Raw genomic sequence first — 260,685 nt, 5'->3', positions numbered from 1 at the left:
AGCAGCCGTCTCCAAAACCTCTATGAGTGGAATAGCTCGGCGTTATAAAATTTGTATTTTTAATAAACCGTCACAAGGAGGGTAGTTTGTTTCGTTAGCATATTATGGTTCGTGTTTTAACTTCTTACGTATTTTGTATGAGATCACACATCGTTCAGTTTGGTTCTTTTAGCCGTGGTGCGGTGCCGTGCTGTAAGATAAGCAATGCCTAAGCGCAAAATCAAGTGTTTATCTCTTCGGGATAAATTAAAAATTATAACAGACTATGAAAGTGGGAAGTCGCGTGAAGATATCAGTGTCCAATCTAGTGTGACTCAGGTCAACAAACCTAAATGACGGATTTTTTTCATTAAAGCACAATCGGTTCATTGATTTATTTAACCATACGGTTTCTCTTGCATAAATAAATATTAGGAGTGATTTAGTTTTTGAAATTTTGTAAATTGTATACGAGTACTGTGGATTATTTACATTACTTATTGCTTTTTTTAAAGTCAGGATTACACGATGATTATTTAAGTCTTGATCTTTTATTTGACCATACTATACGTGACCTCTATAAGCGACATTACTAGCATCCACAACCTCTGTTAGCGAGAGCCTCTGTAAGTGAGAAAACGTTTTATTTGAACCTGGTTAAGTGGAAAACTGGATAAATGGAAAACCTGGATAAGCGGAACTAAACAGCCGGTCCCTTGCGATTCCACTTATCCAGTTTCCACTGTATATAAAGCATTGATAATTCTATAAGTATTTTTTTGTTAATATTATGTATTTGGCTCATAATTCTTGAAAATGTGTTAACCCGCCCTACGAACCTAAAACCAAAACACAGTATTTTCAATTTAAATCCTTTAATGTTTCCGGACATTTACCGAATTATCCTTTAACAATGTGTTCCCGTAATAAGAAGCGTCGTGCATTGTTCTCCAGAGGGCCATATCTAAATTATAGATCCCCAGGCAGCGATAAGGATGACCGCGAAGGCCACTGAACCCAACAGGGAAATTTACACCTAAATAAAACCGCTTGATGGAAAAATATTTTACGCCATCTTTAGCAACGGGTATTCGTTGACTCCGAGCTAACGATAGAAGCGATTATCGGAAGGTTCTAGAATTTGTGATAATAGCTCTAGAGCTCTACGGAAGCGCTGGTGGCCTAGCGGTGAGAGCGTGCGACTTGCAATCTGGAGGTCGCGGGTTCAAACCCCGGCTCGTAACAATGAGTTTTTCGGAACTTATGTACGAAATATCATTTGATATTTGCCAGTCGCTTTACGGTGAAGGAAAAGATCGTGAGGAAATCGGACTAATCCCAATAAGGCCTAGTTTACCCTCTGGGATGGAAGGTCAGATAGCAGTCGCTTTCGTAAAAACTAGTGCCTACGTCAAATCATGGGATTAGTTGTCAAGCGGACCCCAGGCTGTCATGAGCCGTGGCGAAATGCCGGGATAACGCGAGGAAGAAGAGCTCTAGAGCTCTACCTCCTCTACAGGTTAAACAAAGATTTTTTTTCAGTTAAAAATACAATTCTTAGTAGTTCTTCATCCAAGTAATTGTAGGATTATAGTACTTAATACCCGGTTTTTATTCACTAGGTACAGTCAGCAACACTCCTAACTGTATATCGGTGGACCTTATTACACATGGCATAAAATCCACCGATGTACAGTTAACAGTGTGACTAGTGTGAGCGATGGTAATAGTTTTGAAAAAAAATGTAAATAATATTAATAATAGAAGCAGATAAAGAACTTACATACTCTATAAACTGAAATAGATTTATTATAATCTGTGATGTCATTTGGTTTGCACAACGCACCAGCCCACTACCTAGTGACTCGCAAAAAGTATCTTTAGGAGTAATAACTCTGCGTAGAAAAACTTGAAACTTTTTTACATCATCATATCTTATTTAAGGACAAAAACGATTAGATACAGAAGAAAAACATGGTTCGTAATGCTGAATGAAATGTAATTTTAAATATACCGGGTGTGGCCTGTAATATGAGCAAAAAATTTAACTATAGGCTGTATTCCTCATACTGATCAACATTTGTTCAGCGACTTTTAAAAATAACTTGTGGTTTGATTTTCAATACACTTTAAAGTTTATTCTAAGACGCAATGGATTGCGAATTTTGTTATGTTTAAGGCGTGACAAGCAACGTCAATCACAATGATTATGGCGTGGGGATGGCGTCCATTGAAGATAATATTTATTTTGTATGAAAAATAGGGAGTCTAAATACTTCATAATTTTTAAAAGTTGCTGAACAAAAGTGTCACCGTTTGAGGAGTACAATCTATGTTTAAATTATTTGCTCGTGTTACAGGCCACACCCGGTATGTACTTACTAGCTGTTGCCCGCGACTTCGTCCGCGTGCAACAGTCCTCCCCCTTATGATGAAACTGTACTCAAACGCAACAAGCGGCACTCAAAGAGTATTCCGAGCGGAAATAAAACTGACTAATTCAATAGCCCACAACACGCATACTGTGGCGTTAGCTGCATTTCGAGTGATCTTTTTCAAGCTAATATCTTAGCATTTGCAGAAATAGAAGAAACAACTCTGCGCTATCGGAAATAAAGTTCAAATTTCTATTTAGCCTGTTAGCGAGTTAGAAGGTTTTAAAAGCAAGCTGTTTTACAGTCACAGAGCAGTTAAACCATTTAATGGAACGGTCTCGCTACCGCAGTCCCTGAACACTCGGCAGTCGTACTCGTTAAACTATGGCTTGTCCCTTGTTTGCAATATCTAGTCATGTTATGGGCACCTTACGAGCTTTTATGATGTTAAATTCTTTGCCGGTTAAGTGCTGCACTCACGTTTCGAAAATTCTTACTTAGTATCATCGTTTTTGTTCCTGTTCAATTGCAAGTCACAAAATGTCTGGTTAAAAGAAAAGTTGTTGAAAAAAGCATAAGTTCTTAACAATGGTATATTTAAATGTCCTACGATATAAGTTACTATCAATAAAATATGTTTTTAGGGTTCCGTACCCAAAGGGTAAAACGGGACCCTATTACTAAGACTTCGCTGTCCGTCCGTCCGTCCGTCCGTCAGTCACCAGGCTGTATCTCCACGAACCGTGATAGCTAGACAGTTGAAATTTTCACAGATGATGTATTTCTGTTGCCGCTATAACAACAAATACTAAAAACAGAATAAAATAAAGATTTAAATGGGGCTCCCATACAACAAACGTGATTTTTGACCAAAGTTAAGCAACGTCGGGAGTGGTCAGTACTTGGATGGGTGACCGTTTTTTTTTTGTTTTTTTTTTTGCATTATGGTACGGAACCCTTCGTGCGCGAGTCCGACTCGCACTTGCCCGGTTTTTTTAAATCATTTAACAACTATAAGATAATATGGTCCACGTATTTAGTATTCTAGGTTAGATTTCTAGACGATCTAAAATCAGGAACCCACTAATACATTATTCATATGATAAGACTCATGCTAGTCCAGCCGGCGTTCGCTTCTCGCAAAAACAACACTTTCCTGAACTGAAAATCAATATGTTTTTATCTACCGCATGCAGTTGTGAAATGGATAATTGTTTATGTTGAGTTTACTTTACTATTGAATGTGTGATAAAAAACTGGTATTTAGGTACTTGATACATAACAATTAGGTACCTCTATAATTAAAGAAAAAAAAAGAAAAGAAAGCGCCGAAAAAAGTTCAGTATAATTTTACGTCAGGTATATTTCGCTTTTCACAGACGATCTATTTCTACCTTTATACCTACTAGGTAATGGCGTCTATCCCCTGAACTACGACGGTATGCTATCCAGGATATGAGACAACATTACCAAGGTCTTTAATTCTACAAAATGCTTTAGTGTGGTCATCTGTGTGTTACCGGAGTCCGAGTCACCAAACTGATTAGAATCTCAGTTCTATCTAGTTTTTTTAGGAACATTCAGAAATACTATAGGTGTCTCGTGAATTATACTGGGAAAGTATTTTACCTATTACTTATAAATAACAAATGAAATGACTACCAGTGCCCGTCCAAAAATAACGTAGGTACCTAAGTTATTTTAATAACAAAATATACTCAAACGAATCGTCTTCAATAAGGAAATACTTCAACTTTGTTATATTTCGGGAAAATTCTTTTGAACACAATTCTTTCCTTTATTTAATGACGCCGTGACAGGATTCACGAGATTTGTATATCTCATTTAGTAGAGACCTCTCCAACGGACGATGTAACATACAAATTGAATCAACTGATTTCACGAAATTAGAAGTAGGCACTCCGCTTTGAACTGGGAAGAGACTGATATTACTGCTTATTTACCTGTTAAAAAATACTAGGAACGTAGAAGTTACGGTGAGAGGAATGGAAAATATAAATCTAGACGTGAAATGTCATTTAGATATTTAGGTAAACGTCCGTATGGATGACACTGACCTAATGTATGACTTTTACGCAGTTTATTTTGAAAAACAAGAAAACGGTTTTTAATATAAACATAAAACAGGACTTAATCGATTGCATGTGTTATCTATGAATTTTGTTCCGAAGCTGTCATTAATACGTTAAATATTTTTCACTTTGTGAGGTAGTTTTTGCTAGGAGGTGCATCGATTTAGTTGTGCGTCGGGTTTCTTAGTACATCTGTTACGACATTGCATCTTAAAAGTGTGAATAAAAAACAGGACTTTATAAGTAATTAGTAAGTGCTTATTCATATTGTTACATAATAAACCAAACGATTGATAATGTATATTAAAAGTAGATTATTTTCCTTACGTTAGTATTTAGAAGACATGTCATACACTGGTAAAAAAATTTAGCGTTTAGTAGTGTATGACATCTATGTCATTCACTCGCACAAATTACTATTTTATGAAATTTAATATTGACCATGTTGTAAATATACTCTGTAAAAACCAATTATTTTTCGATCATGTGAGTAGTATCTGACATGAGTGTCATACACTGTTTTACTATGGTGGTGGAGTGAATGACAGTTACGTGTTGAGGTGTCATTCATTGGGTCGTAACTAGTGTCATACATTGGTTACAGCTATCATGTAAACTTGATGCACCTCCATGTCATACACTGGGTCAACGACATTTTTTTTTCATAGTCATACAATGGGACATTCGAAATTTCGCCAGTTATCCACTGGTACAATTTCAGATGTCGAGGAAAACTGAAATAATTAATAATTGTTATTACTATTATACAATGTATTGTTCCGCTGATATAAAGGAAGAACTGGTTTATAAATCTGCATACACCAATAGTCTGTATGGGTCATAGTTAAGTAGTTTTCCGGGTAAATGTCTTAATTTCCTCCTAATAGTGTCATTCACAGGGACACTTACCTTTCGTGTTTCTTATGGTAACATTCCATTTCTAACCGCAGCTACACTACCAGTACTGAACGCGTCGCTGTCATTATCAATTTCCATAGTAAAATGAACAGTAGTGCAGCTGTCGTTGGAAATGGACTGTCACCCTTAAAGGAGGGGTGTTAATTTTACGAGTATGAATGACTGTCTTTGGTACCGTAGCATGGAAATAAACACTTGTTTGAATTAGTTGAATAAAATAAGTGTTTAAATATCTTTACACGACCATACAAAGAATGGAAAGAGAGGAGTGTAATGTTCTGTAAATACTACTTTTTACGGTCCTATTTGCTCCTCGTTGGTCCTATCGTATTTTTGTAGCTAAGAAGTGAAATTTGCTTAAATCGTCTGTAGGTTAATATATTTTAACAATTCGAACAACTCACCCCTCATCGCTCCTGACGTAAAGGTGCCCATCACGCTTGCTGAGTTTCCGCGTTGAACTGCGATGCACTGCACAACCTGTGCGCTAGGAACGACCCGGAGTGGGGGTATACTAATGAGTATGATCTTAGGCACTTCACTTAGGCGTCATCACTTTCCATAATGCTCGACTAATTCGCTGGTTTTTAGGGTTCCGTACCCAAAGGGTAAAACGGGACCCTATTACTAAGACTTCGCTGTCCGTCCGTCCGTCCGTCCGTCTGTCCGTCTGTCTGTCACCAGGCTGTATCTCACGAACCGTGATAGCTAGACAGTTGAAATTTTCACAGATGATGTATTTCTGTTGCCGCTATAGCAAATACTAAAAACAGAATAAAATAAAGATTTAAGTGGGGCTCCCATACAGCAAACGTTATTTTTGACCAAAGTTAAGCAACGTCGGGCGTGGTCAGTACTTGGATGGGTGACCGTTTTCTTTTTGCATTTTTTTTTACCTAGGTAAACCTTACCTTTTGGTAAAAATACTAGGTACTTACCTAGTAAAAACTTCTCGATTCACAGTTACATAAATATTCTCTTTACGGAAGAGGGTCTATTTACAAATCAAATTTTTGCAGAACGAGGCTGGATCTGCAGGAACCTTTGTAACGTCGTTTGGGTCGATTAGGGCTGCCTTTTTATGCCCGCAGTTCTCGTAAGACTGCCAGTGTAATGTTACATAATTATTATTTTGATAAAGCGAACTATTTGGCCTCTGTTCTAGGGTTACGGTAAAATGTGGGTACCTATTTATTACTTTAAATACTAAGGTTTTATAAAATTTGTCTTTAGTGGTTGACAAAGTCATTAACGATATTAAAATGAGACGTAATGCTTATTTATATTTTTAGATACCAGTCGCCCTTTGACGTGATTTTTGACATGGCAATTTACACACGCAGAAAACCATTATTATATATGGAAAACACAATTTGACCGAATCATTAAACAATCCTACATGCACGAAGCACGTGAATACAAACGACAAATCTAGATTACCTATTTTAATATTGCTTTGAACGTTAATTTTATTCCTTAATGGCCGAAGATAGGTTACTAGCAAAGTCTCGTATGGAAAAAGCCATCCCAATAATTGTGCAACACGAAGGAACATCAACCCGGACTGTTCTCGATCACTTACCCCGCATTTGGCTCGCTATCTCTCAAATACTTAATGGTATGTTTGTCTCCTACAGACTTTGTCCTTTTCGCCACGAGCTACTGACCGGTTATTACTGGTATAAGCGGTGATAACCGATAGTCAGATGCTCATTAAATTACATAGTGATTTGGTTGACCTACTGGGTGTCAAGCTTATCAGCAATGAGGTTACCACCAGGTTAAGATATGATTTAGGTCAATATTTGGGGCATTGGTCAATTAAAAATATTTACTCTATTATATAATATACTTTGCGTGAAGTTTAAAAATAAACACATCTTATATTTATAATTACTTACTCTTAAAAAATTACCTACTGTTAAGAATGCGTACGTACCATGGTATAATAGTAATATACTCCGCCTGGTACTCTCTTCCCGTCTTTTCTAGGTCACCTGACTGACACAAGCCTACGTCATCGTGCGACAGCGCTATATGATAATATGCGATAGCGCTATATATAGCGGCCATGTTATTGTGACGTAGGCTTGTGTCACTCTGGGAAGAGAAGACCATGTTTTATTAGACTATGGTACGTACTTTTAAGATGACGGTAGCGTCACTGCTGCAAGGTTACTTGTGGAGCGTTGCAGCAGAGATATTGCTGTCGCGATTAGAACATTCTTTCTGTCATTTTATCCAAAAAATGACGGTGACACCGCCCATTTTTCGCTACTGCAGCGCTCCATTCTAGTGGCTATAGCTATTTAAATATCGTTACTTAAGTACTGCTCCATTAAACATCTACTTTAAGTTTATTTGCATTATAAAATTAAAGACTAAGCGATCTTGACGTGTCTACTATTGAAAAACGCTTTTTTTAAATCAGTAAATATTAATAATCGTATATGATTCATATTTGCCGTGAATTACTTTTCAAAGGTGTTTTTCACCTGTGAAAAAAAAACATAATGCGAAAAAAGAACTAGATTGTTGTAGCCGTAACTAAAGTATTCATTGTCCCGTTTGTCTTGAATATCTTAATCTATTTCTATTCTATTTTACTTTGTTTTTTCTTTCCGATTTTTGACATATCGATGATATTAAGCATGTCTGTTGTCTAGCCTTCTACGTTTTCATTTTTAGTAGGGGAGACCGAGGTGAGTTGTGGCAGAGGAGAGTTGAGACATCGTCGATTTTTTGGAATCTATTAGTTAATAATAACATTAATAACAAAGTAATTTTAGTTTTTATTTTAAGTTAGTATTAGTTAATCTATTAGTTTCTAGTTAGAAACTAAGTCGCAACAGTGTGAGTTTGTTAGCTCGTAACTTGAACTAACAAGCACGCGCTATTGCGACCTAGTTTCTAGTTAATAGATATTCCAAAAAATCGACGATGTCACAACTCTCCTCTGTCACAACTCTCCTCGGTCCTACGTAGGTTGATTTAAAGCAATTCTTTCTTTACTCTTACTTGTCTTTTTTTCCTCTAACAGGACTTACATTACTCTATACAAAATAACAAAAATATTTTTTTCTTATTGATATCCGACATAATTAGTACCTATATCGAATATAATACTAATTAGCTACCCACTTAAAATGGTAAGGTTAGTCATATTTCTAGGTGACGACGATAACGTGTAGGTTTGTTGTTATTGGAAAGTTTCCATACCTAATATTATAAAAAATATGTTTTTAGTTAAAAATACTATTACCTAAACTCTCGATGCCAGTGCGTGATACCGGGTAACTTACCGTGACCCCTGACTGCTAGTATTTCAAAGTGTATTTTTATCACACTAGGTCGATATCAATATAGCTATTCCACAAAATATAACGCATTGTATTCCAACGCGGCAATGCCCTACACTACGAGCGTGATGGGCATTTTTGCGTCAAGAGGAGCCTGAAGCGGGTAACATTAGGTAGATTTTTATACATGTGCTAGTCTGGTTTTATATACTCAAATTTTACATACATTAATCAATTAAATTGTCAAATCGACGACGAATCGATGACGACCACTCTGGCCTAGTGGGTAGTGACCCTGCCTATGAAGCCGATGGTCCCGGGTTCGAATCCTGGTAAGGGCATTTATTTGTATGATGATACAGATATTTGTTCCTGAGTCATGGTTGTTTTCTATGTATTTAAGTATTTATATATTATATATATCGTTGTCTGAGTACCCATAACACAAGACTTCTTGAGCTTACCGTGGGGCTTAGTCAATTTGTGTAAAAAATGTCCTAAAATATTTATTTATTATTATTTATTTAAATCACAAAATACCTACACAAACAAATACATTTAATGTATAGTTTTTAATTGTATTTAAGTTTAGATGTTTTGGGTTTAGTGGTTAAAATGTATATAAAATCACTACACCTTATAAATAAACAAAGTCCCGCGTCTGTTTGGGTGTTTGTTCGCGATAAACTCAAAAACTACTGAACAGATTTTCATGCTGTATTTACTTGTCAATAGAGTGATTCTTGCGGAAGGTTTTAAGTGTATAATTAAGCCGAGGCGGGTCGCTAGTAAAAATATAAACACTACATCCGGTGAATAGAAAAAAAAAATTATATAAGTTAAAACTCTTTGAGAATATCACCAAGTAGTTTATGCCAAATAATGATTGGATTAAAATAACTTTTTTATAACCCCCCTCTCTTTATAATCTTCAAAATAAGTATACACGACACGTAGTTAGTACTAGTTAATGATAATGAGCCGGCTCTTATCGCGTTCAGTAAAATCCAGTTTTCTGCCTCGGGCCGACCTTGCATTTAACGTGTGTTTCATTCCTTCTCCGTATGAATTCACGATCTTCAGATAGCGTTATATGCGGAGTTTTGCATTGCTATACGTTAGAGCCATAGCCTTCGTGTGCTTTAGGTATTTAAAAGAGACACAACTTCGGGAAATATGTAAGTTAAACGTACTGGGGCTCGACGCGGTCCAAGTACATGTCATCTTGAAACTTAAGTCATTTTCAATAGAGGTGTCAGCAAGGTGTCATCTATTGGGCATTAGCATGTTGAGCTGTAGTACGTTTACCTTATTTTTCGACCGATTCTGATAAAATTTTGTGAGCAGCTTATGAAGCTTATCGGGTGGTCTACAACTCTGCTCACAAAGCCACTAGTTTATTTAGCACAAGAGTAGGCAATATCATTAATCGTGTATTTACCCAATTAAAATTTACATCATGTTTTGTATACATCCGATTTTTACTTTTACTTGCAATTTAATCTACAGCTCCGCTCTAGTTTAACAATGTACTATGGATCAGCACAAAAAAGTCAATGAATTCACAATAGCGAATCGGTTCTGTCAGTTTTTGCTCCTATTAACCTTTTCCGACATCGATCAAACTATTTCCAGATTCTTCTATAATTCAATCGTCTAGCGCGTTATATTTTTAGATTTTAAAACATTCCACTATTTTATACACAAATCAAATCCTTTGTATTTTTTGTTCAAACCACGCGCCACGGCTCGCCGATTTTGCTGATACTTTTATTATACGGTTTGCGGTGACTACTGTTGATTGTTATGGTTTTTATTAACCATGAAAATATTAAGTACGATTAATATTAAACGTTTAATCTTAATCTAATATAATCAGTATAAGCAATATTTAAAGGCTTCTGGTCTAATATTTTTTAAATGTTTTAGAATTTAGTAGGTAGGACTCGTATCAAATATATAGTACTTAAACTAGATTTTTCGTAAATGTTACCGACAGAATTTAAAGTCCTTATCTCTGTTGTATAACTAACTGTTTCTTGTTTAACCTGAAAACATCAAGTTATATTAGTATTCATTAAAAGTTTAAATGCCAACGAGATGTAATTATGTTGTAGAATATTAATGAAATGAAAACTCTAACTTTGTATAGACATTTTAATTGGCCATAGTTAATTTGAATTCAGACTATAATCAAGTTAATCCAATAATTTTTCATTGTTCAATATAATTTATTATAAGTAGGCAAACTTGTAAAAATAAACAATAACAATATATATATATATTACTCACACTGTATGTACATAGGGTACATAGAAGCATCATTGTGTTTCTAGGTGTGAGAACCCAAGAAAGGTGCCGCCCCCGTCACAAAAAAAACAATAGTACCTACCTACTACCGTACAGAAAGGACACTTCCTACAAACCTGAAGTTTGACAGCGATTCAGGGTCGAATCAAGCTATCCTTTTCTAATATATGGCACTATCCCTTTCGGCTATTTAGTGTTGTCAAAATTCAAGTGATTATCTGTGGTCGTGCACGCAAAAGAAAGTCAAGTTTAGTGGTGCCAACCCTAATAATTGCTCGGACCAATGCTGAGCCGAACGAAGCCGAGTTCGACCGAAGTCAGGAGACATCCCCACTGCCCTCGTGGAACATTCCAATATTTCCAATGGACTACAAAAAAATGACTGTAAGGTGTGACGGAATAAACCAAATACGGGCGCGTGTCAGTCGGGCGACCTAAGCGTCGTGATAAAGTGATTTGTTTTGTTATTGTTATTATCAGTGTGTTAACAGCTATATAAGTGGAGCACGCTCGGCTCCCAGCCATTCAATCTCCCGAGCCATCGGAAGTCGATCCAGCTGTAGAATTTGAAACGAGAAGTGTGAAGAATGATTGAGAAGAAAGCGCCTGCGTTTACGGAGCTTAGCGAGTTCGCTAGTGTTGGCGTAAGTTTATTTTATTATAAAAGCTCTTGTATTACAATTATTATAAACAGTAGGTCCAGCCGTGCCAGCTGTGAAAAGGCCTTCATCTTCAAGCATGCATACTTATGGTAAATATTTGTGAGAAGTAAAGTATAATTTGTATCTTATAGCTTTTTGGAATGCCGGTTTCCAAAAATATAGAATTTTGGCTAAAAACGGTTTTAATAAGATTTTTAGTGTAAGATCAAATTTAGTTTTTAAGCGATGGTCAGATAAATTATATTATATTGTATAGTCCCAAAACCGGTCAGTCAAAAGTTTATGTAAAATACAGTGTGTTTTCTGTAACAGGAGCAATAAAAAGAAAAAGTCTAAAGTATTCATAATTTTAAAAAGTTGCTGAACAAATGTTGGTCAGTTTGAGGAGTACAGCCTTTAGTTTAATTTATTGCTTCTGTTACAGGAAGCACCCTGTATAAATAATTTACCACCAGACCACACCAAGATCCCAGAAATGAAGCCAAAAGAAATATAATAATTATGTTAACTCATTAGAGACGAAGCAAGGTAGATATTCTATTAAGATAATTACGTGGTTTAGATTCCCCAAACTTCCTTAAAAGCAGTTAAAGTAATGCAAACTGCCCAGGCGCTGTGGTCTCGAACTTAGCCCCCTAATAATCGAAACTCTGGCAAAATTCACCTTTACGATCTTCACCTTAAGTAACCTTATGGTGTACCCCTTAATTAGATGTCTAGATACAACCTAATTTAGTCGTTAAAAAAGTTTACGTTTAAGTCGCCGTGCTAAAAATAGGAAGGTTATATTTTAGTGCACTCCAAAATGTACGTTGTTAATTTTAGATTGAGAAATTAAAATTGTCGTGCATTGTTTTACAGCGACTGTAAAATGTTATAATTGTATACTAACTAATATACTATATTTTTATTTTAACATAGAATAGGTTATTAATATTTTACTGTTTGCATGACTTTGAACGTGATAAAAAAACGATATAAATTGCTGGCGTCAAAGTTATAACTTTTTGTAACTACGAATACTTACCTAGTATAACTAATTGTACATTTACATACAATCCGTTAAAAAGCTTATAAGTCAAATTCTATAAAATTTAACAAGACTCATTCCTTTATACATATAAGAAACAAGTAGGTAACCTAAATGTACAAAACAAACCATCAATCATAATTAAAAAAATCCGCCCCTCAATATACTCGTAATGCTAAAATGATTCCCGAGATAGTACCGGAGTTTCCTTTCAATACGATACCAATCGACTGGATTCTCCTTTGATCGATATTTTGTTTCTATCTGTGTATTCAGACCGAAATAGTGAGGTAGGCCAGATGGGCAGATTACGTCAATCATGCAGCTGAAACGGCTTACGGAGCCCGGGGGCGGGCGGAGTAAAAATGGGAAACGTTAAGCCTGGCGGCGATTAATACGATTCTATCCCTGCTTTTTGACCACTTGACAGTTAATGATAGCTTGTTCTTATTTTACGTTTTGAACCATTTTATAGAATCTATTTTCACTGCTACAATAATTTTAGGAACCTTCCTTGTAATAAAACTGTACGCCAATTTTATTTAACGTTTCACAATTGTACAATAAACTAAAAAATTTTCACTACAAGTGAAAAAAGAAACACTAGATTGTTTGCTTGTTGTGACTATTTTTGTATTTTATGTCCTTTGTTAGAAGAAAATTATATTTTCCTCAAATAATAATATTCAAAGAGATATTTCCAAGGAAATATCTGTATCTTACATATCACAACAATTGCCAATCGAGCGTAAACCACGATTTCTTTGAAAGCATATAAACTAGAATTTTGTTCTATTATTATTTACGGTATGTTTACCAGATAAAGACATACATAAGTACTTTAGAAGTTACGAGTATGAGGGAACCATACATACCGGTAAAAATCATAACCCTCCTTTTGCGTTGCCGTAGTGGGTGAAAAGACATAAACAAATCAAATCATTTTGTAGGTTACTACGTCGGAATATACTTACTTTACCTTTACCTAGTTGTTTGCTAGTTTTATACTTACGTTAAGTTACATCCTTTTACAGGCTGGTGGCAAGGTAGCGTTCGCGACCGATGACTTCTTTGCGACATGCGAGAATATGCTTGCAGACAGCGATCCTCTGTGGCTCGCTGACAAGTACACCGAGTACGGCAAGTGGATGGACGGCTGGGAGACTAGACGCAAGCGCGTGGCCGGCCATGATTGGTGTATACTGAAGCTTGGCACCAAGTGTGTCATACGTGGTGCGTATTGAATTTTTGTCGTTCCTAATTGGCATTTATGATAGAATTTCTTCTGTAATTTGTTCTCAATCTTCCTCATTTGCCTTTTAAATGGTGCTCTTTTATTTTTGGAATGATGTCATTTATAACTTTATTCAATTTATTTGCTCTTGTTTGCTAAATGTTTATTTATGGATATCAAACGGTATTTGCATGCCTTTAATTTTTCTTAAATTTGTGTAATTCTACAGGTCTTCTTATCGACACGGCGTACTTCACAGGAAACTTTGCGCCAAAATTTTCGATACAAGCCGCCTGTTTAACGCTTGAAGGTATGTTTATCAAAATTAAAAATTATTTTTCCGTTTTGTAATTAAGTATTAAGTAAGAAGCCTAAGGTACAGGAACAGAGGTATACTTGAAACATCTAGATTCAGACTAACTAAATCTACCAAAACGACGTATGCTATGGGCCCCAAAATCTATAACGCTATTCCTGAAGATATAGCCACTATTTCAAATGATAATTCATTTTATAATAAGTTAAAAAAATGGCTAATTGACAATGCCTTTTACGACATTAATGAAATATTGTAGAACACAGTAAAATAGAATAATTTTCATGAGTCATCTTATTACATAGGTAATTTGTGTACGTACAATAATTAATTTTATTGTACACATTTGTGTATAATTTAATGTATCTCATTTGTGTATATCATTATTTTGATGCTTTGCTTAGTTATTATTTCACCGTTTGTATATTTGACGTGTAATGTATGTGTACATTATTAATAATAAATATGAATATGAATATGAATATTTCATTTAATTATAACAGAAGTTGGTCCATCGTTGAGAGTTTTCACATAATGTTCATTAATCCAATCATTACAGAAGAATCAATGCTACCGGAAAGAAATGCCTGTATGGGCACAGCGTGTACAGAGAACGAAGCGGAGGCTGTAGAGAGGCTTGCGACCGACAAGTGGAATGAGATCGTGCCTATAACCGCTCTCAGACCAGGCTACGAAGATACCAGACTGAATTATCAAAAGGTAGGTGATCTGACTGAAATTGTACCAAAAGTAAACCAAACAAAATAAATATTCTACATAGTGAATTCTTGTGGTGAAGTATATCAAACTTTCAAGGTCAATGTCTTAGTGTGCTGTAGCTGCAAGTATACAAAATGTTTTAATAGATTAAATTTCTAACCTCCATAGTCCAAGATTTCTCTAAAACTGGTTTATTCCGTTCAAACTCAATCGATGAATGCATGTGCCTGTTAATTTCATTTTATGTTTAATACGTAGATGTTAAATGTAAAATGAAATAAAGCTTTCTGTTTAAATCGTAACTTTTTTGGCCGGGCCAAAATATATAATAAATAACATTTAGAACATCACCCTTTTACATTAAATTTTTTGTCATTATAGGTACTAAGCGACGAGGCATACACACATGTCCGCGTAAACATTTTCCCTGATGGTGGTATTGCGCGACTCAGGGTTTACGGCGAAGCAAGGGCCGAGAGGCCGCTGCCTCATCACATGGTGGATTTGCTGTCCTTGCTAAACGGCACCACATGCCAAGGTAAATATTTAGCAAAGAATTTAATAGGAAATTGATTTACATTATCAAAACTTCCGAATTCATAAATCATATAAGTATATAGTACCTATCTTCATGCGAAATAAAGAACGATATTTACTTGAGATTTGAGTTGATGAATTTTGTAGTGTCGACCAATAGATTACTACATCCACTCCATCACACTGTCCAGGAATACGATTTAAAGATGACTTACTTTAAACCGAGCCATGTTCGGGACGGAGCTTCTAAAGCATCGTTTTCTACGAAAAGTCTCACGTGGTCGCTTGTGATGTCATAGAAAGGTAAGCGCTGTAAGCTCCGGCCCGAACACAGCCCGGTCTAACGTGATCCTTTGAAGTAAGCATCTTACCAATTGTTAAGTAATTTAACAGATTGAAGAACCTCTTTACCATCTGGACTGTCCAAAGCGTGACCGAAACACTAGTTTAACCAAAACCTATTTCAGGGTACTCAAACGCTCACTACGGCCACCCGCGCAACATGATCAAGCCCTGCAAGAGTATGTGCATGTCGGACGGGTGGGAGACGGCCAGGAGACTCGACCGACCGGAGGTTATCGAGGCTAATGAGGATGGCACGCTTAAAGTACCTGGTAAGTTGTATACTCAATACTCATTATTACTTGTTAGCCTGTTGTGTCCCACTGCTGGGCAAAGGCCTCCCTCTCTTTCTGCCACGCGTCTCGTTCTATGGCAATATTAGGCCAATCTTTCAGAAAGACGTCAAGATCGTGCCGCCACCTTCTTCTAGGTCTGCCATGACGCCGCACTATGTTTAATACTCATTAGTACATATTTATTTTACTGTCAATTTGTACCGGTAAGCCATGAGCCAAGCAGTTTTACGTCCATTAACATAGAGATCCTCAGTATTTCTTAGCAAAGGGTTACTGACTATTTAGATTCGCGCTTTTTACGTATTTTCAAGAAAGTAAGTTCGTGACTGTTTTAAAATAAGGAAACTACTTACATACTACGCAATCTCGTTAATTTCAACGCTGTTTACGAAAATAAACATAAATTTACAACGACAATCTTGATATTATTTAATAGGCTCACGCTTATATTTGACTTCCATGACTCTGCCAAATTAAAAGCACCTCTCAATGAACAACCGTTTTGGTTAGCGCTTTTTTTAATTAGCTACTTTATTTCAGGAGAAGAATGGGCCGTCTTCAAATTGGGTTTCCCGGGAAGGATCAAAGAACTGTGTGTGGATACTGCGCACTTCAAAGGCAACTTTCCCGATTCTGTCAAGATAGAGGGCACTTTCTTAAGTCGCGATTGGACGCCTGAATCAAAGCCACAGTGGAATAACATCCTAAGACCAAGCAAGGTGAGCTTTGGGATGAAAATTTTGCAGTATCCGACATCTAACCAGCATAAAATACGAGCTGCATTTCCTAATATTTAATTCACAAAACACAGCAACGATAGGTTGCCAATTACAAGTGCATATAGTGCATGCCACAGCATATAGTGCATTTGGCTCGAAATTTATAATTATGTACAGTCATCATCAATACTAACGGATGAAACAACGCTCCAAAAGTATCTGCCACCCTGGATTGCCCTGGAATTATTTTGCTAAATAGAGATACATTCCAAGAAATATACTTTAGAACACGAACTGTAGAGATGTATCTCTATTTGGAAAATAATTCCAGGCAATCCAGGGTGGCAGATACTTTTGGAGCGTAGTTTCATCCGTTAATATTGATGCTGACTGTACTCTCAATATGTTAGTAAATAATTGTAATCCAATTTTGTTTACAGCTCTCAGCACACAGTGAGCACTGGTACAACTGTGAGTCGGACTTAGTGACGCACGTGAGGGTAACCATGGCACCTGATGGCGGCATCAGCAGGGTACGCGCCTTTGGATTCGTCGACAGTACGATATAATAGTTTAATTTAGGAAAAAACATTGTGATAACTTTATCTCCTTAAGCGACCACTGACTAACAGGCCTGTCAGTTAGAACTAAAATTTGGCAGTTCGGAACAACTGACCGGCCGATATCGCCCGGCGGTCGGCTCAGTCAGTGAGTGGTCGGCTTTAAACATAATTTTGCAATACAGCCTAACCTACCGTCTATCTTAGATTTTATAGGAGTGAGTAAGCTGACGCTAGAGAAGCGTTTCTTTTCTGTGCTATTTCTTAAAAACATAGTAGTACAATTTGTTCTGAATTGAATAGCTACTTAAATCTATTTGTGTCATCCCTAAATTTTGTGGTAAAAAATGTTTGAATGTGTTTTTTTTAGATAACAAGAAAGCTCTGAATTTATTTGATGTATGTAAGAGGTAATGTATATATATTAAAAATACTTGGAACAGGTTACTTGCTATGATACTCACATAATTTAAGTTAATGGTGGCGTGTATATTTTATATTAAGTTATCTATTAGGTACTGCGTGTCTCATTTAATATTGAAGCTTGTTAATTATTAATACATAATAACAATTTAATATGGTACAAAGTTCCTTGTATTATGCCTAAAGTAATTTAATGTACTTAGTGTTAAATTTCAAGTATTATTATATTAAATGATTTATACCTTAGTATCTTGTTTAAACCTTTGCCTAACCTAAGTTTACCTACCTTACCTTTAGCGTAACTAAAAAAAAGTTTTTTAAAAAATGGCCAGACCGACCATAAGACCGATTAACAGGTTTGAAGTGCCAGTAGAGGTACGATTGACGCTGAAATACTCTCACCGTATGACCTAATTTACATATGTGACGTCCCACGGGAAAAGGTACCTTATGGCGGTTGGCGCTTACGCTATTATTAACGTCGCTCCAATATTATTGCGGCGCTATGCGACGTAAGCGCCAGCCGCCATAAGGTACCTTTTGCCGTGGAACGTCACATATATTTTTACTTTATCAGTGCTGTCATGCAGGCGCGACATACACTAAACTAGAGCCTTGTTATTATTTCTATATTATTATTTCGTAGCCTAATTTGTGTCCCATTGCTGGGCAAAGGCCTCCCCCTTCTTCCGCCACTCGTCACGGTTTTGTGCATCTTCCCGCCAGTCGCTGCAAAAAGCGTCAAGGTCATCCCGCCACCTCTTTTTTGGTCTGCCTCTGCCCCGGCTAACCCGGATCGGTGGGCCAAAGTGGCTACTCAGTGGAGAGCCTTGTTAACTAGAGGAAAAATATTCGCCAGTACCACACCGTCTTACAAGAAGCCCTGATCTTTCTGTGTGTAAATTCATCGTTTTCAAAGTTGTCACCAAACACCCTCTTTACGAGGTGCCTATCACCTCTGAACGTACTGATCCTGTTTGAGGCATCATTTAAAATAGCTATGATATCTGCGGAAACGTAACGATTTCGCTTTAGCACGCCAATTTGAGTTTTAGTTATTGGATCTGTTTCCGATATAGTACTGATCTATATTATTAGAAAGAGATCGAATAACTAAAACACGATTTGGCCTGTAAGGCTTTATTAAGCCTTTGAAATTACCGTACTTAGTGTTGCGATTTATCGGATATTACTGAAATTTCATACTCATATGCGTGAACATTTTAGCTAGCTGTTTTATAAAACATTCGTAGGTGAATATACCGAGAATAACACGAAATTTTGAGCAACAGACTTTAAATGCAAACTCTATAAAGTAAACTTACCGTGAAATTCATATTTTCTCGTTAGGTGAGGGAATATTTTATTTGGGGTAATAAAGCTCGTATTTCAAAAGAATGTGTGAGAATGTAATTTCGCGCTCTTCACTCGTAACACGCCTCTGATGGGCTCCCCTGGGGGCGCTCGTTGCTTTGTGCCGCTTTGAAAAAAAATATATAATAATAAGATTAAACGTTATAACCGTTCAAACTTGAAACCTTAAGTAAATAGCGTTCGATAGTGCAATTATTGGTTTTTTAAATCATTGTTCTAACTGGCGCAACGAACGTGACAAGTCGGCAGCTCGGGTGCAGCAACCGTGGTCCCGTTGCTACTGATTAGATACTTACCTCATATGTTAAGCTAGAATGCCTGAATAATGATATTTCTGGGATTATTTTATTTTATTGGAACCATTATAATACAAATTTTCAAGTCAACATTTGAAAACGTGCCACTTTATGAAAAATAAACAATAGGTACCTACCAATCTATAACTAATAATATATACTAAATAATCGTATCATCAGTTTTGACAGAGACTGGTGGGAGACTTCTGAGGATGTTAATACGTGGAAGAATAAGAGGGAGGCATTTGCCCAACAGTGGGTCAATATGGACTTATAATAATGAATAACTAATCGTATCGGCGGGTAAAGGTTTTATAAAAACGTTTAATGTAATGATAATATGATTCAAACAGAAGTTCAATATAGAAATCCGTACAACTAGAATGTAGCATTAAAAATGTGAAAACTCTCAGGTACCTACATTATGTTATTTAAAGAATATTTTATCGATGTAATTTCTAAGCGAATAACACAAATTTAGGTATTCTATACCATCACTAGAGTGCTCCCGGTTGTATACAAAACCAGTAGGTTTTCTATACAAATACAGTACCGGAACCGGACTGTACCATTTCCGTACCATTTCCTAGCCATCACGTAGATCTAGTTTGAATTTGGAGTTGGTTGGATGAAAACATGCTAAATAATCAGATGAGTTTTTCCATCGAGCATTACATAAGAACTACATAATTGCACGTAAAGTAAAAGCAAGTTAGTACACAGCGAGCAAGGAGTTTATTAAACTAACGCTTCAAAGGTTGCCAACGTTTTATTCCTTTTGTTTTTGTGTGAAAAACCTCTATCGTGAAATGGACGGATGGCGTGTCCGTATGCAACGACTATGCCCGTTCATCCTGCTCAGAAGAAAAAAGTATATTGTTAAAATAAAGCGTTTATGTATACTACATTTTTCTCTTCCGCCTAAGATTTGCTCTTGCACGTAAAGTTGTAGTTTGGGAAAACTAGAACTTATTTCTCATAGTTACACTTTATTAAAGGACCTCCATCTTCAATTTTAATAGAATGTTGACATGAATTGGGTAGTAATATAGCTTATAAAGCGTAATTATTCATAACAAGTAATGCAGTAGAAAAATATGGGCTATATATAATTTGATAACAACCAGAAAACAAAGCTGAAGCTGCTGCCGAAACGGCGGAACACCTCAAATTTAGGTACAAATATCGGCTCCAGCTGCATTTTTGAGCCGTTTGGGGTGGAAACGCCGGGGCCTTTGGGACCTGGAGCTCACATGATGTTTAAAATTTGAGCATATTCCTTGTAGACGCTAGCAGTGACCAGAAAGCTGGGTCATCCTTCTGGAAACACTACCATCAGGCTCCGAGCTCGCACATTTTTTATGTTTATCCTTTTCTAGATAGTAGGTATATTATTTTGTACCTTAGGATAGTCATATTTTTTCTATGCATTTATTGTATAATTTTATTAAATATTTTTGTGGAATAAAAATCTACGGCGCTCTCTGAACAAAAGTGCCCTTATTTCACGCGTTGTTAACCCTGTAATGCAAGGATTCACTATCTTGTCGCGTCACGACCCCCATATTCAACACATTGCATCTTTCTTGTCGTCAAAAACAAAACATTATAGATGTGGTCTTTCTCGGAAGACGATGGTACAGTCAATTATGGGTGTAGAAAACTTACTCAAAAATTGTTCTTAATTCACTGACATAAGAGTTATGGGACATATTTATGAGATGATTTTAACATCCATATTTTTATAGTTGACTGTACCTCCCCAATTGGGTTGATCCAGATTCAAGCGAGATGACCCTACCAGTAATTAAAAAAGGTACAAAGTGATAAAGAGCACGAATCGAATATATTTGATTCATACTCGTAAAAAGTATTCTAGCTTGTACTCGTAGGTTCTCATGTTGCAAAGAGAGTCACAGAGTAAATTCATGTGGTATATTCCACATCTCCTGTAGGTAATTTCCAAGTCCTCGATACTAAATAAGCGCAGTATATACCTACACGTGTTGCAAGAGCTCATATCACAGACAGTGTGATAACGGGTCAAAGCAAAGGTTAGGAAAATCTGCTTAACACTGGTTACGAGCACATCGTAGACAGACATTGCTGGTTAACAGTGACCTGTACTATTTATTGACCTCAAAAGCATTTATTTAGGTTTCAACACCGAACGTTTCATGGCCAAATTATGAAGTTAAAAATCCTCAAAGTATAAATGGTTCAGGGCCCGATTCGGATTTTGAAATAGACATCGCCAAGATACGATAACGATATGTTTAAGATCTAACCTGTCAAATTTGACATTTGCGTGATTCTGGAGATAGGTACTCTTGAACGATTTCCACAGGATATGACTAAGAGATTCAATTCACAAAAGTGACATTGATGCCCGAATTGCGCTGCAAAAGAGAACTAGTTGATATCTAAACGATAACGTATCTAGAATGGATCTAGTATGTGTCGTCTCTTGTGAATATCTTGAAGTTCGAATACGGTAGTCAAACTGTAATGGAACCAAAACAACTTTGTAAGGTGGTGGTACTGGTGCTCGACGCGGTAAGTCATTGTCAATAGAGGTGACAGCTGGGTGTCATCTATTGGGCATTAGCATGTCGAGCCCTAGTACCACCACCTTATTTACTCTATAGTTTACGATTCCTTAGATTTGGCATATGTAAGGACATGTTTTTAATGGATTGCAGCGCTACTTGCTTTAAGCTTCGCACGTCATTGACAACATGATTTTGACTTATTTGAATTTTTTAGCATTTAGGCAAACTAGAGGCATCTATTTGTTAAGAATGTTAAGATGACCTAAAGTAACTAAAGATAAGTTAAAGTAACTAAAAATACAATCTTATTTAGTGTGACTTTTTGATACATAAATATATGTGGTCCAATATTTATTTATTATTTTATCTGTTTCAAAATACTGTAATCATCATGGTTCAAGGTGAGAGGTCGTCGTCATTCGCGTGCCATTCACGTGGGGCGTGTGATGCTAATATGCGTTGAATTACTTAAGGCATATTCTTAAACGTTAAATATAATATTAATGTAATATCGTTAGCAATACATCTTTTTCAGATGCAAGCAAATCCGCTCTAGAGTGAGCGGGACACTTGAAAAATAAATGATACTTACCAAGTTTATAGAAAAAATGTTTCTGAATGTTGTATTTGTTAATGTTTACTCACAATTATAGCTTGCCTTTAGATTTTCACGTCATCGAGGCACGATTAGTGCACACAAGAATCATGGTGGATGATATAATGCTAGCAGAATCGAGTAATTTAAGTACTTGATAACTAAGTACTAACTTGATTTATTTTTTGTTATCTATACTCCATTAGACAGAATGATTTTTTTTTCTTTAGGCCCCCCCTCCACATCTAGCGTCTTTCGAGCGTCGGCATCTGGTCAGCGTTATGGAAAATGACGTCGCTGCGCAGTTGCGTCGAGCAGCGGCCATAGAGTTGTAAACGCGACGCTCGAAAGACGCTAGATATGGGGGGGGGGGCTTGGCCTTACATCTATATCACAGTCATGTCAATCAATAAGCAATGCACAAAACTAAAACATTTTCTGAGAAGCAATGCCATTCAATCAGTCATATTTTTGAATTATACGCTCCAAATATTATTATTTTAGTGACTACCTTGTACTTAAATCTGTAAGATACCATCGTTATTTATGTTGTAGCTTCATTCGTCGAAAATTGCTTCGTCGAGAACCGTGAACATTAGAGGGTCTGCCATCTTGTGGCCTGAATCGGAAACATAAACTGTACATTGACACTTTATGCCAAAGCAAGTGCTGCCCTGTATAGTCCACGTACGTTGCCGAGGACCAATTCGAGGTTTTCTATGTTATTTATACTTTTTATACATTTTGTCTATGTTTTTATGCTACTTTATTTTACCTTTTGTTTTTTACACTAGTTGTCATTAAATGCTGTTTGAAAAGCCCAGCTTTTTCGTTTGCTCCCAAAATTTCAGCTATCGAAGTGGAAATTGTCCTGGATTACGGGACATACGTTTTCATGTACAATTGTAGGTTCTGCTATCATGTAGTCAACATTGAAAGCACCAATAAACAGAGGGCTCCTGTGCTGCCCCCTATAGTTCATGCGCGCACTATTTAATTGTTAGATTAAATGAAATAAAAAAACGCTTGGCACGCAAGTCTCCTTAGCAAGCTTCCTGCTTACGGCATCCCTGCTGATTTTTGTAGCTGGCTATCTGATTTCCTGAGTGAACGGTCGATCAGAGTAGTTATTGATGGCTGCTCTTCGGACCTCATGGCCATTGACGCCGGTGTTCCTCAGGGGTCTGTTCTCTCCGCAACCCTTTTCCTGCTCCACATTAACGACATGCTGCAACCCAGCATTGTAGGTTATGCAGATGACAGTACGGTTGTTGAGAGATATTTGGCTAGTGCAAGAGACAGCAGGGAGGATATACGTTCACAGAGAGAGGCCATGGTTGAGCGAATGAACTCAACTCAAGAGTGAACAGGCACCTTCTGGGCGAGCTCGCTCCATCGTAGGCCACGTCTACGCCTCGGCTAGTCTGTGGCCATGAGTAAGCCCATTCATAATTAAAAAAAAGAACTTGACCCTTAGTCTCGTTTCCCAGTGGGGTGATGACAATCTTGTCACGTTCAATGCCTCCAAAACGCAGGCGTGTCTATTTTCCGCAAAACGGAGTCCATTCGACCTGACTCCTTCTTTCCGGGGTGCATCTGTACCTATTACCGACAGCCTGGAACTCCTCGGCATGGAGCTGAGTTCAGTCCTCAGCTTCGGCAGCTTCATTGAGTCTAAAGCACAAACTGCGGCCAGAAAGCTAGGCGTCCTAAATAAGGTGAAGCGATACTTCACACCTGGACAGCTTCTAACACTTTACAAAGCTCAAGTCCGGTCGTGTATGGAGTATTGCAGCCACCTGTGGGATGGCTCAGCTAAATACCAACTCGCCGCTTTGGACTCAGTGGAGCGCAGAGCCAGGAGGATGATTGGCGACAAGAAGCTAACGGCTAAGCTTCAGTCTTTGGCCCATCGGCGGAAAGTCGCCAGCCTGTCGGTATTCTACAGGTTGCACTTCGGGGAGTGTGCCCAAGAGCTACACGAGCTCATTCCACCGTCCCCATTCTACCATCGGACTTTTAGACGCACGGCCGGTTTCCATCCTTACTTGGTAGATATTCCACCAATTCTCACGAAGCGCTTTGCTTCTACTTTCCTTATGCGCACTGCCAAGGAATGGAATTCCTTGCCGGCATCTGTATTTCCGTGTTCTTATAACCCGGCAACCTTCAAATCAAGAGTGAACAGGCACCTTCTGGGCGAGCTCGCTCCATCGTAGGCCACGTCTACCGGTCTACGCCTCGGCTAGTCTGTGGCCATGAGTAAGCCCATTCATAATAAAAAAAAAAAACGCTCGGTCAATTATCCTAAGTTTGTAAGCAATTATACCTAATTTCTTCAAAAAATTCCATAAAGCTAATTGACATTCTCCTTTTAATGAAATGTAAGAAATTAAGCTTTTTCTCAAAATAAGATCCTAATTTAAAACCCTCTTCAAATCCATAAAAAGTGTAACAAATGTCAATAAACCTACTTAACACGCATTAGGTACATGTAATTTATTTCGCTCGTAACCTTTGGTAGCTTTTTATAAAAAGCCACAACTCGAAAAGCTAAGTTTCCATAGAATATTTCAAAGCAAATAGCATCAGTTTGACAAGGGTGTGACACGGGATGGCTGAGTGCCAATTACACCAGCAACACCCAACTGGTTCGTCACACCTGCTGTGTTTCGACCTATAAAATTGTAGTGAATTGAAATTGGCGAAACTTTGAAAAGTTTTAGAAATTTTAATGAAATGTGGGTCGGCCGGCCGGCGAGCGCGGACGTAAACTGGAGGATATTAAATAAGTCGTATAATATGACAGAGTTATGTATTTTGCCAGTTTTATACAAGTTTTATTTTTACTGAATAAATAAGATATGTACAGTCATCAGCAATAGTATCTTACACGACTAGGGCCGCAAAAATATATGACGCGCTCTTATTGCGCTCCAAATAAGAACGTGTCACATATTTCTGCGGCCCTAGTTGTGTAAGATACTATTGCTGATGACTGTACAAGCGCGTGCTCAAATTCGAGTAATGAGATTTATTGAAGGCAACTGAGCGCAAGCATTAGTGACGGAGTTCAAAAAGATCCGAAGAAGTCACGATCCTTAAATGTTGCGATAATGATTAAGAAGATGCTCATATAAATCATAAATCAATATCAAAAATCGTAAATAAGGTAGTTTCTACCAATTGGCCTTTCCACTATACGGACCATAGACCAACGAGCTTTTATATAAAGCAATTGGCATTTGGAACACCATAAGCAGGTTGTAAGGATTTTATGGCGATTTATACAAGGTTGAACTCTTCGTATACTCAGCGACCATACTAGCGCCATTTGTTAGTATCTCGTCACACGACGTTGACAAACTCAGTGGAGATGCCACTGTATATACCCAAAACTTAGGATGTCACCGTAATATTTCAGGAAAAACTTTGACATCTGGCAACCCTGTACGAGTGGTTCTATTCCATTACGTAGCTGACGTAGCTCTGAAAACGGTAGCGGAATTATTTTTGTGGATCCCTTTATCCAATTTATTGAATAGCGCATGTATGTAAATTTGTTAAGATAATGTTAAACTGATTTGTTTTCTTGAATCGTGACTGGAAATAAATAGGTAAGTATGCGGTTATATATAAAATAGTTAGATATTAAAACAAGAGTGATCTCTGGATTCTTTGTTGTGTTAAGCAATTGCGTTTTTCTTACTAGTATTAGTATTTTGATTAGTCAATATCAATGTCAGTTAGTTAACAGTCGCGCGTGCATTTCGCTTGTACTAGCCCGTACATGTATTGCCGCGAGCGAGACGTACGCGCGAATGATAATTAACTGGCATCATTGAAACATCATTGTGATGACAAATATAAGTTCGAATGGGCCTCATGCTCTCTGACAATGATAAACAACCACAACTACAGCAATAGCATTTACCATAAGTATTCTGAATGACACAGCCATCCGGATCGGAATCTTCATTGATTTCATTTCGTGAAATGGAATTCCGTTTCGACGTTCAGTCTCACAGAGAGTGTGGGTGTCCTTAGACATGTTTAGCTTATGCCCCGAGCTTGTAATATCCGGTCGTGTATTCCAATGGGTTGAGCGAGTGTGGGCGCATTGAGTTTTTGGGCAAACAAGTGTAATATGGCTTTGAGGCGCGGTTCGCCTGACCCTTTGACTCGCACATGCTCGCATTTGGAATGAGCCTAAAGAGACACTGGCTCCAAGTATTGGCTTGGCTGGAAATACACTCGGATTAATAGGTCTGATATTAGGATTGGAATGTAGTTATATAGCGAGTTCGTCTTGTTTCATGAGAGAAGTAAGCCCAATATGACATGTACTTATAATAATTATATGTAATTATTGTATTGAATACGAGTAGTAAATAATTATGTAAGTGACTATTACAATAACAATTAAAAACAAAAATAAGGACAAGCCGGAATCCCTAAATAAAGATGATTTATTTTCATTACCTCATCAATTAAGAACAACAATTAGGATTAATTTGTAAACGTAAGACGTATTTTTCGAGTACTCTTCTAGAAGGTACCTACTCGTAGGCACTTTCAATACTATAAAACAACGAAACGAAATCACAACGCTGAATAAAACAATAAACATGTAGATTTTTCACTAACGTGAAATGATGTTACCCTAATAGACGCAAACAAAGATTTATGCGCCAACTCGCTGCCTCTATAAAAGCCTCTGACAATATAATAAATAGCAGGCAAATGCGTTCCAACAGAGATACATCGAACGCTGTGCTCCTTTGTGGGTAACTTTTTTGTATCGTTCGGAGTTATCTATATAATAAGAACACATAGGAGAAAAATGATTCCTGAAATTTTCAAATCAAATCAAAATCAAATATCAAATCAAATATCATTTATTATCAGGCAACTAAGGCCCAATAAATAATAAATAATTTTAAATTCAAGCTCCAAATAAAATAAATCCGATTTGTTCCTGGAAGTGCTTGTTATTTTTTGTTAACAGTCAGGAATTTAACTTCCTATTTAAAGTCTAACACGAGGAACTTTCCATGGTAATACATTCATGTCAATTGTTTGAGATCGATACATTGTCTTCCATGTTGTTTTAATTTTACTTTGTTACTTGTGAATTTGGAATTAAGTAAATAGTTTTATAAATGGTTGAGTAACGAAACTAACTAAGTAGGTAGGGTTAGCTTACGACTAAAGTATTGTTGTTGTAATAACCAGGAGTATATACTCGTATTGCATACTTTTGAAATATCGACACCGTGCCTCGCCAAAAACACCACATAGTAATCCAATGACGCGTCGAACTAGAACAAATGAGTTTGGCTCCATTGGGCCATCGATGTATGTGCCCCTCGAGATAAGCCCGAGTTGACGTAAGTTAACGCAAGAAATATGAGAGATATATCATTCCAATCGCTTAAACCTGGAGTTACCATGGTCACCAGTACAATTTGATACCGAGATAACAGTTTAACCGCTTAACCCGGGGTTAGTGGAATGGAGCAATTGGCGCTTTGTGAACAAGAGTGATTTAAAGGGTTACAAGAAGTAACTTGTAGGGCATTTTCGTTAGCAACGTAAGCTGTTATGAATAGTAAGGGTTTAAACGATAATTCTAACTAATTCAAAGTTTTTGTCGTCACAATTCATGACTTTGACTTAGTTAAAATATTAGGCCCACATTTTTGGGGAAAAAATAAGAGGTTAAGGCTCACTTGCACCATTCCACTAACCCGGGGTTAACCGGTTAAACTTGGAGTTGTCATGGTTACCCATACAATTTGACACTGGGTTGAAGGTTTAACCGCTTAACCTTGGGTTACTGGGATGGTGCAAGTAGGCCTAAGAGAGGTAAGCTGAAATTATATATGTATAATATTTAGTAATAATCGTGTGATATACCATTAGAAAGATTGCAAAAAAGTTGAGTCGAGAGGTTATTTTAATTTTACAAAACCACCGTAAGTTTAGATAAAAAATGCATTGATTAATTGATTTGATGATTTACCTATTTACAAACGATAGGCCGCTTTTAAAGTTATGCAGGATGTTCTATTACTTCCTTGTTATGAGTTAAAGGATACGTAATAAAAAAATATCTTCATCGTTTTAGTGTAAAAAGTCACAATCGTGCAATCAAAGAAGATAAATTCCTACTGTTTTAGGGCATCCAGCCAAGCCTTTGTTGTATCTACTTCGCAATTCATTTTGAACACCAGTGGTTTTGTCAAAAACAAGGCGCATTTGGTTTGGCTGAGTGCTATTGTTTGTGTTACTTTGTTTTAAAAGAGAGTTGAATTAAGCTGCTCTTTGTATCAGAAATTTCAAACAAGTTTGAAGATAGTTACTTCTTATAAAAAAAAAATTAGTTCCTATCTACCATACTTATGCTTTAAACAGTTTTATACTTACTATAAATTGCTTAAATAGATGTAAGTTACCTATGAATCTTGCACAATAAGCGACTACTCAGTCATTTATTGCGTAAATCACGAACAGTAAGTACAGCCAGCGTCAATATTAAAGCTGATGAAAAAATCCACCAACAGTATCAGTCGTCAATCATCATGGAATACTTTCCCAAATATTTCTACAGTTGTCTGATCCGTTACTTTTAATGCTGCCTGTATTTACGCTTATTTGCCTTAATCGTTATATGTTTAAAAATATAGTATCATGATAACAACCAATATAATATTAGCAGAACCGTAAAATACATTTCAGGGATTTTCCCTAACTGTTATTTCACTAAGTGAGATAAGAAGTGCATTCCCCAATTTACGCGGATAAATTTTAAAGGGGAGGCAAATCCCCGTGAGAATTTGCCCAGGAGCGATTTAACGGTAGGTACTCGATTTATGTTGGGGGAGTATGAAGGAAAGTCCTGCTTTATCAATCCCATCGCGTACAGGTCCAAGCGGTATCATGGTCGCATTTTTATCACTTATCATGCCATGCGTCAGTTCGCACTTACATATATGTTTGAACATGACAGCCATGGTGACAAATGATAAAGAGCCGACCATCTTAGCCTTACAGTCAGGTACAGGTAGGTGTAGCCATTGCTGCGTTCAGAGTCGACATATACTGAGTTGCTGCAAAGGTATATTATAGTAATTTATTTACGCATATAAATTTAATTATGTTCATACTAGTGTTCAGAACGTGACATTACGTTTTTTCGATGCAAGAAGAAATCGGTTTTAGAGTACCGATTTAAACTGGAGCAACATTAGGTACTATTTTACATCAGTTACATCACTATAATTTTGATTTCACCCGCAGTTCCTAACGCAGCGTACTACGTAGGCAAACAACACGCGAACGCGAAGCGAAGCGATGCGGCGCGGGGTGAATCAATCCTTTGATACCTATAGAAGTGTCCTGCGTGGGCGATCTCTGCGAACGAGAACGCCTCGCTTACGTAAGACGCATCGTAATATTAGTAGTATTCCACTGCACAGTCCAATTTAGCAAAAAAAAACCAAAAAGTATTGTCCATGTTCAGCGGAATATCTCGTCAGCTCCAAGTAAGAGAGTGTTTGGTAAGCTAAGGGAATGAACATGTATATACTGGGCGGTTTCGGGTATAAGTTTAAGAAAAATAAAAAAGAAAAATCGTGGGTACAAGGGTATTTAAATCGTGAAAACAGTGCGTAGTTATAGAAATGTGCACTGAACCTTTTTGCACCTACCTACATATTTTATTTATCAACAAGTTGGTGACTAGAGTAAGCAAGCATTGCCTCCACATCAGACATAACAGCCGGAAAACTAGTTCGAATTTGGAATTTATTGGAGAGCTGAAAGGCTTTTCAAATGCCTGGTACTGGTATTATGCGTGGTTGGGCAGAATCATTTGCAGCTTTACAAATATCGGCATAACCTCAGTTTCAACGCATGCTCTGGAAGCCCGGTCCATATTTTTGCGAGAAGGCTAAAAATGGAATTTTCATTGGATAGTGCGACATGTAGAGATTAAATTGCTGGCTTGTCTGACTTTAACTAGTTTGTGTGAGCCTTAAATGTTAGGTACGTTCGAATTGCGAATGCAATAGCCCTACTGCTGCATCGTTATTTCAAACTTTTATTTAACTTGCCCTGTTACTATATTAATTTAGTGCCACTGCCATCCGAATGTCACTTTTACAGTGACGCTACATAACAATGCTTCTGTTTCCGAAGGCAGAATGTAAGTACAGTTTTTAAACATATATATGTAGAGAGCTAGAGCTCCCCGATAAAATGTAGGTATAGAGTGGTAGTTGGGCAGATAGAGTGGAGGCAGATCTCCGTGAGCTCGGCGTCGGCGAAAGCTGGCGGGATACCGCTCTGGACCGATCAAAGTGGCGTGCTCTTGTGTTGGAGGCCAAGACTCATTTTGGGTCACCGCGCCAACCAAGTAAGTAAGTAAGGTATAGAATAGAGCAACGGTACTCCTCTATTTAGATTATACACTATCTTTATTACTTGATCAGGGCGCCTGGCGGCTGTCCATTGGTGGGGGTCAGAGTAACAAACTAGCAAATTAGTTGATTTGTCTATACTGTTAGTACAATGCCATAGAATCGTAAATCGCCCTTCTCGTACGGGCCAGTAAAACAGTAAACTCCGTTAGCATGCCATTCACGACGTAATAGCTGAACTAACAACAAGATTGACGATAAAAGCGACAACAGCCCGTCTATACGGCGGGCGGCAGTTAACTGGGGTTTAAACAGGAGTTACTGTGGAAAAAGTCGCTAACAGTTACACAATTAACTATAGTACTAACCTTAAAGTATAGGTACATAGTACAAAAGGCAGTCAAGAAAAGTTAACCAATGGCTATACCAGAAAGATTTAAGGTGGGCTTTAGTCCAAATTGTAAAATGTTAGCTTGAAGTGAATTTAACCCTTTGAACGTCACGACTATCGTGCGCGGTACGTTATACTTATCGTGAATCTTGTCGGAATAGGCTATTTTCATTAATGGTAGCAATCGATCAGGTTTGTTTTTAGGATCAAATGTCTATATGGGACACATTGCATTAAAGCAATACAAAAGTCAGAAATAATAGTCAAAGTCCGACAGTCGTACTTCACTCGCGAAACGCTCCAAACAAATCGATATGTGACCGTGACGTCACGGTCCCTGAGAGCCCATCTTGAAGTATGGGCAAAACAAGAAAATTGCGTTTTTGTCGGTGAAATATTGCGTTTATGTATATAGTTGCTATACAATCTTTTTTTACATAAAATGTAAGAAGCCGAAAATTATCCTTAACTTTTTCCTTTTTGGAACTTAAAAAAAAAAACTTAAATTTTGAAACTTTCAGGTCCTGTATTTTTGTAGTATTTTCATATGCTCATTTACTATCTATTTTATTGGATTTTGTTATAAAATTCAGCATGTGTCATCATCCCTAATTGTAGCCGTGCGCGTCATTGACGTCTCAACCGGTCGAAGGGTTAAACTTATAATACAGTCATTATATGTTTTGAGACAAACAAATTAATATAGTTTTCAAACCTGTGTGACGTGATACGTCTAGGTGTACTGTTTAAAATGCACCACTCTCCCCCCCCCCTCCACCTGACGCTCGACCCCCCCCCCACCTTGAAATGTGTCCCCGTTGGTAGTTTTTTGGCATTCTCACGAAAACTATAATAGATATCAAAAAAGTGTCAAGGACAGAATTAATCCTCATTAAATTTAGAACAAAAATGGTCTTATGTGTTTTATTATAAGTTGGACGGTATTCAAGCTATAAGTACTTGTATAACCTTAAAATAACAAAATAACCATACTAGTATGACGAAATGCAGAATATCTTCAAAACGGCTAGACCGATTTTAATAAAATATACCTAAAAAATCACCGCAGTGAAGCCAGCTATCAAACAAAAGAAACTACATCAAAATCGGTTCATCCGTTTCGGCGTTACGAAGTCACAGGTAAACACAGAAATACAAATTTTTTTCAACTGCACCCAATAATTTTGTAAACCGATTAATTTTGATCAATTATTTTAATGAGATCATGTCCCTTGAAGTTTTAGCTTTACGAAAAGTTAAAAAACATGGAAAACGGCGCAGTATTTTTCAAATTATCGGCATTTTCCCGATTTGTGAGTGGTTTCGTGTTATCACGCGCACGAGTTGCCCTTGACCCCTATAAAACGGGGGGTAGGGGAGGGGTTGTTATCAGTCACTTATCAGAAGTTGACCGGTACACATATCCGCATATTTTCCCGTAAAGAAGACCTGTGAAAAATGGAAACCACTGAAGCTGAAGTCCGCCAAGTCGTCCAGCTCAGCTCCTGCAAGAGGGGCGTAGCCAACGTTCAGTAGCCGCCACGCTGAATTTAAGTCAATCTACAGTTTGCAGAGTTTACCAGAGGTTCCAACGGACTGGATCCTTTACTTCAAGACCAAGAAGCGGCCGCAAAAAGTGTACATCAGAGAGGGACGACCGCTTCATTGTCACAACATCTCTCCGAGATCGACACCTGACAAGCGTTGCCATCCAGCAGCGTCTGCGTGAGATACGAGGAGTGGCTGCCAGTGAGTGGACAATAAGAAGAAGACTTAAGAAAGCGAACTTGACACCCGAAAGGGTCGCCTATGGCGGTGGATCCGTGATGTTCTGGGACGACGTTTCCTACGACGCGCGAACAGAGCTGGTTTTCGTGCCTGGCGGGGGCCGTGGCGCGACTTTCGGAGAAGCAACATTGGGCGAACCGTTCTTCTGGCCTTCTGTAGACTCTTCCTCTTCGGTCACATCCATTCAAGCATATTCTGCACACGTCCGAGAAGAGAACTGCGGTCCATTGCTCAATGGTCCAGTCCATATGATTTTCTACAAACTCTCTTCGGGCTGTACGGTGTCGCGCCAGCAATCTGGGCCCCGTTGCAGGCCTCCTGGGTGTCAAGTTCGCTTTCTTAATTCTTCTTCTTATTGTCCACTCACTGGCAGCCACTCCTCGTATCTCACGCAGACGCTGCTGGATGGCAACGCTTGTCAGGTGTCGATCTCGGAGAGATGTTGTGACAATGAAGCGGTCGTCCCTCTCTGATGTACACTTTTTGCGGCCGCTTCTTGGTCTTGAAGTAAAGGATCCAGTCCGTTGGAACCTCTGGTAAACTCTGCAAACTGTAGATTGACTTAAATTCAGCGTGGCGGCTACTGAACGTTGGCTACGCCCCTCTTGCAGGAGCTGAGCTGGACGACTTGGCGGACTTCAGCTTCAGTGGTTTCCATTTTTCACAGGTCTTCTCTACGGGAAAATATGCGGATATGTGTACCGGTCAACTTCTGATAAGTGACTGATAACAACCCCTCCCCTACCCCCCGTTTTATAGGGGTCAAGGGCAACTCGTGCGCGTGATAACACGAAACCACTCACAAATCGGGAAAATGCCGATAATTTGAAAAATACTGGGCCGTTTTCCATGTTTTTAACTTTTCGTAAAGCTAAAACTTCAAGGGACATGATCCCATTAAAATAATTGATCAAAATTAATCGGTTTACAAAATTATTGGGTGCAGTTGAAAAAAAAATGTATTTCTGTGTTTACCTGTGACTTCGTAACGCCGAAACGGATGAACCGATTTTGATGTAGTTTCTTTTGTTTGATAGCTGGCTTCACTGCGGTGATTTTTTAGGTATATTTTATTAAAATCGGTCTAGCCGTTTTGAAGATATTCTGCATTTCGTCATACTAGTATGGTTATTTTGTTATTTTAAGGTTATACAAGTACTTATAGCTTGAATACCGTTCAACTTATAATAAAACACATAAAACCATTTTTGTTCTAAATTTAATGAGGATTAATTCTGTCCTTGACACTTTTTTGATATCTATTATAGTTTTCGTGACAATGCCAAAAAACTACCAACGGGGACACATTTCAAGGTGGGGGGGGGTCGAGCGTCAGGTGGAGGGGGGGGAGAGTAGTGAATTTTAAACAGTACACCTAGATGTATCACGTCACACAGGTTTGAAAACTATATTAATTTGTTTCATTTTCCCATACATTGATTACATAGAATGACTCAATTAGAAACAGTTCAATTTTTAAGCAAGAGATTAAATGTATTCTACATAATTATAATCACTGAAGTACCTAAGAGAAACATATTTGATTCACTTACTTCATAAACAAATAAGTCAAGGGTCGGTGAAACAGTAAACCCTGCTAACACGCCATTTACGGCGTAATAGCTAAACTAACAAGATGTGCGATAAAGACGACGCCAGCCCCTCAATACGAGGCGCCTGTTAACCGGAGTTTAACCAGAAGTTACTGCGGTACCCGCCGTTAACGGCTGCTTTACGACTTTTTAACTAAAAGTCAATTTCAATCTGTTTTAGAATCAAATTGTGAATATAAATAAACTAATTTTATGAGAACTGCTTACACTCGGTCAAAGCCAGATGTTTTTATATGGCTGGTGATTTGGCATAATTGGATTAGATACACGTAGACAAATTACAGTTTTATCTTCTGTTCCTGTGTGAATTAAATCGAGTAAACCCAATTTTGATATAGTTTTGGGTTGTGCTAAAATGTTGGCATTTGTCTCATAAATATTCCTATCTTTCGGAAAACTAAGAATTAGAATAGAATCAGAGGCACCAGAGCCTTTAAAAACTGTACATAAGTACTTAGTATTTTTCTCAATATTAGAGCACAAACTAAACATAAGGTAACATAACACACAAAAATTAACCCATGAATTTTCAGTCCACTTCCCTCTTCGCACGTTTCCGTTGTGCTGAAATTTCAAATTTCCAGCATCCTTAACGCGAGCATGACAGAGTCAAGTGTCGCATAAAATTACAGGCGAGTATGTCAACTTGCATACATAAGTTCAGCGGAGGACGCTGAAATGTAGCGAGTTGTGTCGTCCGTCTTAGCTGAGTGCGCTCCCAGCGCGCCATCATTTAGCCGCCGGGACACACGGGTCGGCCGTAATGGGTTTTTTATTCGTGGGCGTGACGAAAAGACAAAGTGCGAGAGGGGATGTGAATTTTCAATTGAAATCATGTTTGCTTAGGGTTTTTATACGCGTTTAAATTGTTATTGCTGATTTTTTTTAATAAAACTCGAATATGTCGCTTTTCGACATTATAATTATTTTTAACTGTGCACATCGTGGAGTAAGTTGTGGTTTTAGATGCATATCCTATACCTGACATAACTAATGTCAGGTTTTTATTTAATGTTCAACATAGGTAATTTTGAATATTGAGTCGTCTATCAATGTGTCAAAACTTGTAAATCGACTGGTGTTTAATTCATGTTTTTTTTATATAAATCTGGAATAATATGTTTTTGTAATACCATATTAAGTACATTCATTAATGTGGCTTATATCCTAGATTAATATAAAAATATCAAAGTTACTGAATAAAAGTGTTCTAAATCTTCGAGCTGTGCCTTCTGAAGACGTAAACTTTTAGTGTTCCAACTTTAGACATCGCAAGTTGCAACGGTATGCAGAATTTCTGAATTGTTTTGTACCTAGTTGGAGTATACCCTGTTTCTGATAGTTTGAATGATTTGTGATAAATGATGTGTGAATAATATTACTAATGAGCATGCTATAATTTATGGGAATAAATGATCTTAAACAAAAAATTTACGACTATACACCTCTTCCACAAATAATTTGCTTCAAAATGAAGTAGGATTGATATGAGTTTAATTCGTTTATTAAGCTCAACGCGATTATGTTTAATAAACTAAGACAACTGTGTGTATACCGGTGCCCTAGTGTAACTAATGACTGAGAAAACTACATTCTTATTTTTGCTCCGCTTGTACCGAGCGCTCTATTAGAATACTGGTATTTTTGTGCTAACAGTCCTTAATAACATGTGTCACACTTAAGGTGACAGTCCATTTCCAACGACAGCTGCATTACTATTCATTTTACTATGGTAATTGACAATGACAGCGACGCGTTCAGTACCGGTAGTGCAGCTGCGGTTAGAAATGGAATGTTACCATTACGTAGTAAAATTTTTGCGTTAAGTTTTTATGATAATTGTGACCACAAAAGTATGCGCTGGGTTCAAACCTCACTATTTGTGTGAAAAGTATCAGTAAGTTGCTTGTTCTATGATTTTGAATTAATTACCTACAATCAAATCATAATGCATTTGGTTAATCTCAACATGACTGTGTTTTTTTGTATTATTACACATACCTTGATAGCTAAGGCCTTTCGGCGCAAGGATAATTAGGTTGGATTCAAAACATATCCTCATACCTACTTTAATGTTTTGTTAATGTATCTATGATTTACTTACTTCATAATTACATAACGCATTTTACATATCTAATAGTTTTTAAACCTAAATTACATTATTTTACTGATGCTACATGTCAACTGATGATGATGATGTTCGTAGTGGGACTTTTCATCAGTAAAAAGTTTATCATTAATACAGTTCTGGTAAAGAAACCTTATCATAAAATTTCAATACTGATTTGAATCAAACATATTAATCGTGGTTATACAGTAATACACGCTGTATATTTATCTATGAATGTGGTACAAAAACCGAAATATTCTCTAAAATATCCAACGTAGCAGCTATAATAATCAAGATCCAGCCCTTTTAGTGTCGTACTATAATTACGTGACAGTGTTGTCAGCATAACAAAACCCATAAAATTGTGAACGCCCTCAAATCCCACGACTCTTCTCTTTCCGCAGACTCTAGCAGCTGTAGGTATACATGATATTACCAAGAAACCCGACTTGTTTTTCCCTAACTTTGTTTACGCTTAGGGTCCTGACTGATTACTTAGGGAACCCATTCGTACTATGACAAAGGGAATCATTCAGAGATACGAATGTACCCAGGGAATATGATACAAGTGAACTAATAACAGGAAAAGAGTGGATTAAATTTGCGAGTGTCCTTCGCCTTGCTATTTTGCCACTTCCAAATTGTGGAGTAGAGTAATATGTTATTACATATTGTGCTACTACAAAATAGTACATTACTACAGAGGCCGGGACGAAAGGGGTTGCCGGCCGAAGACATATAGACGGCCGAGCGAAGCGAGGCCGGATAGGTCTGAGCGCGGGCAACCCCATTTCCCGCCGAGGTATGTATAGTGCTTTTCTCAAACATGCAATGAAATAAATAAAATAAAAAATCCACGAAACCCAAGTTTTATTTATATAAAAAACTAAAAGTAAACTACACCCAAAATATAACCAACACGTACCTATATCATTATCACGCGTATGTTTTACACGAGTCGTGTATTTTTACTACCCGTATGTATCTCTGATTTTTTCGCCTTGTATCCGTCTGACTGTCGTTTTCGTCACATAAGTTTACATAGTCTTTCATGTTGATATCATGTTTCACATACATCGTTGCTTTATGCATGGAGTAAATAAGTATAATTTCCACAGTGTTGACGAATTTGTAGTTACATTCATTTAAAATATGCCACAAAACTGTTTCTAATAAACTGTAAGCCATTTTTATTAGTTTCTCAAATAATAAAATTGCCATAAGCAACCATATATATACTTCTTCTTTGACTTGGCGGCAGACGTAGCAAGTTATTTAAAATCAATTCTGCTTACGCTGCCAATTCCAACACCTACGATTACAATTAATATTAATTTCATTATTTCGTCGGAACTCATATTAAAGTCAAAAAATCAACAACGCACCATAAATCTAATAAAACCGAATGAATATTTTTCAACTTTACCTCCATAACAATTTTAAAAATATAACTACGCGTGTTTGAGTAGACCTTTTTACCGCTAACGTTTAGATGAAATATTTTAAATGTTTTTATTTGTGTAGTTAAATTTATAATATAAAATTATAAAATTATATAATGTATTATTTATTAAGTTCATGTTGATTTTATACAAATAAAACTGCAAATTATAGCAAACATTGTTTTTTGTTTTTTTTTTAATAGGCGTAGTGGCAGAGTTTCATTACGAACCATAAAGCAAATACTGCCTCTAGTTTTTTTTTAATGGATGAATGCCACGATGCTGTGTCACAAATATCTGTGAAATGAAAATTATAAAAGAGGACTTTGCCGGCCTAGGCCTGCAAGATTTGTATGAAATTCCATTAACTACCTTTTGTCCTAGCCGCACCTGAAACGTCATACTTCACAGCCTATTATAAGGAACATAACATCAATATTTCATTGCATGTTTGAGAAAAATATTTTTTTTCACAAATCTTATTCAGCATCCTTGAAATATATTTTATTTCTTTATCATCTTAGCGCTTTGCTGCGTTTGGAATGTGTTCACCAGAATTATTCATGGGGTCCCGAGGTGTGCATGTTGTTGTTTATGGTGGTATTCCATCAGTCCAATATCTTGGTCCAATAGCATTGCGTCTCACTCTCGTTAAGCAAAATGTGGGACAAAATACACATTGGACAAAGAAATTGAACAGGTGGAATACCACCTTTAACTCGGAGTTATTTTCGTATACTCTCATTATTTTTGTACTTAAGTTTATAATTAGGTTTTTATTTTATAGGTAAGTTTCTTTTATTTTAGTATTAATTTTAATTTCTTTGTAGTTTTAGTTTATTTTAATAAGTTATTTTATACTCAATATCTTATACATAGATAGTTTCTTTGAAATAAAATGGAACCCTAGTAATATTTAAGTAATTAGCGGGTTTTAGAGGATTTTTTAAATGGAATTTAGCCATCGAATCATTTAGCCAGCATAAACAGATTCTGCCATCAATTGCTAGGCTTAAATGCAGACCGTGATAGCGTAATCACACTAGGCCGTTCACCGCATGTAACCAATGTCGGTTGCCTGTCAATAATTTGGACAGTTACCTCAGTTTGAACAATGGAAGTAGAATTTCTAAATATTAATGATATTGACACTTTTACGCATATGTAATATCAAATACTCGTGTATTTTTCGACATTACAAATGTTTATTTTGAGTTACTTATTTTGGCTAACCGAACCAAGGAGGTACTTAGTCAAAGTATTCTTTAAAATGAGAATATGAGTACCTACATACCCATATAAATTGATGTTCCTTAAATGATCTTTCATGCATCAAATAATTGCGAATTGCTATAAATACGAGTATATATTATACCCGAAAACATTTTGTGGAAACAACCAACTGTCCCATACTCTAAGTTACAAGTTTAAAATATTCTATTGCTTCTTGTAATTTCTCAATAGTCTCCTCGACTTAGTCCCGAAAACTTTGAGTTGAAATAGTGTTTGGGAAAGTTTATATTGTAGTTTTCGTGAGTTACTAGCGCCATCGACTCTTAACTTGTAATAATAGTTGACGTCAAGTTATAGCGATATTTGAATAGTTCTAAATAATACTAACTTTACATCGTATTTTTATTAAAACTGACTTATATTAAAATGAGGGTCATAGTTACAATACTGAAAAACCTTGCTACCTACGTAATTCAATTCAATTTCACATAAAAATACATTTATTTCACATAAAAAAGATTCATAATACATGGTTAGTAACATAATAAATAGCTCTCTAACTTATTCTCTACGTTCGTAATGTTACATACTAGGTAAGTAGGTACTTAATTTTCTCTGCGACTGCAAATTAACTTCTTCAATTGAAAAAAATGTACGTCGGCGGTAGAATACTCTTGAATACAAATGAAATAGTCAAAATACTGTATAAATACTAACCTATTCTAATGCTTTAATTTTCAAATACAAAAAAATATTTATGTACCCGTTTTACAAGAACAAGAGATTAGACATAGAAAGCTGCAAAAATCCAGGTTAGATACTACAACTACACATAATAATGCCAAATATAGTTCTTTATTGCATGCACATTGTCCACCGTAGAACAATTCTACATTTTAAAACCATTATCTTCAAAGTAAACCAAGCCGGGAATAAAACTTGCAGAGCCGTACTTGTATCCATAAGCAATGGCCATAAACCCGATGAAGGCGTGTTAGAGCTAGATAGAATTCCGGAGCACGAGTGTTAAACAGAGCAATGGCATGAATAGAAATCCGGATAAGACTTAGGAGACACGGTTGCTGAATGTCTATGAATTTTGTTTAAAAGTTCTAGTAGTTCACTGACGTTTTAACATACAATTTTGATTCGGATGCTAACCGATCGCTAATGGTGTATAAGTAAGTGAAAACGCCCACAAACGTAGGAAAACTAGGGTAAGTAATATTCTTAGGCCTACCTAGGCCTAAATAATTCCTTAAAAAAACTCAAATACCTATATAGAAAATTCCTTTTTTACAACAATTGCAGTCTTGTAAATAAATATTTTAAAAATAGCAAACAATTTACCCTATGACCTGGCGGTCCGGGGTGATATTTCATTTTACTTTGAGTACCAAAATTAAGCCCCACAGTCGTAGTCGAATTTCTCAAATATTATACGAGCCGACGGCGATAAATATGAAAGCTCACAAGAAGCCTTATCTCCCGAGACGGCTTCCGTGAAACGGATAAATGTTGAATCCCTTCAAGCCTACAAAACTTTTCGGCAAACCTGTAGGGCGAAGCACCCAGTTTTGATACCAAGACGAGCTTTTATTTTACGTTATTTTATCCAGAACCCTATTTTCTAATTTGCCCTTAATAATCCTCATATTTTCCTGGTTACACCTTCTTCTTCTTCAGGCACGAGTTTCTAAATAGACCTGCGGGCGCAGCACGGTTCCATTTTTATCGACTATCACTATGCGCGTCCCTTTCGCACCTACGTACTTGTGAGACCGTGACAGGCATGGTGACAAGCGATAAAAAGGCTGCCGTGCTAAGCCGCCTGGAGGCCTAGTTATTTCTTGTTACGAATATGGATATGATCCGTCAGATGTCAACAACATAACAATATTAATGAGGGCGCCATCCGTCGTGTACCTCGCGAATAAGGATTTTTTTATCATTTAGGACATTTAGGTGAACAAGAAAACCGTTGCCTACTTAGAGTTAGACCAAAAATAGTCTGCAGAGATTTTATATTTATATATTTATTATTATTAGTCAAATAAGTAACACAGCATTACAGTAAAACCAAGGCACTGTGAAACAAAATAATTACATTACAGTAAAACCAAGGCACTGTGAATCTACAAAATAAAATACAATACATGTGAACAAAATACAAGTTTGAAACATTGGATTTGGGTAACGACGTGACAGCGTAGCTCCGTTGCGTCGTCTGACTCGGCGTAGGATTCGGCAGATTGCCCCGAAACTGTCGAAATACCGTACACTTTGGCCAGAAGTTCGCGCCAGCGATGGTGTCCTGCAGCAGCCGCGGCACGCGCACCACAAAAGAACTAAAGTGCACATAGTGACGCGACTGTAGCTAGTGCACTCCCAGCATGTAGCCAGTCTTCCGCAGCACACGTAGTGTAAGTGTTATTTTAAATGTCAAAATTATATGAAAATGACGCTTAAAAAAATGACACTGGCACTGCGTGTGCTGTCAAAACCTCAGCAGAATTTACTTGGTCTAAAGGGGCCCACTGATTAACAGTCCGCCGGATGGTATAGGTCTGTCAGTTGTTCGTAACTGACAGGCTGATACCGTCCGGCGTACTGTTAATCAGTGGGCAGTGGGCCCCTTAACTCTAATTGATGCGAACATGCAGGATGCAGGAACATGAAAAAAACGTTCCACATTACCTATTTGAGGCTATGTTTTATTATGTGATAATTAAGTTTATATTTTGATATGCCAGTCACCCTAAAACATCATAGAATGCTGAGAAACTCTCATTATTTGTTTACTAATACATTTAATATATCCAATAAGTACTACCACCACATTAATGTGAAATATTCAAGCGTAGATTTCAAATGCTACGAGTATTCGTATATCACATTTGTTTTTCGTTAGCTGGTTAACTAAGAATGACGCTGGATAAAAGCTTTTCAAAGTGCAACTGTAATGAAAGGGTAATTCAATTTTGCTATGAAATAATACAATTTAGTTGCGAGTGGTTTGTTAGAGTATAGGTACCTACTTAAAAATTTGTGTAGATAAACGTCTATCTTTATTAGCACAAAACTTAAAAGCAATTTCGTTTGTTGACACAATCGAATCACCTCGAATTACATTATAAAAACTTAGGTACTAACTTGTTTAAATATTTAAACTTTATTGCACAAGAGAAAACTTATCGTACAAGAGCAAGCAAGAGCTTAATGCCAAAAGCATTCTCTACCAGTCAACCTTAAGGCAAAGCAGAGAGATTGTGGGCTTATTTTACTGTATAAACTTATTTTCTGACATTAAATTAGAAATTAAAGAGTATTATTTAACCACTCAGAAACTACATTTCCTAGATACTAAGAATGACTTCGTATTATAAGCCGAGGTAAGAGCCAGTTGGCACGTTTGCAACACTCAAAGTCATCGGTTTTGCATTTTAAGCCGGGCGTTAGGGACGGTGCCAGATATAGGCACACTCGCCCTGCGTCATTTATCTTGGCGGTTGACCTTGAGCTGCCAAACTGAAGTTTTTGGGATTTTATGGTTTGTTTTGTATGGTTTGTCTAGTGTTAGTTTTGTATGGGAAAAGAATGCTTAAACTTAGAAAAATATACTTATATGTTAAAGGTTTAAATAGTTTTCAGCGTGCAACACTCAATACAGTGCCACCGCCCTGTGATCTTTATTCGTGTGTCAAGCGTTTCTCTTTTATATTTCAGTATAGTGTGTCAAATAAATATTATAGGTATAATTATTATATATTGAATGTCTATTTATAGTGTCAAAAAAATAAAACCATGACCTTTCTTTATTTCTAATATGCAAATCGTTAGATACTACTGTAAAATCACGTTGTATTTTCATAATAAACATTCGTCCATTTCTAAAATTACCACAAACCCTTTTTCCTCTCCGAGCTTTAAAAAAATATTCGCCACACTTTTCGTAACACCTCGTCGATAGGGTTCAATGGTTCCGGGGGCGAGCAAATAGCGAGACGCCCGCATTTCAGCCAAGAAAAATAAAACAAAATAAAGTCGCTTCCTTGAGATCGCAGTTGACAAATACCTAGTAGGTAAAGTTGTTTGATTTTTAATTGTTTTCTACTTACTTTCAAACTGGGTTTTGTTACATCTTGTAGCTACTTGTTCATTTTACGTCACCTTTTGTTGTACTTATTACATAAGTATAAACACTAAATACTCTGCTCAATAACTACTTTAAGAGCGGTTTCGCACTACATCCGATCCGAATCCGATCCGAACCCGTGAAAATATGGTATGTAGTAACCGTAGAACTATTTCTATGCTAAGTTAAAGTGACATTCCATTTCCAACTGCAGCAGCTGCAATACTGTTCATTTTCTATGGCAACTGACAATGACAGCGACGCGTTTCCATAGTAAAATGAACAGTATTGCAGCTGCAGTTGGAAATGGAATGTCACTCTTACACACGTTGAATGACGGAAAGAAATCGGATGATGGAGATCGGATCTAGTGCGTAACTTACCATAGAAATAGTTCTACGGTACTACGGACCTTATTTTCACGGGTTCGTAGTGCGAAACCGCTCTAAGGATGACTGACCGCTAGACCGGGCTAGAGCTTCCAGCGCTTCGTTTTCTATGGAAAGCACCACGTGATTACCGATCAGCCGTCATAGAAAATGACATATCGGACGCTTCGGCTCCGGCACGGCCCTGTTTTTATATTTTTATCTGTACATACTTACATCCAAATCTAGTATAAGTACCTACGATAATAAAGCACAAGAATTTCAAAAATACTCTAGTCTTCTTTCACAGAACATGAGCTGACTTTTCAATGAACAATATTCATCCGAAGTTAAGTAACCAACTTATCGCTGTTATTTTACACTTGACTGATAAGTCTCTAAATTTACCTCACTTAAAAAATACGTATGGTTAACAGACCTAAGTTAAGTAGGTAGTTAAATAAAAATATTCTATACCTAGTTCGTTTTTTTAGCATTAGAAAGAACTCCACAGAAGCAAGCGTGCAGTTTTTATTAGGTTCGTTAATTGTTAATAATTATTGAATTATCTAATGTAGCATGGTCAATACATATAATTTACTTCAAATTGTTACCGCTAAAAGTGCCAGATTTAGAACCACAAGTGAACTTCTGCGAAGTTCTTTCTAATGCTAAAAAAACGGCCTATATAATATTTATTCATAAAATGTATGACGTGCTTGTTAAATCATTTAGGTACTGCAAAATCTAGATTGGCACAAAAACCAATGCTAAAACTAATCAAAATTTCTAGCTTCTCCAAAGGGACGAGGTTACGACGATTTTGATTGGATGTACTACGTGTTTTCAATTTGGAACAAAATTCACCGGCACTGCACGTAGCAACCTAGATACGAGCACGTAGATCACTACTACTAGAGGTAGCACATAGAGACATATCACGGGTATATCGGCGCTATGATGAGTTGAGCTGCGCTCTTGTCGGTGAAGCAATCTTCAGTGTTTTTCCTTGACAGTCTACGACACGCCGATTATTTTCTCCTTTTCTTAATCCGTATATGCTGTTGTTGACTTCCCTCTCTTCTTGCTAGCTTCGCTCTGTCTTGACAAATTCATCGTGTCATCGCAGCGCTATACATGGCGCTCCAATACGTGGTTCGATGCGAGTGTGACTATAACTTAAATTATGTTTATGTATTTCCAGAGTAAGAATAGGTACCTTTTACCTTTTTTGACATACGACATATCACATAAGCATGAAGAAACACCACACACACACACACACACACACACACACACACACACACACCACACACAACACACACACACACACCACACACACACCCCACACACACACACACACACACACACACACACACACACACACACACACACACACAGCACAGTGTGCAGTTTACTAAATAACAAATACCTAGAAAACTCACAGAATAAATAATAGTACTAGGTACAGAAGACTCACTCTCTAACAAAACGCGTCTGTCACGATCAACACAGATATGGCCGCTAGGTGGCGACAGCGCCACGCGCGGCTTATGGCAAACCCCAAAATTGGGGTCGAACGGATGGACTTTTAGCTACCTGTAGCAAAGCGATGAAATCGCGGAGTGAGCCACGCCTGCGTGTGTTCCCATTCCATAGTCAAGTATCATAAATGGTCTCTATACGAGAGAAAAGTTTAAGTACCTACACACACACTAAGTAACTAGAAATCGGGCCGCCAATTATCAATAATTATGGACATCACAAATTTACCTGTAAATTGGAGAACCCTGAAATTTAACTCTTCATTAGTACATTGATTTGGTATTTGTAGTATTTAGTACGTCAAAGCCATTCGTTTGCGGTGTTTGTGATTTTCGTACAGCTCATTTTGATAATTAAATAGGTAATGTTAAGGTGGCCACTGACGAGCCTTCTAACAGTCCAAATAGTGTGGTTGCAATCCAAAATCGGTCCGTGAATGTCAAAAACATTGTACATTGAAAGTGTTCAATGTACAATCAATAATATTGTAAGTGGTTACTAAATAGTTAGCTGGCTCTAAACACGATGAGCATCCTCAACGCTCACCGTCATTATTTAAGCGCAGCGAGCATTTGTTTTAGAGCACTGTGTTTCTAATTGAATTTAACTGGACACAAATAAAGTACAACTGATTAAATGGTTAACTTAAAAGTTGGTTTCGGATCGAATGACACAATTTGACATGCATTTTACCTGATGCATTTTCTTGTATTATAATTTTTGAACAGTAACTTTTTCATTTGTTAGAATCGAATGTAGGTGTTTTACGCAGTAACTGCCGTATTCGAACTTCAAGATTCACAAGAGATGACACGTACTAGATCCATTCCAGATACGTTATAGGTACGTATAATTTACATATCAACTCATCTGCAGCGCAATTCGGGCAACCAATGTCACTTTTACGTTAGAGTAAGATATCTATTAGATGTGAATTGGATCTCTAAGTCATATCCTGTGGAAATCGTTCAAGAGTATCTCCAGAATCGCGCAAATGTTAAATTTGACAGGTTAAATCTTAAACATATCGTTATCGTATCTTGGTGATGTCTAAAACATATCTAATACCTAGATGTCTATTTCAAAATTCGAATCGGGCTCTAAGAGTAAGTACAATGTGACAAAACAGCAATTTTATAAAATAATACATTTTTAACATAGCAGGAAAATTGAGGTCCAATATGTGCCACAAAAAAAACACAGTATGTAGTTTAAAAACAATAATTTAATTTAACAGGTTATGTTTAGTAGAATTGTAATGTGTGTAGACATTAGATGAAATTATTTCTAAAGACGGGAAGCGGCGGATTGTAGCCAATACTGTAATCTGTATCAACCTGGCCATCACATGACATGACGATGTCAAAGACAGATTAGGGGTTATTATAATATTTTTCTCGTACAAGCCGGTATTCTTATGAATTTCCTTACAAATTGTTTTACAGGTTTGTTCATCCATTAGGTTTTAGCGGTTTTGAGATTTTTATTTACGTAACTCCCAACATGAGGATAAATATTTATAATGGTAAAATATTTGCAATAAATGATTGATTGATTGAAAAAATATTGAAAGCTGTTCTATATTTATTCTTTGTTATTCGAGGACTAGGGATTAAACTAATATGAATATTTTTTCTGCAGTGTTGGGTTCAATGCACCACTGCGCGCCGCGTCCATTTGTGCCGCCGCAGCGTTTAGTGCACGTCTTGTGCCCACGAGTTATCGGTGTGCCGAATTTAATTGTGCTCTCGAATAGTCTTCATTGTAAACCTAGTCATAAAGTGGACTATTTTAATGAGCCTGCCTTTGTTGAGGTGCTTAATGAATTAAATACAAATTCTTAACAGGACACTTTGGTACCTGTCTTTGGACATGTCTTTACAAAATAGATAAAGGGCTTATTTTATCTCAAAACATTCTGAAACATAAATCTAAAACTCAAAAATAAATTGATGATGAATGGTTTGGTTGTCTAAGTTCTAAATTATAAAATAAAAAGCAGAATCTCAAAACCAAGACGTTGTTAAAGCTATTTATAGGTATACAATTTATACAATTTATGTAATTTGTTATAGGTAAAGATATAGGTATAGCTGCTCGAACTCTGACAATGCAAATAAGCTTGCCTATGTTAGCGAACAGAAATGAAACCCAGAAATAGCAGCTTGTTCACAATAATTACGAGAACGCAGCAGGTAATTGCGGCAAGCTGCAGCTACTCTGTTTTCAAAACATTTTGTATCGACTGTGGGCTTGAAGAGATATAACATGACTCTGTAAACGGTACGGAGTACCTACCTAGATTAAGGCTGTTTGATTTAATGGAATTGTTAACTAGTGGCTCTGAGAGCGACCTCGCGATAAGCTTAAAAAATGTAAAAAAAAAATACTTCGTTGAGTAATTATCACAGCAAACTTACAATGATTTTAAGTGCCATAGACGTTATTGGCGCTTTCTTTTATTCCAATTTCCGCCATTTTGAAGTTTTCAAAAATAAAGCCAGTAAAATTATATCTAACGGCTCCTCTTCCAGAAACTTCACAAGAATCGGTTGAGAAATGCGACCTGCAGAGGAGAACATCTGGACATTTTTGCCCAAGCTGAAACGGAGAACTTCTCTAACGCTAGGACTAGGTCAATCTCGCTAACGTATTAAAAAGTTGTAAACTGAAAAAGATATCATATACACTAGAGAGAAAGTGACCAAGTCCAACGGTGGCCCAGGCGGGAATCAAACCCGTCTTGAGCTTACGCGGCTAACGTCCTTACTCCTGACCACTAGACCACCCGGCCACGGCGGCGGTACCCGTCCCAAATTCTCTGGAAGATAGCATAACATCTTTGAAAGGCTTGGCGCCTTTGACCAACCAACTCTAAGGGTGAGCATTGTGTGCTGCGCCTCCTATACGAATCCTTTACTGGTTTACGGTATAGATTAGATAGATTAGATTAGATATATTTATTTCTTAAAGAAAAAGACACAGTATTTTACACAAAAGGATAAAACAAAGGCTTTCACTAAAAGATCGTCAACTTAACAATAACATTAAAAACAGAAAATTAAAACATAAAAGAATATAAAATTAATAAATAAAATAAACAAATAACATATAGCAAGAGAGATGACGCTTTAAAACAATTACCACAGCAAATTCTTGGGATAAACTAATTTATTAGGCAGCTGGGATAAATGTGTTGGTTTACTGGTTATGTGGGACAAGAGATAACCGGTCAAGTGTAAACTTTCGTCAACCCAAATTTACAAACTAACTGTCAAATAACTAACTTAGTCCATTAACTACTGCAAACCAGAGTGCGGAGCCAACGTGCAATCGTCCGTAGCGAACGAAGAGCAACTGTAACTGTCGCACTAATATAGAAGAGTGTTGAGAGAGAGACTACGATATGCTACGGAGCATTAACGATTGGCACGTTGGCTACGCGCCCTGGTGACACAGTTAAAACATATAGCTGATACTGAAACTCACGTTAAACTTATAACCTCTCTATTTGCATTAGAGATTAAAAACAGCTAGAAATATACACTAGATATGTATTAGTGTATCTAGGTATATACCTACAAAAGAAGTACACCTATAAATCAATCAATGATTTGTTTAAAATATTAAATCGTAGGTATGGGAAAAACGGGCAGTAAGCGATTAACTGAATAGCCATTTCCCTCGGTCTCAGCAAGAGTATAATTTAATCAAAGTCTATTCTTGCAGTTAATTCGAAAGCCATCCGAAACTGACACGTTTCCGCCACTTCCCGTTATTTGCGTTAACATTCGCTAAGTGAAATAAATCCACTGAGCTAAGTTCTAAAATTAGGTGTCGTCAAATCAAGTTAAAGGTTCACACAGGACTCGCAGGTTAGGATTAAATCACAAACTTACCACTGGCAAGATCTTAGGTTTAATAAAGTTTCTATAATATAATTTGTGTTCGCTTTTTCATCTCCCAAATTAGGTTCCTATAGAAAGCAATTTTAGACACCACATTTTTTACTGTTTTAATTTCATTTTTTTTTTTTGCTAACGTGCTATAGCTTTCTTTGAACAAGCCGGAGCTTTGCAATTTTATTTAACCCCTTTAAAATAGCACGTTTCACTGGCTTTCACTGGTTTATAATTCTTTAATATATCTTTTATATTTATTCTTGATATGTGAGGCTATTCTATTAGTATTCTACGTAATCTCGTATCTGCACTACCCGTTCATTGTTGTAAGTTATTGGTTTCCTGCTACCCAAAAGTTGTCTGGAAGAGATCGCTTTTGAGCGATAAGACCGCCTGTTGTTACCTAATGTAATATCTGTTCTTTTTCTGTATTCCTTTTCATTATGTGGTGCACAATAAAGAATATATTATTATTATTATTTGTATGTCTTTTCCATATCTCGGGACCATGGGGTCCCGGACTTTTGGTAGGCGTACGTGGGGCCGAAGCCAACAGCGCAGAGGCCCTTTAAGACACTTTAATCTAAAAGCAAGGGATACACGTGGCGGATACCATCCCCGAACGCATAACGTGATACATCCGGAGATGGTCCCCGCCAGGTGCAAAGACTATTGCAGTGCAGCACTTTTGTGTTGCGATGGGAACTAAGGTCATGGGCTATAGATTTGAAAGTTGGATGGACTGGATAATGGGCTATGGGAGAGACTAGCGGACACCTGCCGTGACAATCAGTCTCAAAATTGTGTAAGACAGGTGGTGACTCGCCAACTCATTGAGTGGGCCCCGCAATGGCCGCACGCACAGTGCGACAACAGGGCAACACTTTGGAGTGGCTATGAGGTTGTCGAGAGGTGAGTCTGCGGTAGCCAGATCCCGGTATTCCGTTCAGCAGGCCGCCGGCGTTATGACATTTTACACTTCCAACCTGGAGCATAGGTCCCGCTCTTGCGACTCCACTCTGGCCGGCCAGTCAAGGCAAGCACAGAGGCGAGGGCCAGATGACAGGGCCCTCTGGAATAGGGGTCCGCGGTGTCGCCACTCACCGTCAGCTCGCCACAAGCTGCCCCCGCGGGGTTATTATTATTATTATTATAAATTTAACGCGGTTCTCATTCGGAACTAGTGTGACGTATCCTGAGTTTATATACCGGGTGTGGCCTATAACACGAGCAAATAATTAAAACATAGATTGTACTCCTCAAACGGTGACACTTTTGTTCATCAGCTTTTAAAAATTATGAAGTAGATATTTAGACTCCCTATTTTTCATACAAAATAAATATTATATTCAATGGACGCCATCGCCACGCCATATCATTGTGATTGACGTTGCTTGTCACGCCTTAAACATAACAAAATTTGCAGTACACTGCGTCTTACAATAAACTTTAAAGTGTATTAAAAATCAAACCACAAGTTACTTTTAAAAGTCGCTGAACAAATGTTGGTCAATATTAGGAGTACAGCCTACAGTTTAATTTTTTGCTCATATTACAGGCCACACCCGGTATATATCATGCTTTATCCAGTATCCCTTGAATATAACGCTTCAGCCTTCATTTTATTTTATTTAGATTATGGATACATTTTACAATATTATGTATTTACAATATTATGAGCCATGCCGGGTCCTAAGGTCCCCATCACACTAGCAGCGTTACCCCACTGAATGGCGATGGAAAAATGAATTGAATATAATGTGATATGAACAGAAGAACTGTATCGTAAGTTAAGAATCTGACAACTTTGATCTAATTTATAACGTTCACTTGTTGCTTATAAAAAGTTATTCAATTACTTTCTTTGAAATTATTTCAATTTGTGTTATTTCAGATAGACGAACCACTATTTAAATTACAATCTGTAATATCTGACGACCGGTCTGGCCTAGTGGGTAGTGACCCTGCCTATGAAGCCGATGGTCCCGGGTTCGAATCCTGGTAAGGGCATTTATTTGTATTATGATACAGATATTTGTTCCTGAGTCATGGTTGTTTTCTATGTATTTAAGTATCTATATATTATATGTATTGTTGTCTGAGTACCCATAACACAAGCCTTCTTGAGCTTGCCATGGGGCTTAGTCAATTTGTGTAAAAATGTCCTATAATATTTATATTTATATTATTTATTTATAATATACGAAAGAAACAATGACCAAGGCCAATAGTGTCTAAGGCTGGAATCAATCATTTAATCATTTGGTTGTTATAGGCAACTAACAACTACCTAAGTACTTCCACCCTCAAAAATGTTTGGCCACTTAATGCATTTTGGAGCTCGCTGTACAATCCGTTTTGTATGTTAATTTGATTCACATTAGATCAACATTAGATAAACATGATTTGACAAACACTTGTTCATTGCCAACCGTTTCTCATTTACCATTGATTATGAGACAGATGCTTACAATAACGATTAGCTGGCATACCTAATTTAATTTAAACCAAACAGTATACAAGAGGTGTAAGGGCAAGCCGCCTTCCAAACATATACAAAAAATGTATCCGTTTTCAGTGATTAAATTGTTTACCTTCCCTTCGATTAAAAACGGTTTCAAAACACAAACAAAGATGCCACCGCAACAAGGGATCCCTCTAAAGTGGGCCCACTTAACGCGCAATCAGATTGTAACTTCCAGCGATAATCCACCGGCAGTTGCCCGGAGTTGGCCTGAGCCCATCAATTCACGAATCATTTTGTACTCGACTTTGCATTGTCAGTAAGAATATCGTAACCCGATGTTAGTAAAGACTATCCGATTTAAAAGGTTCATCTTAAATTGGTCCGCTTGCTTCGGAGTGGGCAACGAGCGTTGTGAATATCAGAGTTGGCCAATAGGAGTGCTCGGTCGACAACTTTTAAGTATGCGAACACGGTATTGCCATTTTGAACTTAGCTAAGCCGAGCTATGATCGCTAGAGTCGTTGGTGTAGATGAACTTGCTAAAATATATTCAGGTATTAATTTCTTTCTGTGGGTGTCCTCTCATTAAAAGAATAAAGATATCAGTCATGTTTTAACAAAATGAATGTCAGCAAAGTTCCATATCACTAGAAGTGATAAACAACTACATATTATCATGTATAAATATGCAATGAAAAAATTAATGTAATGTTTTAATTATCTCCGGAAAGCGTTTCTTGGATAATCTTATAATGTTTAAGGACGCCATTCATTATGATATGAAGCGCGACAGTCGTGCTGTCCAGGCTGTGGTCAAATCAAGGACTTTACATTTAAACTGGATGTTTCGTCTAACGGTATGGTTAAGTCATGAGGTCTTGAATGGATCACACTCATTTTCTTTTTTTAGCTCAACAGCTACTTAAAAGGGAATCATTCTGCAGATTATAATATAAATTACCTGGCTATGACAACTGGCTATCAATACAAATAAAGAATATGAATATTTCGTGCCTCACGGAAATGTAAATCCTTGGGTCAAATTAACATTCGTAAAATCTGCTAAGTACAAGAACCTAACTTATTGATAAAATTAACATTGATACAATTAATTTATTACAAGATCCAAATGTACCTATTTATTTATTTATCGTATGGCATTACAGTTACTGGATTCAATTTAATTATTAATCTAGAGATTGAGGTTTGCACTCTACAGATAATGTACCTATTAATGTACTTCTTAGAGAGAGAAATTCGAACCCAGGCTGGTTGTTACTACAAGCATAGAAAAAAATCTGCTTGCATTTATAATAACCCACCCATTTTAATAAACACGAAATATTTATTAATTCTATTCCGTGTCCAGCGAAACTTCAGGCCCTGCTCGACAATGAATAGGTTCCTTAGTACCTCTCCTGCGGTTGTCGCATTTAAAAAGAATTAATTGCTGGCGCGATGAAACGCAAAATATTCAGGGAAGATAAAGCTTTTCCACAGGTTTCATTTCAGAAAGGGAATCCAAAATGCGGTTAATTTACTGTGAAGGCTTTCACGAATTTGTGTAATTTATGTTGCATTACTTAATTGTGTTGGCACAGAGTAATATTAACTTCCAGAGGATTCACTACGACTGTGGTGAGTGCCTATTACCACCAATTACCAATTTTAACCAAACCGTTAGAGATGGTCAAGCTTTTGTCACCTATAATGGTTATTGTGGCCGTCACGTTCTATGAAGGTAAATACGAAAATGACGCACGACACAGCGGGCTAAAATGCCCTGAATGACTTCGAGGAACAGGAGGCGGAGGAAGATGTGCCTGCTTTGTTTGTTTTGCTTGACTTGGCGGAGGCACTACCGTTACCCTACATTTTATAAGCTCAGACAACTTCATATTAATTAAGGCGCGTAGTCTCTCGCTAGTTTTGGAGACCCAATACCATGCCTAACAACCTACTAAAAATTAGTAGCGGTTTCCGACACTAAACTATGTTCCCGCTAGGGAGAGTACTATTAGTATAAGAATCCCCTAATTAGCACTGTAAAGTTGTGCCACGAATGTATTTTAGAGCCTCGCAGATATTGATATCGACTAATAATAATCAACAAAATACACACATAGTACATAACAGACTGTACAGAGGCAAGCTTATCCCGTTTAAAATATCTCATAATTATGGAATGTCACGTGTAAGTACATGTTGATTGCTCATTAAGAGTTTCAACGTCATTAATTAAAATTAATGATGTAAAGCTTATGTCTTATTAACGCCAGGCGACGAGATTAAAACAAAAAAAAATGTTTCACTCAATCACAACTTTACTTCGTAAGTATTGACGAACAACAAATATTTAGAATGAATTCTAGAAATTCAATTCTCAGACAAACAGCCAAAAATATTCAATTTCGCATAAAGAAGTCTTATATTTCGGTTTGAAAAGGGACAAATAACCGTCATATTCGTGACCGCAGTCCAATATTGTTGGAGTATTTCGTATTCAAACACAGTTTTAGCATATCCTAAGGAAACATGGAGGCAATAACTTCATAGCTTCATTTCTATGCGGGGTGAGCTGAAATGCAAACGCGGCGCGACCATCGGCCGGTCGGCTTATTCCGACGTACCCTTCCTAAAGAATAATAATTGTTATGTGGCCAACCGTTTCCATCAGGAAAAAAGGTACGGAATCGAAAAATTCGATTGATATTAAATTTGTTCCCGAATTTAAGTTTCGAAATTATTAAGTTTTAATTCCTCGGAGTTCACTCAAATGATTTTAAAAGCATGTTCTCAAATTTCTCACCCAACCGATTTTGTAAATTATTTACTGTTGAAAGCGGATATTTTCCAATCGGTCCCAGTGCCTCCTAGGCAGGATATTTATTTTTAGTTAGCCCTCAGTTCAATAACAGCGAAGCAGTTTAAAGTTCAGAATACCTCCTTTGGTATTTTAAGATCTTTTGACTAGTGTTCAATATTTTCGTACACTTTTCAGTGTATACAGTTACAGATATGCCGAATAGGTACTTTGAACCTAATAGAATGGAGTAAGTATATAAATGTAATGTTACCCATGACTGAACTCTTCGATGATTCTAAACAACAACACAACTGTTCTATGTAGCTAATAAGTTTAAAATAAATAATAATGAATAAATTTTGCAAAGAGACTCTTTAATTAACATAAAACTTTTATTATTCGACTAAGTAGGTACAGTCGACGTCAAACATATGTATACACTTTTTGCCTTATTACAAAGGAGTAAGGTGCAAAAATGTAAACATATTTTTGACGTCGACTGTACATAACTCTGGGCTTGGAATGATAAAAATACTTTTTCACCCAAAGACAGGTTATTTGCATAAAAAGAAGGGCATACATCTCCGTAAAAGTGCCTTCCTTATTTAAGCGAGTTGGCATGTATGTGTGCTCTTTGCGCTAAAGGCCCTTGGCATTATTTTTTAAAAGGGCAGGAGCTGAGTGTTCTATATGAGTTTTTGTCTTGGAAAAGAGTTACTTGTAGATAAATACTTTCTTTATAATTTCTCAAAAAAAAAAACATTAAATACTAGGAAAAAATGCCTTCTTTGCCTCATTTTATGTTAAGGTTTACACGCGAAAGTACTGAAAACGGAACAAGAGAAAATATTTGACCTAGACTATTATCTATAGGGCAGTCTTCTCTTTTAATTCATTGACAGGCGAATCAAACGAACTGTGACGCAATGGACTCACATATAGGTAAAAATTGTACGGAGAAAGAATTCCAAAATTAAAACAGCTTGGCAGGTTTATTCGACATATTGTGTAGGTATAATTTGATCATTGAAACCCTTAAAATTATGTCACAATATGTTTGCATTATTATGTAACCAATACATTGCTGACCACAGAATGAATTAAATGAGCGTGGTCCGCAAATTATGTGGTCAGCCATAGGTCAGCCCTCAGATTCACGTTTCGTTTTTAGTTTAAATCCATTTCTATCGGCGCGATTCGGGTAATGAATTAGAGATTCAATAATCTGTGTTTATATCTATTCGAGTATGAATTTTAAATAAGTAAAAATTAGTAAATAATATATGTACACATAAGTTACATCTACTTTGGAACTCGGTTTATTTATTTAACTAAGAAACTTTAGTTTCTCCCGTTTCCTCATAGAACTGGAATGCAGAAAGTTTCCACTTTGCGAATTTATTTCAGTCAACGGACCAACTTATTTGCAGTACAAACACGGCTTAACTAAAACTAGTGTGACCAGTATTTTCATTTCATTCCCATTTGATTAGCGTTAAACTTTATTGGGTTGGCGGGACATAATCCGACGGTAGCAGCGACTTTAGTTTAATGAAATTTATTAAAGTTACATTTAATGCATGTTGCAATTATAATTAGAATTAAATTCATGGTTTGCTGCTTGTTTATATGGCTAATCCGTTTCTGATACACAATTAAGGAAATAAGGACTAATTCGATATTCGCAGGATAATGTAAAATATTTTTTTTTGTAACGATCGCTATTTATGTTAGAATACAGTATTTTTGCATGCCATGTCTTTATAACTATCATTCACTCTCCTTATTGTTGCAGATAATTTAATCAAACTCCTTAAACTCGGCAACATACATATGGTAACATTCCATTTCTAACCACAGCTGCACTACCGGTACTGAACGCGTCGCTGTCGTTGTCAATTTCCATAGTAAAGGTGACAGTCCATTTCCAACGACAGCTGCATTACTGTTCATTTTACTATGGAAATTGACAATGACAGCGACGCGTTCAGTACCGGTAGTGCAGCTGCGGTTAGAAATGGAATGTTACCATAAAAGTGACAGTAATGCAGCTGCGGTTAGAAATGGAATGTTACCAATCTTCTTCTTCTTCTTCCTCGCGTTATCCCAGCATTTCGCCACGGCTCATGAGAGCCTGGGGTCCGCTTGACAACTAATCCCATGATTTGACGTAGGCACTAGTTTTTACGAATGCGACTGCCATCTGACCTTCCAACCCAGAGGGCAAAATAGGCCTTATTGGGATTAGTCCGGTTTCCTCACGATGTTTTCCTTCACCGAAAAGCGACTGGTAAATATCAAATGATATTTCGTACATAAGTTCCGAAAAACTCATTGGTACGAGCCGGGGTTTGAACCCGCGACCTCCAGATTGCAAGTCGCACGCTCTCACCGCTAGGCCACCAGCGCTTACCTTACTTAAATGGAATGTTACCAATATTGTTGAATTATTATCTCTAGACATGTGTAGCACTTGTATTGAAAACATAAAACAAGAACATCGACACTTTCCATGTAAATACTAGCTATTTCCATTTTCAACGGTCGAAAACAAATTAAACCGACTTGGATTTGCAAATTTGGATGCGGATTACTGTTGTACGTGTTTTAATACCGTAGCAATCAAGGACGGAATATGAAGTAGCATGATTCCTGTTAGAATTGTATCGACATATAGGTTAGGTACAATTGTGTTTTGTTGTTTAGGTAGCTCCCGTTTTTTTTTTTCATTCCATTCATATCATAAAATGATTACATAGTTATGTGAATAAGCATTGGAAATGTTAGTAGTTTCAGATTAACTATTGAGCCTTGTAAATATTTACATTAGGCCAATACATAAAAGTACATTTTAAAAAATACAATCTAATTTTTAATGGATTATTAACCTCGTAAAAGAGTGATATGTATGATTTATGAAGAAAACGGCATAATAAAATAGACATACTGTGATATTAACTAATTCAGCCTACAAAAAATTAAAAAACCGGGCAAGTGCGAGTCGGACTCGCGCACGAAGGGTTCCGTGACATAAAGCAAAAAAAAAACGGGAAAAAATGCAAAAAGAAAACGGTCACCCATCCAAGTACTGACCACGCCCGACGTTGCTTAACTTTGGTCAAAAATAACGTTTGCTGTATGAGAGCCCCACTTAAATCTTTATTTTATTCTGTTTTTAGTATTTGTTGTTATAGCGGCAACAGAAATACACCATCTGTGAAAATTTCAACTGTCTAGCTATCACGGTTCGTGAGATACAGCCTGGTGACAGACGGACGGACGGACGGACGGACGCACGGACGGACGGACGGACAGCGAAGTCTTAGTAATAGGGTCCCGTTTTACCCTTTGGGTACGGAACCCTAAAAACCGTCCACTCCGCTTTCTCCAATTATTTTTAACTCGTAAAACAAATGCGATGATCAACTTGTCTACCCCGTTAGAGCAGACGGCGGGAAAAATGAAACGGTTCTTCAAACAAAACGGTGTAATTAAATGGCGGCCCGTGGGAAATCGACGTAGTGAGCCTCTTGGGAAGAAGTCCTGGTGAATTGTTCTTTTCCGAATCAAATAATGAATGATTTATTAAGTTTAAAGTGCCGAAGTGCGCATTGGATTGTCAAATTATTCACAACGTAAAAGCCATATTATACCATGAAATGAGTTACTTATAGGTTATCTTTCTTCACGTCGCGTTGTCGTTTGTCGTTTTACTTAGAACATGGCCTTAATTTGCTGAACTCTTTCAACCAAATCTCGTTAATAGGAGCTAGCCTTGAATGCCTTCTCCATCAATAACAGCTTCCACTTTGCGCGAGCAAACCTTATAACGTAGATATCAGCGGCCGATCGTAAAATCCGCTAAGCAGATCATACAATTCATAAAACGCCGCCATTTCACATTAGACATTCCTGTCCCCGATTCTGACACCCGTAGTCGCAATGAAAACGGCAATATTAAAATTTTATATTAATAACACTTGGTACGGGCTGAATGATAAAACTCCCTGGCGAGTCATATTACAATGTTCAGATGATTTCTTCATTCCAAAGGATTTTCTGACATGGTAACAATTTTTTATAAATGCAAAATTCATTTATTATTCAAGTGCACAAGCCCTGAACTGTGATGAAAGCACGTAATCAATATACCTTTCTCACAGTATCGTGTTCAAAACAGTACGTCAATATTATTCATGTACTTAGGTGTAATAGGGATCATCAAATACACAGCAAAGAAAAACTACCCATATCATCATCATTACAAAAGTCAATGAGGGTTGGCAATAAATATGTTTTTTATTCACCGAAAACTCATCATAAAAGTTTCAGGGAAATTAAAATGTTTAAACGCGAAATACGAAACCTCGTGAACGGTTTTTTATCACCGTTTGTCAAAGAGTTAATGAGGCCTATTCGAAAATAATTTCTTGAATCATCATTTCCTGTAGAAAAAATGTTAAACAACCGATTGATACCAAGAAATGACTACCTATGAGAATAAGCCCCTAATCATAATTAGGCTTTAAGTTTCAGACATATTACAAAGACTATGTGAACAAGGCAGAGTAGGTATCATACTGATCACGAAACATTTTCAAACAAATAGCATACGACATGTTTTGTTCATATTATGTTATACTTTTAAATACCTTCATGTATTAACTAAGCGAGTGAATCCAGCCTGTGCTGTATGCCTGACTACCTAGCTGACTAAATGGATCTCTGTGTGCAATCAGTTCACTGTGACAGGGCTTTGGTGTAATCCCTCTTCGCTGATTGAAAACAAACTGTGATTGGGACCCGAATAAAATAGTAAATAAACAAATTGGAGCATTACTGGCACTTGTTTGCAGGTTTAGTGGCCGAACGTGACTCGGTCGAGCCGCATTAACCGGTATTGAAACTAGCCAATAATGGCGCATTTCCTGATTAATAGTTTTTGTTTTACAAGGGTCAAAGTAAACAACAACTTTGCAACACGAGCCCAGCGTGATACCTCATCATCATCAGGCTATATTTATCCACTGCTGGACATAGCCCTCCCCTAAAGAGCGCCAAAGCTTGGCGCATCCAGCATCTGCCTGCAGTCTTTCGCAGATCGTCATCCCACCTGGTTGGAGGGCGTCCTACACTACGTTTGCTAAGTCGCGGTAAGCGCGGGAGGCGTGATACCTAACAGAGTGAAACGTAATCTTTCTTTTATAAAACATTGAAATTCAAATCATAACTTAAAAGTCGATTCCACAACCCAATTTGAAGAAACAACTCAAAATTTGCATCTAAGTATACATAATTACCTAGGTACTTTTGCCTTTCATGTGGATATGTCGGCGGCAGATCGTAAAACCGGGCATATCGAGATATTCCTAGGCATATCATGAAACGCCGCCATTTCATGATCTGACTAAGATTTGCCCAGGCATATCACGATCTGCCTTATAAAAGAGGCGGCAGATCGATCAGAGCATTGGCATTCGTTGATATTCCTAGCTTCATACCGGGCGCATCGTAAAATAACCTCGTGAGGATTGCACGATATGGCTGGTGTTCGCTAGGCATATCATGAAATGCCGGCGTTTCATGATCTGCCTAGGAATATCACCCTGTGAGGTTTGCACGATATGGCTGGTGTTCGCTAGGCATATCATGAAATGCCGGCATTTCATGATATGCCTAGGAATATCACCCTGTGAGGTTTGCACGATATGGCTGGTGTTCGCTAGGCATATCATGAAATGCCGGCGTTTCATGATCTGCCTAGGAATATCACCGTGTAAGGTTTGCACGATATGGCTGGTGTTCGCTAGGCATATCATGAAATGCCGGCGTTTCATGATCTGCCTAGGAATATCACCCTGTGAGGTTTGCACGATATGGCTGGAGTTCGCTAGGCATATCATGAAATGCCGGCGTTTCATGATTTGCCTAGGAATATCACCCTGTGAGGTTTGCACGATATGGCTGGTGTTCGCTAGGCATATCATGAAATGCCGGCGTTTCATGATCTGCCTAGGAATATCACCCTGTGAGGTTTGCACGATATAGCTGGTGTTCGCTAGGCATATCATGAAATGCCGGCGTTTTATGATTTGCCTAGGAATATCACCCTGTGAGGTTTGCACGATATGGCTGGTGTTCGCTAGGCATATCATGAAATGCCGGCGGATCTGCCTAGGAATATCATCCCTTGTTGCAAAACGACGCGGTTTTGGAATGAGATGCAATGCTAATTCACAACATTCAGGATCGAGCATAAATATCTATACTCACCGGTAATTAACGGTACAACACGATAAAATAACCAAAGGATATGACGCACTGGACTGACCTGATACTGCAGCAATGGCGGAATACTCTCGATGCCACTAGTTCTTTTTTTACGTTCAGCACCTTCTCCTCTTTCACACGCCAGCCGGCGGTACGTTAAACAGTCTTAGGCCTTTTATCACGCACGATATATCACTAAAACACTTAGTTTTGGAGGCTTAATACGTATAATGTGATTTAAATCGATAGCGGTCGATCCGCATGCCGCGGCGTCCCGCTAGTTCTCGTTTTCGCCCACAGAGGCGCTGCTGAGGCTCGTCCTGAGCGTGCCGCTCGAGAGTTTCGGACGATCCTATTGGCAAAAAGGTCAATATTGTATCGTTGTGAAGTGCCTTTTGGCTTTGCATCGATAAACGGTAGAAGCGCGCAGAAATTTGATTAATTACTTAAAAACTAAACGTTAAGAACGGAACACCTCTTGAGGCTTGCACGATATGGCTGGTGTTCGCTAGGCAGATCATGAAATGCCGGCGTTTCATGATTTGCCTAGGAAAATCACCCCGTAAGGTTTGCACGATATGGCTGGTGTTCGCTAGGCAGACCATGAAATGCCGGCGTTTCATGATTTGCCTAGGAAAATCACCCCGTGAGGTTTGCACGATATGGCTGGTGTTCGCTAGGCATATCATGAAATGCCGGCGTTTCATGATCTGCCTAGGAATATCACCCCTTGAGGCTTGCACGATATGGCTGGTATTCGCTAGGCAGATCATGAAGTACCGGCGTTTCATGATCTGCCTAGGAAAATCACCCCTTGAGGTTTGCACGATATGGCTGGTGTTCGCTAGGCATATCATGAAATGCCGGCGTTTCATGATCTGCCTAGGAATATCACCCCTTGAGGTTTGCACGATATGGCTGGTGTTCGCTAGGCATATCATGAAATGCCGGCGTTTCATGATCTGCCTAGGAATATCACCCCTTGAGGTTTGCACGATATGGCTGGTGTTCGCTAGGCATATCATGAAATGCCGGCGTTTCATGATCTGCCTAGGAATATCACACCCTACTTATTTGATATGCCTAAACGTAGCCAGGCAAATCGTCAAACGTTAAGGTTTGAACGATATGGCTGGTAGTCGTTAGTCAGATCATGAAATGGCGGCGTTTCATGATATGCCTAGGAATATCTCGATATGCCCGATTTTACGATCTGCCGCCGACAGATACAATACAACTCTCTCAGCAGTTTTTGACGAATAAAATCTCTTTACGAACTGGTAAATCATAATTACTAAAAACAATAAGTTGAGCTAATAGAGGGAGTGTTAGGGGTTAGGTCGAATTAGAAATAAGACCACCAATTAGAAAGAAAACGTCTGCACCTTGTAACATAGTACATTTTTCTAAAATTAAAATAAATATTTTGGGTCGATTAATAATTAAAAGAAAAATAGGGTACATCGCCAATTACTAGCCACCCCCCAATTACTGGCCACTTAATTTGATTTCTATTTATAGGTGAACAAAGTTCATTTTAGTATATAAGGTACGAAAATCCAATTATTAGCCAGTTTTCAATTACTGGCCACCTATTCCAAAAATGAATTCTATTTACAGATAAATAAAACTCATTTTCAGTATAAGGAAAATGGCCAGTAACTGAAATTTATCCACAACCCACTCGTTCAATAACTGGCCGCCTCTTACAAAAATGAGTTCTATTCACCTATACACAGAATTCATTTTAGTATAGGTGGCCAGTAATTGAAAACTGGCTAATAATTGGCGATGTACCCTACCTCTTCTTATTTCAACGTTTTTAACGGTGTCCGAAACAAATTACATTGATTGCATTTCTATGCATAATCTGTTGCATTCAGATGCACCTCTCGATGCTTATCTGTTGTCGGGGTTGTCATATGACTAAAAATAATTAAAACTTGAGATATTTATGTTGTCACTCCAGGAAAACTTTGTATAACTAAACTTGACCTTAAACTTTGTAGGTATGTAAAAGTTTTACATCAAAATTGTCTTTTATCTAATAAATCATACCTACTTCATACAAAGTTTTCCTGGAGTGACAACATAAATATCTCAAGTTTTAATTATCGCCGATGAGTTGAAATGGTCCAAGAACGAAATACTGTAAACTTAGCAATCGTTGTGATATTTATCCATATAAACAACTTCCATATCACAGTTTCTATCTAGTTTGCAAGGCAAATACCAAACTATTCGCTCAGCATCCTTCAGCTAAGCAACCTCCAGTATATTAGATTACGGTCTAACGAGATTTCTTATTCTCTAAGCAAGCCACGTGCGCGAAAAGAAAACGTCCGCCCGCATACATTAGTAGCGGAACGTTGACACAGTTTAGACATTACTCGAGACAATACGTGAACCCGAATAAACTTTAGTCTTCATTTATGTTCGTTACTGTATTATAAAATGGATAATTAAATCGTGCAACAATTAAATTCACTGGATTACACCATATTCAAGCTTAGCGCTAGATCTCATTTTCAAATTACTACACAACGAAGAGTGTACCATACGAGTATTATCTTTATTATTAAACCATTACAGGCTTTCGGCACAATGAGGGAATTAGTGACTGATTTCCACGGTATTCGATTCCTTGCCGCTCTTATCTTCCATAAAATGAATTGCCATGTTTTAAAGCTCTTTTGATCAGGACACATTTTCATAGAACAGACGATCCAATTGGTCATTTTAAAATGACGAAAATATAGTGGAAATCGTTTTGTGGAAGCCCGCTTTTAACTGATTTCCCGTTCTGATTTATATTTCTTGTTCTAAAATTGTAAGGGTTTTGATCACTAACAGATAAAAATCCTTACAATTTTAGAACAAGAAATACAAATCAGAACGGGAGGTTGAGCGATGATTTGGTTACTGTTTTGGAAGTACCTATCAGTGTAATCATACCATGCCCTATCTCTCCTGAACTGAAATTTCATTCATGTCTTACTGCGGTTCCTGGTGGTTAAGTATTTCCATGTAAAAGTAGTTAGATAACTGCCTGGAGTTTAAATATGTAAACTGTGCCAGTGACGGGACGTGGTCCAGGCTAATCCGTTTATTTAGATTTCGCTGGCTTCGGCTCAGCTGAATATATAAAACATGTTACGGACGACAAAATTACTTAACCCAAAGGTGCATCTCTATATTTGATGGGATTCTTACCTGAGTGGTAGAAAAAAAAACTACTGTTTTGTGACTAGGTTTATATTATTCGTGTCTGTTTTATTATTTTAATTTAGTTTCATAACTTTGTAATGTTTTTTTCAACGTATAAAAGATGGGCAACGTCCAAGTAATTATACTTCTTGAGTTGCAAGCGTCTATCTGTGCTAGGTACGCATTTCGCAACAACAACACACTATGAAGGAGGCAGTGTTGATAGCGGCGCCTTTGCTCTCAAAATGATATTTTACCCTACTTCTCTACCACGAAGGGTATTCTGATTGTAAAAACGTTGCTATCACTTTTGACACTTATACAAATCATATTCATAAAGAATCCACATCCAATTATTTATAACTAGTATTACTTACTTATACATTCAAAATACGCGTCCATGTGAAACATAAACATGTGCATTGTTAAAGCAAGTTTAGTGCTACCATCTACCGTTCTCGTACGTTTTCTTGTGCATAGTAGGTTCTGCCATCTTTGTGAGCTACATCGGAAGCATAAACTTCACATTTATGTCCTTGCGCCAAAAATCTGGTGGCTCCTGTGCTGCCCCCTACTGTAGTTCATGCATGCTCCCTATACCGGGTGTGGCCTGTAATATGAGCAAAAAATTAAACCGTAGGCTGTACGCCTCATACTGACCAACATTTGTTCAGCGACTTTTAAAAACAACTAGTGGTTTGGTTTTTAATACACTTTAAAGTTTATTCTAAGACGCAATGTATTGCGAATTTTATTATGTTTAAGGCGTGACAAGCAACGTCAATCACAATGATGTGGCGTGCCGACGGCGTCCATTGAAGATAATATTTATTTTGTATGAAAAATAGGGAGTCTAAATACTTCATAATTTTTAAAAGTTGTCGAACAAAAGTGTCACCGTGTGAGGAGTACAATCTATGTTTTAATTATTTGCTCATGTTACAGGCCACACCCGGTATATGTAGAATTCGGCAATACACCGAACGCACCGACATAAACAGTTGCCGTCCCAATAAACTGTTCCCGTAAAGTGGTGATAGTAATGAAGTCCAGTAATCTTAGTCATTTTAACGCGTGGATTGGTATTTGGAAACTGATTTGTCTCCGAAATGCAACAATAACTCATTAATCAACGGCGACGGCTCCAGTTACGGTTCATAAATCCTCTCGTGCCATTAAGCTACCTAGGTACCTAGACTATCTAGGTACCTAAGCTATAGGGAACCCAATAAGGATTCCAAAGGGTTACTACCATTAGACTACCTACAAATAGTGGGTTAAGTATTAAGCGCATTGAGTATGCACTTTCGTCTCAGGCGATGCCGCTTGGTACGACAGTTGTCAAACAAAGCTGATCTGGCTCGGCAGTCACGAGATGTACCGTGTATACCCCCAATAGAGGGAGGGGGGTGATAAGGTCGGCTCCCTAGGTCCAATCTATGCTATATCTCTTCCTGTTCTTAGTTTCTTAAGTTATACCTGTCGGAGCCTGACACCAGAAAGACGTATTGCAGCGTTATAGTTCTTTATTTTAGACGCCTGTATAAAATCGATTAGCAATGTTGAGCTACGTATTATTTGATTGTAACAAAATAAATAAAGTTGTGTAGAGAGTAACGCCGTCTATTGGCGAATTGTTGAAATAAAGTTACGTAGAGTAACGCCATCTATTGGCGTGTTGTTGAACTAAGATGACAGGTAGAAGGCTTTGGAACGTCGAGAGGTTTCTCTCGAGTGAGCGTAGGCACGAGTGGCATTTTTGTCGGTATGTTGGTAGACTGGTCGAGCAGGTTTGCCAACTTGACTTGAGGCGGGAGCAGGGTGGCTCCACCGATGGTACTTCTTCTGGATCGGACCGCGCTAGAGATCGGACGTACTCGTTAGCCAACGTCGTGCCTAACTCGCTACGTTCCTGAAGGCTTATACCTGAAGGATTATTCTGATAGCTTATAGAATCTAGCGTTGTTTAACCATTTAGCTAAGTGTTTTATTTCAAGTGTTATTTTGGTTTCTTATGTTTCATTAGTAGCTTACTTTTGTGAAATAAAGAAAGGATGTGTTATGTGTTGTTTTAACTTGTTTTGAAAAGATTTGTCCCTCTGAGTTTGTTGCCGGTCCCATATCTAAATCTTCTTAGGTCAGATGTCTAGGGTTGTAGCCGGCCTAGTTTGACTTGAATAAAGATTTTAACGGTTTCATGTGATTTTTTTATTTTGAAAGTAATCCGTTAACATCCTTAAAGAAATTAGTTCTTTTTATTATTTAGTACTGAAATATAGTAGGCACTAGTATGGTTAACGAGTCCGAATGTTTATTTCATGCACTGGTAGAAATGATAGCATACTGATTTAGCTGTGAAGTAATACATCTAGGTGCTGCCCCCACGCGCCCACCGCCTTTGAGACCGTCGGTATTCGACATACCTATAAATTATTTTCGTGAGTATAATTATGGAACTATGCCTTTGGGCATTAAATGGGCGTCAAAGATTAAAAATGCTTACAAAAATTCACACTTATCACTGTAGTAAAATATTCGTTTAAATTCATCATCATTTCAGCCTATATACGTCCCACTGCTGAGCACAGGCCTCCTCTCATACGCGAGAGGGCTTGGGCTATAGTCCCCACGCTAGCCCAATGCGGATACACCTTTTGAATTTCTTCGCAGATGTATGAAGGGTTTCCTCACGATGTTTTCCTTCACCGAAAAGCTAGTGGTAAATATCAGATGATATTTCGTACATAAGTTCCGAAAAACTCATTGGTACGACTCATTTGAACCCGCGACCTCCGGATTGAAAGTCAGACGTCATATCCACTCGGCCACCACCGCTTCGTTTAAATTAATCGGCATTTTTTAATACTTTAACTAAGTACAAGAGCAGTCAAGTGTTGCCGCTACACGAGTCTGTTTTTCCAAAGTTTGTTAAGGTTCAACCGCAACGAGAGCAGCCATAGCAGACAAAGTAAACATTTTCTCCCCGGGATCGGGATGTCAACGGTTTTATGTTTTCATGGGTAAATCCTCAAAACGGAATGGATTCAACAGCGTAGGTACCTACTTAAATACAAAGTTGTCACTCCGAATTGTCTACATATACCTACATAGTTATAATTATGATGCATTTGAATAGGTACCACCTACTCAAGTACATACTTAACTACATTCATAAACTCACGCATTTGCATGATGTTGTAATTTTTTTTACATTTATATAGAAGTTAATTAAAATATTATGCCTACATTTAAATCACTGCAGGTATGCTATAATTCACATAGTCGAGGTTACTGAATACAAATGTCAGTGCGTGGACTGACGGACGACGCCTTTATGAACATTCCTAGAAGCCGCTCGATGGTCACAAATCTGGTTAATGTCCCCTTTGTGGTGAGCTGAGACGCTGATATATTATATCGGTCTGACGTGTACCTAGTAAGTAGTTTAACGTAAATCGTAATATTCCGTGTTAGTATACATTCATTCATTCTTTTAAAATTATGGCTTCAGTCCAGTGGGACCATATCGCCAGAGTCAAGGTATTAAGAGCTTAGAATAATTAAAATTGTACGATTAGTACAAGACAGTGTAAGGTGATTTTCTTGTAAAGCGATAGCTGAACTTTACCTACAAGCAGCACGGGGACTATCAGCCGTTGACTCCAAAATGGGGGTTAAACGCGTTTCAAGATTAATTCTCCATTCACTGCACCCTATCTGCACTATCACATTAGTTTACTATATAATAAGCTTTAAACAATATTAATGAGCAAAAAACAAAGGAATTAATCACGACGCGTAACAGTCAGCGCCATCTTGATAGTTACTATCAAGATGGCGCTCGAACCGGAAGTTAGTTTACTCACAGATTGAATCTCGTTTTCAAGATGACAATCGAAAATTGACAAATTTATGGCCGCTTGTAAAAATAAGATGTTACTGATTGCTGCCACGAGTCTGAAAATATTCTTATTTTATTACCATCCACTGTTGATGCCATAAATGCTAATAATAAAAACGTGATCAATTCTGTATATAATTTTTTAACATTTTAATTTTCAAATACATTTCTAAGCTTAATTGAAAAAATTACAATCTTCTTAAGATTTATGACTAAACAATTATCACGACAAAGACATTATTTTCCCTTTTGTAAAATTTTGCCCAACAAATTGTCATAAAAGCATGAAACAACTTCTCGAGTAATTAAAGCACGTTTAAAACTCAAGTCAGCTTTGCTCCACAAAAGATTGTTAATTACGTTTTCGCGTTTTGTGAAATGTAACATTTTGGAGTAGACCGAGCCTCGGCTAACGCAGCATGGACTAGGGAACAAACGTGTTCTATAATTAAAAATGTAAAATAGGTAACGCGGAGCTAAGAATAAAATACAGATACCCAAGTGAAATATGTTGGAAGTAAATTATATTATTAAAGAATTATTTATGCATTTAAACATATGTAAGTACTTAGAGGTAAGTCGGTTTATTTATTTTTTCTTGTCTATTTGATGTCGCAAAGGCTTTCTCCCTTTTCTTTCCACGAATCCCAAAGGTATCTAGGTCTTTTGCCATCTTCAGCTAGGCTTGTCCCGCCCACGCCTCTACTGGCATCCACTTATGAATTATTCTTAGGTGTACTTAACAAAATTTGTGCCTCTCTTAGCTGGTTTATCATGGCAGATATGACATCCAAATTGGCTCGCAATAAAGCAGAGAAAAGCCATTACGTCGTTACTTAGTTACGACTTGCGACAGGTCGACACGTTTTCACTCAAGCATTACTTAACTGCAAATGATCCCTGAAAGGTCAAAACTGCTAACTTGTTTGCTCTTGTCATATACTTAAAATGTTAGTGTTAGTGTTAAAATGTAGATAGTATATTAGTTATTAGCTCTAAGCTCTGCATATTTACCAGCTTTTATGAACTAATTAAATATGTATATCAGACACACAAAGACATTGCTTAATAAGTATCTTATTAGACCAGCTAACTAGTAAGGGTATTTAAGTAACATAATAATATTATGCTCGGCTGGCATTACCTTATTTCCCGGCTTTTGTGGTGATGTACTATTATGTAAATGATTCGTAATAATCTGTACAAATATATGGCACATTTCCATTATTTCAGCTTGTGACTGTCACCTTCAGATCATATTTTCCAATTCGTTGTTTGCTCATTACTTCAAGCGCCAGTTAATCAGCCAAGCTTCATATGAAAGGCATGACGCCTTTCGTGTTCTTACGGTACAATAATATGAATCGCTCCGCCTATTTCATCCAGAAGAATGAATTTCCAAAACAAGTCTTGCAAAATAAAGGTTGCAAGGAGCAGGACTGTTTCGACACTGCCAAGCGGAAAAATCTCGAGTTCGCCTTGCGGGCCGTATTCGCCAGATCTGTCGAAGAAAGGGATGAAATAGACAAAACTATTTTTGAAGGAAAATGAGCAACAAATAAATTTAACTGATTAACATTTATTTGGATATATATTTATATCATAAGTCAAACAGCTCAACAGGCACATTGTAGGTATAAATAGTACTTAATAATTATATCTGTTTAATTAAACCACTACCTACTTACGCCTCCCGAGAGGAATCATTTTATTAAATCAAAATATGTATGTAATGAAACAATTTTACTTTTTCCTACTTGAACATAAGGCTTATCCAGTTGTCTCAGGAAATAAAAGTAAAATAAAATCAAACCTTATTTGAGAGCGTAATTGGGATTTTTCTTGGATTTCGTTTAATGCCTTCATTAATTTTGGCTAAGGATAGTATAACTCACGTAGTACGTGAGCCAAGTGCTGGATATTTTCTTTAGTATCTTAGTTTCAGTCCGAGAAGCTGCATTCGTGACCACCGTAATGTTTTCTGCTCCACATTTTTTTTTATTGCGCTTTTATTGTACGAGGATTTTGACTTTTAAAATTCGTTCACAGCCCCATTCCGAGTTTATTTCTCTTCATTCCTTATCCTTCCATATACAGGGTGCTTCCTGTAACAGGAGCAATAAATTAAACTAAAGGCTGTACTCTTCAAACTGACCAACATTTGTTCAGCAACTTTAAAAAAATATTAATCCTTTAGACTTCTTCTTTTTCATACAAAATAAATATTGCCTTCAATGTACGCTGACATCAATGTGTTTGACGTTACTTGTCACGCTTTTAACATAACAAAATTTGTAATACACTGCGTCTTAGAATAAACTTTAAAGTGTAATAAAAATCAAACCATGAGTTATATTCAAAAGTTGCTGAACTAATGTTGGTCAGTTTGAGGAGTACAGCCTACAGTTTAATTTATTGCTCCTGTTACAGAAAACATACTGTATATCCCAACTTGATATGATGCGATTTCAACTTCATGAGCGGGATTCAGATTTAAATGTGTTACGGTTTTGTTTTATTTCTGCATACAATTGGCGCATGTGAAATAAAGTGAAAGTACCTAGTGCGTGAGATGCCACCAGATAATTAGCTATTAAATATTTTGGCATCGTCAGCTTTTCAACCATCTCCACCGTTGGGTAAAGTTCAAATTAAAAATATGCATTAAGCTACTAATTCAGCGTTTAACTTGCAGGCGACCGTCTTCCAAGTTATACAGCCTTTCAAGTTTTTAGCTGAAAGTGCAGTAAATTTACCTACGCGACCAACTTGAGCAATTCTGCAACTAGGACTGTGCGACCGAGCGAGCGAAGATTCCCTAAGTTTTTTTAACACGGACTAGCTAAGTTACCTTCTCTTCGAAATCCTATGTTTTTTTAAATGAGAAACTGACTAAAGTCTCTTAAAATATAATTTAGAGCCTGATAAAGCCTCACCTTTGAATCTGAACGAGTTAACTACTCTCCTACCATTTTTTCTCACTATGCTCCTAAATTTATTGGTATTATATAATCTACGTAGAATGAGATCACAGACACAGTAATTATTATTAAAAAAATATATTTTTCACCTCAGCAGCTCGAACAAGGGTACTTTGCTTCTTAAAAACAAAATGACTCGGTGAGCAAAATCGCATTTTGCTCACCGAGTCATTTTGTCTCACTCAGTGAGCAAAATCGCATTTTGCTCACTGAGTGAGACAAAATGACATTCAAGTGACCTTTATAGTCAAATGTCATTTCAACATGCGGGGTCTAATACAAGTTCGATATACTTGGGTTCTATTATCTCTGTCCCTCTAGGTATGTTCTCAATGCTTAGGGTGAAAAATTTTATGTACTACACGAGATCAAAGCTATTTACATCTCGTGCGCTTTTCAATCCCTTACTACGCTCAAGATTCTAAATTAGATTTGAAACGAGACAGATGACCTCTGTGCTCGTTCATCAAAGTTATGGGCATTTAGTTACATATAAAGATGTTTTTACATAGAAAGGAATTATTGGGAAAATAAATTTATTAATAAAAATGTTCTCTGTCATCATTAAACTAATTAATTATAAGCTTGATTGTATGTAGAGATGTTTTATATAAACTGTAAACATAAATAAATTGATAGAAAGATATATGGTTTACATAAGACATTGTAGACTTCACTTATGGCTAAGTATGACAATGTTAGTGTTCGCTTGATATAAAAAAAAACTTAATTTTGTTAATTACTACAAAACTAGAGAACTGAGTACATAATTTCATTGTAAAATGAGTCATTATATGTGTATGGTACATAGGAATTTAATAATTAGTCGATCCATTAAAATAAATATTTTCAATATACATATATGGAATAAGCTAATAAATTGAAAAATGAGAACCTGTTCTTGCTAATAATTGTTAAAACTATAGAAGCATATCATGATTCATTTATGTAGAATGTAATTGAGTAAGGCATTGAAACTTTATAAGCTAAAATTTGCATACAATTCTTGAGTGTATTTATGTATGAATATAGACCAAGAAAATCTAATTTTGTATGCCATTGTGAGACCAGGAGGATTTGGAAGTATGAGAGTAGTGTATTCTAGTCAATTTATAAAGTATATTGTATATAAAAATGGGACATTTAAATAATAAAAGATCACATTTTTACTAGTACTAATGGAATTTTGCAAGGAAAATTCAGTTGTAAAAAAAAAACATGAAAATAGTGTTTGTATTGTTAAATAATGCCATAGAAAATTAGATTATAAGCTTAAGAATTAGTTTTAGCCATAAATAAGAGTGGAAATACTAAAAAACTCCACATAAACATGCAAATAAAATGTTAGATTGTTTTTGTCCATTACTTCAAAAGTATAGAGTTTTGATGGAAGAAATTTATTGAAAATCGTAGATAAAAAATAAATACATCCAATTTTGCTTAAAAAATCAATTGAAACCTAGCAATTTTTGTAAAAAGTAAGAAAAACAATTTTCATAGGAAAATTTGCAGTATACAGGGTCATTGAAAAATGGACCTTAATTTCATATATATAAAGTTCAAATTTGCTTGCACGCCTTAGCTAAAAAAAATGCATGTTGAGGTTGTTAGAAGAGTACAAAGATATTTTAGGCGACGATGGTGACGATGGTGACGAAGTCGACGATTGTAACCATGGTTACGAACAAAACAAAATAATACCAAAATTTAGGGGGTATAAATAGATGGGCCAAAAGCCTAGGAGATTCATTCAGTCTACAGCAGCCAAACCAAGAAGAGCTCCAGGAGAAGAACCAAGAAGAAGGAAGAGATCCAGAGAAGCCCCAGGGACCGAGGCGGAGCCCTAGCGGAGCCTGCGCAGCCCGGGACGCCAGCCACAGCAGACAGAAGTCCTTCAGCGGAGTCGAGTCGCCGAAGATCTACGGAGGCGCCTCTGGAGTCCAGAGGAGCCCTAGGACATCAGCTGAGCCCTAGCGGGCATTCTCCGAACAACTTCGGGCAACGGGAGCTGCTTGTAGAGCTACAAGGGCCAGGTAGCCGAGCATCAGAGCGGGGTCCAGGGAATCCTGAGCTACCCACTTCATAGAAGCCTTCAATTCTCCGGGTGAGTGTTTATAAATTCATAAAGTTGTGTTTTCTTTTAATTTGAAAAACTTAATACTGGTCTTTATTTTTAGAATATTTTGGCAATGCGAATTTTATTGTTTAAGTAGTAGTAGAAAAACACTTTATTGTACAAAAATCAAAACAAAACAAGTAAAATAACATTGATCATTTGTATAAAGGTGAACTTATCTCTTCCAAATAACTTTTGAGCAAATGAATTGTTTTCTATGATCTTCTTTAAAATAGAGTGATTTTAAATAAAAAAGCTTCAACTATGGCAATATGAAATTATGTGCTATTAAACATGGAAATTTTGATTCTAAAGAGATTTGATACTGAATTAATGAAAAATAATGTGCTTTTGCTCAAGGAAAATTGAGTGATTTATAAAATGTGAATAAAATTAGAATGAAGCCTTGTAAGAAGAATAAGGCCTGGCGTAAAAAAGTATGCCAAAAACCTGTTCAGATTTCATGATATGGTGAACAACGGATAGTTGAACGAAGCCGTAAGTCTGTGGGGGTAAGAGAACCTCTCCTGCATTCTGTGTTCATAACCATTTATAAATAATGATTGAAACTTGAACAGTTTATAATTTATTTGTATGTATTTATATATGGGCTTTAATCTGGTTTTGTTTGCGGGAAAAAATTGTAAAAGGAAGCATGTAAAACTTAGGCATTGTCTGTCAGAATACTACTGCTTAGAAAATTTACAGGGGCTATGCGGTCATGGAGCCTTCGCTTCTGCAAGCCTTCACGTCAAAGAAATTCAAATGAATTGATTCTGTTTATATTCATTTTTAGTAGGGACACCTAGCTTTGCAAATTTTTGTACAAATAGCTTTGAATTTATTCAGAGATTTTAGTCTTTTAGTATGAGATTTAGATTTTCGTTTCGTCTTAAAACAAATCGCGTTGATAGGCTCGCTGGTTTTTATTTTGGGTACTTTTCCAGCTGAAGTAGGTTACGAACCCAAGGTCGAGGCTTTAGGAATTAAGGCTAGGCAGGTAGCTTCTTAGGGACTAAAACAAAACAAACTAAAAACAAATCCTCTCAATCAAAATAATATAAAATCAATTTTTCATTTAATAAATGCCTTAAAATCTATTCTGTTGTTTTAATAATATGCCTCTCTCTCTCTAAAGAACCTGAGTTGCTACTCTTCACAGTGTAGAGTCCTACCACTTGATCACAAGCCTGGCCAATTTAGTTTGTAAGATAAGCCACACATGCATGGAGCCTGGTCCTGATAAGGTTAGATTTAGGATCTTCAATTATGGTAAGTATTCAATTTAGGGAAACTTTCAAGTGTTTTAATTTAGAGGTGAATGTTGGGGTATTTTTGGGCCGTCATCGTCTAGATAAGTAGAGTTCAGGCTGGGGTTCATTTCAGTTGGTGCCCGTGACCAAAATAAGGGGTTTTACCGGTGTTATATGGGTGTTATGATTAGGTTATTAGTATTATTGGGTCCTTGGCTTTATGTGATGTGTGGCTTCAGTTGTTGTACGTGTTAACGGAGAGAGAATGAGAGGTGTGTTATTGAAGCTATTGGGAAGGAGAAAAGTTAAATTTGACTATTTTGTACCTACTTGTTGATGACTTTAAACACATAACTTTTTCCTCACTTTACACTTTGTGTTAAGGGTGTATATGTAAATAGGTTTTGATACGTTTACACTATTATCTATGTCTAGTCTTAAGTTCTTTTTTAATTCCATATTTAAATTCTAATGTTATTTTGACTGTTTATATTTTTGTACGTCAGTTCGCAAAATAAACCCATCACAACTAGTCGACTGCCTGGTTTATTGATTATTTTCCACTTTAGCTATCGAAATTCCCTCTACTTTACTTGTCTGTCTTCTTCATTTTGGTCCTTCTCCCTCACTTATGATCTTGCGATCTAAAACCAAGCAGTCGGCTAAAAGCGCTAAAATGACGCGCTCGGAAACGGGTACCCCTGCCACGGGTAGGCTCGGCCAGTCCAAAAAGTTGGATCACGGTGCGGCCGACGCCACCGTACCACCCGCGGCTTCCGACCCGCAAATCCCCGGGACGTCTCGCGAGTGCCTCACAACCGGCACCAGCGCCGAACAAGTTAATGTTCCCCTCAGTTGCAGGTCTCGCGCTTCGGGCTCTACGCGATCATCGGCCACGATTAGGGCACGACGATTGACCGCGGAGGCCCACTTGGCCCGCAAGAGCATAGAAAGGGAACAAGAGCTCTTTCAACGCGAACGGGAACTCCTTGAGCAGGTTAAACAGGTAGAACAGCTTGAACTTGAAGCGAAAATAGCCGCCTTAGAAGCCGAGGAGCGTTCCAATCACACGGTTAGTAATGCATATTCTCGTACAGCATCTTGGGTTCGTGACGTAAATCAGGAAAGGCAACCCGTAGACACACGGGCCGAAGTGGGTGTAACTATTCCGCCACATATAGCGGTAGTTACCACCATGACCGCCGATCCCCCTATAAATTTACGGCCAGAACCTACTGTAGAGTGTAATGTAGTAAATAACCGTATTAATTCACCCTTATTGCGTGAAGACGTCAAACGTCAAAACGGCCACGATAATGCACTGATTGATTTTAACAATGATCATGTAAATGAAGAGTGCCGCCGTCAAGATCAAACCGAGCCAATAACCGGCTCTGCCACGCTTTTACAAGCTATTGCCGATACGGCTGCCGCAGCTAAAGCGCTCGCCGCACGAGACGTGCCAAGAAAAGCTAAAATTGAGCTTCCAACTTTCTATGGCAACTCGTCACAATGGCTTCAATTTAAATACTTATTTGATAGTACTAAAACTTCTTATTCCCCCGCAGAAAATACGGCGCGTCTACATAACGCACTCCGCGGGCCCGCCCGGGAGGCCGTCGCCTCTTTACTCAACACCGCGGCAGCTTCCGAAGATATCATGGCAGCACTCGAACGTACATTTGCTTGTCCCGAAATGATTGTCTTCGGCGAAGTTCAGATTTTGAAAACGCTGCCTCGGCTCGGGCCTGACCTAAAGGAGATAGGTATTTTCGCTAATAAGGTACGCAATTCTTTGTCTACTATGAAATTACTCGGCCTACGAGAATATTTACAATCGCCGGAGCTGTTTCATAATATTCTAGGAAAATTTAACCCTTTAATGAAAATGAGATGGTCTGATTATGCGTCAGATTTGTCAGAAACGTCAAACCATCTCAAGTCAAAGTTAGAACTTTTATCTGACTTTCTAACACGCGAACACGAACGCTATATTAAATTCGCTTTATCGCCAGAAGTAGGGCTTTCTATGTCTATACCGCAACAATCACGAGTACATTTTCCAATGAATAAACCATTTAAACGTGAAAATATACATTCCGTCACTCATGACAAAAATAAAACGATTGGTAAGATAGAGTGTGTTTATTGTAAAAAATCCCACAATATAAAAAAATGTACTGAATTTACGTCGTTATCTGTTGACGATAGGTGGCGTTGGTTACGTGAACACAAAGTTTGTTATAAATGTCTAAAAGACAACTCACACCTATGGAAATTATGCAAAAGCAACCCTTGCGGGGTCGATGGTTGTACTTTTCGACACAACCCTCTTTTGCACGGCAGGCAGGAAACGTTTACATCACCGCCTCCACCCGATACACGGATTAATAACATCATTTGCGTTCCTGCGGCTGAAAGTGGTACCCAGCATTCGTCGAGTTCCTCGCCAGCCGATAATAAGGTGTCAGACAATAATGTGATTGTGTCTAATATAGGTATATCGTGTAACCAACATAAAACGTCTAATGAAATATGTTCAAATATTACAATGTTGAAGGTTTTACCAGTGACACTGTCAGGGCCAAATGGCAGCTATGAAACCTTCGCGTTTCTCGATGATGGCAGTACTGCGACTATGATCGATTGTAAAGTGGCTGCTCGCATAGGTTTAATAGGGCCTGAAGAGATCATAACTGTCAATGGTATCATGGGTTTACAAACAACTACAAAGGTAAGGTACGTTGACTTTTACATAAGAGGTAAATATGAATCTGACATCCATTTGGTAAATCGTGCTAAGGCTGTACAATCGTTAGGCTTGAACGAACAAACTCTATCTAGAGAGACTATTGAATCTTATGCTCACTTAAAAGACCTAGCCGAATACTTGACATATGCTGACGCTACACCAACCGTACTTATTGGTGCTGAGCATTGGCATCTGTCAATATGTCGCGAGGTTTGTGAAGGCAGACGTAACGAGCCCGCCGCTTGTCGCACTTTGCTTGGGTGGACTTTGTATGGACCAACGAGTAGCAAAACCAAGCCAGTCGAGTTCGTCAACCATTGTCAGTTAGACCGCACTGAACCTTCTGAAAATGAACGCCTGGAGTCACTGATAAAGGAGCAATACAAACTCGACTCGCTCGGTATCTCTAAGCGCGAGACTCTATTTAGCAAGCTAGACTCCCGTGCCGTCGAGATTCTTGATGCTACCACCACACGCTTACCGACCGGTAGATATGAAGTAGGTCTTCCGTGGCGTGACAACATACAGTGTGTTCCCGATAGCTACCCGCAAGCTTTATCAAGATTTCTAAGCCTCGAAAGGCGAATGATTCGTGAGCCCGCCTTCGCTGACGCGTATAAAAAGTTTATTGATAACATGATTGCCAAAAATTACGCTGAAGAGTGCAATCCCGGCACTTATTATAATCATCTTATCACTAAAAGCGTCAACACCAGCATTGATCTCAAACGCGATACCACTTTAAGCGATTATTCAAATAAAATTCACACCTTATCTGATAACTTACAACCTAGTACAGTCAGTCCGAATAAAGCAGAAACAAATTTTGACATTGAGCTGTCAAGTGTGAATAACAATAAAAATAAATTAAAAACCGAATCTGAACCTAATAAAAGTGACATTAACGCAAGAATAAGGTGGTATTTGCCTCATTTTGGCGTGTACCATCCACAAAAACGTAAACTTCGTGTTGTCCACGACGCAGCCGCGACTAATCAGGGTGTTTCATTAAACTCGTTGCTGCATCAAGGACCTGATCTTTTAGAAAATTTATTAGGTATTTTATTTCGGTTCAGAGAGGGCGCTGTTGCCATAACAGCTGATATTAAGGAAATGTTTCCTCAAATAAAAATCCGTGAACAAGATCGTGACGCACTACGTTTTTTATGGCGCGACGTTCAGTCAAGGAAAACAACGCCTCTAAAAGAATATCGGATGACAGCTGTCATTTTTGGAGCATCGTCCAGTCCTTTTACTGCGTTGTACATTAAACATAAAAACGCTATGTCTCACCAAGATTCGTATCCAGCGGCAGCCAACGCAAGTATCCATAGTTCTTATATGGACGATTTCCTGGATAGCCTGGACGATGTTGACGAAGCTGCACAGATGGCATCCGATGTTGTGACTATTCATCGTAACGCATGTTTCGAAATGTGTGGCTGGATTTCTAACGATCAAGGAGCATTGCGTCTTGTACCGACTGAACTGCGCGCCGCCCAGCCTAGTGAGATGTCACTTGGTAGTGAGTCAAGTAGCGTCAGAGCCTTAGGTGTTTCATGGGATCCTATATCAGACACTATCGGATTTAGGACCGGTTTAGAAGGTCTCATACTACAGGGCAGTTTTAATAAACGCAAAGTGTTGTCCCACCTCATGAAAGTATACGACCCACTAGGTTTGTTGGGCCCAATAGTGGTCAAAGGGCGTATACTGCTTCAGGAGGCGTGGAGATCCAATATTGACTGGGACACACCATTTCCACCATCACAGATTTTAAAGTGGAACGAGTGGTTTAAGGAACTGTCTGACGTATCTACAATTAGGATTCCACGATGGTACGCCAAGCTCAATGGAGAACCTCTACACAGGGAGCTACACATTTTCGCGGACGCAAGCGAGCTTGCCTTTGCCACCGTCGCTTATTGGCGCTTATTGTATGCAGATGGTACAGTCAAGCTCGCACTCATCACCAGTAAGACGAGAGTCTCACCTTTGAAGCCCACTTCAATTCCTCGTCTAGAATTGCAGGGCGCTTTGATAGCTTCTCGCCTTGCTGTCACTATTAAAGAGTTTCATAAGAAAAAACCTTTACGAACTTTCTTGTGGACAGATTCAAGAACTGTCCTCGGTTGGCTCAGAAGTGACGCACGAACGTACAAACCCTTTGTGGCCCATCGCGTAGGAGAAATTACAGAAAATACGCGCGTGCAAGATTGGAAATGGGTCCCAACTGATTTGAACGTTGCGGACGATGCCACTAGGATTAAGCCGCTTCATCTTAATCCAAACCACCGATGGTTTACAGGTCCCTCGTTCCTCCTCGATCCTCCGGAGAATTGGCCTGTTGAACCAGCTGGTCAGCCTATAGTCCAGGAAGAGCGGAAGCAGACGTCTGGACTTGTGGTTGGTCATCTGACAATTACCGCGGATTTCAGTCGTTTTAGTGACTGGCTACGATTACTTCGTGCTACTGCTCGCGTTTTGCAAGCTGCGTCTAAATTTCGCTCGGTTTTAGATCGCGTAGGTCGCGTTGCTCCTAGCACCGATGTTAGGCTTCGTCAACGTACGAATACACCTACGTCCACCACTCTAATCCCCCTGACAGCGGAACTTATGGAAGCCGCAGAAAGGCACGTCCTGAAGAAAGTACAGTCTGAATCATTTAGTGACGAAATCCCAATAATAGAACGTGGAGAATTGATACCAAAGAGTAGTCGCCTGGCGAAGCTTTCTCCCAGAATGGGGCCAGACAACTTGTTGCACCTAGCTGGCAGAATCGTTGCCGTAGAAGACGTCGGTTCCGAGATCAAGTTTCCAATCATTCTAGATGGACGACACCCAGTAGTGCGCTTATTGGTCAATTTCTACCATCGCAAGGCTGGACATGCAAACAATGAAATGGTGGTCAATGAGGTTCGACAAAAATATTGGCTTCTTCATCTGCGCAGTACTGTTCGAAGCGTCACCAGCAAATGTTTGTTCTGTCGCATCAAAAGAGCAAAGCCAATGAATCCGATGACCGGTAACCTTCCTCCTCAGCGGCTTGCCCACCACCGCCGCCCATTCACGTACACTGGCTTGGATTATTTCGGCCCGTTAAATACCAAGATCGGTCGAAGACAAGAGAAACGTTATGTGGCCCTGTACACCTGCATGACATCCAGAGCCGTTCACCTGGAGCTTGTACATTCCCTTTCTGCTGACTCCGCAATAATGAGCCTGCGACGGTTTATTGCTAGAAGAGGTGCTCCCAATACTGTATATTCTGACAACGGTACATGTTTTGTTGGTGCAGACCGAATTCTACGCGAATTTTATCAGCACGAGGTCTACGATTTTGCTGCCAATAGAGGAATAAAGTGGAGCTTTATCCCTGCCGCTGCTCCTTTTTTCGGCGGATGCTGGGAGAGACTGATTCGCACCGTCAAAGTCGCGCTGAATGCCACATTACGAGAAAGAGAACCTAATCCCGAAGTCCTAGTAACTCTCCTTCTAGAAGCTGAGGCAATTGTAAATTCTCGACCTCTGACCCATGTCCCTATTGGCCCTGAAGACCAGGAAACCCTAACGCCCTTCCACTTTCTAATTGGCTCATCTTCTAACCAGGTTCTGCCTGCAACCCTTGACGACCGAGACCTTTTAAGACGTGCTGACTGGAGGAAGGCGTTGAGATTGGCCGACCACTTTTGGAACCGATGGGTAAAAGAAATTCTGCCAACCATGCAACCTCGCCAGATAGCGGAGAACAGAGAGCACGACTTGACTGTTGGCGACTTAGTCATCATTGTAGACCAGAACCTACCCCGAGGAACCTGGCCACGCGGCCGCGTCGTTGCTACATTCCCTGGCAGAGACGGAGTGGTCAGGGTGGTGGACGTAGCCACATCAGGTGGAATTCTTCGTCGACCTTCTAAAAAATTGGTCAGATTAGAGGCATAAAGTCTCAGTTTATATCTAGTCTGGCTAGTTTTGTGTGCTTTCGCACACAAGGGGGTGGGATGTTAAGGGTGTATATGTAAATAGGTTTTGATACGTTTACACTATTATCTATGTCTAGTCTTAAGTTCTTTTTTAATTCCATATTTAAATTCTAATGTTATTTTGACTGTTTATATTTTTGTACGTCAGTTCGCAAAATAAACCCATCACAACTAGTCGACTGCCTGGTTTATTGATTATTTTCCACTTTAGCTATCGAAATTCCCTCTACTTTACTTGTCTGTCTTCTTCACTTTGCACAGCACTTAACTAGCACTGCATTTCCATTTAGTCAGTATAATTACTTTCACTCACGATTTGTACGATATTTAAGAGTTTATTTACTATTAAACTAAACAAAAAACAACTTTGCAATCGAATGCAATTTAGCGGTAAAAATGACAACTGATTTTTTTAGGTTAAAATTCGTTCATGTATCAATTATTTTTTGCAATTGAAAGTATTAGCATTTTCAGTTTAAATAACTTAAAGGAATTAACTACTTAAAGCGATATTCATTTATTTAGATACACACATTATATCCGTTTTACATTCAATTTCTATACAAGCGGGGATTTTGAAAAAAAAAAAACAGGATTACAATACGGTCTAGCGAGCTGATAATTGCCTTAAATTTGCTCCAATTTATAGGGGTCTGCATTGGAAACATAATGCCATTTTATGGGCTACATTGGCCATTCAAACTTCACATTTATTTATGCTTTACATCAATGAGCCTTGCTCATTGATGCGAGCTTCTGTGCAGCCCTCTATGCTTCATGAATGATCTCTAAATTATATCTAAACTAAGTTGGTTATATCAAAATTTGTTCAGTCGTATTTAGGATACTCATGAACATGTCTATGGGCAGATAAATATATTGGGAACCACGTTTCATACTGGGTAATGATAATTTTGTGAATTAGTCTTGAGCTTTATATATTTGGCAAAAAAATAAGTGATTGTTATCACATTTGCCACATTTTATTCTGTTATTCTGTAAAATCTAGATACATAATGTGGAAGTAATACATAGGATGAAAAAGTTAAAAGAAAGGGCTTTGATTATTATAGAAAAATATCAGTCAGTTATCAAGGCTAGCACACAAAATTATAATGTATAGGGTATGGAATAATGTAAAATATCGTTTTTATTGATGTTCAGAAAACAAATTTCAGTCACATATTACAGACATCATTAATTGCTTAACATATAAAATAAATTCTTCTTTAGTAGTCTGTAGATTTGACATTTTGTAGTAGTATCGAGTCAGTAGACCTTAGGCTGGTCATACTGGAACAGACGAGTTTGCTCCTTTGCAGCCTTGTTGATCAATACATTCTGAAATCAGAAAAATAAATTAAATTAATGTTTATTGCTTGAGTTAATTGGTCTCAGTATCTGGTTAACAGTTGACATAAAACTAGAGTAATAAGTTTGGAAATAAAGATTTCAAATATACAGTTTATAGGGGGAATTCAGTTAGTAATTTTCTGCCATTTCCTGGTTATATACATAGCATAAGGGCAGTTATTTACTAGTTCAAATTTAGTCATTACAAAAAAATGTAAGAATGTATGTATGCATGTTAGGTTCAGTTAGATTTAATAGCATTGATAGAGCATACAGTCATACATGCTTACTTTTAATAACTTAAATTTATATAAATAAAAACTGTTTAATACCCTTTTGGATTACATCGAACTTGAGTTCTGAACATTCTAGTTATGATATTAGTATTCTTCTTTGAGATAAGTCATTTTATTCATCTTCATTTCTGTCGCTGCGTTTGTTCTGACTTGAAACACAGGTGTGTTGCGTCATTGATAAGCGTTTGTTAGCATTTTATTTCACAGATTGTTGTTATTGTTGTCCTATGGAGCTTCATTGATACGGCGGACCTTTGTGAGACAGCACCATCCTCCTCCTCTCCTCACTCCTACCTAGCGTTTCGCATCCCTCCAACTCAGATCAGCTGTTTGTAGCTCAGGCGTCGACAATACCTTGCCAAGTTTCACAGGACTTTTGTTTAAATGGTTTGGATCAGGAAGATGTGGAGAGTCAACCTTGATGATATGTTGGCGTAGCTTGAAGGGCTAAAATCTTAGTCACTTTCCACGTTTTGTAGATATAAGATAGGACAGATTTACAATGGGTTGAAGAAGGAAAGCAGTCACGTGACAACGGACAGGATTTATGGAGCAGGAGCAGCGCAACATTCTCTTTATCTTTCAGTAGATGTATCTATCCATTCTAGGTTGCTTCAATTATTTTAGATTGTGTTCCTGCCGCACTGCATCAGCTGTATTGTTGTAGTTGCTTCATTATATAGGACTACATGTTTGACTTCTGTATTGAAGCAAAAAGGTGTTGTTAGCTTGATGTTGTTGGAGCGAAGAGAGAGGTGTTGTCAGCACAAAGTTGTTGGCGTGTTGATAGAGGGTGTTGACGGCTTGATATCATTAGCGCAGAACAGGATCTCCAAAATGATTTCTAGATTGAAAGCTTGAGACGCCGGCGAATGGATGTTCTATCAGCTTTTGTTGATCTGAAATTATGTAGTAAAATAAATGATCAAGGTGTTTTAAAAAGGTACAAGATCAAAGAGTTTAGTGTAAGTATTTTATATCACGGGGTAACAGTCCATATAACAGAATAGGGTAATGAGGTTTAATAAAATAATGAACAATAGAGTTCATCTTGTCATACTAAAATAACGTTTGATTTTCAACAGCTTGGTTTTGGTACAATTTTATTGTCTTTTTTTAGATATATATGGATGTTTTCTTTTGTAACATTTGACATCATGAAGTTTTCTTGACTCAGAAATCACTTATTTACAAGAGGTATAGATAGTTTTGTACTTACAACAAATTAATTCCATTTGTTCCATACTAAGCTGATTGAAGCACAATTTAGATACACACATCTTTAGTGGATCAAGTTTTCATAGGTTGTTGCATAACCTGAAAAACAAAACAAGTTTATAAAATCAAAAGTATGAGTGTTAGAAATAAAATAAAGCTTGTTTATTAAGGGTTAAACAGTTAATATATTTACAATAACTCGGTTTAGATAATGTTTTACAATTAAAAACAATACGTACCGGTAATTTTCACAACCTTGATTTTGTAGTCATTTTAACTTCTTGGACTGCATTTTGTAATTATTATCCTAGTAAAATAGATACTATTTCCTTCATTGTTTGCTGCAAAATCGTATTGTAGTCATGTAAATAATATTTGAATCTGGAATCAAAACAAAAACCAATCATTGGAGGTTAGGAACAACGTACATAATTTCATACAACTATTTATACGGCTTTATTAAAAATTAAGCAATATTCAATCTCTAAAATGTATACTCACTTGTTTTTCTCAAACGTTTTAACATTTTAAACAAATATTAATTCAAACAGAAACTTTTTATTTCTCCATTACGACATTTGACATTTGTATGAGTGGACATAATTTTCTAGCGGTAATATCACCACGATACGTAAATCAAAATTAGATTCGGTAGTATGCTCTCACGTCTCTTTCTTCAGTACCATAAAAGAAAGGGACACACTGAAGTCAATACAATCTCAAATTGACGTTTTAAAGTGGCGAAAATGGAATAGGAAACGTACCATAGATAACAAGATACAAAATGGCGTTGAAACGTTTGCGTTTTGTTTCACGTTTGCGTTTTGTTTCGTTATGTTGGATTAAAGGGCTCTACAGTTCTTACATCAAATTGCGTGCGGTTTTATATTATTAATGTTCGAGTGGTGTGTTATATAGTGTTTAAGTGGCGAAAAAATAAATAAAAGAAAAATAAACAATAAAGGAAATTTATATAGCAGTCCATAGAAGAAGAAAAATCATAAAGGGAGAATTTATTGCGAAGAGAAATGTAAATCATAACAAAGCAAAATTGTTGCAGTCAAAAATGAATACTAATCACTGTCATGCTTATGTATGCAAGAAAGAGACATGTATAGAGGGAGAAAGAGAAGAAGGATTCTTAGAACGCTATTGGAAACAATAATTGAATTTGACACAAAGATTGTAGGAGAATAAACATGGGACAAGGAAAACTCTATCTCATAATAATGTTGGCGTCTGTTCAAGATTTCGTGGTGTATAATAAGTGTGAAAAATAAGTGCGATTTTGTATTTGTTTCTATCTCCTTCTAACAAAGACCATTTTGTAATTAATAGATAAGGAAAAATTACGTGAAGAGTGTTTATCACATCAATTCTAAAAATGTATTGTAACAAAAGTGTAGTGATAATAGTGGTAATAGTGAGTGATAGTGATTAAGATTCGTTCGCGAGTGTGAGTGTATAAGTGTGTGGGTGTGTGTGTTCATGTTCATTTCTATTTAGTGTAAAATATTAAAGTGTGTTTGAAAATGTGCATATAAAAAAAATATTATCAAGATTTTTACGTCGTAACGTCTATAGAGGCTTTTAAGACAATTAGACAAATGGAAACTTGATTGGAGCTTAACCGACCAATGACGAGATATGAAGATCTAGACTCTATGGTAGGCTCTCTGGATACCTTTTAACTTATAAAATTAATTTGTGAAACAAGAAAGAAATGAGACATAAGTTTGGATTTTTTATGAGCAATGCATAATAACGATTAAATCAGAGCAAAATGAAGAAGCGAAGGAAAAGAGCAATGACTTTGAGAATATTTTACTACAAGGACTAAGTGAGTCAAGCGAGCAAAGCGAACATGCCATGACAGGGCCGGCAGAACGCCAGAACCGACCTTTTATATAAATGGAATGGCTTTCCATTGTGGTACAGTTTAACCGGACTAGAAATGGAAATGAAATAGAAATTATGTATCTCCTCGGGAGCCACATAGGCCAGAGCTCCAGGAGGAAGGTCATCTTGGAGAGCCTCAGGGGCTTGAGCTTCCGGAGGAACTTCTTTGGCAGAGATATATTTATAAGTAAATTGCACAAGTAGAGATGGCGGGAAAATTTAGAAAAAGGCGCGACAGATTTTGAAAGTAAAATTGATTGTCTATGAAAAAAAAAAAGAGAGACTTTTCTTTTATAACATCTATTAAATATTTTGTTTATACTGGGTCAAACAAATCTTGTCAGTAAAAAAGGAACAAGGAAACTATACTCATCCTTTTATTTTGAGAGTTGGTACTAGAGTTGAACAGGGATAGCATGATTTTGAAATCAAACAGACTTTAGACACATTAAAATTTTTATTTTTATTACTTTAAGTTGATTTAGTTTTAATGTATATAGTTAGTTAACATTGTTAAATTATAAAATAGTCGTCAGAAGAACAATAAACTTATAAAAAATTTTTGCAAAGGATGACTAATAAAAAAAAAAAACGATCAATATCTATAAACGTTTTAAGGGAATTTTATTATAATGACCGATTAAAAAGTTTAATTTGTAGACTAAACAATAAAAATTGTATTACAAAAGAAATTCAATAGAGTTCCACAATGATTGCTGAAGTACTGCACAGTTTGTGCGATTATAAAGTACTATCGAACCATCGGACCAGTATGTTGTAAATTTTATCTTCATACGCTTTCGGAATACAAACTAATAAATTGAAGACAGCCTGGGATTTAAAACAGTTCAATTTAAAGGAAGAAAAGAAAGTCAGGTGTTAACCCTTATCTTGGCATCGTAACACCCGTGATACATGGAACTTAAAAAAATCTAGCAGGTTCACTTTATTACCTAACACAATAATTCTGCCATCAATATGTCGAGCTACCCTCCTTACTTATAGAAAAAAATAATTGACACGAGTGTCATTGTAAATTAATTAGTAATAATCAACATGGCGCCACGGAAACAATAGATTTCGGTTCGTACTGGAAGTTTTGCATTTATTTCTTATGTTAGTATATATTTTTCCATAATCTACATTTTGATATCTTTACTGTCTCTTAGTGCATACATATTTACAATGCCTTCGAATTTAAAAACATTTAATACACAGAACCTTACATGAAACTGTTATGTATTATATTTGATACACTGCCAAGAACTCAGAAATGTACATATCGAAAGGATTGTATTACATTTAATACATTGCCAAGTTATCGTCAAAATATCTTTACATGATTTTTTATTTTTTTTATTTTTGTGGGGTTACAAAACATGCTTCAATTATTTAATATTAGTTGTCGTATTATTTAGTTATTAAACTTTGATTTTTTTAAGTACTAGATGTTATTTAACTATATATTCGTACGCTGTAGCATTATTGCTACGCCGTAGCCCGTAGCACGGAAAAATATGTGTATGGCAAAAAATGGCCCCAAAGTAAAAAAAAAATATTTTTTATTTATTTTAATTATTTGTTTACTTTTCATATTTTACTCAACTTTATGCTGACGACTTTTTTGAAACTTTACGGGATCTAATTTTCCGCCCATGTGATCAGGTATTCGTAGATATAATTCATTTTTATAGGTTTAATAGTCATCTGATGCTTTAGATTGCGTTTAATTAGCAGTAAATGCTAATTTCTGTTGCATTACAAGTTTTATTTTTATTAAAATCTTCATTTTTCTTCTAAAAAGTAGGTAACTATTTTGTCGAGTTATTGGCATTGTATCAAATATGATACATATGATTTTCCGAAACTGGAAAATCCTGGATTTTTTTTTCTTATTTTTTAATAGTCTAGTATGTTCAATAGGTGACAAAAAACTAAAAAAATGTTTATTTTTAAGATATTTTGAGCCTTGCCAAGATAAGGGTTAAGGGCTAATATTATATTCAGAACGGACCTCATTAAAATATAGTAGCACATTTGTTCTAGCTATAAGGAATTGGAAATGATATGGAAGTGGGAAGATCTAGCAATTACAGAACACATAGCCTGAAGAAATAAAATAATAAAGGGAGTGTTCATTAATAAAGGGAGTTTATACTAGACGGGAGTCTACTATGTAGAGTTGTTTAAGTTGTGTACAGAACTGTAAACTTTATGTAGTAAAACTTTTGTTATAGTATGGGTTCGAATCCTAGTGAAGTATTTATTTATGTGTAGAACACAATATTTATTCTTGAGTTGTGGTGTGATAAGATAATATGTGGTGTTGAACTGAGATAGGACAATAATGGGTTTATTGGTACTTATTAGCATAATGTGTGTAATTAAGGTTGTTGTGGGCTTGTCCTGATTTGGTTTTATATATTCATTTATAAGTAATCTGGTTCAGTTTGGCTGGTTGCGAATCATGTATCATTTATTAAGTATTGTAAATGCATTACTGATACATACCAGTGTTTCAATACTATTCAGTAAGCAAATTGGAGAATTTCAAAGAGCTACAAGTTCATGTGATTTGCAAACAGTCATGTACATTTTAAATTGTAGGAGTTTGGAAATGTTGTTGTGGGTGTATGTTTTGAATACTTGGTATGAAATTTATAGGGTCAGTCCTTGGGTGTTTATGAAAATAAATCATCTTTGGTCCCCGTACACTTGTGTAACGAAGTGCTGGAGTTGAGGAATATTTTGATTGTAATAATCTTGTGATTCTTGCAAAACAATTATTGGCCTCCATGCATGGGATGAGAAATCTGGGTGTTATCCATTTGCCATTACAAACAGGTTTTGTTTCGGAGTCAATGGAAGCATACAGACTATTTGATGATTTGACTATAGTCCTTGTTTTTCATAGATAACCTAACTTTATTGAGTTTTTACCTTGGTGGAACTCGGTATGGTGGACAGCAATGTGTATATTCTAGCATGATTATACTTGGAAGCAGGCCGTGATGCAAATGCTTGGTTTATAAGTTATTTTATAATTGCTTAAGTTCATTGCGTGATTAAAATACTTTAACGCATATAGGACTTAGTTCGAAAAATTTTGGCTCATTTTATCAGTAAGAATTCTGGCGTAACTCACAATAGCATTTTGTAAAAAGATTGTAGGGTGTATAAAAGTATTTTGTTAATAAATTAATCTGAGTTATTTTAAAAGATTTTTATGAGCTTTACTCACTTTAGGAATTATATCTATTAAATATTGTTATTTAAGAAATAGAAAATACTTCGGGTTCAGAAAGCTCGTGTAGTCGATTTCCTTTTATTTAAATATTTCATTTAAACGAGTTTTCAGACGCGAGTATTGCGTAAATGCGATATTGTAATGATTGTATTGTGGGGTTTTGCGGGACTTAAATATTAAAGGGTGGTTATTACAATGGTAATTAGAAAAAAAAAAACGTAGTTAATTACGGATTCTTTTAAAAATAATTTTTCTGAGAGTTATAAATTAAATGGAATTTTTTGTGTTTAGGAAATTTTATTTACTCTGATCATGTTTTTAATGATTTTGGGTTTTTGAACAGAACCGTGTGTTAGACAACGAAAGCGATGTATGCAAGATTCAAAGATGATTTTGTGAGTTGATGAATGTTGTCTGAAGCGATGAATGTAAATTGTTTGTGTAAATGAGATTCTGTTTAAGGACACAAAGTTCGAAAATATGGTCATCAAGGTTATGGATATTTCGAATATTTGAGCTTAGGGTCGGGGGGTCGGGGTTCGTGAAGGGATTACAACGATCATTATCAAGGAAATTTTGGTGTTAGGCTAGATTAAAAGATACCAGTTTTAGGTATATATCCTTGATAATGTGACACTCTACATGATGCAAATTTAATTACACACCTGTAATCAATCTCAGGGTAAATCAATGAAAGATATTTTGAACTTTCAAGTATTTATTAGTTGTTTTGCCTTAGATTGGATATGGACATCACGCCATGAAAGGTAATTCTGGTTGGATTGCGAAAGATTGCGAGCTGGTTATTGAATCATGGGAATATTATTGTGGGAGGTTATACATAATAAAAGGAATAGTCATTCTTGGAGAAGACTGCCTTGTCTCCTCGTCAGTCCGAACAACGTGGACGTGGTATCTGTATGTTAAGAAAAGTTAGCTTAAGGTTACCAGACGATTGGGCATAAGTAGTTTCTATTAGAGAATGTATTGATTCACAACCAGTGCACTTTATCCGAGAGTGGAAATTCTGGCCTCTTTATAATTTTGACTCATGAATTTAATTTAATCATTAAAGTTTGTAAATTTTTCGGGATTAACTGGTTATTACTGAGTAATGGTCATTTTTACAAATCACACTTGTATTTTTTTCTCTCTATTTGTTGATGCTATCAACTTTGTGATTGGTAGTTATTCAGATGGGGTGAAATTACATCTTGGTGGGAGAAATATCGATAACTTTATCATTTTGGGGTGCGAATTGTTTTCTGTTTATAGAACAGACGTTCTAATCACGTCAAACAACTTCGAAAGGGAGAACTGAAACGAGACAGATGACCTCTGTGCTCGTTCATCAAAGTTATGGGCATTTAGTTACATATAAAGATGTTTTTACATAGAAAGGAATTATTGGGAAAATAAATTTATTAATAAAAATGTTCTCTGTCATCATTAAACTAATTAATTATAAGCTTGATTGTATGTAGAGATGTTTTATATAAACTGTAAACATAAATAAATTGATAGAAAGATATATGGTTTACATAAGACATTGTAGACTTCACTTATGGCTAAGTATGACAATGTTAGTGTTCGCTTGATATAAAAAAAAAACTTAATTTTGTTAATTACTACAAAACTAGAGAACTGAGTACATAATTTCATTGTAAAATGAGTCATTATATGTGTATGGTACATAGGAATTTAATAATTAGTCGATCCATTAAAATAAATATTTTCAATATACATATATGGAATAAGCTAATAAATTGAAAAATGAGAACCTGTTCTTGCTAATAATTGTTAAAACTATAGAAGCATATCATGATTCATTTATGTAGAATGTAATTGAGTAAGGCATTGAAACTTTATAAGCTAAAATTTGCATACAATTCTTGAGTGTATTTATGTATGAATATAGACCAAGAAAATCTAATTTTGTATGCCATTGTGAGACCAGGAGGATTTGGAAGTATGAGAGTAGTGTATTCTAGTCAATTTATAAAGTATATTGTATATAAAAATGGGACATTTAAATAATAAAAGATCACATTTTTACTAGTACTAATGGAATTTTGCAAGGAAAATTCAGTTGTAAAAAAAAAACATGAAAATAGTGTTTGTATTGTTAAATAATGCCATAGAAAATTAGATTATAAGCTTAAGAATTAGTTTTAGCCATAAATAAGAGTGGAAATACTAAAAAACTCCACATAAACATGCAAATAAAATGTTAGATTGTTTTTGTCCATTACTTCAAAAGTATAGAGTTTTGATGGAAGAAATTTATTGAAAATCGTAGATAAAAAATAAATACATCCAATTTTGCTTAAAAAATCAATTGAAAACTAGCAATTTTTGTAAAAAGTAAGAAAAACAATTTTCATAGGAAAATTTGCAGTATACAGGGTCATTGAAAAATGGACCTTAATTTCATATATATAAAGTTCAAATTTGCTTGCACGCCTTAGCTAAAAAAAATGCATGTTGAGGTTGTTAGAAGAGTACAAAGATATTTTAGGCGACGATGGTGACGATGGTGACGAAGTCGACGATTGTAACCATGGTTACGAACAAAACAAAATAATACCAAAATTTAGGGGGTATAAATAGATGGGCCAAAAGCCTAGGAGATTCATTCAGTCTACAGCAGCCAAACCAAGAAGAGCTCCAGGAGAAGAACCAAGAAGAAGGAAGAGATCCAGAGAAGCCCCAGGGACCGAGGCGGAGCCCTAGCGGAGCCTGCGCAGCCCGGGACGCCAGCCACAGCAGACAGAAGTCCTTCAGCGGAGTCGAGTCGCCGAAGATCTACGGAGGCGCCTCTGGAGTCCAGAGGAGCCCTAGGACATCAGCTGAGCCCTAGCGGGCATTCTCCGAACAACTTCGGGCAACGGGAGCTGCTTGTAGAGCTACAAGGGCCAGGTAGCCGAGCATCAGAGCGGGGTCCAGGGAATCCTGAGCTACCCACTTCATAGAAGCCTTCAATTCTCCGGGTGAGTGTTTATAAATTCATAAAGTTGTGTTTTCTTTTAATTTGAAAAACTTAATACTGGTCTTTATTTTTAGAATATTTTGGCAATGCGAATTTTATTGTTTAAGTAGTAGTAGAAAAACACTTTATTGTACAAAAATCAAAACAAAACAAGTAAAATAACATTGATCATTTGTATAAAGGTGAACTTATCTCTTCCAAATAACTTTTGAGCAAATGAATTGTTTTCTATGATCTTCTTTAAAATAGAGTGATTTTAAATAAAAAAGCTTCAACTATGGCAATATGAAATTATGTGCTATTAAACATGGAAATTTTGATTCTAAAGAGATTTGATACTGAATTAATGAAAAATAATGTGCTTTTGCTCAAGGAAAATTGAGTGATTTATAAAATGTGAATAAAATTAGAATGAAGCCTTGTAAGAAGAATAAGGCCTGGCGTAAAAAAGTATGCCAAAAACCTGTTCAGATTTCATGATATGGTGAACAACGGATAGTTGAACGAAGCCGTAAGTCTGTGGGGGTAAGAGAACCTCTCCTGCATTCTGTGTTCATAACCATTTATAAATAATGATTGAAACTTGAACAGTTTATAATTTATTTGTATGTATTTATATATGGGCTTTAATCTGGTTTTGTTTGCGGGAAAAAATTGTAAAAGGAAGCATGTAAAACTTAGGCATTGTCTGTCAGAATACTACTGCTTAGAAAATTTACAGGGGCTATGCGGTCATGGAGCCTTCGCTTCTGCAAGCCTTCACGTCAAAGAAATTCAAATGAATTGATTCTGTTTATATTCATTTTTAGTAGGGACACCTAGCTTTGCAAATTTTTGTACAAATAGCTTTGAATTTATTCAGAGATTTTAGTCTTTTAGTATGAGATTTAGATTTTCGTTTCGTCTTAAAACAAATCGCGTTGATAGGCTCGCTGGTTTTTATTTTGGGTACTTTTCCAGCTGAAGTAGGTTACGAACCCAAGGTCGAGGCTTTAGGAATTAAGGCTAGGCAGGTAGCTTCTTAGGGACTAAAACAAAACAAACTAAAAACAAATCCTCTCAATCAAAATAATATAAAATCAATTTTTCATTTAATAAATGCCTTAAAATCTATTCTGTTGTTTTAATAATATGCCTCTCTCTCTCTAAAGAACCTGAGTTGCTACTCTTCACAGTGTAGAGTCCTACCACTTGATCACAAGCCTGGCCAATTTAGTTTGTAAGATAAGCCACACATGCATGGAGCCTGGTCCTGATAAGGTTAGATTTAGGATCTTCAATTATGGTAAGTATTCAATTTAGGGAAACTTTCAAGTGTTTTAATTTAGAGGTGAATGTTGGGGTATTTTTGGGCCGTCATCGTCTAGATAAGTAGAGTTCAGGCTGGGGTTCATTTCAGTTGGTGCCCGTGACCAAAATAAGGGGTTTTACCGGTGTTATATGGGTGTTATGATTAGGTTATTAGTATTATTGGGTCCTTGGCTTTATGTGATGTGTGGCTTCAGTTGTTGTACGTGTTAACGGAGAGAGAATGAGAGGTGTGTTATTGAAGCTATTGGGAAGGAGAAAAGTTAAACTTGACTATTTTGTACCTACTTGTTGATGACTTTAAACACATAACTTTTTCCTCACTTTACACTTTGCACAGCACTTAACTAGCACTGCATTTCCATTTAGTCAGTATAATTACTTTCACTCACGATTTGTACAATATTTAAGAGTTTATTTACTATTAAACTAAACAAAAAACAACTTTGCAATCGAATGCAATTTAGCGGTAAAAATGACAACTGATTTTTTTAGGTTAAAATTCGTTCATGTATCAATTATTTTTTGCAATTGAAAGTATTAGCATTTTCAGTTTAAATAACTTAAAGGAATTAACTACTTAAAGCGATATTCATTTATTTAGATACAAACATTATATCCGTTTTACATTCAATTTCTATACAAGCGGGGATTTTGAAAAAAAAAAAACAGGATTACAATACGGTCTAGCGAGCTGATAATTGCCTTAAATTTGCTCCAATTTATAGGGGTCTGCATTGGAAACATAATGCCATTTTATGGGCTACATTGGCCATTCAAACTTCACATTTATTTATGCTTTACATCAATGAGCCTTGCTCATTGATGCGAGCTTCTGTGCAGCCCTCTATGCTTCATGAATGATCTCTAAATTATATCTAAACTAAGTTGGTTATATCAAAATTTGTTCAGTCGTATTTAGGATACTCATGAACATGTCTATGGGCAGATAAATATATTGGGAACCACGTTTCATACTGGGTAATGATAATTTTGTGAATTAGTCTTGAGCTTTATATATTTGGCAAAAAAATAAGTGATTGTTATCACATTTGCCACATTTTATTCTGTTATTCTGTAAAATCTAGATACATAATGTGGAAGTAATACATAGGATGAAAAAGTTAAAAGAAAGGGCTTTGATTATTATAGAAAAATATCAGTCAGTTATCAAGGCTAGCACACAAAATTATAATGTATAGGGTATGGAATAATGTAAAATATCGTTTTTATTGATGTTCAGAAAACAAATTTCAGTCACATATTACAGACATCATTAATTGCTTAACATATAAAATAAATTCTTCTTTAGTAGTCTGTAGATTTGACATTTTGTAGTAGTATCGAGTCAGTAGACCTTAGGCTGGTCATACTGGAACAGACGAGTTTGCTCCTTTGCAGCCTTGTTGATCAATACATTCTGAAATCAGAAAAATAAATTAAATTAATGTTTATTGCTTGAGTTAATTGGTCTCAGTATCTGGTTAACAGTTGACATAAAACTAGAGTAATAAGTTTGGAAATAAAGATTTCAAATATACAGTTTATAGGGGGAATTCAGTTAGTAATTTTCTGCCATTTCCTGGTTATATACATAGCATAAGGGCAGTTATTTACTAGTTCAAATTTAGTCATTACAAAAAAATGTAAGAATGTATGTATGCATGTTAGGTTCAGTTAGATTTAATAGCATTGATAGAGCATACAGTCATACATGCTTACTTTTAATAACTTAAATTTATATAAATAAAAACTGTTTAATACCCTTTTGGATTACATCGAACTTGAGTTCTGAACATTCTAGTTATGATATTAGTATTCTTCTTTGAGATAAGTCATTTTATTCATCTTCATTTCTGTCGCTGCGTTTGTTCTGACTTGAAACACAGGTGTGTTGCGTCATTGATAAGCGTTTGTTAGCATTTTATTTCACAGATTGTTGTTATTGTTGTCCTATGGAGCTTCATTGATACGGCGGACCTTTGTGAGACAGCACCATCCTCCTCCTCTCCTCACTCCTACCTAGCGTTTCGCATCCCTCCAACTCAGATCAGCTGTTTGTAGCTCAGGCGTCGACAATACCTTGCCAAGTTTCACAGGACTTTTGTTTAAATGGTTTGGATCAGGAAGATGTGGAGAGTCAACCTTGATGATATGTTGGCGTAGCTTGAAGGGCTAAAATCTTAGTCACTTTCCACGTTTTGTAGATATAAGATAGGACAGATTTACAATGGGTTGAAGAAGGAAAGCAGTCACGTGACAACGGACAGGATTTATGGAGCAGGAGCAGCGCAACATTCTCTTTATCTTTCAGTAGATGTATCTATCCATTCTAGGTTGCTTCAATTATTTTAGATTGTGTTCCTGCCGCACTGCATCAGCTGTATTGTTGTAGTTGCTTCATTATATAGGACTACATGTTTGACTTCTGTATTGAAGCAAAAAGGTGTTGTTAGCTTGATGTTGTTGGAGCGAAGAGAGAGGTGTTGTCAGCACAAAGTTGTTGGCGTGTTGATAGAGGGTGTTGACGGCTTGATATCATTAGCGCAGAACAGGATCTCCAAAATGATTTCTAGATTGAAAGCTTGAGACGCCGGCGAATGGATGTTCTATCAGCTTTTGTTGATCTGAAATTATGTAGTAAAATAAATGATCAAGGTGTTTTAAAAAGGTACAAGATCAAAGAGTTTAGTGTAAGTATTTTATATCACGGGGTAACAGTCCATATAACAGAATAGGGTAATGAGGTTTAATAAAATAATGAACAATAGAGTTCATCTTGTCATACTAAAATAACGTTTGATTTTCAACAGCTTGGTTTTGGTACAATTTTATTGTCTTTTTTTAGATATATATGGATGTTTTCTTTTGTAACATTTGACATCATGAAGTTTTCTTGACTCAGAAATCACTTATTTACAAGAGGTATAGATAGTTTTGTACTTACAACAAATTAATTCCATTTGTTCCATACTAAGCTGATTGAAGCACAATTTAGATACACACATCTTTAGTGGATCAAGTTTTCATAGGTTGTTGCATAACCTGAAAAACAAAACAAGTTTATAAAATCAAAAGTATGAGTGTTAGAAATAAAATAAAGCTTGTTTATTAAGGGTTAAACAGTTAATATATTTACAATAACTCGGTTTAGATAATGTTTTACAATTAAAAACAATACGTACCGGTAATTTTCACAACCTTGATTTTGTAGTCATTTTAACTTCTTGGACTGCATTTTGTAATTATTATCCTAGTAAAATAGATACTATTTCCTTCATTGTTTGCTGCAAAATCGTATTGTAGTCATGTAAATAATATTTGAATCTGGAATCAAAACAAAAACCAATCATTGGAGGTTAGGAACAACGTACATAATTTCATACAACTATTTATACGGCTTTATTAAAAATTAAGCAATATTCAATCTCTAAAATGTATACTCACTTGTTTTTCTCAAACGTTTTAACATTTTAAACAAATATTAATTCAAACAGAAACTTTTTATTTCTCCATTACGACATTTGACATTTGTATGAGTGGACATAATTTTCTAGCGGTAATATCACCACGATACGTAAATCAAAATTAGATTCGGTAGTATGCTCTCACGTCTCTTTCTTCAGTACCATAAAAGAAAGGGACACACTGAAGTCAATACAATCTCAAATTGACGTTTTAAAGTGGCGAAAATGGAATAGGAAACGTACCATAGATAACAAGATACAAAATGGCGTTGAAACGTTTGCGTTTTGTTTCACGTTTGCGTTTTGTTTCGTTATGTTGGATTAAAGGGCTCTACAGTTCTTACATCAAATTGCGTGCGGTTTTATATTATTAATGTTCGAGTGGTGTGTTATATAGTGTTTAAGTGGCGAAAAAATAAATAAAAGAAAAATAAACAATAAAGGAAATTTATATAGCAGTCCATAGAAGAAGAAAAATCATAAAGGGAGAATTTATTGCGAAGAGAAATGTAAATCATAACAAAGCAAAATTGTTGCAGTCAAAAATGAATACTAATCACTGTCATGCTTATGTATGCAAGAAAGAGACATGTATAGAGGGAGAAAGAGAAGAAGGATTCTTAGAACGCTATTGGAAACAATAATTGAATTTGACACAAAGATTGTAGGAGAATAAACATGGGACAAGGAAAACTCTATCTCATAATAATGTTGGCGTCTGTTCAAGATTTCGTGGTGTATAATAAGTGTGAAAAATAAGTGCGATTTTGTATTTGTTTCTATCTCCTTCTAACAAAGACCATTTTGTAATTAATAGATAAGGAAAAATTACGTGAAGAGTGTTTATCACATCAATTCTAAAAATGTATTGTAACAAAAGTGTAGTGATAATAGTGGTAATAGTGAGTGATAGTGATTAAGATTCGTTCGCGAGTGTGAGTGTATAAGTGTGTGGGTGTGTGTGTTCATGTTCATTTCTATTTAGTGTAAAATATTAAAGTGTGTTTGAAAATGTGCATATAAAAAAAATATTATCAAGATTTTTACGTCGTAACGTCTATAGAGGCTTTTAAGACAATTAGACAAATGGAAACTTGATTGGAGCTTAACCGACCAATGACGAGATATGAAGATCTAGACTCTATGGTAGGCTCTCTGGATACCTTTTAACTTATAAAATTAATTTGTGAAACAAGAAAGAAATGAGACATAAGTTTGGATTTTTTATGAGCAATGCATAATAACGATTAAATCAGAGCAAAATGAAGAAGCGAAGGAAAAGAGCAATGACTTTGAGAATATTTTACTACAAGGACTAAGTGAGTCAAGCGAGCAAAGCGAACATGCCATGACAGGGCCGGCAGAACGCCAGAACCGACCTTTTATATAAATGGAATGGCTTTCCATTGTGGTACAGTTTAACCGGACTAGAAATGGAAATGAAATAGAAATTATGTATCTCCTCGGGAGCCACATAGGCCAGAGCTCCAGGAGGAAGGTCATCTTGGAGAGCCTCAGGGGCTTGAGCTTCCGGAGGAACTTCTTTGGCAGAGATATATTTATAAGTAAATTGCACAAGTAGAGATGGCGGGAAAATTTAGAAAAAGGCGCGACAGATTTTGAAAGTAAAATTGATTGTCTATGAAAAAAAAAAAGAGAGACTTTTCTTTTATAACATCTATTAAATATTTTGTTTATACTGGGTCAAACAAATCTTGTCAGTAAAAAAGGAACAAGGAAACTATACTCATACTTTTATTTTGAGAGTTGGTACTAGAGTTGAACAGGGATAGCATGATTTTGAAATCAAACAGACTTTAGACACATTAAAATTTTTATTTTTATTACTTTAAGTTGATTTAGTTTTAATGTATATAGTTAGTTAACATTGTTAAATTATAAAATAGTCGTCAGAAGAACAATAAACTTATAAAAAATTTTTGCAAAGGATGACTAATAAAAAAAAAAAACGATCAATATCTATAAACGTTTTAAGGGAATTTTATTATAATGACCGATTAAAAAGTTTAATTTGTAGACTAAACAATAAAAATTGTATTACAAAAGAAATTCAATAGAGTTCCACAATGATTGCTGAAGTACTGCACAGTTTGTGCGATTATAAAGTACTATCGAACCATCGGACCAGTATGTTGTAAATTTTATCTTCATACGCTTTCGGAATACAAACTAATAAATTGAAGACAGCCTGGGATTTAAAACAGTTCAATTTAAAGGAAGAAAAGAAAGTCAGGTGTTAAGGGCTAATATTATATTCAGAACGGACCTCATTAAAATATAGTAGCACATTTGTTCTAGCTATAAGGAATTGGAAATGATATGGAAGTGGGAAGATCTAGCAATTACAGAACACATAGCCTGAAGAAATAAAATAATAAAGGGAGTGTTCATTAATAAAGGGAGTTTATACTAGACGGGAGTCTACTATGTAGAGTTGTTTAAGTTGTGTACAGAACTGTAAACTTTATGTAGTAAAACTTTTGTTATAGTATGGGTTCGAATCCTAGTGAAGTATTTATTTATGTGTAGAACACAATATTTATTCTTGAGTTGTGGTGTGATAAGATAATATGTGGTGTTGAACTGAGATAGGACAATAATGGGTTTATTGGTACTTATTAGCATAATGTGTGTAATTAAGGTTGTTGTGGGCTTGTCCTGATTTGGTTTTATATATTCATTTATAAGTAATCTGGTTCAGTTTGGCTGGTTGCGAATCATGTATCATTTATTAAGTATTGTAAATGCATTACTGATACATACCAGTGTTTCAATACTATTCAGTAAGCAAATTGGAGAATTTCAAAGAGCTACAAGTTCATGTGATTTGCAAACAGTCATGTACATTTTAAATTGTAGGAGTTTGGAAATGTTGTTGTGGGTGTATGTTTTGAATACTTGGTATGAAATTTATAGGGTCAGTCCTTGGGTGTTTATGAAAATAAATCATCTTTGGTCCCCGTACACTTGTGTAACGAAGTGCTGGAGTTGAGGAATATTTTGATTGTAATAATCTTGTGATTCTTGCAAAACAATTATTGGCCTCCATGCATGGGATGAGAAATCTGGGTGTTATCCATTTGCCATTACAAACAGGTTTTGTTTCGGAGTCAATGGAAGCATACAGACTATTTGATGATTTGACTATAGTCCTTGTTTTTCATAGATAACCTAACTTTATTGAGTTTTTACCTTGGTGGAACTCGGTATGGTGGACAGCAATGTGTATATTCTAGCATGATTATACTTGGAAGCAGGCCGTGATGCAAATGCTTGGTTTATAAGTTATTTTATAATTGCTTAAGTTCATTGCGTGATTAAAATACTTTAACGCATATAGGACTTAGTTCGAAAAATTTTGGCTCATTTTATCAGTAAGAATTCTGGCGTAACTCACAATAGCATTTTGTAAAAAGATTGTAGGGTGTATAAAAGTATTTTGTTAATAAATTAATCTGAGTTATTTTAAAAGATTTTTATGAGCTTTACTCACTTTAGGAATTATATCTATTAAATATTGTTATTTAAGAAATAGAAAATACTTCGGGTTCAGAAAGCTCGTGTAGTCGATTTCCTTTTATTTAAATATTTCATTTAAACGAGTTTTCAGACGCGAGTATTGCGTAAATGCGATATTGTAATGATTGTATTGTGGGGTTTTGCGGGACTTAAATATTAAAGGGTGGTTATTACAATGGTAATTAGAAAAAAAAAAACGTAGTTAATTACGGATTCTTTTAAAAATAATTTTTCTGAGAGTTATAAATTAAATGGAATTTTTTGTGTTTAGGAAATTTTATTTACTCTGATCATGTTTTTAATGATTTTGGGTTTTTGAACAGAACCGTGTGTTAGACAACGAAAGCGATGTATGCAAGATTCAAAGATGATTTTGTGAGTTGATGAATGTTGTCTGAAGCGATGAATGTAAATTGTTTGTGTAAATGAGATTCTGTTTAAGGACACAAAGTTCGAAAATATGGTCATCAAGGTTATGGATATTTCGAATATTTGAGCTTAGGGTCGGGGGGTCGGGGTTCGTGAAGGGATTACAACGATCATTATCAAGGAAATTTTGGTGTTAGGCTAGATTAAAAGATACCAGTTTTAGGTATATATCCTTGATAATGTGACACTCTACATGATGCAAATTTAATTACACACCTGTAATCAATCTCAGGGTAAATCAATGAAAGATATTTTGAACTTTCAAGTATTTATTAGTTGTTTTGCCTTAGATTGGATATGGACATCACGCCATGAAAGGTAATTCTGGTTGGATTGCGAAAGATTGCGAGCTGGTTATTGAATCATGGGAATATTATTGTGGGAGGTTATACATAATAAAAGGAATAGTCATTCTTGGAGAAGACTGCCTTGTCTCCTCGTCAGTCCGAACAACGTGGACGTGGTATCTGTATGTTAAGAAAAGTTAGCTTAAGGTTACCAGACGATTGGGCATAAGTAGTTTCTATTAGAGAATGTATTGATTCACAACCAGTGCACTTTATCCGAGAGTGGAAATTCTGGCCTCTTTATAATTTTGACTCATGAATTTAATTTAATCATTAAAGTTTGTAAATTTTTCGGGATTAACTGGTTATTACTGAGTAATGGTCATTTTTACAAATCACACTTGTATTTTTTTCTCTCTATTTGTTGATGCTATCAACTTTGTGATTGGTAGTTATTCAGATGGGGTGAAATTACATCTTGGTGGGAGAAATATCGATAACTTTATCATTTTGGGGTGCGAATTGTTTTCTGTTTATAGAACAGACGTTCTAATCACGTCAAACAACTTCGAAAGGGAGAACTGAAACGAGACAGATGACCTCTGTGCTCGTTCATCAAAGTTATGGGCATTTAGTTACATATAAAGATGTTTTTACATAGAAAGGAATTATTGGGAAAATAAATTTATTAATAAAAATGTTCTCTGTCATCATTAAACTAATTAATTATAAGCTTGATTGTATGTAGAGATGTTTTATATAAACTGTAAACATAAATAAATTGATAGAAAGATATATGGTTTACATAAGACATTGTAGACTTCACTTATGGCTAAGTATGACAATGTTAGTGTTCGCTTGATATAAAAAAAAAACTTAATTTTGTTAATTACTACAAAACTAGAGAACTGAGTACATAATTTCATTGTAAAATGAGTCATTATATGTGTATGGTACATAGGAATTTAATAATTAGTCGATCCATTAAAATAAATATTTTCAATATACATATATGGAATAAGCTAATAAATTGAAAAATGAGAACCTGTTCTTGCTAATAATTGTTAAAACTATAGAAGCATATCATGATTCATTTATGTAGAATGTAATTGAGTAAGGCATTGAAACTTTATAAGCTAAAATTTGCATACAATTCTTGAGTGTATTTATGTATGAATATAGACCAAGAAAATCTAATTTTGTATGCCATTGTGAGACCAGGAGGATTTGGAAGTATGAGAGTAGTGTATTCTAGTCAATTTATAAAGTATATTGTATATAAAAATAGGACATTTAAATAATAAAAGATCACATTTTTACTAGTACTAATGGAATTTTGCAAGGAAAATTCAGTTGTAAAAAAAAAACATGAAAATAGTGTTTGTATTGTTAAATAATGCCATAGAAAATTAGATTATAAGCTTAAGAATTAGTTTTAGCCATAAATAAGAGTGGAAATACTAAAAAACTCCACATAAACATGCAAATAAAATGTTAGATTGTTTTTGTCCATTACTTCAAAAGTATAGAGTTTTGATGGAAGAAATTTATTGAAAATCGTAGATAAAAAATAAATACATCCAATTTTGCTTAAAAAATCAATTGAAAACTAGCAATTTTTGTAAAAAGTAAGAAAAACAATTTTCATAGGAAAATTTGCAGTATACAGGGTCATTGAAAAATGGACCTTAATTTCATATATATAAAGTTCAAATTTGCTTGCACGCCTTAGCTAAAAAAAATGCATGTTGAGGTTGTTAGAAGAGTACAAAGATATTTTAGGCGACGATGGTGACGATGGTGACGAAGTCGACGATTGTAACCATGGTTACGAACAAAACAAAATAATACCAAAATTTAGGGGGTATAAATAGATGGGCCAAAAGCCTAGGAGATTCATTCAGTCTACAGCAGCCAAACCAAGAAGAGCTCCAGGAGAAGAACCAAGAAGAAGGAAGAGATCCAGAGAAGCCCCAGGGACCGAGGCGGAGCCCTAGCGGAGCCTGCGCAGCCCGGGACGCCAGCCACAGCAGACAGAAGTCCTTCAGCGGAGTCGAGTCGCCGAAGATCTACGGAGGCGCCTCTGGAGTCCAGAGGAGCCCTAGGACATCAGCTGAGCCCTAGCGGGCATTCTCCGAACAACTTCGGGCAACGGGAGCTGCTTGTAGAGCTACAAGGGCCAGGTAGCCGAGCATCAGAGCGGGGTCCAGGGAATCCTGAGCTACCCACTTCATAGAAGCCTTCAATTCTCCGGGTGAGTGTTTATAAATTCATAAAGTTGTGTTTTCTTTTAATTTGAAAAACTTAATACTGGTCTTTATTTTTAGAATATTTTGGCAATGCGAATTTTATTGTTTAAGTAGTAGTAGAAAAACACTTTATTGTACAAAAATCAAAACAAAACAAGTAAAATAACATTGATCATTTGTATAAAGGTGAACTTATCTCTTCCAAATAACTTTTGAGCAAATGAATTGTTTTCTATGATCTTCTTTAAAATAGAGTGATTTTAAATAAAAAAGCTTCAACTATGGCAATATGAAATTATGTGCTATTAAACATGGAAATTTTGATTCTAAAGAGATTTGATACTGAATTAATGAAAAATAATGTGCTTTTGCTCAAGGAAAATTGAGTGATTTATAAAATGTGAATAAAATTAGAATGAAGCCTTGTAAGAAGAATAAGGCCTGGCGTAAAAAAGTATGCCAAAAACCTGTTCAGATTTCATGATATGGTGAACAACGGATAGTTGAACGAAGCCGTAAGTCTGTGGGGGTAAGAGAACCTCTCCTGCATTCTGTGTTCATAACCATTTATAAATAATGATTGAAACTTGAACAGTTTATAATTTATTTGTATGTATTTATATATGGGCTTTAATCTGGTTTTGTTTGCGGGAAAAAATTGTAAAAGGAAGCATGTAAAACTTAGGCATTGTCTGTCAGAATACTACTGCTTAGAAAATTTACAGGGGCTATGCGGTCATGGAGCCTTCGCTTCTGCAAGCCTTCACGTCAAAGAAATTCAAATGAATTGATTCTGTTTATATTCATTTTTAGTAGGGACACCTAGCTTTGCAAATTTTTGTACAAATAGCTTTGAATTTATTCAGAGATTTTAGTCTTTTAGTATGAGATTTAGATTTTCGTTTCGTCTTAAAACAAATCGCGTTGATAGGCTCGCTGGTTTTTATTTTGGGTACTTTTCCAGCTGAAGTAGGTTACGAACCCAAGGTCGAGGCTTTAGGAATTAAGGCTAGGCAGGTAGCTTCTTAGGGACTAAAACAAAACAAACTAAAAACAAATCCTCTCAATCAAAATAATATAAAATCAATTTTTCATTTAATAAATGCCTTAAAATCTATTCTGTTGTTTTAATAATATGCCTCTCTCTCTCTAAAGAACCTGAGTTGCTACTCTTCACAGTGTAGAGTCCTACCACTTGATCACAAGCCTGGCCAATTTAGTTTGTAAGATAAGCCACACATGCATGGAGCCTGGTCCTGATAAGGTTAGATTTAGGATCTTCAATTATGGTAAGTATTCAATTTAGGGAAACTTTCAAGTGTTTTAATTTAGAGGTGAATGTTGGGGTATTTTTGGGCCGTCATCGTCTAGATAAGTAGAGTTCAGGCTGGGGTTCATTTCAGATTCACTCGCTACGCTCGTGAATCTATTATAGAATCTTTCGCTTGCACGGGACTCAAAATAAGCACTCGAAGAAACATCAAACTTTGATCTCTTTTTGTACAAATAACTACTTATTTTAACAAATTCAAAACGAATTTGGTTTTGTTTCCAGTGTGTTGCGTGATCTACGTTATCATACAAGTTACAACCAATGCTACTTACATTAAAAAAAAAAATAAGCGCAGATTGTGTGCAATATAGATAACATCATCATAATGTTTGAACTGATTTTCCAGTGCCATGTATCTACTATTATATAATATTACTATATAATGTTATTATGTGCAGCCAGGCTGTGTCGGGGGTTATACGTTGTTGTCAGTATATTTAGTACCAGTTCTAAACTCCACCATATGTATTTTGCCTGAAGGAAAATAGTTTTATAAACTTTGAATAAATACCTACTCTTGAATTTCATGTAGGTAGAAATGCCGCTTTTTCAGTCTTTTTTATTAGTACGCGAATGCATCTATCGTAAGCCCCACGGACATTTGGACCGGTTACCGTTGCAATATCTTTTCCATTTCTGTAATGTTGCTCCAAAAACATCTTTGTTTTCTAGAAAATAGAGCTGAGATTTAGACTGCATTTTGAGTGTATTAGGAGGTTCGGAAAGCCACTATTCGTTTTTCTGTTAAACGCCGCGAGGGCCGAGGCCTTTCCGCCAATTGAAATGGAATTGAAAGAGGGGCCGCGCACTATAATTTCTCATGGGATATTTCCTTTAATAACGATATTTCTTGGCACTTAATCCATTCGAATGTTTCGAGGCAATTTCGCTGTATTTATTTTTGAAATAATATTATCAACTATTTCTATACTATTAAGTACTGTAATTAACTTTCAACGTGAGTCAAATTATTCTCTATTAAGCGTATTTGTTACACAAGTGATATTTTGAATTGATCTCCCCATTATAATTACTAGTTACTACTACTACTACTACTTCCTACTTACTAGGTATTAAATACTTTTCTTCTTGCACCATTTTTATTACATCTCTGTTTAGCGCTATGGTTGACTGGTAGAGAATGCCTTTAGGCATTAAGTCCACCATTTGTACATTTTATTTGCATTTTGTACAATGTAGTTTAAATAAAATAAATAAATAATTAATACACAAGTAAAAGTAAACCCCAGACATATAATTGTTATTTTCAACGTTTACTAAACGCAGGCTCTTTTGACTTTAAAGGGGCCCACTGATTACCAGTTCGCTGGACGATATCAGCCTGTCAGTCAAACGCAAAAGGTGACAGTTCCGAACAACTGACAGGCTCAGTGGACCCCTTTACGATTGAACCATCAGTCCATTAGTTATCAATATTGGGCCATTGTTTGTTCCTATATTGTTTTATTTTCATTGGGCTGTTTAGTTAAGACAAATATATGATATTGGCGTTATATTTTTATTGTGAATAAAGCAAGGAATAGTAGGCCCGTATAAATATTAGGGTTAGTAGAATAAGCATTAAGAATAGACGCGTCAATGAAAAACAAGAGAGTTATATTTAAAAAAATATTCTTGCTATTTTCACGAAATAAATACAAAAACCAACCCTACCTAAAAATGGTTTCGTGTCTATAGTTAGGTATAAGTAATATAGTGGTTAGTTTTCATGAATTATTGACTGTCTTTTTTATTCCTCTCTCGTATAGGGCTTTACATGAGTTTACAGCCACGAACGTAAGTGTCGGGATGCTGCGTAAAACATCTGACACAGATGATGAAGGCCTATTATTATTAATGTTTATTAACAATTATACTTACTTACTTAATGGCGCAACGATCCAAAATGAGTCTTGGCCTCCGACACGAGTACATGCCAGTTGTCTCGATCCTGCGCCATCTCCCGTCAGTTATCGGCATGGAGATAACTATGGATGGATGGGTTATATTAAAAATTATGAATTTTGAAAATCTAATTCGGGCTAAAAACTACTAGCGACAAACGTATCTACAATTCTACACTTCGGTCGTATCTAAGTTAATAAGAAATAACGATGTCTAGTATACTCCTCTGTTTACTTTGTCTTGATGTAGATGCAATATCAGATCACATAATGTGTTCACGTACTAGCTCGTGGAAATACAAAATTCGGGTACCTACCTAGTACCCATTTCTTTTGTTCGGTTTTATTAGTTTACGTTTGGTTAGGAAAACAACAAGGGAGAGCTAACTAGTAACTATAAGTATCTACCTACCTACTGAATTAATGTAACTTTTGGATGTGGTTGGCAAATTTTTAAGGGCCACCTTATATGTACTAAAAATGAAGCCCGGTGGCCAATAATAATGAGTGGGCTCTATTACCTTGAATATTCTATTATAATGTTATCTTCATATTCAGATTAAACAGTTGTATTATTTTATGTACTTAAATATTAAACGAAGAATTAAATTTAACAGAACTAAAATATTCAACGTAAGACCAATAAACCGAAATTAAATAGTTGAATTATGGTGCCTAATGATTGCAATGTATCGGCTTCAGCATATACGTGCCTATAGAAATATCATAAATTTATATTTAAGTCAACAATAAAAATGTTTATAATACAGGCACCTCAAAAAGGGAGAGCGCAGTAAGCGCGATTACTCGAACTGCCAACCTCCTCCAATCTCAACCTACAATTTTAATTTTAAGTAATAATTTGGTTGTATTAAATACAACCAAACACATGAAACCATGCAGCATGAATCGTTGCATCTTTTGATTGTGTTTGTTTTGAAAATTTTAGATTAATTTGAACTCGATACATTCGATAAAGGGACTTGACAGAGCGGACAATAAAGTGATCCTATAAAGGTTCTTTTTTCCTTTTGAGTAACGAAACTCTAAAAAGTAACAACTCATTCGCCACAAGGATGAAGTGGTTTCACAATATATTTTGTTTATTTTCGCAATAAAAAAACAAGTAAAATGTTGCCAGCTGGAAAAATAAAAGCCTGTACGTTCCATTTTGTTGTGATGGACTAATTTAGCGCTTACCAACGACATTAAACAAGTGGCAATAATAGTAAATTTCAGCAATGGCCTCTGCCGTAATGGTGGTTGTTTTTTAAACTGAAATAAAAGGCTATATGAGAATAATTACAACAGGCTGTAGGCTTTACGATCACTGGAGTGAATCACGAACGCTTTGTTTGATGTTTCTCACGATTTTATTAATAATTTTTATGTTGGTTACTTAATTAAGGTAAATAGGTATTTTAGACGTCTTTTTAACTCCGGTCTAGATGACTATTGGAATCATTTGCGATATGTCTTGAATACAACTAAGTATACTTATATCACAGAATAAATAATAGTACTAAGTAAAGAAGACTCACTCTCTAACAAAACGCGTGTGATACGATCAGCATAGATATGGCCGCTAGGTGGCGACAGCGCCACGCGCGGCTTATGGCAAACCCCAAAATTGGGGCCGAACGGATGTACTTTTAGCTACCTGTAGCAAAGCGACGAAATCGCGGAGTGAGACACGCCTGCTTATACCTAATATTCCAACACAAGGTATAGTTTTGTTCCTGCAGATTATGAAGGGCATGTTGAGCTCAGGCTTTGTAAAGTTAAGTATTCCTGACTATAATTACTTACTTTGTACCTGTTCGAAACTTCTAACTAGGTTATTTGACTGCTGCCATTACTATAATAACTGGAATCAATGGCCTAATATTAGAACTGCATTTGAGAACTCAAGAATTTGTATGTGTTTATGTTTACAATTGGTTAAAAAGAAGCTAACGGCCAATATGAGTATATATGTACTAGTATTTAATACGCATTAAACCGAACCAAAGTCACAGATCATCCTCTACCAGTCAGCCATTTGGCAAAATAAAAAATAGTCAAGAAGAGTTTTTATACATTAGCTTTTAAATACAAATAAATTTTAGCAGCCACGGCTGCTGAAGTGGTGGAGTATGTACACCAGAAGACCGGCTACACGCTGAGGGTGTTCCAGCTTCGATCGCGCCACTACGTGCACTTCAACTCTTTTGTGGTGCGCGTGCCGCGACCACTGCAGGAGACCATCGAGTGCGCCGACTTCTGGCCGAAAGGTGTCGTGTTTCGGAGGTTCCGGGGCAAACTGCCGAATCCGACACAAGAGCAGCCGATGCAACGGAGCCACGCCGTTTTGTCGACTAAATAGTGTTTAGTTTTAAGTTTATAAAATACATTATGTATGTTAGTCTGTAAGGTATTTGTAATATGGGCCTTGTTGCCTGAATTAAATTTCTAAACTAAATAAATAAATAAATAAATAAAATTTTAAATATATGCAACGAATAAAAAGATAATTAAGTATATTATTCTTGTTAATTCACGAACTCTTGACAATAATAATGGAAGAGGCCATTCCGTGCTGCGTTTGTTGATTAATGTGCTGACATCGCCCCAGCTTTCACACACATTATAAAGTCAAAAACTCTAAGAACAAACAGCCGGAGAGCCGGACCTTTCAGGCCACTCCCGCTTGAGTTTTGCATTTTTTAATGCTTTTATTATACTGGCGGTTCGACACAAGAGAAAATAATTATCTTCTTAAGGTTAGACCAAGAAGAGTCTGCAGCGATTTTGATAGCCCACGCAGTGCAAGTGTTATTTACACGTCATAATTTCATAGTAGTTTGACGTTTAAAATTACACTTAAAAAATGTTACACTTAGTAAAAATTAATAAGTATGTACTAGTTTAAATTAAATATTGCACCTATTTCATTATATTTCAAAACTGGAAATCTTTTTTTACACATTGATTAAAACATTCATCAAAGGGTTAAAATATAATTACGTTAACGTTGCCAAACGCAATTATGGAATATGTAAATTCAGGCGTAGGTATCTGCAGTGTTGAATAAAGGGATACAAAATGAATTAAACCGGTAACCGTGCGGTCGTGGGCTACTATTACTAGTTACCGGTAAAAGTAGCTAATTTCCCTCGGGACGGGTGACCACGCCACGTACTCTTACGAATACTTAGTATTCAGCGGTGCCTTTACCTCAGGCGGTGATACCGAAGGGAGGTTACCTACTTATGGATACTTGGACTATAGTTGGTTAAAATACATTGCAAGCATACTCGTAACTTTCATTTATTTTCTTAATTGTTGGTCGATTAGATATAACTGACTATTTTAAATAATAGTGCATCACGTCAACAGCAATATCCAGAGCTTTACGGCTCGATTCGGAAAATGAATTAGATCTCTACTAGACCTCAACAAGTTACGATATGGATAATTTAAAAATATTTGTAAGATAGATATGTCAAATTTGACGTTTCCGCGATTCTGGAGGTCCTCTTGAACGATTTCGACAAGTTATGACTTAGATATCCACGTCACATCTAGTCGATATCTAATGTAAATCTAGTTGATCTCTATATCGTCTCTAGATCTTGTGATTATCTCGTTTCCCGAATACGCGTGATACTCTGTATCTTTACGTACTTTAAAAGTAAACAAAATCTACCCTCAAATGACTTCTTAAGCCAGTTGAGAGTAGATGAAAACATTACACGATCAAAAAATGTAGGTTAAAGTCAGGTCGTTCAGTGACATACAGGCGATTTTGTAATTGGTCGGTTAAACAATAAATGTTATAACTACCCGAAGATGTACAAATTGTTCGTTTACTTTTATTTAAATACCTATAGTTCGTTTTTTTTAGCATTAAAAATAACTTGCAAGAAGGTAAGCGATCTTGACATGTCTTTTTATTGAAAAACGCTTCTTTAAATATCAAAAACTATTACTTATGAAAGCAGAAGAATATAATTGATCGTATTATATTCAATAATTGTTACATATTTGCCGTAACTTATTTTTAAAATGTGTTTTTCAATTAAAAGACACATCAAGATTGTTTACCTTTTTTCTAATGCTAAAAAAAACGATCTATAAAGATACAGACATGGAGCAAACTGACTTTTGCAGCCGTGAAGGACGGGCTTTAATAAAGTGCATTCGTCTATGTAATGGTACGTTTAAAATTAATTAAATAAGTTAGTTTCGAACAAGTAATATTTGTTAATACACACTGAGAAAAAGTTATCTCCGTTTTTTTGAGCACGTAAAGCTGACGGAACAAGAGAGAATACGTTAGCGTTTTTGCTCACGAAGGACGCTCCACTCTTTTGTTTTGGTATAACGCTAAACAAAGCAAGCGCAATAAAATCGCCAAAAACAGCCGAGTCATTCTTCACATATTACGCCACCATAGCTCAAGCACAAAATTACGACGACGTATAATTTTCTCGCACGGGTGTAAGCGTTGTAAAATATTAAAATGTAATTTGTGTGGCTCAGTGCACCCGCAGTCGGCTTAACGCGAGTTTAGTGTCGGTGGTGTTATGCATGCCTGTTTCTCCTCCTAAATTAGTCTTGGAGGCTAAAGGTACACTTTTATTAAGTTTTCTAAAGACTTGCAAATTACTGCAATCAGGTGTTTTGAACAACAAACAAGTTGAATTGCCTGTGTGCTCGCCTGCTTAATTTATAGTCTAGTCTCTGCCACATTAAAAAAATAAAGAATACCTATTCTGCTGTATTCTGCTGAGTGCTGTATTCCTAGAAAGCTTATTTTCCCAGGAATCCTTTAAAATCTTTATGTACCTAAAATGTAGATTCAACTTAAGTAAGAAATTATTCTCTCATTTTCTTTTGTTATGTCCATAGAAATTACCAATGATTAGGTAAGTGTCTGTTATATAAATTGAGAATACTGAGTGATAAGTTTACGGCTATTATTTATTATTTATTAATACGTATATGTAATATTCCTTAACTTTTCTAGCTCAAACCATACAAGTATTTTAAACCTACATGTAATAAATGCGAGTTCTCCAAAACAAGCATAGTCAATTAGTTATGTTGTGTTTACATACCTATATATATCGTAATACTAAAGATTCATCAGTGTAATTAAAAAAAGTAAAGACTTATAGGCCTTGGCTTATTTTTAAAGTTTATAGTGAGCGAACTAGATCAGAAAACTATCTTATTTCTCTGATTTTACTGTCTAGGATTATAATGTACACTAGATAAGTAAATATTTTTGTAAAATTTATACTAAGTAAATAAATTTATTAAACAAACAAACAAGTATTTTAACAAAATACTTCTTAAAAGCTGTAGGTACCTATGACGAGAGCTTAGCATGATCTCACCAATTTGTAAACTATTGTAGCTTCCACAGAAAAGATGCCCATCTACCTGAAAGGTTTTGACCCGTAAATAATGCTTAATGTGACGCAATGTCGGTCATTGCCGGTAAGAAAGAAGAATGACTTGATCCCTCCGTAACGGCAGAGTTGTGTTACATTGTGGGCATCAAAAGACCGCAAGTTGCCAACCTTTTTCTCAATACTGTATAAATCGTTGTTCCTGCACCGAATCCGTAATTTAAATGCATAGCTATGTTCGCGTTCCGTCGCCTCACGCCGCTAACTCCTTGGTTGTTTTTGTCTTCGCTTGCCGTGCATTTCGCCTCCTTATAAGTAAACCAGTCTAACGTTGATCTTCGAATTATGGATAGTTGTCACCGATCTCAATATTACAACTTATGCTGGTTTGCTTGAAGCGAATGCTTCATAAACTATAGGAAAAACAACTCTTATCAAGGTTTCCGTCACAAATGAAACTTCGCTGAATACGTTACGTAATCCTGATAAGACAAATCGCTTGGCGTGTTCCCTTAATACGCCCCGTGTTAACCAATTCGTAAACAGTTGACAACCACTGAATGTCACTTGTTTCCGAAATGAAATATGAATGATTTTTTACTGAACTGACGAGAAAGAGTAGTACTTAGGTATAAAATTGGCCAAAATGAAATCGTATGTCGGTCGTAAATGCCAATTAAAAATCAAATAATATAGAAATGGCCACGTATATTTTCATTCGCAATCGGTCATTCCGGTTTTTTTATTCGATTGATGTTTATCATTGACGATTGTCATCTAGGCTACGCCTGTAGGTAAGTACTCTGCTAAGTCATTTTCATGTCATTTACCAATGCATGAAGCGAATTTTTATTAAACGTATGCAGCCTGCTACTTTAGATCAGTTAAAACTCAGAAAAATAATTTAAATATTAGATACCTCTCTAATTCTCTGTTACATTTTCCATGTAGTTACGTACTATTTATAATATAATTTTATATCTGCATTATGGCTGTTTGGCAATTAGTAGCCATCGTAAATATGAAAACCGTCATAAAAATTTAAATTTTTGATGTAATATAATTTACAATGGAACTTTATTGAAAGACATTTTCTCCTCTTCTATTTTCTATTCTATCGAGTTGTTACTGTTGTTACTCGACACAACACACGATTATAACGCAACATGAATGATATATATACATATAATATTCAGTAATGTTATAGAATTGAGTTGTTATCTGATTGGTATACTTATCCTGAATTCTCCTACTTGCACCATGTCCCGTTTACTCGTATATTTAAATTCACTTTTCATCACTCGAACTAAAAACAGACCTTCCAGCATGGATAAAAGGTCCAATCCCAATATTAGAAGATAAACATTTGAGGAAACGTTTGCACAAAAAATGGCGTAGTGACTCAATCAACTATTAAAACAGAACTAGAGCAATTTCGCTCGATAAATTTCAGCTCCCGGGCTCAGAGGCAATAACAAACAATATCTTTTCCAACACCGAGGCGCCTTCGATAGGTTTTCGTGATCTAAAGCTAATAGCGACGGTACAATGTGGTATCGTGTGTTTTTAACGACAAATCACTTTTATTTGATTATTGAAATTATTTATTGGGATAATCCGGATTGACTGTAAAGCTACTTACCGTAAAAATGTCTATCTCAACGGAAAATATGTCTATGAGTAACAAGTTTTTGTTCGAATAAACTGAATTTTAATCCTAAACAGATTTATGATCAAACCATCTTATCACAAAATAGATAGGTACAGAAATCAATCTACATACAAAGCGCGCTCGAGCAACGCACACATAGACACTGCTCACGGACACGATATCTCGGACCGGTTGGGACCACTGCGAGCGCGAGTGCCATCAGCTTGAGACACGCATCTGTGAACTTTTTTGTGCAAAAATGGAGAAACAAAAAAAAGTTATTATAACCGTACAGTGGACGGTTGTTTAAATTCAACATTTAATGGTGAATTGTCGTTTTTTAAGCTACCAGTGGCTTCAGAGAGAATGGGAGTGCGAATTTATTACATTGTACATGCGAATGCGAATTTATTACACTTTAAAATATAGAAATCGTGCATTTCGCCAATCTCGAAATCATCGCAAGATATTTTCTGTGACAAATTTATAAATTTTATAATATAATAATAACATTAAAATTAAAATACCTATATTAATGTTATTATTAATTTATATTTCCATTCTTCCTCAACAATAAATCAAACAACTAGATACGAGATACGATACGATAGATACGAGTGCCACTACCACGATAGTTTTTTGTGCATAAGCCATACCTACATACATAGTTCGCAACCCTAGAGCGACTGCCGAGCGTAGGTATGAAAAGTAAAGTACATACATGTGATTGACTTCTGTACTTATCTGTTTTGTGATCTTATATTGATCTTCTCTTTTGTGATATAAGTGTCTTGATCTTATATCACTCCAATATCTTAGTAAAGTGCTGCTGTTGATTTTATTCTAGCTTTAAATAAGATCAGAAAAGTACGTACTTGCAGTGTTCTTATGCTATGTCGATATTAGTCTTACATTACAATATCATTTAGAAATCTAATATAAAATCAAATGAACTAAGAGAATGGGGATATAAGACTAGGTACTCTCAAGTTCAATGAGACTTCGTAATGGCTTTTTAATCCTAACCTAACTAAACCTAACATATTTATGATTTGAAATTCAACCATTTTTGAAATTTATAGTTGCACTTTAGAAAACCATTTTTAAGTTAATGAGCTGTTTATCGTAGGTAAATCTAAGGTTTTATTGCAATTGTTATAATATCTTTCTTTTATTGTGTGTTAAAAAACGTATACCTACACATTATTTAAGTCTATGTACGAAACCTTTTATTCCCATTGTATAATTCAAAATCGAATGAAATCAACCGAGGTAAGTATTAATCTGATATCAAAGCTGAGCTTCTAAGCGCAATTGCCCGGCAAAAACTCGAGATCCTCGCCAGACAAATAGACTACAAACATCTCACAGTTAGGTACATATTTTCTGATTCAATACCCAGCACCCACATACGTATTTCGCGGACCACAACAAAGGGACCCTCAATCCTTCGATAACAATATGAGCCAGGTATCTTATCAGGGATAATGCTTCACGGTGCGTGTCGTTCGAGTAAAACGAGAACAATGAATGGTAACCTATTTATAAAACAAAAGACTGAAATCGGAATGAAATTTATTGGGTTTGGTCGCTCAGAATTGGTTAATCACACTACCACATAACACTTAATGTGACAGTCCATTTCCAACGACAGCTACACTACTGTTCATTTTAAAGTGCCATTCCATTTTCAACTGCAGCTGCAATACTGTTCATTTTCTATGGAAACTGACAATGACAGCGACGCGTTTCCATAGTAAAACAAACAGTATTGCAGCTGCAGTTGGAAATGGAATGTCACTCTTACTATCAAAATTGACAATGTCAGCGACGCGTTCAGTACCGGTAGTGCAGGCTGCGGTTAGAAATGAAATGTTACTATTATGTGTTGCGAAGTTTATACTTCGAGTCCTTATTTAACATCCTTAGTAGATGAATCCTAGGGTACCTTGTTGGTAACTGGATATTTTAAAATCCATAATTAATGTGATTTGTGTGTTTAGTTTTAAAATATATTTATATAATACGTATGCTAGTTTTAAGGTATTTATTCGTGTATGCGCCACTAGTTGCCTGAAATATTAAATAAATATTTTTTTTATTCATTCATTCATAAATGTCAATAAATCGAATTCACGTAACATATTACATATGGGTAGGTTAATTTGCAGAAAGAGTTTAGAATTGCAGTCTGAGCTGTGGCAGACATTTTAAACATTCAGGCAGGTAGTGGTCAAGCCCCGCTTCACACTTGGAGGAATTGTTAAAAATGCAGTCTAAGTTTACATTTAACTTACTTAGAAGTTACGTAATAATTTAGGTGCTCAGTTACTCAAGGTAATAATGCTGAAGAATATGGGGCAAAATTATAATTGTTATAAACCATACACATATAATATAGGTACAGTGCTATAGTGCAGGTGACACTAATGTAAACTTTTAGTAAGCTGACTCCCTATTTCTGCCTATATGATTATGTATTTTGATGATACCATCGGAATAGCCATAGCCAGTTGGGAGTATAAATCAAAAATTGTAATAAACTTGATAATAACAATAATAAGTCACCAGTATTGCAGTAATTAAGTAGGTATCACCCCTATAACTCCGGGCAAAGCGTTGCGCTCGTTAATCAGATGAGGAGTGACGGAACTTGACGCCCTTTGTGCGTATGTTACAACATTATATTAAGTACGTCTTAAGACATATCTCCGGAGAAAGAGAGCTTTCATACCTAGAACTACACACACAGAAAATACCTTTTCATATCTCATGCTCTGAAAGTGGGTCGTTGTTGTTCTAAAAGGTGCGCAGAAAGTGATACGTTTATGCTCTAGTGCAGAAAAGTGGTGTACTCCTCTGTGCAGGCAGAATCTTATACAGCCACAGTTAAACGTTTGTACGATATTAAATTGATTTTTAAAGTTATTTAGCACTATAATCATGAAAATAAAATAAAATACAAGATAAAAATTACTTATATTATTAATTAAATTGTTATTTATAATATTTAAAATACTTTTATTATGTTATTACGTGGTGCGGCGAACCAAGATCGCGGTGCGGTCCGGTAGTCTATTGCGGCTTTTAGAACGAAAAAGTATAAAATTAAAAAGTAAGAGGCAATCCCGCTGATTTTCATACTATAATGAACAAATCATTTTAAAATAACTGCAGTTTGTTGAAAAATGTGTGTTTTCGTAAATATTGCAATCTAAATGATTTTCTTATTGGGTTAATTAATCTTCACACATGTAAAGTCTCCGATTGCAAGTAAGTCCTAAGGAAAATAAATCATGGCCGTAGATCTATTAGGTACTTCCATTACTGATTTTGCGAAATTGCCTTGTCTTGTTTGGTTTCCTCGCATTCGATATGAAAGTAGAGTGTTTAACTCGAGTGAAAGGCACCATTTCTGTCTCGGACGATTGGCGCTCGAACGCAGTGAGTACTACCTCGACCTCGACAGAAATGGGTGCCTTTCAACCCTTGGTTAACAATCTACTATATCAAATGTAAGTAAATTCTATCATTATTGCTGCTTAGCTTAGGTTTATTATTATATTCTTTATTTATTTTTCTTCTTAAGTTAGGTTAATTATAATATGGATATAAAAGTAAAATATAAAAACACTTACAAACAATAAAAAAAAAATTATAAACACATTATAAAAAACCTAACCTTACTGCACCCAAATTATGCATAGCACATACACGTGTGGGGTATTAAATGAAAGCCAATTAAATAAACTATATTTTATTTATACAAAGTGTATCAAAATATGCAACAGTTTAAGAGAAATTTACAAAATAATAAAAATTACGTAAAAAAATATTCGATTATTTGGGTTTTACAACCAAACCAAAAGTCGGACGATAAAGCAATGTACTACAACATTAAAGATGACTTCTCAAGCCATACACTGATATCAATAAAATCAAAATTGGACCAAATATGTGGAAATTATGCATCAAAATGTAAATATTCGCCCATACAAATGCATAAAAGTTAAAAAAATCAAAATTGGTCATTTTCAGGATAATCCGCATAAGCTTCTAGTATGTTATTAGCAATATGACCTGGAGTCTAAAACTGCCGGGAGACCATCGCTGTTGTTCCTCAGTTACAAATAATGACGTCATGTAAATAATCACTGCCGAATTTCGTAAAATGTAAATTATAGCTATACCACGAGTCTCACATACACGTGAGTTACATGTAACGAAAGGTTATTAAATGTATTATGATTCACCTAAACATTGTTTGTAAAAAAAATGTACGGTTTCAGAGCTAGAAACAACGAAATACCACTTTTTATGGAAAAAGTAGATATGTATCAATTTTATAGCTAAACTAAAACCGTCAAAAAATTTTTGCGTATAACATTTGAAAAACTTGTTATTCAACTATATATCACAATTTAAATTTTACATTTCCGACAAAAACTGTGGAAGTTGTGGAAAAAAAACTAAAGCGCCCCAACAATTCTACCTTAATGCGCTCATATTATGCAAAGAATAGTTCTATTTATCGAGTATTAAATGAATGAACATTACATAAAATACATGAAAACGACATTTTCGAATGGAACCATAATTAAAAAAATAATAATTTACTTGATAAGTAAGCAAAATATTGTTTCTTTAAGTACCTAATCTCCTCCTTTCAAAGTCGGTTAAAATGTAGCTTTTGTGACCTCGGCTACAAAGACAAATAAATTGACACCTCATTTATCAAAATCAGTTCAGTAGTTTCATGCAAACGGTACCTACACATGCACGCATAGATAGCAAATTCTGCCGTAGTCGGACAAAAAATAAAAATTCAATAATTAGACCTTTACTATTATGGCCTGGCGTGGCTTGGCATCTAACGTTGAAACTCTCAGGCCGTAGATGTTAGCAGGCCTAGCGGGCGTCGCCTCGATGAGTTAGCAAGATGCCTTATGGAGGCTTCGAATTATCAGAGGGGTGACCTATATTTCGGAGGATCAGAAGGAAAATTCTGCCAGCCTTCTCAGCTCAGCCTTGAAACCCTTGCACCACTCAAGATTCCACTTTTATAAGAATACCCAACTGGCGCGAAGTGGCGCAGAATAGGGCAGAGTGACGCTCTTTTGTGCCAGAGGCCAAGATCCTCTTTGCTTTGGGTCACTGAGCCAGTGATGTATGTATGTACAAGGCTAATCGAGGCTTAAATATATAATTATGTATCGCATTAAGTGAACTGATAGGGTATTTACCTCGATAAGGCATTTTGTATTAGGCATGTACCTACTTACTGGCATGTAACTTTACATTTCTTTAATAATGTAGCGTTAGGGCATGACAATAAGAGTCTATTTCATATTAATATTTACCGCAACTACAGCAGGAACTGCTATCTACGTATGTAATTATGTATTTTTTACATGAAACAACTGAACTGATTTTGATAAATGAGGTGTCAATTTATTTGTCTTTGTAGCCCAGGTCACAAAAGCCACATTTTAACCGACTTTGATAGGAGGAGATTAGGTACTTAAAGAAACAGTATTTTGCTTACTTATCAACTAAATTATTATTTTTTTAATTAAGGTTCCATTTGAAAATGTCGTTTTCATGTATTTTATGTAATGTTCATTCATTTAATACTCGATAAATAGAACTATTCTTTGCATAATATGAGCGCATTAAGGTAGAATTGTTGGGGCGCTTTAGTTTTTTTTCCACAACTTCCACAGTTTTTGTCGGAAATGTAAAATTTAAATTGTGATATATAGTTGAATAACAAGTTTTTCAAATGTTATACGCAAAAATTTTTTGACGGTTTTAGTTTAGCTATAAAATTGATACATATCTACTTTTTCCATAAAAAGTGGTATTTCGTTGTTTCTAGCTCTGAAACTGTACATTTTTTTTACAAACAATGTTTAGGTGAATCATAATACATTTAATAACCTTTCGTTACATGTAACTCACGTGTATGTGAGACTCGTGGTATAGCTATAATTTACATTTTACGAAATTCGGCAGTGATTATTTATATGACGTCATTATTTGTAACTGAGGAACAACAGCGATGGTCTCCCGGCAGTTTTAGACTCCAGGTCATATTGCTAATAACATACTAGAAGCTTATGCGGATTATCCTGAAAATGACCAATTTTGATTTTTTTAACTTTTATGCATTTGTATGGGCGAATATTTACATTTTGATGCATAATTTCCACATATTTGGTCCAATTTTGATTTTATTGATATCAGTGTATGGCTTGAGAAGTCATCTTTAATGTTGTAGTACATTGCTTTATCGTCCGACTTTTGGTTTGGTTGTAAAACCCAAATAATCGAATATTTTTTTACGTAATTTTTATTATTTTGTAAATTTCTCTTAAACTGTTGCATATTTTGATACACTTTGTATAAATAAAATATAGTTTATTTAATTGGCTTTCATTTAATACCCCACACGTGTATGTGCTATGCATAATTTGGGTGCAGTATGCAATATTCGCAACGAAGCGGGAGTCATTTTGACGACGTCATTCCGCTGAAGTAGATGGCCGGCGCCGCCGTCTCCCGGCAGTTTTGGAGACCCAATGCCATGCCCAACAACATACTAAAAGTTGGTAGCGGTTTCCGGCTCTGAACTATATTCCCATAAGGCATATGACTATATAGATTTAAATAGATGTTAAGCCAGTGAACTAGATTAAGTAGTCCAAGCCATTTGGTAAATTAGTATCTATTTAGTAGTATGTAACGTTAAGAACACAGACTTGTAGAGAAAATTATGCATTTCTGAAAATTTCTGAGAAATTAAATAAAATTAACTACTCAATGTGCAAAACTTACAGCACTTCGGGAGATATCTCCACTTTTTAAAAAAAGGTAATTACAAGTTATTATCAAATAGCATTTATGTATCAGGAGGGGGGTTTATTCAACGTTAACGTGTTAACCCTTAATCAAATATCGGGAAATTATTTCCCACTTCATTCTAATTTACGAAATATTTTTTATCTTTTTAAAGGCAGCACTCAGCGATACCAACCATACAGATTTAAAATCTTAGTAACATTTTGAATTTGAAAACTGTCAACACTTTTCTAATGGCCGCCATTTGTGACCATACGTCAAAGTCAATGTCAGTTGTTGTGATTTTTTTTGCAATAACGACAATTTTTTTAGTGTTTTGAGGTTAAGTGCGAAAAAAAAATCTTGTCAGTGCATACGCTGAATACTATCATAAACTAGACTTATTTTCCCTGTGTTTTGCTTGAAAAGAATTGTCATAACGATATGATTTAGCCAAGATTTTAAGGTTTTAGTAAGTGGGTAATTATTTCCCATTGTTTGTTCCTGAACGTACGATTCACAAAAAAATTGGTAGGTTTCATCAAGTGGGAAATTATTTCCCAGTGTTTGTTCTCCACCTACATTTTAATTGGTTTCCATAAATAAAAATATACGCCCGTTTGCCTGTTATACAAAACAATCTGTGCCTGTTTTTGTTTTCTTTTTTCTTTTATTTATTTCTTTGATTTTTGAAGATAACATTAAAGGATCATACTTGAGTTCCAAGCAAAGCCGGGGGGAGCTACTAACTAGTAAAAAGTTCGTATCCGTATCGGACAATGGGAAACTATTTCCCACTTCATTCAAAATTTTGCTATTCCGTAACGGATAACGGGAAATTATTTCCCACCGCAAAACCCCCCTTTCCCCCCACTAAAATTCTTTTTATATATTTTTTCGTAATCTACGCACCCAAATTACCTAAAAACCAATCTTAGTTTTCAAAAATCTCATAAAAAGTGTTCCGTTTGATTAAGGGTTAAATTGGCAGATCGTAATAGAATACCAATAAAAACATATAATAACCTTTATAATTGTGAGAAAGGTGAAGTTTGTCTAGTCGAATAGTCCATATAGGGGTCTGCAATTGGTAACAAAAAGCTATGAAATGATAGCACTAGCAGTAATCCCGACCGCAGTCATTAATCAAGGCGCGGCTCAAGGAAAACTCGGCGTTGACGGAGAGCGCGTACTCTACTCGAATCGTATAGCTACAGATTTAAGGCTGATTTAGACGGCACGCGAATTCGTATGCGATTTTAGTTATATTGAGGACTACTGATTACATACAATTTAGCCGACCAATCAAATACAGCAATGTAATGAAACTCGCATGCGTCGTTCGCACTCGTCTAAATGAGCCTTTATTTTCTTCAGTCATTCCCGCAATGCTGTAGATCATGTCCTTCTATTGAAGATCAGATTCCTCCATAGGATTTAACTAAAGTTTTTATAAAATATGAGGGATGTAGCGTTTATAGACCCGGTTTATCATTGAAAGCTTTAGACTATTGCACGTTGGGCGCTAATGTGACGTTTAGCGTCACATGTAGATAGAGATAGATAGGTTAGAAATGAAAGATTAATTTAGAAAAGGTATTTAATATTATTTATAATTACAGGAAGTTAGCTAGGGTCGTGAGTCGTTATAACTGAGCTGACACAGATAGAAATATAGAAACATGTCCTTAAGGAGGCACTTTCCTGAGGCTCTACATCGTAGGCGTCGCAGTTGTAGATGGCTCCGCGGTACAGCGCAGGAGTCCCAGTTGGTCCAGAGTAGACTAGGATGGTTTCCCGCTGTGGTTCAGGATCCCCAGCTCGGAACGGAAACCTTCCGGGATACAGAGCTTGCGCATAGCGCAACCCGGGGTAGTGCAGGATAGAGGGTTTTCAGGCAGGGTGCAGGCAATTTTCAACCCAAGACTTGATCCCTAGTAATATTGGGCATAATAGAAAATGCACTCAATAGTGACTGCTACATCCGGCCCACAAGGAAAGAAATATCAGGAAAGTTAACCTTTCAGCATTATTTTAGTGTTCACGGATGAAGCAGTCAGAAAATAACAGATTAGTTAACAGTATAAAAGAATACAACGTAAAATTATTCCTAGTAGTAACTTAAATGAAATATTCACAACACTTACCCGATCCGGGGAAATGTACACAGCATAATACCAATAAGGCACGATCTAGATCGATTAAGTTAGGTAAATTATATTATTTTAGAGATATTTAGTATCTTATTTGCAAGAAATTGTCGTAAATGTTCATCAATTTTTCTTCAAGTGACAGATTCCAGAAAACTATTTAAAAATGTTTTTAATTTTTTTTTACAACCGGCTAGCACAAAACGCTTAGCGCTAACGAGGTTTTATAGCAAACCGTTACAGGGACACACATTTTATTATAAATGTTATTTATTATTTTCGCAAAAAAAGAAAGCATCAAATTATTTCGACTTGCAGCTCTAATACATTTTCAGGTCCTATTGCGTTGGATGGTACTGTGGATCCAAGGTATGTAACTGGCGACCCTCGTGTATACTCCGGGGTAAATGCTGCAACTTCCCGCGTCCTGTGATGCGACGCCAATAATTATTTCTGTATTCCTCCTGTTTCTTATTACCAGGGGCCCTCCAGCATCTCCCTGTGACATTATTAAGGGATTATATAAACATTATTAAAATAGTATTTCTTAAAATATTAATAACGGAATATATCAGGAGGCGTATTCTGATCGTATTAATAGGTTATAAATTTGATCTAGATTGGTTATGGGTATGATTTGTCAATGTCAAACGTGGCGTTACTGGTTGCAGAAATGCCCCTTTTGACATTGACGGATCAAATCCGTAACCATTATTACTTCTTCTTCTTTTTAAAATTATGGCTTCAGCCCAGTGGTTGTAGTAGCAAAGGTAATACGATTGAAATTATACGGTTAGTAGTTAGTACAAGACAGTGTACGGTGATTTTATTCGCTCTTGTAAAGCGATAGCGGACTTTACAAAAAGCACGTGGACAACCGGCCGTTGACTCGAAACTGGTGGTTAAACGCGTTTCAAGAGAAATTATCCATTCACTGCACACTACCACATTAGTTTACTGTATAATAAGCTACCGATATTAAACTTTAAACAATATTAATAAGCAGAAAACAAAGAAATAAATCACGACGCGTGACTATCAAGATGGCGCTCGAACCGGAAGTCTACCAACTATTATCACAGAATAATTAATAGTACTACCGTACAGTAAGGAAACTTCCTACAAAAACGAAGATTGACAGCGGTTCAGGGTCGAATCATGCTGTCTCTTTCTAATATATGGCACTATCCATTTCGGCTATTTAGGGTTGTCAAAAATCAAGTGATTATCTTATCTGTGGTCGTGCACGCAAAAGGAAGTCAAGTGGTGCCAACCCTAATAATTGCTCGGAGCAATGCCGAGCGGAGTCCAGTTTGACCGAAGTCAGGAGTTTCGCACCCCTGCTATTATTTATAATTTGAACTTCACCGAAAAATTACCAGAGACTACGGCATGACGACATGGGGTTTTGTTACTAATTTTTCTTTCCACTACTACGGGAGATATTTTAAAGGTTGCAAAGCACTTTATTCGTAATGCATTTTTATATTTATTATAATTATAGTTTAAGTCTTGTTATTTTAAAATATTCCAACTAGAAACACTAAGACAAATTAGGTATGATGGTTAGACGTACCAGACAGAAGTTTTGGTGTTTGTCTCCAGCGCAGATCATATCGTCCGTCACATTAGGATGGACTCGACGACAGCATTCATTTGCCACAATCGGCACCAATGCCTGACGCAGTTCATTTGAAACGTGATATTCATGCTGTGAAAACAATATTTTACCTGGAATACTTAACAAAATAAACTAATAAAATCACAGTAAGTAAGTAAGTAATTTATTTATTGTAAACTGTGTAGGTACATAAAGGTGTTCAACAAGAAAGTATCAACAGTTGCTCGTTTCGAGCGTACAATTTATAGCCTTAAAAATAATTAACAACTATATACATTATAACAAACATCTAATCTTATCATTAATACATATCACTCGCTGTTTCCATCGCTTCGAAAAACTCTTTTAAACTATAAAATACATTTTCTGTAAGAAACCGTTTAAGTTGAAATTTAAATTTGTTATCATCTAACATTTTAATATAGTTTGGCAGGGCATTAAATACACGTATAGAAGTAAAGAAGGCGCTTTTGTAGTACAATGTGTTATTTGCCTTTGGACATATTAGGTTGTACTTGTACTTTTCTCTTAGATTGTCTCTTAATGAAGACTTTTTAGCGAAATATTCATAATTATTCTTTACGAAAAGACAGAGTTCAAGTACATAAATACCCGTAAGAGTGAGTATACGTTTGTCTTTGAACACATTCCGAAGTGATTCCTCGGTATTCATACGGTATATAGTACGTACGCATCTCTTTTGTAAAAGAAAAGTACTTTGTACATCTACAGAATTTCCCCAAAAAATAATTCCGTATGTCAGCAGTGGAAAAACATTTCCATAGTAAGAATTTCTAACAATGATTTCAGAGCAAGTGCCCGATAAAATCGACAAAGCATAACATTGACTAGAAATTAAATTATTAATTCGAGCAATATGCTCTTTCCAGTTAAGAAAAGTATCAATAGTAATTCCTAGGAAACGTATATTACTAACTTCTTCAATTGTCGTTCCCCCTTCAGTAATATTTAATTATATGGGAGTTGTTTTATAATTCCTAAACTGGATATATTTAGTTTTATTCAAGTTGACTTTGAGATTTAGTGAGAGAAGCCAATCTATTACTTTTTTAAGGGTTGAATTAATATTTTGTTCCATATGAGTTATGTTGTGTATATCCCCTGAAAAAAGTATAGTGGCATCATCCGCGAACAGCACGCACAAGTCGTCAATAATTATAGGAAACTCGTTCACATACACTAAGAATAAAAGAGGCCCCAGAACACTACCTTGAGGTACCCCTAAATTAGTAGTTTCAAAAGCCGAAAGGGTATTAACTATAGTCTTGAGTTCTTTGCAATAATTGGTGACCATTGTAGCTTGTTGTCTGTTATTTAAATAGGATTCAAATAATTTAAGAACATTACCTCTTACACCAATGTTGTCTAATTGTTTCAAAAGTATATCATGTACTACGCAGTCAAAAGCTTTAGACATGTCTAAAAGCAAAGATATGCAAGGTTGCTTATCGTTGACTCTATCCCATATTCCCTTAAACATTTTAAAAATTGCCAGAGAAGTAGATTTTTGTTTTTGGAAACCAAATTGGTTAGGATTCAAAAGTTTTTTAGTACTCAGATAATTATCTAGTCTCGTATAAATTACTTTTTCAAATATTTTAGAGAAGCTAGACAACAGGGCTATAGGTCTGTAATTATTAATGTTATCCATAGCACCTTTTTTATGTATTGGTTTTATAAGTGCTATTTTTAGGGAATTTGGAAATATACCTGTACTTAGCATAAGATTAATAATATACACAAGGGGATCTACTATGTAGTCAATACATGATTTAATTATTTGCATGGGTATACCATCATATCCCGAGCTTTTTTTATTTTTTAAGGATCGTACTATTTTACATATTTCATACGCATCAACGGGCACTACATACATACTATTACATACCTTATCGGTCATTAATTTGTAGTTCTGAACACTGGACATGGAATGGGTTTGCTGACTAGTGAAAAATCTATTAAAAGTATCAGCTATTCGCTGTGGTTCCTTAATAGTTTTAGATTCAATTGTTAATTTCTCAATTGAAGGAGCAATGGTATTTGTGGACGAGGTATGCTGTTTTATAAGCCCCCACATAGCTTTAGTTTTATTGGCACAGCTGAGTATGTATTTATCGTTTGCTATTATTTTTGATTTTCTAATAACTTTCTTAAAAACCTTGCAATACCTCTTATATTTGGGTATATTAGACTTATTAGAAGTTTTTTGATTTTGCAAATACATTGTGCGTTTGACTTTACTTGATCTCATTATTCCTAGTGTCTTCCAATTTGGTTTCTTTTTAAATGTTTTTTTAAGTCGTTCAAGAGGTATGCAGAGATTATATACCAATTGGAAAAGATCTATAAATGTCTCATACGCAGAGTTTACGTCTGTTTCTTCATATACATGGGAAAAATTTATTTGAGATATATACTTTATAAAAATTTCTAAGTTGGCATCAATTTTTCTAGTGTGAATAAACCAAAATTTTTCGTGAAAACTAGCACTCGTAGGTATCTCGATCATTTGACCAGTATGATCAGAAAGCCCCATATTCATAACCTTAGAGACGTATCGTCGTTGGTTAGTCAATATATTATCTATACACGTTTGGCTTTGATTAGTAATTCTGGTGGGTTCATATATTGTTATAAACATATTAAATTTACTTAATGTTGACTTAAAATCTTTTGTTGATGAGTCATCATTCAATATATTTATGTTAAAGTCACCTGCAATGAATAGCTTTTGCTTTAGATTTCGATTTCGTAGAGTTAATTTATACAAGAGACATTCAAGTTTGTCAATGAACAATTTGAAGTCACTACCAGGAACTCTATATATAGTTACTATAGTAAAACCCAAGTCAGGTATTGATATACCGCATAGTTCAACGTGCATTTCTACTGACATTTCAGATATCCATTGAAGGTTTATGCAATTTATAGAGTTTTGTACGTAAATGCATACACCACCCCTCGTTTTACGGGTTCTACAAAAATACGACACTGGTTTGTATCCATCAATCTGATATATATGTACTTCATTGTTTTTTAAAAAAGTTTCGGTGAGGCATAGCACATGTATATCAGTTTTAGAAGTGAGTAACTCAATCTGACTTATTTTAGATCGTAAACTTTGTATATTTTGGTGATATACATTAAAAGTGCGTTCATTAGTCACGAAAAGTATCAGTAGCAACCGAAACCGCCTCCGCCATGGACGTCTCAGCAATAGTCAACAAGTAAGCATCGGTTTGGGTTCCTACACATATCGATGTTGACTTTCTATCAGACTTTGGTATGATTACCTCAGTATCACTCGGTACAAAATTGTAATATTCATATTTATAATTCAAACGTGATATGTGACTTAGAAACAAACGACATAATGATAGCCTGTTAGGTTTTGTATTATAACGGTTTATATCCTTTACAGGTTTTACATAAGTTGTGTGTGTTTTAAATTCAGCACTTAATAACTGATATATATTTTGTATTTCATTCTTGTCCTTACCCCTACAGTACATATCTGAGAGCAAAACATTTGTATGTCCCAATTTATCTAGGTTATTGTACAGCACATATTGAAATTTCATGAGACTCGAGTTGTTATTGCCACAGATAATAATAACGTAATCACGTTCAGTAAAGTCACTACACACATTAAGGCAGCCTTCCAATAATTTATCAATAGCGGCATGCTGCTTATACCATGACGTGACAAGAAACGAATCGCCAAGTTGATTTTGCAGAAATCTTCTCAATAAAAAACAATTTTGGTCAGAAAAGAGTAAAATTCTCCTTCTTGCATGTTTTATGTTGCCTTCGTCTAGTACTGAGTTCTCGGTCGAGTCTTTGGTGGGCTCAGGTGTGTTCCTATCAGAAGCAATATTACTCGTGACTATCTCTTTTTGTAGTTTTGTAACGTTGTTGCTTTTTACAGTGTCCGAAAGCGTTTCTGGTTCTTGATTGGGAGTAAGTACACTATCATCGTGAATGGAGCTTTTCCTATTAGCTTTCTTTGATGGTGTAAAGTTTTTTGATGCCTTTTCAGTGAGTAAGGCATTCAAAAATTCAATTTTCTTCTGTTTCTCTTCTAAAGATTTCTTTAAGACTGTAACTTCTGAGTTTAAACGATCAATCTCTTCATGAGCACTTGCTAGTTGCGTCGCGACTGTAGAGATTTCCAATTTTAACGCCGTTATTTCCGCATCATCCACCTTTGTCATAATTGGCAGACTACGAGCAGTATTATCATGTGAGTTCATCGATGACTGCGAGCTAGTTTCATCTTCAGTTTCGAAAGAAGTATCAGGAGACTTCTCTGGGGTGGACACATCTTTACAAGTGGCTACATTGCCCAAGGGAACGCCGGATGTTTCTGGTTTTCTGGGAGTACCTAAAAGTTCCTTGCTTTTTGCGGCTTTTTCGTGGCATATATGACACTGCCAGTTGGCTTTATTATCGCCGGTCATTAGTAGAAACCTTTTAACGGTGACATTTGCAGTACATTTCACGTGGTATTGCTTTTTACAGTTCGAACATTCTAAAAACTCTCGATTTGCAATTGTTTTTGTGCAAGTGCAACAAATATTTTTCTTTGTTTTGGGCGGCATATTAATTCTTTAAATAAGTGATAATATTAGCTAAGTATCAATTTAGTTTATTTAGTGTAAATGTAAAAAATAATCTCTCTGAGGCACGCAGGTAATATTAAAGTTACAAGTGTCTAGTCTGTCGTATTCATCTTTGAAGTTTGACGCAACGTAATCCTTTGTGCGAACGTTAACATGCTAGCAGCGGCTTTCACGCAAAAATCACACTACGCGGCGCGTGCAATCCTTATCGCGCGGGTGACAATCGCTTGAAACTCTGCACCGGCACTACGCGGTGCATTGACGGGTACACTGATAATCGCAGCTATTCGCACTGATTCATTTTCACTTTTAAGCTATAATAACACTTTGACCAACAGTTTATTTATATTTAACGCTCACTTATAGATTCTTAAACTCAATTTTAATAATTAAGTTTATACACACTAAGTTTTTCCAATTATTAACTCATTTTAAAAACGGACATGACATAAATGACTACTTTGTTTACCTCCGTCAAAGACTAACTACAAGCGGTAATTTTCCATGTTATACCTATGAAGTATTTACACTGTCAGGATACTTTAAACTAAAAAAGCAAATGCGACTGCTAAACTGTCAATTATTGCAGCAAATCACTAGCGTGATATAAGATAATCTTACTTCAGTCTGTCCCCATCCGGTGACACTTGCCAATTCATCTCCATAGATTAGGCGGTTGTTTTCTGGCAACGGGATTGTCTCCACATTCCAAAAACACCCAAATGGTATGTTTTCCTTTAGTTTTAACAAGCAAATGTCGTGGTCCTCTTTAGTGAAGTCGTATTTTTCGTGGCAAAGAATCTTCTCGACTTCAATGAAGACACCTTCTGAGTTCAATTGGTCTGAACCAACTAGAATTTTCCAGTCCTCAGAATTATCATTCCTGTAATTTATTTATAATACATATGACAAAATTAAGGATGTTAACAAATTACAAATTTAGTTAAGCTAAAATTACAACTTAAAAATTAAAACAAATAGAAAATATATACAAACAAACCACTCCATACCGTTCCTGCAACCCATCATCAATTAGCTTCCCAGCAAACCGCTTCTAAAGGGACGAATATGTAGGTACCCCGGGCACCTGGCCATGTTATTTAACTTTCACGTTTCTAATTTTGTTATGGCCACTTGCGCGTTACAGGGTTAGCCAATTAACTCGGAGTTAACCGTTTATTAATATTTTCCAGTGCCTGTTATGTTATTTAAGACACAAAATTTGCGCATGTATTGGTTTAGTTGTACTTGTTTGATATGAATTTTCTTACACAAGACAGTGTGCAGCAGTCAGCACGAACTGGTCGTCGATGATCGTGGCACCACACCATTGTTCGTTTTCCAAAAACAATGCAGCCATATAGGGAGCGGCTTCAATGGGAATGATGTTTCCACCACTGATGCCCACGTTGCGAGGAGTTTCTAAAACTGGAAGAACCCTGCTTTGAACTCCTTATTATATTGAATCAACCTCTTTCGCGACTTCGGCAGCAGTTGTTGTCATAAAACGGGGGCCTAGCCATAGTGACAGTCTTTGATAAAAAATGCCAATCGAAACTTAAATGATGTATTGAAATAGCCATAATACTTTTCGTCGCATCTGTCAAACCGATAAGTTTGTCCATATACGATTGTCATCTTTGCGGGCATCCTGAAGGGAAACTAGGCATTTCTTTTGGATAATTTTAAACGAATGAAGTGAAGAAAGTCTGGCATACTATAGACAATAAAATATACATAAGTAAACTCACCTAATCCCAATGTTGATTTTAATGTCACATTAAAAACTACAAAAAATGCCAGTAGTAACCGTGCCATCGTGTCAGACTTTAGTAGGTAACCATCCGACAAAAAATTTGGCAAAGCGTTTATATACTATCACGCAATTAATTATAATAAATAATAATAATTCCTATGTAATTGAAAATCATGCCAATCGCGTGACTGACTATTAATGTAGCTAATTAAAATGTGGGGTTTCATACAAATTGTTGCGAAGTGCGCGGTGCAGCTTCCTAACCAGGGCTCGTGGAGTCAAATCAAAGGATATATCAATCAGCGATAGTATAGGACAACGCGACAAAATTACCTTGGCGTGACTGTAACAAATGTACCAATGAAATCAATGGTGTTGGTGCGTATGCGAAAAATATAATATAAATTATATTATATTTTTTAAATTAAAGTATTATATTATATAATACTTTATTCTATAAACTAACAGTTGTTTCTCTGTGAAGAAATACATTAAAAGAAAACCAAAAATCATTTGCGAAGAACTGAAATGGTGCGTGTTAAGTCCTCTTTGCTCTTTAAAATTTTTGAAAAGTAGACAGAACCCTCTTGACGGTGTTTTGTCATTGGAATAATAAGCATTGTTAAAGGCAACTTGCCTACAAAAACTAAAAATAACTATAGCAACTTGCCAGAACCAAAATTCAGCTTTATTGTTTCATTATTTTTATCACTACAAATAACAATGAAAACGACTAATGAGGAATTATTACACTAGTTAGCTTGATTAGGTAACTTATACCTACATATCTCCTAAAATCTCGCTCGCGTTTATAATAATTATGTTGCTACGAGAGAGTGGTATGCATTGTAACTAAATATCAAATCTAGCTTATGTTTGGGTATTAGCATGCGCTACTTAGACTGGATATTTAATTTTGTGTCCATGAATAGCTTTATACACAAACTAACCAGGCGGTTTTCTGTGACTTTATATTGATATTTATTAGTCTATTGCAGTCTTAAATTATTTTAATATATTTGTTTGCGATGAACACCATCAATCATCATTGATGATACCTACCTAAATATTTTCCATTCTTATAATTATGTATGAACATAAAAAATTATTGAAAATGTTTCTTTGTTTAAATCTGGCACAGAAAATAAATAACTACATAAATTACTTAACGTTGGTTTTCGCTAGGTAGGGGGCTGAGCCCCAGATAGTGCTATTATAATGTTGTGATAGATGAGAATTTGTGTACGGTAGGTAGGTGAGATGTCAAGATCAAACTGAGATCAAGACGTTTAAATGTTACTACTCATTATAAATATATTATCGTAGCGTTGGCCTTGTGTGCCGGTAAATATATAATTTTACTATTTTTTTATCTTTAAATTTTCTACCGGCTACAAATGCAATGGGCGGTGGAAATTACATAGGAGTGCAATTTAAAACTCTACATTCGGGGTAAAATGACAAATTACACGCAAAATTAACTCTCATTCCTGAACCGAAATCAAAACAAGCAAGTAAACAATAAAGGGTGACATTGTTGGATTTAACGCCCACCGTAAAGCCGAGCCTATCTCGTAACCGCTGTAATCTCAGGCGCAGCTCATCAAAAATTATACAGCAGCTGGAACTGCCATCAAACGGCGAGCTTAATATCGGAGCTCATTACTCTGAGATTATTACTTGGTGCTGGGAAATTAGATTTGCTCAAAAGCGATGGAAAATAATTCTTAATTAGTAATAGTTTATCCCTGTGGTTTAACTTAAAATAGCAAATTAAATTGTGTGGTGGAAACAATCTCGTACATAATTGAGTAGAAAATAATTTTCCCTTGCAGGTAAAAGGAAAAAGTGCATGGTGACGTGAACACCAACATTTTTACATTTAGCAGTTAGATCTAGTTCTAGATTATAGTTCGTTTTTTTTTAGCATTAGATCTTTCTAATGGAGTTCTTACTCCACAGAAGCAAGCGTACAGTTTTTATCAGGCTCTTTAATTGTTAATAATTATTGAATTATCTAATGTAGCATGGTCAATACATATAATTTACTTCAAATTATTACCGTTAAAAGTGCCGGATTTGGTACCACAAGCTTACTTCTGCGAAGTTCTTTCTAATGGTAAAAAAATCGAACTGTAATATACTACTTTGTTGAACTCATATTTTTAACTTATAGAATAATATGAAAACAATATAATCGTCACAGTTATTGGTAAAAGGACTTGCAATTAACAATTGGTTACACTGTGATTGCAGAAATAGCGGAGCTTTTAATAGTGCTCAGCTACTACTTACTTACGAGTCTGAAGCATAATAATAATAATAATAAGCCCGCAGGGCAGCTTGTGGCGAGCTGTTGGGGAGTAACGACCCCACGGACCCGAGTGCTCCCGAGAGTCAGTCAGGGTCTCCGTCTCCGGCGTGTCTTCATCGGTCGGAGTGGACCCCAAGGGGACCCGCAGGACTCTCAGCTCTGGCTTGCCTTAATTGGCCGTCCAGAGAGGAGTCGTTAGAGCTATATGCTCCAGGGGTGGAAGTGAAAGATGCATAAGACGCGAGTTGGCACAGTGGCTGGTAACAGCCACTGGGTAGAAAGCGGCGCACACCTCTCGACACCCCTGAGCCGCTCACACCGATGTTGCTCCTGGTCGTCTTCGCGACGGCAGTTTCAGGGGCCCATCTAGTCAGCGGCAAGTCACCACCTGCCTCGATAACGTGTTTTAGCATTGTTATGGCAGGTGTCCGGACTTCTCTACAATAGCCCAGTCTCATTGTCCATCCAAACTTCAATCCATAGACCGGTATACTATTCACTTTTTCTACAATAGTCCCAATGCCTGCTGCGACCGGTTCATAGGTGTTTATTGTTGCGCCTGTGAACGGGTTCCAGCAGGCGTTCTACATGACATTAAAGCTCTCCAAGGGGCCTCTACGTGTTGGATCTATATCCCCACGCAAGCCTATCAAAAGACCGGGATTTGTAAGCCCGTGAATTCCAAAATGGAGAAACAAATAATAATAATAATAAAATACTTTATTGCACACTACAAAACAAAAGATACAGAAAAAACATTGGAGTTTAACGGTGTAGGTAACAACAGGCGGACTTATCGCTAAACAGCGATCTCTTCCAGACAACCTTCAGATAGCGAAACGGCGAACATACTGAGCGTACGGGTGGTGCAATAATAAAAATAGCAAATATAATAAAATACATAAACTACAACTATACAGTAAAACATACACTACACAAATTACTACATACATTATATATAACTAATACCTATAAATGTCAAGGTAGCCATAACAACCGTGGGTTCCAGGGAGAGCACGAAAGGATTAGGACTTAGACAAATAATGTTCCTTTAGACGAGTTTTAAATATAGAGAGCGATTTTGCACGTCTAATATCGACGGGCAGAGCATTCCACAACCGAACTGCGCGAAAACTAAACGAATTGTTGTAGACTTTTGAAGAAGAAGGAGGGGGGAAAAGTAAAAAATTTTGAGAGCACCTGACAGAGTTAAGAAATTTAAAACGCACTTTGAGATAGCAGGGAGTGTTTGGGAGAAACAGTACGGAATAAAGAAGATGAAGAATATGAGAGTCGCGACGGAACCGGATAGGCAACCACTTGAGCTGCGTACGAAAGCTCGAGACGTGGTCAAATTTACGTAATCCGAAAATAAACCTAATGCAAACATTTTGAAGCCGCTCGAGTTTATTCAATTGTTCTTCTGTTAGGTCTAGGTAACTAATATCGGCATAGTCCAAAATGGGCAGTAGGAGAGACTGGGCAAGCGCAATTTTAGTGGCAAAAGGCAGAAAATTACGAACTCGTCGTAGGGAACCCACAGCAGCGAAGACCTTTCTGCTCACCTCATTGACCTGCGGTATCCATGAGAGCGTACGATCAAAGACTACGCCCAGGTTCTTAACCTGGGAAGAGAAAGGTATCAGTACCCCATCAAAAGAGACACCTGGTAAATTATCAAAATCTACTCTTGCTATGGTTCTTGGGCTACCAATTACGATAACTTGAGTTTTTGATGGATTCAACTTTAAACCATAAAAAGAGCTCCAGTTCGAAATGCGTTCCAAGTCAGTGTTAATGGTGTGAATAGCAGAAGGTAAATCATCAAGCTCGCTTTGTGAGTATATTTGTAGGTCATCAGCATAGAGATGGTAAGCAGAAAGGAGATTTGAAGTGATAGAATTGATAAAAATTGAAAAAAGGAGAGGGGACAGCACGCCACCCTGCGGAACGCCAGCCAGCGTGCTGCACCAAGGTGAACGAGAGTTATCAACTTTAACACGTTGCCGACGACCCACTAAATAACTATGAAACCACACAACAGCTTCAGGAGAAATGTTGATAGAGCGTAATATCCCCAACAGAATGTCGAAATCTACGGTGTTGAAAGCGTTGCTGAAGTCTAGCAACGTCAACACCGTAAGCTTTCGGTTATCCATGGCCGAACGGATATCGTCTGAAATCTTGACAAGTGCGGTAACCGTGCTATGACCGGAACGAAACCCAGACTGGAGAGGATTTAGGAGTGAGTTTCTATTCAGGAAGGAAGTTAGTTGTTGTTGCACAAGCCGCTCTAGTACTTTAGAAAGGAAAGGAAGGATAGATATTGGCCTATAATCAGAGAAAGAAGACGGGTTGGACTTTTTTGGAAGAGGTATGATATCAGCGTCTTTCCAGGAATTTGGGAAACTACAGAGCGAAATTGAATAATTAAAGATACGGGTAATAATAGGAACGAGAAAGTCAAGGAGAGGGATGATCATATTGCGACCCACACAGTCGACGCCGATAGCATTAGATGTAATAGCCAAAATATTCTTCTCGACGTCACTCTCAGATAAATGAGAAATTGAGAAAGAAGAATAATCAGGGGTTGAAGAGTTGGAGATATTGCGAAGAGTGTCGGACTTTAGAGGACCACTGAAAACATTAGAAGAGGAGAAATGTTGATTAAGTAGGTCTAGATTTAAATCGACAGGTAAAACATTGTTAGCAGACTTTCCAACACCATAAGATTTCAAGCATTTCCAGATTTTGGCTGGATCACCATCTACCACTGACTTGTGAATGTGACGTCGCTGAGCATCACGGCACATAGTACTACAACGATTTCTCAGAGCGTGATACGTAGCTTTGTTCCTGTCAGTAGGGTTATGTTTATATTTAAACTTGGCTACGTTTTTTTTTACAATTATGGCCCTAATCTCGTCACTCAACCAGGGAGCGGGGAGATGCTTTAACTTGATTGGGCGAACTGGAGCATGGGTATCGTAAAGTTGTATTAGCAAGGAGTTAAAAAGTGACACTTTCTCATCAATTGTATTGGCAAGATCGATCACACTCCAATCAATATTACAAGCGTCCTGACGAAGTTTTTCTACATTTAGCCTACTAAAATTGCGCTGCATAAGAATTTTGGGTTTGGCTTTGGGGGGACGAATCTTATATGACAAGCAAAGCAAGTCATGGTAAGAGAAGGCTTCAGCAGAATGCTGACTATAATTGCCAACAAGCGAAGGAGCAGAGACAAGGGTAAGATCAAGAAGTGAGGGAGTACAATTGGGGAAGTGATGAGTAGCATCAGAGGGTAAAATAGTAATGTTACACGCGTCAGCGAGGGATTTAAGTGCTCTAGAACGGAAGACGTTTTTTAAAAGGCAAGTATTGAAATCACCCATAATAATATGGTGATTATATGAAGGCATGAGGTCTTCAAGTACTTTTTCAAAGGAAGAAAAATAGTCTACATTAAGGGAAGGGGAGTAAAAAACACCTAGAAGGACTTTGGCGGATGAAATGATTAACTCTATGAAAAGATATTCAGCGGAATTGGAAGCAGAAACTGACGCAGTTATAATTGAATAAGGGAAATGTGAACGGAGATAAATGGCCACACCACCCCCTCCTCTGCCAATGCGGTCATTTCGTAACAAGTGAAATCCTGGTAAAGAATAAGAAGTAGAAGGGAGACATGGCTTAAACCAGGATTCAGAAACAAGAATTGCATGAATTCCGGATACGTCAAAAGAAGTTAAAAAATCGTTATAGTGGGCTGGAATGCTCTGCGCATTAATATGCAGAATGTTGAAGTTTTTAGGAAAATCAGCTAGTTGTTTAAGAAGAATGTCATGTAGAGGGAGAGGAAGACTATAAAAGCTGCTATCTTCGTTGTCAGAAGAAAAAGAAGTAAAGTGATCCGTAGAATCGTCACTATCATTATCGGTACCAAAAGACATAAAATACAATATTAAATATAACTATAATTTAAATTAATGTATATATATATATATACAAAATAAATACGCTAAAATGGTTTGTAGCTGGCAAAAACCAACTACGCTATGCCAAATCGACTATCCACCAGCAGTTCTAAACACGTTAAATAGTAAAAGAAAATAACTAAAACTAAAAATAATCACAATGTACACATTCGAGCTGCTTCAACATAAAAAAAAAATGAATTAATGTTAACTGGTATGGTATAATTATGGCAAATACGAAATTAAGTGCAACAGCGTAAAAAGAAACGTGAAGTATTGACAGCTGTCATGTCATTAGAAACATCAGACCTGAGTTGTCAGTGTCAGTGCGATTGCGATCGGAAATAAACAAAACATCAACCCACAAAAATAAATAAATTAGTGACAAAATGAGCAAACAAAGAGTGGGTAGAAGGATTATAAATCGGCTCAGATTATTATACTGCCAAGTTAAGAAGTAAAAACAAAACTCGTCACGCTGTTACGAAAAAGAAAGTACTATCTAAAATTTCTGAGTCTGCTTCCTGGCCCTCCCGGACCGCGACTGGGCCGTGTTGACAACAGAAGGTGTAGAATCTTGCGCACCTTCCGGAGCCACCGCCGGCAGCTGCTCGACTTCAGCATAGATTTATTTTCAGTAACAAATTTTCGTCATCGCATCAAACACGATCGAATGCAATGTCATTTTAATCATAATCTATGGACAATTTATATTCACCAGCTATTCGTTCCACTTTACCAATAAAAACGGGGCTTAAAGCCTTTGACACATCAGGCGCGGCGTAAAAACTGACCGATTAACTACTGACATCACACCAGTGTGACACGCAACATCAAACACGCTATTTCAAACTTTATGTCTTTAATAATAAAGTTCAAATAAGGGTCAGTGAAAGCTGGTTCGCTGGTAATAAACATTCTGCGGACAGAGTTATTTCCCGAAAAAATATGGCGTGGCGTGCCATATGAAAATTGCGTTCTAACTATTCATTAGTTGATATGATTACCGTATTTAATTATTGGTTAGATGGGTTAGTGTACGGTAACCGATGGTCATCTTGCTTATAATCTCGTCTGCCAAGGTATTTCGGCAGGAAAAGTCTTGGCAGACTTATATATTCCTGAAATGGGGGTTTATACCTACCGACTGGAATTGGTTTCATGGTGGTATCAGATGGGTTGATGTAGGGTAACTGATGTACACCTTGCTAACATAATCTCGTCTGCCAAGGTGTTTCGGCAGGAAAAGCCCTGGCAGACTTATATATTCCTGAAATGATGGTCCATACCTACCGACTGGAATTGGTTTCATCGTGGTATCAGATGGGTTAGTGTGCGGTAACCTATGGTCATCTTGCTTATAATCTCGTCTGCCAAGGTGTTTCGGCAAGAAAAACCTTGGCAGACTTATATATTCCTAAAATGGGGGTTCATACCTACCGACTGGAATTGGTTTCATGGTGGTATCAGATGGGTTAAATTAGGGGTCCCGGTGGCCACCTTTGAGAGCGTCTGCCAAGCACTTCCGGCAAAAAAAATACTGGCAGACTTCGCTTTTATGGGTCTACATGTAAATTTCTAACTGCTGTCATAATTATTATTTCGGTATCAGATGGGTTAAATCAACCCCCTTTTTTGGCACCGGAAGTGGCCTTCTTTTTCGTACTTTCGGCAAGTTCCGCCGTGGCAGACTATCGAATTCGGACTTAGCATCATTTTTATGGGAAACCATTGTGCATTTCATCGTGGTATCAAGTCGGTTGGAAAATTTGCGGCCGGCTCTTCTACTATTACAGACTAACATACATATGTATTTTATAAACTTAAAACTAAACACTATTTAGTCGACAAAACGGCGTGGCTCCGTTGCATCGGCTGCTCTTGTGTAGGATTCAGCAGTTTGCCCCGGAACCTCCGAAACACGACACCTTTCGGCCAGAAGTCGGCGCACTCGATGGTCCCCCGCAGCGATCGCGGCACGCGCACCACAAAAGAGTTGAAGTGCACATAGTGGCGCGATCGAAGCTGGAACATCCTCAGCGTGTAGCTGGTCTTCTGGTGTACATACTCCATCACTTCAGATTATGTTTTGAAGTAACATATATTTGTAACACATAGTAGGCATAAATATTTAATAGAACAGCTTCAAATAAAAATCATCTTATATTTGTGTTTTGTAAGAATCATGCTTATAATATGCCCCTGCCATCTGACAAACCCAGAAAAGAAGCTTAGAAATTAGCCCGGTTTCAGCACGATTTGAAGCTTTTACGGAAAGGCTATTGTAATTATATTGTAAAATGATGTGAGTACTGGTACTCATTGGTAGGGGTTTGAACCTGCGACCTCCCGATTAAAAATCACATGTTCTTACCGCTAGTTTATCAACCCTTAGGTAATAGCAGCTAGTTTTGAATATATCACACATTCGTACTAAAAATCCAGTGTTTCACAGTCAGTCCAGATGTAAATGTAAGTTTCCGCTACCGGGTTGGCGCTCGGCTTGATTTAAATTGAGGTACGCACATAATTGTTATTGCACCCCAACCATCGCGCTGAATCATCTCGATCAATCAAGGCACGTTGTAGGGACGGTAGGGTGGCTATGGGGCAGTGGAACTAACAGAAAACTCGTTAATTTTTATACAGTGAATATGTTTTTTATGGTAAAAATTATGGTAAATGTTGACAATTATAATCTGTTATTGTAATATATTATTCTGTAAAACTACGCGTTAACTATACTTAAATTGAAATATGTAAATGCCATATACTAATAAAAAGTGGACCAAGGGTTCCAGTATCCAAGGCTGGAAACGAACCAGAGTCCTCTGCTATCGGCAGGTGCAGGAGTTTCCCTATCTTGCGCCAGCTCTTTAACTTTTTGAGATGTTTAGTTTTGAATTTTTCTCATTAAAAATATATTCTCCAGCTTGAAAGACAAATATGCGATAGCACTCTACTTTTTTACTTGGTTGATAGAAGACAGAAATACAAGCGTGCCAAAGAGGTGCCAGAAGCGTGCCAGAGAGAAACAATACAATGAAAATAATTTTGATTATTTTTTTTTTATATGATAATAATGTTAATCCAACCCAGATACTGCTGAATTTATAAATGTAATTTAATAATAAATCTCCATTTTATAAAAAAAAATACATGTAACATTAATGACGTTATAATTTGTAAAATCAATTTTTGAGTTTTTACTTTACTGTCGTATTTAGGAGTATTATCGGTGAAAGTACTGTTCTGCTTTCTTACACTGACACATCACATGTCAATTAAATCGAGCGGAAATTGTTCCAGATAAGACCTAATATTGTTTTAATTAAAAAATGTTGCCACACAACGCGCTCTTTTATAGATGCTAAACATTCTGTATTTTCATTATAAAGGCTCATAAAACTGTCAGGTATAAAAATCGTGATAATAAACTATTATTATTATTAATCTTGTATTATATTTTCCCATCTTGTGCCCGTTAAATAGATTAACACCGACATCAATCTCGAAAGTGACGTTTGTTATAAAATTCCTCATATTTATGTAAATTATAATAAGCGTCCAGCTAATAGGTACAATCTGATTTTTTATGTTTTCATATAATTTGGAAGTTGTTCTAAAGACAAGGCAAACATTTTGCTTGCTACGATCAAACACTCCTTGTTTTACCTACCCTAAAACACCAATAGTGATAGACTTCAGTAGTTATTAAAATAAATTCCGAACGAGCCAGTCGAGGGGTACTGATATGAAATGTTATCTTAAAAAAAAAAAGTAATACACTGTAGTCTGTAATAAATATCCAGAAGTTAATTACACTACAAGGCAGGTTTCAGTTTTAATAAAGCAACAAATGAAAGGAGTGATTTAATTTTGTTGTGCCAGTTTACAGCTCGAGGCACGAGTGATTACAAATTGCAATTAGCTTTATTTCTGAATGAAAGTATTTCTAATACTTATTTCACTATGTTAATATGTGTAACTTATTATACATATTAAATAACATCCCGACAAGGCTTTTGAAGACGCCCAATATGCAATAGGCGTGGCTTTCAAATGTTTTATAATTATCTTCCATTTTCTTGACATAAATGAAGACATAAAGTCAGAAAAGCTAGTTATACAGCTTTTTTAGTCTTCTGAAATATTTTTTTTCTACTCGGGTACTTTTATCTGTCATTTACATAGTCACGAACGAACATATAAGGGCATACATTATTAATACTCCTTAAAAGTCTATAGTCTATTGCCCAAAAAAGCACTTGTGTCGTTTTAGAGACATTACGATACGGTAAGCTAGTGCAGGGTAGCAGCTGCCACATACCGACATTACTACCAACGTGACAAACGATTGAATGCATACGGTTTTTATTAAAAAAGAAACAAATTTGTACTGAGTTCATTGCTACCAACATAATAAAAAATACTTTTATACCCTACAGCACCACGACCCTGGTGCGGTGCGGTAGTGTGTAACGGCTTTAAAAAAAACATAACCAAAGACATTACTCGTTTGTTTCTCGTTTCCCGCCTTTCCCGGTAATTTCTTATTCTTTGAGTACTTTGCGTTACTATTTGTTTTGCGTTCATAAAAGTGTTGAAAATGGACAAAGAGGACTACATTGTTTCTACACCTGAAGAAATATCCGCTGCAGCACAAGCAGCGACCGAAAATTTGTTGCCTAAGTACTAAATCTCAGCACCTATACGACAAATCTTATGAGAAGTGCATGGCGTGGAGTTTGGAGCACAAAACTTCGTCATTCTCTGAAAACGTCTTTGGTGTATTTTCAAAGACTAATTGGAAGCACCGGATCAGATCTATCTTTTAAGCAAGGTTGGTATATGTATAAAAAAATTTGATACCCATTTTTAGGGTACACAGTACAACGAGCTATATTTTATGTACATTTTATATTTTTGCATTGAAACTGAATATTATTTAATTCTCCTTTTTCTTGTTACAGGTTGCAGTAATATTTGGTATTATGGGTGCTTGTCGCAGACAAGAGCTACATACATATAGTAATACCTACTATCCAAAATTTACATTGACATTTTCATAAATAAAATTTTGTTTATAATTTTTTGTATTTTATTTAATATTGCCTACTCATAGAAAAAGCATTGTATGCAACATTGTATAAGTAGTCAAAAAATGCTCATGGCGTATTTATTAACAATGTTCGCCTTCGGCTCACATTGTTACCCACGCCACTCACATTTTTTGACCCCTCTTATAAAACTGTTGCGTAAAATACTATATTGTGTCTCAAATTAGCAAATCGTGGACACCGTACCGAAGTCGCGTGTCGACCTTGCTTGCTATTCACATTTCCTCGACACAGCCGAAGCCCATCCAATACGTACCTTATAATAACTAGGTTGCTTGCTAATGTAGTCACGATAACTTGGGTTAATGCAAACCAAATGTTGTATAGCCACTACATACAATGGGTTTGTTTGGATCTAAATGGAATAAGCTAAATATATACAAAATTGTTTTTACGTCTTTTGGTAACTAAAGCTGTAATTACAAGTACCTTACTGCCTATGTAATAAAATATGTTAAAAACTCTGGTCTGTGACGGCTTTCTCAAGATAATACCTACATCAGTATGGGGTACTTCTATTTAAGGAGTTTTCAGCCTTTTCGTCATCTTAAGGGCTCATTTAGACGATGCGAGAACTCGCATGCGAGTTTCAATAAATTGCGGGTTTTGATCGTTCGGTTGAATTGGACTTAACCAATAGTTCGCAATGTAACTAAAATCGCATGCTAGTTCGCTCGCCGTCTAAATCAGACCTAGAGGCTAGAGTAGCGAGCTAGCATATACCTAGCTAAGGTATATTCGTAAACGCCACATATCGCGATCATCCTAATGTCGTATAACCAACGACCAAACGGACGCCTGGCGCTTGTTTCATCTGAGAGCGACCAACAATCTGTTAACACACCTATTGATCCACCTGCCATCACTCTGCCAGGCAACATGTCCCGTCCAATTCCATTTAATCGTGGTAATGATGTCACTTACTCTCGCAGGTAATTAAAGGGATGGATACAATACCCCTGCTTGTGTAACTGCTTAGGCCTGGGCCTTATGTCCACCATCGGAGTATGGAATGTAGTAGAATGATGAATTACAAACATAACTGGGCTGTAATAATACATAGGTATACCTATGTAAACATAAGTCTGCGCCGGTCCGCCTCCACGAGTTTTCGATGATGCTACTCGGCACGGAGTGAAACATGTCGAGCGAATTTCGACTTAAAATACGCAAGTGAACCGTTATAATATATTAGGTATGTATGAATTTAATATGGCTGTGTCCTGAAAAGTCCTGGTCCAAACAACATTTAGAATTATAGGTATCTAGGTTTAAGTTCGCCTTTGTACTAATGATGTGTGTTCTTTCATGTTTTATGTTTCTTTTTGTACAATAAAGTATTTTACTACTACTACTACTACTGAAACCTAAGCCGGAATCCAAATAAGATCCCGTATTCCTTTATTGCCATGTAATAGTTGAAAGAAACGTATTGATTGGCTTAATTCCGCATTGAACTAAGCCCGTTATTTGGCGATAACAGCCGACTATCGGCGGCTTAGCGCCGACGTGTTATAGCGCCTGAGGAAGGATTACCGAGCCCAGACCGGTCAGTCCCAGCTAATCGCACTTGATAACAGGGGGTAAAGGATTATTATTAACACTTTTGCTTAAATAAAATCAAACTGTGGTTGCTGCATTGCTGCAACAGTAACGTCGGCCGCGCGAAGAACTTGATGGAACAAATTAAGGTACTACACTCATGCAACAAATTAAGGGTCATCATCATCATCATTTCAGCCTATATACGTCCCACTGCTGAACACAGGCCTCCTCTCATGCGCGAGAGGGCTTGGGCTATAGTCCCCACGCTAGCCCAATGCGGATTGGGGACTTCGCATACACCTTTGAAATTAAGGGTCACTCCCAGCTAATCGCACTTGATAACAGGGGGTAAAGGATTATTATTAACACTTTTGCTTAAATAAAATAAAAATGTAGTTTCTGCATTGCTGCAATAGTAACGTCGGCCGCCCGAAGTTCTTGATGGAACAAATTAAGGTACACTATTGGAATTTCTTTTTACCAATTCAAGTTTGCTCCGAACAGAGACTTCGCGATACATACACACATTTTAAGCCCTCTACAATATTTAATATCAACATGATAATATTTAATGAAGTAGGTAATAGAATGATATATAAATAAATATAAATAAATAAATAAATATTATAGGACATTTTTACACAAATTGACTAAGCCCCACGGTAAGCTCAAGAAGGCTTGTGTTGTGGGTACTCAGAGAACGATATATGTAATATATAAATACTTAAATACATAGAAAACAACCATGACTCAGGAACAAATATCTGTATCATCATACAAATAAATGCCCTTCGGGATTCGAAGTCGGGACCATCGGCTTCATAGGCAGGGTCACTACCCACTAGGCCAGACCGGTCGTCAAGATATGTCAATATATGAAGTACAGAACCCTGAAAATATGCAACACGCAGTTCTCTACAACTATTTGACTACTCGGAAACTAATTTTATGCTGAAACGCATAATTCAGCGGTCCCAAACTAAGTTAACGAACGGCTTCGGCAGGACACGCGCTCGCGTGCGTCTAAAATGGTATTGATTCTATAATAACGACCACCTTACGAAGCGCTGGTGGACTAGTAGCAGTAAGACCGTGCGACTTCCGATTCAAAGGTTGTCGTACCAATTTCGTTTCACGAAATATTTATCATTTGATAATTACCATTCACTTTTCGGTGATGGAAAACATCGTGAGGAAACCGGACTAATCCATATAAGGCCTAGTTTACCCTCTGGGTTCGAAGGTCAGATGGCAGTCGCTTTCATAAAAACTAGTGCCTACGCCAATTCTTGAGTATACTTTACTTTCTTCAAATCTTTCCCGCTGATGCTTGCTTTGAAAGTTTAAGTATTACATAACAATAAGTAGTTATTTAAATAGCGTAGTTTGAGACGTTACGAGGTTTGAAAAGTAATCTACAAAATAATACGAAGCTATTTACTCATTCACTTTGACTATGAGGCAGAACGTACATATAAATAATATTTGCTTTGTGATTATATAATCAGGTATAAAAATTCTATCTAAGCCTTTTCCCATTATCTGGAGATGGCTCTCCAATTTATAAGAGGACATTTTTCAGGTCAACTATAAGTAAATATTATTAGCAATAATATTTATTAATATATTTCATCATACTTTAAGCGTGTTAAGCAAGGCGTAGACTAGCAACTTGAATGCAATTTAATGCCGTTTGCCGAAGGTAAACGGCAATGCAATGTAATGAAAATTAAATGCAAGTTCTTTCTAATCTAACGGCTCGATTCGGAAAATGAATGAGATATCTATTAGACATCAATAAGTTACGATATTGATAATTTAAAGATATTTGTAAGGTAGATATGTAAAATTTGACGTTTCCGCGATTCTGGGCGTCCTCTTGAACGATTTCCACAAGTTATGACTTAGATATCCAAGTCACAATCTAGTAGATATCTAATGTAGATCCCAAAAATCTCTAGTTCGTCTCTAATCTTGCAATTATCTCGTTTCCCGAATACGCCTGTAAGTCTCGCTTTAGACGTAGTTGCAAATTTACAGAGCAAAATTAGATAATTAGAGACGAGGTGTAAAATATTATTATAAAGGCTGGCTCTATTTTTGTCTAAAGTAGATTGAAAGGTATAAATGATATAGAAAAGCAATAAACACAACGTGCCCGCAGTTTACTAAAAGCGTTTAGGTTTAAAGAAATTTTATTACTCATAAGAATATTACAATTCACTTACATGAGTTAAACATACTTATACTAAGAATTTATTATCTTGACGAGTACATATTTATATAATATTAAGTGCAAATTTATTGAATTACTGCAAAATTAACACAAAAAATAAATATGTAGGTAGGTATACATTTTTTATTTATTTATTTTGCCCGCAGCGACTTACACAAGTAAGTACGCGAGAACATTATACTAGTTGCTATGCGCCAGTGTTGGGCAAAAAGTAATTGAATTACTAATTAACAATTGCAATTACAAAATGTAATTCCAACAAATAATTTCCATTACATGTGGAAAGTAATTAAAATTTTAATTACTAATTACAATTGCAAAATGTAATTAGTAATTAAATTATTAATTACATTTTGTAATTAAAATTTGTAATTTAATTACTTTTTTGAATTACAATTACTTTTATAGAATGCAAGTTTTTGATCATCTTTATTTCCAAAATCAGATGAACATTTTGAATGGTTTTAAATTTGACTAAGCAACATTGTCAATGTTAACTTTGGTTGGACTGTAGCAAAGGGAGGGCTGGGACTTAGAATTTTTTTCTGATTAAGTGGTGTCATTAATAATTAAGATACTTATTAACTCACATTATAAACGGGTCTAACGCGAATTATATTCAATTACCTTTATTTACCGACGTTTCGACACAGGTTTCACTGGTCGTGGTCGCGGCTGACTGATTGTCCCAGCAAATTGTCAAAACAGAGATTTGTGCATCTACCCGACGAAAAGTGTATGGAAAAGTTTGGGGTAGACATCACATTTTCAAACCACCCACCACACATAATGTTAATTATTGTCAATAGTCCGACACGCAACACTCACAATATCCACGCACCCGTCCGAAGATAGATCCTTTGGCTTTAGCTTCTGTATCACTGGTTCCCAAGTTGGCGATAAGTTGAAACCATCCTCCCTATTAAAATTCCTGGGGTGTTTCTTGATTTCAATTGCTTCTCGCACAACTCGAGGATAATAATGGCGTTCAGTGGAGACAACTTTTGGTCCACTGAACGCCATTATTATCCTCGAGTTGTGCGAGAAGCAATTGAAATCAAGAAACACCCCAGGAATTTTAATAGGGAGGATGGTTTCAACTTATCGCCAACTTGGGAACCAGTGATACAGAAGCTAAAGCCAAAGGATCTATCTTCGGACGGGTGCGTGGATATTGTGAGTGTTGCGTGTCGGACTATTGACAATAATTAACATTATGTGTGGTGGGTGGTTTGAAAATGTGATGTCTACCCCAAACTTTTCCATACACTTTTCGTCGGGTAGATGCACAAATCTCTGTTTTGACAATTTGCTGGGACAATCAGTCAGCCGCGACCACGACCAGTGAAACCTGTGTCGAAACGTCGGTAAATAAAGGTAATTGAATATAATTCGCGTTAGACCCGTTTATAATGTGAGTTAATATGTATTCAAAACGCGAAAGTTTAAAATATTATAATTAAGATACTATTTTTAAATGATTGTAATGTGTAGATCACGTCAAAATAAGCATCTTTTACTGAAAAAACTTTTCTCTAAAATAAAAAATGGCTGAGTTAGACGCCTCCAAATATTGATGTTTTTAAAGGGAGCTGGGACTTAGAAAATTTTCATCGTGAGTGGTGTCATTATGACATATATTTTAAATGATTGTAACGTATAGAACACGTTAAAATAGGCTACTTTTACTTGAAAAACTTTTTTCTAAAATTGAAAATAGCGGACTGTATCAAAGGGGGGCGTTTCTGGGACTTGGAATTTTTTTTGAGAAAATGAAAAAAATAGGGGTTTTAAAACAGTTCTTAATAAAGTTTTAGAAAAAAGTTTTTCAAGTAAAAGTAGCTTATTTTGACGTGTTCTATAAGTTACAATCATTTAAAATATATGTCATAATGACACCACTCGCGATGAAAATTTTCTAAGTCCCAGCTCCCTTTAAAAACATCAATCTTTGGAGGCGTCTAACTCAGCCATTTTCTATTTTAGAGAAAAGTTTTTTCAGTAAAAGATGCTTATTTTGACGTGATCTACACATTACAATCATTTAAAAATAGTGTCATAATGACACCACTTTGTCAAAAAAAATTCTAAGTCCCAGCCCCCCTTTGCTACAGTCCAACCCGAAAGGCACCTTAGGTTGGCGCTTACGTCATTATTAGCGGCGCCCCAATACTAATGCGGTGCTACGCGACGTAAGCGCCGACCGCCATATTCAACGTGGTTTGTCACATAGTACCCTGTAAAGGTATGATTCCAGGGACAAAAAATATGTTATAACGTTATCCAGCGTATAATGGAATTCATAAAAGTTTTTCTTTATAATTACTCCAAGTAAATTTGTTCATATTTGCATATTATTAAAAAGGTAAATGAAAAGTAATTGAGTAATTGAATTACTAATTAATGTAATTACAATTGCAAATTACACAGAAAATTTAATTACATGTAATTAAATTACTATGTAATTCAATTACATTGTAATTCAATTACATGTAATTCAATTAGTAATTAAATTACACGAGTAATTAATTACGCCCAACACTGCTATGCGCGAGCGCAGGCGCGAGGTCTCAGGCTAACCAGAACTGCAGATCGCGGGATGCGTAGCGACTATGTGTAATTGGAGATCATGCTTAGTAAGCTAGCTCGGGCGCGCCTTTTAACTAGCCCGCGCTCGGCAGGCGATCAGAATAGTACATGGCGATAACAACTAGTCAGTAACACAGCTTATAAAACAGAGGATGTACTTATAACTAAACAAACATTTTGTATGTACGTTTATAAAAAATATATATAATTTCATATTTCAGTGTGAAATATTTAATACTTGAAATATGTTTACTGTACATAATTTATTACATTAAAAGAAGCTATTTTAGTTAATAGCTTGTTTCTATTTATTTGTTTTAATATTGAGAGCTAATTCATAATCATATTATTAAGGCATGTTTTATTAATAATAATAATAATTTTGTATTGTACTTGTAATGTATTATTTGTAAAATTGTTTAAGTATTTTATGGTTTTAATGTAATCTATTTTTAATGCAATTCTAGTAGTTAAATTATATTAATTATTTGTACTAAGGTTATTTAAAACATGTTGCTTAAGTAATTTTTTAAAAGTGGTATTCGATTTAGCATCTTTTATAGTATTTGGTAATTTGTTGTATAGATTACCACCTTCGTAGAGTAAGCTCTTTTTCCCGTAATTAGTGCGTGGGGTCCGGAGTATTAGGTTGTTAGCGTTTCTCAATTTCATTTTTTGTACATTGTGCTTTTCAGTGAAAGTTATCTGAATATGCAGGTCTTTTTGCATGATTTTACGGATTAGTAGACAGGTGTAATATATGTAGGTCTGGGTGATATTCATTATTTTAGTCTCTTTATAGATTTTCGATGTAGGTGTTAAATGGTTGTATTTGAATAGAACCTTTATTAACTTATTTTGTGACCTCTGTAAGCTGTTCATATGGGTAGCGGCAGCTGAACCCCATATTTCGATAAGATAGTCTAAATGCGGTTTTACCAATGAGTTGTAGATTGTATAGCAAATTTGTTTTGGAAGACATCGGGCTATACCACGTAAAGCTCCAGTGAGTGAAGTTATTTTAGCTCGAATTTTTTCTATGTGGGTTTTCCAAGTAAGTTGTTTATCAAGTATAAGGCCCAGGTATTTTTCATGGTCGACTCTATTTATACTTTGGTTATTTATTTTTAAGGTTTCGCTAAATTGAAGTTTCTTGTTTTTAGGAGCAAATATTATATAATTTGTTTTGTTAACGTTGATAGTTAGTAGGTTTCTTCGGAACCAGCTATTTAGTAAATTCAAATCAGCCTGTGCCTCGTTTATCAGATCCTGCATAGAGTTGCCAAAATAGAAAAGACTGGTATCGTCAGCATATAAGGTTACATCACCCCTCAGGCCAATTTCGTGTATATTGTTAATGTAAACAAGGAACAGCAAAGGTCCTAAAATTGACCCTTGGGGGACGCCACATGTTACTGGAAAAGGTTTACTCTCACACTGGCCAATCTTTACTATTTGTTTCCGGTTTGAGAGATATGACTCGAACATTTTATAGGCGGTGCCTTTGACGCCGATGTCGCTTAATTTTTGGAGAAGTATTTTGTGGCTAACGGTGTCAAAGGCTTTTTTTAAATCGATAAAAACCCCCAGTGCTACTTTCTTCTGATCTATTGCAACTTTAATTTTTGTAACGAGATCTACCGTTGCTGTAAGAGTATTTGATTGCGGCCGAAACCCGTACTGTTTCTCGTATAGAAAATTTATTGATTTTAGGTAACTTTCAAAACGGCATCGAATTACAGTTTCTATAACTTTAGATAGAATGGGCAGCACCGAGATTGGTCTATAGTTTCCAGGGTCTACTTTAGTGCCAGATTTATATATGGGTGTTACTTTAGCGACCTTGAGACTATCAGGAAAGGTGCCAAGTTCCAGGCATTTGTTGAAGCAATTTACTAATTCGTTAACAATGAGGTTTTGTATACATTTTACAGCTTTAGTAGTAACGCCATCCAGTCCTGAGCTAGTGTTATTTTTTAATTTATTTATAATTTTGTTAATTTCATTGGTCGTAGATGGTGTAAATTCACAAAGTTCATGATTCAGTGTACGGAGTTTAAAAGTATGCCCATTATCTTGCTTATTCGTTATTTTGTTAGCTAATACTGTTCCTATAGTAGAGAAGTACTCGTTAAAGGAATCACATATTTCACTTAGATCAGTCACACTCCCCACTTCTGTCTGAAGCATTTTTGGTACCTGTTCGTTCTTCAGTTTATTTTTGGATAAACTATTTATCAATGTCCACATTTTAGAGGAATTCCCTTTGCAATCACTAAATGTGTTGTGGTAGTATTACGACCTTTACCACGTCATTTACGTTTACGTATGAATTCTGTCCTTTTATGAGGTTGATAACTTTATCTGATCTTATTGCCGGCCATAAGCCGCCAGAAAAAGACTTGGAAAACTTACACAAGACGTATCATCAACTAAAGAAATACGTAAAATAAAGCACCAGCGAACTTAGAGCCTTCTTTGAAGCGGCGTAGAAAAATAACTACAGATGTAAGAAAGTCGGTGGAAACAAAGTTCGTGACATCTCAGCGCCGAGAAGGATGGATGGCTATAATTTTTTCCGTTGTAAATAATATATTACAGGGAAGATAAAGGGAGCACCTTGTTTTAAGCCGGGCAGGTAATAAATTCCCTTGCCGCGAATCCAGTCCGTTCGCAACAAATCGTTACGTCCGAAATTTTCAGTCGCAACTTTTTCAGTGTCCGCCGCGAGCTGATTAGTTTTCTTTTTATGGAACGTGACGTTTCTTGGTTGTGATGCGAAGTGACGCTAATCCACTTTAGGAGGTATAGTACATGTGACAATTATTTGAATTTATTATTCTACAGCGTCACGATGATATTTTATTATGACGTCATGGAATTACTATTCTCGGATTTTGAAATTCATTTTATTTTGAATAAAATTTTATCAGACGGCCATCTTATTTTGTTTGAAAAGTACCTTAAGCGGGTATATTTATTAATTATAATTATCGCGTGCCTAATATTTAGTTTAAGTTATAAATATGCAATTGGACAAATGGTAACTTCATTAGTCAGTTTTTTAAGCAAATGTTCAACAAAACAAAGTTGCAAAAGTAGACTTAATTGTTTCAGATGTTAATTGGCTGCTTACGAGACTGAGTCTAGGCCTCGGAAAGTTGAGTGGACTAACACGTCCAAAGTTTTAGCTTATCCGCAGCCAGTTACTGGCTTACATTGCAACCGAATTGCAAGCCATTTTATGCCATAATTGTGTCAAGTTAATATTATTACTTATGATACTTAAGGTACCACAAACGTTGTTAATAATCTAAGGAACCAATGCAGCCTACGTCGCATCGTATCTTCGCTCATTTCGAGGACTTTACTGGATTTCTTCAATTATCTTTATCTTTTAAAAAGTAAATATCAAGTTAAGTAAGCTGTTTAAATAATTAAAGCCATGATCTAAATTGTTTTTGCTAAGTAGTAGTTACTTATCTATGTATCTGTGTTTTCTCTTTCTAGGTAGAGGTTCATAGCTAAGGTAATTTTCTAGTCAGGTGTAGATACTTATATTACCAACACACCAACCACGCATGTTTAGGTATTCAATAGGTACACTACAATAATTTAACTTCAGTCTTCAATTGCCTCTTGAAATAAAATGAAAGTTATCTTGAAAACGGTCGCGACGTAAGCACCATTTTGGATATTTAACTAAGTTAACAAACTGAATGCTAATAATAGAGCGTGCTCGGAGTTCGTAACTCGGCGTCGTTGTATTTATCGCTACGATTACGAATTCTATTACATTTGTCAACAGTAAAATAGGTTGTTTACAACTTGGCATCGAGGGTTAAATGCGAAATGATCAACGGCTTGACATTGGGGAGAAATTTCTCGAAATAAATATTATTAAAGCCTCTTATTTAGTATCCAAAAAACTGCCGTTGGTTGTCGGCTCGATTCCAACAATGCTTATAAGAAGTCATAGGGATACGATACCGATCTTTCAGTGTCAAAAGTGACTTTTTGGATTGAAGAAATAACATTTTTGACACTGACAGATCGGTATCGTACCGCGTTGACTTTTTAGAAGGATTTTTCGAATCAGGCCGTATATCATTTTTAATCGTACCTAGTTATCAAGTATTTAGAGTCAAGCGATTACATGGTAAAGCTACTATTCTAGTTTCAATGAACAGTGGCAGTGCTTTTCGTAATAAATATGATATATATCAATTAGATACTACTTATACAGGGACATAAGATAAATAATAATATTACGATTCTTTGCGACTAGAATTCTTGTTGTTCTGGTTCTGTAAAATGGAATTCGCAATGAACATGCCGTTCGCGTGCCTACGGCTCGTTATTTTTATCAAGATTCTTATCGCGAAATGAGATGTAACTTATTTACTCATTTTGATAACAAAAATACAGTTGTTTAAACGCAAATCGCTTTATCAATAAATTTGCTTTTTTCAATTCGGTGTAAGGTACATGTATTTACTTGGAATACTAATGTTTCTCAATATCTTGTTTGAGTTAGCATTTTTCAATGTATTTCATACACGAATTGCAACACAATTTTTATATTGATCTACAAAATACCAACTCTGAATATTTAAGTAAGAATAAATAGGTACATAAGTAAAAGGTACGTTAGGGTAAGTGCTGGCCATATTTTGCCAAGTTGGTAACACTATAGTTAAGGATTTTGATTATTAATAAATAACTAATATGTGTACTTCGCATAGGTACATATTATAATACCAAAAACACCATTGTGAAGCGGCCCTATATACTCGTACTATGTTCAAGTTTATTCCTTGAGGGTAGCTGGTTCGGAGGAGTTTAGTGAATGCGTAGCGCAAACTTGAATAGAAGCCTCAAGTTAGTTTTGTCTCCGCCGCTACGCAGTCGACCTGTGGCTCGGACTTTCAATAGTAGTCCTCTCGAGAATATTGGACTAACCCCAATAAATACTGAGGAGGAAAATCCAATTCTGTAAGCAACACATCAGTGTAATGGACAGCAATAGCGTGAACCAAACTGTAACCTTGTAATATTTAGGGGGAGAAAAGTTATAATTATAATGCGTCATATCAAACTTGATATAATGAAAAGTAAAAAGGTTTTAATTGTTACTATACAAAGTTTTTTATATGTTAACATTAGGTAACACTTTTTACTTTCCTACAGTTAAGTAAAAACAAGAAAAAGGTAGGCACCATAAGAGAAATTAATAAAGTGTGCCTGAGAATGAAATGTACTATTCACAACACCAGCGTAGCAAGGCATCGTCCAAGATTCCACTTTTCGAGCCACTCGCTACACTCGTTGTAAAATTTTGGAATGTTTCGCATGCTCACATATCAATAAATATTAACACTAGGGGTTACACAACAAATTTGTCTCCTTGTAAAACAAATAACTTTGTAAGTAGTACGAGGGTTTGAACTTACGTAAATGTTGTCTTGCACAAATGCACATCACACAGTTGGCCAGTGTCTGACGGTTCATATGTATCGTCCCTAGACGATGTAGGTATGTGATGCTTGCAGACTATTCCACAGAATATCCGCATTAAATAAGGTATCATATCAGTGTACAACCCACCTAGGTTATGTGATTAAATACAATAGTTTATGGAAGCTTATAACGGTATTCCTAGGCCTTCATGTATGCGTTTTATATTTTACTACCTAAGACTTACTTAAGGATGGCTAATCTATGTCCCAAACCTAATACACCGTTTCAACCTGAACTTGGCAATATTTTCTCTAGCTTTATTTTCGTCAGTCTTATTTCTATCTAATAGCAGCCGACGATGTAACATGTACGAACGATGTACGATGTAACGAGTACAAGAGATTACTTCACTACTACCTAATGGCCTAATGGTTTGTTTTCAACAAAACAGTTGCAACGTCCAACCCCTGTGTACCAGTATCTTGATATAAACCTTTGACTACCGAAATCGGCTTTGCATTGGATTTGGACGTCACGTGGTGTGGTACCGAGGCGTGTTGTTATCTCTAGGGGCCCGATCCGGATTTTGAAATAGACATCTATTAGATATTTTTTAGGCATCACCATGGTACGATAACGATATGTTTAAGATCTAACCTAAGAGATAAGATAAGATAAGATACGATAAGATAAGATAAGATACGATACGATAGATAAGATGTATTCTAGTATTTGTATATTATATATAATATATCATTGTCTGAGTACCCACAACACAAGCCTTCTTGAGCTTACTGTGGGACTTAGTCAATCTGTGTAAGAAATCCTATGATATTTATTTATTTATTTTTATTTATTTATTTATTTAACCTGTCAAATTTGACATTTGCGCGATTCTGGAGATACTCTTGAACGATTTCCACAGGATATGACTTAGAGATCCAATTCACATCTAATAGATATCTTACTCTATCTAACGTAAAAGTGACATTGGTTGCCCGAATTGCGCTGCAAAAGAGAACTAGTTGATATCTAAACTATAACGTATCTAGAATGGATCTAGGACGTGTCGACTCTTGTGAATATCTTGAAGTTCGAATACGGCAGTGGATGTTGGGAACGCAGGCGCCTTATTCTGAGTAAAGGCATATGTATTTAATGAAATTTATTTTTTAGTTAATTAAATATTTATTGATAAAAACAAAGAAAGAAATAAACAAGCATAATACAATATTATATTTACATTACAATTTATAATGACGAGGTGTAGGTACAATGTATTTATATATGTATGTGTGTATTGGAATTGACGTAAGGTTTTAATTTTCTTTTTTATCGTCGCACAAATCACGACCTAATAAAATCTTAAGTTTCTAAGTATCATTTCCATGATTTCAAAGTGCTAAATATTTATAATGATTCGATATCCCAACCTTTGTGAAAATACTATTTCTCCATTGCAGAATAAGTCTCATATATTATGTTTACGAAGTGTTTAGGTAAGTAGGTACCCATACGTACGTAAGCTTCACTATCAAAGTACCTACGTAATACCTACAACTACATATCATGTGTTCTGGCTCCGCTTATTCTTGTTTGCTGGTAACCAGTTTTAGTGCAGTCCCAACCCTAATACCTAGTTGTATTCGAATTTGAACTGTTTCGGAACTCACTCGGTAGTAAAGTTTTAGATTGAGATATGATCTAATAAAATATTGGCTAAGCGCCACAGCGGTGACCGTACTAGCTTTAAAACTAAATGGGAACTGTTATTGTATGTAATATGAAACGTTTATACATATAAGCATATTATTCTATGTGAAAAAATTTAGCTATAAATTATGAATTGGGGGCTGGTGTGAATTTTAATACCTAATAATGACGAAATCTTATAATTGTTTTGGTTGTGGTTACCTCTTTATTTAACTCTTTAATCATAATATTCTCTTAACATGGAGTAAAAGTAATTATAGTTATACAAACAAACTATGCAAAGAATAAAAATATTTTTTATGATAAATAATAAAGCAAAGATACCTAATAAAAAAATAGCTATTGAATATAATTAAAAAACGTATTTAATGTAGAGGAAGACCTACACAATGTACTATGTTCTCAATCAATAACAGAAAAGCTTAAAAACCTGAATCATCCTTATAACATTTTGCAAAAGCCAATCAAATAGTAAAATTTCACCGGCGGCTGAAACTTTACCAGTTCAGCGACTCAGACGTAAACTATAATTGGAAAACGTATTATCAGCAAATGCAACTGCTAAAAACTATTGGCGACTTAAGCCAAACGTTCCTTTTGTCTGTGCATCTTTAATTAAAGTTTAAGCCGCATGATCCTCAGGGAATCTATTGGGGCACAGAGCAAGGAACTAAAAGAGCAACTGTGCACTTATTTTGGTACAATTCTCAAGCAATAGAGATGAAATTCGTATAAAAGTTCTTTAGCATCCGTGTAATAAGATGCATTGCGGCGCGTTGGAAAGGCAGCAAGATCTGTAATTTGGTGCTGAGAAATTTATTGTCTTTCTACAATACGAGTATATTGTATTTAATCACAATGACAGCGCTATGAACCTATCGAGTGAGGGTCGAATCTTGTGTGACAGAGTGGTATAAGATAGTCTGGGCCTGGGATTTTGAAATAGACATATATTAGATATCTTTTAGACATCACCAAGATACGATGACGACATGTTTAAGATCTAACCTGTCAAATTTGACATTTGCGCGATTCTGGAGATACTCTTGAACGATTTCCACAGGATATGACTTAGAGATCCAATTATTATAAGCCCTACACACATGAATACATAATGTGACATATAATTATGCAAAAAATCATTAGATACGGTGAATATTAAGCAGGAGGGCTATACTTGTTTGCCTTTATAGTGAATATATTGTATAAGAAAAATCATCTCCACCATACAGCTCCCGGCGTGTTTCCGGTAACTGATTACTGAACCCAGATAAAGTCGGGTCTCATTTAACTTGCTGTCTGGATGGCCTCTTGACACTTTAATTATTTGCCAATTATTCTTCGAGTTCTCTGAGTTTACTTGGGTCCAAGTCGCAATGAAGGAATGAACTAGTTTCTTGAATAATATAAAAAAGAGTAATGAAAAGTTGCTACCCTAAACACCCACTGGGTTTGACCACAGTGTGTTAAATTATAAATAAATAAAAAGTTGGAAAAAAAACCGGGCAAGTGCGAGTCGGACTCGCGCACGAAGGGTTCCGTACCATAAAGCGAAAAAAAAACGGAAAAAAATGCAAAAAGAAAACGGTCACCCATCCAAGTACTGCCCACGCCCGACGTTGCTTAACTTTGGTCATAAATCACGTTTGCTGTATGGGAGCCCCACTTAAATCTTTATTTTATTCTGTTTTTAGTATTTGTTGTTATAGCGGCAACAGAAATACATCATCTGTGAAAATTTCAACTGTCTAGCTATCACGGTTCGTGAGATACAGCCTGGTGACAGACAGACGGACAGACGGACGGAAGGACGGACGGACAGCGAAGTCTTAGTAATAGTGTCCCGTTTTACCCTTTGGGTACGGAACCCTAAAAAAAGTACTAGGGAGGCGATACTTGCAAATGAAATAATACAAAGCTGGTTCTCTCCTTAGTTAATCTTACACAATTACACATTAAAAATATTTACTGATTGTTTTTTTTTAAAGCTAAGGGGCCAAGGACAGCTGCTACAAACACCCATAATTTTGGAACAGCCCAAAACTAAAGCTATAGTAGTTAAAATCCACAGACAAAAATAATATCCCTAACTTGCGGGAATAGGAAATACAACTTTCGTTTTCCTATGTGTGTATGACCTAAACTCTGTGAGGCAATAATTTTTGAGAACGAGCGGCCTTAAAGATCAAAAGTCCAACACATCCCAAGACTCGCCATTTCATGAAAACGTTCTTGGAGGGGGCGCAAACAAATTGCGGCAGCTTATCTGCAGTTGTAGTAATTAAATAAAACAAGGTGCGGCGGATTTACGGCCCTCCTGGGCCCGGCGGAGTTTACTGCGAATGTTAACAGCGGTCTACGTTTTTTACTAGTGGCTGTTTGATTGACAGTAAAATTACAAAAGTGACACCTAAATGCAAACCTTAATTACCTAAACAGGGTAATTAAGGAATTTTAATTTTCGTACAATGTATTTGTTCACTCCGGGCTATACTCAGAAGCACTGCAGTGTAAGGCATGCGCGCTGTGACGAAAGGTCAGAACCAACTGCTGCTAGCGCGGGCTATCGGCTGTTTTGTGTTGTTGTTTTTTGTTAGGGTTTTTGTGCTGTTGTGTTTGTTTGTGTTGTTATCGGACTGTTTGTGACGATGTATTTATGCCCGACATCAAACGATATTCCGTCCATTTATAGTTGATGAAGCATGTTTTTGGTTTCGAATTCCGAGACACTCCTAAATTTAGGTGGGTAAATACTTTATTTATAAGGAAGATTGATCCCTATATGTACCTATTTATAAATTGATAGGTATCTCGGTATTATGTATGTTTAAGTTAAACTGAGTGTGTGTTCATTGCATTCTGCATTTGTGAACATGCATAAATTATTTACATTCGAGAACAGTTAAGTAGCCGTATAGACAAAAAAGTATTTATAGCAAACCGTGAGAAGGGAGCATAGTAAAAAGGGGGATGGGGGAGTAATGTATTCCGTGTAAGTATGAATATATGTGTGTATGTATAAATCATGACTCTCACTGTTCCTTTTTAATTATTTACACTCCACAAAAAAACGCATCCCCCCACTAGTTAGTACAGGTATCGGTCGTAAGAGCTAGGTGCTCCTATTCAGATAATGAATGGATCTAAATAATCTAAGGATACCCCTCTTAAAACAAAATTAACTCCATGGGGCTTTTTAAAATGCATTTGTACTAACATGTTAAAACGAGCACGTATTCGCGCCAAATATACCTAAATAGTGAGCGTGTAGGTATACCTACTATGACTAGCGACTACCTACTATGCCACTATAAATATTCAGTGTGCAAGGTCGTTTACATTTTGTGCATTCGGGTTGAATATCTTTTAAACCCACAGCCCGTCGCTGTTGGACTTGGCACTCAATTAAAAAGTTAGCAATCGCTGCGAATTATCTCAAACGAATATCCGCAGATCAAATTATATCCAGCTAAGCTGAAAAGGATTGAAGATGATAAAATATCAAAACATACTTATCGCAATTTTGATAAGTTTAATAACTGAAGGCGCAGTTATAATACAGGCTTGTGATACAAGAAGCTATTGTTAGCGTGCTTGTAAACGTAACACACATGCGTTACTACTTATAGTTACTACAACTCTTTAATAACCTTAACAACACACCTACCTTTATATACTTACACTCTTTCTTGTTTACCATACCTACATTTAATATCTCTGTTTTGCATTTTATAATAATGTACCCAACTGCTCTTAAAGCACCAGCCACTGTGCTATTTCGTGAAAGACCTTGATATTAAAAACAAACAAGCATTGGACACAGTAATGCGCTTACAGTCGGCGTCAAAGATATACTTCCATTTTCAGCTTATCCCATTGTACTGAGGCAAAAATGTATACGTACCTATGAATTAGATTGTTAAGTATATAGTAAATGTAGTAATTAATTAAAACAGCTGGTTTTAATCCATTTGATTTTCAAATTAGGCTAATGAAATAATGATAGTTAAGTACCTACCATTTACCTTTAAAACAGCGTCTTCTAAACTTTAATGTCTAACGGCGTAGTTAAAGAAGAAATAAATTTGTGTAGTTTGAAACAACAACAAAAATACTCAACTGACTTCACAAAGGTTTTCAAACTTATTTGCTCAAGCAGTTTGGGTTTCAACATCATCTTAAATTTAGCATTAGAACTCTGAGCAGTGAGCACATGCCATCCCTTCGACTATTTTCTGTAATGTCTGTTTTCTCCACTTTTCTACAAACAATTAAGGTCTTATTTATAAGTGACAGTAAACTTACTGCCGCTTTGGTAAACTCATAGTCTTATATGCTTGTAAATTGATAAACTGAAGATGATATTCACCTTCAGTTTGGGTGTCGATGTCGGGTATAAAGTTTGCTCAAGTGAGCGTACAGCCTAAGGCGGTGATAAGATCCACATTAATTTGGTTCAATTCAAAAGGGATCAGGGCGTCGTCGCGGAAAGTTCGCTCGCGATCCGAAACATCAAATTAATTTCGCTCAACTGCGAAATGGTTAGCTTTCATGAGCTTAATTCAGATCTGATAATGGGGAAAGCTTTTTCCGCTCGGCTGAGGCGAAGAATAAGGGTTTTAACCCACGTTAGTAGAAATAGGATGCGACGTAGTTACGACGATGGATGTTTGAAATCGTTTCAGACGAAAGTTAATTGCGAATATTTGATTTAAATAAGACAGATGTACGAACTACCTGGTATTGTTATTTGTTTCCTGAAACTGTTTTGCTTTATTCCTATTTCAGATTTTCTTTTTTGAAACAAGCTTTTATTGCTGTATTTTTCATTGAATATGTATGTACCTTTATTCTTATTTTATTCATAAAAAATATGTCCAATAGCAAAATTCTATACCAAGTAAATGTCAATCAAATTAAAATTATAAAAAGGATAAACTAATAACACATCCACTACAATTTTAGTAATGTCATACAAAAAATAATTGGCCAAGCACGAAGTCAAGACTACGGTGTTCAGAGCACCGTACGACACATACCTAGGTGGTTTTAAGTTTGGATACTAATACTAATTTATCCCATAAGTACATTTTATTGACTAGGAAATAAGAAGGTAATGTCTGGGAGCTCTGGGACCTTGGAGTTTGGACTTTTATTAAAGTCTAATGTAATGGTCTAAGGTAATGTAGAAGTTACAAAGCTTCTACCTTAGATATATTTTTTAGAGATTAAAGATTTTATTTACCACCTTGTCGGGTTGATTGTATATCCATACCAAATTACAGCTTTCTAACACTAATAATCAACCTCATCTTGGAGGTGAAAAGAGGAAAAATCGTAAGTCCCATTTCGGCCAACCGAAATCAAGAACGTTTATATAATATAGGCCTAATACCGTTTATCTAAAACGTTTGGTGAAGGCACATTTCTACCTAGTAGAAACAAATTATTATGAATTTCTCTGTAATTTGTACAAACCATTTCGTAAACTGACATTCCGCTAAACTGTTGTTTTTACATCTTACTAGCATCCATAACTTATTGAAGTATGATATTCTTCCACGTGTCTGAACATTTTCATTATTATTGATTCTTTTTTGTGAGAATGGCTTTTTCTGCCACGGCACTTTGCCAATTATTGATTCTTTCAAACACCAAAATAGTTGACAATTTAATATACGTCAGAGTTGACAGGCAACTTCGAGCATGAAAAACTAAATCCGTCAAAAATACTGGGTATACATACAACCTCATAATCTTTGATATAGTCGCAATTGTTGTATTTTAAACTTGTAGACTGGGCAGGCACGACTCAAAAAGGAATAATATTACAATTAAGTCTGTGATTCGGCATTTCTCGGTTTTTGACGTTAGGCTTGTTTCTGACTCAAAATATAATTAACGTAAAGTATTAATCAATTTGCTCATGTTTCATATAAGTCACAGAAATAAGTACCTAATAATAAATGTCTACGTTTTAGTACAAGTAACTGCGTCAGGTTGCCGTCCAGTACCTGTTTCCGTCCACTTGGCGGAGTTGCTACAAAGAATTGCGTATAATTTGAATATAAACCTAACTTACCGGACAATTTTGGACTTATTGTACATCAGTTTTTAAAAGCAAAAATATTTTAGTAGAACTGGAATTCATGAGTACCAAATCTTAACTGACATTTTTGTCACTCAAACAAGTTTGATCAAGATCGGCTTACTTTATATTTCGTCAACTTTACCTTTGTTTCCAAAAACTGTGAATTGTGAATTTTAATTTTTTTTTTCGTAACAGAACAGTATCTAGTTGCTGCTCTCACCGATCGGTTCAAAAATATACATACTTTATACAATTAATACATATTTCGACGCTTATCATGAATAGTACTTAATGAAAAGGAATAGGTACTGTTTCGACGAATCAGATACTCTCAGTAAAATCTATAGGTAGATGACGCCATAGCTGTTAATAAATATTGAATGACTTTATTATCTCTATTCTATCGCTTTACTAACTCTATGTGCTCTAATGTGAAAAAAAAAACACAACGACAGTGAAGAACGGAATTCTTAATTTAAATTTGAACTGATAAACTCCAATAATAAATATGATTCTTACTGAGCACACTTCGATAGTCCATTGGTTGGAAAGCCCGTTCGAAATTTAAACTTATTTGCTTTATAATAAGGTTGCATTTTGCAGATCTTTTACTCTCTCATACTTATAGTAGGCTATTCAGAAAAAAAATGAAATATCTCACAAAAGTAAGTAACTAGAATTAAACTTTGTATCAAAGACATAAGTCATAAATTTCAATGTCAAAGTTTTAAGTAAGGATCTTTCTTACTAAATTACTTCTTAATATGAATGACCAGTGTAAGCATCAGTTAGCTAGCCCTAAGCAACCAAAGATCAGGCTGCAGTTTAAAAACTAATAAAGTTAGAGTTAACCTGATAATTTTCCCGCCGTCTCCATACTCGTTTTAGTTGGTTATTGACTGGTCAGCTGCCTGTTAGCTATACATAGTTTTCCCGAAAATCGCCAGGACAGAGGTGAAAATTTTTGTATGAAAACTTGCAACTTTAAATGCATTTTTTATCGAAACTATTGCATTCTAAAATAAAGTCAAAATCAGTCCATCGACTCAATTTTTTGCAAGCTTTCTAATGGTACCTCACACAATTCTTACAATTGAAAATAAAATTCAGCCTACCCCTCTTAACCCCTAAATTTCCCCTAAAATCAGAAATAAGCAGTTTCGATTTATTCACAGTGTTAGTGATGGTACTTGCCATAACTATTCCAAATTTCAGGTACCTACATCAAACGGTCTTTGAGAAAAACGCATTTAACCGATTTGCAAGACCGAAGTGATCCCATAAGAGCACCGTGAACAAAGTTTTGTACGGTGCTCTAATTAACATTGCGTCCTTAATTTTCAACCAAAACTACTATAGTTAGCTAATACCTATGTACCTAATATTGAGTTTGCAATTTTACTTACTGAAAATCATATTTTTTACAACATAAAAAAATCCGATTCGCCTGGCACAGCCGCGGCTGGTTATTGCAACCGTAAAGCAGGTTTTAACGTTGCGAGTTCAGCAGTACATTTGTACTAGACAGAATTATTGCAGCGCGCTACAGAACCGAACTAAGGACGCCGCCTTGTATGGAGTGGCGAGAGGCGATTACGTACATTTGTTGTGATTTCGCTTCTGACAAAAAGTTATCGTATTTTAGTTTATGGTACTTTTTATTTGTATGTAATGTTGGTGTGCGAAGTATGTCTTTTCCTGTACACGGAACAGTGGTTATCTGGACATTTCGTAGGCGAACTAACACGTAGACGCCCTTTCGACAATTTAATGAAATAAGTTTTAGCTTGTAAGATTTTACTTCGTATGTGTGTTAGTTTGTAAGGTATGTATCTATGGGCCTTAGTTGCCTGATAATAAATGATATTTGATTTGATATTTGATATTTAATTCCTTAGTTGTAGACAGTTGAGAAAGTTAAAAATATTGTTAGAAACACGAACGTAAGAACAACTTGTTTATGCAAGTTCTGCATAATACAAGTTCTTTGTTGTCTTCTCCTGTTACCTACTTTGTTTTGTCTACTAACACTCTACTAACTATACCGTTATTTTCAACATTGAATAAAAATTTCTCTGTAGTTTACTGATTTGGACTTGAAAGCATCCGTGATATTTCATGAAAAGATATTTCAGTCTGTGAAACTAAGACTTGACAAAGTATGGTGCCATTTTGTGATGCCTATGTATGCTCAGCAAATAAAATTAACAATTTAAATAGATTTAGTCACAGAATGAGCTTCTTCTAAAGATCCACCATATTTAACGAACAGTCATGAGTTGTAATATAATATATCTAGCGCTATAAGTTTGGCAACGTTCGACCTGACAAATAGTTTGCGGAACACATGTTTGTTATGCTGCGTGCCTTTATGCTACTGCAATCATGTTTCTGTTTTGTTAGGACTAATTTAGTCAGCAAATGAGTCGTAATATTTGTACATTACGAGCTTTGCAGTAACACTGGGCCGCGTTGGATATAATTTGACTCTGCAAATGACATATGGCGTAATTAGGAATTAAGCCAAAAAGCCCCAATTCACGTAAATAATTTCTAAGTGCCCCTCTGAAGGCAAATATTTAGAGACAGATATAATTTTAACATGTTTGTACTTAATGTGTACTGAAATAAAACCCTTCCCTAATTGGTTTTCTCTTTAATTATGTAAAGTAAATATTATGTTTTTGATTATTGTATATACATTAAAATATTAATAAAGTAAAGCTATGATAAATAATAGGAAAATATTTACGAGAATTTTAGTAACCCAAGAATTTTTAAGTAAGTAAAGTAAAGTAAAGTAAAGTAAAGTAAAAATTTATTTGTGGAACACAGGTACAGTTAAGGTGTTATATATAAAATAATAAATAGAGCTCTGTGTTTTGCCTATTGGCGTACAAATATTAAACTTAAAATAATGGTGACTCATTACGAGTATGTTTACCATAAATTATTACATTTAAACAATAGCTATGTCTATTAGTAATATTACGGCAATAAACATTGAGAATAGAATATTATATTGTTTAACTTCCAAAAATTAGTAATATTACGGCAATAAACATTGAGAATAGAATATTATATTGTTTAACTTCCAAATATTCGTGATTTTGAATGCTACCCTGAGGTCGATTTTATTTTGTAATATAAAAGGTAATCCCAATTCCCATGTTTCCATTGAAATTTAGTGGCCAAAATGCCACATCATTCGATAGGCCTTTAAAAAACAACATTAAGGTTTTTAAAAAGTCTTTTTTGACACGTTTTTTTTGCAAATAATAACAGGGAGGGTCCTGTTACGCTAGTCTACACTACAGTAAAAGTAAACTTTGCACTTTAACATAACTTTGCCCACCGCGTCACAGTTCAGTGAAAGCGAAATAACTTAAAAATATTTAGTTACAGATACACTTTCTGAAGAAAGTGAAGAAAGTGTATCAGTAACTACATTTAAGTTATTTCGCTACAACACAATCACAATCAGATTTATAAACAACATTGCATCAAAACAAATAGTTGTAACCAAGTCACAAGTATAATCCATATTCCCCTGCCGGATGAATCTTCGTAGCCCTAATTACGTATCGGGGAACTGTCGCGACCCGCGTCACGACGAGCGGTGTTTCAAATTAACGGGTTCATAACAAATCGAATTTGTCAAAGTTTCTTCTATGGGACGTAAAACCGAAACTCTTGACGTGGGCTCATGTGAATAATTATAAATATGGTTTAATAAGCTGGGATAAAATGGCTCGTGCTTATTTGTATCACCTATACCGATTGGCCCAAAATGTATTAAGTTGACATAGATTTTTAGGAAATATGTTTTTTATACTCTTTCACAAAATGTCAAAAAATTACAACGTATTTTTGGGCCACTCTATAATAACTATGTACGTAGGTATACCTCTATGAAGGTACAAGTAAATTGCTTTTAACACATTCATTACCACTAAGTGCTACGGGTTACGCTCGTAGCGCGTAGCCACGGTTTCACCGTATGTAGCGCGTAGTCGCTACGAACAGTGTACCCGACAGTCGGGTTCTTGGTGTTGAATGTGTATAATCGGTTCGGGCTTTAAACCTAGTTTAATTCGGCGGTTAATTGATTAGTTAATAATTTCTAGCACACTATTGATTTTTTTATATATTTCATGTGAAACTTAAAAACAATTCAGCAAAGTACAATAAAATTATGATTGCCCTTTCCAATGTACAAGTTGTAACATGTCAGCGGCTTCCTTCCATGTTAACATTATATGTGAACATAGTATTGTTCTATTTTTAAGTCGGTTAAATTTCAATATTGTGTCCCACGGTAATATTTCTTCTCATATCTCAAGTAGGCCATTTCGTCTGAAATTCTAGATATGGTTTTGGAGAGCTTAGTGATTAATAGTAAACCAAAATAATAAGATACTTATTCATAAAATAATTTGAACTTTATTTCAATGTCATAAAGCTTTTGTGGTATAAAATTCTGTTAAAAAATCAGTTGGTTTCTTAAGTTTCAAGTGTTTAGACTCCGATTACAGACGTCATCGTAAAATGGATGAATAATGTTTGTTTTGGTTAAAATATTCTATGCAAAATTGAACCATATTATAAAGAATTAACAAAGGGCGGGGCTCTACAATATGTGTCATATAGAAAAACAAAGGTGGTTAGAATAAAAAAAACTGTAGTGTCAATCCCATAGGCGTAAAGAAATAGTTTAAACCACACCCTAAAGTAGGTCAATTTGGACCTTATTTTAATTAGGGAATAAGGTGTAATTAGTGAAAGGATTGTACAAAATTATGAAATTCAGTATTGGTTATTAGGAATACCAATCAGGTTTAAGGAAGTGGGGTTTCAGGATCATAGTAGGGGTCCATAAAATCCTGTGGAGATGATTCTTGGTCGCCTTCCGCGGACCGTCGGACGTGTTTCTCTAGCTTAGGGAGCTAGGTCTATCTAGGTTGCCTATATTGTGTCCTAGTCTGGACTTTGCTAGTTTCTCATGATGCTGGTAGAGTTTGGATTGGAGCATAATATAGTGTAATTTATTGTGGGGTTTTACTTGATTAATTTTAGAGAAGTACATTTAAATTGTGTTAATTTTAGTGGGTTTAATTCTTTTTGTGTTATTTATTGATTTGTGCTCAGACAAGCGCTAGTGTGTTACAATATACTAAGTGAAGTCTAGGTTACAAATCAATAGAGTCTTAAATATTGTATAGTCTTGAGTTTTTTCCAGTGAAAATTAATTAGTTTGTGTTTTAATTGTGTTTAATATGTGTAGTGTTTGGCCTGGTTTATTTTAGTGATATTAAGCACTGAAGTGAACTTGGTTGGAATACTCTATATATTAATTTTAATTTAGTTTAGTGAGTTATTTCGTTCATACTTATGGGGTAGAGAGAACTAGTTCCGATCCAACATAGTGTTGGGGGGTTAGTAAGTTGTGCAGGTAACCTAACGGTGGCAACTACAGCGCAGATTACTAACTTGCGGTGTTTTGGATAAAAACCAGGTGGGGGCCTGGCAGTTCCTGCTTTTATTAAGACAGGTTCACCCCCTAGGATCTGGAAGATTTGGGTTGTCATCTAGACTTCTTAAAGAAGCCAGGTTCTAGTCCAATTATCCCGTATCTATATACTTATATATTCACTTTTATATTACTCCTTTCCGGCCTTATTTCCACTGTCCCAACCCACTGTGTGGAAATATGGCTAGCACACGAGGAATAGGGTCTAGACGAAATCGAGTTTCCTCACTCGTCTTAGTTAGCTATAGCATAGAAATTACTCATTGCACATCGAGTAATTGCGCGAGTAAATTAAATGTGCATCCCGGGATGCTAGTTTGCAAACATTTCGGTAGAATAGTTGGATAGTATAGCTGTTAGGGCTAGGTTTTTATTTGTTTGGTCTAGGGTTTTGTAGAATTGATCTAGATTTATAAATTTAATATATCAAAGCCATTAGATATTTACAGTAGATAGCTAGGTTCCCTTTCGATACATTTATGGCTATATTATTGCATTTGTTGTTCATTATTATGGGTTTATGGGTTAAATTCAGATTAGAGATAGCTAGGATGTAGTTTGGGGTTAGGGATTGTTAGGACTTTATTACATATACTTATTTATGACTTATTGACAAACTTGACTTACTTATGACATAACTGTATATATTTGGTCCTTGCAACGCTACTGGTAGAAATATATTGTGGGAAATACTAAAGTTAATAACCACAATATAATGTAGTATTGTAGAATCAATTTGCTTACAAAGAAATATTTGTTTTGCCTGTCCCTCAGCAGTTTGTATGACGATTACATTCTGTTTTCTGCAGATTATCTGTGATTTTCACACTTGACCTTAAAAATACAGGGTCATATATAGTATTGAAATTATATCAATGAGTGAATTATCCAGGCTAGATCGAGGCAGATGCAAGATCGTGGTCTATTTTGGTCCGAAAGTGTGATTCAAAATGACTACAATTATAGTTTGGTTAATATTACTTCATTGATTACTAAAATGTATTACAAAATTGCAGAGTTCTGGGGAATTAGAGTGGATCAAATACTGCTGCTCTACTACCAGTATTTTGTTATGTTAAATTGTCCCTTTGAATGTCCTCTCATTGTTGACGAAAAATGTCACAAAATAATGATATGGTCGAATGATGGTGATGGCCTGTCATTATTAAAAGATGTCCCTTCTGGACCACAATATAGTTCCTTCAGAACTGGGGCGGGGATTCTGTCCTGCAACTGGATGATGATCACGGGTGTCGCGGAGGCGGGGCGACATCTATACCCCAAAAACAAAACATTGTGACATTTATTAGTATTTTTACTTTGACCAACTGACTATTACATTTGACAGACTTTACTTACATTGACATACTTTACTGACAATTTGACTATGACATTCTACAAACTTACATAATTATAACATACTTACTATTGATTTATTGATTACATTTTATTACAGACTTAATTTGATTAAGTCTGACATTACTATAACTTGCAATGATCTTTCTTAGAATTATGACATATTTTACTCTGACGTATTTCACGGTTTAATAATTATTTGACATTATTAGGATTTATAGGGATTTATTTATTTATTCATTATTATTTATTCAAAACTCTTTCCTCTTATGCGAAAAGGATTTCGGTTACTATTAACGGTTACGACGAAGGGTTCTACATAAACATTAGATGATCATTTGGCCAATCTACTGATCCAATTCAAGATATTAACTTATTTAATTAGAATTTATTTAGGTTATTTTCATTATTTCATAATAACTACTAAAGGTAATGACGGTTTACGGTATTTTTAAGAATTTTAGATTTTTAGATTTTATTATTGGAATTTTTAGTACTTTAGGCAGGTCTAGGTCTAGTTAAGTAGGGGTAATTAGGGTTAGTTGAGGGGGGGGGGGGAGAATTTTACAAAGTTCAAAAAGTTGGCTTCAATACAAGCTGAGCCTTTTGTTTAGTCTGAAACTTTATTTTCTTATAAGTATTTTATGTAACATAATGACACCGCAAATGCATTTGTTTTATGCTCTCACTTAAACTAAAAAACAGCCGCATTTGCTCGAGCGGGACGGACATATTCGAATTCCTCTGGTATTGCATGGTTGTTTACGAATGCGGTGTCTGTGCTCAGAGTCCTCGTAATTAACTTCCTGCCGCTTCAACCTTTCAATAGCAACATCAATGGAGTCTACGAAATATAATTGTTAAGTTTACTATTGTACTGCTCAGTTGAAGTTGGAAACTTTTAACATGGAACTCGTCTGCTGTATGAATCTGTTTTTTTGGCAAAAAACAACTTTTACATAGTTGACAGTTTGAACTATGTATTAATCATGTACAGTTATGTAGCTGTAATAAGTATCTAAGAGGTGTGTGGGACTCTCATTTTAAGATAAAGAAATAACTAATCTCTGTGAAATTAAAACGTAATATTTTTATTCTGACGTTGCAAAGAATGTATTTCATAAGACAGTACCTATACAAGTGATACCACAGTATAAAATCTACTTAGCGGCCCGCTTTCGCATGCGGACGTAAGCCGACCAAAAAAGGTTCGCCACAGGTGTGTACCAGAAAAATTGATATCTTTTTGTTAAGCGTTAAACCTTGCATGTTGATTCTGATTTAACAATGTGTTATGGGTTACAATCAGATAGGCCTTAAACATTACAATTCACTATGCATTTAGCCGCCTACCGAAAAACTTGCGCCATCCGCTTTTCCAATAAATAAGTTTGACGTGGAAAATTCCATTTAAGAGTTATATGAATTGTGAAAACGCTACATCAGCCGAAGCCTACATGGATAAGTTGGAAACAAAAAGATTTCTATTCGTGCCACGTCTTCACTTCAGGTTAGGAATAATATTTCTACGATTTAACAAAATAGTTACACAATTTATCTAGATTCGTCGCAATTTTATAAGTTATTTACTTAGTTATTGATGTAAAAATGGCCTGTGGCAATTTTTTGCTCGTATTACAGGCCACACCCGGTATATTTTTTTGCTCAGTCTATTTCGTACGCAAATTTAGATGTCAAAGATTAAGAAAATGATATGTAAATATATTCTGTACTCATCTATCTTCTAAATATTTATTACGATATCAATTTTTCATCGGGACCGACAAGAAGCCAGCGGTTTCTTTGTATATGTAATATTTAGTTGTATTTTTATCGTGAGTTCATGGTTTTCAATTGGGCTTGTACGTATAACACTCCATAAAGTTTATGAAGAGAGAAAGAGCCAATGAAACGAATGACGAATGAAGAAACTTACACACATTACGTCAAAATCTTAAATTACACTGACAGTTTCATATCAGACCACGGGTGTCTTAGTGTAAAGGTAAATACCATTTGTTTTTAGACGGCATTACTAGCATGACTAACAATTATTGTTAGTCATGCTAGTAATGCAGTATTATACTGCTGCAGTAAAGAGGAGCGACATTACTGCCGACTGACTGCATTGCTGCTGTACCTAATCCTTGTGGTACACCACTGGCCGAATACGACTGGTGCCTTAAACATTCGGGTAAAACGTCATCTAGGTGAGAGTCCATTTCCAACGACAGCAGCACTACCTACCATTAATTTTACTATGGAAATTGATAATAACACCGACGCTTTCAGTACCAGTAGTGCAACTGCGGTCAGAAATGAGTTTTTAACTTTAAGGTGACAATCCTTTTCCAACGACAGCTGCACTACCGTTAATTTTACTATGGAAATTGACAATGACAGCGACGCGTTTCCATAGTAAAATGAACAGTATTGCAGCTGCAGTTGGAAATGGAATGTCACTTTCATTTTATCAAGAAAATTGACAGTGACAGCAGCCGCGTCATGATTGAGATCATTGTAGTGATATCTAATACTACAATAGTAGGTACCTACTGCAGCTGCAGTTGCCATCCGAATGTTACCCTAACAGCCCGTTCACACAGAGTCTCCGTATTTACGGTACCCGTTTTAACGGATACAACAAAAAAATATGCTTTGTTCACACATAGGCACCGTATAACGTTCAACGTATCCGGCATTAACTGAGAGCCCGTTCACACATAGTCTCCGTAATTACGGTACACGTAAATTCGCAGTATACCACCGCTAGTCTACCAGGATGGTTTATATCGGTATAGGCATGCGGCGACCTTGGGGGCTCAAGATTACCAAGGCCCGGAGCGTCCCTTACGATTTCCCAAGCACGCGAGGCCGAAGGCCGAGCTGCGGCAATGAAGTGCTCGCATGCGGACCTTTTTTTCCTAGCAAAAGTACAACTTTATTTCTTTTTCCCTTTGGAAAATAAACTACTACACAATTACAACAGCACAAACAACAGCAACAACACGCGCACCGCGGGGCCCTCGGGCAGTTTATATCCAGTAAAAACGTACGGATACATGACGGATACGTATTCCGTTCATCCAGTATTCGATGACAAAACGGAATGTCATAATTTAACGGACCGACATTTTTTACTGTATACTGAATACTGTGTCATATGTGAAGTCGCTCATACAACTCCATACGCCATCAATGAAAAAAAACGTATACGATAAAACGGAACAGTAAAACGGAGACCCTGTGTGAACGGGCTGTAAGATCTCTACAAATCAATACCCACCGTGTTACTTGGACTCGAAATAGAAAATCTCTGTTCAGGTCACAGACTTTGACGTTGTTAATTCCATTAAGGCTGCAACCACAAGACAAGTAGCTGTGATAATTAACGCTAATAATCTAAGACCGCTCGACGATGATATCTAAGCTAATTGGTTCACCGTATACACACAATATGGATTTTGGATGCTAAACTAATTTGCATTAACCGAATATACACTTTACTCCGCTCTGTTAAAGTTGAAGATAGGTTGCTGGAAACTGATCCACCTCTAAACACAAAGCTTTCACGTCTGATCGAGTACTATACCTAGATTTAAATTTTAATTATAAATCCTCAGTCTTACCCCATATCTAACCTTGATATGCCTACAAGCAAGTCGTCTAAATCACTTCCAACGGACAGTGGGTGAAAGCTGGGGCCAAATTCGACACGTACAACTGCCAGATTTCGCATCCACGTCAAATCAACAGTTGATTTTATTGCATACTGAGTGTTGATTCCATCAACGATGCATAATATCATTTGGTACAACGAAAACTCAACTCTAAACTAAGGGTGGTTCGGTTTGGTTTGCTTGTCACCCTAACTGTGGATTGTTAATGTCAAATTTTGACATTGTACGTATTCGTGAACTTATGATTTTTCCCACATCAACGGGAGATCAACACGATACGTCAAACGTCGCTTGTCGAATAGGGGTCCTGCATTACTAAATTCTTATTAAAAAAAAACTGAAAATTTCACATTTCATATCGAACACCCACCACAAACAATATCAACCCGCGATGTTTATATTGTATTTTCTATATTTAATAGGTCATGTAGGTAGTCAACCCAGTTCCAGCACACCTGAGCGCCATCATTCTCTCATCGCTACACGATTCGCTGTCGCCACTAACATTTACGATTCTACTAAACCTCTACAATTCACGCTCGTTGCCATTCATGGCAGGTAAGGCCTTAAGTACACAGTCATAAAATTCACATAGGTTTGCTCTGGGTATTATTTTTTCCCACCTTTCGGTTCGCACCCTCACTGAATAAAAATCTGACCTTTTTCTAGGCCATTTACATTTTTACTGTCGCTCTGGTGACTCAAAATAACGAAACATGTTTGTTTTAGGACGGATATGTAATGCGGATAAATTATTTATTATTCAACGCCATTTAATATTTTTTATTCCGATTAGGCGATTACGATTATTTTTTCACGATTTAGTTATTTTAGGAGGACGAAATGGTTATCAATGAGTTCAATTAGTTCTAATATACCTAATTAAGAACCAAATATTTAAATGATAAATTACGAAGCCAGGGCAATGAATCAAAGTACCTAGCTTAAATAAATAGGCCCTATATAATAACCCTTTACGCCTATTGCAAAACACTTAATATTCTAAGACCTTTAAATGTAATGCCGAATTTCAAATATTGGGATCATTAGAGAGTACCTACTTGAAGATATGGTGTCAACCATTCAAATGTCTTCCTGTAACAGACCTACACACTGCACGCCCTTGAATCCTCCAATATTTGGAGCACCAAACACCAAAATACCTCGTCAAAATTCTACTACTACTACTACTATTTAATTATCTTGTCGAGACCCAGACCGACTACTACCTGATGCCCATTCTCGATTGGCAAAACAAAAAAAGTTGTCTGGTTAATAGAGCAAATGTATATAACAAAATACCAATCGAATTCCACACTATGAATATTATTTTATTTAAAAATAAATTACATGAATAGCTTAACAACAAAAACTTTTATAGTAGGTATGAGTGAATTTTTTGACACGGGTTAAATTAGTTAAATTAATATTTAAGTTTTTAGTTACCTTCCCTTTTGCATACCAAATGAAGTTAAACATGTAAACCTACCACCATAACTTTTATGAACATCTTTGTAACTGGTAATGTTTATTGCAAATAAATGATCTTTATCTTTATAATTATCGCGGTAATCGAAGAAAATGGTATATTATAAGTAAACAGATATTTGTTTTTCCGAGAGTTCCAAGTAACGACTCTTTCGTGAACTGTCCTCAAACTTATAAACCGGACGGTATGGACACTCAAATAAATGGAACCCATAAAGAAATTTTATTTATGTAATTTTCCACAGAAACTGTTCCGTGAATCTGATTTGTATTTGATGGGTTTTTTGTTGGTCATGTCTTATTCTATATCATATGAGCAATGTCAATACTAAAGCGAAGGAACACGAACTAAACACTTCTGGAACTGCCTAAAAATTATACGAACGTTACCTATAATGTCATTTGACATTATATTAAAGTTAGATAATTATATGCCAAACACACATCATTAACGGAAGTTCTAACAGTTAAACATAATCCCACAGGAATATAACCTCCGTAAAATCTTAAACATTGGTTTCATGATAACAAGCCATTTTAATAACACATAACATTAATATGACTACTAGTGGAATCCATTAAATCATGTCAAAGTCAATTAGTCACCGTTCGTGGTGATGAATGATCGTTGGACACTTTCTATCCAAATTCCTACGCCACATCCGTATATCTATATCCCCGCCGCCAAGGCTCACGGTCATAAATCCCAGCCGGCACTCGATCGATGCCCCACTTATGATACATAGTTTCCTGCACCGGACTCTCACGATAAAACCTTGATTTGTGATCTCCAGCGTATGGAGGAACTTCTGTTTCAATCGAATGTGTTTCGAATGGAGGTAATTGAATTCGTGCTGGCAATGTTTATGGCTTCGAATGCTAAGTTTGCAGTGTTAAGATGTTCTGGTCTACGACTTATCTGTTTTGGAGAATGTAAAGATACAAAGAAACATTCACCTACCTTTATTTTACATATACCTACCTAGAGCATAATGAAAGTTAATTTTTCTGTTGTGAATGTCTTCTGACAAATTTTGGTCGTAAATTGTATCAGTTCTTTCCTCCGTCATAGTTTTTTTCCAGAGCACAATAGAAATTTGTTTCATCGTCGTCTTTAAATTTATACGGAACCCTCGGTGAACGAGTCAAACTGGCACTTGTCCGGTTTTAGGCTTCGCTACAGTCACAGACGTTACAGTCGGCTACAAAGCCTTACAAATAGTTATTATTTTACGACTGCCCAAAAAGAAGTGAAATGATTTCAGGGTGTAAAGTTTTATAGTAAACTGTAAATCCTTTGAATGGGAAAGTGCAATAAGTCCACCAAGTTCTCCAGACTACAGTCAAAATAAAATATAGATACCTACTTACCTAAATATTAATAAGACAAAAATGTTTTGGTACAGTCACGGTTACAAATCAGCTTACATGTTGTTTGCTATTATGACCATAATATTTTTAATTATTTTATTTCTGTACGATACTTTTTAAATTCTGTACCTACGTTGCCCCGTGGTTTCTAAAATCAATAAACTGACATGAGCCGGCAGGGCACGTGTCAAACTCAAACTCAAACAGTGGGTATAATAATAGTTCTATTTACGCTTATGTAGTTTTGAAACACAACCTCTCTCAGTAACCTGCGTGGGAAGCATTGGCCAGTTTTAGATTACATTACCTACTATTTTATAAATAGATGAACATGTTGAAACCATACTACCCCTTTGTTTTTATCAATAAATTAAATTTTTAATACTACCATCCATATCACGTCGAAAGATGGTTCCTATTGGTTGGGCTTAGTTATTATAAAAAAATTTTGAAGTACTTAATATGTTTTTACCGTATTATGTACCTTCTTTTGTATTATGTACCTATTATTGGCCTGAAAAGCAATAAATATTTAATATCAAATTTTACCGTACCTATTTTTAAAATAAAATGTCAGAGAGTTCTCTAAAAAAATGTGAAAGATTATGCAATTAGTTCCTAGTCGTATTTTTCAGTAAAACATTGTAATAAATGCGTCGTGCAAATACTAACAATGAGCTTTTGTACTTTCGCGTATAAATCTAAGGTAAATTTAATATTACAAGTGTCCCGCTTTGCTTCGCAAGACTAGCATTAAACCATAAATATCTCGAGTAAAAACAGTTATTTTTATGTCAGAATAGAAAAGCTGTAAAGTTAAACAATCTGAAGAAGCAATTTAAATACTACCTGGTGGTGGGTCCAAACCAAGGATACAGGGACGTAAGAGTAGATATTGTACATTTTCATATGAGTTACAATGCCGCTGTTTTTGTATTGAGTGGCGATGACACGGCATTTCACAATTTTCACATTGGCCATATTATGGTAATATTATAGTCAATTAGTTACTAACTACCTGACTATAATATTACCGTAATTTAATCATACATAAAACGTATTGTAGTTGTAGCCACCATCTGAAATTTTAATTTTATAACTTGATTGCTTACACGTGGGGTACATATATATAGACAAGTGTTAATATTAGCTTTTTAGATAACGGTCTAATGTGTTGGAAACTATTTTTGGTACGTAATGAGTGACTAATAAGTAATAAAGAGTCTAATTACGATATTTAAGTATCATATTAATTACTCTTTCTCGAGTATCACATTACTCGTAATAGTGCATTATGCGTGCATATATCAAGAACAGAATTTTAAAATTTTAATAATGTTCCCAGTCTAGTTCCCTACTGTTATTCCTTTAAACGAGCAATTCTTGTATAGGTATACATACCTATATGATATATATTTTGGCGATCTCGGAAACGACTCTAAAGATTTCGATGAAATTTGAAATATGGAGGTTTTTTGGGGCGAGAAATCAATCTAGCTAGCTAGATCTTATCTGTGGGAAAACTCGCAGTTTTGAGTTTTTATATGTTTTCCGAACAAAGCTAAGTCACCCAGATATTTTCGATAAAAAGTGTTCACCGATTTTTGTACCACAATCACGAAAACCTTGAAAAACTCAACTCGCTTAAGGTGACGCAAGAATGGGCCGTTCGCTTTTGTTAAAAGTCATGTAATTAATTGAGGTAAAGTGATTCGGCAGATTTCACAAGTATGTTCATGGTAATCATGTAATATCATTGTGCTTTTTTACTCCTTTTAGCAATCTATGGGTATGTGAGATAATTTTACATATGTAAGGCTTGCAAGGTGATTTTTAATATCATATCGCTTAAATATTTACACTGTAACAAGGACCACGATGTAAATCAAAGGTATTTACTGAAAGGTATTATCTCCTGCGTGGAAGTTGTCTACCTCCAAACTTCGCTTGTTAACGGAGTTACATATTACAAATTAAATTAGCATCAAGAAACAAGAGAAGACGTTGCATACGTTTTCATCATCATGTCAATTGATTTGTTGTTTGTTTGAGCCTAACAGGGTGATAATGATAAACTGTTTTTTTTTAATCTATAAAGAGGTTTCCAAATTGGTACCTTAATTACTACCTACATTTAATCATCGAGTTATTGCATTTGAATATGAACGTTTGTTTTAAATATATATTATGTTGAAATAGAAAACTTGATAATATCTTAGTATAATTTATTTATGGGTTATTTTTTTGGTAGTCAATGTATTTTAACTATATTATATTCTTCTTTTGTATAATGTACCTATTGTCCTTTTTGTATAATAAATAAATATATATATATTTTTTTTAACTATACATGACTTCATCAAAGTTTTTACCGTGTTGTTGCAAACGTAAAATATCAGGTGTGTTTAGGTAACTCGTGTCGGGTGCAGAAGCGGTATCATGTACGGATATGATGGTCGTATTTGTCTACGTGACAGCGTGATAAAACGGTGTCCGTCTCTTTCTATCCCGCAGAGTTAAAAAGTGACAGTTGTTTTATCACGTGGATAAATGTGGATAAAGCGATCCATAATAGGCTTGATGGTCGCATTTTATCATACCATGCGTCACTTTCGCACTTAAATATTGGTTAGAACGTGACAGGCATGGTGACAAATGATAGAGACGACCATCTTAGCCGTACAGGTATTCTACTATCGCCACCTCTCATTAATGGAAGCCTGATCTCGCCGACTGCGGTGTAGTGATGTGTGAATTTACCGTCTACGTTCGGAAGGTATTAATTAATGTAACTATCGAACGTGCTACAATGTTCAAGAGCATGCCAGTCGTTCGATCGGCAATGCTGGAGTAGTATGTTGCATAACGACGTTCAAATGTATGAATTGTTTACGCATGTACATATACCTATGTAACGGGTAAAGTTGCATATGGCGTAGGTAAGCTTGGAGATGAATACTAGTAGCTGTATTGTTTCCTAAATTCTTTATCTTGAAAACTAATTAAGAGCTTTTGTATATGTTATGAAATATAATATGGGTGGAAAGGAGAGCGAGTGAGATGAGTTCAAACATTTCAGCCATCCTAAGTTCTAATGCTAACAAAGATTTTATTAGTGAGATATATCCAAGGAAGCATATGTATCTATGCATGTGTGATCAATGACTGTTTCTTGTATGTATGATTGTTTTTGTGTTATCTCCGAAATATATAAATAAATAAATTAATTAATTAATTAATTAATTACAATATATAGAATTGGTTAGATTATTCATTCTTAAATTAGGAAAAAGAGTTTTTAGACGTTACTTCCGCCAAACCGTAATATTATTACAAATTATTTCCAAATAAAATATTACCTAAATCTCAAAATAATTCTCTCTAAATATTCGCATAAGTTAAAATGAAAAAGTGCCTGGCAATACTCGTATAGTCAAATGAAAAAGCTTAATGTGAGAAGCAATCTGCTAAAGCCTTTAATACGTTTTAGATGATCTTGAAATTCCTAGAAATTTATCAAAAGTAGAGAAAATTTTCACGGGACCATGCGACGAGAAAGATTAAAAAGGGTTCCTTTAGAGCTTGTTTGAGACTTTACTTTTTTGTCCATTTTAAGTAAAGAAATCTACGCTGCTTACTATCAGGATGGCCGTATGCTTGCATGCCTCCATCACCTTCGTATAAAAACAAAAAACGAAACTTAGTTTAAAGATATATCACACACTCATAAAATGCAACATTTTAGAACAATTTTAAACTTTGCCAAGGTGTATTTTCATAATTACCACCCCACTCGAAAGGAAATATTTCACACGGTGATTTAATAGCAATGCAGTGTGGCATATCGGCCACGCTAAGCGACTTTCACGATTGCTTAGACGTAATCTTAACAAGCTTAGGGTTTTTAAGCTATTTTTACATTATTTTCACAGAGAACAATGACCTGGCTTTTAGGAGCACAATTTTCATGACACAATTTAGAATAACCAGATTTTGTTTTTAACTAAGTACCTACTTACCTACACGCTCCTAGCTTTCGCTCGCAACTTCGTCCGCGTAAAAGTCTTTATAAACCTTTGAATCCCTTGTTACCCTTCTTTAGGATTTTAATAAAAAAACTTTAGTATTTAGTGAAGCTATAAACAGTCTTCAACAGTAGCTTGTTTATACCTAACAATTATTTATCAGTAAATAAGAAACGGAATTGTTATATATCAGTTGGACGCTTATTAGATTTTCACAATACTCAGAGTACGATAACCAGGACCCCTATTCGACAAGCGACGTTTGACGTATCGTGTTGATCTCCCGTTGATGTGGGAAAAATCATAAGTTCTCGAATACGTACAATGTCAGACTTTGACATTAACAATCCACAGTTAGGGTGACAAGCAAACCAAACCGAACCACCCTTAGTTTAGAGTTGAGTTTTGGTTGTACCAAATGATATTATCCACCGTTGATGGAATCAACACTCAGTATGCAATAAAATCAACTGTTGATTTGACGTGGATGCGAAATCTGACAGTTGTACATGTCGAATTTGGCCCGCAACAAAAAAACGTGACATAACTTCGAAGCATTTTAAAATAGTACACTATTTTATGTGTACAAGTAACGTCTGTTTCTTAGCCCCGGGCTATTGGCGCACTCCTCCCATTTAGTAAATTTAATACGGAGCAGACTGGAGACAAAGCTACATTAACCTTGGCTTATCAGCCAGTTACTTATTTGGCGAGGGCCCAAGCTTTCATTATTGCGCCTAGTGAAATTCGCGCACCTTCTTAGAGAAAATAGAGAAATGTTGTTAGGGTCATTGAGCTATTGATGAAAAAACTAAACTAGGAAGATACTGTGAAGTACTATCACAGTTGAATTATTAATTCAATGCTTGAAAGAACTCGGCAATTACTTTTTTATTATTTATCACACACATAAATTTAAATTCGAAAATTTAAATTTCTTTTCTGGCAACATAGGTATTTACAGACTGATTAAAAATAAAGGCTTGTACAGGCCACGTCACATTAACCTGTCCATAATTGATAGCGGATTAACCCTTATGAAATAACATACCAATTAGAGGTAACAATGTATGTACAAAGCACAAGTACCAACAACAATAAACTTGTATAAAAGCCGGCTTTTAAATTTCAAAAGAAAAACCGTCAGTAAAATGCTTCTTGTGTACAATTTTTTTGTTTATTTCTGTGCTGTGGCTCCGATTGCAGTGCTGCCATGCAGACCAAGGCTTCGGTTTGATGAACACCAATGCACTTTTTTTAAACTATAAATGAAAGAGACCGAATATTTTGTGGTATTATTGTGAGCCTGCAGTCATTTAAAATATGTGCCGATTTATAAATAGTGGTGAAAGAGAACAGGAAATATTGAAGTACGAGTAGCATGAATCGACATAATAATTATGTGCCTACGTAAAAGACATTCAATGTTATAATTAATTAAAACCAAAAATATTATTTACACAAATACACAAGTAAGTATAACGGGTTAGCATTGATTGACTAGCACGTTATCTTTTCGCGGATTAGCAAAGTAAAATTTTTGGTTTTAATTAATATGGATTTCCGCCTGATTCTATTCACTGTTATAACGTAATAAATATTCATTATTTTTTTTTTATTATGAATGGGCTTACTCATGGCCACAGACTAGCCGAGGCGTAGACGTGGCCTACGATGGAGCGAGCTCGCCCACAAGGTGCCTGTTCACTCTTGATTTGAAGGTTGCCGGGTTATAAGAACACGGAAATATAGACGCCGGCAGGGAATTCCATTCCTTGGCAGTGCGCATAAGGAAAGTAGAAGCAAAGCGCTTCGTGCGAATTGGTGGAATATCTACCATGTAAGGATGGAAACCGGCCGTGCGTCTAAAAGTCCGATGGTAGAATGGGGACGGTGGAATAAGCTCGTATAGCTCTTGGGCACACTCCCCGAAGTGCAGCCTGTAGAATACCGACAGGCTGGCGACTTTCCGCCGATGGGCCAAAGACTGAAGCTTAGCCGTTAGCTTCTTGTCGCCAATCATCCTCCTGGCTCTGCGCTCCACTGAGTCCAAAGCGGCGAGTTGGTATTTAGCTGAGCCATCCCACAGGTGGCTGCAATACTCCATACACGACCGGACTTGAGCTTTGTAAAGTGTTAGAAGCTGTCCAGGTGTGAAGTATCGCTTCACCTTATTTAGGACGCCCAGCTTTCTGGCCGCAGTTTGTGCTTTAGACTCAATGTCGTCGTCAGTAACGACTGATTCTATTCACTGTTAAAATTAATATTTATTATATTTATAGGTGTTTGAGAATATCACGAACCTGAAAGTGATAAAATATTCAGAACTACTCATAACATATTTACAACATTACCTACTTCCCTTTTTATACTCTGAAATTTTACGTACCTACACACCCATACCCCGAAGCAATCAACTTATTTGAAAGACATATCAGTCAGTTGAATATCATATAAGAGCTACGTGTACGTAATCTAAACGTTTCAACGCGCTGTGGCAGACATGAGAAAATTTGATGTCTTTATTAAAGCATCACTGCAGGGCGTCGGCTTATATCTTAAAATGAAAAGGCACCGTTTGCGAAATAATGCGTGCCGTCGCTACGAACATTGGAGGTACAAGAACAGTGGGCAATTATTATTTACACTGTAAGCAAGGAAACGTATGTATACAAGCAATGAAGGTACTCCAAAAATACGACACCTGTCTGAATGATTACTTCACAAATAAGTTCATTATATTGCTCGAGCGAGATTTTAATCAGCCAACTTCAAGTTCACTGATCCACCGGGCAATCTTTGGGGGTTTTAACTTCCTCAGCGGGAAAACAAGTCACGTCAACTATAGTTTGATTCAGCATCGGTATTGGTTTTTGTTTAGTCAGCATCATAAGCATCATCATAAGCAGCGTCATAAGGACCCTTAGACATGAAACGCCTATATACTTAAATGAGTTGCTTACCTACTGTACCGTCTGGTGTAAGACGTTAAAATAACAGATTATTAAGAAAACTGGCTTAAAGCGCCGGCAAACCCGCCCTCCTCATTACCGGGCAGATGTTCGGGCGTTTATTACTCCGCTCCTTCCACAGACGTTTCCCATTCCTCTCATCATCCCTTGATCTTCGGTTCAAACTATTAAGGTTTTAATAAAAAGTCTGGAGAATATTGCTGGTCGGTTTTTGGCTGGGAAAAGTTGCCATGGTGTAGGTATATTTTCGTAATAAGACCGCAAAGCAGCAAAACTGAGCAAGATTTTGTGAACACTTTGTAACCGCCTAACAAGCCAATTCGAACTGTTAGAATTAGCTGTCATATCGCTCGTTCATTTCGCTCTGACTTGTCCGTAAAGCATGTATAAGTGCGAGCGAGACACCCGCGAATAAGTATAATTCAAATAATATCGATTTGATGTCAAGTGCACGTCTTCAATAAAAGTTTCTGAAATAAACATTTTTAACCGACTTCCAAATCTCAAAGAAGGAGGTTATCAATTCGGTTGTATGTTTTTTTTTTTTTTTTTTATTTTTTTTTATGTTTGTTACTCCATAACTCCGTCATTACTGGACCGATTTTGAAAATTCTTTCATTTGATTGAATATATATGCATACAGATTGGTCCCGTTTTTATCAAAACCCAGTTCTGATGATGGGATCCATGAGGACTCGAGGGAACTCCTCAAATCTTAAAGGCATACACATAAAGATTTTTGGTTTTTTATCAACGAATCAAGCATATACAACCAAAAAAGTGACATTTGATGAAGTGGAACTGCTGATGATGATCAGAACGGAACTCTTCAACGACGCATAGTTCACGGTTGGCGATTTGTCCTCTTCGTTATGTTTGTTAAGCAAGTTAAGTTTTTAAGCCACATTTTTGTCAAGCTCGAGTTCTGATGATGGGATCCATGAGGAATCAAGGGAACTCCTCAAATCTTAAAGGCATGCGTATAGAGATTTTTGTATTTACATCAGAAAATCAAGCATTTTCATTAAAAACTGTCGCATTTGATGAAGTGGAACTGCTGATGATGATCAGAACAGAACTCTTCAACGACGCATAGTTCACGTTTGGCGATTTTTCCTCTTCGTTATGTTCGTTAAGCAAGTTAAGTTTTTAAGCCACACTTTTGTCAAGCTCGAGTTCTGATGATGGGATCCATAAGGAATCGAGGGAACTCCTCAAATCTTAAAGGCATACGTATAGAATTTTCTGTATTTTCATCATAAAATCAAGCATTTACATTAAAAACTGTCGCATTTGGTGAAGTGGAACTGCTGATGATGACCAGAACAGAACTCTTCAACGACGCATCGTACACGTTTGGTGATTAGGTACGAATTTCGATTTTGACTTGGACTGGGACCCGGACTCGGACTCATACCCGGACCCGGACCTGGACTCGGATCCAGATTGGGACCCGGACTTGGACCCGGAGTCGGATCCTGACGCGGACCCGGACTCGGATCCGGTCTGGAATCCGGACACGGACACGGACCCGGCCTCGAACCCAGATTCGGACCCGGACTCGGACCCGGACTCGGACCTGGACTCGGACCCGGGCTCGGACCCGGACTCGGACCCGGACTCGGACTCGGACTCGGACCCGGACTCGGACCCGGACCTTGGCCCGGAAAACCACTATGATACCTTAACTAAATAAACCACTATGATTACCTACCATAAAATGTAGGTATAAAGTATGATGATGCCAATCTTACTAACCCCTCCCGCTTAAACCCCCGTACACCGCACCGCATGCGCCATTAAGTGGGTTAGGTTAGGTTTGAACTGCGATCCTCACAGAACCGAACAAGGGTTAGGTTAGGTTGAAACTGCGAGCCTTACAGAAACGGAATGCTACTTGAAAAGTGGGTTTGATTAGGTTCGAACTGCGATCCTCACAGAACCGAACTGCTATCTGAGAAGTGGGTTAGGTTAGGCTAGAACTACGACCCTTATGGCACCTCTACACGATGGGCCAACGCCGGCCACCCCAAGGGACGCATTTATGCGTTAGAGGGAGCAAGTAATATTGCTATCTCATTCTACCGCATGGCTGCGTCCCTTGGAGTGGCCGGCGTTGGCCCATCCTGTAGAGGAGCCATTACAGAAGCGAAATGCTAGTAGAAAAGTGGGTGGTTTTACCTCCTTTTCTACATAGTGTACTATCTACAATAATCTTTCACCGGCCCCCAAAGAAGTCGGTTTTTTTTTCTTAAAAATTATCATATACTAAAAAACACAGCACACAAGCTAAAACCTATCATCATCATCATTTCAGCCTATATACGTCCCACTGCAGAGCACAGGCCTCGTCTCATGCGCGAGAGGGCTTGGGCTATATAGTCCCCACGCTAGCCCACTGCGGATTGGGGACTTCACATACACCTTTGAATTTCTTCGCAGATGTAAGTATGCAGGTTTCCTCACGATGTTTTCCTTCACCGAAAAGCTAGTGGTAAATATCAAATGATATTTCGTACATAAGTTCCGAAAAACTCATTGGTACGAGCCAGGATTTGAACCCCCGACCTCCGGATTGAAAGTCAGACGTCATATCCACTCGGCCACCACTGCTTAGGTGCTGCTGCTGCTTGCGGTTACAAAACCTATGAGAGGTGAGTAATATCTTGCATGATCGCAAGGACATAATATTAAGCAATATCTATAAGAAGAAACAAAGTTATACTCGCTTCTAACCTCCAGCAATTGAAACGCATACTCCACACACATGGGTGCTATTTATGCAACAACAAACCTGCTTAGTTGCTTACCACTCAAATAGAAACCAGCTAGAGCTCTTGACACAGGCAATGTTTGGAATGCAATAGCAGCTGCAGCAATGTTTTTCTGCTCAAACTTGCAAACCGAGCTCTAAACGAAATGAACAAACAGAAACTATCCAATCACGATCAGTGTTTTGATGGTTGATTAAGTAATACGCGGCGCGGGCCGCATGTGGGTAATTAATTAAAGTTGGGACAACGGAGCCATGGTAACTCAGAAGATCGTATGATGACGTGGATTTCACAGTAGATAAGCCCTTTTAAACTATATTGTACATCGGTCCGAAACACGCGGGCCGGCGCGGCGCCGCAAATTGGCTAATTTATCGCTCCAACTAGCCGCTGCCGTGCGGCGAAACTTACGAGAATTCCGGACGTGCAGTAGCCTAATGGGGTTTTTGGGAAGCGCAAGGCGTGACAAGTGCGCGATGGTGCTCAAAGTTTTACAAGATGTCATTTATATAAACACTGATTTAAACTTTCACGATTATTAAACATTATCAAAAGTATTTAAGTCCCGTTGTGCAGTTTGATAAAGTCATTTATATAAATGGAATTTTATAGGAGCAAAAAAATGTGGTTGTGTTTTCGTCATTCCATTTGAAATCGTCTAAATAATGAATGTATTTCAGTTTGTCATGTCCACATCTCAATAATGTAGTAGCAGCAGTAATGTTGCAATAGTAATGCAGCTGCAGTTACCATCCGGATATCCCTTATGAAAATTCTTAACTTGCCGCGGCCTAATTGGGGTTTAGGGGAAGCGCCAGGCGTGACAAGGGCTCGACACGACTCGAAAGTTGTATAAGATAATATATTATTCTTTATTTAATGGAATGGATTTGAATAAAGGTTTTTTATTTATTGTAAAGTGAGCTTTGTTTATATTCACCTTTTAAATTTAATGTTGGTGGCAAATAAGCATACATCCCGCCTGAAAGTACCTAAGTGGTCACCGTAGCCTATGAACGCCTGCAATTTCACGGGTGTTACATGCTGACCCTTTAAAACCTAAACCTAATCCAGTTTAACTCACAATATTTAATCACACACGCGATCTGTTTCGGAGAGCCTAGGTCTCCATTTACGCGGCACGCAGCAATCGTGAACAGTACTCATGCATTGCTAGTGCTTGAAGTTAAAATTCCTTTAAAACATGTAAGTACATTCCTTATTTGAAGAACACCATACCACACCATACTCTAGTCCCTCGAGAAAAATTCGGTATTTAATCTCATTCCACAGCCGTCTGTCACTTCGTCCGTAGAGTAATATTATTAACGTCATTGAATCATTACTATTTTAGCTGGTTTATCCGTCAAGCTCAACGTTATCGTGCGACTAAGCGAGAATTTTCTACGTGCCGGCGCCTAATGGGGTTTTTGGAAAGCACAAAGTGTGACAAGAGCGCGATAGAGCTCAAAGTTTTGTGATGAGACATTATGAACGCTTCAAGACTTTTGTAAATGAGGAAATTTCTTATTTGATTTTACATTTTATGCAATTATGAGTGCCCAGCATGCTCGGCCGAATTTTACCTTCACAGAATTTTATTGTTCTCAATAAAAAAAAAATATACCTACGTTTTGGATAGACCTGTAATCAACTAATCAATTTATACTAAGTATAGCTCCAGTTTATAAAACAAACCGAATAGACCAAAAATAAATGTTTTGTGTGAAAAATTTTAAATCGCTGCATTTTTTAATCAATGGTATCTGAAGCTAAACTATGGTATCATATACTAAATAATTACAGGACTAAATATACCTTATCCTATTGTAAGTATAGTTTTAGAGCAGTCTAGCTAGGTGTTTTAAAATAAGAGCGTAACTATTTGTATGGAAATCCGAGCATGCTGGGAACTAGTAACTCTCATGAATGAATTGCAGATGACATTGCGGCTTTTGCCAACCTTTACTATTTTTGATAGTCCAGAAATGAATATAATTTCAATCAATGTGGACCTAAAATTAATATTAAATACAACAAAAGTCCTCTTATTATATCCAAAACTCATTAACCTTCTTAAATTGATTTTAATTTTATAGTTTTCTCAGAATTGATACTTACCTACCAGTCGGGCTCTTTAAAAATACTTTTCATTCTAAAATAGCGTTGATGCAGTAATGGAGCACCCTGCAAGCACTCCATCTTTTACTTTCCTGTCCCGTCCCGTGGCCACATTCTCGGCCCCACTTCTTGTTTAGAGTCCCAGGTTTAAAACTACTAAGTGTGTTAGTTCGGTAAGTTCTTTGTGGAATTTTCCACTTTTCCGTGTGTCGTAACGTTATTTTTCATGCCTGGAGAAAATTGTGTTATTCGGTCGTAGAGGGTACGGCCACAATGCAGGAAAAATGTTGTTTTAAATTAGTTTGCAGTGTGTCGCGTCTTGGGATTTTTGATATAGAAAGCAAACATAATAAAGAGATGAAAAGTAGTTTATGTGTTTCGTCTTTAACATTTCTATACAAATTATTGAAAGACTAAGGTTTTGTAAATCAGTTTGGTCTCTAATAAAATCAATTTAAACAAAATTTGTCTCTCCTGTGAGCAGTAGTTAACAGTTTGTGCGTATATTATACATATATGCGTAATAATTTTACCTCACAGGTTAATAGAAAAAAAAACAACTGCTATGAATGTTGAGTTCGATCACTTTGAAAAATTCTCGTATCTCGCACTGCTACCCAGAGTTAAAACGCAGGAACTCTGTACGCATCCCATACATTAGTTACCACATTTAACGCATGAACTCTGTACGCATCCCATACATTAGTTACCACATTTAACGCATGAACTCTGTACGCATCCCATACATTAGTTACCACATTTAACGCATGAACTCTGTACGCATCCCATACATTAGTTACCACATTTAACGCATGAACTCTGTACGCATCCCATACATTAGTTACCACATTTAACGCAGGAACTCTGTACGCATCCCATACATTAGTTACCACATTTAACGCATGAACTCTGTACGCATCCCATACATTAGTTACCACATTTAACGCATGAACTCTGTACGCATCCCATACATTAGTTACCACATTTAACGCATGAACTCTGTACGCATCCCATACATTAGTTACCACATTTTTCTTTTGATTGACAGAAGAAGATACGAGTTTTTTTCAAAGTAGTGACGATCAGTAACTTAATTAGGCATTAGCCCTTAACTTTCAGTGCGCCAACAGAAGAGACGTGAACCTACATTGCTAAATTTGACCCAGATGTTTTAACAGGCTATCCGATTTTACGTAGGTATATATGTACCTTTAAAAAAGCATTATTTTTAATACTTTTATACCATAGTGTAGAAGTACCTACATATTTTCCTTTGTCCTTGGACTAGGATCATTTTTCCGAATATATTAATTAGGTACTTAAAATGTGTATAATACCCATGAGTTGTTAAAAAATAAAAAACGAGATCCTAAAATAAAATGATGTTCCCTTATAGACATCAAACGCTAAGTAATGAGCAAACATTTAAGGGAAAGTTAATTTAATTAATTTTCTCGATACCTTAAATGTTCCAGACAGTAGAGAGGTGTAACTAAAGTAAACGTACGAGTATGGCTTAAAAAGTATAATTGGCTAATCTACCTATTTTCTGAGAATTTAAATAGGTAAGTAGTAGTAAATACATAGATAATTATTTTCATACTCCTTACAGTAGTCATACTTATACATATACATAGGTGCTTATTAACACACTCTTACTAAGCATTAATGGAGTTTACTTACAATTAGATAAACATGGAAGTGATTAATAACAAAATGGAGAAACAAATAATAATGTAAAAAATTGTGTTTACATGTTGATTTTTAAGTTATTTTTATGGGAAAACATGCCCACATACTATAAAGTATAATTATATCGGGTATTAACCACCATGAAAAACATAAAAACCTTTACATGTACTGACAAGATACTGTCAAAGAAAATGGAATGATTACGAGAAGCAAAACACGAAATCTATCAGCGAGTCTACAAAGCGCACATCCACCACCCTCGCCCGCCTCGTCCGTCTCCTCGCAGTCCTCGTCGGGCGATGAATTCGCCACCGCGCCCGACACCAGCGAGTCGAGCGACGAGCGCGGGCCGCCGCCGCCGCCGCCACGACCACCAGCGCGACGTGGGCGGCCACCGCTGCCGGCACGCTTGGGGCCTGCGGGACATCCTGCTCCGCCCACGGCTCCCGCTGCCGGTGGTGTAGTGCGTCGCATGCGATGGTCTCAAACCATGAATGAGAACGTCATGCGCGCCTACTATGGGGCTACAGAGGGGGGAACCAACTTATGCGCGTACCGTGTCCGAATGCTTCCATTGTTTCAGGCCCTCGAACCAACCATCGACGTGACTGCGCAACGGCTATCGGATCAGGTGCGAGTCATCCAGCGGCTAAAGCGGTTGGATGACTCGACACTTGATCGGCTTCGCTTGGAGGCTCTCTCTGCTCAAGCAGCCTCCACCTCGGTGCGGGACCTGCCCGCCATATCGCCGGATCCGGTGCCGACACCCGACCAGGCATCGGAGGCGCCGCGGGTAGATCTCTGTGCCGACGAGGAGGAGTTCGCGCAGAGTGTGAGTAGTACAGCCAATGAGCAACTGAGGAGGACTTTGGATGAGGCGATTACGCAGTATCGCTCCACTCGCAATGCTAGGCCACGATTACCACGTTTGCCTATGAATAGACACAATCTAGCGCTAATGGGAGCCCTAAACGCTTTACTAGAGCCATATTTGCGGTCTAGTAAAGATTTGGATGATACGCACGCGATCATGTATTGCGGAGCCATCGCGGCGTGCCGTGTTGCACGAGTCAAGTTTCCGGACTCTGAACGTGCACCTAGGACCGCCGGAGGTGCCCCCGCATGGCAAATACGGATCGAGCGACGTATCAGCTCTTTTAGGACTCTTATCGCAAAGCTGATCTGCTTCAGGGGGGGCAACAATCGCCCCCGAGTAATGCGCTTTGTAAACCAGGCATTCGCGGGGACGGATATCAGGCCCCGCGACTACATGGCCAACATTACGGAGCGCATCGACTTTCTAAAGCAGAAAATCTATGCATGGGCAAACCGTATTCGCCGCTATAGAGAGCGTGTGGACCGATTCCAACAGAACCGTCTTTTCCAGAGTGACCAAAGGAAGATGTACCGAAAGTGGGAGGAAACCAACCTCCGTACGTCCGACTCGCAGCTACCGGATGCTACTGTCATGAATGACTTCTGGCGTAGCATCTGGTCAGTGCCTGTCGGACACACCGAGGGGAGCTGGATGAGTGTTGTCGAGCGTGAGTGCGAGTCCATCGAACCTATGGGGGCAGTCACCATCAGTCCCGATGACGTAAGTTGTGCCATCCGCACGGCCCAGAACTGGAAAAGTCCTGGACCGGATGGATTGCACAACTTCTGGCTAAAATGGTTCCGATGCTCACATTCCTGCTTGGCAGCACAATTTCAACAAGCCCTCGAGCTTGGTTCTCTCCCACCTTCCTTGACAACTGGTGTCACCTTCCTGCTCTATAAGTCCGGTAGTACCACGGAAGCGAAGAACTACAGACCCATCACATGCTTGCCTACACTCTACAAGCTCCTTACATCCATTTTGAGAGCAAAAATCAACGCGCACATTGTCGCAAACAATATTTTGGCCTCTGCTCAAAATGGATGCAGGGTTGGGTCCCGTGGTACTAAAGAGCTCCTCCTCATAGACATGACCATCTGTCAACGAATCCGGCGGAACAGGGGGGCCCTCTCAGCAGCCTGGATTGACTACAAGAAGGCTTATGATTCGGTGCCTCACTCATGGCTGGAGAGGGTCTTAGAGCTGTATAAAGTTGATACAGCTTTAAGAGCCTTCCTAAGCGCATGTATGAGGCAATGGACCACAGTCCTACGTCAACCAGGTGGCGGGGATGAACGCCCTGACCCGCAGGATTTTATAAGGATTGAGCGAGGAATATTTCAGGGTGATAGTCTGAGTCCTCTGTGGTTCTGCCTGGCTCTGAACCCTCTCAGTACCTTGCTGAAGGATTTAGAACTAGGTTGCCGGCTTCGGAGAGGGGGTGAAGTCATTTCTCACCTTCTGTACATGGATGATCTCAAATTATTTGCACCAAATAGCCAAGACTTGGTGGAGCTACTGAAAACCACTGAAGTCTTCAGTAATGCCATCAACATGGAGTTTGGTGTCGATAAATGTGCGGTTATGCATGTACAGCGGGGGAAAGTTGTAAATTCAACAAATTTACAACTTTCTGAGACAATGTCTTTCAGATCCATCTCTGAATCAGAAACCTATAAATACCTTGGTATGTCACAGTCGTTGGGTATTGAGGAAGAAGGTATTAGACGGTCGGTGAAGGAGCGCTTTTTCAGTCGGCTCACAAAAGTACTTAACAGTCTTTTGTCAGGAGGCAACAAAGTGCGCGCCTTCAACGCCTGGGTAATGCCTCTACTCACATACTCCTTTGGCATACTAAGGTGGACTCAGACCGAGCTGGATGCCCTGGATCGGAGGGTCCGACAGCTGCTCACCACACACCGTATGCTGCACCCACGCTCGTCTGTTATGAGATTGTACATCCCACGGAAATGTGGAGGTCGCGGCTTTCTAAACGCCAAAAATCTCCACAACCGTGAGGTGTACAATCTCAGGAATTACTTCCTCAACAACGAGTGTGGGATGCATCGTGATGTGGTGGCAGCTGACAGGGGCCTCACGCCGCTCTCCTTGGCGAACGAGAACTGGCGCAAACCTGTAGTACTAAGCACCGAGGACCGCAAGGCGGTATGGAAGGATAAGCAGCTACACGGGCGGTTCTACAAGGCCCTCATGGGACCTGATGTAGACCTACCCGCGTCGGTGAACTGGCTACGATTCGGGGACCTCTTCGGAGAAACCGAAGGTTTTGCCTGTGCAATTGCGGACGAAGTTGACGAACAACTACCGGAGATATATCCTGAAGGACGGTACGGTCGACATTTGTCGGGCATGCCGCCGTCCCGGAGAGTCACTCAGGCATATTATCTCCGGTTGTTCTCATCTTGCTAACGGCGAGTACTTGCACAGACATAATCTCGTAGCCAGAATTATTCACCAGCAGCTTGCCCTCCTATACGGCCTTGTGGACCGCGAAGTGCCGTACTACAAGTACTCACCTGCGCCAGTTCTCGAAAATGGTCGTGCCACGCTCTATTGGGATCGATCTATCATCACTGACAGGACTATTGTAGCCAATAAGCCTGACATCGTGCTGATAGATCGGTCGCAGCGCCGGGCCGTGCTCGTCGACGTCACCATCCCCCATGATGAGAATCTCGTGAAGGCCGAGAAGGACAAGTCCAGCAAGTACCTAGACTTAGCTCATGAGATTACCGCCATGTGGGATGTTAACTCGACGATCATTGTTCCGATAGTCGTGTCAGCAAACGGTCTCATAGCGAAGAGTCTCGACCAACACCTAGAGAGACTCTCGCTGGGTGGTTGGATCAAGGGTCAGATGCAGAAGGCGGTAATTTTGGACACGGCGCGTATAGTACGTCGGTTCCTCACTCTGCAGCCCTGACCACCGGCAGCTTGGGCCCTGCCCCGCTGCCGGCGGCACCCTAGGTTAGGTTTTTTGTAATGTGTTTATATGTATTTTTTATTGTTTTGTAAGTGTTTTTATATTTTACTTTTATATTCATATTATAAAAATACCTAACTTAAGAAGAAAAATGAATAAAGAGAATAATAATGTTATGTTGATAGAAAATTGTTTTAGGGTTATTCTTAGAAACGCGTGGAGGTATCAAGTTGAAATAAATAACAAATACTAATGGCTCAGTTAAAAAAAAAATTGTGCTTAATTAAAAGTCGACTATTCTATCGACATCCATATGTCGATAGAATAGTCGATATTTAATTAAGCACTAGGAGCAGACGCATTTTTGCTCTCGCCGGCCGGGGTATGCTTAATAGTCAAATACATCAAAAACATTCCTACTTGTTTACTTATCATTAAATGAAATTCACTTTATTCAAGTTGTCTTGGAATTTATGATTTAAGTACTTATTCTACAAATTGCCGTCTACCTATACAATGAGAGGCCTAAAATCTCGGGCATACGAAAATCGAATCACGTTTGACGGTGTTCCCTCAATTTGTTTGACAATAGGGGATGAATTAGAAAGCTGCCACTCGCTTTACAAAGGCAAAATAAAAAATAAATTACTCTCGACAACGCTACAATTGGTGCTTGATGGAGCGCTGAAGGTCCTCTTTAGAAGTTTTTAATAAGGCAACACAAGACAAGCATTCGGACTTGCTTGTAATTTTCTCTGTTAATGTTTTATTCATTGTTCAAGTAAACAAGTTACACATAATTTCAGTATAAATTGGTATTATCAGTCAGTTAAGCTACGAAAAGTCTGCAGCGATTTTGATAGCCCTTGCAGTGTCATTGTTATTTATACGTCATAATAGGCTAGATGACTAATTTTCATTTATAGTATAAATCGATCAGGTGTGTTTTTATGATCGAAAGTCTATATGGGACCCATTGCATTAAAGCAATACAAAAGTCAGAAATGATAGTCAAAGTCCGACAGTCGTACTTCAATCGCGAAACGCTCCTAACAAAACGATAAATGAACGTGACGTCACGGTCACTGATAGTCCATCTTGAAGTATGGACAAAACATGAAAATTGCGTTTTTGTCGGTGAAATATTACGTTTGCATATGCATATAGTTGCTATACAATATTTTTTTGTATAAAATGTAAGTAGTCGAATGGTATCCTTACTTATTTCCTTTTTGGAAGTTAAAAAAAAACTTAAATTTTGGAACTTTCAGGTCCTATAGTTTTGTATTATTTCCATAATATATTAATTTAATATCCACATTATTGTGATAAATTGCTCATTTGCTATCTATTTTAATAGAATTTGTTATAAAGTTCAACATGTGTCATCATCACTATTTCATAGAAGTTTGACGTTTAAAATAATACTGGCACTGCGTGGGCTATCAAATCCGCTGCAGACTTTTCTTGGTCTGACTCTATATTTAGCAGTGTTTTTATCCTTCACGATTTGGTTCATGTGGGACAACATCTTCATATATTATTTGGCAGCTGCCAACTGTCAATAAGCAACGTGTCCACACAGTGCCGGATTTAAACATTTGCCGCCCGTAGGCTATGCCGATTTTGCCGCCCCTATCTGCCTCGCTTATAGGTTTTTTAAAGTACTTTCCTATCAGAGGCGTTTTTTTATAGTACTGTAACACACCATAGCCATATTAAAATGCATATAAGGTGACGTCACAAATTTCATATTCTAGATACAGATTTATATGGGCAGTTTTTGTCACTCAATGACGATACAACCTCTTTATATTTGCCTGATCTGATCGGTGACCGGTGGGTACCGCTGGGTTTTGGCTATTGAGAATCAAGGTGAGACATTGGCAGTCAGGCTGGATATAGCTAAGGAGTTCGGTCGGGTCTGGCATTGAGTCTGCTCGAAAGACTATGCTATAAAAATGGATCGCTAGCTTTTTATCCGGTAGACGCATATGAACCGTATAGGAGACGGAAGCTGCTCCGATAGCGTGGACATTACCGCTGGCGTTCTACTAGATTCTGTGCTATCATTCAATGATATGGTCAGGCCCCAATTTCACATCGGTGACAGGTGCGACGAATTGTAAAATCACTGTTGCTGACGTCACAGGCATCCATGGGCTACGATTACCACTTACCATCGGGCGGGCCGTATTCCTGTTTGCCACCATCATTGTATTATTTAAAATACTTTATTATATCGGAATAAAACAGATATTTCTCCTGCGAAGTTTCTGACAATTGTCAAAGATTTAGAAGAATTGTAGGTAATTCTTGACAGGTAATGAGTTATATGTCGGAATTTCGTGACAATTGTAGTGTTTCTTGTGACAATTGTCATAAACTTAGCAAGAGAAATATCTGTTTTTTTCCGATATCATAAAGTTTTTTTTAATAATACAATGATGGTGGCAAACAGGAATACGGCCCGCCCGATGGTAAGCGGTAACCGTAGCCCATGGATGCCTGTGACGTCAGCAACAGTGATTTTACAATTCGTCGCACCTGTCACGTTGGTGAAACAGGGGCCAGATGGGTCACAATAAAATGTAGTTAGTTAAACGAAAACGCGAGCGTAGCGAGCGCGAAATTTTTTCGAGAAAATAGTAGGTATCTAGGTAAATTTTAAGGGTTCCGTACTTCAAAAGGAAAAAATCGGAACCCATAATACCACGAAGATACAAGAATCGTCGACCATCCCTTTACAATGTAGATAGATGGGTCACAAATAATGTAGGTACTGAAATGAAAACCCGAGCGTAGCGAGCGCGAAATTTTTTCGAGAAAATGGTAGGTACATGTTTAGGGTTTCGTACTTCAAAAAGGTCTTGACATGACAGAGGGCAGCAAAATCGACAAATTATGCTTGTTATTTAAATTTTACAAATAAATTTTGGTCTACCCTATCTGAACAGCACATAAAATATTTTTTTTACCCAAATTTGCCGCCCCCTAAAATCTGCCGCCCTAGGCTTCAGCCTACTCAGCCTAGTGGTAAATCCGGCACTGTGTCCACAACGTGTCCACGTAGGTACGTGGGAGGCGCCACAGTCACGCTCGGATTGATTAACCTCTACTTTGGAAATTCTTGCGTCAGGGAACCGAGACCCCTTGTGCGGATAACTAACAATACACACATACTCAGTTACCAAACCCTACATTTTACATAACTAATACGATGAATTGAAATTAATTAAATACACAAAAAAAGTAGTTACTACAATCATATCAAAAAAAAAATGCAGAGCTTTGGAAACAAAGCCAAGCACTTGTGACTTGATAAAAAAGCTTATTATTGACTTACTAGCTTTTGGACGCGACTTCGTCTAAAGTAGTTATAGCGCCTGGATAATGCTAATAGCAATCATTCAATTCGCGCATTGCTTACTTAAATTATTAGGCAATTCATTCACTCTTTCAATTCCACCCCCCTTTGCACTCTCTTCAGGGATGATTTCCGACATAAAAACTATCCTATGTCCTTCCCCGGGACTCAAACTATCTCTATACCTTTCAACTAAATCGGTTCAGTCGCTTAAGCGTGAAGAGGTAACAGACAGACACGCTTTCGTCTTTATAATAGTAAGTATGGATACCTCTTGTCTTTTAGGTACACGTGTCTCAATTTTATCTGTTATTTTATCGAGAAGTTCCTTTGTCCTCCTTCTGACTACATCATCCTACTATTGCCAGTCAGCCTACTATTGCATTGTCATCAAAATAACTGAAGTATACCATTTGAACCCAATGAGACGCTAGGGAGTGGTTTAATTTTAACTTATAATAATTTCATAAACAATAATACAGACTGAATCTAAGTAATAAATTATGAAAATATTATGGGGTAATCTTTACACAAATCTACTTAGCCCCACAGTAAGCTCAAGAAAGCTTATGTTGTATGACTTAGGAGTAAAAGGCTCCAAATCTAAGTAAATATCAGTTGTATTAAGATTTATAGATCTTATAAACAGTGGGTAGGCACCTGTATTCAATTAGTTTGTTTATTAGTTGTCACACTTAAGGGGCCCACTGATTAACAGTCTGCCGGACGGTATCAGCCTGTCAGTTGTTCAGAGCTGTCAAAATGTTGTTCTAACTGACAGGCCGATACCGTTCGGCGGACTGTTAATCAGTGGGGCCCCTTAAGAGTTTTGGAAGACTTTTCCAAATATTGTCTCTATCCACATCATTTAGTTGTTCAGATAATAATGTAAACTTTAGTAAACAAATAGAAAAGCTATAAAGAGTCCCAAAAAGCTCCCAAAACGTCTATTGTGTAACTTTGTGACCCATTTGATCGTACACTTAAGTGTTTTTTACAAGTAAACAAAGGAATTCCTGTCCGCTATATTAGATTTTCTTCTGTGACGGCCTCCACCTGTCTGGGCTCATTTAATTAAGGATGTTTTCGTAACGGGACCGGATTTGGGAGACGGCGAAGCCTTATTCGAATCTCGAATAAATTTATTTATACGTAGGTAACGTAAATATATCCTTACCTTAGTAAGTTAATATACATTTCACCGCACCATCTCGTAAATAAGGTTTTCTATATTTTCCTAAAAGTTGCATTATTTTCACAAAACTGGCAATGTAATTTGATGAAAAATGTTGTGTTTCACTTTTCGTGCAGTCGCCATCAGTCAAAATGTCAAGATATTAGAATGCGTATTTAGATATTTTGGAGCGATTGGGCCGCTCCGATGTAAGTAACTGATGGCAACTGTACATTCTGTAGAATGGAATGCATGCAGTAGGTACCTACTTAAAAAATATACAATTAATTTAAAAAAGGTACTACGCAGATTTATATTGTAATATATATATTTATATAGTAGTGTACCCTATGATGGGCGTGGAACCAGTAATGGGACAAAAAACCACAAATCCTGTAAAATAAGTGTCTAAAAGTAGTTTATAAACACTGCCTGTATATTATCATAAATAAGAGTCCTAGAGCTGTTTCAGTTTGAATTTTTATTAAATTTGGTTGTCTTTTAAGAAATTGGCGTCAACCCAAAAGTTGTCGTGTCACTGAAAAAAAATACCACTACGAATTCTTAACAACTTCGCTAAGAGAGGTGAGTTAATTTATTAAATTTTAATTAATTAATACTTGATGAAAACTAGAATGTGTTTTGTTAATTGCATTTACCATGAGATAAGGTATAACAACATACTATGTTGTGACTCCACAGATGTAAAAAAATAGTGGTATTTGGCCCAATCCTATTATAGGAGCTGTAAAACTGCATACCTCCTATAATGGGACAATTTACATAATGATGCTTGCCATGCCATCATTTCATGTTTAAACAATACAGAAGTAAAATGTAGTTACGAAATATGTCAACCAGGAGGTATGCTCGGACTTCGGATAAATTAATATCGTTTTTAGGGTTCCGTACCCAAAGGGTAAAACGGGACCCTATTACTAAGACTTCGCTGTCCGTCCGTCCGTCCGTCCGTCCGTCCGTCCGTCTGTCACCAGGCTGTATCTCACGAACCGTGATAGCTAGACAGTTGAAATTTTCACAGATGATGTATTTCTGTTGCCGCTATAACAACAAATACTAAAAACAGAATAAAATAAAGATTTAAATGGGGCTCCGATACAACAAACGTGATTTTTGACCAAAGTTAAGCAACGTCGGGAGGGGTCAGTACTTGGATGGGTGACCGTTTTCTTTTTGCTTTTTTTTGTTTTTTTTTTTTTTTGCATTATGGTACGGAACCCTTCGTGCGCGAGTCCGACTCGCACTTGCCCGGTTTTTTTTCAAACTTTCATTTAACTTGCCCTGTTAGTTAGTGTGGGTCAAATCTTGGTAGCCGAGTTTGAGCCACTTTCCGATTTCCAATTGAGTTGAAATTTTGTATTCGTAATTAAATATGCAAATTGGATGATAATGCAATATTATGATAACATGGACCAGATCTGATGACCTATTTCAATATTTTATACTGATAGAGCAGTGTCCATTACTGGGGGGCCCATTACTGGAGCTTTGGTGTCCATGACTGGAGAAAAATAGCATAGTTTTAATTTGTTAAGTATGTGGAAACTCATTGCAGTATCTTTGATACAACACGCCTGAAACATGAAAGACGGATAGGACTTTCATCTTTCAATACGCTAAGCGGTAGACCATTCACATGTATTAGGGAAATATCACAAATACTCCAAATTCCCTCTTAAATGTCCCATGACTGGTGCTGTTACTATATTGTATATTGGCTGTAACCATCCATCTGAATGGATTAGCTTCTACTTTTACAGAAACTCATTTCTTATTGATGATGATGATATTGTCATTTATTATGTTCAAGTTGGTGTTTATTTCTATTCGATTTTAATACATAGAAAAATATCCAGTCCAACGTTAAATATAACATAGGTAGACGCAGCATTAAGTTGACCAAAAGACTGATACGGCTTAACGGCTTTCCTCTTTTACTTAAGAGCGCTCTTACAAGAAAAGTCGAAATAATGCAAAATTGATGATACTAGTCGACGAAATTCAGGACTTTGTGCTCATTATTAGAAACAATGAGTACTTGTTCCAGTAAAAGCGTCTTCTTATCTTTTTAAATATCGTTGTAAATATTAAAAAAAGGACTTATTAAATTAGTAATGAATTTTTTTCTGATGGTCGTTTCCGAAAAACCGCGTGAAGCACTGAACGGCAAGCTCTTATTTGGAAATGTTGAGAAGTTTACTCTGCTAAACCTGGCTATTTTGTATTACTAATACCCTGTACTTTAGGCATATCAAACGATATTTTTCCTACATACCTTTGAGAAAGAGAAAATCAAAGTAAAACGAACTCAATTTTCTCTCCGAAACAAGTGTCAATTTCTACGAAAATCTACTTAATATCGAAGTCATTTTCATACTCAAGCAATCTGCAACGTTTGCTTATACTGTTGGTATACATTAGTGTTTATGAAATTCTACTATAATTTTTTGGCAATTTTTTGAAAACTACTCTATATTACCGATGACGCGCGCTCGCCAGCTCAGTGCCGCGGCAGAGCTTGTGCTTGTACAGGCAGGACGTGTGTCGGTCGGCTCCGCACATTTTCAACGGCGACGACGAGGTTTTTTATCATTGTGTGCGGCGGGCGCCTTGTAAAACGCTATACTGTGTGCGTGTAAACCGCAACGAGAGACTTTGATCCTAGCACTGTTTTTATAGTATTATAATTTATAATGGTACAGTTTAATAAACTACCGGACAGAATTAAAAATATTTGAAACGACCTGACATTCTATATAGGCCAAGAAATAAGAAGTTATAGAGGGAAATGCTAGGAACACAATTTTTGACTCCGTAACTTTGTTTGGACTAGTTAGGAGGTGAACATATCAAAAGTCCCCGGCCGTAGCCCCGGTGCTGGGGGGGGAGAGGGGGGAAAGAAGGTCTCATTTTTCGGTTTTTCACTAATATCTTGGAAACTTTGCGTCTTAGCGACATGACTACTGAGACAAACCAAAAGCTGATAAAATTTGTTACAAGTTTTATTCAGTCAAGTTTTTCGATATCTTGAATAGTTTTTGAGATATCCGCTCTTGAAAGTTTATTTAGGGCTTTCAATTTTATCTTGATATCTACATTAGTGAAGCTGCTAGGCCGTGTTTGGTATCATTTTCGTATAAATCGGGGGTGCTGAATTCATTTTTGGTATCACATTGACACCATTCCTTAGAAAAAACATATAAACTTTAAACAAATACCTTTTTTTTTAAATTCCTCTGCACGCTTAAACCGCTCAACCAATTTAATTGTAATTTGGTATACAGATATTTCGAGTCCCAAGACAGGACATAAGATACTTTTTATCTCAATAATCATCCTTTAAAGTTGTGAAATGGAGTATGGGGGGAATTCAACTTCGTCGACGAAACTGAATTCCTGAGGTAAATACTACTTAAGGTAAAGTTTGAAGTCATGTTAGGTATCATTTTCATCTAAATCACAGATGTATACCATCCTAAATTTCACCTAAACCGGTTCAGCGGTTATTGACTCCTCATACAAACTTCCACCCCACTTTTCACATCCTCAAAGGATGCTTTTGGTTATAAAAACCATCCTATGTCCTGTGTTGAGACTGAAACTATTTCTATACAAAATTTCAACGAAATTGGTTCAGCGGTTTAAGCGTGAAGAGGGATTTTTAAAAATATTTTTTTTTTAATTTTGGTTTTACTTCGGAATAGTGTCAATGTGATACCATAAATGAATTCAGCACCCCCGATTTATACGAAAATGATACCAAACATGGTCTAACAGCATCACTGATGTAGAATATCAAGATAAAATTAAAATCCCTAAATAAACTTTCAAGAGCGGGTTTCTCAAAAACTATTCAAGATATCGAAAAACTTGACTAGATAAAACTTGTAACTAATTTTATGAGCTTTCGGTTTGTCTTAGTAGTCATGTCGCTTAGATGCAAAGTTTCCAAGATATCAATGAAAAACCGAAAAATTCGACCTTCTTACCCCCCTCTACCCCGCAGCACCGGGGCTACAGCCGGGGACTTTTGATATGTTCACCTCCTAACTAGTCTAAACAAAGTTACGGAGTCAAAAATTGTGTTCCTAGCATTTCCCTCTACAACGTTTATTGAGCATTCATTTACTGACCTAATATGTATTTATTTGACTCAAGATAGTACTCAGGGTCTGATGATGGAGCCGGAAGGTGGTCACCGGTACCAATCAACCATGCAACTAAACCACTTTGTGTTTAGGCTCGTTTTATTCATCTCAACAAGATCTTTGACACAAGATAGTACTCAGGGTCTGATGATGGAGCCGGAATGTGGTCACCGGTACCAATCAACCATGCAACTAAACCACTTCGTGTTTAGGCTCGTTTTATTCGTCTCAACAAGATCTTTGACACAAGATAGTACTCAGGGTCTGATGATGGAGCCGGAATGTGGTCACCGGTACTAATCAACCATGCAACTAAACCATTTCGTGTTTGGGCTCGTTTGATTCGTCTCAACAAGATCTTTGACACAAGATAGTACTCAGGGTCTGATGATGGAGCCGGAAGGTGGTCACCGGTACCAATCAACCATGCAACTAAACCACTTCGTGTTTGGGCTCGTTTCATTCGTCTCAACAAGATCTTTGACACAAGATAGTACTCAGGGTCTGATGATGGAGCCGGAAGGTGGTCACCGGTACCAATCAACCATGCAACTAAACCACTTCGTGTTTAGGCTCGTTTTATTCTTCTCAACAAGATCTTTGACACAAGATAGTACTCAGGGTCTGATGATGGAGCCGGAATGTGGTCACCGGTACTAATCAACCATGCAACTAAACCATTTCGTGTTTGGGCTCGTTTGATTCGTTTCAACAAGATCTTTGACACAAGATAGTGCCCAAAGGTTTCGAAACATGTTTCTGACGGCAATACCGAAAAATGACCTTTTTTCAGCAGGGTGGCGTAATGCAGGTCGTAAAGTAAGTACGCGGCTAAAGTGTAGAATCTAAATATTGCCGTTGAAACCATATTTTGCACCTCAGATATCGATTTTGAATGCAATCAGTCACTTTCAAAGAATGTCACTAAGATGTCCCAAAACAGGACACCTTTCAATATTGCAGTTGAAAAAATGTTTAGGAACCTCTGTTTAGCTCAGATATCGATTTTAAACGCAATCGGATAATTTCTAGAAATGTCCCAATAAAGGACATATCTCAATATTTCCCTCGGAAACAAGTTTCGAAACCTTTGGGCACCTCGGATATCGATTTTGAACGCTACCGGTTAATTTCAAGGAAAGTCCCGAAAATGTTCCAAAACGATTAGTAATCGTCAATCTTCAATCAGTAGATTTAGAATTAGTTTCGTCACTCGTCAATTCGAATTGATCGGTCAATTCTCAATCGTCAATTCGAATTGATTTTTTGCCAACACTGCTATCATGTAACTGAACCACTTCATGTTTGGGCTCGTTTGATTTGTCTCAACAAGACCTTGGACACAAGTTAGTACTCAGGGTCTGATGATGGAGCTGGACTGTGGCCACGGGTACCAGTCTACCATGTAACTGAACCACTTCGTGTTTGGGCTCATTTGATTCGTCGCAACAAGATCTTCCCTTCCGGCTCCATCATCAGACTCTGAGTATCACCTAGTGTCAAAGATCTTGTTGAGACTAGTCAAACGAGCCTAAACATGAAGTGGTTTAGTTGCATGGTTGATTGGTACCGGTAACCAACTTCCAGCTCCATCATCAGACTCTGAGTATCACCTATATAGTGTCAAAGATCTTGTTGAGATGAATAAAACGAGCCTAAACACGATGTGGTTTAGTTGTATGGTTGATTGGTAATGGTGACCACCTTCCAGCTCCATCATCAGACCCTGTGTATCTTCAGTGTCAAAGATCTTGTTGAGACGAATCAAACGAGCCCAAACACGAAGTGGTTTAGTTACATGATAGACTGGTACCCGTGGCCACCTTCCAGCTCCATCATCAGACCCTGTGTATCTTCAGTTTCTTGTAACTTGTTTCTTGTAAATAAGCGAGTACCTATAATTTCTTTCGAGTAATATACGTTCATAAGTACGAGTATGGGGCTATTCATAAATTACGTCGTTTCAAATGGGAGGAGGGGGGGGGGGGGGGTCTGGACATCGGATGATGGTAGCATGACGTAGGAGGAAACAGAGTCATCCGAAGCATGATTTTTGGATGATTTGAGGGATGGGGGGGTCAAAAATAGATGACGTAATTTATGAACAGCCCCTATGTACATTTGCACTGCATTTAGTATTTTCGTACTTACCAAATAACAGTTTTAGGACTTTATAAGTTAAGTAAAGTTAGTGTTGTTATGGTTGATTTCAATATGCTTCGCGAAGGATCAAGAATGTTTAATCCATCATTGTAGTGCGAGTGTGGTAGAAGGGATCGGAATACTGAGCTCGCACGGCCTGCCGCAGCGCGTAAAATACCTAAACTCGCTCAACCCCGAAATGTAATAGCACTCTTAAACGAATGAGCATGCATTAGCTGACAAAATAGGCCGGATCCATCAATTCATTCCAAAACACGCCATAATCAATCAAAGAAACTCAGAAAGAGACGTGCCGGATAAATTACATCGCTATGATGTATTAGGTTACTAGAGTCATTTACTATAATACAGGGGCCAAATTCGACATGTACAACTGTCAAATTTCGCATCCACGTCAAATCAACAGTTGATTTTATTGCATACTGAGTGTTGATTCCATCAACGGTGGATAATATCATTTGGTACAACCAAAACCCCACTCTAAACTAAGGGCGGTTTGGTTTGGTTAGGTTGTCACCCTAACTGTGGATTGTTAATGTCAAATGTTGACATTGTACGTATTCGAGAACTTATGATTTTTCCCACATCAACGGGAGACCAACACGATACGTCAAACGTCGCTTGTCGAATAAGGGTCCAGGGTAATATCATATTGTGTTGCACGATTAGCTACTGTGAATGGATGTTATTTATGTTCCATAGAGTGCTTGCGACCAATTCAATTTATTTTCAGGAAAAAATTGCAATCGTTTTGTGACTTTTGGGAAATTAATGCCAACGAAATATTTTGCTATTCATAATTCCATTCACACAAAACATAGGGGACATAATTATTACAGGAGTCGCAGTAAAAGTAGGTGCTATCAAATTATAGAATTTAATTGTTTTGATAGAGGTCGTAGATTTTTCATGTTTTGCTAAATATTTCAATCTTTTTAAATCATGCCTTAGTCGAGTATGTATGTAGGTTTGAGTTTATTAAACACCTTTTTTCTATTTAATTTTCTTCTATTTTCGGAACAGATATGGTTAACATGGGTCCATATTGGCTCATATACAATTCATTATTCGAATATTTCTAATAATACCGCTTTGTAGTCATAATCATCGTTTCTCCGAAACTTGTTACTCATATATTTTTTTAATAGTTTTTTGTGCTATTGCCTACATTATTCATAACGATACATAATCCGTTTTTTTTACTCATAATATTGTCACTGAGAATGTATCTGTGCCCATAATGTTATTTGTAAGAATTTCTCGAAGACTAAGGCGAGCATTTGCTCTCGCTACGCTCGCTCACTGTGAGGGTCACAGGATTTCGGTTCTGTGAGGTTCTTACCTAACCTAACCCACCATTCTGACGGCATTTCGGTTCTGTGAGGGTCGCAGTTCTAACCTAACCTAACCCACCTTTCCGGCAGCATTTCGGTTCTGTGAGGGTCGCAGTTCTAACCTAACCTAACCCACCATTCTGGCAGCATTTCGGTTCTGTGAGGGTCGCAGTTCTAACCTAACCTAACCCACCTTTCTGGCAGCATTTCGGTTCTGTGGGGGTCGCAGTTCTAACCTAACCTAACCCACCATTCTGGCAGCATTTCGGTTCTGTGAGGGTCGCAGTTCTAACCTAACCCACCTGTCTGGCAGCATTTCGGTTCTGTGGGGGTCACAGTTCTAACCTAACCTAACCCACCTTTCTGGCAGCATTTCGGTTCTGTGAGGGTCGCAGTTCTAACCTAACCTAACCCACCTGTCTGGCAGCATTTCGGTTCTGTGAGGGTTACAGTTCTAACCTAACCTAACCCACCCTTCTGGCAGCATTTCGGTTCTGTGAGGGTCGCAGTTCTAACCTAAACTAACCCACCTTTCTGGCAGCATTTCGATTCTGTGAGGGTCGCAGTTCTAACCTAACCTAACCCACCTTTCTGGGAGCATTTCGGTTCTGTGAGGGTCGCAGTTCTAACCTAACCCACCTTTCTGGCAGGATTTTAACCTGACTTGACCTACAGATGCATTCTGTTATAAATAAAATCAAATATGTCAAAATCGACATGTCGAGTAATAATATATGCATAAATTTTAGTAATAGAGATATTTATGTAGAATGACATTATGAATATAATAAATTCGAAGTTCCAATGAGTATTGTTTAAAATGAAAATGTACAATGATCATTAGGATGTAAAATTATATGAGATACATTTTCGGAGTTTCAATAATCGAATTTGCAATTTTATATGAACTTTGGCGCACCCGGTTAACATTCATATTAACGCCACAAAATCTTCGCTATTTCACATGGAATGGTGTAACGGAAATGCTTTCTGATACTCCGGTGAATATTCACGTTATACCTACAGATTCAGTATAAATCCAATCCATACCTAAATTAGATCCAAAATAAAGGTGAGCGTCCACCGCTCCGCGTAACTACTGCCTACGTACCGACCGCATCAAACGGAGCCGTTTTGGGCATGACGTCTACGGTCTACTGCATTCGCGGAAATCGAATTGCCGATGCGTCTGTATTTCCTCATTCATCGGCGTCAGTTTTCATAGCAGATCCAAGGATGCAACTTGTGTGAGTTTTTATGTCCGTTGATTGAAAAAATATCAATAATAATAATAAATATAGACTGACGATGAGTTACCTACTTCTCTGTTCTCAATAGAAAATGAAAGGAGAAGAAAAAGATAGCCTTTCTGCCTTACTGCACATAACATTCGTGACGGCCATTTAAAACATAATTTTGCTGTTTACCACATTCTTGGGCAACGAATTCGGAATTTGAAAGTTTCTAATGCTTGTTACTGTTATGTGTAGCATTGCAATCTTAGAGAACAACACAGAGTATCGCTCTTGCGCAATTCGATTATAATATTTCTCTCGAGCAAGAGTATGGTGACCTTTCCAATATGTTTTGTCAACTTCAATTTTTAGGGCATGCAAGAGCAGAAAACTAAACAATAGCAATTTAAGTCAAAGACAGCAGATTTCTATCACAGCCAATGAATCCAGTTCATAGTTTTCCTCGATTTGGCTTGGACGCTTGCCAGTAGTGATTGCATGTATTGACTCTAATATTGTCTGTATTTCTTCTTATATTACACTGGTATAGATTCTGCTATCTGCTCTAAATTAGTAATTCGTGATTGGCTTGAAATTTGTTAGTTATATTGGTACCTACATAACGCTGTGGCACTACCGACTATTTCTCTATTGTTTGTTACGATGCGAAATATTTGTGTGTGAAAGTTGTAAAGTTTCTGTTACATTGAGATACCGAGGGAAATGGATTATTCATGAACGCAGACATAACATTCACTGTGACAGGTATAAAACACGCTTCGAAACTGCGAAACATATTTCACCGAATTGTTCCAGCAGTTAACTTCAAATCTATGTCGAGTGAGGACATACAAATAAACAAATCGCATAAAACGACGTGAATGTCCAATAAAGGCAGCCATAAACGGCCGCGAATTGCCCGTGACGCGAAAAAGGATAGTTGCATACCTATTCGTTACTAGCGAACAACTATAGACCGAGCAACGTTAGGACATTTACACAAAAAGAGGACATTGTAACTCGTAAAATCTAATAAACCAATACGTTAATTATGAAGTTATTATAAGATATACCTAGATCGAATTTGCATTTACTTAAGCATACACTTGTCTGAACATAGCCGGAACGTTTTAGCATAGTTATTCTGTGGTTTTAGGAAAAATAAAACAATTAAGATCAATGTACTTACTTACGTCAAAAGTGGACGGAAAGCTTCCATCGTAAGTAGGTGTTGCTTTAAATACGAAACATTCATAGCTAAAAACGTCTTTTGATAATTCGTTCAGGTTTAATTCAAGTCTGAACGTGTGGTAATAATGTGAGGATTACCTCTATCAGTGGAATTGTCCAAATAATACCGTCAGTTTACTTTCTGTCCTAAATCTATGCCATGCCTAACAGTTACCTAAAACATTATCACTGCTACTTTTTTCGAATAGAAATGTACCCATTTACAATGCATAAAATGGACTCTTTAATTATAAACCGACAAAAAGTACGATGCTATGCATTTGACAATGTGTCCATTTGCGGTTGCGCTATTTGGGGAAATAAAGGTTATGGCCCAATCTGCGACATGGACGTGTTCATCAGACTTTTATTGTTTTGTATTAAATCGTAAGCATTTTGGATATTGTCATTTTAAACGCTACTTTTCAACCATGATGGTTCTATAATAGAAAATATCTAACTCTATTTGGGACTAAGTCTAAATAGTTCAAATACCTATCTGAGCATAATACAAAAGAGTCACACACATGGCTGTGTGTGTCTCTTTTAGCGAAACTGCAGGTTTTCATGAGCCCGATAGAAAATGTCGGTTAAAAAATTACTTAAGGCCCTCGCTTCGCTCGGAATTTTATATCGCACTCGCCCGGCAATCCCCAGTTTCCGGCCTTTGTAATAATGTATCATCATCACGCTCCGCGATTGTTGCACCATTTAGGGTACTAGCTAAATTGGTTGTTCATACTTACGCTATAGAATTTCCAATTTAGCAAGAACTATAACTTGCATAACAAATACATATAACAATCCCGTGCGGTGACTGTACCTACTATTGTAACGAACCAAAGCTACCAGGGTTTTTGGAATCCATACGTGAAAAAATGTCAACTATGCGAAAAACATTTCGTGTTTCATGTAGCCTGTGCGCAGCAAGTGTTGTTAGTGTGAACAAATGGTGAACAATGTCATTGTGTTGTGAGCGCCACAATGCCTGGCGAAACAAACGAGTGCCACCACTTGCCTGCGAATCGCCGTAGCTGCTTTCACACCACGTGCCCAGATTACGTAATACACTACTCGACACATACTGCATGGGCACGCGAATTATTATTATCGCGTCTTCTTCGGCACCTTAAGTGGTTGGTTATACCTACCGATTACTAAATTTACATATTACTTATTAAGGATGACTCACGTTAGACCGGGCCGTATCCGGGCCGGAGCTTCCGGCGCATCGGTTTCTAGTGAAATAATCACGTGATCGCCTGTCATGTCATTGAAAAGTAAGCTCCGGATGCTCCGGCCCGGACATGGCACGGTCTAACGTGACTTCATGCCTTAGTTGAAGAACGTTATGTATAACTATAGTACTTGCCTACGACCTACTGTTGATTCTGCAAATAAATCATACATAAATAAATAAATAAACATAAGTAGGGTTACATTAATCAAGGAAGGTAAAGAAAATATTCGTGTCTGTTTAAATGTGGCATATCTGCTGCACCTTGCTATCGTGCTATCGGTGCAACCTATCAATCCATGTGCCTAAAACATTTTCAGCTCAAATCCGAACTGGTTTCTAATATTCCTAGTTTCTTCTGACTATGCCGTGTGACGTTTCTATGATGGAAGAATAGCGTGCGACACTATCACAGACTATCACTGCACTTTACTTATATACATAGGTATGTATGCATTTTATGGATTGTCTTTTAGGAATCTAAGATTACGTCGCCACGGCATTATTTATCAATAGCCCATGAAGACAGGGGCCAAATTCGACACGTACAACTGTCAGATTTCGCATCCACGTCAAATCAACAGTTGATTTTATTGCATACTGAGTGATGATTCCATCAACAGTGGTACAACCAAAACTCAACTCTAAACTAAGGGTGGTTCGGTTTGGTTTGCTTGTCACCCTAACTGTGGATTGTTAATGTCAAATTTTGACATTGTACGTATTCGAGAACTTATGATTTTTTCCACATCAACGGGAGATCAACACGATACGCCAAACGTCGCTTGTCGAATAGGGGTCCAGAGTTTCTATATAAGAGGATGTTAAATAATGTTTTGTAGATACACACAACTAATATTGGTCGCTTTCTGATTCACACAAGTTAGCCATCAGCATAGGTACTTTATTGTGTCCTGCAGTGCTACTTTTCAGTAAGCCGTGTCGATAAAAAGGCTCAATAATCATTGAAGAGCTGGATTCGTAAACATTTATTATAAATGTATACAATAACAGTCATTACGAGTAAGGGGAATTTAGTCAAGTGACATAAATAACACCCAAATACAAGCTTGGCTGCAAGGCGGAATGTATTTATTGCCTATCTAAGACGCGAGTTTAAAACATCAATATATTGGCTCCCGAGGCAGCGGAGCGTGAGTGTCCCGATAATTCCGCGCGAGGCTCTTGACACAATAGTTGCTCTCTCCGAACGCGCATTTTACATTGTACCTATTACACAAGTCACAACTAAATTGGTTTATTTTCTGCGAAAATTGCATTGCATTCTTTATGCTAGCCCGCAGTGACACTGACGACTTTTTGCAAATTTAATATAAAAGGGTACTGCGACAGATAGAGTAAAAATACCTATTGGCTTGTTTATAAACTTCCAGACTTTTAGGTACAAAGAGCATCTAAGTTAAGCAGCTGACGACGCTGCTGCTTTGACAAAGTTGGAGACATCACTTCGCTCCTAATATTTCAGAAGTTTGCGAAGTCGACAATAGTTTAAAAGTTAAAATCTCGATATCTCGCTTCGTCCTCAAATCAAGACCGACACCAAATAACTAAGCCATTGTCCGAGTTGGGCCGCCATAAATCTTGTCCCGATAGTTTGGAACTTCTAACTATGGATTTTCTAAAGGCAGATGTTGATTTGCGCAATCTATTCTGATAGAATTTTTATTGATATATAACATATAACTAAACCTAATCACGTCGGTAATTTTTAATCAATAAGCTATTGTAGTATTAACATTTTTTTTTATATTTAAAGAACTTAAGAAAGAGTTGTATGTATTCTCTCAGTTCGCAACCCTAAAGTTTTAAAATAGCTTTCTCATTTTCATTTCATTCCTTATTTTAAGCGGGTTCTGCTGTAGTGGACGGACTCTATTTCTAATTTATCAAAGGTTCGACACGGTTGACCCCTTATTCACAGTTGCAAACTTGTACAGTGAACCATCGCCTTTACTAGTCTCGGCCACAAATTGTGAAACTTGCTTCCCCTATTGTTGTTGGGGGTGCAATATGAACACCCGCCGGCGGCTTGCAGATTGCAATGACTTTTGCAACCTTTGTTTTGTTCTGTGCTCCTTGTCACAGGGCGTAATGGACTTCGAGAGCTGTTGGATGAAGTTGCCAACTTATATTATTGCTTCGTGTTAGAATGTGCGCTGCCAGTACAACCGTACTTGCTATCGGTCTTTGCTACCATGGCGGATTCGATTCGAACTCCTTGTGCGGTCTGTTTGTCTAACATTTATAGTTCTGTTGTTGTCTACAATAATATAGTTGTTTGTAAGCTATATCTGATCGAATTAAAACATTCGAATTGGTTTAGCTGTATTGCTGGGGGAATACCTTACCTTCTACGTTTTTCTTATAATTATGTAAATTGTCTCGGTGCACGGTGGCGTTTACGAGTAAAAATATTTCTTTCTATTTTATTTCCATTTCAACCACCCGATACAGAAGAGATAAGGAAAGTTATGATTTTAGTAATCAATGTTCTTTCTATTTATATATTTGTATCATCCGTTCAGCTTTAGCATCAGGGGTCCCTATTGCGATTCTGTTTAGGACCTAAACTGAATCGATAAAAGACGGACCTATATAACTTATATAGCTCCGTCCTACCAAATCGCACACTGAGAGAAAAATCATCACCAGGAATTAAAAAACAGTTCTGTACTGGGGGAAAAAATGAAGTTTTAGTAATAATTATGGACGTTTCACTATTTCTGTAAAGTTTATTTATTTCTACAAACAGCTCAGTAATCCCAAATATAATTTCAACAAACAGATAATAGAAATTGCAAGAACTAATAGAAATTGCAAAAGTCAATTTGTTCCTATTAGTAAACTCTCCTTGTCCCCGGATTAAGTTTATTTTTGTAATTCTAAGTGTATTTTTGTTGTACTTTTCTCTCAGTGCAATAAGAACATCACGGTAAGGCCCTAGTACTTACTACTGTTAACGCTATTGTTGTGTTGGTTCATATGTTTCCCATGAGAGACATGCTGGCGACATACAAACTAGTATTGCACTCAAGCAGGCTCGTATTTAGAGACCTAGGTCCCTAGGCACTTGGTATGGCACTTAGGAGCCCCTTTCTCCGTCTCAAATTCATTGCTAAGTTGCCTGGGCGCCTAGGCCCGGGCCTTGTGAGTCTAGGCGGAAATCCGGCCCTAATTATACTAATAATAATATATTATTAGTGTAATATATAATTATTACTGTAATTAGGGCCGGATGTTGTTTAATTTCTCAGTATATGTATAAGTTTGTTATCAATGGCTAATATAACACCGGAACCGACATTGATTAACCTACACAGGTTTTTTGTTGAAACATATTGGATATTAAATAATATTATCATGATCCTACTCCTAATCATCATTACCTACTCATAAAAATGACATGTAGGTACGTAATTTTGCGTTACATGAATATTTAAGTTTGGATGTGACCATAATAATTAAAACCGGGCAAGTGCGAGTCGGACTCGCGCACGAAGGGTTCCGTACCATAATGCAAAAAAGGCAAAAAGAAAAAAACGGTCACCCATCCAAGTACTGACCCCGCCCGACGTTGCTTAACTTCGGTCAAAAATCACGTTTGTTGTATGGGAGCCCCACTTAAATCTTTATTTTATTCTGTTTTTAGTATTTGTTGTTATAGCGGCAACAGAAATACATCATCTGTGAAAATTTCAACTGTCTAGCTACCACGGTTCGTGAGATACAGCCTGGTGACAGACGGACGGACGGACGGACAGGCGGACGGACGGACAGCAGAGTCTTAGTAATAGGGTCCCGTTTAACCCTTTGGGTACGGAACCCTAAAAATGATTCTATTTTTAAATAAAGTAAGACGAACAGACGGACGGATATACAATTCTAACAACTGAAAACACAGTTTGCGTTGTCTTATCACACATTTCCCATGGTTACCTCCTGTCTCCATCATCAGATCAGTTCCATGTATTCATAATATCGCTGGCCCGATATTACAGGGTTCTATGTTACATTTTCAAGATAGCTGAAATTCGACTTAATGTCACTATGACAATGTTCAAATTTCAGTTCGAAAGTGAAACATAGAACTCTGTAATATTGGGCCAGCGATATTGCATTGTTATCCGATTTATATGAAATAATTATGTACCTATGCAAAATTACAGCTCATTCAGAAATCGGGAAGAGGGTCAAATTTAGCTTCCAAGATCTGACCCACACTAACAAACACATGCATCCTTACAGGGCAAGTTAAATAAAAGCTTACAAAATGTATGCAAGTATACCTAAATTAGTCTTGAAACCCAGTTTAAACAGCCCATAGTTATTTTTATTGCTTCTAATTTAGATAGTTCACAGTTGATAATCGGATCGGATCACGAGCGAATACAAGCATTCTAATTCACATACATATGTACACTGATTACCGCCACACTTCGCCATGTTTAGCAGAGTTTCAGTTTTAATGGCATTATACATAGTCACATTTTATTACCTTTTTGATAAGGTGTTTACTATTCAACTAGTAAGTATAAGTTTTCTACTAAAAAGCTTTCTATTTAACATATCCGCACTTGTAGCACATAACATCATGTATGATCAGTAGGTATGATATATGATATATTACGCTAACCCCGTTATCAATGTGTAAATGATATGTACATAACATAACATATAGGTATCCACTTTTCTATACAATTATTTATTTATTAAAGCTTTATTGCACAAGGAAAATAGGTACAAACGTACAAAAGGCGGACTTAATGCTACAAGGCATTATGTACCTAGTACTAGTCAACCTTCGGGCGAAGCAGATAACTTGTAATAGGCGGTGCAACATGTTGTAATTACAAAGTAGATACTTTTACACAACTCATACAACTACTTTTTCGCACTTGTATCGTAAATAACTATTTTATTATCCTACGTGTATGTCTCCCTTTCCAATCCTCCTGTACTGAGCAACATCCCGCCAATCCCGCTGGAATGCATCCAAGTCGTCCCGCCATCTCTTTCTCGGTCTGCCTCTGCCTCGACTACCCTGGGGATGCCAGCTAGTGGCAATTTTGGCCCAGTTGTCATCATCATACATCGGGGTTTTTGGTGCGGGAATGTTTTACACTAGCCAAGTAACAGGTAAAACCGGGCTAGTGCGAGTCGGACTCGGGCACGAAGGGTTCCGTACCATAATGCAAAAAAAAAACAAAATAAAAAGCAAAAAGAAAACGGTCACCCATCCAAGTACTGACCCCTCCCGACGTTGCTTAACTTTGGTCAAAAATCACGTTTGTTGTATGGGAGTCCCATTTAAATCTTTATTTTATTCTGTTTTCAGTATTTGTTGTTATAGCGGCAACAGAAATACATCATCTGTGAAAATTTCAACTGTCTAGCTATCACGGTTCGTGAGATACAGCCTGGTGACAGACAGACGGACAGATGGACGGATGGACAGCGAAGTCTTAGTAATAGGGTCCCGTTTTACCCTTTGGGTACGGAACCCTAAAAACGATACTAATTTAACATTTCTAAGCACATTTGGACCTTACTACCTACGTTTAATTCATAGTTTGGTAATTATTTTACAATAAACAAAGTTATAAATACACGAAATCCGGCAGCCACGTCCAGTCCAGTACCAGCCTTCAGCCTTTTTAGTACATAGGTATTTTTGCTGCAATTTATAATTTAACCATAAGTAATTCCAATACTATTAACTGTAGCGTTGGATTCATAGATGTGTTCAATATTTAAGATTTCGTATGTTTAAGAAGGTAATAGGTATAAATTTCATAATAATATAAATGTTCCGTGAACAAAGTTTTGTTTGGAACACAAAAAAATTATGCATAACATTTTTTAGTTAATTTAGTTTGTACAATATTTCAAAATGGCGTTGTTGTATTGTTACAGGACTATAATTTCATAACAGAACGCCCCGTTATAACATATTGGAATAGAACTCTTATAAAGTATGCTAACTTTACTTCGACCAGACACAGCAGAATGGACCCAATGTACTACGTGAACATAAATATCGAAACTAAAGTGACGATGGACAATAATGCATCGGTAAGGTGTTCAAACTCAACATAATAATGGGGTTGGCAATTCTGTCAAATATTTGCATAGATGGCGCCATCCTAGCTTGCCCATTTTCTATGAGATTTGGCTTAAATGATGGCTGGCATCCAGGGCATACAATTCCATTAAAAAAAAAAACAACTCTAGGGATTGACAGGGCAAGCTATGCTGGCGCCATGTGCTAAATACTTTGACCGGCCAACCCCATTACCTGCAAGTCCAAAGCCCGCTCCACACTCGTCGGATTTGTCCGGACATGTCCGGATTTTCGACCCTTTGTCCGGATTGCGGCAGGACTTGGCATGTGTCCGGATTTTTTCCTAAAAATAACCTCATAAAAATAAAATGCGCGCCCGGGGAAGGGGCTACGGGATCGGGCGAAGGGAAAGGGAAAAGTAGATCCACGATACAGTACACCACAGAGAGCAGCGCGCCGCCGGGGCGTCTGGAGTGGGCTCAACAAGAAAATGTAGTATTGATGGCGCCACTGAGCTTCAACAGGCAACACAAGATGCAAACATCCATCTTCTTCTTCCGCATAAGTGCGTCCTTTACCTACGTTTATTTTATTACCGTACCTACTTGTACCCAAGACTAAAGAAATGACTTCACTGGCCCGCACACAGTCGCGTAAGGCGCGCCCGCCGCCAGCTGCACTGCAGCAGTGGTAGCTTGTATGGCAAGTTTTGGACATTAATTAGGGTCCTAATAGATGATTTTACTTTATAGAGCAATAAAAAGCAGCTTTACGAGTATGCCGCTTACACATGACAAGTGAAATAGATATAACTACATTCTGAAAGCTGAAGACTTTTCATATTTTTTTAGGTTCACTTTTCTATCTACGAGTTCCTGAGCAATGAATACCGTCCAAGTTTTGTCGAGCTACAATACAAGTGGTGCAATTTTATATATCGCGACCCTTTGTTCGGAGTACAACTCAAACGCAGTCTGCCGCCCTCGTGTCCACATCCACCGGTAGCACCACTTGCCACCATTCCACTAACCCGGGGTTAACCGGTTAAAGATGTAGTTACCATGGTTAACAGTACTAAGTATTTGACACTGGGTTGACGGTTAAACCGCTTAACCCCGGGTTAGTGGGATGGTGCAAATAATTTGTAATAAGAGTAAACTAAACTGTAGGTATAACTCAACAAAATAACATACAGGGTAATTTTTGGACCGTTAGCCATATAGTACGAGGTCATTAGATAGGCCATACTGAACAACTTTTTCTATGGGACCAACTCCAAAATCACAATAAAAATTTTCCTCGTTTTATCCATTTTGGTCGTTTTCTAATACATTTTTTATGGGAAGACCAAATTTTTTTTGGGATTTCGGGGTTGGTCGCATGGAAAAAGTTGTTCAGTACGACCTGCCTAATCACCTCGCACAATATGGCTAACGGTAAGTATAAATAGGTACCAAAAAAAATGAAAATTTTGGTTAACATGGTTTTCATTTATTTTCCAGGGTCAGTATCATTTGGTGAATATGAGTGTTCCAAGCCACGCCATTCCCAAAGGATTCCCATTCAATAAAGGTCGTATCTTTTGCAATATTACTTTTCGAGACGCACTTTTTGTTACTGGTTACATAGATTTGGAGCTGAAATATAAAAGAAGGTCTAAAAAACAATAAAGAGAAAGGAAAGGTATTATTGTGGTTCATATTAGTTTTTTCACAATGGGCTCATGGTTCGCACATATTTAACAGTTTTGTATAAATAAAAAAAAAACATAAACATTTATTAAAAAAAAACATTTATTCAGATGATATAACCTATTTTATTTACAAATGTTTTTCTTCTGCCAAATTGCAGGGCACTTTATATAGGGTTAGATGTATTATGTATTGTAGATACGTAAGTTTGGATGTTGGCTTACAAGGAAGGGTACCCAACTGTCCGACTCCGATTTGATTTATTTTGATATATGTTATAGAGTAGTCTAAAATAACGGACACGTATTTTTTATATTTATTTATTATATATATATATATATATATATATATATATATATATTTATTATATATATTTATTTATTATATTTTTTTTTTGTATATAAAAAATGAGTTTGTGGTGAAATGACAAAACACGTCCCCATTCTTTATTCATGTTCTCCAATAAATAACGAAACCAGTAATTAATTATCAATTTTTTTGAAACAAGTTTTTCAATTTTCAGTACTTTGAAGGCCATTTTCTCCTAACAGGTTGAGTTTGGGCAGCTAAAAAAAATACGTGTCCGTTATTTTAGACTACTCTATAACATATATCAAAATAAATCAAATTGGAGTCGGAGAGTTGGGTATTATTAACATAATTTAACTAAATCAGGCCCGTAAAGCTTTATTAATAAGGGGGTAAACCTTTCATTTGTACCTAAAAGAAAGGGGATACAGTCAGGATGCGTAGTCTCGATCGCTGTAACTCACGCGTAACATTTGAGCATGTACCTACAAGAAAGTCCATTACCGAAAATCCTGTGACATTAAACATACATCACAGAACAAGGAGCATAAGCTGGTCTTAATTACTTAGCAAACACAGTAAGCCAACTGCGCTCGCTGCAGATACTTCCAGCCACATTAGTTCTAACTATCGGCTACGGGTAAATTTATGCCCACTCCACAACTTGCTAAACAGTTTGTGCAGAGATTACAGGTCTTGTCTTTAGTGGGAATTGGCAGCATTGTTCGCTGGAATATTATGTAATGATCACAGTTTATAACTTCGAGATATACACGGTGGCCAATGTCTCTAGGGAGGTTTTGGGATTATACTGAGCAACTTTTACTATGGGACCAACCCCGGAATCGCGAAAAAATATGTAGGTAGAAAATGGACCAGCCAAATTATTTTCGCGATTTCGGTGTTGCTCCCATACTAAAAGTTGCTCAGTATAATCCCAAAACCTCCCTGGCAACGAGAATGCACTTATTTTTTGGCCAACCTGTACAATGAGACAAATGCGTGCTTCATTCTCCTCAGTGCTGAGGGTCGTGACCTCCTATTGGAGCACATGATTCCGGATTGCAGATTTCCAGTCTATCCGATCCCTTGTGACTTCTACGTATCTATGCTTTCCATGTGGAGGTTTTCTTAGGAAAATAGATGCAGTGAGCTCCCAGATCCTTTTGCGCCAGTCTTTTAGAGGGGATTTTGCAACTCACGGCACAGATTATATAATTATATATAACTTAGATTATATTAATTAGATTATATAACTATTAATAGTTCTTACTCACGGTCACTGGTGGCCGCTCGCTAACGTTGGTTGTTATGAGACAAATAATGTAAACAAAATAGAGGTATAGGAAGTAAACATTTCAGCCCACACCCGCATGTAATCTTGCAGTGTCATGCACGTAGTTTATTGTCGACTTTTTTATATACTTAGGTATCACCACAGAACCACACGGGTCTAGGATACGGAATAGGTAACTGCGCCTATCCTAGACTGATATTACCGTAAACAGTTAGAGGCCAACCGTGACCAACTATTCCCCTTTTTTACTGGGTATAGTGAGGTCGGCGCTGTCGCTCCAACTGTGACTATATTTATACTCGTGTGTACAAAATAATGTTTAAATGCGATATAAGTAAAGAATTTTTAAATAGGTTCGAAATTTAATAGATAGGTAACTACCTATTTTGCGGTAATAAAAGTACGCCTGAAAATAAGTTGTATAAAGACAACCTATAAACATTTGAAAGTTGTGGATACCTACAAAATCAAAAGCCCGAAACTAGCCAAACACGAAATCAAGTGATAAATCAAAATTTGATTTGATGCGTCCCAGGGCCGGTAACAATCGCATCACGTCCGGCCGCGGCGTGAATACTTAATCCGGGCTTCGATACCCGGGGCTACCGCTTAAACTCACCCAAAACTTATCTAAACGTAAACAGTAGTTTTCCATTTGTTAAACTCGGCCCAAAGATCCTGTAATTCCTTGGATGCAATGTGGTGTGACTAATAGCACCTCGAAAAAAGCATACCTAATACTTATTGTAAACTAGGTGTATGTGAGGTGTGCAATAAAGAGTATTGTATTGTATTGTAATATTTTAACAAAGCGAATCTATCCTACTGGGGTCAATAAGATAGTTAGGTATAACTTTATTGATGAGACACCTCAGCAAAAAGATACAGCTTAAAGAAAAATATGTTTAATCGTTTTTTTTCTTTAAGCTGTATCTTTTTGCTGCCTGTATAGGCAGACAACAGGCGTAGGCGATCTTATCGCTAAAGAGTGATCTCATCAAGGCAACCCTTGGGTAGCTAACTATGGCGACTATTGTCAATGACAACCCTCGTCAAGTCGCAATAGTTTCCATGGCAGTAATCGTTCTCGTAGAAAAACGAGTACCTGCGCTAGTTCTTGAGATTATGTAGCCGAGCGGTCCCCAGGTTTCTACAAGATACAACCGGAAAGTGTCAAAAATAAACCAAGGAAGTAGTTATAAATAAATATCCCGTAGCTATAAAGTCAACGACTCTTCAAACTTCTAAACGCAAACTTAGAAAACTCGGGTAAAGTTAACTAGTATTTATAACATCATCAACTTTCAGACGGAACAATCCAGCTATTACAAGAAAACCGGAGAGTTTAACTCCAGTAATGTGACTGTCGAAGTTCGCAAATTCCGTTACATAACTTGACACCAGCTTATGGTGGCCACCGGAAAGAGTTTTTGTAGGATTTTCCTGTCGCGTCCTTTCCTGTCCTTACACGGTCGTCAGAGACGCGTTGGACAGAAACCGGTGGAGACAGATCATCCGCTCCAGATGTAACCCTGATACTGACCACGATCCTCAGACATGACATGAGGGACCGACCAAAGAGAGAGGATTTTCCTGAATAAGTTTGAGCAACTTCTAGTTACTCGTAATTGACTGTTATCTATTTAAAAAGTTACAACTTTTATATTGAATTATCGATATCTATTTTAATAACGGACTGGGAGACAAAACTGGCACTTCAACAAACAGGCTATAAATTTCGGTTTGAATGCAAAATTAAATAGGTGTTGAGCGAAATATAGATGGTCAAGCAAATCTTGTCAGTACAAAAAGGCGCAAATTTCAAATTTTCTATGGGATATCCTTTCGCGCCTACATTTTTTTTAATTTGCCGCCTTTTTCTACTGACAAGATCTGCTTGACCCAGTATATTAAGTAACGAGTTTCTTTTCTTTCAGATGCTTTAGAGTAATTTATAGTGACCACTAATTATTAAACAGAATAGAATAGAATTCTTTATTGCGAAAGCATGGTACATATATGTATATAGTTGTTAAAGTAAACATTTGTGGAAACACATGGCACCCTGTTAGGGCATTGCAAATTATTATTTCAATATGTTGTCTACAATGTTAGCAATGACGACAATAATTTATCCCATTCCAACCTAAGTTTCCCAGGGATGGCCACCCTACACCGGAACAAAGTTGAACAAACTTCGCATTTTTCTGAAGTCCCTGTAGCTAAAGTTGAAAATATTTCTATATTCTTATAACTTTAGCCAATGGAAAATAAATGTCGTGGAAGTTACTCAGACATCTTACTTTAGTTCTTTTGAAAGTCGTAGTTACATATGTCATTGTTTTTGAAAACTTAGAAATAAAATTCGGTTAAACTGGGTGTTACATTTAACTCGAAAGTCCAATATACATACTCGTATATAAATAACTACTATTGAATTGTGATTATGATGGTTCCGAAAAAAAAGGATTTTGCTGCGGCGAAAATCTAGTACTCGTCGAAATTGGATAGAAATGAAATATTTTTTTTACTTGAGCACCTTTTTATTTTATCCATTCAATTAAATATATAATAATATCTATGTATTGAATAGAAGTTTTTTTAGTAATTTGATAATTAGTTTAAATAAGGTTAGGTCAAGGATAGGCTTTCCTACTTTTTTACAACAATATAATTTCACTCCTGTGACAGCGACATTGATTCTGAACAAATCGTACCTACTAATGATCTTTTCATTATTTTTTTGCTAGCTTTGTTTCTTTTTACTGCATCTCCTATTGAAGTGTATCGCGCGCCATCTACGCTGGACTATGTCTTAAGCAATTTTCAAACTTATTGCTATAATATTAGAGTAACATTCACAGCAGCCCCGTGGCTGGGGCTCTAAACAAGTCATATAACTCTGCCAGCTGCTTGTTCTTGCTCTGTCCCCTCACGCTGCGTATGTCGTGTCTCCTGTTCACGTGGACCCGGGCGCCCTCTACGCCGGACCACGCCTTGGCCGCGGATACGAGCTTGCTCCACGGCATCGGCCATTCTTTACGTAGATACTGTATGAAAAAAACAACTTGCATTTTAAAAGCTTGAAAAGAAAATTTTCAACGCTAGTTTTTAACCGCCTAAGTCACTCATGGCATTATATTTTGGCCGCGGTAAGAACAGTTTATAAAGCTTGAAACACAGACTAAACAGACACCATATTATTAATTGTTATACATATTTAATGTTAATATCCAGAAACAACATTAAAATTAAAACTATAACAGATCTTAAATTAACCTATAGGTAAAAAATGCCCCAGGTCACCTTCGTTTGTTATGGTGCCCAGGAGGCGGGCAGCGTTTCCTTTTTGGATGGCCAGGCTTATTCTCTGGCCGAGGCAGATGCCAGTCCATTAATTGTTTATAAACGTCACCACACACAGGAAATTTTACTTGTAAAATGCTACGTTTCGGGCAAAGCGACAACATTTCCATCTTCACCACTTAAATGTGCATAACTATGCATTTTTCTAGAACCTTCCTGCCTCGCACGGATAAACTGTTAAATGAACTGTGACCTGCGATATTTCCGGACCGATACGACCTTTAAACCTTCAAGAAAAGAGCGTACTTCCATCTTAAAAGCCGGTAACGCACTTGTGGTGTTTTGGGTGTCCATGGGCGAGGGTAATGTGTTACCATCAAGCGAATCGTCTGCTCTTTTGCCTCTTATATCATAAAAAAACGCGCACGTTTTTACCCTTTGAGTCCGGAACCCTAAAAACTAAGTGAGTTGTATTCTACTGATTGTACACTATTTAATGCCAGATTTAGTAATTAGTAGCCCAGGTACAGATGAAGTGGTTGGCAATCCAATTTTATTGCAAATTTTATATTAACCCTTTAACCGCCAGAGTGTGATATAACATTACATATCCAGCTCATTTCGCCACAGTCTGATAAACTCCCGTAACCATGCCAACCTTACTCTGCGTGGTACAATTACTGTCGGTGGCGACACGAACACGCTCGATCAAAAATTGCTGGCGGTTAAAAGATTAAAGGAAAAAATGGAAAACTTACGCTTCCGGCAGGACTTGAACCCGCAACCTCCGCAATCCGTGCGTTAGCTCTGCCAATTGAGCTACGAAGCCTACCAGAACCTTGCGAATCTTTCCATTCCTTCCCTTATCAGACGTATCTGCATGTTTAAAAAATTGATTCAATTTTATTGCGCCCCGATTGAGGTCCAAGTGACCTTGGACCGTCGAAAGCTTGGCACTGAAATATACTTACTTGATCGAAAGGCCGTCGTCCGATATGGAACATAATGTACAGCAAAGGAGCCTTGTGCAACGGTACGGATTCGCTGGTCGCCTGCAGCCCCAGCTCAGTGTATATCTTCTCCGCGTGCAGTTGGAGGTGGTCGTAGATTACCTGCATGTTATTCAGGACTTTGGTAATTGAACAAATGAATGCTGTCTGAACTGTCAATCATCATTCGATACGAGAGATATAGTGGAACAGCGGAAATAGATGAAGATGCTTTACTGTAACATATATTTTGTGACAACGAGACCCGAAGTTACCGCCAAATATATAGAGCCATTCAACGCCATTAACATCAACTGTCGAAGCACGATTTTGTATAATGATTTAAAAATCTCATACAATCAATGAATCTTTGATGTTACATAATGCAAGCAAGTGAAATAAAAGCATAGGTACCTAGAATAAGCAATAGTATTATCATACAGAACGGATACGCTACACCCCGCCCCGAATGGAATCTCGTTGTCATGCTTATGGCATAATATTTCCAACTGACTGTCCTAAGGAGCTTAGGTTGGTATTCCACCTGTTTAATTTCTTGGTTCAATGTGCATTGCGTCTCACTCTCTCACTAAGTAAAATGTGAGACGCAAATACACACTGAACAAAGAAATTGGACAGGTGGAAAGTATTAGGGTGGTAACAGGCATGACGTGCACATGAAGATACTGATTACGATCTTAGTAAGGTCTGTCCACCTTGTGATAAAAGCTTGTAAAATAAAGTCTAACCCTGAGACTATCCCGACCAGGTGGCGTCATCAAGATCTGGCTGGTCAAAGCGGCTGCGTCGCTGGCTCGCTCTGCGTTTGATCCGTTTACGTTGCCCTGTCAATTTAGAATAATTTATGTCACCCGTGTCACTCTTTAAAACAAGTTAAAACATGCATTCATATTGTAGTAATAAACCCGCAATGAGAAACATTGTTAACGAGAGACCTATAGTACTACATGTAGCCACTCCAGCTCAGAAAAAAATAACTATATCCCTAGGGATATAACTATACCTCCGCCGTACCGCCGCACTCCTAGGTACCTACAATTATTTCACTAAACTTAATCCAGTAATATAACTATATCACTAAACTAAAGACGTATTATAGTTATATTCCTAGTAAGATAGTAACGAATCGCTTTCGTATAACTATGTTACGACATATAATTATATCCCTAGGGTTATAACTATATAACGGCTTTATCTATCTTACTGCGACATACCGGGTGTGGCCTGTAATATGAGCAAAAAATTAAACTGTAGGCTGTACTCCTCATACTGACCAACATTTGTTCAGCGACTTTTAAAAATAACTTGTGGTTTGATTTTTAATACACTTTAAAGTTTATTCTAAGACGCAATGTATTACGAATTTTGTCGTTTGAGGCGTGACAAGCAACGTCAATCACAATGATATGGCGTGGCGATGGCGTCCATTGAAGATAATATTTATTTTGTATGAAAAATAGGGAGTCTAAATACTTCATAATTTTTAAAAGTTGTTGAACAAAAGTGTCATCGTTTGAGGAGTACAATCTATGTTTTAATTATTTGCTCGTGTTACAGGCCACACCCGGTATATACAGGGCGTCCCACAGCTATGCCACATGGAGGGTAAGTACCCTGAATATTGTAGATAGAACATTTTGCTGAAAGAAGACATTATTTTAATTTAAAAAACAATTTAAACTGCATTCATAGATTTTTAAATAATTACATGGTTGAACCGGGAATCGAACCCGCTACACGGAAAAAAAAAACATCCTGTAGCTTTTTCATACCGATCGAAAGGCTTCATCATAAGGATTATTTTTTGCTAAATAACATAGTGTCGGTAATAAAAAGAAACCCATGAATTTTAACATTTTTAATTCAAATTAACCAATTTAATTTATCAAATGCTCAAAATGAGTGTCATTCTGTTGAATACAAAGCCGCTCTCTTTTGATTATTTCGCTAAATTTCACATCAAATGTTAAAATTCATGGTCTTCCTTTAGTTTCTGATACTATGTTATTTAGCAAAAAATAATCCTTATGATGAAGCCTTGCGATCGGGATGAAAAAGCTACAGGATGTTTTTTTTCTCGTGTAGCGGGTTCGATTCCCGGTTCAACCATGTAATTATTTAAAAATCATGAATGCAGTTTAAATTGTTTTTAAAATTAAAATAATGTCTTCTTTCAGTAAAATGTTCCATCTACAATATTCAGGGTACTTTCCCTCCATGTGGCATAGCTGTGGGACGCCCTGTATACTCGTATATCGCCCTTATTTCACGCAATGTTTTTCATCAAACTTGCATAAGTAGATTGAGTGCAAACTGCGGCCAGAAAGCTGGGCGTCCTAAATAAGGTGAAGCGATACTTCACACCTGGACAGCTTCTAACACTTTACAAAGCTCAAGTCCGGTCGTGTATGGAGTATTGCAGCCACCTGTGGGATGGCTCAGCTAAATACCAACTCGCCGCTTTGGACTCAGTGGAGCGCAGAGCCAGGAGGATGATTGGCGACAAGAAGCTAACGGCTAAGCTTCAGACTTTGGCCCATCGGCGGAAAGTCGCCAGCCTGTCGGTATTCTACAGGTTGCACTTCGGGGAGTGTGCCCAAGAGCTACACGAGCTCATTCCACCGTCCCCATTCTACCATCGGACTTTTAGACGCACGGCCGGTTTCCATCCTTACTTGGTAGATATTCCGCCAATTCGCACTAAGCGCTTTGCTTCTACTTTCCTTATGCGCACTGCCAAGGAATGGAATTCCTTGCCGGCGTCTATATTTCCGTGCTCTTATAACCCGGCAACCTTCAAATCAAGAGTGAACAGGCACCTTCTGGGCGAGCTCGCTCCATCGTAGGCCACGTCTACGCCTCGGCTAGTCTGTGGCCATGAGTAAACCCATGCATAATAAAAAAAAAAAAGAGTGAGTCGAGAAAAGCGATTCGTCACAGTTTTGACTAAAAATAATGTAATAAACATTTCAATAAACTATTGGTGCACTAATTTCAGTAATTGAATATTTAAAATACAATCGATAATATAACAGAACCAACCTCTTCATAGAACTCCGCGAACTCTGGAAAATCCTCCAACCCGAACTGGTCGGAGATCGTAAAGGTCTTCTTCGACAACGCGACTAGTTGTTCGATCTCGCGGGTGTGCTTGTGGTCTTCATCTATGGAGCACAGGGCCTCGGCGATGGCGATGGCGATTGAAGACGGCTGGCTGTGGCTGCTGTCGAAGCTCTGCGAGGGATCTGCGTGGAAAATGATCTGTGAGATCCGAGGGGATAGTGTTTTGAAAAATAATTCGCGTCAAGAAGGATGTAAACACTAAGAACAATATGAATGGCCCAGTTTAACCCCTGGAGCGCCCCAGAATTACCGTAGTATGGAACTCCTATACTAGTTACCAGCACACGTGTCTGTGTAGGGCGCTCCACGGGTTAAAATTATATTTATATTGTTGTATTGTAAACGATCTTCGCATCATCATTGGCCACGGCATATTTGCAGATGATAAATAGTTTCAGCGACTAAAGAAGGTATTTTGATGATATTGTCTACAGCCTACATCGACAGCGATAACTGTATAGATTAATGGCCTATCGGCATTTTTTCACGCATTGATCACAGACGTGTCTTGACTCGCAAGAATTAAGTTATTAATTGGATTAGTCTAAATGTATAGTCTAAGAAAAAAACGTGTCTCGGGTTTGAAAATTGAACTAGTTGGCGCTATAGTGCGTCATACTTGTGGTTAACGAATAATAAAACGTGTTTGTGTTATAGTTACTTGTTTGTCCGATACCGGCGATCCTCACGTGCTTGGTGCGGACTTTCGTGGCGCTGGGGTGCTGCAGATCACCATTTGCTTCGGACGCAGCTGCAAGTTAAACAGTGGTAGGTTAATTTTTAAACGAGTAGGTAGTTTTTAGAGTTTTCACTTCACGAGGTAGAACACATACTCGTACGTTATGTAAGACCTATGCATAAATGCATAAAATCCCCTCATTTATAACACTGGCCTCCAGTTTGGCAGAAGAATAGGCCCACTTCGAGTTGTTCCTGGTCGTCCTGTCGATGTAGTAATCCAGCGTGGAAATGCTGCGAGCATCATGGGCACCTTCGCACCGGGGACGGCGAGGAGGGAGCGGTTAGTATAAAGACCGTCCTAAAACCTTAACCTACACCTTATTTCTTCAAATGCAGTATTGGAGAGACTTGCCCGGCTAAATAGGGGAGATCGCGTGTATAGTATGAGGGGCGCAGCTTCAAATTCATGGTTAAAATATCTGATTATGCATCGCGCAGTTGAGTAAGGGTGGTATTTCATCTGTACAATATCTTTGTCCAATGTGTATTTGCGTCGCACATTTTGCTTAGTGAGAGAGTGAGACGCAATGCACATTGGACCAAGAAATTTGATAGGCGGAATACCACCATAAGGGCTGAATTAGACGGCGCGTGAACTCGCATGCGATTTTAGTTACATTGCAGACTGTTGGTTACGTCCAATTCAACCGACCGACCAAAAACCGCAATGTAATGAAACTCACATGCGAGTTCTCTCGCGCCGTCTAAATGAGCCTTAAGTGCAAGGCCTGAGTGGAGGCTCGGAGCGGAGCGTTCGGCGGGGCGTGCAGCGTGGCGTCGGGCTCACAAGTGATTTGAGCACTAAGACCGCTCCTATACGTTTGCACGTTGTTACGCCCCGCTGCACGCCCAACTCGAGCGTCCATTCAGGCCTTACACTTAAGCCAGACCTTTTGTTTGAGAACTGCTCCTACCAGCTTGTTCCCTCGCCTGCTCCTTGCGCGCCCACTGGAGCATCTCGTCGTAGAGCTTGGTGAGCAGCGCCTGCAGCAGCACGGCGCCGCCGGCCGGCCGCGCGCCGCCGCCGGCGCCGCCCTGCACGCAGCCGCACGCCACCGTGAAGGCGAGGGGGATGCACGCCCAGCAGCGAGAGATGCAGCTCAGGCAGAGGGACATGGTCTGGAATCATGTTAGTACGAGGTTCAGTCACAGAATAAATAATAGTACTAGGAACATAAGGTTTGCTCTCTAACAAAACGCGTTTATTACGACAGACATGACCGCTAGATGGCACAATCGTGAGCTGGCGTCCATTCCGTAGCGGTGCGTGGCAACTACTATGGCTAGACACCAAAACTGGTGTGGGCCTCATGTACTTGTAGAGTGAGCCACGCCTAATTCAGTGAAGTTCAGATAAAGGTAAAACGAGGCTTGTTAGGTAGCAAGAAGGTAAGTGGCCAAAAATATTCAAAGGTAGCTAAATTGGCTCTAATTCTCTTTATAAAGTTGTAGTAAAGTGGTCGGGTCGGCTCGGTCGGGTGACCGAAAATTAGGTAAACCGGTGGAAACCGATTACTATCCACGGCCCGCCCCTGGTGGATTTTTATTTCTTGAAGATATTTGAATAAATAACTGTTTACTAAGACATGATTTAGTGAGACCTGAAACGTATGTCCCCTAGTCTATTACCTGGTACATAGAGGCGCCGCTCTGCACAGCTTTCACAAGCACGGGCGGTATGAACTGTAACGCAGTACCGATCAGCCCGAGCAAAGCTGCCAGCCAGGGCGGTCGTCGGTCGCACCACACCTGTATTTTGAGAAAACACATGAATGAGGGTTTCACTATATGACAGCAACGTGACGAGAGGTCTTTTTGACAGCTGCAGTCAAAATCCACCAATAAAAAAAAACGTGAATAAACATGATTGGTAAGTTATGACAGCTAGAGCTCTCGCCACGGTGCTGTCATCTAGTGAAAAACTCGATCGCGAAAACCCTCATACAATTAAGATCTACTAATTAACCCCTAGAATACACCGACCCAATATAATCAGAAAAAGATCAGAATTAATTTAAAATCTAGGTCGTTTTTTGGCTAGCAAATATTGGACCCTTGGGATATAAGTATATTTTTGTATAGGGCTGCTGAAAAACTGTAACTTATTGTAATAACTACAAATGATTCACCTTAGGTCAGGAAATTAATGCTCAAAAAACGTTGTAGAGGGAAATGCTAGGAACACAATTTTTGACTCCGTAACTTTGTTTGGACTAGTTAGGAGGTGAACATATCAAAAGTCCCCGGCTGTAGCCCCGGTGCTGGGGGGTAGAGGGGGGTAAGAAGGTCGAATTTTTCGGTTTTTCATTGATATCTTGGAAACTTTGCGTCTTAGCGACATGACTACTAAGACAAACCGAAAGCTGATAAAATTAGTTACAAGTTTTATCCAGTCAAGTTTTTCGATATCGTGAATAGTTTTTGAGACCCGCTCTTGAAAGTTTATTTAGGGATTTTAATTTTATCTTGATATATACATCAGTGATGCTGTTAGGTCATGTTTGGTATCATTTTCGTATAAATCGGGGGTGCTGAATTCATTTATGGTAACACATTGACACTATTTCGAAGTAAAACCAAAATAAAAAAAAACATTTTTTTTTAATCCCTCTTCACGCTTAAACCGCTGAACCAATTTCGTTGAAATTTGGTATAGAAATAGTCTCAGTCTCAAAACAGGACATAAGATAGTTTTTATAACAAAAACATCTTTTAAGGGTGTGAAAAGTGGGGTGGAAGTTGGTATGGGGAGTCAATAACCGCTGAACCGGTTTAGATGAAATTTAGGATGGTATACATCTGTGATTTAGATGAAAATGATACCAAACATGACTTCAAACCTTACCTTAAGCAGTATTAACCTCAGGAATTCAGTTTTGTCGACGAAGTTGAATTCCCCCCATACTCCATTTCACAACTTTAAAGAATGATTATTGAGATAAAAAGTATCTTATGTCCTGTCTTGGGACTCGAAATATCTGTATACCAAATTTCAATTAAATCGGTTGAGCGGTTTAAGCGTGAAGAGGAATTTAAAAAAAAAGGTATTTTTTTAAAGTTTATATGTTTTTTCTTAGGAATGGTGTCAATGTGATACCAAAAATGAATTCAGCACCCCCGATTTATACGAAAATGATACCAAACACGGCCTAAGAGCTTCATTAATGTAGATATCAAGATAAAATTGAAAGCCCTAAATAAACTTTCAAGAGCGGATATCTCAAAAACTATTCAAGATATCGAAAAACTTGACTGAATAAAACCTGTAACAAATTTTATCAGCTTTTGGTTTGTCTTAGTAGTCATGTCGCTAAGACGCAAAGTTTCCAAGATATAAGTGAAAAACCGAAAAATGAGACCTTCTTTCCCCCCTCTACCCCCCAGCACCGGGGCTACGGCCGGGGACTTTTGATATGTTCACCTTCTACCTAGTCCAAACAAACCTACGGAGTCAAAAATTGTGTTCCTAGCATTTCCCTCTATAACTTCTTATTGCTTGGCCTACCTGTCTCTTATCCAAGCACGCGGCCCAGTCTCTGCCGGATACTTCGAGCGCGTAACACAGTGTTGATTTGAGTTCAGCTTTGCTACCGATCGTAGCTAGGACATAGGTGAGCGCGCCTGCCGCTCGCGCGTATTGCTCACCCGCTGAAACATAGACATGCATAGAGTAAAATCATAAAAGCTGATATGAATAATAGCACATTACTACAGTAGCTGGGATAGAAAGGATTGCCGGCGTAGCTATAGATGGCCGGCAATCTGGCAAGATGGGTTCAATATAACACAAATCTCTTGCCGGAGGGGCGAGGTGAAGGAGGAGATGGCTTCCCATTTTAAGAAGAAGAAGAAGAAATACTTTTCTTTCAACGCCACAACATAGTACAGTATGAAAAAAAATGAAAAAGAAAGAGTTTCATCTCCCTTGAAGTGGACCCATCATCAGTACAAAGGAAGAAGTTGCAGCGTTTCTTGGTTCCTTCGACAATACATTTACGACATTGAGCTTTATATACTTAGTCAAAAAGTTCAATTTGGCTTACTATTGTCGTCTCCTTTAAAGTTGCAGTACCCGTCGGCAATACACAAGAAACCCTTACAACGTTTCTTAGTTCCTTCCGTTACTTATTGCGACTTTGAGCTTTATAAACTAAGTCGAAAAGTTCAAATTGCCTTAACATTGTCGTATCCCTTAAAGTTGATGCAGTACCCGTCGGCGTACACAAGAAACCGTTGCAACGGTTCCCTCCGTTACTTATTTCGACCTTGAGTTTTATGTAGTTAGCCAAAAAGTTCAAATTAGCTTACCATTGTCGTCTCCCTTAAAGTTGCAGTACCCGTCGGCAATGCAAAGAAAGCCATTGCAACGTTTCCTGGTTCCTTGTGTTACTTATTGCGACTTGCGACCTTGAGTTTTATGTAGTTAGCCAAAAAGTTCAAATTAGCTGATCTTTGTCATCTCCCTTAAAGTTGCAGTACCCGTCGGCAGTGCAAAGAAAGCCGTTGCAACGTTTCCTGGTTCCTTGTGTTACTTATTGCGACTTGCGACCTTGAGTTTTATGTAGTTAGCCAAAAAGTTCAAATTAGCTGACCTTTGTCGTCTCCCTTAAAGTTGCAGTACCCGTCGGCAGTGCAAAGAAAGCCGTTGCAACGTTTCCTGGTTCCTTCCGTTGCTAATTGCGACCTTGAGTTTTATGTAGTTAGCCAAAAAGTTCAAATTAAGAGTGTATAGTATAGCTACCCAAAATTTTTGTTCCCCATTATTTTTAGTTCCATTCGCGTTTTTCCCCACTTTTTTATTTTCCTATGCAGTTGTGTCACTATTAGGCTACTTTCTCGGACGCATGAATTTCTATACGTTTTTGTTGCTACGCTTATTTTATTTCATGCATTTTGGCTCCTAGTCCGTATATCTCCATACCTATCATGTACCTGTAGAACCAAATCTCACTATTATTTTTAACCGACTTCAATTTCATAGAAGGAGGAGGTTCTGTATTCGGTTGTGGCTATGTTTTTTTTTTTATGTCATCATATACTGTTATTCTGTCACACCAAATGACTGAAAGTGAAATGGCGTATGAACCAAAAACTTAATGTCAAAAAATTACCAATTCATAGTATCAGTTATGCACTTACATAGGTCTTCACTCTTCAGGGACCTAGGTAGGAAGTACAGTCAGCGTCAAAGAATTAGTGGCAACAAAAGTAGCTAAATATATCGGAACAGATCTTTGTTTTTAGTTGTATGACGGTAGGTAAGGATGTTGGCCACTTGGATTGTTATCGAATATATTATGATGCTGACTGTATGTGAGGTTGTATGTATAACTTTAAAACCAGGGACATTTTTGAGATATTACAATTAAAATTTACAAAAATCAAATCGCTATACGTATGAGTAGTCCGGCATAGAGACTATCTGTCATTCTACATAAAAAAAAAACACCATAAATAAATATGATAAATGTTTGTGATCGGTCATGGGTTATTATAAACTTTAAAATTTTACATTAATATGTAAATAACAAAACTAAAAATCTTATCAATACCCGCTTTACTTAAAAGTAAATCTTAACAACTAAACAAACACCGATTTTTTTTAAATAATGTATATAAAAAATAAAAAAAATTTGGAAATCTGTTATTTCTAATCCCTTTCTGATCGCGGCATGATAAGATTTTAACGGTTCGGTAGGTAAGATTGGGCAAAATATTGACCATCTAAAATATTAGTGTTTGATTAAATAATGGTAATAAATTATACAGGTACATGATAGGTATGGAGATATACGGACTAGGAGCCAAAATGCATGGAATAAAATAAGCGTAGCAACAAAAACGTATAGAAATTCATGCGTCCAAGAAAGTAGCCTAATAGTGACACAACTGCATAGGAAAATAAAAAAGTGGGGAAAAACGCGAATGGAACAAAAAATAATGGGGAACAAAAATTTTGGGTAGCTATACTATACACTCGCAGTAGCCGTCGGCAGTACACAAGAAACCGTTGCAACGTTTGTTGGTTCCTTCCGTTACTTATTGCGACTTTGAGTTTTATGTAGTTAGCCAAAAAGTTCAAATTAGCGTACCATTGTCGTCTCCTTTAAAGTTGCAGTACCCGTCGGCAGTACACAAGAAAACCGTTGCGATGTACTTTCCTGGTTCCTTCCGTTACTTATTGAGACCTTGAGTTTTATGTAGTTAGCCAAAAAGTTCAAATTAGTTTACCATTGTCGTCTCCCTTAAAGTTGCAGTACCCGTCAGCAGTACACAAGAAACCGTTGCATCGTTTCTTAGTTCCTTCCACGTTGTACCACAGCCCGTTGGCCGGCCATTTTGAATTCTCTTCGGACATGTTGCGAATAGCTTCGATAAGGAGTAAGCGGGCGAGATGGCAGTTACGCATCATTATAACCTGTAATCAAAGATTATTTTGGATAAAAAATCCGATTTATCGTACTCTATGAGTAGGTCACTAAAATTTTTTTAGAAAATTGACTAGCGCTTTGGAAAAAGTGAAAGGAGAATTAATTTTTTCTTTTACCGATATTTAAAAATGTAAAAAAAAATGCATCTACATATGGTGACTACTTTGAAAAATACTCGTATCTTATTCTGTCAATCAAAAGAAAAATGTGATAACTATGTATGAATGCATAGAGAGTTACTACGTTTGAGCTTTGAGTAGCAGTGCGAGATACGAGATTTTTTTTCAAAGTAGTGATGATAGGAGTATTAAAGCTCATTAAATATGCCACGTATAATACAATACCTACCTTTCAAAGCTTTTTGAAGTAGTTTTAAATATGCCATCAAGAGGTCTTAAGACCTTGCACTTTTGTCTTAGATGATACAATCAATTGTACTTTATTTAATATTATTTCATGGGCGGTCGCGTTATCGAAATTAACAAACACGTGTAGGTGACTAACGTGAACTAAGAGAAGCTAGTAACAAATACATATTTAGTATAATACATTATTTATCTCTATACCTTGACCACAGACGCCCAAGACGGCTGCGGCTGAGCCAACAGAACTATCAGTTCCAGGCCTATAGCTGTCTTCAACGGAAGGTCTTGTGTGGCGAAGTCATCGAAGCTATCGAACAAGTGCGGACTCACGAAAGTGAACCAGGGATACGGGCAGTCTTTTGGGAGAGGGGTGTCTTGCTGCTCTTTGAAAGCCTGAAAATATACAGACTTCGTTACTACTTAATCGTTATTTACTCGTAGTTTGGTTGAAAATATTGTAGTTTAGACATAATTACAATACCTATCAACCGTTTATGTTTATAACATTCATACCTTCCTTAGATTATACAGGGTGCTTCCTGTAACAGGAGCAATAAATTAAACTAAGGGATGTACTCCTCAAACTGACCAACATTTGTTCAGCAACTTTTAAAAATTATGAATCCTTTAGAGTTTCTCTTTTTCATACAAAATAAATATTGCCTTCAATGTACGCTGACATCAGTGTGTTTGACGTTACTTGTCACACTTTTAACATAACAAAATTTGCAATACATTGCGTCTTAGAATAAACTTTTTTTTTTTTTTTATTATGAATGGGCTTACTCATGGCCACAGACTAGCCGAGGCGTAGACGTGGCCTACGATGGAGCGAGCTCGCCCAGAAGGTGCCTGTTCACTCTTGATTTGAAGGTTGCCGGGTTATAAGAACACGGAAATATAACTTTAAAGTGCAATAAAAATCAAACCATGAGTTATTTTCAAAAGTTGCTGAACAAATGTTGGTCAGTTTGAGGAGTACAGCCTACAGTTTAATTTATTGCTCCTGTTACAGAAAACACACTGTATATTATGCGCACCAAATGAAACCTTAATAGCACTTAGCCCAAAAGCCCTTTAAGGACAAAAATATTGTCACTACTTAGAAAAAAATCTCGTATCCCGCTACTGCTACTCAAAATTAAAACGAAGTAACCCATACATAGTTACCACATTTTTATTTTGCTTGACAAAATAAATATATGTATACATATACATTGGCGACCCTGTCAAGACTTAAGTATGTATGTATGTAAAACACTTTATTGTACATAAGACAATTAAAAGAAAGTATACAATGTACAAAGGCGAACTTATCCCTATAAGGGATCTCTTCAAGTCAACCTTTGAGCAATTGAGAGTAGACAAGACACTTATGACAGTTCATGTGCTTGATATATATAAAGTAAAGTACAGTCCTGTCCCTCCATACTTTTATTGCATTTGATTAACAGATTCACATTTACCATACATGTCTAGAACGACTCGATTTGTTGATGCTAGGCTTGAGTCGGTCCTGAACTAAGAACTATTAAGAATGAAATTGCATCAAGGACCGAAAGGAACTAAATCTTTTTGCACGCTCTTAATCGGTCTTTAGGTCCTTCAGTTCAGTGGGATTCGAGAGCGCTTGACTGAGTGAAACGTAAAATGGACGGAACGAAACGGTTGTCAATGTCGCTGGCCCGAGTGTGAACGAGATGAAAGAACGACGTGACACTCCTAAGCCCGTAAAATATGAAGGAAAATCAAATATATTTGGACATATTTGATATTTTTTAATTATGTTAAGGTGTTTTAATGTCTAATACCGACACATCGTATCGTACAAGTTGAATTGTATTCAGTTACCAAAGATTGGAAAGAAACTAATGAAAAATACTGAACTAAAGGAACTAAAAGACCGAACTAGTTCGTTTGACCGATTGACCGAGAGCGGAGCGCTCTCTGTAGTGACCGAGCAGGCACAAGCCTAGTTGATGCTTACCAGCCTAGCCATTTCTAGACCGTTGACGCAGATGAAAATTAACAGTTAATTACAAAAAATAGATTAAAATGTCGTTTTGAAAATCGTGGTTAGGTGATTACTTCTTAATTTTGGAGAAACTACAATTTTACGTACCTGATATAGGAAATGCAGTTCTGCCCCCCGATACACCATGCACTTGAACAGCTCATTGCATTTGGCATGGACGTCTCGTACATCCCTAGTTTGCTGCTTGACATCCAGCCCGGCCAAGTCGAGGCCATTGGCGCAGATGGAAGGTAACAGTTGGGCCACGCAGAGCAAGATGTTGAGGATGTCGTTTACGAGGGTTGGGGTGCTTGCTTCTGTTGTGTTGGTCTGGAAAAAGATAACTTGTTATCTTAGACGGAAATTGGTATCGATACCTCACGAAAAAGTTTTGGTTATATATTTTACACAACCAACGAAATGGCGTTGCCCCTCCCGCCGAGCGTTATAATCTGGCGGAAAGGAATAGTCAAACTGGCTTTTTAGTAGGTACAAGGGTACAACTAGAGGGACAACCGACTTATATTCTGCAAGTTAAATTAGTTGCAAAGTAGATTAAGCCATTTTTTACGACACGATTAGGGCCGTACCTACCTGGCAATATCGAACTGTAAGTATAGTCAAGGTCTCGTTCAGCATTCCAGCGAATATTCTCTGTGCCATACGCGGCGGCACCGTGTCCCATAAGTCCTTTCGGCTACCTGTAACAGAAATAATTTTAAATGTTTCTGTTTGCTCTAACGTGAGCATCAGGCTAGGCGCCTACGAGCCGCGATTTTTTTTAATTTGTAAATAGGGAATATTAGGCAAAGCTCTGAGTAGGTGGTACCACTAGGACATACAGTAAACAAACCTCATTGACATCATCATGCGTCACTAGGTCAATCATATGCCGTAAAACACGACAGTCGAAAGTTCGGTTTCTGCCTCTCTATCACTCGTGCTTATTCGATCAATAGAGAGGTAGATAACGAAATGTCGATTTTCGCGTTTTGTGGCAGGCCACCTGCAAACAAACCGCCTTGAAGCATCAATGTCAAAGTATAAACTGGTCAAAAAACTGTTTAAGGCGTAGTATGTATAAGTTACTCTGTGGTTTACTAAACAAATTAGTGCTGCACTCTGGCGGCAGAACATTGCAGTAATACTCCCTATTAGCTGAAATAGCTAGTTCAGTCAGGCCACAGAATAAATAATAGTACTAGGTACAGAAGACTCACTCTCTAACAAAACGCGTATGTCACGATCAGCACAGATATGGCCGCTAGGTGGCGACAGCGCCACGCGCGGCTTATGGCAAACCCCAAAATTGGGGCCGAACGGATGGAGTTTTAGCTACCTGTAGCAAAGCGACGAAATCGCGGAGTGAGCCAGGCCTAGTCAGGCGGAGTAAGCCTTTACCAACCGTTCATGTACAGCCACCAGCCGTGCACGCTCGCCGTGGCGGCGGTGACGGCCGCGCGGCCGCCGGCGTCCTGCAGCACGTACAGCGACACCACGCGTGCGTGCAGGTCCAGCACGCGCTCCGCCACCGCCTCAGCCATGTGCGCGTAGCGTTTGTAGCACGCCTGCGATACATGGTAGAATATACTCCGCCTGGTACTCTTCCTGTCTTTATACGTCGTCACGTGACTGACACAAGCCTACGTCTTCATGCGACAGCGCTATATGATATGCGATAGCGCTATATAAAGTGGCAATGTTATTGTGACGTAGGCTTGTGTCACTCGGGGAAGAGAAGACCATGTTTTATTAGACTACGCCTGCGATAGAATATAGGCACAGAATAAATAATAGTACTAGGTACAAAAGACTCGCTCTAACAAAACGCGTCTGTTACGATCAGGACAGATATGGTCGCTATAGGTGGCGACAGCGCCACGCGCGGCTTATGGCTAGCCACCAAAATTGGTATAGAACGCATGTACTTTTAGCTACCTGTTGCAAAGCGACGAAATCGCGGTGAGCCACGCCTGATATAGGTGAAACTAGCCGGCAAGCTACGGAACGCACGCTTTGAGAGATGTCTCTTACAAACGACATACTTAGAAGCCGCACAAAAAATTGACAGTGACTACAATTTATTAATACATATAAACAAGAATTTCAATAGTGGGAATTGTACCATAATGTAATATTTTCAAAATGTCCAATTGTTTATTGTGGCGATATGAAAATAGCAGCGAGATTTTTCCTCGTTAATATAAGGCCTTTGCCCAGCAGTGGAATATCATAGGCTCCCAATAATAATAAAAAATAGCATAAGCAGATGGGCGTAGTCTAGGCCTATAGATGCTCTTTTACTACAATCGCCCTTGCTACACTGGTTTAAAGATGAATACGCCTACCTGCAGTGTCGCATGTCTCTCCGAACTACCCATCTCCTCAGAATGCTGTAGATAGCAGTATAGACTGTTTCTGAGAAGCGCCGCAGCTCCAAGCGTAGATGTCAGTACCGGAAGATCAGCGTGGTCTAAGGCCTCTTGGGCTAACATGTGAAGGTGCTCTGTAAATAGAATAATATAGTATGAAGTGATGTTTTTGTAACCCTTATAAACTAGTTTGCAATCTGCAGGTTAATCAAAAATCCTGGTCACGGCACCAAACTGAGCCATCCCCACTTCAAATCTCATTCATTACAAAAGAAGGAGATAGCAGTTCTATGTCTACATTCGTGCATGAAGTAATTGCATGATCTCACATGCAGCAAAATTGCCAAACTAAATAGTCGTAAGTACCTAATAACAAATCAGCAGATTTGACAGCAAGTTGCACAAACTTGTCGGGGTCTGACGTCTTAGCGACGCCTCCGTCCGTGCTCTCGTCGACTTCATCTATAGTCACGAACATGCCGGAGCCATGTCTGCAATTATAACATTGCCCAGTGTCCACTGGCGTATGCAGTAGAGTTAAACCGATCTTAGCATAATTATTATACTGCCCTCCTAAGCCGAATAGCGGCATCTCAAAAACAAATGACGTTGAAAATTGAATTTTCAGATAAAGAACGTAAGGTATATGTTTGCATTAATTTTTTATTTGAGATACCGCTAATTGGCTTAGCAGGGCAGTATATTAGCTAAGCTTAAGCATTAGCATATCTAAGTTTGTACAATTGCATAAATATAAATGTTTCTATTACAAAACGGTAGGATTTGCAATCCTCGTTCAAGTTAAATAGATGCATATCAGACGGATCATCCGTACAAATTAGATCCGAACTATAAAATCTAGTAAAAGGATGTTTATTTACAAATTGGTTTTGACCTACCTACGTGAAACCTACTATGTAGGTAACTACTTATGAGAAAAAAGGATGATAAGAGTATGATAAAAAATGAAAAATAAAATTCGTTTTACATACAGGTAGGTACATTACATATAGGTAGGTACCTATATGTACCTACTATCAGGGTGATTTTATGGTATAAGTATACCGAATAGTGACAATTTTTTTCTGGCTAATAATTCGGCAAACGATACCAGATCCAATCAATCCTGATTGATTTACTATCCTTTTTATTCTTGGCAAATTAGTTCAAAATTGGAACAAATTTGGAAATGAGACCCCGCTTGACTCGCCAGGTCCTGGGACATTAGTGTCTGAGTAAACTGCCTCATTTCCAACTCTTAGGACTCCATGCGCAACTGTATGGTTTTCAGGCGTGAAGCGAGTGTATTATACATACTGAGAGTAAAGTGTTTTATAAGTAAAATAACTCAGATAGGAAAACGTACTTAAAATAAAATTAAAAACAAATACAGTCCCGGCAAGCCATACTTTTATAAGAATCCTGCAATGAACTTTTCATATTAGATTCAGTTTTGGTACATAATAAGGTGTAATAAATGTACACCTGATAAATAAGCTGCTACATATAAATAACTACTATACAACTGCATCTCTTTTCCTTGTCATAAAACCGAAAGAGATGCAACAGCTTATCTTAAAAATACACCTAAATACACAATTAGAAAAATAAATAAATGATATAATTAACCACCTGGAACTAAAGATGAACCGCTCGAGATCACCAAAAATCACATAAACACCAAAATAAATGTATTAATAACATATTTTATGTAGCGATTATTTCATATGATTTATACATTAGATGACTAGTATGATTTCCAAAAACTGACATTCAAAAATGAAGCTATTCAGGCCATCAGAATAAGGAAAATTGAGACTACATTTTTAAAATTGACCTGAAACATTTGTTGAAATTTTTCCTAGTGACAAAATTGGTTTGCCATATTAAAAATTTCAGGCGTTTATTAAATGGCTTTTTGATATGTCAATACTTAAAATCTAAACTTGATAATCTGGTGCAAAAGATGAAAATATAGGATCTTCACTATGTCTACTTACCTAACTAGAATTAATGGATTTTATTGCTTTACTGGGGGCAAGTAACGTAATTATGCTAGTCTATAATCATTAATCTGCACATTAAATCACTGACACCTGGACCCTTGGTTACCAGTACTATTTGACACTTGATTAGCGGTTTAACCGCTTAACCCCGTGTTAGTGGGATGCAAGTGGCCCTAAAGGTGACAAACTCCATATAACAGGCCAGAGAAAAAGAGACAAATTCCTTACAATCTGGCCTGCGAAAGACGATCCATATCTGGTTGTGGCCCTCGGGTCAAAAAGTTTGGAGTTCCCTGCAGTAGACCATGTTAGGTTACAGAGCTCTACAGTTGTGGGAGTATGGATGCTACATTTTGAGTTTCTTACTTGAAAGCAATGGAGAATTCTTCTTCTAGCCATAGGACAATCTTCACAGAAGCAAACGAAGCATTTCTTGGAAAGTCAAGCCGACCTCCCACTACTCCTTTGCATACAGATTCTGATAAGACTGTGTGGTTTTTCTGTAATATTTAAAACTTGATGATGAATAAAACTGATAATAAAAAACTAATAATGAAAATACCTCTAACAAAGATATTGCTTTATTACTTATATGTAAATTTATCTAATTTACACATTATGTAATACACAAAGGCCGTATCCAAAGTCAGTGTGAATAATTTAAATTATCTTCTCTCCCATAACTTACAGGATGCCTGGAGAATTATACCATTAACAAACAAACCAGATTTCAAAATTAGTTTCTAAATGGTTTTATTTATTCACTATTCAAAAGTTATTTCCCTGAATATGAATTTTCTAGATAAGCAACGATTCAATAAACTACCTATACCTACAGAATCTATGTCTAGACCTATCGTATTGGATCAAGCCAACTCTGCATGGCATTCGTAATAAAGTGTGACAATGAATCATTAATGTCAAATTTCTATGCAAATGTAAGCATATTATGTTCAAGTACTGACTTCCTTTGCACTGGCAAAGGAAACTTAGATAGACTTTATGTAGATTGTTTAAATTGTCTTTTTTACTTATTTATCTCTGGCTACAAATTACTTTCTTTTAAAGTTTCACAAATAAAAGCTGATAACTTACCTCATAATATTCAATGTCTCTTTGCAAGAGAATAGGTATGCGGTCCATAATATTTCCATCTTCAATAACCTCCATTTTGAACAAAATAAAACAAAACAGTAACAATAAATAACTATACTTAAAAAATAAAAACAAAATAATATTTTAAGCACTGTGGGCACACTTTTTGAAGTCTACACTTTCTACAATTTTGGATATTTCAGTTTGAAGTAGTTGGTGTAACGTTACTCCGTCATGCTTGTATACCCAGTAGCCACCATTTTGAAGAATCAGATCATAGCGCTTAGGTCCGGACACGGGAGAACTCAACCAAATCTGTTTGTTAGGTGACTGACGGTTTATCACATATGTTCCATAAGAATTTCCAAGAGCTACTGTTAAAACACCATCCTGAAAAATAGTAAAAACATGGGTTAATCTATAATTCATTAATATTTTTTTACAATTTGAAATAAAAACTCTTTGCAGAATTGTCAGTACATTATGTAACAAAGCTGGCTATTTGAACCAAAAACTCCTGTTAAATTGCCATTAACTATAAAAAAAAGCTAATAAAAACTAAAATTTTATGGCATCTGTCAAAGTTTTTGAGGTAAAACTGCCAGTATCATAATTACCGTAAAATAAAAAAGGTAATAGAATGCTAGATCCTCTTTAAAATCATCCTGTGGTCTGTGGTATAACAGCAATTTTAATACTTAAAAAGTTAGCTTACACTGTACATTATATCAGCGCCTTTTAAATGTGTCGCTCCTTCAACAATTTCTTCAAAATAATCACACAAGGATTCTAAAGTTTCAGTGCAGATTTCTTCATAAATAACTGGGTCTATTTCAGCGGTTTGGGCACTATCAGTGGAGGCAGGAGAACGTATCGATATCGCAGGAGAATTATAAGTTTTCACTAAAACGTGTTGACGCAGAAGCAACGGAGTTAAGGTATTGATCTGTCGGGTTTGCCGTGCCAGCCAACGGCTGGTACGCAAGATATTTCTAAGCATTTTCTAACTTTCCGTGCTGTAAGGTAACTAAGTTTACAAGGTTATGTTCAATTTGAATGTTTTGACAGAACACCTTGAAGAAAAGTCACTTTGATGGTTTGGTTTTGGCGTTTAAGAATGTTGCTAGTGATAGTTAAAATTTCCCTACCGTACAAACAGCAACACTCTTTTATTAACTGTCCATCGATAGACTTTAAGCTTTTTGTATTGGCAGGGGTGCGAAACTCCTGACTTCGGTCAAACTCGGCTCCGCTCGGCTCAGCATTGCTCCGAGTAATTATTAGGGTTCGCACCACTTGACTTCCTTTTGCGTGCACGACCACAGATAAAATATTATAGATTTTTGACAACCCTAAATAGCCGAAAGGGATAGTGCCATATATTAGAAAGAGACAGCATGATTTGACCCTGAACCACTCTCAAACTTCGTTTTTGTAGGAAGTTTCCTTTCTGTACGATAATACTATTTATTATTCTGTGGTATTGGCCAGTTAACAGTGTAGGCGATTATGATATACGTTCTTAAAGTTCATATTAAATTTGCAATAACGACAGGGACGAGCATATTCGATCGACAGTGAGACCGATAACGTTTTTCGATTTTTGCAGTAGGGCCTCCGCATGCCCGCCTGCCCTGTTGTTTGTTTTGTGCGTCTATAGTTTGCTTTTGGCCTAAGTGACTTAATGGACCAGTTAGGTAGGGTCTTTGTAATGGAACAAAACTATTGGAAGTTCGCTGTGATATGAGGATGATGATGAAGAAGAAGATGATGATAATAACGAAGTTTTCATTCATTTTTACGTTTTTAAAGCTTCCATTATGCCGTCCAGTAGAAAAAGGCCGTAAAGGATTTACGACGAGACGAAACTAAAGCGAAGGAAATTTAATACAAAATTAAATGCCATCTATAGATGTATAATCGGTCAACCCAAATTTGACAGTAAATAAGAACAAAAACCGGGCAAGTGCGAGTCGGACTCGCGCACGAAGGTTTCCGTACCATAAAGCAAAAAAAAACGAAAAATTGCAAAAAGAAAACGGTCACCCATCCAAGTACTGACCACGCCCGACGTTGCTTAACTTTGGTCAAAAATCACGTTTGCTGTATTATGGGAGCCCCACTTTATTTTATTCTGTTTTTAGTATTTGTTGTTATAGCGGCAACAGAAATACATCATCTGTGAAAATTTCAACTGTCTAGCTATCACGGTTCGTGAGATACAGCCTGGTGACAGACGGACGGACGGACGGACAGCGAAGTCTTAGTAATAGGGTCCCGTTTTACCCTTTGGGTACGGAACCCTAAAAAACTATGCTCATCCTTTTCTTTAGAGTGCTAGTACAGTACTGTTACTTGCAATAATTTATGTTCCACTTTGAAGGCCGCAAAAATAATTGACACGCTGTTATGGCTCTACAAATAGGATCGTGTCAGATATTAGATTCATGTGAAATGCGTTATCGTTTAGTTTACTGTTGTTATTGTATTACACAAGACTAGTGACGACAAGAACGAACTTCGACTAGTGTTGTAGTATTTCATTTTATCCTTTTAACGTGGAATGTTTCTTACTGTGGCAACATTGAAATTTTTGTACATAGCGCCATCTATAAGAGATAACACACAACTCCTTATGCATGTAGTTTCAGTAATGTCAGCAGATGGCGCTATAAGCCACAACATTTTATAATTTTACTAGGTCAATCCGGTCAAACAAGTTTGTCAGTACAAAAATGCGCGAAAATAAAATTTTCTAAGGGACAATAACCCGTCGCGACTACATTTTTTAAATTTGCCGCTTTTTTCTACTGATGGAATTGCTTGACTGCTGCTTGACTGACTAAGTACCTATATAAATTGCCAGTTTTGCATATAACATACCATAACATTCCTAAGATGTAAAAAGCTTCGTTATGCTTTAGCCTGGTAAGTACTTAAATAATTGTTAATCTACAGGTCATTAAGGCACTGGTCCCACCGCGAGCTAGTAAGCTATGAAGCTATGAGCTATCGGCTTTAAACACGAACAAAAGATAAAAGCACTCCCGCGTAAATAAAAGAGACACGGCGATATTTATAGTTACTCGCCCAGCGGTGAGCTATAAATATCGCCGTGTCTCTTTTATTTACACGGGAGTGTTTATCTTTTGTTCGTGTTTATAGCCGATAGCTCATAGCTTACTAGCTCGCGGTGGGACTAGTGCCTTAGGAGCAAACAAGTAAGGATCTTGAATAATTTTATTGTTATGTATGAGGTAGATTCATGCCCCATACTGGCTATGTGCATATGCAGAGTGAGTAACAATAGAGGCTAGTAAATAATAATATAAAAACTGTCAATTTGCGTATTATGCGGTAATTTATTTTTGTAGATGGTTCTTAATAACTATTTTTACTGCCATATTATTATTTATTAACTAAAGTATGAGTTATAAATAATTTCAAAACGTAAAATTGGACTTACCTGAACGCAGTCATAGGCACAATACCTAGGTACCTAGTTAGTTGTTTTACAAGGCCTTATTGGGATTCCCAAGTGAAACACAATATTTTCCAAAAAGTGATAAAGGACTTAAAGCATTTAAAAGCATTTTAGGTAGGTATATTCTTATTAATTGACGCTACCTACACCTGCCTATCTAGTGTAACTCTTTACGTTTCAGAGCTCAATAACGAAATGTTGGAAATGAATAAATTACGACCAAATATAAAGTACATTTTATTCATGTTCCGCTCGTTTTTAGTCGCTTAATGTTAGAAAAAATAAATTTTTTCATTGTTGTCTATGCTCCTTCCTTATAAAAAGCTAGGTGACCATAGACTAATTCTCTTTTCACATCTATAGCGCCTTAAGATGTAAGTCACCTGTGTCGTCCTAAATAATTTTAATTTAATCCTCAACTCCGAATTCAGTAATTTACAGTCGTTGTGTGATATTAACATTCTACCATGATATAATAATAAATTGTGCATGACAGAGGATTGTTTAATTTGTGTCCGCCACCATTAGAGAAAACCTTCCTGTGCATTCGACTTTGCTGAAAGGTTAGTGGTCCAGACAATGAAGGTTACAGGTTACTGTTTTATCCCAGGAAGGGTTTAGAAATTAGAATAACAGGTCCTGTGTGTGCTCGATAAGAATAAAACTTGATTGTTGTCGACTTAGACGAGCATGCGGGAAAATAACCTCAAAATGGCGGAATCACAAATTCAATCATCTCTGCTACGTCAATGTCAATCGGAAGATGAGATGGACTGACGAGTTAATGCTAACTATGCTGTTATCGTTAGAAGATTTGTGGAATTGCGTCGATGGCTACGACACGAACGGCGGCGACAATGCGAGGGCACCGGCGTGCATCTACCCTTTTCCATTCAACCGATTTGTATCAGCTAATAAGAAATTGTATGATTGTACGAAATCTAAGGACGACTGTAGAAAGCTCGCTGACGCCTTTGAAGACTACAGACTACAGGAAAGTACTCCTACTTCGAAAGTCACACCGAGTTGAGTACCACAATTGTACCTGCGTATCTGTCTACACTGAAGGTGTGATGAAGCTCGTCGCCCGGCGTGCTGATATAGGGAAGAATGTAGAGGATGACGAGGCAGCCGACATGTTGCTCTCCAGTTTGCCAGAAATTGTTCTAGTGTCCGGTTTGGAAACTGCTGGATTTACAAACACACTTACTATTGAGATTGTCTATGCATTTCCTTTACAAGAAGACCATCGAATGAGCAACGTTCAAACTGACTATGATATTTCATCAGCATATTTGATCAAGGAGAAGATTACCAAGCTTTTATGCTCGTGTTGCAAGCGCAATGGAAAAGCGGCCCGCAGATGTTTTGTGAAGAGGAAGCGTGAGGGAGCAATAGCGAATACAGAAGATAAAGAAGATAACGCACTGTGTGCTGCGGCTAACTTAGCTTGTCCCTGTCAAGATGTCATCGTGGCTCGTGGCGCGATTGTTCTCCTAGCTAGTAGTCATGAAGTTCTTCAAGAATATAATAAGAAGGCATATTTGATATCTGTTGCTAGTGGAGAACTGCTTATCGGTGAGCTTGTAGGTAAAGTTTCCCTTAGTAAGAAAACTTGTTTATACAATGTCATTTTTGTGCCACAGCTGGCCAGTAATTTATTTTCAGTTATTCAAGTCCCCGTAAAACATAGTATTGTTGTCAATGTTAAAATACACTGTAGGATTTATAATCAAATTTTATGTAAAATCACAGGCAACTGTTTCTTATCTACTTACAAAAGTAATGGGCTTTACAGTCTAAAATTGCAAGTGCAGCCCATTCCCGAATCAGGTCACTCAGCGTCCCTTCGCTCTAGGCAGGGACTACAGAGTGCCAATGCTGCTGTTCCCGCGCCAATGCATTTATGGTATAGTGTAGGCGTCTTGGGCTTCTGCATCGTGATGGTTTGTATGTCCTGGGTGGTGGAATTCAGTGTTGGTGTCGCTTTTCAGTATGAACACGATGTGCCAAGCAGCTGCGTACCGTGTCTTACTGGGAAGATGTCTGTGACATCTGTTCCCAGGCTGTGCATTGGATGTGCTGCTAAACCACTGGAACTGACCCACAGTGACTTGTTGACCAGATGCAAGTCGGCACTCGGAATGGAGCCCGCTTCTTGCTGACATTCTCTGATGACTGAGCCAGGAGGAGCTTTGGTCATCTTATGAAGAATAAAGATGTAAGTTCCCTTTTTTTATTGATTTGGTAGAGAAACATACTGATTTACATATTAAAATCTGATGCAGTGATTATGGGACAGAATACTGTAACAATGACTTGTAAAGTTTTTTCTTAAATTTCATGGTATGGTATAGGTGATTCACCTTGACGATGGACTATTTTTGGAGCATTTTTATTTTAATGAAAGCTAGAACTATTTTGCAGGAATGTTGTTTGATTGATCATTACAGGGGCGATGCTGTAATGACAGTAGTCTGTTCCCCAGTAGATCGTTTTCAAATAAAATACCTTAATGTGAATGGACTGGATCAAATTTATTTGAGTCACTGGTGTGTCTGGCTGAATAACATTTTCCGTGTACCAAGAAATTATGTTTGTTGGTTATGGTGAAAATGTGTAAAAGCAAATACAAATATATATAGTGTAATTGATCCCAACCATTATCACAAAGTTTTTTTTTACCTGTAGCTTTCTTAGAGGATAAATTTATGGACAAGACACCAGTTGTGAGGCGTGTGTAAGAGCATTTTACTGTACATGATCATTTAAAATTTTATAAAGTTTGATAATGCATTATTATTTTATTTTTACAAATGAATGATGAGCAATTTTAAATGATTTGAATAATTATGATCATGTAGTAAATGATAACTGTGATAATAGTGATAATGACAACTGTGATATTAGTAATATTCTAACATAATCTCTAAAAATGTTTCAGATGCGGTAGTAACGCCAGATGTGCAGTCTCCGCTCTCTGATCAGTTCCTGTCGCTCGATGAAGATGGTGGTGATGAGGGTGACGTGAACCTGCAATTTCGACGTCTAGCGCCTATTTTGCGTGACGCGCTTTGGTAATTTAACAAGTAAGAAATCATGTATGGGAACTGGTAGACCGGGCTATGAAATTAAGTGGGTTCTTATTAGAATTTGCAGGTAATTTGTTGAGCTGTTAGATATAAAGTTCATTTTGTTGCCTGTGGTTACAGTCAAAAGTAGGGTAAAGTTTTTTTTGTTTTGGATATCAATATGCCAATTGTAAGACATTAAACCCTCAGACTTTTGCTTAGTATTTCAAATCAGCCGGCGCTACGTTATGGTTCGTATAGACGTTACATTTTTTTTTTAACGGTAATTTTTGATGAACCATCTATCTATATGGAGCAACCAGCTGGTTATGAAATAATATTAAAGTATGTTTACTGAGAAAAAGCATCGACGGCTTGAAGCAAGCATGTCATGTAAAATGTAAAAGTTTACAGTTTTAAATGAAAATGGCTGCAAACAAAGTTATTGCGAGCCTTATGTTTATGTTAAGATAACCAAAGATGAATCTATTATCATTATTATGTCTTAGCATGATTTGTATAATTTCGTTATGGCTGTAAACAAAGTATAATGTGAGCCTTATCTCTATGCTAAGAAATAACAAAGGTTTAAATATTTTTCTTAGCATTTGTATCTATCAACGGCTGTATTAATGAACTGCTTTCATTTTTAAAGACTAACTTTGAAATTCAATTTTAAAGGATGTTTAAGGATTGTCTTGGTATGAAAGTAACTGTAACATATAATATCACTGTATTAGATCAGTTTCATAAGGCGCATTTTGGCTAAATTTTACATGAGTAATTGTAAATCTGTATCTACTCTATTGCCAGTAAACTGCAAGCTGGATGAATCTGATAAGCTGTATTTACAAGATGAGTAATTTTAATCCAGACAGCTTTTAGAGCCACTTATGTACTTATTACTACTGTGCACCCACTCGGATGTATCTTACGCTTGCAGTCAGCTGATTTTGTATAGTACAGTCAGCAATGTTTTTCGACTAGAGTCATTGGCATGTCGCTAAACGGGTTCTTAAATATTTAGCTGGAATTCTAAATTATGGTCTTTGTTTTCAAAGAAGTAATGATTTAGATAATGTAGCTTATGCCAATAGTGATTAAGCAGATGACTGGTTAGATCGCAGATATACTGGCTATGTTATGAATTGGTGAATATGTGAATTTGAGTATATTGCCATGTATGTAAAGATATCTGTTTTGTTAAGAATTTCTTGTCCGAAATAATTGACAAACATTTTGATGTTATCATGTACATATTAATGACAGTGCTCATAAGTTGTTATTAGACTTAGAATATTCCCATAATAAAAGAACTTGACATATTGTTTTGCGATACAGGATAATAATTAATGTTTTTGTATTTATCTACAAATAGTGCTTGCTGATGTATTTACTATAAGCCTTTGTGTATTGAGAGACATATATGTTTTGTAAAGGGTTTAAAATTGAAATGTATCGAATGTTAGTGCATTCATTCACATTTGAAATTTTGTTTCTTCCTTTATTGATTTTATTAACATGTATGTACCTGTATATCACGGAGCTTTTTATTACAGGAGCATATAAGGAGGAGTGTTAGAAAAAATAAATTTTTTCATTGTTGTCTATGCTCCTTCCTTATAAAAAGCTAGGTGACCATAGACTAATTCTCTTTTCACATCTATAGCGCCTTAAGATGTAAGTCACCTGTGTCGTCCTAAATAATTTTAATTTAATCCTCAACTCCGAATTCAGTAATTTACAGTCGTTGTGTGATATTAACATTCTACCATGATATAATAATAAATTGTGCATGACAGAGGATTGTTTAATTTGTGTCCGCCACCATTAGAGAAAACCTTCCTGTGCATTCGACTTTGCTGAAACTTAATGTTTGGCCAGACTTCCGAGTAAATTAGCAAAACCATTAAATGTTTTCCTGCTCCGCTGTCCGTACAAGTAGGCAAGTATGTACTCGTATTTGTAGGTACTGTATACTGTACTATACGTTCTAGTACTCGTCCTACTACGAACTACTTTCCTTATTTTCTGCATCCTCCCGTTCTTTTATCATTTCTGTAATCATATACTCATTTTGGGGCGGAAGCATCCACCACTTGGTTCTGTATTCGGATGAAAGTATCGAAATTGATTTCTCGGGTATTCTTGGGATGGGCAGCGTGGAATTGTAGAGGTTCCAATGAGGATTTATGCACCATATATGTCTGAAAAAAGGGTTCTCAGTAGATTTTTGGGAAGGTTGTTAGAGTATGTCTGGTACTCCGCACTAACTTTGTAGTCTTAAAGTGTGGAAGTCCTACTATAAGTATACGTTAAAATTTCGTAGAAACACGCATATACAAAAAAACCGGGCAAGTGCGAGTCGGACTCGCGCACGAAGGGTTCCGTACCATAATTCAAAAAACGGCAAATAAAAACGGTCACCCATCCAAGTAGGTACTGACCCCGCCCGACGTTGCTTAACTTTGGTCAAAAATCACGTTTGTTGTATGGGAGCCCCACTTAAATCTTTATTTTATTCTGTTTTTAGTATTTGTTGTTATAGCGGCAACAGAAATACATCATCTGTGAAAATTTCAACTGTCTAGCTATCACGGTTCGTGAGATACAGCCTGGTGACAGACGGACGGACGGACGGACGGACAGCGAAGTCTTAGTAATAGGGTCCCGTTTTACCCTTTGGGTACGGAACCCTAAAAAATCAAAGTGGCGGCCATTTCTTGCAATCTTTGACTACGAAGTCATATGCCAATTTTTATCATGATTGGAGCAAATTTTCCGTCGGGTGTTTAGAACCACAGAACATATTGTGTTTAGTACCAAATGAAGGCATTATAAGACGATTTCCCATTTGCTGGGAATTCATTCCTGAAAAAAATCTAATTTGATTGGCCACATAAGGCCAGATAAGGTCACATAGGGGCCATAGGAATAGGTATTTAGCGAAGCTTGTTGATGTTAGTATATCACCATCAGCAGGTGTGGCTCACTCCGCGATTTTATCGCTTTGCAACAGGTAGCTACAAGAACATCCCTTCCACACCAATTTTGGTGGCTAGCCATAAGCCGCGCGTGGCGCTGTCGCCACATCTATATCTGTCCTGGTCGTAACAGACGCGTTTTGTTAGAGAGTGAGTCTCCTGTACCTAGTACCTACTATTATTTATTCTGTGCCATCAGTGTTTCACCTGTCTAAAATTTCGGGTGGGTTAACTACGAGCGGAAAAGTTAAGGGCCCCGAGTCATCCTCTGGCATCACGAACTGGCCACGTTCCTGCAGTGGCCTGAAGTTGCCGAGGTTGGGCTCGTCCCACGGGTTCCAAAGTTTACGGAACTCGTTCATCTGGAACATGGAACAAAGTACGGAACATATTGCTTTTGTTACGGATAATTACGTGAGTAATTAAAAATATCAGGGGAAGTAACGTGGCTGGAAGGAAGTGCTATTCATAACATTTTTAATTAGTAGATATGGGTAGGTATAACTTAATGCCGCTGCTGATTACATAATTATATTACATCCTGTATCAGCTAAAAGTTACGTTAATTAATTTTCAACTTACTGTACAAGTATGTATGTATGTATGTATAAACTCTTTATTGTACAAAACACAAAACACAAATTTATTAAGCACAAGTAAGCACATTTATTTGCCTACGTCGTTGTTAAAGTTTCGTTCCTGCCTAGCCTTCGCGAATTTAGTTAACTACTTGTAGCAGCACTTAGTGTTAGGTTACACTTAGGACTTAGTTAAACCTTTATAAGACAGAGGAAATATAGATAGGGTAGACTGGGTACGGTTGTGCCAATTTTGGTTTGAACGTCAATAATTTTGTTAATTTACCAGTAAACTGGGGAAAAAGTAACATGAATTGTAATTTGTACATTTATCTACGTAAAAATACTAAAATATTTTCCTATCGACGCTGTTTTAGTTATAAGATCAAATTAGAAAAAAAAAGGAAAAGTGTCACAACCGGGCACACCCCAAGGACGGTAGTGACAGTGGTTGGGGTCGGTAGTGACAGACATAAAACATATACCAAAATGGTTTATAATTACCTTTATTGTTACAAATATGTAACATAACACAATAAAACAAAGTTAGTTAAACTAATATAGCAAATGAACTAAATCTGCGCTTCACTATGTAAGATTCATTATGTATTTATAAGCTCTACATGTTTCGTCTTATATATATTTATTGTATGTGTATATTATAAGTATGTATATTTGTACGATGTTTGTATGTTATTATTGTTTGCTGTTGTAAAAGCAGCACTGCCAACAATCTCTCTGCTTTGCCTTAAGTTTGGTAGTCACAACCGTACCCACAAAATTTGTCACAAACGTACCCAACCTACACTTTCTAAAATAAAAAATCGCCAAGTCTAGGCCTAATAATCTACGTAAAAAGTAATCACTTGTAATTAACTATTAATGATCAACTTATAACGAAAAAAATTGTAAATAATCTATCTGTACTAATTACCGGCAATCATCGAAAGATTTCGAACAAAAAAAATACTTTTGAATGTTGAAAAGCAACATGGACTCCTGCTTACTATAACGTCGCGCGCTGGCTAACGGAATACTGGGACACGCATTCAGACTTGAATGCCGCTTCTTTCTCCCCTTGAAGTCTACCCCACGATCCGTATAGTTGCGATGTTATAACGACTGTCACTACCGTACCCTGGCACAACCGTACCCAGTCTACCCTACACATACAAAAAGGTTATTCACTTTTACTTTGATAGCGCCAAGACTACCTAATTTCCTACTTGATTTTAAACTTTAATTCAGAGTAAAAGGATTTAATTTTGCATAATTTCTGACACCCTTATGCTTTCTAAAGGGTTGAATTGGGTATCTAACTGGTAGCACTTAGTGTTAAATTACACTTATTAGTGAATTGAAGTAAAATTTGTCATTTTACCTTACCTAATATTTAGAAACCCTATATAAATGTTTAAATGAGGTCAAGGGCCTGAATAAATTAGCTGGCATAAATTATACTATTATGGTTTCGACGCCTAAAGTCGTCAAGTTTTTTAGGTCTGTAACCTAATAATATCTCGAAAGGATGGGTGAAGATCGGGCAGCCAAAAGGGCCTACTTGGGTCGACCAACTGGGCGCCGTCCTGTTGGTCGTCCTAAATACCGTTGGGCAGATAGAGTGGAGGAAGATCTCCGTGAGCTTGGCGTCGGCGAAAGCTGGCGGGATACCGCTCTGGACCGATCAAAGTGGCGTGCTCTTGTGTTGGAGGCCAAGACTCATTTTGGGTCATAACCCACCCGATGATACTTTTTGCTGATGACAGTACCGCAATAATACAATGTAATGACATAAGAAATTACGAAAATGATATAAATACTGCCCTTAAAGATATTGTAACATGGCTTAGTAATAATAACCTAATTATTAATTTAAGTAAGACTAATATCATGCACTTCTACCAAAAGATAACGCCAGATTGCCTAAATATAAATTATAGAGGTATCAAGATAAATGACGTCCATGAATGTAAATTCTTAGGCATCATAATGGATAGTAACTTGAAGTGGAAAGCACAAAGCATCTAAATATGTAAAAAAGTCAACAAAGCAGCGTACGCACTTCGCAATCTGTCCAAACTTGTAAATCGCAAAGCACTAATTAGTGCATACTATGGCTTAGTGGACTCAATATTAAGGTATGGAGTCATTTTCTGGGGCGTTTCTAGCTATACTTATGACGTTTTTAAAGCTCAAAAAACCTGTATTCGTGCTATGACAAACTTAAATACTGATGAAAGCTGTGTGCCCGCATTCAACTCACTAAAATTGTTGACATTCCCTTCATTGTATATTTTAGAAATGGCCTTATTTGTTAAAAATAATTTAAATTTGTTTAATCTAGCATCTCATGGTCGACCGCGGCCTGTGCGGCCGCAACATACTTACAAACTGCGAATACCAGCTGGAAACACCGCTCTTTTTAACAAGAGTGTGTTAAAAATGGCCACAATCATTTATAACAGATTGCCGAATGACATCCTACAACTAAATTTGAAATTATTTAAGAGAAAATTAATTATATTATTGTTGCAAAAGTGTTACTATTCAATTAAAGATTATCTAAACGATCAAATGCTATAATTCAATTATATTTATTTTATTAATTACTTACTTCACAGTTGACATCACTATAATTTTAAACTTTATACATAAATTGATACGGACATTTTTGTAATAATAATAATTCACTACGTAAAATCATTTATTTACAAACAAGATATATTATACAGTGGTATTACTAAAGAAAATTAATATCTAGGTAAATTTTTGAAACAATTTCCAAAATTTGTAAAATTATTTGTGACGTGACTCCTGTCCTGTTATGTCCTATCATTATTTATTATAACCTGGTGTAATTTATGCTGTATATAAATTGCTACCCTATAGTTAAGATGCATGCTGCATGCGATCAAATATGGGTAAGACATAGAGAAGCCTGTACATAATTTAACACCATAATTGTACCTATGTTTAAACAAATAAAAATTTCTGATTCTGATTCTGATTCTGGGTCACCACGCCAACCAAGTAAGTAAGTAACTTAACACCCCTTATAAAGGCACATACAAGTATACAGCTAATTATTTGGAAACAAGGGTATCGTATTTTTTCCTATTTGACATAAATTATAACGATATCAGTAAGACATTCGTTTCTCATTTTCATTTTGAATAAAGGAAGGTATCTTGCCAATGGCACTCGCATTTCAGTGATTCTGAGAAATGAAAATAACTCGACAAGTTCTAGGCGAGTATCCAGGCATGCGGAAGATGTTGCAAGAAAATTTAATATTAAGTATAACGTTTAGGTTTGCATTTTACACTGAATGAAACAAGTTTTGAATAAAATTACCTACTCAATTAATTTTATTAACTTTGAAAGCGACTTAGAATTATTACACTAATTTACATTTAGTTAGGTAATATTTAATTTACAGATGGCTTCTTTTTGAATGGCAGTTTTGGAATTTCGATGCGAGCCGAGCCGAACGACGACTTTTTCGCTCTTATTGCGTGGACATAAAGCTTTTTCCTATCGGCTTTTGCCGAATGCGCGTCGATATATCAGGGGAGACCCTAATGGTAGGGCTATCATGCCTATAAGTCTATCATGGGTATATAAATTATGAGATAATAATTATAATAAATCGACTTTCGCCTCGTCTAATGATGTTCCATTTATTTAATGCTCTAGCTGCTTTTACAAGTTCTTAGAGTGCAGCAAACTTTAATTTACCTAATTTAAATGGATACCTCTTAACTTTTAAATTAGCGTTCTCGAAATTCCTAAGAGCGCTTTTTTAAAGAAAACTTAAATGTCGCTAGCATTCTGTCGCTAAATTAACTTAAATAGCTGGAGTGAATACGAAACTACATATTTAACTACGTGGATTACCGTTTGGGTTAGGTCGTCTGTAAAGAGATCTTAGCTGCTATGCCTGCTATACAGGATAAACATTTATTGCGACGTAACGTTTTACGAGCCTATGCTCACCCTATGGTGATCTAACTTAATTAACTTCCTGCTAGCCAGTGACGTCATCTTTTCCAGGCAAATATACTAACTTTAGGACTACTTACATGTACACAGTCCAACCCCTTTTTAATATGTTTATTTATGACACTAAATCATTAATCATAGTTTTTGGGCAAGAAAGACCCAGCTTGACGTTTGTTTTTATCGCTGTCTTAAATGAGACAATGTTGTCCCTCATATAGTTATCAGTATTTTCAGTCATTGCATTCACCGGTAATGTTAGACCAAGACAAGGCTGCAACGGATTTGATAGCTAACGTTCTATCAAATTATGACGTATAAATAACACTTGCAGACTTTTCTTGGTCTAAATCTAACCTGGATCTATTCTGCCCTATCAATAGTCCCATACTCGTGACCTATGTCAATGAAGGGTATCTACTTGCCTGATCTAAAGAAGCAAACAGCGTTATCCTCGGCACCAGCCACCTGACGGTATAGCTGTCTCCTTTTACTGTATCTAACCGACCCCAGTAAAGGAAGTAGTCTTCGTAAAACATTGGCATTAGGAACGACATAGGGTAGGGTCCTATACGGGTCGTGCTTTTGGGTGGCCGACATCGAGGAAACCCTTCAATTATGCGCGCTAAGCGGACGTCTGGGTTTACGCCATACTGAAATAATATAGTAGATTAATCTAAGAATATGTGCTGCTAGCACGTTGCCGATTGAACCAGCCCGGTACTACTAGAGTCAGACCAAGAAACGTCTGCAACGGATTTGATTGCCCACGCAGTGCAAGTGTTATGTATAAGTCATAACTCATAAATTCATAGAAGATTGTTGTTTAAAATAACACTTGCACTGCGTGGGCAATCAAATCCGTTGCAGACTTTTCTTGGTCTCTAGTAGTACCGGGCTGGTTCAATCGGCAACGTCAGTTCACATACAAATGTACTTACAATGTGAATATAGTAGTGTACCCTATGATGGGCGTGGAACCAGTAATGGGACAAAAAACGACAAATCCTGTAAAATAAGTGTCTAAAAGTAGTTTATAAACACTGCCTGTATATTATCATAAATAAGAGTCCTAGAGCTGTTTCAGTTTGAATTTTTATTAAATTTGGTTGTTTTTTAAGAAATTGGCGTCAACCCAAAAGTTGTCGTGTCACTGAAAAAAAATACCACTACGAATTCTTAACAACTTCGCTAAGAGAGGTGAGTTAATTTATAAAATTTTAATTAATTAATACTTGATGAAAACTAAAATGTGTTTTGTTAATTGCATTTACCATGAGATAAGGTATTCAACATACTATGTTGTGAGTCCACAGATGTAAAAAAATAGTGGTATTTGGCCCAATCCCATTATAGGAGCTGTAAAACTGCATACCTCCTATAATGGGAAATTTACATAATGATGCTTGCCATGCCATCATTTCATGTTTAAACAATACAGAAGTAAAATGTAGTTACGAAATATGTCAACCAGGAGGTATGCTCGGACTTCGGATAAATTAATATCGTTTTTTAGTGTGGGTCAAATCTTGGTAGCCGAGTTTGAGCCACTTTCCCGTTTTCCGATTGAGTTGAAATTTTGTATTCGTAATTAAATATGCAAATCGGATGATAATGCAATATTATGATAACATGGACCAGATCTGATGACCTATTTCAATATTTTATACTGATAGAGCAGTGTCCATTACTGGGGGGCCCATTACTGGAGCTTTGGTGTCCATGACTGGAGAAAAATAGCATAGTTTTAATTTGTTAAGTATGTGGAAACTAATTGCAGTATCTTTGATACAACACGCCAGAAACATGAAAGACGGGTAGGACTTTCATCTTTCAATACGCTAAGCGGTAGACCATTCACATGTATTAGGGAAATATCACAAATACTCCAAATTCCCTCTTAAATGTCCCATGACTGGTGCTGTTACTATATGTCGTACGTTAGTAGGTATTATTACCTTTATCATATAGCAAACAACCACGACACCATCTTCGTACTGCAATGCCTCTTCTTGTGTCATATATTCGGACCTGAAGTATGTTACCTACAAAAGAAAAGAAAAACAGGATCACATGAAACACCGTCAAAATATACTGCAACTCCCCGCTATCCTGTCCAGCAGGCTACATTTCGCTCTGATGGGGAGCAAGAGGTTTGATCACGGCACATAACTCCATATCTACATGTTTTACTTTGGACATTCATGTAGTCAGGTAGAAAGGTTATCAGCGAGGGGTGATAACAAATAAGAGGCAAGAGAACTCGCTACTTGCGAATACGTAGTGTGTAGTGTGCTTTCTGTCACATCTACCTGCGACGGGCGGCGTCGTGTCCCTTTTTTACTTGGTTCGCGTACAGCGAGTTTTTTACTAAACTGTAACTCACTTGCATTTCCCCCGGATACCGCCTCTTGTCGACCGTGTGCTCACTACCCTCCATCATATCGGCTCCCCAGTGGAAGTGGACTTGCGACAACACGTGCTTGTCCCTGAAGCATCCGCCTTCAAGGTATGGACGTTCTGTCTTCCATTTTGCTCCTAGCAACACTGTAAACCGTTCAGTTAGTGAAACAAAAACGTATTACCTATTGTTAGACATGGTTTAATACCTATAGGATTTCCTTGATTTTTTTTTTAACGAAAGGAAGCAATTAAATTATATTTGCTTGCCTACTCACATATTTAGGCAAACTAAATTGTATTAATCTTTTTACTTAGTTAAAATATTGTATGGTTTCCGAAATTCCAAATGATCGCCACTCCGAAAATACGTTTTCACCACACCAGCTCGGAAAAGCTTACTTTGCACTTCAAAAACTGATAGCAAAGTTGCATTTTATTCACATGTGAGGCAAAGTAATCAAATGCAAATTTTGAGTTGTTTTCTTCTGTTTGCTGGTAGAATTGACTTTTAAATGATGATTTTGGATGACAACTATTTAATAACATTCATTTGGATTTGATTTGATTTGATTTTGTTTGATATTTTACATTTAATATTTGCTTCGGGTTGGTGTGGTGAAAAATTTTGTGTTTCACTCGGGGGCAAATTTTGTTTAACCCTCGTGCTTTGAAACGCTCAAGATTCCATTTTTTGAACAACTCGCTACGCTCGTGGTTCAATTTTGGAATCTTTCGCTTACTCGGGTATCAATATTAGCACGAGCGGTTAACCTTTCATCTGTCTAAGCACTGATCAGTGCGTACGAATTAAAATCCTTTGTTTAATACAATAGGTTTAAATTCGTTCGCACTGACCAGTGCTTAGACATACGAAGGTTTAAACAACAATTTTGCCCCCTCGTAAAACAAATAACTATTTCACTCACATATACCTAAATGTGTCCATTAGTGGAGGCGGATATTATTTTAGGAGAGCTGCTTTGATTCAACGGACATTGAAATCCAGATAACAAACCGTTAAAGAGGTGAGTTGCATTTATCCTACACATATACTACTTACTTAAGTATTACCTATGTTTATACCGGGTGTGGCCGGGTATGAGCAAAAAATTAAACTGTAGGCTGTACTCCTCATACTGACCAACATTTGTTCAGCGACTTTTTAAATATGTTGTGGTTTGATTTTTAATACACGCAATGTATTGCGAATTTTGTTATTTTTAAGGCGTGACAAGTAACGTCAATCACAATGATATGGCGTGGCGATGGCGTCCATTGAAGATAATATTTATTTTGTACAAAAAATAGGGAGTCTAAATACTTCATCATTTTTTAAAGTTGTTGAACAACAGTCTCACTGTTTGTGGAGTCCAATCTATGTTTTAATTATTTGCTCGTGTTACAGGCCACACCTGGTATAAAAAGTCTCAAAGGGTTTTAAATGATGACTTGGGCAAAAAAATAGGTATTATAGTATATAGCTAACACGCTAAAAATAATCCTAAGAAGGTGTCAATTCTTACTCGTATAACCGGTGTTGGTCAACTTTATCTTGTGAGCATACACGTCAAAGTTGTACCATTTTAGCTCCGGACATAAATAGGCCATAGAGCCCGCTAAAGACACATCTATTGGAGTCGGCATCTGGCCTTCAAACTGAGCCCAATAGTAAAGCCAGTCAAGAGTGCCGAAGGGTGGTTCATACTTCTTTTCTTCGACTGGAGCTTCCTCTTGCGGTTCTACAAAGAATATGTAAATTCAATCTTTAAACAGTGGTATTACTAAAAGAAATTAATAACTAACTTAAATCTAATAAAATAGGCCCTTGAGGCATTGTACTAAGGATGCTGGGGGCATTTCCTCGCTGTATCGCAATGCTCATATGTTGCGCGGGGTAGCCGCCGGCTCTTCGGTCACCAGTTACGTCAACCAGACGCTTGGCGATTTCTGCAAACACTGGGACCCCATGGACATAGAGTTTCAACTCCAAATGGTACAAAATTGTACTCTCTACCGAGGCTAAACTAACACTTAAAAGTGTACCAATTTTATTAACGGCTAGTGTATAACAGAATGTCTAATTTTGTTACGTATTTGTAGGGGCATCAGAGCAAAACTACTATGCCAGAATTATGCTGAGTTCCATCCGGTTAGCTTAAAATACTTACAGTTATTTTCTACCTTGCTTTATGTTTACCGTAGCGTTAGCGAAGGTCTGCATTTTATCTTGGTTATTTTGCTTTCCTATGTCCGAGGTCGCAATTCTTAACCGATTCTCGTAAAATTTTGTGACCAGATTCTATGATTAAATGGAATTATATTTTATATCGAGTTTTTGGAAAAAATCTTAAATGGAGTAATTGGCATAAAGGACTTAAGCGCCAATCTTTGGCGCTTAAGACCATTGTGAATTCACTGTGATTACCTACCAACTCAACGAACTAAGTATAAGTATAAGTCATGACGAGTAAATGTAGGTACAAGACATAAGTATAAAACAGTAGGTATATATTTAACCTATTGTTACTGAAATACCTGATATGTAGGTACACGTAAGCAATTCTAATTAATTAAATAAATAGATAGGTAAAGTTAAGTAAATGCCTATATTTATTTTATTATTATTCTTATTCTATAGGATGTACCCCTCTTATTTAAGTTATTTTTTACCTGTTTGCTGTTGTTGTGCAATAGGCATGCTGATATCGCTGATTCGTAAAACGACGGTGAAACAGGAAATTTATATGAAAGTACTCTTAATTTTACGGCTAAAATATAAATAAATAATTTATTTCAAAACTTTTGTTTACATTGTTATAATTTGACGTTATTGACAGTAATTGAAAAAGTAAATGCCATAGATATGGGATTTTCTGACGATAGATCTTATAGGTATTCAATGTATGTAGTCTGTAGCAAGCAAAGAATATAATACTCACGTAGCAAGTCTGTAGTCTGTGCGTAAATAGCGGAGTCAGTTATGAAGTTGACCCAAAAAATTTTTATTAAGCTATGAGCTTCATCACATATGATCTTTGAGTAATTCTAAGCATTTCAAGCCTGGGAGGCAATAAGGGGAGGGGGGGGTACAAAGATGGCCGCCACCCGTCATCATTCAAAAAAATCTGTTCTGGTCCTGGTGGCTACTAGGGCAAGTTTGGTATCATTTTCGTATAAACCGGAGACGTAGAATTCATTGCTGATATTTGTTTTTTTCAGCTTCATAGTAATTTTACAAGAAAAACGTAAAAAGATGAAAATTTAGGATGGAGGTTTTTGCTTTGAGAGCTAATAACTTTTGTATAGTGGCCAAAAATATCATATAAAAATACTATAATAAAGCGTAATTCATGTAGATTCTAAACATATACACGTTGAGTAATATCCTACTGCAAAAAGATGGTGAAAAAATTATTAAATGACCGCAGCGCGAGTAGTTGGACTTTCTTTTATCTTGCGGACCGTCGTTTATCTTACAAATTGATCGAGTACGAGTATCTACGTAGGTATGCTTACTTTGCTAGATTTTATGATGACGAATAAAATACTTTCATCCAGACATAATTCATCATACAGACACAGTTTTATGCACTTTAATTTTAATTATGCATTTTACTGTCTGCAATATACCTATCGTCAAAT

At 36.9% G+C, this 260,685-nt stretch overlaps 8 protein-coding genes across 12 annotated transcripts; 4 read left to right on the top strand and 4 right to left on the bottom strand.

Annotated features, from left to right (window-relative positions):
• Positions 1-11,462: 11,462 nt before the first annotated feature.
• LOC134664553 (allantoicase-like) lies at positions 11,463-17,437 on the top strand. The gene is made up of 8 exons (XM_063521260.1): positions 11,463-11,618; positions 13,701-13,899; positions 14,130-14,210; positions 14,776-14,936; positions 15,318-15,474; positions 15,941-16,087; positions 16,652-16,830; positions 17,271-17,437. Exons 1-8 carry the CDS (start codon positions 11,562-11,564, stop codon positions 17,397-17,399), a joined length of 1,110 nt encoding a protein of 369 aa, XP_063377330.1. The 5' UTR covers positions 11,463-11,561; the 3' UTR covers positions 17,400-17,437.
• Positions 17,438-61,108: 43,671 nt separating this feature from the next.
• LOC134664562 (frataxin homolog, mitochondrial) lies at positions 61,109-241,612 on the bottom strand. Of its 2 annotated transcripts, XM_063521274.1 has the most exons (3): positions 241,240-241,612; positions 240,643-240,914; positions 61,109-61,121 (listed from the first exon to the last, which is right to left on the bottom strand). In XM_063521274.1, exons 1-2 carry the CDS (start codon positions 241,522-241,524, stop codon positions 240,669-240,671), a joined length of 531 nt encoding a protein of 176 aa, XP_063377344.1. In that variant the 5' UTR covers positions 241,525-241,612; the 3' UTR covers positions 61,109-61,121; positions 240,643-240,668. The 2 variants fall into 2 exon arrangements, with proteins under 2 accessions (XP_063377344.1, XP_063377343.1); XM_063521273.1 differs by lacking the exon at positions 61,109-61,121 and having other exon boundaries at positions 240,624-240,914; positions 241,240-241,611.
• On the top strand, positions 75,258-92,189 carry LOC134664748 (uncharacterized). Its single transcript, XM_063521493.1, has 6 exons — positions 75,258-75,653; positions 76,150-76,257; positions 77,142-77,315; positions 77,658-77,820; positions 78,631-81,257; positions 91,977-92,189. Exons 1-6 carry the CDS (start codon positions 75,258-75,260, stop codon positions 92,187-92,189), a joined length of 3,681 nt encoding a protein of 1,226 aa, XP_063377563.1.
• Positions 122,257-131,162, bottom strand: LOC134664530 (mite allergen Der p 3-like). The gene is made up of 5 exons (XM_063521223.1): positions 130,891-131,162; positions 130,411-130,567; positions 129,761-130,022; positions 124,452-124,586; positions 122,257-123,374 (listed from the first exon to the last, which is right to left on the bottom strand). Exons 1-5 carry the CDS (start codon positions 130,955-130,957, stop codon positions 123,207-123,209), a joined length of 789 nt encoding a protein of 262 aa, XP_063377293.1. The 5' UTR covers positions 130,958-131,162; the 3' UTR covers positions 122,257-123,206.
• Positions 189,149-191,847, top strand: LOC134664747 (uncharacterized). Its single transcript, XM_063521492.1, has 2 exons — positions 189,149-191,419; positions 191,689-191,847. Exons 1-2 carry the CDS (start codon positions 189,149-189,151, stop codon positions 191,845-191,847), a joined length of 2,430 nt encoding a protein of 809 aa, XP_063377562.1.
• Positions 220,919-240,661, bottom strand: LOC134664538 (uncharacterized). Its single transcript, XM_063521236.1, has 17 exons — positions 240,525-240,661; positions 239,796-239,929; positions 237,790-237,914; positions 237,400-237,557; positions 236,457-236,619; positions 235,646-235,752; positions 235,160-235,381; positions 233,239-233,430; positions 232,473-232,659; positions 229,747-229,889; positions 227,871-227,990; positions 227,156-227,360; positions 226,162-226,251; positions 225,420-225,622; positions 223,106-223,201; positions 222,339-222,479; positions 220,919-221,111 (listed from the first exon to the last, which is right to left on the bottom strand). The coding sequence occupies exons 1-17, from the start codon at positions 240,597-240,599 to the stop codon at positions 220,920-220,922; spliced, it is 2,553 nt and encodes an 850-aa protein (XP_063377306.1). The 5' UTR covers positions 240,600-240,661; the 3' UTR covers position 220,919.
• Positions 241,613-244,259: 2,647 nt separating the features above from the next.
• Positions 244,260-248,880, top strand: LOC134664834 (uncharacterized). 4 transcript variants are annotated; one of them, XR_010098299.1, is made up of 3 exons: positions 244,260-245,598; positions 246,003-246,229; positions 246,953-248,880. XR_010098299.1 is itself a non-coding variant. In XM_063521567.1 (3 exons), exons 1-2 carry the CDS (start codon positions 244,839-244,841, stop codon positions 246,171-246,173), a joined length of 927 nt encoding a protein of 308 aa, XP_063377637.1. In that variant the 5' UTR covers positions 244,261-244,838; the 3' UTR covers positions 246,174-246,229; positions 246,953-248,880. The 4 variants fall into 4 exon arrangements, 2 of the variants coding, with proteins under 2 accessions (XP_063377637.1, XP_063377636.1); XR_010098300.1 differs by having other exon boundaries at positions 244,261-245,586; XM_063521567.1 differs by having other exon boundaries at positions 244,261-245,594.
• Positions 248,881-249,050: 170 nt separating this feature from the next.
• On the bottom strand, positions 249,051-259,851 carry LOC134664529 (carbonic anhydrase 5A, mitochondrial-like). The gene is made up of 7 exons (XM_063521222.1): positions 259,714-259,851; positions 258,567-258,782; positions 257,027-257,187; positions 256,599-256,685; positions 255,066-255,293; positions 250,346-250,425; positions 249,051-249,286 (listed from the first exon to the last, which is right to left on the bottom strand). Exons 1-7 carry the CDS (start codon positions 259,739-259,741, stop codon positions 249,088-249,090), a joined length of 999 nt encoding a protein of 332 aa, XP_063377292.1. The 5' UTR covers positions 259,742-259,851; the 3' UTR covers positions 249,051-249,087.
• Positions 259,852-260,685: the final 834 nt, after the last annotated feature.

This window comes from Cydia fagiglandana, chromosome 5 (genome assembly GCF_963556715.1).
Source record: "Cydia fagiglandana chromosome 5, ilCydFagi1.1, whole genome shotgun sequence".
NCBI classification, from domain to species: Eukaryota; Metazoa; Arthropoda; class Insecta; order Lepidoptera; family Tortricidae; genus Cydia; species Cydia fagiglandana.
The sequence above is the reverse complement of the archived record's forward strand: the minus strand, read 5'-3'. Positions and strand labels throughout refer to the sequence as shown.

Bases quoted from the DNA above. Each gene is read 5' to 3' on its own strand.
- LOC134664553 (XM_063521260.1), top strand. From the start codon at position 11,562: ATGATTGAGAAGAAAGCGCCTGCGTTTACGGAGCTTAGCGAGTTCGCT. The intron at 14,211-14,775 runs GTATGTTTATCA...CAATCATTACAG, and splicing joins CGCCTGTTTAACGCTTGAAG to AAGAATCAATGCTACCGGAA. The intron at 16,088-16,651 runs GTAAGTTGTATA...ACTTTATTTCAG, and splicing joins TGGCACGCTTAAAGTACCTG to GAGAAGAATGGGCCGTCTTC.
- LOC134664748 (XM_063521493.1), top strand. From the start codon at position 75,258: ATGACGCGCTCGGAAACGGGTACCCCTGCCACGGGTAGGCTCGGCCAG. The intron at 75,654-76,149 runs GTTAGTAATGCA...ATTCCCCCGCAG, and splicing joins AGGAGCGTTCCAATCACACG to AAAATACGGCGCGTCTACAT. The intron at 77,821-78,630 runs GTAGATATGAAG...TGTCTCACCAAG, and splicing joins CACCACACGCTTACCGACCG to ATTCGTATCCAGCGGCAGCC.
- LOC134664530 (XM_063521223.1), bottom strand. From the start codon at position 130,957: ATGGCACGGTTACTACTGGCATTTTTTGTAGTTTTTAATGTGACATTA. The intron at 124,587-129,760 runs GTAAGATTATCT...TTGTTTTCACAG, and splicing joins CCGGATGGGGACAGACTGAA to CATGAATATCACGTTTCAAA. The intron at 123,375-124,451 runs GTACGTCTAACC...ATAATGTCACAG, and splicing joins AACACCAAAACTTCTGTCTG to GGAGATGCTGGAGGGCCCCT.
- LOC134664747 (XM_063521492.1), top strand. From the start codon at position 189,149: ATGATTACGAGAAGCAAAACACGAAATCTATCAGCGAGTCTACAAAGC. The intron at 191,420-191,688 runs GTACAGCGGGGG...TGGCATACTAAG, and splicing joins ATAAATGTGCGGTTATGCAT to GTGGACTCAGACCGAGCTGG.
- LOC134664538 (XM_063521236.1), bottom strand. From the start codon at position 240,599: ATGGAGGTTATTGAAGATGGAAATATTATGGACCGCATACCTATTCTC. The intron at 235,382-235,645 runs GTAGGTACGGCC...ATCTTTTTCCAG, and splicing joins TTACAGTTCGATATTGCCAG to ACCAACACAACAGAAGCAAG. The intron at 221,112-222,338 runs GTAAGTATATTT...TTTTTCATACAG, and splicing joins GACGACGGCCTTTCGATCAA to TATCTACGTAAAGAATGGCC.
- LOC134664562 (XM_063521274.1), bottom strand. From the start codon at position 241,524: ATGCTTAGAAATATCTTGCGTACCAGCCGTTGGCTGGCACGGCAAACC. The intron at 240,915-241,239 runs GTAAGCTAACTT...ACTATTTTTCAG, and splicing joins GCGCTGATATAATGTACAGT to GATGGTGTTTTAACAGTAGC.
- LOC134664834 (XM_063521566.1), top strand. From the start codon at position 244,839: ATGGCTACGACACGAACGGCGGCGACAATGCGAGGGCACCGGCGTGCA.
- LOC134664529 (XM_063521222.1), bottom strand. From the start codon at position 259,741: ATGCCTATTGCACAACAACAGCAAACAG. The intron at 257,188-258,566 runs GTAAGAATTGAC...AACGGTTTACAG, and splicing joins GACCAACACCGGTTATACGA to TGTTGCTAGGAGCAAAATGG. The intron at 256,686-257,026 runs GTGAGTTACAGT...TTTCTTTTGTAG, and splicing joins GGTATCCGGGGGAAATGCAA to GTAACATACTTCAGGTCCGA.